This window comes from Ambystoma mexicanum, chromosome 7q (genome assembly GCF_040938575.1).
Source record: "Ambystoma mexicanum isolate Mex_15411 chromosome 7q, UKY_AmexF1_1, whole genome shotgun sequence".
Classification (NCBI taxonomy): domain Eukaryota; kingdom Metazoa; phylum Chordata; class Amphibia; order Caudata; family Ambystomatidae; genus Ambystoma; species Ambystoma mexicanum.
Window position 1 is genome coordinate 1,031,347,795 of NC_090941.1, and position 243,793 is coordinate 1,031,591,587.

A 243,793-nucleotide genomic window follows, 5' to 3' on the forward strand; every position below is an offset into this window, starting at 1 on the left:
TTCTTCCCTGGGCAGTGCAGGACCCTCCAACCTTCCTCCTTTTGGTCACATTGACAGTCGCTTCAGGAATCCAGAGCCTGCAGAACCTGCCAGGAATGTCTGCCTCAGCTACAACATTCTTCTTCTTAAAAGGTACTGTGCAAACCCGGTTGTTCGTTTTAATTCAGCCGCTGTGAAAGTGTTTGAAATCTTTCACCAATCCGAGGGCCTGTACTTCTCTACTTCTGTGCATAACTTTTCATCCGACCAATTTCGCTTTCTACTCTTGACAAAGACGTAACCGCTAACTACCCTGAACCGTGTGATCCTCTGCATAGACTCTGTTCCATTGACATTGGCTATTGCCTATTGGTTTGAATCTGTTTAGTAGTTAGCCTTTTCTAGATTACCCTGCTTTAAACTTATTGATATTATTGATTTGTGATAAACCTTGTCTTCTCCCCCTTCTTAAATTGCTGCAGTACCATTTTGCTCACACTTCATTGCGCTTAACTTGTCCAGAATTCATTGGGTGTTGTTGTGGTGTATTAAGATTGTGATTTTCTGCTGCTTTATTAACAGTGAGTTGTTTTACAAATATTGATGTAAATAAATGTATATTCTTTTACTTCAAAATCTTGACTCAGTGTCTGTTTGAATCATAGTAATTGTTGTCCTTTGTGTAATCTCTTGTACTGCTCACTTTCCCTCTTGAGATAAGTCTGGCTGCTCAGCCATCGCTACCACTTTACTGTGTAGTACAGGCTTGAACCAAAGGTGAATTTGTACTTCACTTGTAGTCTTAATTGTGTGTAGTGTTCCCAGAGGGGACTGCATATGATTCTGCCTAACACTGGTGTACAGTCGTGAGGATTAAAGTATAGTGATTACACTTAGAGTGCTGCTATTACCTTGGACCAACTAACCAAAAGGCTAAACACCATTAAAAAGCAATTTTAATCATGTCTGATATGGAAAGCTAAAGTCAGGAGAACCTCCTTACTTACGCTGTTCATTTTTTGAAAGATCTGTGTAGAAAAAATAATCTCTCTGTCAAAGGCAAAAAGTCAGAATTCATTGAAAGGTTGTTACAGAAACAAAGTCTGGGGAGTGGGTCTGAAATGCCTGCCCCTCCAGCACCTATGGAAATTTTGTGGAAGATGATAATGTATCAGACTCAAACTCTGATGTTATTGATGAGTTAGACGAGGCCGAAGAGTCTCAGATGGTTAGCCCTAGAGCTCCTCTTTCTGCTCAGAAACCTCAACCTTTGTCCAATGGGACCCCATCAGGTTCTACACTCAGTCCTGAATTCATTACTCTAGAAAAATTAGGCTTGAATTGGAATTTAAACGTATTAATGCTCAAACTGAACAAAAGCATCAAGAACTTAAGATCAGAGAAATGGAGTAGAATGGTGAACTAGAAATGAAAAAGTTGTCTCTAGAAAATGCTTCCCTCCTAGAGTCTTCTAGGTCTTCCAGTCCTAAGAAACCCCATATGCCTGAAGAAATTGCTGGTATGTATGAGGTTAAACTTGATATTTTGGATTGGTTGGCAATGTTTCAATATTGTCAAGCTCAGCTGAAAACTCAGCGGGAGCGATGGATTCTCTCGACCTCTGCTCTGCTATTCCCCAAATTCAACTTATCTCCCTCTCCTGGGGTTCTTCCTGTAAGGATAGGTAAGGGACGGGTTAGAACTGTGCCAGGCCCTGGTAAAACCCCCTCCCAATCACCCTGAGTTAAGCACTGTGTTTAGGGGCTCACCTCTTAGTTTGGTAAGGCGTGCTCTCCGTCCTGGCTCTGCAGGGGCGGTATGGTGCAGGCAGGATGGCAGTTGTGCTGTAGGGAAGCTATCCCCACTTGTTTGTTGCGGCGGAGAGAAAACGATACCGCCTCCTAAATTTCGGAAAGTTCAGGCGATCCAAAATAAGTCCAGGGACAGTTACTTCACTGAACCCCTATGTGGTGGATCGAAGAGTTCAATGTCCAAGAGTTCTCGGTGGCCCAGTTACTTCACTAGGCGCAGGTAAGAGAAAACGTATGTCCTTAGGGTATTTGGACCCAGAATTGTCTTTAGCGATTAATCCCTCTTTCTCTTGTCTTTCTCCTAGCAGGTCTAGTCAAGAAATACCTCTTTGAAAAAGAAAATCCAACGGACTGCAAATGCCAGATGGTCCGAGAGGTGAAGAGGAAGCTGAAGAGACGATCGGGTCCGCCGGAGGAAAACAGGTGAGTTGAAAAAATGAAGTTCGTTAATGCTTTCAGTTGTTCCCTTGCAGATGCGGAGCTCGAAGAAGCGAGGATGCCGTCCTGCCGGGGATCAGGTCTGCAGAAAACCATGGAAGAGCTCCGGAGACTGAACCAGGTAAGCGCGTGCTCACTGCTACAGAAAACACACGAAGCAAGTCTTGTTCTTTTGGGCGTGGCTTTTATAGAGGGCCTCGCCCGAAAGACTAGAGCGTTGCATAAAGTCCAGATTGGAACAAAAGGGGATCCATATTAGTGGAACAGGAAGTCTATTGTTATCCTATGGAGGATAGGTGATTCCAAATGGAGACATGGATATTTACCCTGACCTTGCCCTCCAAGCTCTTACCCATAATGCTCCTGACTGATTTCTCTTCCTGCTATCATGAACTGGGTATGTAATTGACTGAATAGTGCCACCTAACCTAGTACCCATGACAAATATAACCATGGGATTCAAGACATTACAGGGAATCAATTGCTTCCCTGGCTCTTCTCTAGGCTACCCCCTGTTGCATCTGATGTTGTAAAGGAGTTGGGGGAGGTGGATAGGATGGATTATGAGTGTTTGAAGCTAGCTTTAATTGCTAGATTTGGGCAGACCCCTTGCTAGTTCCTTGAGAGGTTTAGGACCCTAAAAAAGCATGATGTTACCCCTTGGGCTTCCTGGGTGTGTGATTGTTTGAAGAACTTAGAAGATTGGGTTAAGGGTTACAGAGTGAACACTTTTGAAGGTATGAGAAATCTTGTTATGTTGGAGTCAGTTTATGATGCCTGCTCTCCTGATTCTAAGGAGATAGATCCAAAGAAGTTAGCTAAGGCTGCTGACTTGTGGGTTGCCAACAGGGCTACTCCTAAGGATTCTGGGGAAACTCAGAAGAAGGATGAGGGGAAGCAGCCAAAGAAAGATAACAAGGAGAATTCTGATTCCTCCAATCCAAAAGAGGGCCACAAACATCAACATAAGGGTAAACCACATGGGAAACTGAACTAGGCTAGTGTACCTCCTGGTGCCAAAACAGAGGTGGGTAAGAACAAACCCCCATCCATCGAGACATTTGGTAAATGTTATGCTTGTGGGTCAACTGACCATGTGAAAGGGGATCTCAGGTGTAAGGGTAAACCTTCAGGGGTCCACAATGTCTCCTTAGCCTTCTCCCCAGAGGAAGAAGTACATATGGCAAGTGGAAACTTTCACCTACTGGCTGATGAACCCATGAGCGTCTCAGCCAGTGCTTCTTTAGTGTCCCTGGGTGTGTGGGAACAACAGAATTTAGATGTCTATAATTCCATCCCAGATAATACTAAATAGTATTATAAAGATAGTGTTCTTTAGAGACACTGGAGCCAGCATAACTGTGGTTGATGAATCATTTTTCAAGGTGGAGGATGTTGCTAAGGCACCCAAACACCTAACCAAGTTAGCTGGAGGCCCTGTGCAAATGCCTCCCCAGTTACCAGCTCTCATCCAGTGAAATGACATGACTGTCAAATACCTGTTAGTGTGCAGAGTGAAGTAACTGGGAGAGTCCTGTTGGGCAATGACTTGAAAACTCTTGGAGTTGTGTCTAGCACCCCCAGGCCTCCCAGTAAAAGGAAACAGGAGCTCACTAGGCCTGCAAAGGAGAGGACCTTAAGGGGCTCTCCAGGGGACTTGATAGAGGAAACTATCACCCCCAGTCCACAGGAGTTACTTACTGCAATTTCAAGGAGGAAAGAGGCAAAGGGGAAACCTAAGACCTCCAGGAAAAAGGCAGAAAGCACTCCTGAGCTACCAACAAGGATATCCCCAAGATTGTCCAAAGTCACACCTGTGGCTCCTCCACCTGCTGAGGCTGAGTGTGAGGTACAACCCTGTGTGGTTGATCCAGCTTCTGAAGAGTCAGATCTGGAAGAGGACTTTACTCTAGTTGGAGATGTGGATCCTGTTGACCATCCTGAGCTGCAGTCTTTACTGGCAGAAGGTGAACCCAAAAGGACGGACTTCAGTAGAGGACACAGAGAGTGTCCTACTCTTGAAGGTCTCAGACAACAGGCAGCTTCTCAGCTCGATGTGCAAGAGCCTGGGAAGCATAGGTTGCACTGGGAAGGTGGCTTTTTCTACATCTACAATGAACCGACGGAGTCTACCCCTGGGGACTGCAAGAGACTTGTAGTACCCCTAGAACATAGACTCCAGTTCCTACAGTTGGCCCATGAGATACCTTTGGCTGGTCACTTGAGTTTCAAGAAGACTAACGAAAGGCTCTCTTTATACTTCTTCTGGCCTAAAATGGATTCAGAAGTTGACAGGAGCTGTCACACTTGCCAAACCTCTGGCAAGAGTGGAGCCATGAATGTGACACCCTTGGTGCCTCTCCCAGTGGTTGAAGTTCCTTTTGAGAGGGTGGGCATTGACATTGTTGGCCCCCTTGACCCTCCCACATCTTCAGGAAACAGGTTTATCCTGGTTGTAGTAGACCATGCTACTAGGTATCCTGAAGCTATACCTATGAGAACTGTTAAGGCTCAGGCTGTGGCTAAGGCTCTACTTGGTATATTTAACAGAGTAGGGTTTCCTAAGGAAGTGATATCCGACAGGGGGTCCAATTCTATGTCCCACTACATGCAAGCCAGGTTGGAAAACTGTGGTGTCACTTACAAGTTCTCAACCGCATACCATCCACAGACAAATGGACTGGTTGAAAGGTTTAACCGTACTATGAAGAGCATGATAGGTGCTTTAGAGGAACACCTTAGAAGAAAGTGGGACCTTTTACTGCCATGCCTTTTCTTTGCTTATAGGTAAGTCCCTCATGGGGGAGTTGGATACAGTCCCTTTGGACTTCTCTATGGTCATCCAGTCAGAGGTCCTTTGGCCATGATTAAGGGGGGGGGGGTTGGAGAGTCCTCCTTCCCCCAAGCCAGTCAGAGTGACTGATTATGTGATAGGTCTGCGGAGGAGAATGTCACACATGATGGCAGAAGCTAGTGATAACTTAAAGCAGGTCAGGCTCTGGTCAAACATTGGCATGACCAGAAGGCCAGCATGGTTGAATTTACTTAAGACCAGCTTGTACTAGTTATGTTGCCAACAAGGCAGAGGCCCTTACAGGACAAATGGATAGGACCCTTCATGGTTGTGGGAAAACCTGGAGAGGTGAACTATCTGGTGGACCTAGGCAATCCTAAGGGGGCTCCCTGAGTCTTTCACACCAACCGTTTAAAGGCATATTTGTCAAGACCAGATGTGGGAGCTTTGCTTCTAGCTTCACCTCAAGAGGAGGAGGAGAGTGAAACTCTACTTGACCTACTCAGAGGCTAACCTTTGGATGAAAAGATAGAAGGAGTTAATCTCTCTTCTAGTCTGACTTCTGAACAACAGGAGCAGTGCAAGTTTCTGTTGAATCACGTTGCCTCCCTGTTCTCACTATTACCAGGCTTAACCCCTTGGGGGTTAAAACTGGTATGATATTTTAACTGGTGTCTGTTTACCTGTTAAAAGCAGGGGTTACAGAATGTCAGACCATGTGAGAACCCACATCAAAGGAGAGGTCAACAAGATGCTTGATCTCGGGGTTATAGAGCTATCTACAAGTCCATGATCGAGTTCAGTTGTTCTAGTACCAAAGGCAGGATCCAAGGAGTTGAGATTCTGTGTGGATTATAGAGCTCTAAATGCAGTCACCAAGACTGATGCCCATCCTTTGCCAAGGACAGATGAACTGGTGGATAAACGTGGTGCAGCCAAGTACCTCAGTACATTTGATCTAACTTCAGGCCATTGGCAAATAGCCCTGACAGACCATACACAGGATAAAACTGCATTCTCCACCCCAGCAGGCCTCTACCAGTTTAAGGTTATGCCTTTTGGATTAAAGAATGCACCTGCTACATTCCAAAGGATGGTTAATCAAGTTCTGAATGGGATGGAGGACTTCTGCATGGCCTACTTGGATGACATTGCAGTGTTCAGCCCTACCTGGAAAGAACATGTTGACCACTTAGGATATGTGTTGCAGGCTCTTGAGCAGGCCCATCTGACCGACCATAAAGGCAAGCAAATGTCAAATGGGTCAGAATAAAGTAGTCTACCTTGGTCATGATGTAGGAGGAGGTGAAATAAGGCCACTGTCTAGCAAAGTACAAGCTGTACACAACTGGGCCACCTCTACTATTCAAAACCAAGTGAGAGCCTTCCTAGGTCTTACTGTGTACTATAGGAACTTTATTGAGAACTATGGGACCATAGCCTCTCTCTTGAATGTAGTGTCCTCTCCCAAATTCCCTAAAAAGGTTAGATGGAATGAGGAGTGCACTCAAGCCTTTGAAGGCCTGAAGCAAGCCCTCTGTCAAGCTCCAGTCCTAAGAGCTCCTGATTATCACCAACCCTTCATTGTGCAGACAGATGCCTCCAATACAGGTATAGGTGCAGTCCTTAGTCAGCTGGATGAGAAAGGTAGGGAGCACCGCATTTTTGCTTCATCAGTAGGAAACTGAAGGAACTAGGAACAAGGTGGGTAACCATTGAACATGAGTGCTTTGCCATTGTGTGGTCTCTGAAGAAGTTTAGACCATACTTGTATGGATCTACTTTTATGATTCAGACAGACCACCAACCCTTGAGATGGTTGATGCAAATGAAAGGGGAAAACCCAAAACTACTAAGATGGTCAATCTGCCTGCAAGGGTTTGATTTCACCATTGAGCACAGGTCAGTATGTCACCACCAAAATGCTGATGGTCTCTCTAGGATGTCTGTAACCGGCTAGAGTGAAGAGATTCATCCAGGAGTGGATTCAATCCTCCTGTCCCTTAATCTGGGGTGGCGAGAGGTAGGGAGAATAACTTATTTCCCTTACCTTTAGGGTCCCTCAGCAGCTTTGCTGGATTTCTAGGATTTATATTTTTCACCTGGTAAGAGTGTGAGCCTGTTTTCCCACTCTAACATGTGTTTTGCTGTGTGTTGTACATTTCTGCTCATGGACTATGGGGTCTCAACCACCCCATAGGCATCATCTTGTTACTGTGTGTCACACAGAACCCTCAGTGCAGTGACACAGGGTTGTCTTTTTCAGACTTCCCATTTTAAACTCCATTTTCTGGGACTGACTACTGTCTCCCAGAACATGTAAAGTTGGCATTGACTTTATTAGTCTTTTTAAAGTCAGAGATCCAGTACAAACTATCTTCCATAGAGTACTGGAAATGGTTAATAGTTATCGCTTTTTGTCTGTCTCTCATGGAGAGATTTTTCACTCCCCTTTCGAAAAGATTTGGCTGGTGGCAGTGGGAATTACTGTTTTTTTCATACTGCGGTTATGGTGATCACCTTGGTATAGTTTTAGGCTATTTTGGTAGCCTCGAACTCTTAACCTGCTTGTCCATTTTGATTTTGTTTTGGCTGTGGCTGGTTTTTTCTGCCATTTCTTTTTGTAAAGGTCTTTCTTGTGTTTTACTTTGCGCGCCAACCCAGGTTTGGTCCCTTTGTTCGCCGTCCTTTGGCAGGCTTCTGCACAGAAGCCCTCCTTAAGGTGCCAGAAGGTTTGGGTGGGCAGGATGTGAGGGAGGGGTTTGAGACTCCCTGCACAGGGTTTCCTTGGAGACCCATGTCGCACTTGTGACTGATTGGCTATGTGGCTGCCCGTCAATGCTGACCACCCTGCTGTGTGAGTGACAGCTAGGCTGAATGAATGGGGGAAGAACTGCATAAAAAGCAGGTCTCTGGGACTGCAAAGCCGAGTCGCCACTGGATCGAGAGAGCCGAAGAGAAGCTGAAGGAAGGGAAGACTGCAACTACTGAACCTCCCGATGAAGCGCTGCTGCTGGTCCGAATCTCCTCCACTTCGTCGACAGAGAAGATCTGCAAGGAATCTTCTTCCCTTGAGCTGGTGGAAACAACCAGTTCGCAAAACTTCAAGCAAGGCTGCCTTCCCCTGGTCGAATTTGCTGCGCCTCGCTGCAGTGAACCGGATAGATAGGAGGACCAGACCCTGTGTTGGGTTTTAAGGAGCGCACCTTTTTTTGTCACTTTGCTCTGCTGCTGGTTTCTTCCCTGGGCAGTGCAGGACCCTCCAACCTTTCTCCTTTTGGTCACATTGACAGTCGCTTCAGGAATCCAGAGCCTGCAGAACCTGCCAGGAATGTCTGCCTCAGCTACAACATTCTTCTTCTTAAAAGGTACTGTGCAAACCCGGTTGTTCGTTTTAATTCAGCCGCTGTGAAAGTGTTTGAAATCTTTTGCCAATCCGAGGGCCTGTACTTCTCTAATTCTGTGCATAACTTTTCATCCGACCAACTTCGCTTTCTACTCTTGACAAAGACGTAACCGCTAACTACCCTGAACCGTGTGATCCTCTGCATAGACTCTGTTCCATTGACATTGGCTATTGCCTATTGGTTTGAATCTGTTTAGTAGTTAGCCTTTTCTAGATTACCCTGCCTTAAACGTATTGATATTATTGATTTGTGATAAACCTTGTCTTCTCCCCCTTCTTAAATTGCTGCAGTACCATTTTGCTCACACTTCATTGCGCTTAACTTGTCCAGAATTCATTAGGTGTTGTTCTGGTGTATTAAGATTGTGATTTTCTGCTACTTTATTAACAGTGAGTTGTTTTTCAAATATTGATGTAAATAAATGTATATTCTTTTACTTCAAAACCTTGACTCAGTGTTTGTTTGAATCATAGTAATTGTTGTCCTTTGTGTAATCTCTTGTATTGCTCACTTTCCCTCTTGAGATAAGTCTGGCTGCTCAGCCATCGCTACCACTTTACTGTGTAGTACAGGCTTGAACCAAAGGTGAATTTGTACTTCACTTGTAGTCTTAATTGTGTGTAGTGTTCCCAGAGGGGACTGCATATGATTCTGCCTAACACTGGTGTACAGTCGTGAGGATTAAAGTATAGTGATTGCACTTAGAGTGCTGCTATTACCTTGGACCAACTAACCAAAAGGCTAAACACCATTAAAAAGCAATTTTAATCGTGTCTGATATGGAGAGCTAAAGTCAGGAGAACCTCCTTACTTACGCTGTTCATTTTTTGAAAGATCTGTGTAGAAAAAATAATCTCTCTGTCAAAGCAAAAAGTCAGAATTCATTGAAAGGTTGTTACAGAAACAAAGTCTGGGGAGTGGGTCTGAAATGCCTGCCCCTCCAGCACATATGGAAATTTTGTCGAAGATGATAATGTATCAGACTCAAACTCTGATGTTATTGATGAGTTAGACGAGGCCGAAGAGTCTCAGATGGTTAGCCCTAGAGCTCCTCTTTCTGCTCAGAAACCTCAACCTTTATCCAATGGGACCCCATCAGGTTCTACACTCAGTCCTGAATTCAATACTCTAGAAAAATTAGGCTTGAATTGGAATTTAAACGTATTAATGCTCAAACTGAACAAAAGCATCAAGAACTTAAGATCAGAGAAATGGAGTAAATGGTGAACTAGAAATGAAAAAGTTGTCTCTAGAAAATGCTTCCCTCCCAGAGTCTTCTAGGTCTTCCAGTCCTAAGAAACCCCATATGCCTGAAGAAATTGCTGGTATGTATGAGGTTAAACTTGATATTTTGGATTGGTTGGCAAAGTTTGAATATTGTCAAGCTCAGCTGAAAACTCAGCGAGAGCGATGGATTCTCTCGACCTCTGCTCTGCTATTCCCCAAATTCAACTTATCTCCCTCTCCTGGGGTTCTTCCTGTAAGGATAGGTAAGGGACGGGTTAGAACTGTGCCAGGCCCTGGTAAAACCCCCTCCCAATCACCCTGAGTTAAGCACTGTGTTTAGGGGCTCACCTCTTAGTTTGGTAAGGCGTGCTCTCCGTCCTGGCTCTGCAGGGGCGGTATGGTGCGGGCAGGATGGCAGTTGTGCTGTAGGGAAGCTATCCCCACTTGTTTGTTGCGGCGGAGAGAAAACGATACCGCCTCCTAAATTTCGTAAAGTTCAGGCGATCCAAAATAAGTCCAGGGACAGTTACTTCACTGAACCCCTATGTGGTGGATCGAAGAGTTCAATGTCCAAGAGTTCTCGGTGACCCAGTTACTTCACTAGGCGCAGGTAAGAGAAAACGTATGTCCTTAGGGTATTTGGACCCAGAATTGTCTTTAGCGATTAATCCCTCTTTCTCTTGTCTTTCTCCTAACAGGTCTAGTCAAGAAATACCTCTTTGAAAAAGAAAATCCAACGGACTGCAAAGGCCAGATGGTCCGCGAGGTGAAGAGGAAGCTGAAGAGACGATCGGGTCCACCAGAAGAAAATAGGTGAGTTGAATAAAAAGGAAGTTCGTTAATGCTTTCAGTTGTTCCCTTGCAGATGCGGAGCTCGAAGAAGCGAGGATGCCGTCCTGCCGGGGATCAGGTCTGCAGAAAACCATGGAAGAGCTCCGGAGACTGAACCAGGTAAGTGCGTGCTCACTGCTACAGAAAACACACGAAGCAAGTCTTGTTCTTTTGGGCGTGGCTTTTATAGAGGGCCTCGCCCGAAAGACTAGAGCGTTGCATAAAGTCCAGATTGGAACAAAAGGGGATCCATATTAGTGGAACAGGAAGTCTATTGTTATGCTATGGAGGATAGGTGATTCCAAATGGAGACATGGAGGCTTGCCCTCCAAGCTCTTACCCATAATGCTCCTGACTGATTTCTCGTCCTGCTATCATGAACTAGGTATGTAATTGACTGAATAGTGCCACCAAACCTAGTACCCATGACAAATATAACCATGGGATTCAAGACATTACAGGGAATCAGTTGCTTCCCTGGCTCTTCTCTAGGCTATCCCCTGTTGCATCTGATGTTGTAAAGGAGTTGGGGGAGGTGGATAGGATGGATTATGAGTGTTTGAAGCTAGCTTTAATTGCTAGATTTGGGCAGACCCCTTGCTAGTACCTTGAGAGGTTTAGGACCCTAAAAAAGCATGATGTTACCTCTTGGGCTTCCTGGGTGTGTGATTGTTTGAAGAACTTAGAAGATTGGGTTAAGGGTTACAGAGTGAACACTTTTGAAGGTATGAGAAATCTTGTTATGTTGGAGTCAGTTTATGATGCCTGCTCTCCTGATTCTAAGGAGATAGATCCAAAGAAGTTAGCTAAGGCTGCTGACTTGTGGGTTGCCAACAGGGCTACTCCTAAGGATTCTGGGGCAACTCAGAAGAAGGATGAGGGGAAGCAGCCAAAGAAAGATAACAAGGAGAATTCTGATTCCTCCAATCCAAAAGAGGGCCACAAACATCAACATAAGGGTAAACCACATGGGAAACTGAACCAGGCTAGTGTACCTCCTGGTGCCAAAACAGAGGTGGGTCAGAACAAACCCCCATCCATCGAGACATTTGGTAAATGTTATGCTTGTGGGTCAACTGACCATGTGAAAGGGGATCCCAGGTGTAAGGGTAAACCTTCAGGGGTCCACAATGTCTCCTTAGCCTTCTCCCCAGAGGAAGAAGTACATATGGCAAGTGGAAACTTTCACCTACTGGCTGATGAACCCATGAGCGTCTCAGCCAGTGCTTCTTTAGTGTCCCTGGGTTTGTGGGAACAACAGAATTTAGATGTCTATAATTCCATCCCAGATAATACTAAAGAGTATTATAAAGATAGTGTTCTTGTGAATGGCCAGGGGACCCCTACCATCGGAGACACTGGAGCCAGCATAACTGTGGTTGATTAATCATTTTTCAAGCTGGAGGATGTTGCTAAGGCACCCAAACACCTAACTAAGTTAGCTGGAGGCCCTGTGCAAATGCCTCCCCAGTTACCAGCTCTCATCCAGTGAAATTACATGACTGTCAAATACCTGTTAGTGTGCAGAGTGAAGTAACTGGGAGAGTCCTGTTGGGCAATGACTTGAAAACTCTTGGAGTTGTGTCTAGCACCCCAGGCCTCCCAGTAAAAGGAAACAGGAGCTCACTAGGCCTGCAAAGGAGAGGACCTTAAGGGGGTCTCCAGGGGACTTGATAGAGGAAACTATCACCTCCAGTCCACAGGAGTTACTTACTGCAATTTCAAGGAGGAAAGAGGCAAAGGGGAAACCTAAGACCTCCAGGAAAAAGGCAGAAAGCACTCCTGAGCTACCAACAAGGATATCCCCAAGATTGTCCAAAGTCACACCTGTGACTCCTCCACCTGCTGAGGCTGAGTGTGAGTACAACCCTGTGTGGTTGATCCAGCTTCTGAAGAGTCAGATCTGGAAGAGGACTTTACTCTAGTTGGAGATGTGGATCCTGTTGACCATCCTGAGCTGCAGTCTTTACTGGCAGAAGGTGGACCCAAAAAGACGGACTTCAGTAGAGGACACAGAGAGTGTCCTACTCTTGAAGGTCTCAGACAACAGGCAGCTTCTCAGCTCGATGTGCAAGAGCCTGGGAAGCATAGGTTGCACTGGGAAGATGGCTTCTTCTACATCTACAATGAACCGACGGAGTCTACCCCTTGGGACTGAAAGAGACTTGTAGTACCCCTAGAACATAGACTCCAGTTCCTACAGTTGGCCCATGAGATACCTTTGGCTAGTCACTTGAGTTTCAAGAAGACTAACGAAAGGCTCTCTTTATACTTCTTCTGGCCTAAAATGGATTCAGAAGTTGACAGGAGCTGTCACACTTGCCAAACCTCTGGCAAGAGTGGAGCCAAGAATGTGACACCCTTGGTGCCTCTCCCAGTGGTAGAAGTTCCTTTTGAGAGGGTGGGCATTGACATTGTTGGTCCCCTTGACCCTCCCACATCTTCAGGAAACAGGTTTATCCTGGTTGTAGTAGACCATGCTACTAGGTATCCTGAAGCTATACCTATGAGAACTGTTAAGGCTCAGGCTGTGGCTTAGGCTCTACTTGGTATATTTAACAGAGTAGGGTTTACTAAGGAAGTGATATCCGACAGGGGGTCCAATTCTATATCCCACTACATGCAAGCCATGTTGAAAAACTGTGGTGTCACTTACAAGTTCTCAACCGCATACCATCCACAGACAAATGGACTGGTTGAAAGGTTTAACCGTACTATGAAGAGCATGATAGGTGCTTTAGAGGAACACCTTAGAAGAAAGTGGGACCTTTTACTGCCATGCCTTTTCTTTGCTTATTGGGAAGTCCCTCATGGGGGAGTTGGATACAGTCCCTTTGGACTTCTCTATGGTCATCCAGTCAGAGGTCCTTTGGCCATGATTAAGGGGGGGGTTGGAGAGTGCTCCTTCCCCCAAGCCAGTCAGAGTGACTGATTATGTGATAGGTCTGCGTAGGAGAATAACACACATGATGGCAGAAGCTAGTGATAACTTAAAACAGGTCAGGCTATGGTCAAACATTGGCATGACCAGAAGGCCAGCATGGTTGAGTTTACTTAAGACCAGCTTGTACTAGTTATGTTGCCAACAAGGCAGAGGGCCTTACAGGACAAATGGATATGACCCTTCAAGGTTGTGGGAAAACATAGAGAGGTGAACTATCTGGTGGACCTAGGCAATCCTAAGGAGGCTCCCTGAGTCTTTTACACCAACCGTTTAAAGGCATATTTCTCAAGACCAGATGTGGGAGCTTTGCTTCTAGCTTCACCTCAAGAGGAGGAGGAGAGTGAACCTCTACTTGACCTACTCAAAGGCCAACCTTTGGATGAAAAGATAGAAGGAGTTAATCTCTCTTCTAGTCTGACTTCTGAACAACAGGAGCAGTGCAAGTTTCTGTTGAATCATGTTGCCTCCCTGTTCTCACTATTACCAGGCTTAACCCCTTGGGGGTTAAAACTGGTATGATATTTTAACTGGTGTCTGTTTACCTGTAAAAAGCAGGGGTTACAGAATGTCAGACCATGTGAGAACCCACATCAAAGGAGAGGTCAACAGGATGCTTGATCTCGGGGTTATAGAGCTATCTACAAGTCCATGATCTAGTTCAGTTGTTCTAGTACCAAAGGCAGGAGCCAAGGAGTTGAGATTCTGTGTGGATTATAGAGCTCTAAATGCAGTCACCAAGACTGATGCCCATCCTTTGCCAAGGACAGATGAACGGGGGGATAAACTTGGTGCAGCCAAGTACCTCAGTACATTTGATCTAACTTCAGGCCATTGGCAAATAGCCCTGACAGACCATACACAATATAAAACTGCATTCTCCACCCCAGCAGGCCTCTACCAGTTTAAGGTTATGCCTTTTGGATTAAAGAATGCACCTGCTACATTCCAAAGGATGGTTAATCAATTTCTGAATGGGATGGAGGACTTCTGCATGGCCTACTTGGATGACATTGCAGTGTTCAGCCCTACTTGGAAAGAACATGTTGACCACTTAGGATATGTGTTGCAGGCTCTTGAGCAGGCCCATCTGACCGACCATAAAGGCAAGCAAATGTCAAATGGGTCAGAATAAAGTGGTCTACCTTAGCCATGATGTAGGAGGAGGTGAAATAAGGCCACTGTCTAGCAAAGTACAAGCTGTACACAACTGGGCCACCTCTACTATTCAAAACCAAGTGAGAGCCTTCCTAGGTCTTACTGGGTACTATGGGAACTTTATTGAGAACTATGGGACCATAGCCTCTCTCTTGAATGTAGTGTCCTCTCACAAATTCCCTAAAAAGGTTAGATGGAATGAGGAGTGCACCCAAGCCTTTGAAGGCCTGAAGCAAGCCCTCTGTCAAGCTCCAGTCCTAAGAGCTCCTGAATATCACCAACCCTTCATTGTGCAACAGATGCCTCCAATACAGGTATAGGTGCAGTCCTCAGTCAACTGGATGAGAAAGGTAGGGAGCACCCCATTTGCTTCATCAGTAGGAAACTGAAGGAACCAGAAACAAGGTGGGTAACCATTGAACATGAGTGCTTTGCCATTGTGTGGTCTCTGAAGAAGTTTAGACCATACTTGTATGGATCTACTTTTATGATTCAGACAGACCACCAACCCTTGATATGGTTGATGCAAATGAAAGGGGAAAACCCAAAACTGCTAAGATGGTCAATCTGCCTGCAAGGGTTTGATTTCACCATTGAGCACAGGTCAGTATGTCACCACCAAAATGCTGATGGTCTCTCTAGGATGTCTGTAACCGGCTAGAGTGAAGAGATTCATCCAGGAGTCGATTCAATCCTCCTGTCCCTTAGTCTGGGGTGGCGAGAGGTAGGGAGAATAACTTATTTCCCTTACCTTTAGGGTCCCTCAGCAGCTTTGCTGGATTCCTAGGATTTATATTTTTTACCTGGTAAAAGTGTGAGCCAGTTTTCCCACTCTAACATGTGTTTTGCTGTGTGTTGTACATTTCTGCTCATGGACTATGGGGTCTCAACCACCCCATAGGCATCATCTTGTTACTGTGTGTCACACAGAACCCTCAGTGCAGTGACACAGGGTTGTCTTTTTCAGACTTCCCATTTTAAACTCCATTTTCTGGGACTGACTACTGTCTCCCAGAACATGTAAAGTTGGCATTGACTTTATTAGTCTTTTTAAAGTCAGAGATCCAGTACAAACTATCTTCCATAGAGTACTGGAAATGGTTAATAGTTGTCGCTTTTTGTCTGTCTCTCATGGAGAGATTTTTCACTCCCCTTTCGAAAAGATTTGGCTGGTGGCAGTGGGAATTACTGTTTTTTTCATACTGCGGTTATGGTGATAACCTTGGTATAGTTTTAGGCTATTTTGGTAGCCTCGAACTCTTAACCTGCTTGTCCATTTTGATTTTATTTTGGCTCTGGTTGGTTTTTTCTGCCATTTCTTTTTGTAAAGGTCTTTCTTGTGTTTTACTTTGCGCGCCAACCCAGGTTTGGTCCCTTTGTTCGCCGTCCTTTGGCAGGCTTCTGCACAGAAGCCCTCCTTAAGGCGCCAGAAGGTTTGGGTAGGCAGGATGTGAGGGAGGGGTTTGAGACTCCCTGCACAGGGTTTCCTTGGAAACCCATGTCGCACTTGTGACTGATTGGCTAGGTGGCTGCCCGTCAATGCTGACCACCCTGCTGTGTGAGTGACAGCTAGGCTGAATGAATGGGGGAAGAACTGCATAAAAAGCAGGTCTCTGGGACTGGAAAGCCGAGTCGCCACTGGATCGAGAGAGCCGAAGAGAAGCTGAAGGAAGGGAAGACTGCAACTACTGAACCTCTCGATGAAGCGCTGCTGCTGGTCCGAATCTCCTCCACTTCGTCGACAGAGAAGATCTGCAAGGAATCTTCTCCCCTTGAGCTGGTGGGAACAACCAGTTCGCAAAACTTCAAGCAAGGCTGCCTTCCCCTGGTCGAATTTGCTGCGCCTCGCTGCAGTGAACCGGATAGCTAGGAGGACCAGACCCTGTGTTGGGTTTTAAGGAGCGCACCTTTTTTTGTCGCTTTGCTCTGCTGCTGGTTTCTTCCCTGGGCAGTGCAGGACCCTCCAACCTTCCTCCTTTTGGTCACATTGACAGTCGCTTCAGGAATCCAGAGCCTGCAGAACCTGCCAGGAATGTCTGCCTCAGCTACAACATTCTTCTTCTTAAAAGGTACTGTGCAAACCCGGTTGTTCGTTTTAATTCAGCCGCTGTGAAAGTGTTTGAAATCTTTCACCAATCCGAGGGCCTGTACTTCTCTACTTCTGTGCATAACTTTTCATCCGACCAATTTCGCTTTCTACTCTTGACAAAGACGTAACCGCTAACTACCCTGAACCGTGTGATCCTCTGCATAGACTCTGTTCCATTGACATTGGCTATTGCCTATTGGTTTGAATCTGTTTAGTAGTTAGCCTTTTCTAGATTACCCTGCCTTAAACTTATTGATATTAATGATTTGTGATAAACCTTGTCTTCTCCCCCTTCTTAAATTGCTGCAGTACCATTTTGCTCACACTTCATTGCGCTTAACTTGTCCAGAATTCATTGGGTGTTGTTGTGGTGTATTAAGATTGTGATTTTCTGCTGCTTTATTAACAGTGAGTTGTTTTACAAATATTGATGTAAATAAATGTATATTCTTTTACTTCAAAATCTTGACTCAGTGTCTGTTTGAATCATAGTAATTGTTGTCCTTTGTGTAATCTCTTGTACTGCTCACTTTCCCTCTTGAGATAAGTCTGGCTGCTCAGCCATCGCTACCACTTTACTGTGTAGTACAGGCTTGAACCAAAGGTGAATTTGTACTTCACTTGTAGTCTTAATTGTGTGTAGTGTTCCCAGAGGGGACTGCATATGATTCTGCCTAACACTGGTGTACAGTCGTGAGGATTAAAGTATAGTGATTACACTTAGAGTGCTGCTATTACCTTGGACCAACTAACCAAAAGGCTAAACACCATTAAAAAGCAATTTTAATCATGTCTGATATGGAAAGCTAAAGTCAGGAGAACCTCCTTACTTACGCTGTTCATTTTTTGAAAGATCTGTGTAGAAAAAATAATCTCTCTGTCAAAGGCAAAAAGTCAGAATTCATTGAAAGGTTGTTACAGAAACAAAGTCTGGGGAGTGGGTCTGAAATGCCTGCCCCTCCAGCACCTATGGAAATTTTGTGGAAGATGATAATGTATCAGACTCAAACTCTGATGTTATTGATGAGTTAGACGAGGCCGAAGAGTCTCAGATGGTTAGCCCTAGAGCTTCTCTTTCTGCTCAGAAACCTCAACCTTTGTCCAATGGGACCCCATCAGGTTCTACACTCAGTCCTGAATTCATTACTCTAGAAAAATTAGGCTTGAATTGGAATTTAAACGTATTAATGCTCAAACTGAACAAAAGCATCAAGAACTTAAGATCAGAGAAATGGAGTAGAATGGTGAACTAGAAATGAAAAAGTTGTCTCTAGAAAATGCTTCCCTCCCAGAGTCTTCTAGGTCTTCCAGTCCTAAGAAACCCCATATGCCTGAAGAAATTGCTGGTATGTATGAGGTTAAACTTGATATTTTGGATTGGTTGGCAATGTTTCAATATTGTCAAGCTCAGCTGAAAACTCAGCGGGAGCGATGGATTCTCTCGACCTCTGCTCTGCTATTCCCCAAATTCAACTTATCTCCCTCTCCTGGGGTTCTTCCTGTAAGGATAGGTAAGGGACGGGTTAGAACTGTGCCAGGCCCTGGTAAAACCCCCTCCCAATCACCCTGAGTTAAGCACTGTGTTTAGGGGCTCACCTCTTAGTTTGGTAAGGCGTGCTCTCCGTCCTGGCTCTGCAGGGGCGGTATGGTGCAGGCAGGATGGCAGTTGTGCTGTAGGGAAGCTATCCCCACTTGTTTGTTGCGGCGGAGAGAAAACGATACCGCCTCCTAAATTTCGGAAAGTTCAGGTGATCCAAAATAAGTCCAGGGACAGTTACTTCACTGAACCCCTATGTGGTGGATCGAAGAGTTCAATGTCCAAGAGTTCTCGGTGGCCCAGTTACTTCACTAGGCGCAGGTAAGAGAAAACGTATGTCCTTAGGGTATTTGGACCCAGAATTGTCTTTAGCGATTAATCCCTCTTTCTCTTGTCTTTCTCCTAGCAGGTCTAGTCAAGAAATACCTCTTTGAAAAAGAAAATCCAACGGACTGCAAAGGCCAGATGGTCCGAGAGGTGAAGAGGAAGCTGAAGAGACGATCGGGTCCGCCGGAGGAAAACAGGTGAGTTGAAAAAATGAAGTTCGTTAATGCTTTCAGTTGTTCCCTTGCAGATGCGGAGCTCGAAGAAGCGAGGATGCCGTCCTGCCGGGGATCAGGTCTGCAGAAAACCATGGAAGAGCTCCGGAGACTGAACCAGGTAAGCGCGTGCTCACTGCTACAGAAAACACACGAAGCAAGTCTTGTTCTTTTGGGCGTGGCTTTTATAGAGGGCCTCGCCCGAAAGACTAGAGCGTTGCATAAAGTCCAGATTGGAACAAAAGGGGATCCATATTAGTGGAACAGGAAGTCTATTGTTATGCTATGGAGGATAGGTGATTCCAAATGGAGACATGGATATTTACCCTGACCTTGCCCTCCAAGCTCTTACCCATAATGCTCCTGACTGATTTCTCTTCCTGCTATCATGAACTGGGTATGTAATTGACTGAATAGTGCCACCTAACCTAGTACCCATGACAAATATAACCATGGGATTCAAGACATTACAGGGAATCAATTGCTTCCCTGGCTCTTCTCTAGGCTACCCCCTGTTGCATCTGATGTTGTAAAGGAGTTGGGGGAGGTGGATAGGATGGATTATGAGTGTTTGAAGCTAGCTTTAATTGCTAGATTTGTGCAGACCCCTTGCTAGTACCTTGAGAGGTTTAGGACCCTAAAAAAGCATGATGTTACCCCTTGGGCTTCCTGGGTGTGTGATTGTTTGAAGAACTTAGAAGATTGGGTTAAGGGTTACAGAGTGAACACTTTTGAAGGTATGAGAAATCTTGTTATGTTGGAGTCAGTTTATGATGCCTGCTCTCCTGATTCTAAGGAGATAGATCCAAAGAAGTTAGCTAAGGCTGCTGACTTGTGGGTTGCCAACAGGGCTACTCCTAAGGATTCTGGGGAAACTCAGAAGAAGGATGAGGGGAAGCAGCCAAAGAAAGATAACAAGGAGAATTCTGATTCCTCCAATCCAAAAGAGGGCCACAAACATCAACATAAGGGTAAACCACATGGGAAACTGAACTAGGCTAGTGTACCTCCTGGTGCCAAAACAGAGGTGGGTAAGAACAAACCCCCATCCATCGAGACATTTTGTAAATGTTATGCTTGTGGGTCAACTGACCATGTGAAAGGGGATCCCAGGTGTAAGGGTAAACCTTCAGGGGTCCACAATGTCTCCTTAGCCTTCTCCCCAGAGGAAGAAGTACATATGGCAAGTGGAAACTTTCACCTACTGGCTGATGAACCCATGAGCGTCTCAGCCAGTGCTTCTTTAGTGTCCCTGGGTTTGTGGGAACAACAGAATTTAGATGTCTATAATTCCATCCCAGATAATACTAAATAGTATTATAAAGATAGTGTTCTTTAGAGACACTGGAGCCAGCATAACTGTGGTTGATGAATCATTTTTCAAGGTGGAGGATGTTGCTAAGGCACCCAAACACCTAACCAAGTTAGCTGGAGGCCCTGTGCAAATGCCTCCCCAGTTACCAGCTCTCATCCAGTGAAATGACATGACTGTCAAATACCTGTTAGTGTGCAGAGTGAAGTAACTGGGAGAGTCCTGTTGGGCAATGACTTGAAAACTCTTGGAGTTGTGTCTAGCACCCCCAGGCCTCCCAGTAAAAGGAAACAGGAGCTCACTAGGCCTGCAAAGGAGAGGACCTTAAGGGGCTCTCCAGGGGACTTGATAGAGGAAACTATCACCCCCAGTCCACAGGAGTTACTTACTGCAATTTCAAGGAGGAAAGAGGCAAAGGGGAAACCTAAGACCTCCAGGAAAAAGGCAGAAAGCACTCCTGAGCTACCAACAAGGATATCCCCAAGATTGTCCAAAGTCACACCTGTGGCTCCTCCACCTGCTGAGGCTGAGTGTGAGGTACAACCCTGTGTGGTTGATCCAGCTTCTGAAGAGTCAGATCTGGAAGAGGACTTTACTCTAGTTGGAGATGTGGATCCTGTTGACCATCCTGAGCTGCAGTTTTTACTGGCAGAAGGTGAACCCAAAAGGACGGACTTCAGTAGAGGACACAGAGAGTGTCCTACTCTTGAAGGTCTCAGACAACAGGCAGCTTCTCAGCTCGATGTGCAAGAGCCTGGGAAGCATAGGTTGCACTGGGAAGGTGGCTTCTTCTACATCTACAATGAACCGACGGAGTCTACCCCTGGGGACTGCAAGAGACTTGTAGTACCCCTAGAACATAGACTCCAGTTCCTACAGTTGGCCCATGAAATACCTTTGGCTGGTCACTTGAGTTTCAAGAAGACTAACGAAAGGCTCTCTTTATACTTCTTCTGGCCTAAAATGGATTCAGAAGTTGACAGGAGCTGTCACACTTGCCAAACCTCTGGCAAGAGTGGAGCCAAGAATGTGACAACCTTGGTGCCTCTCCCAGTGGTTGAAGTTCCTTTTGAGAGGGTGGGCATTGACATTGTTGGCCCCCTTGACCCTCCCACATCTTCAGGAAACAGGTTTATCCTGGTTGTAGTAGACCATGCTACTAGGTATCCTGAAGCTATACCTATGAGAACTGTTAAGGCTCAGGCTGTGGCTAAGGCTCTACTTGGTATATTTAACAGAGTAGGGTTTCCTAAGGAAGTGATATCCGACAGGGGGTCCAATTCTATGTCCCACTACATGCAAGCCAGGTTGGAAAACTGTGGTGTCACTTACAAGTTCTCAACCGCATACCATCCACAGACAAATGGACTGGTTGAAAGGTTTAACCGTACTATGAAGAGCATGATAGGTGCTTTAGAGGAACACCTTAGAAGAAAGTGGGACCTTTTACTGCCATGCCTTTTCTTTGCTTATAGGTAAGTCCCTCATGGGGGAGTTGGATACAGTCCCTTTGGACTTCTCTATGGTCATCCAGTCAGAGGTCCTTTGGCCGTGATTAAGGGGGGGGGGTTGGAGAGTCCTCCTTCCCCCAAGCCAGTCAGAGTGACTGATTATGTGATAGGTCTGCGGAGGAGAATGTCACACATGATGGCAGAAGCTAGTGATAACTTAAAGCAGGTCAGGCTCTGGTCAAACATTGGCATGACCAGAAGGCCAGCATGGTTGAATTTACTTAAGACCAGCTTGTACTAGTTATGTTGCCAACAAGGCAGAGGGCCTTACAGGACAAATGGATAGGACCCTTCAAGGTTGTGGGAAAACCTGGAGAGGTGAACTATCTGGTGGACCTAGGCAATCCTAAGGAGGCTCCCTGAGTCTTTCACACCAACCGTTTAAAGGCATATTTGTCAAGCCCAGATGTGGGAGCTTTGCTTCTAGCTTCACCTCAAGAGGAGGAGGAGAGTGAAACTCTACTTGACCTACTCAGAGGCTAACCTTTGGATGAAAAGATAGAAGGAGTTAATCTCTCTTCTAGTCTGACTTCTGAACAACAGGAGCAGTGCAAGTTTCTGTTGAATCACGTTGCCTCCCTGTTCTCACTATTACCAGGCTTAACCCCCTAGGGGTTAAAACTGGTATGATATTTTAACTGGTGTCTGTTTACCTGTTAAAAGCAGGGGTTACAGAATGTCAGACCATGTGAGAACCCACATCAAAGGAGAGGTCAACAAGATGCTTGATCTCGGGGTTATAGAGCTATCTACAAGTCCATGATCTAGTTCAGTTGTTCTAGTACCAAAGGCAGGATCCAAGGAGTTGAGATTCTGTGTGGATTATAGAGCTCTAAATGCAGTCACCAAGACTGATGCCCATCCTTTGCCAAGGACAGATGAACTCGTGGATAAACGTGGTGCAGCCAAGTACCTCAGTACATTTGATCTAACTTCAGGCCATTGGCAAATAGCCCTGACAGACCATACACAGGATAAAACTGCATTCTCCACCCACCCCAGCAGGCCTCTACCAGTTTAAGGTTATGCCTTTTGGATTAAAGAATGCACCTGCTACATTCCAAAGGATGGTTAATCAAGTTCTGGATGGGATGGAGGACTTCTGCATGGCCTACTTGGATGACATTGCAGTGTTCAGCCCTACCTGGAAAGAACATGTTGACCACTTAGGATATGTGTTGCAGGCTCTTGAGCAGGCCCATCTGACCGACCATAAAGGCAAGCAAATGTCAAATGGGTCAGAATAAAGTGGTCTACCTTGGTCATGATGTAGGAGGAGGTGAAATAAGGCCACTGTCTAGCAAAGTACAAGCTGTACACAACTGGGCCACCTCTACTATTCAAGACCAAGTGAGAGCCTTCCTAGGTCTTACTGTGTACTATAGGAACTTTATTGAGAACTATGGGACCATAGCCTCTCTCTTGAATGTAGTGTCCTCTCCCAAATTCCCTAAAAAGGTTAGATGGAATGAGGAGTGCACTCAAGCCTTTGAAGGCCTGAAGCAAGCCCTCTGTCAAGCTCCAGTCCTAAGAGCTCCTGATTATCACCAACCCTTCATTGTGCAGACAGATGCCTCCAATACAGGTATAGGTGCAGTCCTTAGTCAGCTGGATGAGAAAGGTAGGGAGCACCGCATTTTTGCTTCATCAGTTGGAAACTGAAGGAACTAGGAACAAGGTGGGTAACCATTGAACATGAGTGCTTTGCCATTGTGTGGTCTCTGAAGAAGTTTAGACCATACTTGTATGGATCTACTTTTATGATTCAGACAGACCACCAACCCTTGAGATGGTTGATGCAAATGAAAGGGGAAAACCCAAAACTACTAAGATGGTCAATCTGCCTGCAAGGGTTTGATTTCACCATTGAGCACAGGTCAGTATGTCACCACCAAAATGCTGATGGTCTCTCTAGGATGTCTGTAACCGGCTAGAGTGAAGAGATTCATCCAGGAGTGGATTCAATCCTCCTGTCCCTTAATCTGGGGTGGCGAGAGGTAGGGAGAATAACTTATTTCCCTTACCTGTAGGGTCCCTCAGCAGCTTTGCTGGATTCCTAGGATTTATATTTTTCACCTGGTAAGAGTGTGAGCCTGTTTTCCCACTCTAACATGTGTTTTGCTGTGTGTTGTACATTTCTGCTCATGGACTATGGGGTCTCAACCACCCCATAGGCATCATCTTGTTACTGTGTGTCACACAGAACCCTCAGTGCAGTGACACAGGGTTGTCTTTTTCAGACTTCCCATTTTAAACTCCATTTTCTGGGACTGACTACTGTCTCCCAGAACATGTAAAGTTGGCATTGACTTTATTAGTCTTTTTAAAGTCAGAGATCCAGTACAAACTATCTTCCATAGAGTACTGGAAATGGTTAATAGTTGTCGCTTTTTGTCTGTCTCTCATGGAGAGATTTTTCACTCCCCTTTCGAAAAGATTTGGCTGGTGGCAGTGGGAATTACTGTTTTTTTCATACTGCGGTTATGGTGATCACCTTGGTATAGTTTTAGGCTATTTTGGTAGCCTCGAACTCTTAACCTGCTTGTCCATTTTGATTTTGTTTTGGCTGTGGCTGGTTTTTTCTGCCATTTCTTTTTGTAAAGGTCTTTCTTGTGTTTTACTTTGCGCGCCAACCCAGGTTTGGTCCCTTTGTTCGCCGTCCTTTGGCAGGCTTCTGCACAGAAGCCCTCCTTAAGGTGCCAGAAGGTTTGGGTGGGCAGGATGTGAGGGAGGGGTTTGAGACTCCCTGCACAGGGTTTCCTTGGAGACCCATGTCGCACTTGTGACTGATTGGCTATGTGGCTGCCCGTCAATGCTGACCACCCTGCTGTGTGAGTGACAGCTAGGCTGAATGAATGGGGGAAGAACTGCATAAAAAGCAGGTCTCTGGGACTGGAAAGCCGAGTCGCCACTGGATCGAGAGAGCCGAAGAGAAGCTGAAGGAAGGGAAGACTGCAACTACTGAACCTCCCGATGAAGCGCTGCTGCTGGTCCGAATCTCCTCCACTTCGTCGACAGAGAAGATCTGCAAGGAATCTTCTTCCCTTGAGCTGGTGGAAACAACCAGTTCGCAAAACTTCAAGCAAGGCTGCCTTCCCCTGGTCGAATTTGCTGCGCCTCGCTGCAGTGAACCGGATAGATAGGAGGACCAGACCCTGTGTTGGGTTTTAAGGAGCGCACCTTTTTTTGTCACTTTGCTCTGCTGCTGGTTTCTTCCCTGGGCAGTGCAGGACCCTCCAACCTTCCTCCTTTTGGTCACATTGACAGTCGCTTCAGGAATCCAGAGCCTGCAGAACCTGCCAGGAATGTCTGCCTCAGCTACAACATTCTTCTTCTTAAAAGGTACTGTGCAAACCCGGTTGTTCGTTTTAATTCAGCCGCTGTGAAAGTGTTTGAAATCTTTCGCCAATCCGAGGGCCTGTACTTCTCTAATTCTGTGCATAACTTTTCATCCGACCAACTTCGCTTTCTACTCTTGACAAAGACGTAACCGCTAACTACCCTGAACCGTGTGATCCTCTGCATAGACTCTGTTCCATTGACATTGGCTATTGCCTATTGGTTTGAATCTGTTTAGTAGTTAGCCTTTTCTAGATTACCCTGCCTTAAACGTATTGATATTATTGATTTGTGATAAACCTTGTCTTCTCCCCCTTCTTAAATTGCTGCAGTACCATTTTGCTCACACTTCATTGCGCTTAACTTGTCCAGAATTCATTGGGTGTTGTTCTGGTGTATTAAGATTGTGATTTTCTGCTACTTTATTAACAGTGAGTTGTTTTTCAAATATTGATGTAAATAAATGTATATTCTTTTACTTCAAAACCTTGACTCAGTGTTTGTTTGAATCATAGTAATTGTTGTCCTTTGTGTAATCTCTTGTATTGCTCACTTTCCCTCTTGAGATAAGTCTGGCTGCTCAGCCATCGCTACCACTTTACTGTGTAGTACAGGCTTGTACCAAAGGTGAATTTGTACTTCACTTGTAGTCTTAATTGTGTGTAGTGTTCCCAGAGGGGACTGCATATGATTCTGCCTAACACTGGTGTACAGTCGTGAGGATTAAAGTATAGTGATTGCACTTAGAGTGCTGCTATTACCTTGGACCAACTAACCAAAAGGCTAAACACCATTAAAAAGCAATTTTAATCGTGTCTGATATGGAGAGCTAAAGTCAGGAGAACCTCCTTACTTACGCTGTTCATTTTTTGAAAGATCTGTGCAGAAAAAATAATCTCTCTGTCAAAGCAAAAAGTCAGAATTCATTGAAAGGTTGTTACAGAAACAAAGTCTGGGGAGTGGGTCTGAAATGCCTGCCCCTCCAGCACATATGGAAATTTTGTCGAAGATGATAATGTATCAGACTCAAACTCTGATGTTATTGATGAGTTAGACGAGGCCGAAGAGTCTCAGATGGTTAGCCCTAGAGCTCCTCTTTCTGCTCAGAGACCTCAACCTTTATCCAATGGGACCCCATCAGGTTCTACACTCAGTCCTGAATTCAATACTCTAGAAAAATTAGGCTTGAATTGGAATTTAAACGTATTAATGCTCAAACTGAACAAAAGCATCAAGAACTTAAGATCAGAGAAATGGAGTAAATGGTGAACTAGAAATGAAAAAGTTGTCTCTAGAAAATGCTTCCCTCCCAGAGTCTTCTAGGTCTTCCAGTCCTAAGAAACCCCATATGCCTGAAGAAATTGCTGGTATGTATGAGGTTAAACTTGATATTTTGGATTGGTTGGCAAAGTTTGAATATTGTCAAGCTCAGCTGAAAACTCAGCGAGAGCGATGGATTCTCTCGACCTCTGCTCTACTATTCCCCAAATTCAACTTATCTCCCTCTCCTGGGGTTCTTCCTGTAAGGATAGGTAAGGGACGGGTTAGAACTGTGCCAGGCCCTGGTAAAACCCCCTCCCAATCACCCTGAGTTAAGCACTGTGTTTAGGGGCTCACCTCTTAGTTTGGTAAGGCGTGCTCTCCGTCCTGGCTCTGCAGGGGCGGTATGGTGCGGGCAGGATGGCAGTTGTGCTGTAGGGAAGCTATCCCCACTTGTTTGTTGCGGCGGAGAGAAAACGATACCGCCTCCTAAATTTCGGAAAGTTCAGGCGATCCAAAATAAGTCCAGGGACAGTTACTTCACTGAACCCCTATGTGGTGGATCGAAGAGTTCAATGTCCAAGAGTTCTCGGTGGCCCAGTTACTTCACTAGGCGCAGGTAAGAGAAAACGTATGTCCTTAGGGTATTTGGACCCAGAATTGTCTTTAGCGATTAATCCCTCTTTCTCTTGTCTTTCTCCTAACAGGTCTAGTCAAGAAATACCTCTTTGAAAAAGAAAATCCAACGGACTGCAAAGGCCAGATGGTCCGCGAGGTGAAGAGGAAGCTGAAGAGACGATCGGGTCCACCAGAAGAAAATAGGTGAGTTGAATAAAAAGGAAGTTCGTTAATGCTTTCAGTTGTTCCCTTGCAGATGCGGAGCTCGAAGAAGCGAGGATGCCGTCCTGCCGGGGATCAGGTCTGCAGAAAACCATGGAAGAGCTCCGGAGACTGAACCAGGTAAGTGCGTGCTCACTGCTACAGAAAACACACGAAGCAAGTCTTGTTCTTTTGGGCGTGGCTTTTATAGAGGGCCTCGCCCGAAAGACTAGAGCGTTGCATAAAGTCCAGATTGGAACAAAAGGGGATCCATATTAGTGGAACAGGAAGTCTATTGTTATGCTATGGAGGATAGGTGATTCCAAATGGAGACATGGAGGCTTGCCCTCCAAGCTCTTACCCATAATGCTCCTGACTGATTTCTCGTCCTGCTATCATGAACTGGGTATGTAATTGACTGAATAGTGCCACCAAACCTAGTACCCATGACAAATATAACCATGGGATTCAAGACATTACAGGGAATCAGTTGCTTCCCTGGCTCTTCTCTAGGCTACCCCCTGTTGCATCTGATGTTGTAAAGGAGTTGGGGGAGGTGGATAGGATGGATTATGAGTGTTTGAAGCTAGCTTTAATTGCTAGATTTGGGCAGACCCCTTGGTAGTACCTTGAGAGGTTTAGGACCCTAAAAAAGCATGATGTTACCTCTTGGGCTTCCTGGGTGTGTGATTGTTTGAAGAACTTAGAAGATTGGGTTATGGGTTACAGAGTGAACACTTTTGAAGGTATGAGAAATCTTGTTATGTTGGAGTCAGTTTATGATGCCTGCTCTCCTGATTCTAAGGAGATAGATCCAAAGAAGTTAGGTAAGGCTGCTGACTTGTGGGTTGCCAACAGGGCTACTCCTAAGGATTCTGGGGCAACTCAGAAGAAGGATGAGGGGAAGCAGCCAAAGAAAGATAACAAGGAGAATTCTGATTCCTCCAATCCAAAAGAGGGCCACAAACATCAACATAAGGGTAAACCACATGGGAAACTTAACCAGGCTAGTGTACCTCCTGGTGCCAAAACAGAGGTGGGTCAGAACAAACCCCCATCCATCGAGACATTTGGTAAATGTTATGCTTGTGGGTCAACTGACCATGTGAAAGGGGATCCCAGGTGTAAGGGTAAACCTTCAGGGGTCCACAATGTCTCCTTAGCCTTCTCCCCAGAGGAAGAAGTACATATGGCAAGTGGAAACTTTCACCTACTGGCTGATGAACCCATGAGCGTCTCAGCCAGTGCTTCTTTAGTGTCCCTGGGTTTGTGGGAACAACAGAATTTAGATGTCTATAATTCCATCCCAGATAATACTAAAGAGTATTATAAAGATAGTGTTCTTGTGAATGGCCAGGGGACCCCTACCATCGGAGACACTGGAGCCAGCATAACTGTGGTTGATGAATCATTTTTCAAGGTGGAGGATGTTGCTAAGGCACCCAAACACCTAACTAAGTTAGCTGGAGGCCCTGTGCAAATGCCTCCCCAGTTACCAGCTCTCATCCAGTGAAATTACATGACTGTCAAATACCTGTTAGTGTGCAGAGTGAAGTAACTGGGAGAGTCCTGTTGGGCAATGACTTGAAAACTCTTGGAGTTGTGTCTAGCACCCCCAGGCCTCCCAGTAAAAGGAAACAGGAGCTCACTAGGCCTGCAAAGGAGAGGACCTTAAGGGGGTCTCCAGGGGACTTGATAGAGGAAACTATCACCTCCAGTCCACAGGAGTTACTTACTGCAATTTCAAGGAGGAAAGAGGCAAAGGGGAAACCTAAGACCTCCAGGAAAAAGGCAGAAAGCACTCCTGAGCTACCAACAAGGATATCCCCAAGATTGTCCAAAGTCACACCTGTGACTCCTCCACCTGCTGAGGCTGAGTGTGAGTACAACCCTGTGTGGTTGATCCAGCTTCTGAAGAGTCAGATCTGGAAGAGGACTTTACTCTAGTTGGAGATGTGGATCCTGTTGACCATCCTGAGCTGCAGTCTTTACTGGCAGAAGGTGGACCCAAAAAGACGGACTTCAGTAGAGGACACAGAGAGTGTCCTACTCTTGAGGGTCTCAGACAACAGGCAGCTTCTCAGCTCGATGTGCAAGAGCCTGGGAAGCATAGGTTGCACTGGGAAGATGGCTTCTTCTATATCTACAATGAACCGACGGAGTCTACCCCTTGGGACTGAAAGAGACTTGTAGTACCCCTAGAACATAGACTCCAGTTCCTACAGTTGGCCCATGAGATACCTTTGGCTAGTCACTTGAGTTTCAAGAAGACTAACGAAAGGCTCTCTTTATACTTCTTCTGGCCTAAAATGGATTCAGAAGTTGACAGGAGCTGTCACACTTGCCAAACCTCTGGCAAGAGTGGAGCCAAGAATGTGACACCCTTGGTGCCTCTCCCAGTGGTAGAAGTTCCTTTTGAGAGGGTGGGCATTGACATTGTTGGTCCCCTTGACCCTCCCACATCTTCAGGAAACAGGTTTATCCTGGTTGTAGTAGACCATGCTACTAGGTATCCTGAAGCTATACCTATGAGAACTGTTAAGGCTCAGGCTGTGGCTTAGGCTCTACTTGGTATATTTAACAGAGTAGGGTTTACTAAGGAAGTGATATCCGACAGGGGGTCCAATTCTATATCCCACTACATGCAAGCCATGTTGAAAAACTGTGGTGTCACTTACAAGTTCTCAACCGCATACCATCCACAGACAAATGGACTGGTTGAAATGTTTAACCGTACTATGAAGAGCATGATAGGTGCTTTAGAGGAACACCTTAGAAGAAAGTGGGACCTTTTACTGCCATGCCTTTTCTTTGCTTATTGGGAAGTCCCTCATGGGGGAGTTGGATACAGTCCCTTTGGACTTCTCTATGGTCATCCAGTCAGAGGTCCTTTGGCCATGATTAAGGGGGGGGGTTGGAGAGTGCTCCTTCCCCCAAGCCAGTCAGAGTGACTGATTATGTGATAGGTCTGCGTAGGAGAATAACACACATGATGGCAGAAGCTAGTGATAACTTAAAACAGGTCAGGCTATGGTCAAACATTGGCATGACCAGAAGGCCAGCATGGTTGAGTTTACTTAAGACCAGCTTGTACTAGTTATGTTGCCAACAAGGCAGAGGGCCTTACAGGACAAATGGATATGACCCTTCAAGGTTGTGGGAAAACATAGAGAGGTGAACTATCTGGTGGACCTAGGCAATCCTAAGGAGGCTCCCTGAGTCTTTTACACCAACCGTTTAAAGGCATATTTCTCAAGACCAGATGTGGGAGCTTTGCTTCTAGCTTCACCTCAAGAGGAGGAGGAGAGTGAACCTCTACTTGACCTACTCAAAGGCCAACCTTTGGATGAAAAGATAGAAGGAGTTAATCTCTCTTCTAGTCTGACTTCTGAACAACAGGAGCAGTGCAAGTTTCTGTTGAATCATGTTGCCTCCCTGTTCTCACTATTACCAGGCTTAACCCCTTGGGGGTTAAAACTGGTATGATATTTTAACTGGTGTCTGTTTACCTGTAAAAAGCAGGGGTTACAGAATGTCAGACCATGTGAGAACCCACATCAAAGGAGAGGTCAACAGGATGCTTGATCTCGGGGTTATAGAGCTATCTACAAGTCCATGATCTAGTTCAGTTGTTCTAGTACCAAAGGCAGGAGCCAAGGAGTTGAGATTCTGTGTGGATTATAGAGCTCTAAATGCAGTCACCAAGACTGATGCCCATCCTTTGCCAAGGACAGATGAACGGGTGGATAAACTTGGTGCAGCCAAGTACCTCAGTACATTTGATCTAACTTCAGGCCATTGGCAAATAGCCCTGACAGACCATACACAATATAAAACTGCATTCTCCACCCCAGCAGGCCTCTACCAGTTTAAGGTTATGCCTTTTGGATTAAAGAATGCACCTGCTACATTCCAAAGGATGGTTAATCAATTTCTGAATGGGATGGAGGACTTCTGCATGGCCTACTTGGATGACATTGCAGTGTTCAGCCCTACTTGGAAAGAACATGTTGACCACTTAGGATATGTGTTGCAGGCTCTTGAGCAGGCCCATCTGACCGACCATAAAGGCAAGCAAATGTCAAATGGGTCAGAATAAAGTGGTCTACCTTAGCCATGATGTAGGAGGAGGTGAAATAAGGCCACTGTCTAGCAAAGTACAAGCTGTACACAACTGGGCCACCTCTACTATTCAAAACCAAGTGAGAGCCTTCCTAGGTCTTACTGGGTACTATGGGAACTTTATTGAGAACTATGGGACCATAGCCTCTCTCTTGAATGTAGTGTCCTCTCACAAATTCCCTAAAAAGGTTAGATGGAATGAGGAGTGCACTCAAGCCTTTGAAGGCCTGAAGCAAGCCCTCTGTCAAGATCCAGTCCTAAGAGCTCCTGATTATCACCAACCCTTCATTGTGCAGACAGATGCCTCCAATACAGGTATAGGTGCAGTCCTTAGTCAGCTGGATGAGAAAGCTAGGGAGCACCGCATTTGCTTCATCAGTAGGAAACTGAAGGAACCAGAAACAAGATGGGTAACCATTGAACATGAGTGCTTTGCCATTGTGTGGTCTCTGAAGAAGTTTAGACCATACTTGTATGGATCTACTTTTATGATTCAGACAGACCACCAACCCTTGAGATGGTTGATGCAAATGAAAGGGGAAAACCCAAAACTACTAAAATGGTCAATCTGCCTGCAAGGGTTTGATTTCACCATTGAGCACAGGTCAGTATGTCACCACCAAAATGCTGATGGTCTCTCTAGGATGTCTGTAACCGGCTAGAGTGAAGAGATTCATCCAGGAGTGGATTCAATCCTCCTGTCCCTTAGTCTGGGGTGGCGAGAGGTAGGGAGAATAACTTATTTCCCTTACCTTTAGGGTCCCTCAGCAGCTTTGCTGGATTCCTAGGATTTATATTTTTCACCTGGTAAGAGTGTGAGCCTGTTTTCCCACTCTAACATGTGTTTTGCTGTGTGTTGTACATTTCTGTTCATGGACTATGGGGTCTCAACTACCCCATAGGCATCATCTTTTTACTGTGTGTCACACAGAACCCTCAGTGCAGTGACACAGGGTTGTCTTTTTCAGACTTTAACTCCATTTTCTGGGACTAACTACTGTCTCCCAGAACATGTAAAGTTGGCATTGACTTTATTAGTCTTTTTAAAGTGAGAGATCCAGTACAAACTATCTTCCATAGAGTACTGGAAATGGTTAATAGTTGTCGCTTTTTGTCTGTCTCTCATGGAGAGATTTTTCACTCCCCTTTCGAAAAGATTTGGCTGGTGGCAGTGGGAGTTACTGTTTTTTTCATACTGCGGTTATGGTGATAACCTTGGTATAGTTTTAGGCTATTTTGGTAGCCTCGAACTCTTAACCTGCTTGTCCATTTTGATTTTATTTTGGCTCTGGCTGGATTTTTCTGCCATTTCTTTTTGTAAAGGTCTTTCTTGTGTTTTACTTTGCGCGCCAACCCAGGTTTGGTCCCTTTGTTCGCCGTCCTTTGGCAGGCTTCTGCACAGAAGCCCTCCTTAAGGCGCCAGAAGGTTTGAGTGGGCAGGATGTGAGGGAGGGGTTTGAGACTCCCTGCACAGGGTTTCCTTGGAGACCCATGTCGCCCTTGTGACTGATTGGCTAGGTGGCTGCCCGTCAATGCTGACCACCCTACTGTGTGAGTGACAGCTAGGCTGAATGAATGGGGGAAGAACTGCATAAAAAGCAGGTCTCTGGGACTGGAAAGCCGAGTCGCCACTGGATCCAGAGAGCCGAAGAGAAGCTGAAGGAAGGGTAGACTGCAACTACTGAACCTCCCGATGAAGCGCTGCTGCTGGTCTGAATCTCCTCCACTTCGTCGACAGAGAAGATTTGCAAGGAATCTTCTTCCCTTGAGCTGGTGGGAACAACCAGTTCCCAAAACTTCAAGCAAGGCTGCCTTCCCCTGGTCGAATTTGCTGCGCCTCGCTGCAGTGAACGGATAGCTAGGAGGACCAGACCCTGTGTTGGGTTTTAAGGAGCGCACCTTTTTTTGTCGCTTTGCTCTGCTGCTGGTTTCTTCCCTGGGCAGTGCAGGACCCTCCAACCTTCCTCCTTTTGGTCACATTCACAGTCGCTTCAGGAATCCAGAGCCTGCAGAACCTGCCAGGAATGTCTGCCTCAGCTACAACATTCTTCTTCTTAAAAGGTACTGTGCAAACCCGGTTGTTTGTTTTAATTCAGCCGCTGTGAAAGTGTTTGAAATCTTTCGCCAATCCGAGGGCCTGTACTTCTCTACTTCTGTGCATAACTTTTCATCCGACCAACTTCGCTTTCTACTCTTGACAAAGACGTAACCGCCAACTACCCTGAACCGTGTGATCCTCTGCATAGACTCTGTTCCATTGACATTGGCTATTGCCTATTGGTTTGAATCTGTTTAGTAATTAGCCTTTTCTAGATTACCCTGCCTTAAACTTATTGATATTATTGATTTGTGATAAACCTTGTCTTCTCCCCCTTCTTAAATTGCTGGAGTAGCATTTTGCTCACACTTCATTGCGCTTAACTTGTCCAGAATTCATTGGGTGTTGTTGTGGTGTATTAAGATTGTGATTTTCTGCTGCTTTATTAACAGTGAGTTGTTTTACAAATATTGATGTAAATAAATGTATATTCTTTTACTTCAAAACCTTGACTCAGTGTTTGTTTGAATCATAGTAATTGTTGTCCTTTGTGTAATCTCTTGTACTGCTCACTTTCCCTCTTGAGATAAGTCTGGCTGCTCAGCCATCGCTACCACTTTACTGTGAAGTACAGGCTTGAACCAAAGGTGAATTTGCACTTCACTTGTAGTCTTAATTGTGTGTAGTGTTCCCAGAGGGGACTGCATATGATTCTGCCTAACACTGGTGTACAGTCGTGAGGATTAAAGTATAGTGATTACACTTAGAGTGCTGCTATTACCTTGGACCAACTAACCAAAAGGCTAAACACCATTAAAAAGCAATTTTAATCATGTCTGATATGGAAAGCTACAGTCAGGAGAACCTCCTTACTTACGCTGTTCATTTTTTGAAAGATCTGTGTAGAAAAAATAATCTCTCTGTCAAAGGCAAAAAGTCAGAATTCATTGAAAGGTTGTTACAGAAACAAAGTCTGGGGAGTGGGTCTGAAATGCCTGCCCCTCCAGCACATATGGAAATTTTGTGGAAGATGATAATGTATCATACTCAAACTCTGATGTTATTGATGAGTTAGACGAGGCCGAAGAGGCTCAGATGGTTAGCTCTAGAGCTCCTCTTTCTGCTCAGAAACCTCAACCTTTGTCCAATGGGAACCCATCAGGTTCTACACTCAGTCCTGAATTCATTACTCTAGAAAAATTAGGCTTGAATTGGAATTTAAACGTATTAATGCTCAAACTGAACAAAAGCATCAAGAACTTAAGATCAGAGAAATGGAGTAGAATGGTGAACTAGAAATGAAAAAGTTGTCTCTAGAAAATGCTTCCCTTCCCAGAGTCTTCTAGGTCTTCCAGTCCTAAGAAACCCCATATGCCTGAAGAAATTGCTGGTATGTATGAAGTTAAACTTGATATTTTGGATTGGTTGGCAATGTTTGAATATTGTCACGCTCAGCTGAAAACTCAGCGGGAGCGATGGATTCTCTCGACCTGTGCTCTGCTATTCCCCAAATTCAACTTATCTCCCTCTCCTGGGGTTCTTCCTGTAAAGATAGGTAAGGGACGGGTTAGAACTGTGCCAGGCCCTGGTAAAACCCCCTCCCAATCACCCTGAGTTAAGCACTGTGTTTAGGGGCTCACCTCTTAGTTTGGTAAGGCGTGCTCTCCGTCCTGGCTCTGCAGGGGCGGTATGGTGCGGGCAGGATGGCAGTTGTGCTGTAGGGAAGCTATCCCCACTTGTTTGTTGCGGCGAAGAGAAAACGATACCGCCTCCTAAATTTCGGAAAGTTCAGGCGATCCAAAATAAGTCCAGGGACAGTTACTTCACTGAACCCCTATGTGGTGGATCGAAGAGTTCAATGTCCAAAAGTTCTCGGTGGCCCAGTTACTTCACTAGGCGCAGGTAAGAGAAAACGTATCTCCTTAGGGTATTTGGACCCAGAATTGTCTTTAGCGATTAATCCCTCTTTCTCTTGTCTTTCTGCTAACAGGTCTAGTCAAGAAATACCTCTTCGAAAAAGAAAATCCAACGGACTGCAAAGGCCAGATGGTCCGCGAGGTGAAAAGGAAGCTGAAGAGACGATCGGGGCCGCCGGAAGAAAACAGGTGAGTTGAAAAAATGAAGTTCGTTAATGCTTTCAGTTGTTCCCTTGCAGATGCGGAGCTCGAAGAAGCGAGGATGCTGTCCTGTCGGGGATCAGGTCTGCAGAAAACCATGGAAGAGCTCCGGAGACTGAACCAGGTAAGTGCGTGCTCACTGCTACAGAAAACACACGAAGCAAGTCTTGTTCTTTTGGGCGTGGCTTTTATAGAGGGCCTCGCCCGAAAGACTAGAGCGTTGCATAAAGTCCAGATTGGAACAAAAGGGGATCCATATTAGTGGAACAGGAAGTCTATTGTTATCCTATGGAGGATAGGTGATTCCAAATGGAGACATGGATATTTACCCTGACCTTGCCCTCCAAGCTCTTACCCATAATGCTCCTGACTGATTTCTCGTCCTGCTATCATGAACTGGGTATGTAATTGACTGAATAGTGCCACCTAACCTAGTACCCATGACAAATATAACCATGGGATTCAAGACATTACAGGGAATCAGTTGCTTCCCTGGCTGTTCTCTAGGCTACCCCCTGTTGCATCTGATGTTGTAAAGGAGTTGTGGGAGGTGGATAGGATGGATAATGAGTGTTTGAAGCTTGCTTTAATTGCTAGATTTGGGCAAAGCCCTTGCTAGTAGCTTGAGAGGTTTAGGACCCTAAAAAAGCATGATGTTACCCCTTGGGCTTCCTGGGTGTGTGATTGTTTGAAGAACTTAGAAGATTGGGTTAAGGGTTACAGAGTGAATACTTTTGAAAGTATGAGAAATCTTGTTATGTTGGAGTCAGTTTATGATGCTTGCTCTCCTGATTCTAAGGAGATAGATCCAAAGAAGTTAGCTAAGGCTGCTGACTTGTGGGTTGCCAACAGGGCTACTCCTAAGGATTCTGGGGCAATTCAGAAGAAGGATGAGGGGAATCAGCCAAAGAAAGATAACAAGGAGAATTCTGATTCCTCCAATCCAAAAGAGGGCCACAAACATCTACATAAGGGTAAACCACATGGGAAACTGAACCAGGCTAGTGTACCTCCTGGTGCCAAAACAGAGGTGGGTCAGAACAAACCCCCATCCATCGAGACATTTGGTAAATGTTATGCTTGTGGGTCAACTGACCATGTGAAAGGGGATCCCAGGTGTAAGGGTAAACCTTCAGGCGTCCACAATGTCTCCTTAGCCTTCTCCCCAGAGGAAGAAGTACATATGGCAAGTGGAAACTTTCACCTACTGGCTGATGAACCCATGAGCGTCTCAGCCAGTGCTTCTTTAGTGTCCCTGGGTTTGTGGGAACAACAGAATTTAGATGTCTATAATTCCATCCCAGATAATACTAAAGAGTATTATAAAGATAGTGTTCTTGTGAATGGCCACGGGACCCCTACCATCAGAGACACTGGAGCCAGCATAACTGTGGTTGATGAATCATTTTTCAAGGTGGAGGATGTTGCTAAGGCACCCAAACACCTAACCAAGTTAGCTGGAGGCCCTGTGCAAATGCCTCCCCAGTTACCAGCTCTCATCCAGTGAAATGACATGACTGTCAAATACCTGTTAGTGTGCAGAGTGAAGTAACTGGGAGAGTCCTGTTGGGCAATGACTTGAAAACTCTTGGAGTTGTGTGTAGCACCCCCAGGCCTCCCAGTAAAAGGAAACAGGAGCTCACTAGGCCTGCAAAGGAGAGGACCTTAAGGGGCTCTCCAGGGGACTTGATAGGGGAAACTATCACCCCCAGTCCACAGGAGTTACTTACTGCAATTTCAAGGAGGAAAGAGGCAAAGGGGAAACCTAAGACCTCCAGGAAAAAGGCAGAAAGCACTCCTGAGCTACCAACAAGGATATCCCCAAGATTGTCCAAAGTCACACCTGTGACAACACAACACAACTGCTGAGGCTGAGTGTGAGGTACAACCCTGTGTGGTTGATCCAGCTTCTGAAGAGTCAGATCTGGAAGAGGACTTTACTCTAGTTGGAGATGTGGATCCTGTTGACCATCCTGAGCTGCAGTCTTTACTGGCAGAAGGTGGACCCAAAAGGACGGACTTCAGTAGAGGACACAGAGAGTGTCCTACTCTTGAAGGTCTCAGACAACAGGCAGCTTCTCAGCTCGATGTGCAAGAGCCTGGGAAGCATAGGTTGCACTGGGAAGATGGCTTCTTCTACATCTACAATGAACCGACGGAGTCTACCCCTGGGGACTGCAAGAGACTTGTAGTACCCCTAGAACATAGACTCCAATTCCTACAGTTGGCGCATGAGATACCATTGGCTGGTCACTTGAGTTTCAAGAAGACTAACGAAAGGCTCTCTTTATACTTCTTCTGGCCTAAAATGGATTCAGAAGTTGACAGGAGTTGTCACACTTGCCAAACCTCTGGCAAGAGTGGAGCCAAGAATGTGACACCCTTGGTGCCTCTCCCAGTGGTAGAAGTTCCTTTTGAGAGGGTGGGCATTGACATTGTTGGTCCTCTTGACCCTCCCAAATCTTCAGGAAACAGGTTTATCCTGGTTGTAGTAGACCATGCTACTAGGTATCCTGAAGCTATACCTATGAGAACTGTTAAGGCTCAGGCTGTGGCTAAGGCTCTACTTGGTATATTTAACAGAGTAGGGTTTCCTAAGGAAGTGATATCCGGCAGGGGGTCCAATTCTATGTCCCACTACATGCAAGCCAGGTTGAAAAACTGTGGTGTCACTTACAAGTTCTCAACCGCATACCATCCACAGACAAATGGACTGGTTGAAAGGTTTAACCGTACTATGAAGAGCATGATAGGTGCTTTAGAGGAACACCTTAGAAGAAAGTGGGACCTTTTACTGCCATGCCTTTTCTTTGCTTATAGGGAAGTCCCTCATGGGGGAGTTGGATACAGTCCCTTTGGACTTCTCTATGGTCATCCAGTCAGAGGTCCTTTGGCCATGATTAAGGGGGGGGTTGGAGAGTGCTCCTTCCCCCAAGCCAGTCAGAGTGACTGATTATGTGATAGGTCTGCGGAGGAGAATGTCACACATGATGGCAGAAGCTAGTGATAACTTAAAGCAGGTCAGGCTCTGGTCAAACATTGGCATGACCAGAAGGCCAGCATGGTTGAGTTTACTTAAGACCAGCTTGTACTAGTTATGTTGCCAACAAGGCAGAGGGCCTTACAGGACAAATGGATAGGACCCTTCAAGGTTGTGGGAAAACCTGGAGAGGTGAACTATCTGGTGGACCTAGGCAATCCTAAGGAGGCTCCCTGAGTCTTTCACACCAACCGTTTAAAGGCATATTTCTCAAGACCAGATGTGGGAGCTTTGCTTCTAGCTTCACCTCAAGAGGAGGAGGAGAGTGAACCTCTACTTGACCTACTCAGAGGCCAACCTTTGGATGAAAAGATAGAAGGAGTTAATCTCTCTTCTAGTCTGACTTCTGAACAACAGGAGCAGTGCAAGTTTCTGTTGAATCATGTTGCCTCCCTGTTCTCACTATTACCAGGCTTAACACCTTGGGGGTTAAAACTGGTATGATATTTTAACTGGTCTCTGTTTACCTGTAAAAAGCAGGGGTTACAGAATGTCAGACCATGTGAGAACCCACATCAAAGGAGAGGTCAACAAGATGCTTGATCTCGGGGTTATAGAGCTATCTACAAGTGCATGATCTAGTTCAGTTGTCCTAGTACCAAAGGCAGGATCCAAGGAGTTGAGATTCGGTGTGGATTATAGAGCTCTAAATGCAGTCACCAAGACTGATGCCCATCCTTTGCCAAGGACAGATGAACTGGTGGATAAACTTGGTGCAGCCAAGTACCTCAGTACATTTGATCTAACTTCAGGCCATTGGCAAATAGCCCCGACAGACCATACACAGGATAAAACTGCATTCTCCACCACAGCAGGCCTCTACCAGTTTAAGGATATGCCTTTTGGATTAAAGAATGCACCTGCTACATTCCAAAGGATGGTTAATCAAGTTCTGAATGGGATGGAGGACTTCTGCATGGCCTACTTGGATGACATTGCAGTGTTCAGCCCTACTTGGAAAGAACATGTTGACCTCTTAGGATATGTGTTGCAGGCTCTTGAGCAGGCCCATCTGACCGACCATAAAGGCAAGCAAATGTCAAATGGGTCAGAATAAAGTGGTCTACCTTGGTCATGATGTAGGAGGAGGTGAAATAAGGCCACTGTCTAGCAAAGTACAAGCTGTACACAACTGGGCCACCTCTACTATTCAAAACCAAGTGAGAGCCTTCCTAGGTCTTACTGGGTACTATAGGAACTTTATTGAGAACTATGGGACCATAGCCTCTCTCTTGAATGTGGTGTCCTCTCCCAAATTCCCTAAAAAGGTTAGATGGAATGAGGAGTGCACTCAAGCCTTTAAAGGCCTGAAGCAAGCCCTCTGTCAAGCTCCAGTCCTAAGAGCTCCTGATTATCACCAACCCTTCATTGTGCAGACAGATGCCTCCAATACAGGTATAGGTGCAGTCCTTAGTCAGCTGGATGAGAAAGGTAGGGAGCACCGCATTTGCTTCATCAGTAGGAAACTGAAGGAACCAGAAACAAGGTGGGTAACCATTGAACATGAGTGCTTTGCCATTGTGTGGTCTCTGAAGAAGTTTAGACCATACTTGTATGGATCTACTTTCATGATTCGGACAGACCACCAACCCTTGAGATGTTTGATGCAAATGAAAGGGGAAACCCAAAACTACTAAGATGGTCAATCTGCCTGCAAGGGTTTGATTTCACCATTGAGCACAGGTCAGTATGTCACCACCAAAATGCTGATGGTCTCTCTAGGATGTCTGTAACCGGCTAGAGTGAATAGATTCATCCAGGAGTCGATTCAATCCTCCTGTCCCTTAGTCTGGGGTGGCGAGAGGTAGGGAGAATAACTTATTTCCCTTACCTTTAGGGTCCCTCAGCAGCTTTGCGGGATTCCTAGGATTTATATTTTTGACCTGGTAAGAGTGTCAGCCTGTTTTCCCACTCTAACATGTGTTTTGCTGTGTGTTGTACATTTCTGCTCATGGACTATGGGGTCTCAACCACCCCATAGGCATCATATTGTTACTGTGTGTCACACAGAACCCTCAGTGCAGTGACACAGGGTTGTCTTTTTCAGACTTCCCATTTTTAACTCCATTTTCTGGGACTAACTACTGTCTCCCAGAACATGTAAAGTTGGCATTGACTTTATTAGTCTTTTTAAAGTCAGAGATCCAGTGCAAACTATCTTCCATAGAGTACTGGAAATGGTTAATAGTTGTCGCTTTTTGTCTGTTTCTCATGGAGAGATTTTTCACTCCCCTTTCGAAAAGATTTGGCTGGTGGCAGTGGGAATTACTGTTTTTTTTCATACTGCGGTTATGGTGATAACCTTGGTATAGTTTTAGGCTATTTTGGTAGCCTCGAACTCTTAACCTGCTTGTCCATTTTGATTTTATTTTGGCTCTGGCTGGTTTTTTCTGCCATTTCTTTTTGTAAAGGTCTTTCTTGTGTTTTACTTTGCGCGCCAACCCAGGTTTGGTCCCTTTGTTCGTCGTCCTTTGGCAGGCTTCTGCACAGAAGCCCTCCTTAAGGCGCCAGAAGGTTTGGGTGGGCAGGATGTGAGGGAGGGGTTTGAGACTCCCTGCACAGGGTTTCTTTGGAGACCCATGTCGCACTTGTGACTGATTGGCTAGGTGGCTGCCCGTCAATGCTGACCACCCTGCTGTGTGAGTGACAGCTAGGCTGAATGAATGGGGGAAGAACTGCATAAAAAGCAGGTCTCTTGGACTGGAAAGCCGAGTCGCCACTGGATCGAGAGAGCCGAAGAGAAGCTGAAGGAAGGGTAGACTGCAACTACTGAACCTCCCGATGAAGCGCTGCTGCTGGTCTGAATCTCCTCCACTTCGTCGACAGAGAAGATCTGCAAGGAATCTTCTTCCCTTGAGCTGGTGGGAACAACCAGTTCGCAAAACTTCAAGCAAGGCTGCCTTCCCCTGGTCGAATTTGCTGCGCCTAGCTGCAGTGAACCGGATAGCTAGGAGGACCAGACCCTGTGTTGGGTTTTAAGGAGCGCACCTTTTTTTGTCGCTTTGCTCTGCTGCTAGTTTCTTCCCTGGGCAGTGCAGGACCCTCCAACCTTCCTCCTTTTGGTCACATTGACAGTCGCTTCAGGAATCCAGAGCCTGCAGAACCTGCCAGGAATGTCTGCCTCAGCTACAACATTCTTCTTCTTAAAAGGTACTGTGCAAACCCGGTTGTTCGTTTTAATTCAGCCGCTGTGAAAGTATTTGAAATCTTTTGCCAATCCGAGGGCCTGTACTTCTCTACTTCTGTGCATAACTTTTCATCCGACCAACTTCGCTTTCTACTCTTGACAAAGACGTAACGGCTAACTACCCTGAACCGTGTGATCCTCTGCATAGACTCTGTTCCATTGACATTGGCTATTGCCTATTGGTTTGAATCTGTTTAGTAGTTAGCCTTTTCTAGATTACCCTGCCTTAAACTTATTGATATTATTGATTTGTGATAAACCTTGTCTTCTCCCCCTTCTTAAATTGCTGCAGTACCATTTTGCTCACACTTCATTGCGCTTAACTTGTCCAGAATTCATTGGGTGTTGTTGTGGTGTATTAAGATTGTGATTTTCTGCTGCTTTATTAACAGTGAGTTGTTTTACAAATATTGATGTAAATAAATGTATATTCTTTTACTTCAAAACCTTGACTCAGTGTTTGTTTGAATCATAGTAATTGTTGTCCTTTGTGTAATCTCTTGTACTGCTCACTTTCCCTCTTGAGATAAGTCTGGCTGCTCAGCCATCGCTACCACTTTACTGTGTAGTACAGGCTTGAACCAAAGGTGAATTTGTACTTCACTTGTAGTCTTAATTGTGTGTAGTGTTCCCAGAGGGGACTGCATATGATTCTGCCTAACACTGGTGTACAGCCGTGAGGATTAAAGTATAGTGATTACACTTAGAGTGCTGCTATTACCTTGGACCAACTAACCAAAAGGCTAAACACCATTAAAAAGCAATTTTAATCATGTCTGATATGGAAAGCTACAGTCAGGAGAACCTCCTTACTTACGCTGTTCATTTTTTGAAAGATCTTGTTCTTTTGGGCGTGGCTTTTATAGAGGGCCTCACCCGAAAGACTAGAGCGTTGCATAAAGTCCAGATTGGAACAAAAGGGGATCCATATTAGTGGAACAGGAAGTCTATTGTTATCCTATGGAGGATAGGTGATTCCAAATGGAGACATGGATATTTACCCTGACCTTGCCCTCCAAGCTCTTACCCATAATGCTCCTGACTGATTTCTCATCCTGCTATCATGAACTGGGTATGTAATTGACTGAATAGTGCCACCTAACCTAGTACCCATGACAAATATAACCATGGGATTCAAGACATTACAGGGAATCAGTTGCTTCCCTGGCTCTTCTCTAGGCTACCCCCTGTTGCATCTGATGTTTTAAAGAAGTTGGGGGAGGTGGATAGGATGGATTATGAGTGTTTGAAGCTAGCTTTAATTGCTAGATTTGGGCAGACCCCTTGCTAGTACCTTGAGAGGTTTAGGACCCTAAAAAAGCATGATGTTACCCCTTGGGCTTCCTGGGTGTGTGATTGTTTGAAGAACTTAGAAGATTGGGTTAAGGGTTACAGAGTGAACACTTTTGAAGGTATGAGAAATCTTGTTATGTTGGAGTCAGTTTATGATGCCTGCTCTCCTGATTCTAAGGAGATAGATCCAAAGAAGTTAGCTAAGGCTGCTGACTTGTGGGTTGCCAACAGGGCTAATCCTAAGGATTCTGGGGCAACTCAGAAGAAGGATGAGGGGAAGCAGCCAAAGAAAGATAACAAGGAGAATTCTGATTCCTCCAATCCAAAAGAGGGCCACAAACATCAACATAAGGGTAAACCACATGGGAAACTGAACCAGGCTAGTGTACCTCCTGGTGCCAAAATAGAGGTGGGTCAGAACAAACCCCCATCCATCGAGACATTTGGTAAATGTTATGCTTGTGGGTCAACTGACCATGTGAAAGGGGATCCCAGGTGTAAGGGTAAACCTTCAGGGGTCCACAATGTCTCCTTAGCCTTCTCCCCAGAGGAAGAAGTACATATGGCAAGTGGAAACTTTCACCTACTGGCTGATGAACCCATGAGCGTCTCAGCCAGTGCTTCTTTAGTGTCCCTGGGTTTGTGGGAACAACAGAATTTAGATGTCTATAATTCCATCCCAGATAATACTAAAGAGTATTATAAAGACAGTGTTCTTGTGAATGGCCAGGGGACCCCTACCATCAGAGACACTGGAGCCAGCATAACTGTGGTTGATGAATCATTTTTCAAGGTGGAGGATGTTGCTAAGGCAACCAAACACCTAACCAAGTTAGCTGGAGGCCCTGTGCAAATGCCTCCCCAGTTACCAGCTCTCATCCAGTGAAATGACATGACTGTCAAATACCTGTTAGTGTGCAGAGTGAAGTAACTGGGAGAGTCCTGTTGGGCAATGACTTGAAAACTCTTGGAGTTGTGTCTAGCACCCCCAGGCCTCCCAGTAAAAGGAAACAGGAGCTCACTAGGCCTGCAAAGGAGAGGACCTTAAGGGGCTCTCCAGGGGACTTGATAGAGGAAACTATCACCCCCAGTCCACAGGAGTTACTTACTGCAATTTCAAGGAGGAAAGAGGCAAAGGGGAAACCTAAGACCTCCAGGAAAAAGGCAGAAAGCACTCCTGAGCTACCAACAAGGATATCCCCAAGATTGTCCAAAGTCACACCTGTGACTCCTCCACCTGCTGAGGCTGAGTGTGAGGTACAACCCTGTGTGGTTGATCCAGCTTCTGAAGAGTCAGATCTGGAAGAGGACTTTACTCTAGTTGGAGATGTGGATCCTGTTGACCATCCTTTGCTGCAGTCTTTACTGGCAGAAGGTGGACCCAAAAGGACGGACTTCAGTAGAGGACACAGAGAGTGTCCTACTCTTGAAGGTCTCAGACAACAGGCAGCTTCTCAGCTCGATGTGCAAGAGCCTGGGAAGCATAGGTTGCACTGGGAAGATGGCTTCTTCTACATCTACAATGAACGGACGGAGTCTACCCCTGGGGACTGCAAGAGACTTGTAGTACCCCTAGAACATAGACTCTAGTTCCTACAGTTGGCCCATGAGATACCTTTGGCTGGTCACTTGAGTTTCAAGAAGACTAACGAAAGGCTCTCTTTATACTTCTTCTGGCCTAAAATGGATTCAGAAGTTGACAGGAGCTGTCACACTTGCCAAACCTCTGGCAAGAGTGGAGCCAAGAATGTGACACACTTGGTGCCTCTCCCAGTGGTAGAAGTTCCTTTTGAGAGGGTGGGCATTGACATTGTTGGTCCCCTTGACCCTCCCACATCTTCAGGAAACAGGTTTATCCTGGTTATAGTAGACCATGCTACTAGGTATCCTGAAGCTATACCTATGAGAACTGTTAAGGCTCAGGCTGTGGCTAAGGCTCTACTTGGTATATTTAACAGAGTAGGGTTTCCTAAGGAAGTGATATCCGACATGGGGTCCAATTCTATGTCCCACTACATGCAAGCCAGGTTGAAAAACTGTGGTGTCACTTACAAGTTCTCAACCGCATACCATCCACAGACAAATGGACTGGTTGAAATGTTTAACCGTACTATGAAGAGCATGATAGGTGCTTTAGAGGAACACCTTAGAAGAAAGTGGGACCTTTTACTGCCATGCCTTTTCTTTGCTTATAGGGAAGTCCCTCATGGGGGAGTTGGATACAGTCCCTTTGGACTTCTCTATGGTCATCCAGTCAGAGGTCCTTTGGCCATGATTAAGGGGGGGGGGTTGGAGAGTGCTCCTTCCCCCAAGCCAGTCAGAGTGACTGATTATGTGATAGGTCTGCGGAGGAGAATGTCACACATGATGGCAGAAGCTAGTGATAACTTAAAGCAGGTCAGGCTCTGGTCAAACATTGGCATGACCAGAAGGCCAGCATGGTTGAGTTTACTTAAGACCAGCTTGTACTAGTTATGTTGCCAACAAGGCAGAGGGCCTTACAGGACAAACGGATAGGACCCTTCAAGGTTGTGGGAAAACCTGGAGAGGTGAACTATCTGGTGGACCTAGGCAATCCTAAGGAGGCTCCCTGAGTCTTTCACACCAACCGTTTAAAGGCATATTTCTCAAGACCAGATGTGGGAGCTTTGCTTCTAGCTTCACCTCAAGAGGAGGAGGAGAGTGAACCTCTACTTGACCTACTCAGAGGCCAACCTTTGGATGAAAAGATAGAAGGAGTCAATCTCTCTTCTAGTCTGACTTCTGAACAACAGGAGCAGTGCAAGTTTCTGTTGAATCATGTTGCCTCCCTGTTCTCACTATTACCAGGCTTAACCCCTTGGGGGTTAAAACTGGTATGATATTTTAACTGGTGTCTGTTTACCTGTAAAAAGCAGGGGTTACAGAATGTCAGACCATGTGAGAACCCACATCAAAGGAGAGGTCAACAAGATGCTTGATCTCGGGGTTATAGAGCTATCTACAAGTCCATGATCTAGTTCAGTTGTTCTAGTACCAAAGGCAGGATCCAAGGAGTTGAGATTCTGTGTGGATTATAGAGCTCTAAATGCAGTCACCAAGACTGATGCCAATCATTTGCCAAGGACAGATGAACTGGTGGATAGACTTGGTGCAGCCAAGTACCTCAGTACATTTGATCTAACTTCAGGTCATTGGCAAATAGCCCTGACAGACCATACACAGGATAAAACTGCATTCCCCACCCCAGCAGACCTCTACCAGTTTAAGGTTATGCCTTTTGGATTAAAGAATGCACCTGCTACATTCCAAAGGATGGTTAATCAAGTTCTGAATGGGATGGAGGACTTCTGCATGGCCTACTTGGATGACATTGCAGTGTTCAGCCCTACTTGGAAAGAACATGTTGACCACTTAGGATATGTGTTGCAGGCTCTTGAGCAGGCCCATCTGACCGACCATAAAGGCAAGCAAATGTCAAATGGGTCAGAATAAAGTGGTCTACCTTGGTCATGATGTAGGAGGAGGTGAAATAAGGCCACTGTCTAGCAAAGTACAAGCTGTACACAACTGGGCCACCTCTACTATTCAAAACCAAGTGAGAGCCTTCCTAGGTCTTACTGGGTACTATAGGAACTTTATTGAGAACTATGGGACCATAGCCTCTCTCTTGAATGTAGTGTCCTCTCCCAAATTCCCTAAAAAGGTTAGATGGAATTAGGAGTGCACTCAAGCCTTTGAAGGCCTGAAGCAAGCCCTCTGCCAAGCTCCAGTCCTAAGAGCTCCTGATTATCACCAACCCTTCATTGTGCAGACAGATGCCTCCAATACAGGTATAGGTGCAGTCCTTAGTCAGCTGGATGAGAAAGGTAGGGAGCACCGCATTTGCTTCATCAGTAGGAAACTGAAGGAACCAGAAACAAGGTGGGTAACCATTGAACATGAGTGCTTTGCCATTGTGTGGTCTCTGAAGAAGTTTAGACCATACTTGTATGGATCTACTTTTGTGATTCAGACAGACCACCAACCCTTGAGATGGTTGATGCAAATGAAAGGGGAAACCCCAAAACAACTAAGATGGTCAATCTGCCTGCAAGGGTTTGATTTCACCATTGAGCACAGGTCAGGATGTCACCACCAAAATGCTGATGGTCTCTCTAGGATGTTTGTAACCGGCTAGAGTGAAGAGATTCATCCAGGAGTCATTCAATCCTCCTGTCCCTTAGTCTGGGGTGGCGAGAGGTAGGGAGAATTCTCCTAAATGGCTTATTTCCCTTACCTTTAGGGTCCCTCAGCAGCTTTGCTGGATTCCTAGGATTTATTTTTTTCACCTGGTAAGAGTGTGAGCCTGTTTTCCCACTCTAACATGTGTTTTGCTGTGTGTTGTACATTTCTGCTCATGGACTATGGGGTCTCAACCACCCCATGGGCATCATCTTGTTACTGTGTGTCACACAGAACCCTCAGTGCAGTGGGAACCCTCAGTGCAGTGACACAGGGTTGTCTTTTTCAGACTTCCCATTTTAAACTCCATTTTCTGGGACTGACTACTGTCTCCCAGAACATGTAAAGTTGTCATTGACTTTATTAGTCTTTTTAAAGTCACAGATCCAGTACAAACTACTAACCATAGAGTACTGGAAATGGTTAATAGTTGTCGCTTTTTGTCTGTCTCTCATGGAGAGATTTTTCACTTCCCTTCCGAAAAGATTTGGCTGGTGGCAGTGGAAATTACTGTTTCTTTACTACCGCGGTTATGGGGATAACCTTGGTATAGTTTTAGGCTATTTTGGTAGCCTCAAACTCTTAACCTGCTTGTCCATTTTGATTTTATTTTGGCTCTGGCTGGTTTTTTCTGCCATTTCTTTTTGTAAAGGTCTTTCTTGTGTTTTACTTTGCGCGCCAACCCAGGTTTGGTCTATTTGTTTGCAGTCCTTTGGTGGGCTTCTGCACAGAAGCCCTCCTTAAGGCGCCAGAAGGTTTGGGTGGGCAGGATGTGAGGGAGGGGTTTGAGACTCCCTGCACAGGGTCTCCTTGGAGACCCATGTCGCACTTGTGACTGATTGGCTAGGTGGTTGCCCGCCAAGGCTGACCAACCTGCTGTGTGAGTGACAGCTAGGCTGAATGAATGGGGGAAGAACTGCATAAAAAGCAGGTCTCTGGGACTGGAAAGCCGAGTCGCCACTGCATCGAGAGAGCCGGAGAGAAGCTGAAGGAAGGGAAGACTGCAACTACTGAACCTCCCTGTGAAGCCCTGTTGCTGGTCCGAATCTCCTCCACTTCGTCGACAGAGAAGATCTGCAAGGAATCTTCTTCCCTTGAGCTGGTGGGAACAACCAGCTCGCAAAACTTCAAGCAAGGCTGCCTTCCCCTGGTCGAATTTGCTGCGCCTCGCTGCAGTGAACTGGATAGCTAGGAGGACCAGACCCTGTGTTGGGTTTTAAGGAGCGCACCTTTTATTTGTCGCTTTGCTCTGCTGCTGGTTTCTTCCCTGGGCAGTGCAGGACCCTTTAGCCTCCCTCCTTCTGGTCATATCGACAGTCGCTTCAGGAATCCAGAGCCTGCAGAACCTGCCAGGAATGTCTGCCTCAGCTACAACATTCTTCTTCTTAAAAGGTACTGTGCAAACCCGTTTGTTTGTTTTAATTCAGCCGCGGTAAAAGTGTTTGAAATCTTTCGCCAATCCGAGGGCTTGTCCTTCTCTACTTCTGTGCATAACTTTTCATCCGACCAACTTCGCTTTCTACTCTTGGCAAAGACGTAACCACTAACTACCCTGAACCATGTGATCCTCTGCATAGACTCTGTTCCCTTGACATTGGTGATTGCCTATTGGTTTGAATCTGTTTAGTAGTTAGCCTTTTCTAGATTATCCTGTCTTAAACTTATTGATATTATTGATTTGTGATAAACCTTGTCTTCTCCTCCCTGCTTAAATTGCTGGAATTCCATTTTGCTCACACTTCATTGAGCTTAACTTGTCCAGAATTCATTGGGTGTTGTTGTTGTATATTAAGATTGTGATTTTCTGCTGCTTTATTAATAGTGTGTTGTTTTACAAATATTGATGTATATAAATGTATATTCTTTTACTTCAAAACCTTGACTCAGTGTTTGTTTGAATCATAGTAATTGTTGTCCTTTGTGTAACCTCTTGTACTGCTCACTTTCCCTCTTGAGATAAGTCTGGCTGCTGAGCATCGCTACCACTTTACTGTGTAGTACAGGCTTGTACCAAAGGTGAATTTGTACTTCACTTGTAGTCTTAATTGTGTGTAGTGTCCCCACAGGGTACTGCATATGATTCTGCCTAACACACACACAAAATGTGCGGGCCGGAAAACTTGAGCTTCACTTTAAATGGGGAACCGTACACCAAGCTCACAATGGAAACATCGAGAAACGTGCATGCCTTCATTGGTTTCAGGGGAAGCATTTAAATGTGCAGGCCAGAGTTTAGAGGACCGCATATTCTCTGCAGTAAAAACACACACAGGCATTCTTTTTCTGAGAGGCCACATAGGTGTCCAGGAAGAGCACCTGCATTTTGTGTGGGCCTGATCACAACACATCCCAGTAAAGAGGGAAACATACACACAAATTCTTGTACGATGGATTATGAAATATAAGAAAAATGAATGAACTGAATACATCGGTAATACACTAAAACGGTCTAAACAGCAGCCACGAAATGCTGGTAACAACATAAAAAAGAGTTGGCAATCCGATCTTTTAGCGATAAATAACTGTCCCTGTGGGCAAAACAACCTTCTAATGGTTCATATACTGATTTAAAAATGCTCTGACCTCTCTTTTATACTACCAGATGTTTTAGAAAGAAAAAAACCTTCTGAATAAGAGAACAGCGCCGCACTGCAAAGACTAAAGCACACATTCACTTAGTTGTCCAGTCTTTCTTGAGCAAATATAACCAAAATAAAGCAATTTTCTGAAATGAAAATAATTTAACCACACAAATACAGTCTACATTTTAAAGTGGATGTGGAGTGAAGAAAAGGTGGGAAAGCAGAAGCAATGCTTTTGGACCATTGTGACAAACAATGGCAGGGTGGTAAGACTTTACTGCCACTAGTTATGGGCAATGCTGCATGGGCATCCCACAAGTGAGGCAGGGTAACTGCTGTTACCATTGGCAGCTGAGAGAGGGGCAGCCCCAACTTTCTTTGTGCCTGCTCCTCTCCTCCCCCCAGCTACGGAGACACGCAGTCTCGGCAGCACAAAGCCACGGAAGGGTACGGTGCGAACAGTCATCTCACCCTTCCTCCAAACAGCAAGGTGCTATGCACCATAAGGAAAACAACCATCAGGCAGGGCCCAGGTTCAAAAGATCTGCCCCCACCAGGGGGCCAGACAGTCGGCTATCCGGCCGGGGGTAGCGACAACAGCAGCCCCCACCACATACACAACAAAGACCCAGGGCCTCCCTGGGTCCTATAAACATGAGCAGCATGCTCAGAGTAAACACAATCTGTTTGTGGACCGTGAACGGGGACCTAAGCAAACAGGAGGTTCACTGTTTACTCAGTGTCTTCCAAATCTTCTTGCTTCTTTGGCAAATCTCGATTTTCGCTGTACAACGCAGCGTCTTTTTACTTTCCTGAACATTGTACTGTTCAAAGCAATTGCATTGCAGCCTTAATGAAGGAGGAAGAGGCAACCGAACAGCCAGCGCAGCCGGCGTCAATTTCAACATTTCGGCATAGAGGAAAAGTGAGCGACGAGCGTGTCCAAAACGAAACAAACAAAGACGCGTGCTGCAGAATCATCCTAAGCCAGTATGAACAAAGGAAAGAGGGGTACCCGAGCAGCCCAGCGCGGACGGAGGCCGATTCAACAACTTACATGTGAGCCACCGCGCTGGAACTACGAGGGAGGAAAAATAGACACGTGTCTGGGAAGAGATACAATTTGTTACAGTGGACTGGAGCCCCCACTTGATAAGGCAGGCGGGGCAAGATAACACAAGCCAGTTTTTAACGTGGGCAGAGCCACAGCCAGCCTGGTAGCACGGCGAGCCGGGAGCTCGTTTCTTTCTTAACATCCACACAGAGCTTGCGAATGCAATTTCAAGCTTGGCGGGCCCAAATACTACAGATTAAAAATATTTTGTGTAATTTTGCACGGGCGCCCTCACAGCAAAACTAATTATTTAAATACCATTGAAACAAGTCTGGGGTCTGCCCATTTATTAAAATGAACACTGCACAAAGCGGACACTAGGAGACAATTTTCTTTGAACCCTTTCAAGAAGGTACTAGCCAGCAGTTACCCAGTACGGGCAACAAATAGAACAGGCTCAAAGAGCTCGCTGATAGCAACAGTTTTAACTCCTTGATAAAACTTTTTTCCTTTTCCTATAACAGGCATAAAAAATCATGGGGCCTAAACGGAAAGCACGGGCACCCTCAACACGGGCGCAAAAGCCCAAATCACCACAATTGTTAGCAGCCATTGAGGTGACAGAGCACTACGGATGGGCATGGGTTAGAGAAAACATGTATTTCCTACCCAGGGAAGGAATTACCAGCCCACCCAGCCAAGATGAGGTTTCTGCACCATTAAAAAGGAGGAAAGTATCTGAAGGCGCAAAAAAAGGTAACAAAAAATTGTCAAAGCTATCCGTTAATGTAGCAGAATTACAGCAACTAATGGTAGAAGTAAGAGGGAAGCAGACACCGCCCACAAGGGAACCTGGGGCTTCAAACCCTACAGTCACAGTAGAACCTACAATAACAGTTGTCAACCCACCCGTAACCCTACCACAGCAATCCCGCCACAACAAGTACAGCAGTTGCCAGTAGCACCCACAGCTATAAATACAACAGCCTCCACAACTCCAGCAACAGATGCAGCAGGTGCTCTAAAAGCATGGACAACGCCAGGCGCAGACAATACGGGCGTGACAGGGACACCCGGCAGCAATACAACTGACATTGTAACAATCTGTAATGCACAATTAGACCAAAAAATGAAATCTTTCCAAACAGAGATATTAAATAGATACAAAAGATGCCTGGCATGGAACATTGCTACCACAATCAAAGAAGCCATATGGGCCAAGGAATTTATAGAAATCTTTTCCTTAATAGATGCCCAACGCAAAGGGAAAGACGCTTGCAGAGACCCCAAAAAAGATAGAAGAAAAAGCGATTGCCAGAAACGCCCAGGTCGAACAAAACTGGGACAACTGGTTACAAGCCTTTGCCATTTTAGCAACAATATATGAAGAAAAATTCCCCATGGATGGTAGGAAGATCTGGGCATACGTTGATAAAATAAGGGAAGTAAAAGTAACCCAGGGGGGGAAGACATGGCTGGCATATGACATCAGATTTAGGAGGAGCATGTCAGAAAGGCTGGCCATTGAGTGGGATGAAGTCCAGAACGATTTATACACCCTCAACGCCGAACCTCCCCAGGAAGAAAATACCATGCATCCTTCTTCCAAAAATAGCAAAAATTTGCAAGGAAGCAAATCCCATGACAATGATAAATCCAAAAAAGGGGAGCAGCCCTTTCGGAAGAACCAGCCCTGGGCGGCTAAGAATAATGCCCACAGACAGAACAAACAGCAGGCTGCCAAATCCAACATCCCATGCAGACATTTTGGGAAAAACCAGTGTACATGGGGCAAAGAATGCTGGTACAAACACGCCTGCACAAACTGCAACGGCGACCATGCGGCAAGCAACTGCACCAGACTACCAGCCAAGAAAGAGTGATAGGTGCCAAACCCCAATTTTAGAACCAGGACGAACACCCATCAATCCGGGAACTTTAGGGACGCCCTAAACAACTACCCAGACAAGGAAATCAGCAGGATATTATGGCAGAGTTTCACCAAAGGTTTTTCCATCCCATTCAAGGGCTCTGGGTCACACACCATCCCGATAAACCTGAAGTCAGCCAGGGACAACCCCCAGATAGTAGAAACCAAAATCAAGAAAGAACTGCAACTAGGCAGGGTAGCATGTCCCTGGGACGGCATGCCTTTAAAGAACTATTTAATATCTCCACTAGGCCTGGTCCCCAAAAAAGAACCTGGGAAAATGAGGCTAATCCATCATCTCTCCTACCCTAAAGGCCAGTCTTTAAACAACGGCATCCCACACACAGAATGCGCCGTATCTTACACGCATTTCCAAGAGGCGGTAAGGCTCATACAAGAGTGCGGCAGAAACGCCTTGATGGCCAAACTGGACATCGAATCTGCTTTCAGACTTTTGCCAGTCCACCCAGAGTCACAGCAGTGGCTAGGTTTCACTTTTAACAACAAATTCTATGTAGATAGATGCCTCCCCATGGGGTGCGCAGTATCCTGTGCACTATTTGAGCAATTCAGTTCCTTTTTCCAATGGGCTTTCCTAACGCAGAGACCAGGGACAAAAATAGTGCATTACCTGGACGACTTCATGGTCATAGGGCCACCAAACTCCGGGGAATGCGGCAGTGCTTTAGCAAAACTTGAGCACATGGCCACAGTGGGGAATTCCCCTAGCGAAGGAAAAAACCACCAAACCAGACACAAACATAATTTTCCTGGGCATCGAAATAGACACAGCAAAGGGCCCTGCAGAATCCCCAAAATAAAAATAGCAGAACTCCTGTTTAAAATACAAAACCTGATAACGAAAGAAAAGGGGACAGTAAAGGAAATACAATCCTTAGCAGGCAGCCTCAATTTCGCATCCAGAATAATACTACAAGGGAGGATATTTTCCAGAAGCCTAGACTTCAAAATCAAATCATTCACCAAACCACACTTGCATATCCGGCTAGGTAGAGAGGTGAAACAAGACCTGGAAACATGGGGAAAATTCCTCAGAGATTTCAACGGGTCTTTACTTTGGCGAACGCCTTTAAATACCTGGTCAAACAGGGTCCTATACACGACGCAGCCGGGAGCAAAGGGTTTGGAGCCATACTAGACTCCAAATGGGTGGCAGGACACTGGTCCAATTCATGGCAAGCAGCAGGGTGGACAAGAAACATCACCCTACTAGAAATATTTCCCATTTGGCTAACATTACACATCTGGGGCAGGCGACTAGCGAATACAGAACTTTTGATCTGGTGCGATAACATGGCGGTAGTAGGCTCCATAAACAAAAGGTCTACGAAATGCCTTTTAGTACTGAAAGTATTACGAGCCATTACAACAGTCACACTACAAGAAAACGTTGTAATCAAAGCAAAGCACATTTCAGGGGCAGATAATAACATTGCTGATGCTTTATCTCGCTTCCGATGGACAAGATTCCAAGAGCTAGCGCTGCACGCCCAAGAACAGATGACGCCAATACCAGCAGAATGCTGGGCAATAATGGGAAGACAAGAATAACGGCATCAACGCCAACGCCAGAAGCACAGGCCGGGATGCCCAACGAAAACCAGGCACCTCCGAAAACGGGTGCCAACAACACATTGGCATCAACGCCAGCACCAGGGAGTGCAGGCCGGGATGACCAATACAAAGCTGGCACCCCTAAAACGGGTGCCAACAACACATTGGCATCAACGCCAGCGCCAGAGAGCCCAGGCCAGGATGCCCAACAAGAATCAGGCACATCACCAATTGGTGCCAACAACCTCAAAGGCTTCCTAACGGAGATGGCAGAGAGGGCAGTGGCAAGCACTACAGCAACACAGTACAGTAAGTGTTTGCAAACAGTATTTAAGGCCACAGGTGTAAACCACGTAGAATTGATAACGATTAAAGATATAGAAGTATTTTTAAAATGGGCTCGGGAACAAGGTTTCAAAAGGGATTGGGTCAAAAGACACCTGGTGGCAATTTCATGTTTTATAAAAATACGGGGCGATTCAGACCCCACCCAGAACGCCCTCATCTCTTATGCAATGAAGGGATGGGGCAGAATAGAGGGTGCCCAAGCGGACACCCGCCGACCCCTTGATTTCAGCAAACTGGTGCAGATAGCAAGCCATTTGAAAGCCATAAGTTGGCACCCATACGAGGTAATGTTATTTAAAACAGCCTTTTTCCTAGCCTACTTTGGGGCTTTCCGGGTAGGAGAACTCATCGCTTCCAGCACCAAGGCCACAAACGGCCTGGTTGTCTTGGAAGTCAGGGTGAGACAGGAGAGTGTTAACATAGAAATGCAACAGTCGTAAACGGGTGCAAAAAGAACCATCAACATGTGTTGCATTGATGAAGCAACAAACTGTCCGGTTTGCATCACCAACCTCTATTACGCCCAAGGACCCAAAGTGGGGGGGAGTTTTTTAATCCACAAAGATGCATCGGCCCTAAGCCGCTACCAATTTAAAGGAGTGCTGATAAAAGCAATCAGCAAAGCGGGGTGGGATCCCAATCAGTTTGGCACCCATTCCTTCAGGATATGTGCCGCCACTGCAGCATGGCAGGGAGGCTTAGCACCGCAACAACTAAAAAACATAGGGGGATGGAAGTCAGACTGTTATAAAACATATTTCAGACCACAACTGATATAGCCATCCTCCCTCAAATTTTCTTTTATTTTCCCTCCCTCCCTCCACCGCGGAAACAACAGGCGTATCGAGGACCACACTCCGATCAGCATGGATAGTTGGCTACTCATTCGTTTTCAGGACAGGCAGATGGGCAGAAGAGACCAAAGAAGGGCCACCTTTCAGAAACACCATTACTTCATGGTGGGGATACAGAGGCCTACATTGGGCGGACGTCCACGAAACACTAGCAGAATTGGTGGCATACAGGGACCCCCCAGAATTCCTGATCATTCACCTAGGGGGCAACGACCTAGTCAACACGGCTAGACGGATCCTATGCGAGGAAATCTGCTCCTCCCTAGCAGGCATTTCGCACAACTGGAGGGGTACTGAAATATACTTCTCAGCCATTTTACCAAGAAAGAAATGGCTAGGGGCCAACTGCTACAAATCTATAGACATATCCAGAAGAAAATTGAACAGGGGGATAGAGAGATTCTGTATGACAAGAGGACTGGGTTTCATAAAACACCCAGCCATTACACTAGGCAACCCAGACCTCTTCCTCCACGACGGCACCCATTTGTCTAACCAGGGCATGGAGCATTTCTTTCGGGAAATCAACGCAACACTTGCTCACAGGGGCTGTCTCTAGGGCATACTCTTGGGGGAACACAGTCAGCCGTCAATCTGCCCGTGTGTCGCGGCACGGGTCAGAGGGGGTAACCTCAGGACTCGGTGCCCAAAAGTCTGATACCATCATGATATGTGATATTGTGTATTTGCCATAACTCATGTCTGTACAATAAAATCCTACGGCCTTTTATTGCCAACACTTGACACAAGTTGTGAGCCTATCATTAAGGGAGAGGGTTTGGGGTTCGGCCAATACCAATGCATGCATATGGGTTCAGCAGTTAGGGGCAATGCTGCATGGGCATCCAACAAGCGAGGCAGGGTAACTGCTGTTACCATTGGCAGCTGAGAGTGGGGCAGCCCCAACTTTCTTTGAGCCTGCTCCTCTCCTCCTCCCAGCTACGGAGACACGCAGTCTCGGCAGCACAAAGCCACGGAAGGGTACGGTGCGAACAGTCATCTCACCCTTACTCCAAACAGCAAGATGCTATGCACCATAAGGAAAACAACCATCAGGCACGGCCCAGGTACAAAAGATCTGCCCCCACCAGGGGGCCAGACAGTCGGCTATCCGGCCGGGGGTTGCGACAACAGCCGCCCCCACCACATACACAACAAAGACCCAGGGCCTCCCTGGGTCCTATAAATGAGAGCAGCATGCTCAGAATAAACACAATCTGTTTGTGGACCCTGAACAGGGACCCAAGCAAACAGGAGGTTCACTGTTTACTCAGTGTCTTCCAAATCTTCTTGCTTCTTTACCACAGAACCCACCCACCCTACAAAAAGGGGAGAAGAACAAAAAGAAGTACAAGGCACTGTACGGTGCCCACAACAAGTAGTGGGACACAAGAAGGTGGCACGGGTCCGAGGGGGTAACCTCAGGACCCGGTGCCCAAAAGTATGATACCATCATGATATGTGATATTGTGTATTTGCCATAACTCATATCTGTACAATAAATCCAAGAGCCTTTTATTGCCAACACTTGACACATGTTGTGAGCCTATCATTAAGGGAGAGGGTTTGGGGTTCGGCCAATACCAATGCATGCATATGGGTTCAGCAGTTACTACTAGAGATATCCGTTTCCCAACCACATGCACCATGAAACAACCCTGCTCCACTTTCTGTTATCACACACGTAGCAGCCACGGCGGGTGAAAACTCATTGTTGTCATCCGAGAGACTGTGTTAGTTTTCAAATGTGTGACGACTTTCAGTTGACCTTCTGATACTCTGGCATCGCCAGTGCACACTGCAAGTGCTGCACTGAAGTAAAGAGACCTATCCCTTGCCTCCAGATGGTCTCTGTGCTCCAGACATATTGTCTGCACCTGTGCAGCGATGAATGGTCAGTGGTCGTTATCCCCTGGCTCTCTTTTACAGCCACACCAGAGCAGCACAAACTGTGGAGTCAAGTCAGATGGATGGTCACTGGTTGTTAGGGTGACCAGATGAAATAAAAAACAGCACTGGCCATAGACATAGAAGTAGGACTGAGCATAAACACAAATAAAATTGTAGTCCTATTTCTCTGTCGCCGACCTGTTGTGGAGGGTGTTGGGGGGTGCTCACAGGCACACTCCTCTCATTGGAGGAGAGCGGCGGGTCGGGGTAGGGTGAGGGGGAGGATTGGGCAGGAAGACTCGTGCCAGACCCGATTGCAGGATTTCGAAATCAGGTCCAAGCTAAAAAACGGCAAAAGGGCGGGACCATAGCCACCCACCCTTCCAATCCTGTAAAAACTCCTGTAATCACGGGTCGGAGGCAGATTTCCCGGGACTGTCCCGGGAAAACCGGTACGTCTGGTCCCCTTACTCTTTGTTATCATCTCCAGCTTCTCTGTGATTTTCTGCAATTGTCACTGCACTGTCTCACCACAACAGCACAAACTGCACTAAGGGAATATATGCTCATCCAGATGACTTTAAATATTTTAGAAAGAAGAAGGAGAGAGAGAACAGCTCTGCAAATACTGGCCCTGAGTAAACCATGCCTTTCCAAAACCAAGTTAAATGAAAATAAAACTCTTTTCTGAAATAAAAATGATTCAACTACAAGAGTAAAGTACCAGGTTTAAAGTGTATGTCAGGTGAAATAAAGGATTGCTATGGATTAAGGAATTCTCTGCTCTGCCTGCAAAGCAAATGATCCAGGCAGGAGCTGTAGGCCCCATGACCTAACTTGCCTGACACTCCCAGCATGCACTTGGAGTATCATAGAGAAGCCGCTCTAGCCACCTTCCAACCGCTTCAATCCTCTACTATTTCTAAAGCAACGAATTTGGCTCGAATTGGTTCGGCCACCTCAAGAGGAACTTCCATTAAACTCCCAGAACTCATTAGGAATACCGTAAAGAAGTGGTTCTAGTGATCTTTAAATCATTTCAAACCTCGATTATTTCCAAAGTTTCGAATTTGGCTCGAATCAGTTTGACCACCTAAAGACTGCTATGTAGCCAGCAGGTTCGAACTTTGGGTTCTAACGTTTCATAAATTTGGCCTCGAATCGAACTTTTCGAACCGGCTGAAAATTCGGGTGGCTCGCAGTACGAACTAATAAATTCATCCGGGCTTGGAGCTGCCACTGGGGGAGGGAGCGATACGTTTTTCCCTTCAAATTCACCTCACCTTCATTCACCAGTTGCTGTGGCCTGTGGGCTTAGTGAGGGACCCAGTAAACTGGGAAAGTTTAGGGTGTGTGTGTATATCAATGTCAAATCCGTAGTCTGCGCCACAGCTTTCCACCCTGCCCATGTGTGAGAAGCCACAAAGTCTGCACTGCCTATGTGTCACTGCACAGGGTGTGTCACTGCACAGCATGGATACTGCACCCTACTTAAGAGCTCATTGTGGTCCAGGGCGGTATTTGGTAGTGGGAAGCCATTTGATTAGACACATTTTGGTCATGTGCACGGCAGAGTGCATATGTGCAGGGCAAAAGGCGCTGAACATGAGTTTACACCGCCTTTTGCCCTGCACATTTGCACTCCGACATTTGCAATTACTATTAAAAGCTGCCTCCCATGCATGCATGGTAAGCATTGTTTAATTGTAAATGTTGCCTGCCATGCGTGCATGGTAAGCAGCCTTTCATTGTACTTGTAAAAGCTGCCTGCCATGTGGGCATGGAAGGCATCATTGACTTGTAATTGTAAATGCTGACTGACATGCATGCATGGTAAGCATTGTTTAATTGTAATTGTAAATGGTGCCTGACATGCGTGCATGGTAGGCAGCATTTAATTAGAAATGTTGCCTGCTATGCGTGCATGGTAAACAGCCTTTCATTGTACTTGTAAAAGCTGCCTGCCATGCGAGCATGGCAGGCAGCTTTTAATTGTAAACTCTGCCTGTCATGTGAGCATGGAAGGCATCATTTACTTGTAATTGTAAATGCTGCCTGACATGCGTGCATGGTAGGAACAATTTACTTGTAATTATAAATGCTGCCTGCAATGAAAGCATGTTGGCCAGTGTGTACAATGGATCCCAATTGTGCCTGCCTGCATTATCTTGATGCATAAAGCTGGCGGGCTGTATAGGGATCCGCAGTATTTGCGCCGGCATGAAACTGCATGCTGGCGCACATCCTGGGTGAGAAGTGTGTTCTGCCCCTCCTCTCCGCCATCCAAATTAATAATGAATGGAAATTAATGAAATTGAGCCGTGACGTCCATGGAAGGCCTAAAAGACTAAAAGACTCACACAGCGCTCGGAAACAGCCCCACCTAATCATGAAGCGCTGTATTTAAAAGAAAACTGGTTGTTTGGAGAGCAGTTGGAGAAACATTAAACATGACGTGCTTGCAGACAGCATGCCATGACTGTATAAATAACTGTGGCAGCCGCTGGAGGGCCTGCCAGTGATGGCTGCCCCCCGCCAGTGCTATTAAAAGACGCCCCTGCTGCCTCAGCTCATGCCAACATGCTTTCCAACAAAAGTGCCCAGACCGTTCATGAGCAACCCTGCCGTTAGGAGTGGAGGCCCCAACAGGACAACTTTTAAGGTAACGCCTTTGATTATTTCTAGGCAGTATTTGTAGAGGGGGGGGTCCCCAACTATCTATAGAGGTGCAGTGATATCAGCACGCTGTGCCCAGGCATTGCCAGTCAGCTGCAGCAGAGCTCAGAGGTCAGATTACATAAACATGCCAACATGGCGGTAAAGACTTGCCTGACGGTACTTTTGCGACTTTGCAAACCAGCTATATTTGGCCACCCTGTTATTTTGCGCAGGATATATCGTGCACATTGTAGTTTTGTGGATACGGACATATATGTCCTGGAGCTGGGTGAGTGGGTGTATTGTGTGCAGTCATTTTCTGTGGATGCAGAGCTTACCTCGCAACCTAATGCACATTGCTGCAAAGCGGACCCAGGGCCTGTGTCATGCGTGACGCCTTCAGCACGTCCTGGCTTGTCACTTTGCATTCTGCGACTTGTATGCTCCTTAAAAGAAACCAAAAAGCTAAGCGAAAATCCAGAACTGGCTGACAGCTGTTACCTCTCCCGATTTTGCCAAAGAATGACTCGGTGGAGTAGGTTAGGGCATAATTTGCCCAAGATCACAAAACTTTGTCAGGCAAAAGAGTGGGATTCCAACCCATTTGCCTTGTGCGAAAAGGAATGACTTTAACCACTAGACCACAGTTCGTGCTTGATTACCTAGTGTGCTCGTGTGCGCTTGTGAAGGGCTCTGCCATTATTTCCTAACAGAAAAATCTCTTATAAAGTAAGAAGGCACAGTGGTCTCTGTACCTGCCGCTCTGGGACAACGCCACAACCGTCATGGTTCTCACATACTATGCCATACTCAAAGCTGGCAAGTTTCCCAGTTCCATGCGGAACCTTTGAGCCAGTCCTGTTTTTTTTTTTTTTTTACACTGCATGCTGGATCTTGTAGGCCCAGCTGTTCAATGGGAAAAACACGTTCCAGCGTGCAATTGGAAGCAAAAACCAGGACCGGCTGCAGGTGTTACGCATGGAACTGGGAAACATGGAAGGGAGGCATAATTACCCTTTTCATGTAATCCTCTGGCTCTCACCCACAAATGCCTTCATAACTAAGCTCCCTGCTACCTGGCCAACCGATTTGCCCTCCATAACTCCACTAGACCTCGTAGAATGGCACAGACCAACTGTCTTTTTTTTTTTAATTATTAATTTTATTGAAATTTATAGAAAACATACAAACAACAAACTTATCAGCATTGTAATCGTAGAATTCATTGCATGGAATCCACACCCCATAACCACCCCCAACCTTCACAGAATTTAAAACAAACCAACTGTCTTGTCGTTCCACGTTTCAATCTCCAAAGATCAGTAACTGCTGAACCCATATGCATGCATTAGTATTGGCCGAACCCCAAACCCTCACCCATAATGATAGGCTCACAACTTGTTTCAAGTGTTGGCAATAAAAAGGCTGTAGGATTTTATTGTACAGATATGGGTTATGACAATAACAATATCACATATCATGATGGTATCATACTTTTGGCACCGGGTCCTGAGGTTACCCCCTCGGACCTGTGCCGCCTTCTTGTGTCCCACGACTTGTTGTGGGCACCGTACAGTGCCTTGTACTTCTTTTTGTTCTTCTCCCCTTTTTGTAGGGTGGGTGGGTTCTGTGGTAAAGAAGCAAGAAGATTTGGAAGACCCTGACTAAACAGCGAACCTCCTGTTTGCTTGGGTCCCCGTTCAGGGTCCACAAACAGATTGTGTTTACTCTGAACATGCTGCTCTCATTTATAGGACCCAGGGAGGCCCTGGGTCTTTGTTGCGTATGTGGTGGGGGCCGCTGCTGTCGCAGCCCCCGGTCGGATAGGCAACTGTCTGACCCCCTGGTGGGGGCAGATCTTTGAACCTGGGCCCTTTCTGATGGTTGTTTCCTTATGCCGCTTAGCACCTTGCTGTTTGGAGGAAGGGTGCGATGACTGTTCGCACCTTACCCTTCCGTGGCTTTTGTGCTGCTGAGACTGCGTGTCTCTGTAGCTGGGGGGAAGGAGAGGAGCAGGCGCAGGGGGTTGGGGCTGCCCCTCTCCCAGCTGCCGATGGTAACAGCAGTTACCCTGCCTCGCTTGTCGTATGCCCATGCAGCATTACCCAGTGGAACTAGCTTCCCTATTATGGCAGCTAAATTATGGACCACGCTTCCAAATGAGCTTAGAGCAGAACCCTCCTTCTTGAGATTTAAACACCTTACCAAAGCTTGGCTGTCCGCCCAAGACATCTAGCACTGGGTTCACTGCTTTGCTTGTACATAGCTGTATCCTTGTAAATATAATCTGCTTTCTCTTCTCATTGTTATGTTTATACCTGTAAACTATGTAATTATTGCTCTGTCTGCCTTTTCTTGCTGTAACTAAGTGATGCGCCTGGTTGCCCCTGGGCCTGGTGCGCTATACAAATAAATAAAATACAAATACAAATCCTAGTTTTCATCAACTATGACATCAAAGCATTTCTTTCTAAAAAATACAACCGAGCTTCCATGCCTCTACTTAGGCCCTCGGAAATATTTTCCTCGACTTTTGTCCACGCGACAATACACTGTGACATGCTGTCCTATTCCATTTTCGAAATAGAGTCCACTCCTGGTTTTTTCTTTGCATTCCGGTAGTCCTGGATTCCCCATTTTGAACCGGGATCTACAATACATGTCCCAGAATAAACATGGGGAAAACCAGGACTGGACTATCATCTCTCTATGGACTGATGCATGCCGTCATGAGTGGCTGGGGAGGATTATGGAGCAGGAATTGTAAACAGTTCTGCTGTATACTCCTTGTGTGCCGCTTCCATACCAACACGTATCTTCTTGCTGGCTCCATGTCATGAGGGTTTCCATGAGCCATGCCAGCTTTTTAGCCAACCACCTTCTGCAGTTTTATAGGGTAATGAACGAAAAGATCGAACCTAAAATTCCGAATGCACATTTAGTGTGCATTTAGCATCGTAGATTAGATCTTTTGCCCACAATACCGAACAGGAGAGCCGGCGTTGTGGGGGTGTCCCCCGCTTCCCCAGTTCGTTATGATGGGCTGCAGGGTTTGTGGGGGTGTCCCCGCATACATTAAAGGCAGTGCAGGGGGCAAACAGGTGAAATCCCAAAAGATCAAAATACCGGCAAGTGGGCTGCGTGATTTTGTGATTCGATCTTTTGGGGTACGCTTTTTAAACACACATCCTCTTACAGGGATTTATAGTTTTACTTTCATTTTCCTGAATGGGCGTAAGAGGTCAAGCAAGCGCTACTGGCATAAAACATCGGAATGTTCAAAAAAGCGCCCCTCGTGGCATGTTCAAGAAAAATGGGACTCCTGCAAGGGAAGCACTGTATCCGATTCACAGCGCGTGTTTCTATAGGATTGCGCCATTATAAAACTCTTCTGCGAATCAGGCCCTGTGGCTCGTAACGAGAAAGAAAATCAATAAATAAATAAATAAATAAACAAATAAATAAATAAACAAGTGAATCAATCTAACTTCTAAAATAGTTTTGAATGATTTCAGAAAGGTGCCTATCTCTGTGAGGACAGGGGCTAGTTGATTACTTATCCCAATATCACACCAGAAGGGGTAACGGGAGAATCTTTATCATAAACATGAGTTCATGTTTATGCAAATTCATAATCCATTATCACACCTTTTGTGCACAATTGACAAGCACCGCTGCACTTCTTCAAGTTGAAATGAATACTTTGATAGAGCAGGAAAAAAGTGATGTAAAGGAGAGAGCGACATTTTCCTCTGGTGGGGCAGCGCCACACACACAAAACAACAAATACGAAATATATCTAAGCCGGACACGTTCTACATGTTTCAGCAAAGGACACTTCATCAGGAGATGGACCCAATCTGTAGCAAAACAAAAGACGAAGCTCAAAGGGTTTCTGCAAATTATTTTTATTATATACTTGCATAGCGCAAAGCTGGCTCTGGAGCAATAAAGTGCCGTTCATAGAACAAGACAAATGTAGCACATTTTTGGACCATGCGTTCCCTCAACTATATCTGAGATAGTGATGCACTCAAACATGCATGGCTGGTTGTGCGTCTTGTGCGGTGCATTTTTCTCTGTTTTTAACTCGTTGTTCCCCTCTTCCTGTGATTGCTTCCTGGCTTCTCCCCCTCCTTCTTTGTGGACCCCCTCCTCCATGCCTATAAAACCCTGTGTGTTGTGCGTGGTTTGTCTACTTTTCTTCTGCTTCTTTTCCCTCTTTTTTTGGCGGCTCCTGTGACTGCTTCCTACTTTTTGTTCCTCTGTCTGAATCCTCGCCTCCCCTGCCTTTAAAATCTTCCTCACTAGTCCCTGGGGGATCTATGTGATCACTGAGGATATATGTGGGGGGAGACCCCCGCACCGCACCCCAATGCCCCTCCACCTTGTGTACTAACTTATGCCACCGCACCACATATTTTCGGATTGGAAATGCGGTCCTTCTCTATTTTGGTATGCTCCCATTTCACCCTATAATGGTGCACTCTTTGCCAGATGCCGCAGCCAGTATTCCACCAGAATACCACAGGAGGTAAACTCTCCATGACTCCTAGTATGTGGGTGGTAAAATGGAGGCTGTTCGAAATATTGGTGTGCTGCGTTTCCCACAAAGTGCCTTTTCAGCATCATAGCCTGTGTTTAGCATTATCACCAAAGTGATGAGGGGGGCCTTTATTCTCAGTTAGATTCCTTTTGTGCCATGTAGTGCCAGGATATGACCATGTACTGTCATCACAAGCACAGCTGCACATAATACAAATATTAGCTCGAGGTGGCTGAACGGGTTTGAATCTCATTTGAATGTTTCTAAACAGGGGTTCAAATCACTTTGAAGGATGTGAACTATTACGGGCCGAAATTCAAAATAGTTTGAAAGATTGGAACCCTAGTTCGATAAGAGTACTTGACTGCCTGAAGCGGATTAACCGTTGGGTACATTTTTACACTTTTATTTAATTTCTTTTCATTTTCTTTTTGATTGTATTTTATTTATACTTGATGTCATGAGACATTATTCAGATATCAGGCCTTCTTCCAGCTCCAAATAATTCAAATTATATTTGAAACACTTAGGGCCTACTATTTGAACTGGTTCGGATTGATTCAAATCGTAAATGAGGCGAGTTGGGCTTCATCAGTAGAGGTTAAAGATTCTCATCCGAAACTGCTCTTTAGCAGTCCGACTAATTTGCATTGATTCAAACCATTATTTGAATGATTCTGTCACATGCATGTGCACACTGTAAGGAACTCATGGTGGCAACAGTAAAGACAGGCACAAGTGATCACAGTTCAAGGGTGTTTATTGAACTTTATAATAGGTGAGATAAACGCCTAATCTAAACCTAAATCTAAGATGGGAGCAAGCTACAACCAACAAATAATAATAAGGCAGTCCTAGTGGTGTCTTGTAAAACAAATAGTCCTATACTAAAAAAAAACTATTGCCAATCCTTACTACTTAATTACAAAAAGAGTGTGGGCTAACGTTCACCAGAAAAGAATGAAGTGTTCACAAAAATGATAAGTCAGGATGGTAAGGCTGGGTCTCCCTTTGTCACGTTTGAAGAACGGGACAAGGCGGGTCTCTCGAGCACTGCACACTCGAGAGCCTCATCAGCACAAGGTTCACAGTTCAGTTCAAGGACATCAAAAACCTTCAGAAGACCTGTGGTGTTTCACAAAGAGAAACAAACAAAATGTTCTTTGGGCGATTGCTCTTCGCCCCTGGGATCTCTCTCTGCCGGGCTCGGATCCTCCTTACAAAAATAGTCCTCCCTCCGTCGGGTTCACTAGCGCCTTTCCTCAACACAGTTCATGTATTCCTAATACAGGTCATGTATTGTTCAGTTTTATTAGAAAGCAGGGTTTCCTTCTCTTTCGCTTTCTTTCGGCATTCCTCTGTCAGGTTCACACTTGCCAATTATCACAGTTCACAATCGTTGTGGAAAGCGGGGTTCTCTTCCCCAAGCTTTCCTCTGGTAACGGGTCAGATAATTTCGATTGAATAAGGGATTTGATGTGACCCATATAGGACCACTCTGACACCTCACACCACCCTTTTCTATGGCCTTCTGGTTGCTGTAGTTTTCAAACAAAACAGGTCCTGGTCAGAGCCTTTCGAAAGAGCGCCCATATGGCGCTGAACCCCTCTGCACCTGGACCTCAACCGGACCTTCTTTAAAGTTCAAACATACACACAAGTTCTTTCTTCTTGCATTCAAAATTTTACTACTCATAACCTTTGGTTTAACACAGTTCGGTTTGATATCAGCTTCCTCCGACTCGCTGGCTGTGCTGAACCCATTGGCTTCTTTGTTCTCTGGAGTCAAGGATAGTACCATGATAGCCAACTTGCCTCTTCGCCTGCTTTATCAAAGCTGGAAGCCCCTGTGTACCATTGACCTCTGTTGCTCCACACGCCAGCTGTCACTCCCGGTTTTATGTTGCCCCCTCTAGAAGCTTTGCGGGTCTGAGTTAAAAAGGGCAATAGCAATTCCCCCTTTGTTGTCCTTACTGGTCTCAACGCTTTTTTTCTTCCTTTGTAGTTCCAGTTTAGTGTAGCTGTCTCCTTGTGCGTTCGGCCTTGCTCAGAGTGTGCTTTTGTGCTCTGCCTTTTATTCCTGTGGGCAAGGTAAAGGTCCATCAGGTGTGCATGATTATTGTCAATTGCCTGTCTCTGGCTGAATCGTGTGTTGGGATATATCAGGTAAACGGCTCTGGTATTAGTCCGTTGTCTGTTACAATGTAAGAAAGGGTTTGTGCGGAAAAGGGGGGTAGAGCTTCTAAATATCCTACAAGGTAGGATGGGGAAAAGGTATTACAGGAAAGGGGATACCGCATCTCACCTCTCGGTGTCCCACTTCCACTCACACATACCCACACATGCAGCGATGGGAGCACAGGAATCAGTTGCCAGGCCACAAGATCATTGAGGGGCAATGATATTCCGATACTGCCATCATATACCATGACTAGATATTGTAAACACGTGCCCAGGTTTCTCCATGTACTCCCACCAAATGCAAAGGTACACTACTCACACTCAGATGCGCACATACACACACCCCCACACTCATACATGGGAACACATACCCACACTCACCCGTTTACTGCCACAAAGAAACATCTACGCAAACAGGGTTATGTGAAATGACACACATAGGCACAGGCACATACTGGGTTCTATGTCATATTTTTTCCTTTTTTGCAGGTCGCCTAACAAAAAGACATATTTGTTTCGGCTGATTTTAGGCAGCCCGCAAAAAGCAAAAACACAACATAGCTTTGCCCCCCACCCTCTCAGGCAGGATGTGCCAGAAATTGATGGGGATTTCACCACCCAAACCCTCTTTCCTCCATCCCCACCGCCTCCGTCCCAACACAAGAATTCCCCTCACCCACAAAAACACCAACACGCAACATGCACACAAACACACGCACACACTTACCGTTTCTCCCCGATGGCACTTCTGGGTCCTGGTGAGCCTGTCAGCCCCTGCGTGCACTCGTGTGCAGCTGGGGCATGATAGTTTGATTTAGAAAGGCCGCTCTGTATGGTCACAGAGCGGTCTTTCTAAATTGATCTTTTTTTCTTCATTTAAAAAAAAAGTTCTTTTGACCTAACACCACATGTTCACTCATACACAGTTGATAACCAGATCCTGCAGCAAGTGGAAGGTCCTCTGGTGGATTATATCGACCTAGTCTCTAGTCATGAACGGGTTAAGAGTTGCGTGCAGGAGAGTGGGCTGAAGCGCAATTCAGCAAAGACTGAGGAAATCCTATTTGGACAGCGTTACTGACCGAACCATCCTGCGACACTCCCCTCTACGCCTGTTCTTTTGGGCCACCAACGTAGTCTCTTCATCTGAGTTAAAAAAAGTGGCGACCTTTTGTGAGGCTAATTGGAGTCTGAACTGGGGTTACTATGGTTGGGAAAGCTTCTTTATTCACTCTAGTAATGAGTGAACCCCATCGGATCGTGGCAGAGGCATTGATCAACTCTAGGTTTTGCAATGCCTGCACAATTCATGTGGGTCTCCCTGGTTCTGAACGCGGCGCTGTCTTCAGTTGGTACACCATGCTGCTCGGCATCTTACTTATAGAGCAAAATATCTATCCCTGGTCTCCGAAGGGAGTTGCTTCGGCATTACGTAAGAGGAAAGAAAGTAAGAGACTAAGCAGAGTGGATGGGGTGGCAGGCCGAGGAATGGGTAAACTAGATTGAATATTCTAGTCTGTGACTATCCCACTTTGAGGGTAGCTGGTATAAAGCAACAGGGTGAAAAGATTCAATGTCATGGAGTTTGAGGATCATCTCATGGATTGAGCACCAGTTGCACAGATGCAGGAAACCATCATGTTACAGAACTAGGTTTGCTTTTCAGGGCACAAGTAAAGGACACATGTGGGTGGACAGCATCACTTTTGTTCAGTGAGCGGACACAGCCCCTTGGGTGTTTTTGAGGTTGGCAAGCTTGCTCAAGTATTTGGCTGCCAGGATTTTACACAGGTTGTCATGGTCCCAGTGTAGACGCTTCACGCCCACTGGTCATGGCCAAAGGCCATGGCTAGTGACCGGATATTGATTTAAAAAATACAGTGGGCACGGCCATGGCCGAAAGGCCATGGCTAGTGGTCTGGTAGTGTTCCAAAATATAGAGTGCGCATGACCGAAGTCTGTGCCCACTGACCATGGCCAAAGGCCATGTCTAGTGACCAAGTAGTGATTTAAAAAATACAGTGAACATGGCCATGGCCGAAAGGCCATGGCTAGTGGTCTGGTAGTGTTCTAAAATATAGAGTGTGCACGGCCGAAGTCCGTGCCCACTGACCATGGCCAAAGGCCATGACTAGTGACCAGGTAGGGATTTATAAAATACAGTTGGCAGAGCCATGGCTAGTGGTCTGGTAGTGTTCTAGAATACACAGTGGGAATGGGAGAAGGCTGTGGCCAGTGGCGCAGAAACATCTATGGAATAGCAAAACCCTAGTTAATTGTCAGTTAAGGTAAGAAACTTAACGCAACAAACCTCCTGAAATTCAATGCATTAAGGAACTCAGCACTGGCTTAACTCAGCGAGTTCCTGTTGCAAAGCCAGAAAGGACATGTTTATTAGAAGAGAAGGGATTTGCAATGCCCTAGAAAATGACATTATAGGGGATGTAGTATCAAAGGGGAGATCAGTGGGAACATGCAGAGTAAAGCCGGTCCTGAGTTCCCCAATGCGTTGAATTTCAGGGGTTTTGTTGCTTAATGCGTTGAATTTCAGGGTTTAAGTTTCTTACCTTAACGGATCATTAAATAACGTTTTTTCAGTGAATATGGACAATGAAATCCTTGAAATTGAAATAGTGTGGGAAATGATAACCACCTTAATTCGCCCGACACCCTTGATGTCCCTGTGATGCCATTTTATATACCATGCTGAACCAATCTGTGATTTCATGTATGTGCTCATAGGATTTGCAACAGAAGGGCGCTGTGTTAAGACGGTCATCACTTCCCACACCGGAAGAATGATTTGTTGCCATACATCTGATCACCTTAACTCTCTCCTAGCTAAGGTTTTTTCACTCAATGTCAAGGCTTTTTCATTCTATATTTTCTTCAGGGCCTGCTAACCATGGCTTTGACCATGGCCAGTGTATATGATGCACCAAAGATTTAAAAAGCGGGAAGGTCATTGGTCATGCCCGACAGCCATAGCCACTAGCCTCAGCCTAATGGCCGAAGCCCATAAGCCCCTAGGAACCTCTGGGTCCACTGCCCATCAGCCATTTCCAGGAACCCACAAGCCGTTGCTGATGGCCTCAGGGTCCACTGGCCACATCCTTGTCCATTCTATTACACAGGATACGACTGTGTTCACTGTACATGTTGCACCAATTATTCCAAAAGACTCACTGCCCCTTGCCTTGTCAATGTGATCTGTGTAGGTTTACAAGGATGTCCAAGTGACCCCCCCCCTCTTCCTATTGCTGGGATAATTCCTGAGTAATCATTCCCGAGTATTCCAATTCTCGCATTGGAGTTTCCCAATTCCCGCAGTAACGGGAAAATGCTCAAAACTGAAAAAACCTTCTGCATCCTCACTGGCAGTCACCATGTGTCCCTCTACTTTTTTCTGAGGTCCCCCACTCTCCTCCATTGGTTTTTCTTTCCCTGATCCTCTACCATTATCCACTTCCCTCATCAGTTCAGGTTACGCTTTTTCTTTCCCGAGCGCATCTTGCTGTATTACCACGGTAATCTCGCAAGAGTCCCCTGAGGTTTTCCGATTAGCTGAAAATGGGATCCCCAGATCACCATCAATCCTTCACGTCACATGATGTCCTCTTTCCCCCTTTCCCACTTCTAGCCTTATGTGAATTCTCCACTTTCCCTCCCCCAAATATCATTTTGAGGACTTAAAATGTTTGGCTTTCCTCGGTATTACCGTGGGACTCGTTCTCATCGCTCAGAAATAAAGGGTGGATTTTTATTTCTGAAAATCCTCTCAGCCTCTCTAGTGCAAAGCACCATGGGAGATATATAAAGTCTTTCAGGGCCCCCTTCTCAGTTTTTTAAAAACTACTGGAAGGATTTCCCCCAAACCTGTAAAAGGCACATCTCTGGAGCTTTGAGCCTAAGTTGTTTCTGATTTGATCCAAATCCGTCCAGTAGTTTCTGCGCGCCGGTTGTTCAAAATGTCCAGTTTGGAGAGGAGACAGGGGACATGACAACAGTTGTTTTTGGAAAGGTTCCTCAAAATCCATCCAGCAAGTCAAAAGTTATTAGCAGTAGAATTTTGGGAAAAGTCTATATGCAAAGACTTTGCCTTGTCGCCGTCTTCTAATTATAGACATTTTTTCAGCTACATTAGAGTTTCTAACGGATATTGCCATTATTTTCCATGGAGCTTCACAAAGGCAATGAAGGCAATGCCAACTCATCATTTGGGGCACTAGTGCACCGCGCACCCTGTTTTCAGGAAATGTCTCTTGGTGGCATTCAAAAGCAAAAGCTGGTTTCTTTACATTTGCATTATGGAGCAAGTTCACTTGCTCCATAATGCAAATGGAGTAATGTCACTTGCAAAAAAATCTCAAATTATTTAATTTGTTTGCATATCCTGCGACTGGTGATGTTTCTCACGCCCTTCACCGCATTGTGCCTAGGATAGGCAGGGGGATATCAGATGCCAGGCCTTATCACATACACAGCGCTCTGACAAGCATTAGAAAGACCTGCATGATGTCACAGCCTTGTGAACCCTCCGTGGCACTGAAAAGGCGTCCCATAGAGGACATGTAATGGTCTCTTGACCCCCCACATTCCTTGCCTGCCTCAGGTCGGTGGCGTATTAAGAACTATCAGGAACAGCCAATGGGATTCAGGTGTGGTATAGCATTAGAAAAGGTCCCTGTTAGGTTGTAGCAGCACCAGCATTTCAGGGATTTGCCTGGTCTTCTATTAGAATGGCAATGAAGGGTTTCTAAATGTGCTGGAATAATCTTCCATGGGTGACATATGAGAAGGGTTCCAACTCTCTTTTCCTGTCCTCTGTTTTCAGATACAGTCCCAACAGAACCCAAAACCACACTTAACCACAACCGCACAACACTGGAGCTATGGCAATACTCAAAGTATTGGGTAGTTCAGTAGGGCGCAACGGGTGTGGGATAGCACATCAAGTGGCTTACCATTGACTTAATTGTGCCACACTGAATGCTTTGTTGTAATGTGTCTATCTTTCCCATCTCCCTGGCATGCTGTTCAGGATATTTGTTTGCATGTATGAGGTAACGAGTGCTCATAGTATTCAATGTCCTATGAGTGCGCTGCTTTCCCTATTTTGCCAACCTCTGAAGCCTGAAAAGTAGATGCACGCAGGCTTGACATGTGGCCAATATTGCACCAGACCTGGAGATGAACTTAACTGGTCTGCTGTTAAATCTCAGTTACCAGTTTAATGGTATCCACACTACAGAATAATTGCTAATTTTACTATAGCCGATATGATAGCTCAGTAGGTTGAGCGCTCGCTGCTGCAATGTGTGTTCGATCTGCAGGTTGCCTTTCATCCTTCTGAGGTCGATAAAAGAGCTAAGCATAAGTGCTATACAATAACATATTATCATTTGGCCTTGGACGTCTGCTTGCATTCACAGTAATTTGACAATATGGATCTATACACACAGATATTAATGATACATATGGTGATCCATTCTTGTATGAAATGTATATCACATTAGTGAAATCATAACCATATTTTTTGTAGTGTACTTAGGAACAATGCTATTTGATGCCACTTCCTGTTTTGTCAAGGGGTGAAAGGTCGTGTCCATGCCACTCCTGCGCCTCGGAGTTCTGGACCCTGTCACAGAACTATATGTACAGTTATGTTATTTTATGAGTTGTGTTGTTGAGCGGTCTGCCAGGCATCCGGGCACAGGCTGCGTGCAGGAGAGCCCCCAAAGAGTAATCCAGGGGGCCGATTTGCCAGAGCAGCTCGGCGTCCCCAGAGCAATAGTGGGTATCGGCCCGCTTCGGGGACAGACCAGATGGGCCCAAGCATCAATACACTGGCAGCGTTCAGGGCGCTGCCTGGGCTGAAAAAGAACAGCCCAGTCCGAGCTGCATGGGGGTGGTGGCCCAGACCAGGCTACCTGGCTGTGCCCTCTGTCAGCCACTTTCATGGCCTGCGAGCAGAGGAGTTGCTAGGGGAGGCCAAGTGGGTTATAGCCCCTGGTCTTTTGGTTGTAGCCCCAGATAGAATCTCAGGAGCTACAGACAAAAGGCTAGCTAGCCTTGAGTCCCGACAGTTCCGACATCAGCATAGCCCCGGGTATTTTCATTTTCCATACCTAGCAACACCCCTGCCTGTGAGCCAGCCCCATTCCAAAAGGCCTACTGGGTTCCACTCTGGGGGTGAAGAGCAGAGAAATATGCTCTGTCCCAAAGGGCAGAGTAGTGTAGAAAGTGCCTAGGTGGCAAGCCAGCATGCCCGGGTGAAGAGCGGGGCTGAGAAAGTCCCGGCAGCTCTGTTGGGCAGCCTGGGTGAAGTAAAGCCCAAGGCTACCTCGCGGAGCAGCCCCGGTGAAAACCAGAGGCCTTAACCCCTGTATCTACCATCCCATTGCTGAGAGGGCGGGCCATGAAGCCCCAGAAGGCCTCGGCACGCAGCGGTAAATATTGGCAGCGTCCCCTTTGCTATAGGGACGCTGCCTGATTTCAAGAGGGCAGCGTTTGTGAAGCGGTGAGCATGGAAACACAACATTCCGACTCCACATGGGACGCCGCCTGAAGTCAAAATGCTCACGCTAACGGGGCTGCCCTGATCATGTCGAATCAAGCAGAGGGTGCAGTGGTGATTGTGGGAGGAACCCCCACCCCTGCCCCCAGCCAACGGGGCCCACCCAGAAAGTTTGGAAAGGGGATTGTGGGAGGACCCACACTTATGCAGGGGGGCGGCCCAGAACATGAGCAGAGCGCGGGCTTTGTGATGAGTGTGGGTGGTCCCATGTGGTGGACGTGGCCACCCTGAAGAAAGAAGAGGGACCAGCCCGCATCAGGGAACAGGCCACTAGCCAGTCCTTCAACCAGCTTGGCAGCCAGCCCTCAGCGTGCCGGGGTCACCAGAGACAGCCCTTGAAGGTACCGATTGCAGCAGTCACCGCTTTTGGAATGTTTTATATGTTGTGTTTCCATGCACATATGTAGTTATATTTATAGGTCTATATTTAAGTGAATGCTAATTGTTGTGTAGTGTGAATAAAGTATAAGCAACATAAATGTTAAGCAGGGGGAAAAAAGTGTTAGGGGAAGTTAAGTAGGTGTTAGAGCAGTGAATGGATAAAAGGTGGGAAGAGGGGAGGTACCCTGGCGTGAGGTAGTGGGATAGTGTGGCCGCCTGCCTGAGGCCACCTGGCGAGATGGGTCCACCCACAGAGGCCATCCTCTGGCCTCACACTCCATGTGGGTGGTCCCTGAGAATAGGTAGGGGGTCTGTTGCATCAGGCTCACCCTAAGGGTCCCTGCAACCCCTCCAAGGAAGGGTGCGCTGACATCGCAGGTCCCCAGTCAGTTGGTGGTCACGGCAGGGGAACCCTAGGGAATAGTAGCAGGGAAGGTATTAAAAGTGTAAGTGTATTTTATGAATTAAGAGGGGTCCTCAATTTGATCCGAATAAAATTCACAACAGTGCCCGTCTGTGGCCACTAGTAATCCAAGAACATTTTTACCACACCGTCAAACTTGTAATGACCCCCTGTGTATTTAAAGCCATATGAAACCGAAAAACCATATATGCGCAGCAGCTCATTTTCATGGGGTCATGAATAAATAGAACAGCTTTGTACAGCATTTTGACATTCATAAACTACGTATCCACTGCTAAAGGGATGTTGCACATACCTTAATTTTCATTAGGACCCCCTTATTGGTGAACATATTTCATATTTGTTTTATAATATACACCAAGAATAAGGAAGACACCTAGCCTAAGTGCCATATACATGATCTGTACTAGTTGTCATGAATGACTTTTGAAATTGGCCTTGTTATGTAGTATACATTTTGAAAAAAGATTGCAGTCCCTTTGCATTCATCCCTACACAAGCTGGCTTTGGCAACCCCATCTGTGGCATAAGACCTATGGTCATGGAAGATCAACAAAGAGAAACTGCATCTTCTGTATTTACAAATTAATCTTGATTGGTGCTATTTATAATTTCTTCTAGTCAAAAGGCAGACTGTAAACAATGAGTCTCTGTTGGCAAGAAGCACGCTATAGTCTGTGCTTAGAGACTTGATGTAGCAAAAAGACATTTTTTTAAGCATTGATTCCAGTGGCCCAGAGGAAGGCCATCGCTAATGAATTGCTGGGCCAAGAACTACACTGTAAATCTCGAGTTCCCGAGTGATGAGGTAGACTGTAATCAGTTACTTTCTGAGCCCTGAGTCAGGTCTTAAGTAGTGAGTTCCTGTCATAAGACTCAGAGGGATGCAGTGACCCTCTATAGCCAAGAGTCAAACTTTAAGCAGTGATTTGCTGTGGTTCATGCAAAAGTCTGCACCATAAAAGCGAAGTAAGATTCCTCCCATAGGGGAATTTGGGCATTATTATCTCCTTGTAACACTCATCAACACTGGTGTAATTTACAGTGGCAATGCTGGCATATATTATGGCTAATTGCATCATGAAAATGCATTAGATAATGTTCTTGCATACTCTTGGTGAGTGCTGCAAAATGCACTAGTATCACCTCCTTATTATTCTGAGAGAGAACCCCTGAGAATTCCTCTTGGCATAGCCTGCTGAAGGCAGCGGTATTACAGGGACCTTGATCCATGGAGACGAGCTTCCGCTAGCCGCTGTGGAATAGTAACACCGGGAATAAAGGAAGTAACCATCTGGATCACATTAGAACGGTCCTGCCAAGGGTCACAGGATGTTATTGGCCACCACATTACTAAGCTGCCACGTGGAGATCAAGTCACCTTTGTGCAAAATAACATTGCACATCCTAACCAAGGAAGAAAGGCAGGAAGCAGCCTGGAGGGCTGGTTTTAGAACCTCTCTGCCTAGTCTATGCAGTTTTCTTCCGTTTTCTTAAATGCAAAGTGACAACGTCTCAAGCCGCTGTAATTAAGCCAGGCCATTTTTCCCTCACAGCATCAATTTCTTGCTGTGACAATAGCCCTCCCTATGTATGATAAAGATAATTTGGCAGACAATCACCAAAACGAGAACTGTTACAGTAGGGAGAGTGCTTGGCAGTCTTCTATGAAAGCGATAACTGTTACAGTAGGGAGATTGTTTGACAGACTTGCACTAGAATGAGAACTGTTACAGTATGGACGTGTTTGGCAGGCTTGCATGAGAATGAGAACTGTTACAGTAGAGAGAGTGATTGGCAGACTTGCACTAGAACGAGAACTGTTACAGTAGGGAAGTGTTTGAGAGACTTGCACCAGAATGAGAACTGTTACAGTAGAGAGAGTGATTGGCAGACTTTCATCAGAACGAGAACTGTTACAGTAGGAAGATTGTTTGGCAGACTTACACTAGAATGAGAACTGCTACAGTAGGGAAGTGTTTGGCAGACTTGCATGAGAATGAGAACTGTTACAGTAGAGAGAGTGATTGGCAGACTTGCACTAGAACGCAAACTGTTACAGTAGGGAAGTGTTTGAGAGACTTGCACGAGAATGAGAACTTTTACAGTAGAGAGAGTTATTGGCAGACTTTCATCAGAACGAGAAGTGTTACAGTAGGAAGATTCTTTGGTAAACTTGCACTAGAACGTGAACTGTTAAAGTAGGGAATTGTTTGGCAGACTTGTATGAGAATGAGAATGTTTTACAATACGGAAGTTTCTGTCAGATCTGCATGAGAATGAGAACTGTTACAGTAGAGAGAGTGATTGGCAGACTTTCATCAGAATGAGAACTGTTACAGTACGGAAGTGTTTTCCAGACTTGCATGAGAATGAGAACTGTTACAGTAGAGAGAGTGATTGGCAGACTTGCACTAGAACGAGAACTGTTAAAGTAGTGAGAGTGTTGACAGACTTGCACTAGAACGAGAACGGTTACAGTAGGGAAGTGTTTGGGAGACTTGTATGAGAATGAGAACTCTTACAGTACGGAAGTGTTTGGCAGACTTTCATCAGAATGAGACATGTTACAGTAAAGAGAGTGATTGGCAGACTTGCACTAGAACGAGAACTGTTACAGTAGAGAAGTGTTTTGGAGACTTGCATGAGAATGAGAACTGTTACAGTAGAGAGAGCTATTGGCAGAATCAAAATGAGAAATGTTACAGTAGAGAGAGTGATTGGCAGACTTTCATCAGAACGAGAACTGTTACATTAGGAAGATTGTTTGGCAGACTTGCACTAGAACGAGAACTGTTAGAATAAGGAAGTGTTTGGCAGACTTGTATGAGAAGGAGAACTGTTACAGTACGGAAGTGTTTGGCAGACTTGCACGAGAAAGAGAACTGTTACAGTAGACAGAGTGATTGGCAGACTCATTAGAACGAGGACTGTTACAGTACGGAAGGGTTTGGCAGACTTGCATGAGAATAAGAATTGTTACAGTAGAGAGAATGATTGGCAGACTTTCATCAGAACGAGAACTGTTACAGTAGGGTAAGCGTTTGGCAGACTTGTACTAGAACGAGAACGGTTACAGTAGGGAAGTGTATGGCAGACTTGGATGGGAATGAGAACTGTTACAGTAGACCTAGTGTTTGCCACAGTTACACCAGAACAAAAACTATATAGGGAGAGCGTATGGCAGAGTTTGACAAGACCTACTACTGTTTAGGAAGAGTGTATATTCTCTGGAAAATTGAACAAGATAAGTTTACCATAAAATAAAATTAACATATGCTGAACATTTCTCTCTAAAATATTTTATGTGCATTGATTAAAGTGACCATTGAAATACTGTTTTCAGCTGGTTGCTTCCCTCATAACACACATCCAAGAAAAGAGCGTTTGTTGACCGATGGGGACCCAAAATGCAGAAAAAATATTTCTGGTTTATGATGGCCTTTTACAGTACAAGAACCGTATAAGCAATGGTCATCAAGGAGGGATATAACTGGGTAGGTGTTTAAATTCATGCTAATGGTGAAGTTCTTTGGCTTCAATCAGATCCTCTAAACACCCTTGCCCTATTTGAATATGCATGCTGGCTTTTAAGTACCTTTTCTCTAGTATGTGTTTGTTGATGATTACTTTATTTAAGCTAATTCAGTTAATTTACCAGACTTCAAAAATAAATAAAGTTAAGCATCAGTGATGTAGAGTTTTATCTAGAAGAGGATATTTGAACTACCCCGTATTAAGATTTAATATTAATAATGAGTGGGGTAAACATTTATAACAATACTAAAGGCATTACATCCTGCCGCACTACATCCAATGCTCTCTTCCAAAATACCTTCCTTCTCGATCCCTTCGCTCAGCTACCTCCAACTCCCTAAGGGCTAGACACTTCTCCAGGCAGATAGTGGGGGGTAGATCTCTCTCCTCTGCAGGTACCTCCCACTTGAATGGCCTCCCTGCCCAGATCAAACTTTAGCCAGAACACCTGAAGTTCAGGAAGCAGCTCAAAACGCTCCTCTTCTCCTCTGCTTTCTCTCTCTCTCTCTCTCTCTCTCCTGCTAACCTACATGACCTACCTGTCGGCTGTACCGACTGGTTGCTTGGCTACCCTCAAAGTCTCACTGGGTACCAGGCTCTCACTTGATTAGTCACTTTTTCACTGCCTCCGGGCCTACCACCTATGTAGGGGCTGTAACTGTAACCAGATTGTCCCTTGCTCTCACTGTCCAGAGCTGCGCTGTCACTTACTCAGAGCATTGCTTCCCTGTTTTCCCCTACCCTCGCCCTTGCACTTCCCCCACCCTTGAGCCTTGCACTTCTCGTACTCGGACTTGCATGATCTGAATGACACAAGGCCTATTAAGATTGTTTGTCTTGTCCTCCCTCTGTCTTCCTTCCCTTGTCTTGTCGCGCCTAGAAACACTTGTGTACAGACGAATTATAAATGACTTATCATATCATATAATTGTTGGGGACGACTTTTGCCCATTTGAAGTCTATATAAGAGCAGTTGGATATAAAAAGAGAAAGAGCAATGCTAGCCTAAGGAGGGATCAAACTGTTACATTTATGCACTTAGGTTAATGATGTGTCTAATCAGTGCCCCTAGGAGGTATTGTAATATTATACCAGTAGACAGGGGGCATTCGCAGCAACAATACCACAAGTTAGCAGAGTATCTGGGGCCCATCCGGAACCTTACCCCCGGGAATAACAGAGAACTCAGCCATGGGGCAAATACATTGGGCCTCATTACACAGTAGGAGGTAACCATGCCGCTATTAGCGGCATGGCTACTCCCTGACAGCATACCGGGTCCGGGTAGGCGGTATGGGGACTTACCGGGTCAAAATTTGCGGTACTGTTATTAGCTCTGAAGTCCCTTAGCGGGTCCCGTCCTTAACACCTGGTTAGACCAGGCGTTAAGGACAGGACCCACTGAGGGACTGTGATGCTGGAAATGCATCGGAGGGTCAGGGCCTCCGTATCCTTGTCCTTTACTGCTTTTCATCGTGTGTTCTGTCGTGTTTTCCGTGCAGGAGTTCATGTGGGACTCCTGGCGGTGCAGCTCTCTTTCTTTTGGTTTGGTGAACGGACCCGTGGGATACCCTTATGGCACCCATGGGTGGGGGGTACAACCCTGTGCCCCTAGTGTATGTTTTTTGGGCACCTGTGGGTGGCCCGCAGAGCAGGGTATGGGCTGCTGGCAGCTCGATGCTGAATTTGACAGGTGCGCGGAGTATCCTCCATTTTGGTATACCCCGGCCCTGCCATTGGGATCAGTTGATTCCTGATAGAAAACAAGATGGCCCCGGTGGCCTCTTGCTTTCTATTACCCATTACCTTGTTTTCCCAAAGTCCTGGGAAGCCCTGACTCTGTCCCTTCCCCCTGACTGGCTGTTGGATGGAAGTGCCATATATGGTGTTGTTGTGAAGGCACGGCCAGACTAGCTGGAGCCTTCCCGGTGATGTATGTTGTGGGTACCTCCTGTGGGTGGGACCTGGGTGAATAGAGTGTGTGACGAATATGCATTCTGTGTTGTGGGTGTCTAGTATCTGGTGGTTGACACAATGACTGAGACAACCCTGCCTGAAACCGGTATGAATGCAGCTTGGAGTGTTGAATGGCTTGGTACTTGTCCCAATACACATAACTTGTTGTGAGTGTCTGGAGAGAAGTGAATGGCCTGAATACCTTGTGTGCCTGATTGGCTGTCTGCCTACATCAATGCCCGCAGTCGTGATTGGATGCTTGAGTGTGACCCAGCGGAATGAATGGGAGATCAACAGTATATCTGGGGACCTCTCACTGCTAGGAATCGTGTTCAGAAGCTGACGTCCACTACGACGAGTAACTGGATTAACTGATGCTTGACCTTGAAGCCCTGCTGGACGAGAAGAATTGCTGTTGCTCTCCTTCACAATCCGAAAGCTGCTGTGCCTCCAAGGACTGACCCAGAGAAGACCTGGTAAGGCGCCCTCTTCCCGAGCTACGAGGGACCATCGTGCACAGCTGATCTTTGCCAATGCTCCCTGGTAGACAGACCTTCGACAGGCTGCCGACCCGATACAGGGACTGCTGCGGAACTCCAAGGAGAAGCACCCGGACTGTTGTCCGCCACTGTCGACGACCGCCGTCGCCGACCGGAGCCGCCGTGCTCCCATTTGCCTAAGAACTTCCATTGATCATCGGACGCTCTCGTCTGCATCGGCATCCGCTTGTCTCCCGCTGCAGAAGGCCCAACCGTCGACGCGCCGAGGAGCATCCACCGGTGGGTTTCCCACCACCTACAGACCGCAGAGACGCCGACGACTCGACGCCCTTGCTGGGCCACAGTTCTTCATCATCTCTTTGCGGTCCAGAACTATCATCACCGAGGTGCCCCGCACGCCTCTTCCTTGCAGGACGCCAACGCTCTGTCGTCGACGAGCACCGCTAGGAACGAAGCTGTCACTTCCCTGCCATAGTTCACCCTGTTCACCGTCGGACGTTCGACGGCCCGTGACTCCAGCCTTAAAGGGAGGGCACTCAAGAAGGGCCGACGATTCCCCGACATCAAACGCCAAGTTCTCCGACACCTCTCGACGATCCGTGGCTCCCGCCTGAAAGGGAGACACTCAAGAAGGATCTGTCGGCGCATCGTCAGAGAACTCTACTCCACCAGGTACATTGGGGGGGGGGGTAAAAACCTTAATAGGAAGAAGTAAGACTATCGGACAATATATGGACTGGGCTTGTGCTATATATCTTTATTTACAGGTTGCCCAGGTGGGGGGATCTCCACACAGAACTGTGTCTAGGTAATGGGGCCAGCATTCTGCCTATTGTTTCCACCATCTTGCGTTCCTTTCTATCTCTATTGCTGGTTTCCTCGTTATTGATCTGTGTGACATTTTAACCGTAAAGTTGATGCATTTGATAACATTAGTGGTACCACTCTAGACGTGTATATATTTATCATTATTGACTTCCAAGTACAAAGTGCGTTATTGTGATCGTGTACCTACCTTTGAATATTAATTATATAAAGACTGTGTTTTCAGTAATACAGTGTGTGGACATTCCTTTGTGGAGGTTCGGGGACTACACTGTACTTAAGAACCAGCCCGCATCACCTCCTGAGAAGCTAGGCCTTGATTGCTCGTCCATTGCTACCTTATAGAGAATCTTGGCTGGGGTCTGCTGTGCCTCTCCTCTACCATATAGAGAGCGGAAGTACAGACACCCCCTACCAGTCTTTACAGGGACCTCGTAGTAGGGCGCTAAGGGATTACCGGCACCGGTGACCTTACCGGTACCGGTAATCCCTTAGCACCTACTGTGTAATGAGGCCCATTGTCTTTAGTCCCCAATAGACAGGGATCATACAGAAAACAACAAAATCTCTTGCAATCTCACCTTTTGAGCCTGTGTCACCCAGTTTTGTATCATGGTGATGCCCAAACATTAACACCATCCCCAAAACCAAAGGGGCATTCCCATTGGGTAGCTCGGGTGGTATTACCAAATGTTAGTTATCCCGTTGGTTTCCAATGTCAGGTGGCTTTGCCTGAGACTTCCCCTAAAACAATCTATTATTTGTCTCTACTGGGTCACGTGTGCGTGGACCACAAAACTGAGCCTTTCTGTCTACAATTATAAGGATTTTATTCAGCATTTTCCTGGAGGCTCAAAGCCTCCGGAATCAGGAATTTTCCACCCGCCCTTTGTCCTTAGCTGCAAACACCGTTCTGTGCTTCCTGCTCCAGGGACGGCACCTTTGCCTCATGTATTCGAGGCCTGTGGTTTTATGTGTATTCACTACAGTCATTCTATGGTTTCCCTACATGTCTTAATATCTTCTTAGAGGTTTGTCGTGATAGAGGCCTATAGGTTCCTTATACGTTCCTGTAGCTCTTTATGATAAGTTGTGGAAAAGCGGTTGCAAGCTCGGTCCATGTGTGCTTGGCTTTCTTGCACTTCTGCGTTTGGCTAATGAAAAGGAAAACACCATTGGCAGTATGTACATGTATCTGTCCTCTATCTACAGACGGTGTAAGCATGTTCTTTGTGCATGTGTGTGTGCCTTTGTATCTTTGTGCAGGTTTGCTTTGTGACTAACGCTGCTATGTCATGTTGTCACCAGTGATGTCGTCACGGTTAGATCTTGTCAACAGTCAACCTAATCCATCGATGAGGCACCTGTCTCTTCGAAACCATCAACTGGATAAGGCTTTAAGGGTTATCTGAGTGAATATCTCTTTGCATATGTGGGATACACTGGCGCGCCTGGTGATTGGCCGAACAGCGAGTGGCATCGTTGGTTTCTCATACTTTGGGCTGACATTCACATAGGGGTCATGAGGGCCATCCCAGGGACCCCCCTTCAGTATATGTTGCATTAAGGTTACCAGATGACTCCTTGTCATCTTATCGCAGTTCTGTCCTGGACTACAACACTTACTCCGACACAGATAGGCGTGAGTGCTTTTTATGCATCACTGGCCCTGTACATAAAGCTGATGTGCTTTTATTGTTTGTTACACTGATTGCATGAGTGTGATTGAGAGAGTATGTATTTTGAAATGATGACATGAATTTCTAAAACACTGAATGTAAATATGGTGGTCTCATCTGATATTGTTATTTGATTTTTGGCTCTTGATTTATGTATCAAAGCAAAAGAGTAAATACATATTTTTGTAATTTAATATGTAATTGTCTTCACTGGCATCAAAGTGATTTTGTATTAATATGGCAGAAGAGATTTGCTGTTTGTGTTGCCTTTTGATTCTCCATGTATCTCTATGCATACAAATGAAGTTTGTGTAGCACCTCACGTTTTTTGTGAAGAGACGTCAAACCAAGGGCCTGATCTAGGGATTCTCTCAGGCCATTGAAGACCTTCTCACACTCCAGGGTCCATAGGAATTCTTTCGGCCCCCTTGAAGTGGTGAGGACAGTCAGAGGGACAGCTATATTGTTATAGGCTGCCACTTCACTCCTGTTTCCCAGTGAGGCCCAGGAAAGTCCTCACTCTGGTTTTGGTGATGGGGCTTGTCCAGTTCTGTACATCCTGTACTCTACTGACAAGAAGTTGCATCTTGCCTCCACTTACACCAATGTTATGGTGAAGGAAAGACAATGGCTCCAGTTCAGTTTGACGCTTAGTTGTCTCCCTGAACAAGTTGCCCTGATGAAGGTCCTGACACCCAGTCTATTGAGTTGGTATCCGGTCATTGCATCGACAACCACAGCATCGACAGCCATACCATCTAAAAAAAAGCATCTAATGCTTTTTATTAGATGGTAAAGGGTTTAGTTTAATAAAAATAGGTTTTAAAGGTTAAAAAAAGGGTTTTTAAAAAAGAATTATAATAATAATACATTAGATGCTTTTTTTAAAATGCTTTTTTTTAGATGGTATGGCATTAGATGCTTTGGCTGTCAATGGAATTACTATAAACCATTGAGTTATTCCCAGTTCATTCCAAGTGTGGTTTGAATCTGCCATATCTTCCAGACATGTATTGCTGAGATCCTTTTTCCCATTCAGAACAGGCTCTAATCGCATCTGACAGGTGTCAGTTGCAGCCACCAATTCAGAAGTCGATGCCCTGAAGTAAGGCTCTGAAAAGGCCGAAACCGTTGTCTCCTCCATAGCATAGACTGTCAGGGATATGTTTCCATACCCTGCAGACTGATCAAAAATGCTACTGCACTTTTCAGTACAGAGCTGATCCACCAAGTTGTCACCTCTTGGTGGGGAGTGTGTTTGTGTCTTGGGGACAGCATACAGAGCTCTAGTGTCCATACATAATCCCAAACTGGTTTTACCTGTATGTTTCTCCAGATCCTCAGAACTGGACTCATGACAGCTAGAGGACTCAAACACCCCTTCTCCAAACACAGGGTGGATCTGGCACTATCTGTCAGAACGTCTTGTTTGTGGGTCTGAACCACCACAACACCCATACTTGGTGGATTCACTTATTCCCATAATACAGTCTTGTTATGCTAATCTGTCATAAGGGGTTTCATGGACAACAAGGGTGGAGATTGCCTCGGCAGAATCTCCAGCTAATCTTGTGGATGTGGGGTCAGGTGAGGAGACTCTGGGTCCTCCTCACTGAAGCCATTAGAAGGGCTGCTCTGACACAGTACAGGGAGACACTCATTTCTCTGGCCCCCTTTCTTTAGCCATAAGCAGGGCTCCAATTCTGTGTCTCAAGACAGAATCCTCCACACTATTCATAGGAAACTCTATGGTAACCTTTCTAGGTCCACCAAGGCCTTCTGACTAGTTTACCTTGCTAAACTGTGAAACCTGGCAAGGCCCAGACCACTCACATGTGTTCAGGGATTTATAAATTAAGTTTCACATGAAACGGTCCCACTCCCTTTTCTGCGGCTCACTGAAGGATCTGTACCGAGAGACCCCCGGCTGGCCATAGAGTCGGGGTTTACTCTTCAGTACTTTAAGACGAGATAGCAGCTTGAGATGGATGGGGGTCCAGGTCTTCTTACTCCAAAACCAATCAATAAGGACAACTCGATGGTTTGTCAAAGGGGAGTCCGTTTAATGACAAGTACAAAAAACATGGAAATCAACAGTGATGCAATAGCCCGTCTCGCTTAAACTCCCACGAACTTCATACAAAACATAACTTTTATACCAAAACCGCATCATAATCTGACGTGTAACACTCAAACGTTAACATGCAATTCTATTGGTTGGAAAAAGGTAACTTTAATATAGGTGCTATATCTGTATATGGTAACGGAGTGAGGGGATTGGGTAAATACTGTCATGTGGGCATCTAAGCCCTTCCTTCAAAAATGACTACTGTAGACGTCACTGAAAGTACGACGTCTCATTGGTTCTACTAACCATAGGAACCTAGATTATTTGGTCCATTGTGATTGGGTTAGCATCAACCCCATGCATGAATCTCCACTTTGCTTAGCAGCACGCAGAGCGGTCAAGCAGGTGCAGGGTGTCCCCCAATTCACCCTGCCTTCCTTCAATAAATCATCATTTTATGGGCTATGTGTCAATTAGTTCACTGTGGTTGGCCTCGAAACTGCATCTTCTTGTCTCGGAAAAGTTCTGATATCTCTGTCTGGGTGGGTGCCAAGCATAGGTGTGAAACTGTGCCTCTTCTCGCTAGGCTGGTCACGTGCTAGCACACCATGGATTTTCCTCGTTTCTTTCAATTTGTGTATTTGATTTTCGTTTCACCCTGCCACCTGCCTACGCCTTCTTATCTCGTTCCTTTAGTGGCAGGATATTCTGTTCTAAGCTTCAATTAGACGTAGCTACTGCTCATCGCTTCTATTGATATGACCTTGGCTTCCCCGGCACAAGCTGTCTTTGCCGAGTTTTGAATCAGCCTTTTTCCTCGTATTACTAAAATATGAAACTTCTTGTATTTGGCCTATAATAACCTGGGTTAGTTCTGCTTTTCATGCAAAGTGGACTCGCACTAGTATAACATGCTTCATTTTTAGGTAGATTGTGTACAATGGTGCTTGCTGCTCTATTCTTCTACTTAGCATAGCAAGCCGCACTGTTTTCTTTAGCTTTCTTGCGGTTACAAGCATATGTACAGGCGTTAGATGGTTGAATATCTTCATCCTTCTTTCAGTTTAAGCTCCTTTGTATTCTAACATCGCTTTCTTCTTATAGGTTAACAATATCTTTATTCATGGTGTTTTGTCTCTTCACGTCATCCTTTGGTCATCATATCTTCTATGGGTATGATATGATATGATATTTTATTTGTATCGCGCTCGTACACAAGTGTTTCAGAGCGCAACAAGGCAAGGGAGGGGAAACAGGGGAGAAACAAAACAACGATCTTACTAGGCCCAGTGACATTGAGAACGTCCAAGTGCATGGGAAAGGGAAAGGGGAAAAGTGCATGGAAGGGGGAGAGTGGAAAGTGCGGAGCAGAGGAGAGACAGATAAATGATAAAAAACAAATAAAATAGATAATGGAGCAATAAACAGGGGTAGCACAGCCAACACATGGCAAGTGCTGTGTTTATGACAGCAGAACTGGGTAAGTCTGATAAGTGCATAAAAGAAGAAAAAGGGGGATTGGGGTACTGTATGGGTAAAGATACAGTCCCCAGTGCAAGGGGCGACCGGGAGGCAGTGCAGAAAGGGTGGCAAGGTGAGCCGGTACATGGGCCCAGGGGACAGAGGGTGGCCAGGTGCACAGTGCCAAGATAGAGCAGATCAGCAAGGGAGAGGGAGAGCAAAGGCAGATGCAAAGAGGAAGGTCTTGAGGTGCTTCCGGAACCCGAGATGGATCTCCTCAAGTATTAGAGTGGCAGGGAGGCTGTTCCAGAGGGAGGCCCCCGCCGAAGACAGAGATCTACCCCTAGCTCATTTCTTTGAAAAATGACTGACCCTGAGGGTGTTAGAGGTAGAGGAGCGAAGAGCTCGAGAGAGGAGGTATTTGTGGAGGGATAGCTGAAGGTATTTTGGACCCAGGCCTCAGAAAGCCTTGTGGACAATGCACAGGGTTTTGAATTTAATTCTTGCATCCAATGGGAGCCAATGGAGAGATTTTAAAGCTCGATACATACGATCCCAGGGCTTGAGGCTAAGGACAGGCCCCGTAGTCCTGTTCTGGATTAGTTGCAGAGGGCGGAGAGTAGAGTCAGGTAGATTTAGAAAGAGGCTGTTAAAGTAGTCCAGCCTAGAGAGAACCAGAGCTTGGCAGACAGTGAGCTTCTGGGGGAAGGAGAGGAAAGGAAGAGTACCTCTAAGGAGGTGCAGAAGGAAGTTTGACTTTTTAGAGACCTCAGAGATGTGGGTGGAGAAGGAAAGTGTGGAGTCAAAGATGACCCCAAGGTTCTTAGCTACACAGGTTGGGATAGGAGGAGGGCCAAGTGAGGCCGGCCAGAGAGAGGGGGAAAGGATGGTGAAGGTGTGCTGATGAGGATGATCTCCGTCTTGCTGGCATTTAGACAAAGGTCATTGGCGGCACACCAATCTTGAATGGCAGATAGACAATCAGAGATGAGAGAGGGAGAGGAGGTGGCCGAGGGCAGCCTGAAAATGAGTTGAGTGTCGTCAGCGTAGCACTGGAAATTTGAGCACAGAGTGGCAGTGCAGTGGGCGAGAATTGCCAGGTATTGGTTGAAAAGCCAAGGCGAGAGGTTAGACCCCTGGGGAACACCACAGGTAGAGAGGAAGATAGAGGATAGGAAGAACCCCAGTTGGACCCGGGTGCGTTAGTCCAGGCCCTTGTGGCATCACCATTAGTCTTCCATTAAGGACTTTTTGGTTTCTTCCTGTACAGCACTTAAACAATCTTCATTTTGTTTCATTTGCTGGTAGGGTTTATTGGTTGTCTGGTTATTGGTACTTCAATAGGTGTCATTCTTCTAATAGGTACTGGCCAGAGCCCCACTACGGCTCTGTGCTGGTTATCTGCTCATCATACGTCACATATTTCTGTGTGAATGTTCCTGGTACTTCAAAATGGGCTACTGGAGTGCAGGCTAGATTTGGGACCTCCTCTACACTCCCCCCTCTGGTCGATTCATCAACCACTTCCACTTCCTCCTTTGGGTTCATCTTACTCGGCTCTTCTGTATTCATCTTAATTTCCTCTTCTGGGATCATTCTCTCTTCATCTTCTGGGTCTGTACATGATGGTTTGAAGAAGTGTCTCTTTGGAGTCCATATTTGTATTACCCCTCTCAGGTTTCCTGCTGTTCTTACGTGTTTGTCTTTGTTCCATGTCATCAGCTGACATTGTCCATTTGGGCTGCAATAAATCCATCTTCCCACATAATTTCTGTGTTTCCTGGGACAAAGAAACATTGTACCTTCTGGTGCGTGAATGCTGGTCTTCACAAAGTCTCTTATTTATTCATCAGTCAGGGCCTTGGGCTTCCATCCTGGTTTGACATCAATCATGATTTCCATCCCTATGGCTTTCTTCGCAGTTTTCTGGCATTGCGAGATTATTATCTTGATAACGCAAAATCCTAGCAATATCATCACACGCAGGGATCCCAGGAACTTGAATACATCCGCCATCCTTTGTGGAACCCATGAAAACAGCGATCCAAACCAGCTGTCATCATCAACTTCGTCGGTTTCATTGATCATCTGGTTCTGCAGGTTTGTCAGCATACCTAAAGCTTCTGTTAAAGTTTCATTTTCCTCGTTGTGAGAAGGTAAAAATGTGCAACATGATCATCCTACTTTTGCACAAACTCCTCCATCCATAACTGTGATCATGTCAAGTACATATCTGTTCTGGAGAGTCATCAGTCAGATGGATCTTAACTCTTCCTTGATTGTGTACAGTAACTCCCATCTGGTTATCTGCAACCATTTAGTATATGCTCCAACTTGAAATCTTGGCATGAAGATTGTCGTGAACACTGATGAGGTGAGGCTGAATAGCCTATGTTCATATGGGATTGCATGAAAAGCTTCTTCTGATTTGGCAGAAAAGTAATTCTCTCTTTTCATTCTATTCAGCAGTCCCACAGATCTCTTCTTCCTCAGGTGAGCATCTGCTTTCGGAAAGCTGTCGATGTTTAGGTCACTCTTTGGGATAGCTAATGCTGGAACGTGGACATTCACAATTGCATATGCCTCCCCAGTCTCTTGGCAGTCTGATGTATGCTTTGGATCCACATGCCCAATAATGATCCATTATTACTGCAGTTCCATGCACCATCCCTGGAGCATCAAAGACTTGTCTACAGTTCTGATTCTCCCCCATTTTTCTTGTGCCATTGTTCCTGAAACAGAACTTTGGGCTTTCCAGTGGGACTATCTGCAAGGGTCCTCCTCTGTCTTCGACCCATGTTAGTAGTTTTGAAAGTTTTGGCCATAATGGCGCCATTGTGCACAAAATCAACAGTTTCTTTGTAGAGTTCAGTGATCATCCATGCTCTACAAATCACCACTCCTTTCTCCCGTCCGTCTGGCAAAAGCACTGTTCCCCAAATAAATAAAATAATAATAATAAAATCTGCATTTGGGCTCTGTTCTTCCACTTTTGAGCTTCCTCTGGAGTTTTTCCTTGGACATTTAGTCTTGGGTTTACTTCCCATCTTATTCCTGCTCCTTTAACTCCAGGCTTCTCATATCTGATCACATGATTCCTCGTATGAACTCTGTTTCTCGTTTTAATGTATTGAACATAATCATCTTCATCGGGATAGGCTGCTTCAGTTGCCCATATTAGGGAAGCATCACTTCCCATAAATTGACCTCTAGTTTTGCACATGGCTATGTGTGAAAGACAGTGTGCTGTCCGGACATCAATTTCTACAGCTACAAAGATCTTGGATTTCCCCATGCTGTACGGTAGGAGTGCGCAGATGAAGCATTCCCCTTCGGAATTTCGTCTTCCAACTTCCTACATGTGCTGGTACCAAATGTTGTTACCTATGTGTGCTGTGCTATCCAGGTAATCGTTCAGTTCATTGTCGTCTTCATGCATGCTTCTCTTGATTTTTAAGGTCTTCATGTAGTTTGCTATCGCTACATCTCTGAATGCATCTGTGTGGCTTTTTTCTGCTGGAGTGTTCTCAGGTATCCTTTTCGATGGTGCAGGCTTCTTCATGTGTGCCATTTGAGTGGACAGGAGTCTGGCAGCTCTTTTCCTTTCTTCATGCATTTTTTCTGTGCTGCGTGCAAATGGCCATGCCAACCAGCCTGACACTGGTCCGGTATATGACTGTACTGTGGAACTGGTACTTGTCCCTTGTGTTGGAACATATATGCTTGGCAATACAGTCTCTACGGTTTTATTTTCAGTTCCTCATGCAGTTCCCTTGCTCTGGCTATGTGCGGGAATAGTAAGTCTACTAACATTTGTGTCCTTTCGGAGAGTTTTTCTGAGTTTGCCCTTGTTTTCTCAAGAATTTCTGATATGACTGCTTCTGTTGGCTTTTCCTTTATCTCTTCTTGTTTTCTCATGACAGCTTCTGTGACGTCTCTTATGGCAGGCAGTCTCTTCCTTTCTGCTGCTTTAGTTTGTGGTTCTGCAGTCATAGATGCTAGGCCTGTTTCGTGTACATACAGTGTTTGTGTGTGTGTAGTTGTCAGTGATTTTACTCCATTCATTTCATGCTGACCCTTTCTCCGGCTTTCCTGCTCATTCGTTACCACACGTGTGTGCGGATCTTTGCTAATTACATCCATTTCTAGTTCACTCACTCCACCATCAGATCTTCTGGGGACTGGAATAACTATATAAGTTCTGAGTGCTTTTGTGGGTTTCATGCGTACATCATCAGGTGGGTGTGCTGAAATTGGAACGCTTTGTGCACCAATAAAGAATGCAGTTCTGATCGTTAGTGACAGCAAAATAATGATTAATACAATGCATAAGTACATTATTTTTCGATAAGTTAGGCGACAGCATTTCCTTCCAGAGAAGCCGGGATGCCTCTCTCCTTGTGGGAGGACCAGGTTGCTGTTCTGGACCCCCATCTCGATAATTCACCAATATTGATGTTAGTACTTCCTTATCTAATGTCGTTTTTCAAGTTCTGAGTTTGAGTGTCTGGTGTTCAAGGGTGTTCGTTACCCTTCCCCTTCTTGTAACGGACAATTGTCTTTTATCTCTGGATACAGTTCCTTTGTTAGACTATGAAAAAAAAATCAAATTAAGTAATACTTCAGTGAGCTCCCAGTCCACCCCCCGAATCTGCTTCAGTCCTGAGGATGTCATGATTCCTGCCGCTCATGTCCCTAGCCCAGGGATCTAACCCTGTTAATACTAAGTACCTGATTTGCAGCAGAAGGGATCTAACCCTGTGAATATTTGTCCATTTTGGGATGTGACCCAGCTACTTATTTTTTGCAACAGGTTCAATTGACCAGGACCGGGAGTGCGCGCCTCACCCACCTTCTTTTTTGTACTGAATGCTATGGGAGTCCCGGGCTCCAGAGGCAGCGCCACGGGGTGACTGTGCCCCACTTTGGAGAATCATAAAGATGGTTCTCTCCCCTCCCCCAAATTTGGGAAGGACTTGTGCTTTGGAGGGGCGTCGGTTGCTGGTCACCTGAACAGAAAAAAACGTTTTCACTACAGCTACCAGAATCCTTTGAGTCTAATTAGACACACCTGCTCAACAGCCTCCCTGATGATTATTTGAGATAAGAAAGCGCTAGGAGGAGAACAACTACAGACCACAGAACTGCAGCTGAGGGATCTAACCCTGTTATTACTGAGTACCTGATTTGCAGCAAGGGATCTAACCCTGTTAATACTGAGTACCTGATTTGCAGCAGAAGGGATCTAACCCTGTGAATATTTGTCCATTTTGGGATGTGACCCAGCTACTTATTTTTTGCAAAAGGTTCAATTGACCAGGACCGGGAGTGCGCGCCTCACCCACCTTCTTTTTTGCACATGGGAAGTGGCCTCTCATTACTGGGTCCAGGTTTCCACTGTAGTATGCTAGGGGCTTGTAATCCCAAGTAGGTTCTTTGAGCGAGATTCCTCTGTCAAAACGCTGCCATTTGTGTGTGAGAACAGGTAAAATTCCTCTGCATAATTGGGAATTCTGAGAACTGGAGCTGTACAAATCACTCTTTTGAGTTCAGCAAACCCTTCCTCCATGGCTTCAGTCCATTCATCTTTTCCTTTGTCACTTGGGCCTTCTTTAGGGCCTGAAGAAAAGGCTTCGTATAAGAGCTGTAATTGAAAACCCATGCCCTAACATAGTTGTGCAGGCCTAGAAAGCTCTGCACCTGCTTTATCCTGTGAGGCTTAGCCGTGTTAAGTATGGCTGCAGCCCTTTCTGGGGTCACTTTATTTCCCTCATGTGAGATTAGCTGGCCTATTTACAGCACTTCTTGTTAACAATATTGTAACTTTTGCTTGTCAACTTTATATCCTTTTTCAGCCAATATAGTCAGTAGCTGAACAGAATCATGCCTGCATTGCTCTTCTGAGGTGCTGCAAATTAGGCTGTCATCCACATATTGTAAGACGACACTTTTTAGTGCAATATTGCTCAAATCCATCTGCAGGACTTTGTTGAAAATAGATGGAGACTCACAGTATCCCTAGAGCAGCCTCGTGCTTTTCAGATGTATTTGTCTGAATGTGAATGACCTCAGATCTTGTGAGTCACGGTGCAACGGGATTGAGAAAAATGCATTTTTCAAGTCAATCACTGTGAGATATTTTGCCTCAATGGGTATATTACATAAAATTGTAGACGGGTTAGGGACTAAAGGGAACTTGGCCTCAACAATATCGTTTATCGGTCTAAGATCTTGAATTAGCCTCCAAGACCCCCCTCTTTGATTTCTTGACAGGATAAACTGACGTATTACATGGTGACTCTGACCTCACTAAAATGCCCTGGTCCATCATGGCAGAAATTGTCTTAGAAATCCCTTCATCTGCCTCTCTGGACATGGGATATTGTCGTGCTTTTGGTAGAATTGCTCCTGGTTTTAGTTTAATTTTCACTTCTCCCACCCCCTTCAAGAGGCCTACATCATAGGGTCCAGTAGTCCACACTGAGATAGGCACTTTAGCTATATCGTCATAAAAATATTCAGGACGTTTCAGTGCCAACATCATTTTCTGAGGTACCTCTCTTTTGATCATCTAGAAAGGTGAGGCTTACCTCTACCATTGTCTCTCCCATTTCTGCTTGTTCTTCAAACAGATCATCATCGGTGACGTCAGTCACTCGATATCCTTCTTCGATGGCGATAATCGCGCACCATTGTCTGCCCTCCTCATCATAACCGTCAACCAACACCACTTTCCCTCGCATTACAGCTGCGTGTATCATTAAGGGAAATACTTGTCCCTTCTCCTCATGCATTGGAATTCTAGGTCTGAATAAGAACTCATCAGGGGTTCTCATTATTTTGTCCGCAAGGCCTGGCTATTCTGCCATAAGCACACGCATGCCATATGCGAACATTTCTTGTTCCAATGGTATGGCCCTCATGGCTATGTGTCCTGAGTATGCTCTAATCATTTCACATACATTTGAGTAGTGCATTCCTGGAGTGGAGCATACTATGCCCTTCTCTGTGAACAAAATTGTCATGTTCAATTTTGTCATTAGGTCTCGACCCAAAATGTTTACTGGGGTCTGACTTGAGTATAATAAGGGTACATTCATTTTGCACTCTCCTATGGAGACTGGGAGTGCGTTTGTAAAGGGAACTCGACTGTGAGCTCCTGTGAAACTCTGAGTATCTATGGCCTCGCCCGACAAGGAAAACTTGGCTTCACGTATGCACGAGCGTGTTGCACCCCTGTCTACTAGGAAGGAATAATCCTTACCCCCTATAACGACATCCACCCTATGTTCCCTGTGAAGGTCTGGTGTCACTGATAGGATAGAGCATATCAGGGTTCCTGTGCACTTGTAGATTTTCCCCATTCCCATTGTTTCTTCCCCTTCCAGGTTTGCCCTGTGCTCATCATGTGTGCCACTTGCAACGATGCTTGTTGGATTTGTCCTTGTGAAAAACTGCCCATGCTGTGAGGTTGTACTCCTTGTTGCGCTCCTGGCGCTTGTTGTTGCACCGTGTGATTCTGTGCAACATCCTGCTGTAAAACTGCCGGTGGATTCGCCACGCCTGCTCCCATCCCTTGGCCGTTCTGCATCATGCCTTGATTCCTGCATGTGCGCGCCAAGTGCCCTGTCACTCCACACAGCCAACATACTGGAGGTGGTCGGATTATTTGCCCATTTGACATATCTGGGTTTCCATTTTGCATGTTTTGAAAGCCTCCTTGACTATTTTGGAAGCCTCCCTGACTGCTCTGCTATCCTCTTCCCCTAAATCCTCTAAATCCTCTTCCCCGTGGGTAAAACTCTACGTTACCGTGATTATTCTGTTGTGGACTAACCACCTGCTGCATGCTTTGTTCAGCTGCACTAGTTATCATGGCTCCTTCAAGAGCATATATTTTGGTAGTTTCTTCTGCACCAATTTCGCTTCCTCGCTCTTCCGAGTTGCCTCCTTTTTGTGATTCTTTTCATAGAGCAGTCTGCAGTAATATGCGATAGTGAACTGTATTTCAGCTCAAGGTTTAGCCCCAACTCCTACCAATTTATTGAGTTGTTTCTGCACCGGTTCTGGCAACCCTTGGCACAATATATGGTAAAACACAGGTATTGATTTCGTCCAAGAGTCATGCGCTTCGAGGACCCACGCGTCTTGGAAATTTTGTATATAAATAGGCAGATCTTCAGAATCCTTCATTTTTCGAGTCATTATAGCTCCCATATCGTAAGTATCTGGGTAAAGTACTCGTAGCGCTTTCCATACTGATGCTCTGCAATTTTTAAATGGCGCTCCGTCATGTGCGTTATTAATTGTGGTTACACCAGGGTACCCGGTACCCTGCCCGTGCCCACACATCGTCTGCTCTCTCACCAAGTATGGTGATTAGGAGACCATTAATGTCCCCTATGGCTAACGTGTTTCCCCCTGTCATTTTTGCTAACTCATGTATCCACTTTTCCGGCTCCCGATGTCAGAATTGGAAGCTTGTTTTTCAAGTTTTCCCGATCCATGTGTGGCCATGCAATATATTGTGGTCTTACTTCCCCCTTCTCTAGCAGCGTAAACTGGAATGCTTAGCCCTCTTTTTCTTCTCTCATTGTTCTCCTGTTTATTGCGGGGGTAATATTCCTGCACCCCCCTCTGACCATGAGATACTTCTTCATGTCAGTCAGACTGCGTGGCTGACTCTGATGGACTCGGTGCAGACTCGTTAGTGTCTGACCATCGTATCACTTTTTCTCTTGTGAGTCGTCTCTCGCTCTGCCTCCCTTCTCCATTTTCCTCACGCTCCTCTCTTTCGGAGGTAGACATTGTCCCAATTCATGCAACTTCTCGTATCCTCTTTATTCCTACTTATTTCTAGCCTATCCAGGGATAGGTCTCTATTCCCACCACTTCGGGTGACATCCTCAGTGTCATACAGTTTAGTGCTTTCCAAGCTCTCGTCTTCCCTCTCTCCTTGGGGTATTTGTTCTAGCCCCATTTTATTGTATGTGTTATCTATCTTTTCTCCGATGCTTCTGGTGTCGAAGTCATTATCAATATTCTCACTAGACATACCTGGTACTGAGTCATATGCAGGAAAGAATTCTTCGATATCTTCCCAATCTACAACTGGATTTGGTTTTTTAACTTCCCACTCCAGATACTCAAGATCGCGTGATCTCTGTCTTTGCTTACGTTCGATATCGTCATCGAATTCTTTTCACTTCCTTGCCTCTTCTGTAACCCTATCTTCTTCCTTTCTCTTTTCATTTCTACGTTCAACTGTCCTTCGTATTTCCTCATCTCTTCATCTCCTTATCCTTTTCTCATGTATCCTTTGCTCTTCTTCTAACCTTTCCTGTTCCTGCCTGTCTTGATCGTAGGCTGCTCTTGGGTTGCGATCGAGCTATTTTTCTCGCTCCTCGCGATATAGCTGTTCCCGCCTTTGTCTGTCTTTCCTCCTTATCCTTTCATCTCTTAACTCCTTTTCTTTCCCCTTTCTCTGAGTCTCCTATAACCTCTCCTTTTGCCTTGCATCATCAATGCCTTTACCATCGAATTTCAATAAAATGTGTCCTCCCATCCATTCGTCTTTCGCGAATGCTATCTCATTAGTTCTGTCTTCGCTCCCTTTCCATCTCTTCCCTTCTCTCTCCTTGTCGAGAGATGCACTTGTCTGTGCCTGATCTTTCCTTTCATCATCGCGTCTCCCCTTGTCCCTTGGGACTGTGTAGGTAAGATTCTTGTCCTTATCCTTCCCTTGATTTTCGTCACTACAATGTGTAGGTGACTCATTTGCGGGGTTGCTGTACCCTGTGGCTGCTTTATGTTCCCTCAACGGTTATAATCCCTCGTCCTTACTTCCTTCAATTGTTGTTTCGGGTGGGGCAGGTGGCGCAGTAGGCGTCTCACCCCCCTCTGTGCATACATTAAGTATCCAATCTGTTGGCGGCTCTTTCTCCTTTACTTGTTCATACATTTTCCACAATTCGAGAACGGCAAGATGTTTTTCTAACTTCTTGCCTGTATATGTGGCGTGCAAACATGTTGTCATATGTTGTAAGACGGCTTTAGATAGAGACCCATTTTGCGGCCATGGCATAAACATCTTGTGGGCAGTAACTTTAACCCACTCGGTGCTATGCTTCCTTAGCTTGGGTGCGTGTTTTGGCAATTGCTTGCATAAGTGTGCTAATGGAAATATGTCTTCCATGTTTAAATCTGTTCCCTTTCCTCTTATATAACACTTGCCAATGCTTTGGTGTGGTTTAAACAACGTGTGACAATATGAGCGAGCACCAAACACTGCTAGCTCCAATCAGAATTTTCCACAATATTTTATATTACCAATTTGCTCAAAAACCATCAATTTATATGCGATTCTATCTTAGCTATTGCATCGTTCTCTTAAAAAAATATATTTTCACATATGACGTCACAACAAAACATGGAAAACAGACATTTAACAGACTAGACGGACACCAGCTGGACATGGATACCTCTGCCTCTAATCATTACCCCTTCATGGAGTGTAAACGTACCCCTGTCACGACGTCTTTAAACATTGTGGTAGCCTAATCGTTCCCTATTATGTGGGACTCTGGGGACACGTTTCTTCTAACCACTATATTAGCGTAGGAATAAGGTGAATCCTCTCACTTCTCGGGTGTCTCTCCCGGTAACCTCTCTCTTCTCGGGTGTCCTCCATTGGTAACTTTTATTTATTAAATTATTCTCAAGTCATTATCCCCATATATATATATATATATATATATATATTATATATATATATATATATATATATATATACAGCCTTCTCCACTTCTAACTATATTTTGTTTTCCCTCCTCCCTCCGTTACCTTTTTCCCTTTACTTGTTCTAAGGCATGCACTGTTTGCCAAAGCCCTACATTTTTTCTTCACTCACCGTTTGCATGGTTCGTCTCTGGATCCTCGGGATCACCGCCTTCGTTACCACCTTCTTCAGATTTTCGTCCAATCGGCTGCCTGTAGGAATGGGAAGGGATGTGTTGGGAAAACTGGTCCCTTCAGGTCCTGACTCTTGTTTACGCTACCATTGTTTACGGGGAGCTTCACGGTCTACTCAGCCGAATGGCAAAGGACTTGTGATATTGCCGAAGACCTAGAGTTACTTTATGTCGACTGTCATAGGTGTCTTACTTCAATCAATAATCGATAGTCGATAAACCATCCGATCTTTGCTACCAAGTGTACTGAGAGACCCCCGCCGGCCCATAGAGTCGGGGTTTGCTCTTCAGTACTTTAAGACGAGATAGCTGCACCTTGAGATGGATGGGGGTGCAGGTTTTCTTACTCCAACACCAATCAATAAGGACAACTCAAAGGCTTGGCAAAGGGGAGTCCGTTTAATGACAAGTACAAAAAACGGGAAAACATGGAAATCAACAGTGATGCGATAGCCCGTCTCCCTTCAACTCCCACAAACTTTATACAAAACATAACTTTTATACCAAAAACTCATCATAATCTGACGTGTAACACTCAAACGTTAACATGCAATTCTATTGGTTGGAAAAAAGTAACTTTAATATAGGTGCTATATTTGTATATGGTAACGGAGTGGGGGGATTGGGTAAATACTGTCAGGTGGGCATCTAAGCACTTCCTTCAAAAATGACTACTGTAGACGTCACTAAAAGTATGACATCTCATTGGTTCTACTAACTATAGGACCCTAGATTATTTGGTCCATTGTGATTGGGTTGGCATCAACCCTTTGCATAAATCTCCACTTTGCTTAGCAGCATGCAGAACGGTCAAGCAGGTGCAGGGTGTCCCCCAATTCACCCTGCCTTCCTTCAATCAATCATTATTTTATGGGCTTTGTGTCAATTAGTTCACTGTGGTTGGCCTCGAAACTGCATCTTCTTGTCTCGAAAAAGTTCTGATATCTCTGTCTGGGTGGGTGCCAAGTGTAGGTGTGAAACTGTGCCTCTTCTCGCTCGGCTGGTCACGTGCTAGCACACCATGGATTTACCTCGTTTCTTTCAATTTGTGCATTTGATTTTCGTTTCACCCTGCCACCTGCCTACGCCTTCTTATTTTGTTCCTTCAGTGGCAGGATATTCTGTTCTTAGCTTCAATTAGACGTAGCTACTGTTCATAGTTTCTATTGATATGACCATGGCTTCCCCGGCACAAGCTGTCTTTGGTGAGTTTCGATTCAGCCTTTTTCCTCGTACTACTAAAATATGAAACTTCTTGCATTTAGCCTATAATAACCTGGGTTAGTTCTGTTTTTCATGCAAAGGAGACTGTCACTAGTATAACATGCTTCATTTTGAGGTAGATTGTGTACAATGGTGCTTGCCGCTCTATTCTTCTACTAAGCATAGCAAGCCGCACTGTTTTCTTTAGCTTTCCTGCAGTTACAAGCATATGTACAGGCGTTAGCTGGTTGAATATCTTCATCCTTCTTTCAGTTTAAGCTCCTTTGTATTCTAACATTGCTTTCTTCGTATAGGTTCACGATATCTTTATTCATTGTGTTTCATCTCTTCCAGGGGCACCTCCAAGGGGTGACCAGGGGGGGGCCGTTGCCACCCTTATAAAAATGCTGGCCCCCCCATCGGCCACCCCATGAAAAAGCAAAAAAATACACTTTTTTTCTTCCCCTCTGAACTGTGCATGGACAATAATCACATGTCCAGTTCAGTGTGAAAAAAATGTTTGTTTTTGTTGCCGCAGCTCACCACCCGCGATGGACTGGAGCGAGCCACGTATGATGGTGGCCCTAACCCCCATTGATCGCACAATAAACACAGCCTGAGTGCGCGCATTTCTGTTTCGGCTTGCGCTTGCAGGCTTTGTTCACTTCAAGGCACTGAAAAGGAGACCTGGGCTGCGGCGCTGAGGGATCGAGTGGTTATCCCAAGCAAGCACTTCAGAGTTGAGGTATGTGGCACCAGGGGTGGTGCCAGGCATGGGTGTGGGAGGGCTTAGCCCCCCCTTCCGCAGCTGCCTGCTCGCTTGACCTCAGGCCGGCGCTCTCCACACCGCTTTATTTTCTCCTCACAAAACTGATTGTGGGAGAGGGAGGAGGCGTTAAAATGTAACCAGCCCATTATTATTAAAAAGAACAATTGTGGAGGTGAGATGCCCCTGGAAGAAGAGAGTACCTGCTGGCTGCGAGATGCATGCTGGCCACCTTAGCAGGATAATCGGTGTCTCTTTCAGTGATGCCATTCTCCTTGTACCCGTCGTGAAGAGTACACCCTGTGTCAAAACGTGTTGCTGTGGTGCCTGCCAATTGAAAGAGTAGCTCTTTAAATTGTATCTGGCCTACGTGGCCAGACCATGTCGCTGGGAACCCTGCCACGTTGTCATTTGCCAATCGGCAAAGAGCAGTGCTGCCATCATTGCTGCCTATCCAAAAACAGGGCCCCTCCTGTCACAGCCGTCCTCTGGACTAGAAGCCCATGTTCGGTGAACTTTACTTTCTTCCCCCAAAATACCTTTGCCCTTCTACCTGCCCGTTCGACAGGTGGGAGGCATTTCACTGCCCTACTCTCCACACAAGACACAGGATTGCTGCCCCACCTTCAACCCCCCCTTGACCGAGCCCAGCACTGTACTGCCCTGATCTCCCTACACAATTCTGCTCTCCTCACACACGCAATTTATTTATATTTACACCTCCTTTTGCAATCCAGACTATTCTGTCACCACCCAGAACAAATGAGCTCCTAGGCCTGTTGTGCACAGCTAGATTTGGTCCCTCTATATAGGACTTCTAGAAACATTTAAATTAAATAACTATCAACTTTCCCACTAACAGATGTGACTCCCCTCATATTTGTGTGCACTTCAGAATCTTGCATTAAAATAGGAACGAGCACCCCTCTCTAATGCTTCAGAGGTTGACAGTGTCCATATTACTTGCCAATATGCTTCAATACACCAAGTCCTTCCCTTCCTTGACATAGTCCTTACAACTTGCGGCACTTTCACCTCTCGAGTCACCTTATGTAAGCAAATAGCTTTCAAATAATACTTTAGTTTAATTCAAATGCAGACTCCAAATAGCACTCCTCCCACTCCCAGAATGCTCTGTGTCGCTAGAAAGCTCCTAAGAATGTGCACAGGCTGGCAGCATTACTTGGCAGGGGAGCAGGAAGAGGAGAGTGACAAGAAAGAGTAGGATTTGGAGTAACGCGAATCCCCTGTGGACACTATAGCACCTTCCTCGCCCCAGTTGTAGATATATGAGGCTATAGCAAGCACCATTAAACACCCACACTGGAATTGCTGCAACACATTTGCTGAAGACCAGATCCTTAATGAGCAATGCTATCTGAGCTAAAATGAAGTCCAACAAAGTCTACAATATGAAATGTGTAATGCTTAATGAATGTTAAGGGACACATGCATACATTGTGGCCCTGCAGATTTTGGGCACTGATACACACCTCCTTTCTGCCCATAAATCTGCAATGCCACCCGAGTAATTAAATTGGATCACATCAGGTAGTAGAACTTTCTGGTGTCCTTAGTCCAACACAATCATTTGCTTTGCCCATCTGCTTTTGATAGTAGTTGCAGGTTTCGAGCTCCATTTCCCTTGAACAAAAGCTACTAGCAGTGTGCCAACAGAGCGAAAAGGAGCAACCCTGTGTGAATAGATGGCCCTCCCTAGATACAACATATGAGGCAGCCCATCAGGGCAGTTTTACAGATTGAAAGTAGGGAGAATACGCTTCAGTGATATATGAAAGGGCGGCATTTCATTACGAACAAACCCAGGGTAGAAGCCATTTCAGATGAGGCTCAGAGGAAAGAAGTGCCCCCCAATTTCCCTAAGCAGTGAGTTGAAGTAATAGCCACTAAACAAATAGTGCCATAAATGACAAAAGCTGCAGGTGCACCTTTTGCAGAAGGGTCTAGTCGGGAGACTCACACTCTAAGTGCATGGCATGTTTTACTGCCATTTTTGGGCAATGGAAAGCCTACTTGAGTGTTTGTATTTTTTATTTTATTTTACATTTATAAAGCGCTCACACAGCCCGCAGGCATCGAGGCGCTGTTACAGGAATTGTTAGTTTTTCTTAGTTGTGTAATTGTGTTTTTTCTTTGTCTTAGTTACGTATTTATAACGCGCTTAAACACTCAGAGGTTTCTAAGCGCGGACCCGGGGATCGAACCTGTTGTTGCTTTGTGTTGTCTTGCTTCCAAGACGCGCACGCTGCCGCTGTGCTATCCTCCCGGGACATATGTGATGCTGGGGTTGGAGTGGGGATGGGTGGGGGAGAATACTACAGTGGGGCTGGCCTGGCAGGGTCTTACTGTGGCATGGAATGTTGTACTCGCATTAAGGTCAAAGGCAAAATGAGTGTTCTTACATTGGGAGCGCATGTTTCCTTATTTTGACTTGGGTCTTTATTATTTTACTGGTGTTTAAGGTCAAAGGCAACATACATATTCTTACATGGGGGAATATAACATGATGCATGAAACATAAATGTTCTTATATGGGGGGATTTGTGTGATGATATGCTATTTATATAGCGCTTTTGCCAAAGCGATTTTCAGAGAACATATTTACATCAAATGTATCACCCAGCCGAAGTTTGCACTCATTTAATGAGCTTTATTTATTTTATTGCATTTATCAACATTGCCCAAACCCATACGTATCGCGGCGTTGGTACAACTTGGTGAGCAGGGAAAACAGTACAGTACAGAGTAAGAGAGTTGTGTTGCTCTTTCTGCTGGTAATGGAGCTGTCCCAAAGCCCACTTCCCCAAGCTTTGGATACTCAGGTTTTTAAAAAGTTCCGTAGACTTAAAAAGGGTACAAGTGGTTTCACAAAGGTTCTTCAAATTCAATAGTTCCAATCAAAGTTCTTTCAGGTTACCAAGAGCTCGCTTGCTCCTGAAGCCCTCTTTGTTACCTTCTTTCAGGAAACTCACAATTCACATTTCACAACTTAAAGGGGTCACAAGATTCTCTCTTGCTCTGGTTTCTTCCGGGGTTTCCTTCCCCTTCAGTCTTGACACTGAGCAGTTCAGTAGCATTTCACAACGGGGTTCCCTTCCCCAACAATTCAACAACTCTCCCTACTTCTAGGTACTAGAGATTTTCAACAGTTCACAGTATTATTTTAACCATGTACAGGATCACTCCAATACCCAGGCTTTTAGGATCGTGCCCCCAGCACTTGATTCCAGTTCAGAAACTGCACATATCTTCCAATTCACCCCCGCCTTGAACTCTTCACCATTCCTTTTTCACTTTTGGGGAATGTCTCTGTTTTTCTAGGGCCTTTTTCACAGCATGTTAATGCAAACACACTTTTCTTGGGGTCTTAGCTCGCGTTTTCCTATGTGGCAATGCATGTCTGGAAACTAGCCACAGTTACTAGCCAAATGCGGTAAACGCTGTAAGGCTAATGTAAATGACACCACAAAATAGGCAAAAGTAACTGCTGCCACCAGCTTGTTGCTTAGGCATACCTAGAGTAACCAAAATTCCTCTGGGTGTTAGTCTAGGGCAAAACAAAAAGTGTACCCCACTGTACTGCATTGTAAAATGCATTGTACAATAATAAAAGTTAAAACAAGTAGTAACAAAGTAACATGACTAAGGGAAACAATGTTTCCCAGTACTGACAGTCTGAAGGACAGTTTCCCCATGACAAATGAGCAAACGCCAGTGTAGTGAAGCTTAAGGCTTCACTGGACTGCAAAATAGAGCAGAACAGAATAAAAAATAAAAGCAAAAAGTTTGGGCGTCCATAGAAATGGAAGGAAAGGTGCGGTAACATGTGAACACATATGTCCTGGTTGGTAACCAAACCATTATAGCATAACCAAAATACTCAAATTATGGATAGTTCAACCAGAAAGGGTTCAGATGTGAATGGAAACTAAAACGCACTGTTACCTGTAGAACTGTGTTTATATTAGTAGAACCGTGTGTGTGTAACGCTACAGACTTGATGACATCATAGATGGCATGTCATCACATGCGGTTGACAACATGCGAGTGAGAAAAATGTAAATAAGGAATACGTATAAGGTACATAAAATGGAAAAGCTACGAGCAATGCAAAATTGCTAACTAATAGAAGTATGTGTGCGTGTGCTGTAAAACTAAAATTAACTGAAAACATTGGACCTCATTATTAGTTTGCCAGTCTGGAATTAATGTGCTGGTAATTCCGTTTACCGACAGGTTTCCGGACCGGGAAATTACAAGTTTGCCGGTGGGGTGGCCTGATTTACCTCTAGCCGAGAGCTGGAGTAAGTCATGCACCCCACTGGCAAAAAACAGCAGGTATTACTTGCACCGGTATTACTGTTGCCGGCAATATCGGCAGTCCCCCCATGGAGTTCTATTGGCACTTGCTGATGCATGTAATCTTCGGGTATTACCAGAAGATCAGGCGCCATTAACGGTATTACCGCTTGCTGGTATCCAGGCGGTATTAGGGCATTTGTTGAAATTACGAGCATAGCGCAGCATAACTCAATAAACTCATAAATATTGATGCATGCAGGATTCTCAAAATCCCTATCTGATAAAGATGCAGGCCACACATCAACTCTAGTAAACATATTAAAGTGAACTACCTGTATTCATAGTAATTCATATTAATGTGTCATGTTCACATACATCATGCGAAAGAGCCCTAACCATGAATTGGTAAAGTCTGCGTATGATAAGGAAATTACCGCCAGCAGAATTACTGCCAGAAACACAAATGTTAATTCTGCCTAATTACAAGTGCAATTACTGCTGCAATACCACCCCAAATTGGCCATAATTCTGCCAAAATTCCAGTGCTGTTACCTCCACCCAAGGTGATTGGAATCAAACTCAAGTGCCAATAATAAGCCTCCTAAAGTGTATTTAAGGCCTGCACCCTCCCCAAACACACTTGAAATCAGCATGCAGCCACAACCAGAAGTGAATTATGACATCCACAACCTTCTGCTGTTCATTGAGCACCAGCAGCATGCAGGGCAATCAAATGGAAGGAGACGGGGTGCACAAAGACGGAGCAGACATTTGTTGCTGAGGCCGCCCATACCACGTGTCCATCTGTCCCCCTGGGTTCTGACTGATGTCCAATTGGTCTCACTGTATCGCTTGGACAGGAACACCATTGGATAGCTGCTGACCCACATAGAGGCAGTTCTCCGGAGCACCATACACATCAGAATGGCAATCCCACCACGGCATAAACTGGTGTCTGTCCTCCACTTCTGTGACACAGGCACATTCCAGCAAACTGTGGGGATGCTGCATGGCATGTCCCAGCCAACATTCTCAAAAGTGCTGGCGCAAGTGTTGGGCACACTCATGAGGCATGCCCATGGACACATCTCGCTGCATACCACCCAGACCCGGGTGCATGCAGCAAAGTCAAGATTCTATGCCATCCCCCATTTCCCTAATGTCGCCGCAGCATTTGACTGTACACAACTGGGTTTGGTACCCCTCCAGGCGGTCAAGCATGCATACAGGAATCATAAACAGCACCATTCCATGAACATCCAGATGACCTGTGATGTAGATCTGACCATCAGCCACTGCTGTGCATGATTCCCAGGTTCCACACATGATTCCATAGTGCTGAGGAATGGCACCCTCCCTGCATATATGGTCTCACACCGAGAACAGAGGACCTGGCTCTTTGGTAAGTATGGCATATGATCATGATGCAGAACAGAGGCACACATGGAGATAGGCATGAAATCACAGGTGAGGATACGCCATGTCTCATGAACCATATTCCATGTGTTGGTCAGTATGCCTTGGCCCTAAACCCAACTAACGCTGGGCACAGAGACACCTCAGAACCTACTGCATACTCCCATCTTCTCCACCTGCTAATCGATCTCCTTTCCTATCCCTCTCACTAAGTCTGGAAGGAAAATGTTCAATAGGGACATCCTGGTCTCCAACCCAGGCCTCCCTATCGCTAATACCCACATCAGCGCTTCCTCCAGACAGACTCTCACTGACATGATATGGTGTGATATGATATGATATGGCATTTATAATGCGCATATACACAGGTGTTTCAAGGTGCGACGAGGCAAGGGAGGGGAACAAAGGGGACAGACAACGATCCTACTAGGCCAGGTGTCATTCAGATCGCGCAAGTGCGAGGGAAGGGAGGAAGGGAAAGTGCAGTACATGGGAATAGATAATAACAATAGTAAAAAATACCGACCAGCATGTGGCAAGTGCATGGGTAAGTGCGGACATCAGCTATCGAGGTCTGGTAGGGTGACTGTAGGGATACAGAACAATCCCCAAGTGCGGGGGTTGCCAGGTGGGCAGTGCGGGTGTGTGACGCTGGAGGGACCTGGGCCCTGGATCAGAGGATGTCCAGGTAGCCAGTGCAGTACCGGTTTCAGCCATGAGGTCAGCAGAGGAGAGGGGGAGAGAAAGCAGAAGCAAAGTGAAAGGTTTTGAGGTGCTTCCGGAACCGGAGATGGTCCTCCTCAAGTTTAAGGGAGGCAGAGAGGCTGTTCCAGAGGGAGGCACCCACTGCGGAAAGAGATCTACCACCAACTTGTTTCTTGGAGAAGCGACTGACCCTGAGGGAGTTGGAGGCAGATGAGCGAAGAGCTCAAGAAGGAAGATTTTAGGAAGAGCGAGTTGAAGGTATTGAGGCCCCAGACCCCAGAAGGCCTTGTGGACGATGCAGAGGGTTTTTTTTTTTTTTAAAACATCAATTTTTATTCAGGTTTACAGAAAGAACAGTTTCCCCATGTCCCCCCCACCCCGCACCCTCACCACCCCAACTTGTGCCCACCCCCCCTGTCCTGTGTCCAAACCAAGTCTGTTGTGCCGGGAGACTCGCAGCGTGTTCTCCCTCCAAATGTGATGCAGCTGGTGCCCTTAACGCCGTTAGGCCTGGAGCCGTCTCGCCCCGGGTGCTGGGCATCCCCGTCCACTGAGGTACTGCTCTCCGCTTGGATCGCCCCATTGGGTCCGAGTTCTCTCACCGGAAGGTTCAATGGACCTCCCATCCCCAGGATTGTTGTATTCCATACCAGTTTGTAAAGAAAGCGCTGGTGTCATTGTTCACCATGGCAGTCAGTTTATCCATTATAAACATGTTTTTAACCTTTTTCATCCACTCTTCCTTGGAGGGGGGCTCCGGGCTTTTCCATTTTTGTGCAAGGGCTACTCTGCCCGCCCGCAACATTGTCTCCCACATCCTCGGGTACCGGTGAACTTCTATTTCCTCTGGGGGGAGGCCCAACAGCATCGTCAGAGGATTGAGAGGTAAGAGTTCCTCTATCACTTCCGCCATCCAGCCCCTCACCAACCCCCAGTACACCTGTGCCTTTGGACAGTGCCACCACATATGGCTCCTGGAGCCTGCTTGCCCACACCCCCTCGGGCACAATGGGGACACCCCCGAAAACATCTTAGACAGTTTCACTGGGTCCCTATGCCACCCTTGCAGCACCTTGAAATTGTGTTCCATATCGGCTGTGAAGAGGTTCCCATGGAAGGCGATTTTGAATATTCTGGACCAGGAGTCCTCCGAAATCTCCTCTCCCGCCAGCTCCTCCCAGAACTTGCGAAAGGTTCTCCTTGCCTGGAGGTCGTACGTATTGAGAATTTTATACATGCTAGAAACCGCCCCTTTCCTCGAGGTCGGTGCATCTATAAGCTTTTCAAAGGGAGTTAGCTGTCTACTCAGACTGGAGCCCCACGATTGATCACATAGTATGCCCTTCAAACGGAGGTACTCAAAGATGGACAGGGATCCCTGGCCGAGTGCGTCTCTCAGTTCTTCGTAGGGCAGGAATTCACCCTCCCTGAACAGCTGTCCCGCCGATTCCAATCCTTTGTCCGACCAGACTTGGGAGAACCTGAACCCTTTGCTACCCAGGTTAAGGGGATGTCCCCAGAGGGAAGACATCGGGGATGGCCATGTAGTGAGGTGCGCCGTCTGAGGGCCCTCCTTCCAAATGTCCCAGAGGACTCCCAAGGTCGGGTGGGCTTTCAAGTGACTCGGGATTATTCTCCGTGGGGCCCACAGGAGGTCGCGAACCTTCAGGGGGTGGGTATCCATATCCTCCAGATACGACCAGTACGTCCCCATTCCCTCCTTCATGTGTTCCAGGAGGACCCGTAGCTGAGCAGCCCGAAAATATAGGCAGAAGTCCGGCAGTCCAAACCCTCCCTCCTCCCTGGGCAGCGTCAGCGTAGTCCTCCTGGTCCTCGGGGTTTTCCCCTGCCATATGAAGTCCCGGGTGGAGTTCTGTAACACCCTGAAAGTCTGCTGTGGGACATTGGTTGGAAGTGCCGTGAAAAGATATAGGAGCCGTGGCAGTACATTCATTTTAACTGCCATCATCCTGCCATACCAAGAGAGGATCATCCCTCCCCACCTCCTCAAGTCTGATGTGATCCCTTCTATTATGGGGTCATAGTTCGCGGTGGCCAGTTTAGTTAAGTCCCGTGTGAGGAGAACCCCCAGGTATCGAATTTCAGCCTTCCCCATTGCAATCCCGTGAAGTCTATCCAGGGGGTCTAGCCCCGGGTCCCGGAGTCTCATAGGGAGCAGGACCGATTTCGAGGCATTGATCTTCAGGCCCGAGAAGCGTCCAAATTCAGTTATCAGGTCCAGTAGGGGGGGGAGCGAGGAGCTAGGGTCTACCAGGTAGACCAGAATGTCGTCTGCGAACAAGGAGAGTTTAAATTCCACCTCCCCCCTGCTAATCCCCTTAATTCCTGGGTGCGCCCTGATGGCTATAGCCAGGGCTTCTATCGTGAGGACGTATATCAGAGGGGAGAGAGGGCACCCCTGTCTTGTCCCTCGGGAGAGGGGGAAAGCATCGGTCAACTCCCCATTCACTTGGACCCTTGCCATGGGAGCTCTGTAAAGGGCCGTTACCCAGCTCATAATGTGAGCCCCAAAACCCATCTTCCTCAGGAGGAGATCCATGTACCGCCACTCGACTCTGTCAAACGCCTTCTCTGAGTCCAGAGAGAGGACACTTGCGTTAAGCTCCGACTGTTGCGCAAAGTGGAATAGATCTATGGTCTTGCGTATGTTATCCGAGCCCTGTCTCCCACTGATGAACCCCACCTGGTCCCCATGGACTAGTTTCGGCAGTACTCCCTCTATCCGCCTCCCCACCACCTTGGCCAGTATCTTAACGTCAGTGTTAAGCAGAGATATGGGGCGGTAGGAGGCACATTCTGTGGGGTCCCTCCCCTCCTTAGGTAATACCGCAATGATAGCCCCCATCATGGTGTCGGGGAGGGCTCCCCCCTCTAGCACCGAGTTGAAAACCCTCACCAAGTATGGGATTAAGGAAGATCGGAATTTTTTGTAAAAATAGACAGAAAACCCATCGTCCCCGGGGGAGGTACCCGCTTTCATCCCACCTATGGCCTTGTCCACCTCATCTTCGGTCAATGGCCCTTCCAGCCCCTCGGACATCTCCCTGGACAGAGCGGGGAGCCGGACGGAGCTCAAAAAATCCTCTATCGGTGCATTTCCCTCGTCGTATTCCGATGAGTACAGGGTCTTATAATATTGGCGAAAGGCCCCTCCGATATGGGAGGACTCGCAACCCAAAGTTCCATGAGCGTCCCTCACTTCCCTCACCATTCTGCTCCTCTGGACTTCCCTCAACTTCCATGCCAAGATCCTGTCCGCTTTGTCCCCTTTCTCGTAATACTTTTGCTTTACCATCTGAAGACTTCTCTCCGTTTTGTGGATAAGTAAGTCTTTCAACTGGAGCCTGTAATCCTCCAGTGCGGCCACTCGATCGCGGTCCGGGACCCGGTCTGGGGAACCCCTCGGTTGGAGATGGGCAATTTTTTCCCGCAGGGTCCTCTCCTGGGCCTCCCTCTCCCTTTTTACCCTTGCACCTTTTTGGATGAGGATACCTCGAAGAGTCGCGTTGAAAGCATCCCAGAGCGTGTGCGTGCCCACTTCCCCATTGTCGTTTAACACAAAAAATTCTGTTATGGCGTCTGCAATCTCCTGGGCATGAGCCTCGTTCTTCAGTAGAGCATCGTTGCATCTCCAACGGCCCCTGCGCTCTTCACACCATTGCCCCGATATTGTCACCCTTACCATATCATGGTCGGACCAGGGTACAGGATCGACCCTATAGCCCGTAACATACGGGCGAAGGGTTTCATCCACCAAGATATAGTCTATCCTCGAGAACGAGGCATGGATGGCCGAGTAGTACGTAAAAGAGGGGACACCTGCTCTGGGGGACGGGATTGAGTCTACCAGGCCCAGCTCCTCATTCACTCTCCGGAAGGTTCGCGCCGTGGATTCCTCCGCGGGTCTGGGGTTCTGAGGGCCCACCCTCTTCCTGTCCATGGATGGGACCATCACCATGTTAAAATCTCCTCCCACCACTAACGTGCCCCTTACGAATAATTTAAGCTTCTCCTTTACCTCTTCCCAGAACTGGGCCTGGCCATCATTCGGACCATACACCACTGCCAGTGTTAGGGGGGCTCCTTGTAGGGTGCCCCTCACCAATAGAAAGCGACCCTCGGGGTCCTGCATGGTAGCCTCATTAGTGAAGCGGAGTCCCCTGGCGACCAGGATAGCCACCCCTCTTTTCTTCCCCTTATGGGATGCATGGAAGACCTCCCCTATACCTCCCCCTCTCATTTTGGGTTCCTTCCCTCTCGCCCAATGTGTCTCTTGTAAGAACAGCAGGTCCAGCTTCGTCCTCCTGAATTCACGACAAACCAGGGACCTCTTGGTAGGTGTGTTCAAGCCCCGCACGTTCAGGGTGCCCACCCCCAGGGCCGGTTGGCAGTCAGCCATAATCTAAGTCATCAATGCTGTTGGACACCTGCTTAACATCACTGTTCATTATTTGCTCCCGTAGTCGCACTGGTCGGACATTATTCGGACATTCCCTCAACTTTTCCCCAAACCCCTTCCCCCACCAACAACCCTCTGGTAACTTCGTCCCCCCCTACCCTTACCCGGCGTCCAGCCATTTAGTTCCGCCATTCCTGGCATTAGGCCGGACCACCAGTCTGCCCTACCCGGCCGGGCACGCTGAGCTAAGCTCATTGTTGTGAGCCCCCCCCCCATTTTTCCCCCACCTTCGCCCCCACCTTACTTGCTGTCCTGGGGAAATATTTATTCAACCGGACCATTGTTGCGCTGAATCTCCAGTGGGCCAGTCGCCCCTGTTCTCAGTCATCTGTGTCGTTGCGCTCCCCCTCCCTCGCAGCCGGAGGGGTGTTGAGCTTCCTGTATTTCCTCGAGCCGGTTTTCCTCCTCCTGGGCCCAGGACGGTCTGAAGACCCCTCCCCCAATCTCGCCGGGCCCACCGGGCCTCTTCTGGTGGTAGGTTCAGTCACGTAGTCCTGAATGGCCCCTCTTATATCCTCTTCCGTGATTAGCGACGTCCGTTGGCCCATGTATTCAAAGGTCAGGGAAAATGGGTACCCCCACCTGTAGCGCACTCCTTTATCCTTCATTAATTGCGTGAGGGGGCGGCACATTCTCCGCTTCGCCAGGGTGTAGGCTGAGAGGTCTTGGAATATCGAGATCTCTGTACCGTTATAAGAAATCACCCCTGCTTTCCTTGCCTCCTCCAGGACCTTAGCCTTGTCTGTATAGTAGTGGAATCGCGCAAGGATCGATCGGGGGTTTCCCGCTCTGCCGCCCGCTCTGTGCACACGGTCGAATGTCAATTCCGTGGTCATTTCTTTGGCAAAGAGAAGGGTGATTATATCTCGTACCACACGGATTAGGTCTCTCTCCGTTTCCCCCTCCACTTCCGGAACCCCAAAAAATTTAAGGTTGTTCCTCCTTTCCCTATTTTCGTAGTCATCCATTTGTCTGGCCCTTTCCTCGTCCCTCTTTTCCAAGGCAGCCAGTCGCATTTCCGTTTGCACTTCCTGCATGGCTGAGGTCGACTGGTCGGTCTCCACCCGCAGGAGCCTGTGCTCCACCTTATCCACCCTGTTGTCCATTTTTTCCAGCTTTTGCGCGATGTCTGATCGCATATCCCGGATCTCCTGGAGTATGGATGCAAATCCCTTCTCCATGGCCGTGGCGGAATGCGTTGGGGTTTCCGGGTGGGCCATGGCCCCGTGGATTGTGGGGTTCTCGCTATTGTTTCTAACCCCTTTGTAGCGAAAAGATTGCAAGGCCTCCCGCCAGTTCATACAGGCATTCCACGCACCTGTTTCGTTGTCTACCAGCAGTGGGGGCCGGAATCGGGCCCTCAGGTGGGCCTGAGCGGTTGAAGGGGACCTTCAGGCGGGCACACGCCCCATGAGGGCCAGGTGGGGGCCTCACACCTGGGTCCGTTTCCTAGTTCTGTTGGCTCCTGGGGGGCTGTTGGCGGGCACACGCCCTGCGAGTTAGAGCAGGGGCCTCCACCTACCAGGGGTGAGCATCAGATGGTTCCGTCGGCGTGGCGGCGTTGTACCTCTGGATCCAGGGGGGGGAGGGGAGGGCCGTTGTCAGAAGCCCTCCGGGTCCTCGAGCCTCGTCGCCGTCGTCTGTCTTTCCCTCGGTTCCAGGCCTCGGGGGGACCAGAGGGCACTTCACTGGGGGGAGGGGTTTTCCCCGGGCCTCGCTGCGTCTCCGGCCCTGCCGTGCTGTGTTGGCCCTGGGCGGGCAGCTTTGGGCTTCCACTGGGCAGCGGGGTCCGCCCTTGTCACGGCGCCTCCCGTACTCCACACCGCGGGAGTTGGCGGAGCACTCGCCCGAGTTCCGCCACTGCGGGGGGGCCGTCCGCGGCTTCCCCGTCCGCGCTCGAGTCTGCCCGGGGGGGTGGTCACCCGCGTCCTTGTCCCGCTCGGGACCTGTGTCCCTGGTCCTCGCGTCCTCCCGCGGGACGGGCTGAGGGCTCTCCGAGCGGGCCTCACCCTCCGGAGGGAGAGCTCGTCCTGTCGCCTGTGATACCGCAGCCGAGGGAGTCGCCAGGCCCCCTCGGCGTTACCTCGTCTCGGACCGCGAAGTCCATTCTCCGGCTCCTCGTAGTCCCCGGAGTCCGCTCTTTCGGGCGGGGGCTGCAGGGGGGGGTCCGGTTGCCAATCCCGCACTGTGTTGCCGTGGGGGGGGTCCGGGGGGGGCTCAATCCCCATCAACTGGCCACGTACGGCGGGAGAGCAACGCTCAGGCAGCCATCACCTGCGCGCCCCCTGGTGGCCTCCATGCAGAGGGTTTTTAACTTAATCCTCGCAGCCACTGGGAGCCAGTGTAGAGATTGCAGTCCTGAAGAGATATGATCCCTGGGCTTGAGGCCAAGGACAAGTCTTGCACTCCTGTTCTGGATGAGTTGCAGAGGGCGGAGAGTAAAAGCAGGCAGATTTAGAAAGAGGCTGTTGCAATAGTCCAGCCTAGAGAGAACCAGAGCTCTGGAAACAGTGAGCTTCTGGGGGAAGGGGAAGAAAGGCAGAATACCTCTGAGGAGGTGCAGCTGGTAGTGTGAGGAGAGAAGGAGAGTGTGGAGTCGAAGATGACCCCAAGGTTTTTGGCCTTGCAGGTGGGAGCAGGAAGAGGACCAAGAGAGGCTAGCCAGAGAGCAACAGGAAAGGAGAAAGCGGGTGTGCCGATGAGGGGAATCTCAGTCTTACTGGCATTAAGGCAGAGGTCATTGGTGGCACACCACTCCTGGATAGCAGACAGACAGTCAGAGATGAGGGAAGGAGAGGAGGAGGCAGAGGGTAGCCTGAAAATGAGCTGGGTGTCATCCGCATAGCATTGAAAGTTGGGGCAGAGAGCGGTGATGCGGTGGGCAACGAGTGCCAGGTATTGGCTGAACAGCCAGGGAGAGAGGTTAGACCCCTGGGGGACACCACAGGAAGAAAAAAAGATAGTGGAGAGGAAGGACCCAGGCTGGACCTGGAGGGTCGGTCAGAGAGGAAAGAAGTCAGTCCTCTTTGTTGTTCCCTCTCCTGATCTATGGACTCCTCATATGGTCTCTGTTCTCTCTTCTTTCTTCCAATAATGGTGACACCTGGTGGGAGGTTATTGTGGCCTCCTTCCATTCCTCCAAGACCATCATCAATGTCTATCTGAATGGCACTACCATGGAACAGGCCAACCACCTCCTTCTTGATAGTAGTCTCCTGCGTCTTATCAACGACCTCCCTTCTCCTGCTACTTGTAACACCTCTCTGGCTTCTCCGCCATGCTCTTCCTCCGCTGCCTCCCTGGCACCCACATCCTTTTGCCTGACCCCTATGCCACTTCCTGCTACTGCCTTCACCCACTCTCGTGCCCCTCCACTGCTTCAGCTGAGCGTTCCTCACTCTGGTACCCCTCCCCAGAAGCCTTTCAAATGTGGCAACCTCCTCCACATCGCTACTTTCAATTCTTGATCTGCTGTCAAACACTCCTCTGGCATCTGCCACTTGCTAGAAGACCTTGATCTTGATGTCCTCTCTTTCACCGAGATATGGTTCATGGCCAGCTATGTTTTGTCACTCTCCTCCCTGAGGGCTGCAAGATCCTCTCTGGGCCCAGAATCAACTGACCCGGAGGTGGAATGGCCCTGATATTTCCAGAGTGGGTCCCTGCATCTGCCATTCTCATGCAGGTCTACTCCTCCTTTGAATGCCTTGTTTGCAGGCTCTCTATCTCTCCTGGCCTCTCTCTGACTGTGGCCACCATCTTCAGGCCACTTGGCCAGGTCGCCCTCTTCCTCTCAGAGTGGGCTGACCTCTGCTCCTCTCTCCTTGCCTCTACCCCTCAACTTCTCCTCAGCGATCTCAACATCCACCTGGATGCTTTTAGTCCCTCCTCTGGGCTCTTCTTCAACATCTGCGACTCTCTCTCCCTTTCCATTCTTCCCTCTGGTCCAACTCACTCTGCCTGACACACCCTGAATGTTCTCATCTCGTCAGACATCCCCCTCTCTAACCCTCTCACCACTGCTCTCTCTTAGACTGATCACTTTCTGCTCTCCTCTCACCTGAAACTTTGTGTCCTTCAGGCAAAGCCTACCCCAGCACTGCCACCTTCCTTCTCAGCCATTCTGCCCATGAAGCATGTGTCAGTAGATGCCTTGGCCTCTACCTTCTCTGCTACTCATACTCCTTCGGCTGACTCACACTCTGACACAGCCCTTTCCAAACTGCATCTTTCTATCTCCAACACCCTGGACATCTTTGTCCCTGTCATGAGAATCCGTCTGAAGCCTACCTCCAGGTGCAAGTCTTGGTATGACTGTGAACTCACCGCCGTGAAACGCAAATGCAGGGTGGCTGAGAGGAAGTGGAGGGCTTCAGACGCATCCTCTGACAAACTGACCTACCGCCTGCCGCCTGCTCCAAAGGCAATACAGACTCTCTGTCCTCTCCAAAAAGAGAATCCATATCCAAGCCCTCTAACAACATGGCCAAACTCCTTAAAATCTGCAAGGAGCTGGCCAATCCTACTGCAGTCTCCACCTCTCCTGTTCCCTCCCAGGCCCTCTGTACGGCTCTGGCTTCTCATTTCACCACTAAAACTCAGGACATCTTGTCCTCACTCTCCTCTTCCTCTCCCTTTAGCTCACTCAGGCCCCTGTTGGTCACCTCTCCCTTTCCTCCTTTTCCTCCTTCTCACTGACAACTCCTGGTGATGTTTTAGACAAGTCTGATCTATGAAAGTGTCGTCTAAACAGGTGCTCCCCTGCTCTTCCAGAACTAATAAGGACCACATTGCCACACTCGCACTCCCTTGTACACCCCCTCCTAAAAAAGCCTTATGCCAATCCTACCTGTCGGGCAAACTATCTCCCGATTTCTATCACTCCTTTCCTGGGAAAACCCCTGGAAAAGCTGGCCATCTCCCAGCTTATTCTCTACACTGAATCTTTGGGTTGTCTCCATGACCATCAGTCTGGCTTCAGAGAAGACAGATGCACGGAAACTGCTCTCCTGAACACCCGTTGAAGATCTGCTTTCTAATATTGACTCCAGCTCTCCCTCTGTCCTCATCCTCCTTGAACTGTCGACTGCTTTCGACATGGTCAATCACGCCACCCAGGTCAATCAACTCTGTGAGAACCTGGGGATAATGGATTAGGCCCTGGCGTGGCTGGCCTCCTTTCTCCTGGACCGTCCCTTCCAAGTCCAATTTGTGTCCTTTCTCTCCACCAACACTCTCTCCACTTGTGGTGTCCCACAGAGCTCTATCTTCTGACCCTGGCTCTTCAATGTCTATCTGGCCTCTTTGGCCCACTTGATCTTCACCTTCTCCTCTAACTGTCAGTGTTATACGTATGACACTCAGCTCTTCTTCTGGCTTCCCTCAGCCTCCTCTCCTCCCTTGCTCATTCCTGACTGTCTATCCACGATTCAGGACTGGTGCACCTCCAACGATCTCTGCCTTAATGCCTGTAAAACGGAGATCCTTCTCATTGGGACCCTGCTCCCGCTTTCCCGCTCTCACTCTGGTCGCCCTCCTTGAGCCCTATACCGTCACCTTTGTGTGAGGCAGAAAACCTTGGTGTCATCTTCGACTCCACTCTCTCCTTCTCTCCTCACATCACAGTCCTTGTCAAGAAGGCCCACTTCCAGCTGCACCTCTTCAGAGGTAGTCTACCTTTTCTCACTTTCCCCCAGAATCTCACCATCACCAGAGCCCTGGTTCTATCCAGGCTGGGCTACTACAACAGCCTCTTTCTCAATCTGCCAACCTCTACACTTTTCCGTCTGCAACTAATCCAGAACAGGACTCCAAGACTTATCATTGGCCTCAAGCCCAGGGACCGTATCCCTCCAGGACTGAAATCTCTCCACTGGCTCCTGGTGGCTGCAAGGATCAAGTTCAATACCTTCTGCATCATCCACAAGACTTTCTGGGGCCACGGCCCGCACTACATCCAACTCTCTCTCCCGAAATACCTCTCATCTAGATCCCTTCGCTCAACTACCTCCAACTCTCTGAGGGTCAGACACTTCTCCAAGAAGAGAGTGGGGTGTAGACCTCTCTCCTCTGCAGGTGCTTCCCTCTTGAATGGCCTCCCTGTCCCTCTCAGACTTAAGCCAGACCACCTAAAGTTCCAGAAGCAGCTCAAGACCTTCCTTTTCTCCTCTGCATTCTCTCTCTCACTTCCTTGCTAACATACCTGTTCTGCTACGCCAACTGGGTGCTTGGTACTGCCCGAGTTCACTGGGTACCAGGACCCTCCATGACCAGTCTTCCCTGCATTGCATCCGGGACTACCAAGCACTTAGAGGCTGTAACTGTAACTCCTACAGCCCCCCTGCTTCTTGCACTTACCCAGAGTCGTGCTGCCCTAGCTGCACTTACTAAGAGTTGCTGCACTGTATGCACTTCTCCTTTCTGTCTCCTCTGCACTTTCCCCCGCTCTCAAACCTTGCAACTCGCGTTGTCGCACTTGCATGATCCAAACGACACAAGACCTAGTAGGATCGTTTGTCATGTCTTCCTACTGTCTTCCCTCCCTTGTCTTGTGTCGCCTAGAAACACTTGTCTACAGACGCGTTATAAATGCCATATCATATCATACTCCTGCATCTGCCCACACACAGCCACTACAACCCCTCCACCCCACCCCACTGCACTTCAGGAAGTGAGCCCTACACACATTTCGGCATACAAAGGTCACAAGGACAATAGTGAATAACATTAGTACGCAGAAGCAACATTGTAATGCCAAACACTCTTCTCATTACCTACTATAGGTGACCCAGGCTCTCCACTGCTACCGTGGTTGTTGACGCAGGTGAGGAACCCTGGTACACTGTGGGAGACAGCCTGCAATGAGGCACACAGAAAGACCAGGACATGCATAGAATGCACGTTAGAACTAATCAATGGAAGGTACAGGTGCAACCCCAGTCAGGTGGGGCACTAATGCACACTCCTGAAAAAGTGGGGAAGGTTGTTGTCACTTGCGCTGCGCTGCACAACATGTGCATATACCAGAATATACCCCTGCCTCCAGATAAGGACATGTCACGCCGGACTCAGATGGTGAAGAAGATGCAAGTGACGACAGGGTACCTCACATTAGACTTGAAGAATTGGGAGAAGGGCGTATTGTCTGACAGGACATCATTGACAACTATTTCTGAAAGCACATGTCACAGTAAATTTAACTAGATGTATTTCAAGGTGATTTATTGTTCAACTGTGCACCTAATCCTCAACAATATGACCCTCCCAACACCCTCATCAACATCACCATCTCCCTCCCTACACCCTCATCCACAACACCATCCCCCTCCCCACACCCTGTGGTCTCCTGTCTGTCTGGTAGGAGTGGTTGCACAACATGTGAAGCGCTGGGATTTCCTTGATGATGTATTTGCCACTGATCCCTCAGTAGGGGTAGTTGACGTATAACTAGCAGGTTCACTGCACCGGAGGTGGTGAATTTTAAGGGTGCTGGCCCTGGCCATTGTCTCATGTGAGGCCGACGTTTACTCAGCCAACTCCCTAACCCCCTGACTCATTAGGGTGTTGCTGGCACTGGATTCTGCTGCACGCCAACACAGACGCTCAAGGGAAGTGGCCACCTGTCTGGAGGCAACCAGTCCGCAAAACACATTGCCTGGGAGTGTGACAGTTGTTCCTGGGATATCTGCTGCATTGACTCCTGCCGCTGCTTGATCTGGGTGAGCCTCTGCCGGATGGCATTCAGTGTGTGCTCCTGCACTGGCCATGGAGAGGGATGGGGGTGCCTTCCCTCGATGCCATATGCCTCCGCCTACTTGCTCCTTGTCATCCTGACCTTGGGAAACCATTTACAGGTAACAGAGGGCACAGCGAGATGACAAGGTGGAGGGGGAGGAATGCATGGTTGATATGCTGGGCAGGGGGTAAGAATCAGAAGACATCTACTTTGAAGGAGAAGCTGCAGAGGTTGAGGCAGTGGTGGCAGACTCCAGTGGCGCAGTGTCCGCGGGTGCAGCTGCCTGGTTCTGTGCCTGCATGCTGCTGCCACTTAGGTGGGTGGTTGGTCCACTGACTGCTCCGCAGTGGTGGAAGTTGGGTCAGTGGTGGGAGGTCCTGCAGCCCCCATCATGGCCGGTGTTGGTGGCACGATCATGGCAGATGTGCCAGTGCCCTCAGTGGTGGCAGAAGCAGTGCCTTTAGACAGGGGTGTTTTGGGTGTCTTGTGTGCACTCCCCTTCATGTGTGCGACATGTCCTTTGTCTTTTTTGTCACTAGTTGTAAGTTTGAGCTACATCTCTAGTGATGTTGATTTACGGCCATACGTTACGTGTGGGGCAGCAGTTTGTCTGATGTGTCTGTACATGGGTGCCCGGTATGCAAGAGGGGATGGCGATGTGACATGCGATTGTGTGACTGTCCATGATACTTGCTGTTCCATGGTAGTTGTATGTGTCCTGCATCATGGCCTCTTCATTCTACATGGGGAGTATTTAAGGGAGTTCACACCTTGACTCATGAAGTACTGGTCTGTGGTATCACATTGATGACTTGTGCATTGTCTGGGTTACTCACAGCTGGATGCATGGAAGTATGCGTATGTCAACATGCTATTAGGGTTATCGTACAATGGGCCCATTATTCGCTCATGTACCCAATGGGGGTCTCCCTGGCTCTGACCTCTGCTGAACCCACAGCCTCCAGGCCTGCCGTTTGGAGGTTGCTGTTCACCGTCTCTTCTCAGGGGATCAGCTGCAGTGGGGAAACTGTTCCTCCACCAGTGGCTGCTGCATTCAGACACTGGTTGGAGATCAGGGTACTGCCTTGGACATTGAGGTTGTCCTACCTCTTCCACATGTCCTCACTGTCCCATGGGACATGTCCTGTGCCTACCACCTTGTCCCTGATTTTGGCCCAGATGGCGTTCTTTTGCTGCTGTGATGTTTTGTGACCCAGACAGCTCCTCTGCTTGGGCCACCACCTGCTCCACAAGCACACTGTGCTCCTGCTCAGTGAACTTCTGCTTGTGTTGCTGCATTTCAGGCACCTTTCCCTTGCCTTTGCCTCTGACATGATTTTCCCATACTTCCCGCTCGCGTCATGACGACTTTCCATTTGGCGGTAATTCTGCCAGCGGAATTTCCATTGGGAAATTCCATCAACATACAGCGGTAACAATAATTCTGCCGAAAATTGGCAGAATTACAGTTGGTGACGTCAGCTGCATGTGATGTCATGCCATCTATGACGTGATCATGGCTGTAGCGCTACGCGTACACGGTTCTTTAAAAATCTAGAAATAAAAAAGTATCGGTGAGGAGGACCGAACCCAGCACTCATATATGTTTGCTTCTCAAGGCAGGTGTTCAAACATCTAATCCACCAATGATCATGCTTTGAGGTGCACCTTAGTGCTTTCGTGTTGGTGCACCGATGTGCGTTGTGGACAGGCCATGCATGTGCAGGCCAAGTGATGGACAGTGCTGCGCATGTATATATCTAGGCCGCATCTTGGTCCATCAGGGTTTGGAGTTGCTCTCAAGTACAGTACCTTCTAGATTATCATAGCCACATTGTGATCTGCTTAAAATTATCTTATATCAATCGTGTGTATTAATTTAGTCGTAAGGGGATTCATGGGTATGTAAGCATATGTGATTAAAATGATTGAACTAAAAATAATAGGATACATAGGAAGTTGTATAATCAACCCTGGTCATCTGAGGTCCCATCTCAAGAGAGATAACTGCCAACGTTCATGCTTTTGAAATCTATAAGATAGCGTATTGCATCAAAGTATTGTTACATTTGATGGGCTTTCTGTGCATGATTTATGTCAGTGCACAAATAATTATTCTCTTTATTTGAAACAGGTAGTGAAAATGTGGCCATCAACTCTGATCCGTCTTCTCTTTGTTACTGTGATATTGGCGGCAATCCCTCAGGTAACCTCGAAGCCCTGTGGGGTTCCCTCTCTTCGTTCTCAAAGTGTGACCAGTTCAATTAATCATTGATGAATGGGCAATCTTGGGAGAGGAATTTGACATTTGTTTGATTGTGGGTGTCTGTGGAACTGTAATGAGATATTGTCTGGAGTGTGAGAAGAGAACTCTTGTCACAGGCGTGCATTTTTTGCCCTGGGGTGAAGAAGTGTGTTTTTGAGAACATCATGAACCTAACTCACTATAACATGTCCTTCTAACTTGCTGTTGGCCTGTGTTGGTTACACCAATCTCCAGAAGCAGTGATGCATCCCACCATCCTGCAGGATTCATGCAGCTGTGATTGGGTCTCGGGATGCGTGAAATGTGGGGTGCAAGGATTTGGACTACAGCTGTGTAGAGACTGAGTTTGTTTCAGGGATCAGGTCTGTGGTTGGGTTCTGTTTCTTCACTTGAGAGCTGATATGAGCATCCCTGGGACACCAGAACACTCCTGAAAACCCCTCATGCATTGCATACACATAGCTGCTGCCTGCAGGTAATGATTAAACTCTGAAGGTTGGACAATATGTGTATTATCTATTTGAGAACCCAATGCTAAGCTTCTCCTGTCCCTCAGGAAGAAATAACTAATCCTGATTCTCTGCTGTGCCTAGTCCCCCTGTGATGTGCCGCTTGCCTAATAGGGATAGCACGAAGAAAATGTCCCTAAAAGCTAAACTAAACTCAAGCATTAAAATTACTCAAAGCCAACGAGTCATGAACCGCAGCATGGATCGGTGTTCCAATTTCCATGGGACTATTGAATCCCATTGTTAGATCAAATAAGGGCAACCATCAAAACATGAGCGACATCTTGACAAACAGTCAGCCTTGGTATGGTATGGTAATGTTTATTTATAAAGCGCGTATGCACAGGCAAGTGTTTCAATGCGCTCAAGGAGGGTGGGTACACAGGGAAAAAACAACAGTGGCTCAGAGTCCTTGAATTTCTGAGACGATAACTGTCTGTACAGGCAGATTAAGTGACTATGATAAATTTAACAGTTTAGATACAGCAAATAGGCCTTATGGCGATTCTGTGCTGTTTTCAAGTGCACATTAAGCGGTGAAGACAAGGGAGAACAGACAGAATGATCTTCAGGCAAGGCTGTATACAGATTGTGCAAGTGCGGGCAGGGCAAGGGAGGGCAGGGGACCAAGTGCGCCCAGTCGGTAGAGACTGGTGAAGTGCAGTGAGAGAAGCTCTCAAGGATTTATCACAAGTGCATTGAAGGGAGGGGTGCAGGACCCTGAGGAAAGTGCATAGGACTGTCAGGGGTACCTGGGACCTGTGAGACTCTGAGGTACACCAGACGGCCAGTCAGTCAGTAAGCTGAATGGGAAGGAGGGAGAGAAGGAGGAGTAGAGGGCTAAATTAGCAGGGTAAGGTGAGAGAGAAGGAAGAGGAGAAGAGGAAGGTTTTGAGGAGCTTCCGGAACTTAAAAATATCAGGCTCAAGACAGAGGGTGGCAGGGAGGTTGTTCCAGAAGGAGGCGCCTTCCGAGGAAAGTGATCTCCCTCCAACTCTCTGCTTGGAGAACCTGATCACTCGCAGAAGATTGGAGGTAGATGAGTGAGGACACGAAAGGGACAGTATTTAGGTAGGAAACATTGAAGGTAAGTAGGTCTCCGGCCCCAGAGAGCCTTGTGGACAATGCAGAGGGTCTTGAATTTGATCCTTACAGCCACGGGGAGCCAGTGAAGGGATTTCAGCGCCTGAGAGATGCAGTCCCAGGGCTTGAGGCCAAGGATAAGTCTTGCAGTTCTGTTCTGGATGAGTTGCAGAGGGCGCAGGGCAGAAGGAGGGAGGTTGAGGAAGAGACTGTTGCAGTAGTCCAACCTAGAGAGAACCAGGGCTCTGCAGACAGTGAGCCTCTGTAACGCTCACCTGATTCCCGTAGAGGCGCCGGTCTTGACTGGGCGTATACCGTATCTTCAAAGGTGATGTGTACCACACGGCTGGCTCTTTGGGCTGGACCTCTGTGCACTGTATGTCTGACTCGAAGGGTAAGATGTCTTAGGTAAGTGAACGCCGTGCTCTCCATCTGCCTCGGGGCAGGGTGCTGTAACCAGTTTCTTCACTGGATAAGGGGAGCAGGCCTCTTGACTTCAGAGGACTGCTGTCCATCGTTTACTGCACGAACGGTAAGTTTCGAGTACTTCTAATGTCTTTAAAGTCTTTAGTAATGATGTCTCTTGTTTTGCAGGGTTCCGGCGATGGTGGATGACGGGCTGAAGTGAGTTGAAGATGGAGCCCGTGTGATGAATAGAAGCGCCTGGAAGCACGTAAGTAAGCGCTTGTTGCCTGCTTCACGATGCGCTCTAACTGTCTTTTTATTTTGCAGGTACAAGTTCGGAGCGGCTGCAGGGTGCCGGAATACCCACTGGGTTAGATGTGGAAAGGAGTAATGGCACGTGAGTAATAAAGTTCCCCAATGTCTTTAAACGCACCTTGTTTTGTCTTTCAGATGCGGGATGCAGCGCCGAAGGCCTCCGGAGCGTGCGAAGAGTTGGTAAGCTTTTGTCTTTCAGATGCCGGAATGCAGTGTGAAGACCTCCGGAGCGCACGAAGAGTAGGTAAGCCTTTGTCTTGCAGATGTCGGAATGCAGCGCGAGGCGTTGGTGACAGCCGATGGACCAGGTTAGTGAAGAGCTGTCACTGAAGACCGTAATGCTAACCTGTTCTTTCTTGTCTTTATAGGTGTTGCTGAAGACTGGATTCAGGATGTTAAGCCTTTTTCCTTAGGCCCAGGATCAGATGTAGAAGACACGATGAGCGTTCTGCTGCAGAGGATGCAGAATAACGCAAAGCAAGATTCATCCATCGGGTGTGGTTTAAATAGCCTCCTGTAGTGCTTAGTGGCCTCCTTCCACAGCCACGCCTAGGTAAGAAAAGAGTTCCTGCTTTCCAGAAGAGTTCCAGTGTTGTGAACCTAGGGAGTGGCTCCTGCCCCACCCAACAGGAAAAGTAGTTCCAAACAGAAGAGGATCAGAGGCTCAACTGGCAGGCAAGTAAGCAGCATGGTCTGCTGCAGGTAAGTCCACCCAAGCATTATGAGCCCGGCGCTTCCAGCGCTGGGACTGGGCATATTTATGAGCCTGGTGCCACTGGCGCCAGGACTGGGTCCAAAAGGTCCCAATTGGGACTGGTTGGCACTCGGAACCTGGGTTATGGATCTGCTTCCAAGGGAGTTGGGAAAACCCTGACCTTTTGGAAGCAGAGATCATGACAGTACCCCCCCTCAAGGCCCCTCCCAAACCGGGCTTCTCCAGGGGTTTTGGCTTGTCAGGAAATGTTCGGTGAAATCTTTTGATTAGGCGAGGAGCATGGACATATTCAGCAGGTTCCCAGGATCTCTCTTGGGGGCCGTAGCCTTTCCAGTCAATTAGGTAAAATAGTTTAGATTTGGAGATCTTGGAGTCCAGAATGCTTTTGACTTCAAACTCGAGTTCTCCATCAACTAGGATAGGTTTTGGAGATTTAGTTAGTCGGGTTTGAGGTTGCACGGGTTTTAATAGAGAGACGTGGAAGACCGGAAGACCGGATGTATCTTCATGTGCGGGGGTAAGTCCAACTTGACCGCTACTGGGTTTACTATGGTAGTGATGGAATAGGGACCAAGGTATCTTGGGTTGAATGTGCGTGGCCCTTTTAGAGGTAGATATTTGGTGGATAACCAGACTTGATCCCCTAATTGATATTGAGGGGCTTCCTTCCGATGTTGATCTGCTCCTTTCTTGTATTGTTCTTTAGCCCTTTGAAGGTGAGAAACTGCTTCCTTAAAGGCTTGGGTGATTGTAGAATGCAGGTAGTCTACTGCTGGTGTTTCAAGATCTTGGAGAGGATCCAACTCCGAGGTTCGAGGGTGACTGCCGTACAAAAGAAAAAACGGGGTTTTCCCAGTTCCCGAATGGACAGAGTTATTGTAGGCATATTCGGCTATCCAAAGGATGTCTTTCCAAGTTTTTTCAGTTTGTTGCAGCATGCAGCGTAAATACTGTTCCAGAGTTTGATTGGTCCTCTCGGTTTGTCCGTCGGTCTGAGGGTGGTGACTGGTCGATAGTCTCACTTCAATTTGAGCCGACCGACAGCAACTTCGCCAAAAATGAGAAATAAATTGACTACCTCGATCCGAAATTAGAACCGAAGGAAAACCGTGCAGTCGGACGATGTTTTCGAGAAACTCTCGGGCCAGAGTTGCTGCTGTTGGCAAGCCTTTGAGCGGAATGAAATGCGCCATCTTGGAGAATAAGTCCACGATTACTAGAATCGTATTGCATCCGGAGCATGGAGGTAGATCGGTGATGAAGTCCATAGAAAGCGTATGCCAAGGGCGAGGTGGGATGTCAATAGGGCGTAAGAGGCCTGCTGGTCTTTCCTTTTGACTCTTGTTTTGGGCGCATACTCCACAGGACATTATAAAGTCTCTGATATCTTTTTTCCAAGACGGCCACCAGAAGTAGCGCTTGATCTTTTCTGAGGTCTTGGCTATACCGGGATGTCCTTCCATTAAAGAATCGTGATAACAAGAGATTACTTTTTTCTGTAAATCTGTGCTGGGTAGGTATAATCGTTCTTGGAAATACAATAAGTTGTCCTTTACTGCAAAGTCCTTTCCCTGCAGATGCCAATTCTGTATGTCTGCTGGAGTTACAAGTTGCCTGGCTTTATCCTTAACTTCCTCTATGGATTGTGTGGCGATTACACCCAGAATTCTTTGTTCGGGAATGATTGGTACAGGTTTAGGGTTGATCAAGTGTTCTTCCACTCCCATCCGAGAAAGGGCATCAGCTTTACCGTTTTTTGTACCAGGTCGATAGGTAATTATGAAGTCAAACTCGGCAAAGAATAATGCCCAACGGAGTTGTCTAGAGGATTGGGCTTTTGCGGTTTTCAAATATTGCAGGTTTCGGTGATCCGTAATCACAGTCACGCTGTTTCGGGCCCCCAGCAGATAATGCCGCCAAGCCTTAAAGGCAGACTTGATAGCCAGAAGTTCCTTGTCAGTAATCGTGTAATTGATTTCAGGAGGCGAGAATTTGCGGGACCAAAATGCCACGGGATGCAACTGATTGGTTATCGGGTCCTTTTGTGATAGAACTGCCCCCATGGCAAGGCTTGAAGCATCAAATTCCACGATGTAGGGGAGTTCGGGGCGAGGGTGTTTTAAGATTGGTGCAGAGATAAATTTAGTCTTTAAATCCTGGAAAGCTTGTTCCGCCTCGGTAGACCATTCAAAACGTTTGTTTTTCTTTAACAAGGCAGTGATGGGCTGGACTATTCGAGAGAATTCGGGGATAAACCTGCGGTAAAAGTTAGCGAAGCCTAACATGCTTTGCACACCTTTTACGGAGGATGGTGATGGCCATTTGAGAACTGCATCGACCTTCTTTGAATCCATACGCACTCCGCCAGGTGATAATATGAATCCCAAGAATTCAACTTCAGTCACGTTGAAAACACATTTTTCCAACTTAGCGAAAAGTTTGTGTTGACGCAATCTTTCGAGGACCATTTTCACGTGTTTCCGATGTTCAGATTCCGATGAAGAATAAACGAGGATGTCGTCAATGTAAACAACAACACACACATCTATGAGCTCTCTGAGGACATCGTTCATAAAATATTGAAAGGCGGCCGGGGCTTTGCAAAGTCCGAAGGGCATGACCTGATATTCAAATAGCCCATACTTGGTGCGGAAGGCCGTCTTCCATTCATCGCCCTCTTTTACTCGTACCAAGTGGTAAGCTCCTCTAAGATCCAGCTTTGTATATATGCATGCTTTTCTGACTTGGTCCAGGAGTTCAGGGATCAAAGGTAACGGATATCTATTCTTAACGGTGATCTGGTTCAGGGAGCGATAATCTATACAAGTTCTAAGGTCTCCTTCCTTTTTTGGAACGAAGAACAAAGCTGAAGAAGCAGGGGACTTGGAAGGACGAATAAACCCATTTGCCAGGTATTGATCCAGGTATTGTCGAAGGTGAAGGTTCTCAGGCTCGGTGAGGGCATAAATTCTACTACAAGGAGGAGTAGATCCAGGTATCAGGTCTATCTGGCAGTCATAAGACCTATGAGGAGGTAGAGAGTTAGCCTGATCCTTCCGGAACACATCTTGGTATTCTAGGTATTCGGGAGGTAACTGGGGAGTCTCTGAAGAAATTGCTGCCAGTGCAACACCAGGTGGAGGGTGACAAGTAGAGACACATTCTGGAAACTGGACCGTTCTTGCTCGCCAATCGATCAGAGGATTGTGTTTCTCTAACCAAGGTATTCCTAGAATAATCTGAAACTGAGGGGCCTTGATCACATCAAACACGATCTTCTCATGGTGTCCATCTTGACTTACTAGCGTCACTTCTTGAGTGGTATGCGTTACTGGCCCGGAGGCTATCTCCGTACCATCCACCGTAGTAATGACGTCCTTTACAGCCTTAGGACAAAGAGTTAGATTCATCCTCAAAACCATTTCATGATCCACATAATTGCCGATGGCACCGCTGTCGACGTAAGCTTCAATTGCATGTAATCGATCCGGATTATCAGGGCTAATGAGGACCATAGGTATCACGAAATGCGAGGTCACGGAACTGGTTTTCAAGCTCGGCAAGAGGACCTCTATTCTTGTCGGGCGAGGTCGTTTCCCTGCTCAGAGTTTGTAACTTTGGTAACTGCAGCTCCTACTGCCTTCTTGGCAGGTTTCACCGGACAGTCTCGAAGAAAGTGCCCTGAGTTTCCGCAATAGAGGCATAATTGCAACTGTTTTCTCCTTTCCCGCTCCTTTTGTGTTAGAGGACCTTTCAGACCCCCTATTTGCATGGGTTCCCCGGAGTCTACTCCTTTGGAAGGAGTTGGCGGTTTGGAAAATACTCGAGCATCAAACTTGGAACGATCGGCCTTCCTGTTCTGCAGTCTGTGATCTATTTGAACGACTAAGTCTATATAGTCCGAACAATCTTGTGGGGGATTCACTACTTGGGCTAACACATCTTTGAGCTCTCCACGTAGACCTCTATAAAACAGCGTAATCCTTTTGTCCTCAGACCATTGAGTTTCCACTATCAGTCTGTTGAAAGACGCAATATAAGCCAAAAGGTCTTGATTACCTTGTCGCAACGAAAGAAGCTCATTGTCCAAGGCCTGCCCCTGTGAATGTCTTGCGAACAGTTTTTCCATACTGAGCTGAAAAGCTTGAAAATCATGGAGGACCGGATCATCTTGATTTACTAAAGGGATCGACCAGTCTGCCGCATTGCCACTAAGGTACGAAAGCACGAAAGCTACTTTAGCTTGATCAGTTGGAAAGGCTGCTGGCCGGCATAAGAAATGCAACCGGCACTGATTGATAAATACTGCAAACCTCTTTGGGTCACCAGAAAATCGTTCGGGCGGAGCCAGAGGTACATTCCCAGGTAGGTTGATCTGCACTGGATTCATAGAGGATGTAGAAGGAAGATTTCCCCCAGATGCGGGTAACGGGGTCTGTCCGGCTTGTGACTGTAGCAATTGTCTAGCGAGATCACCTGTTCGCTCCTTGGAAATAATCAGTTCCCTTCTTAGAGCGTTCGTTTCCTGACGGGCTGCATGCACTTCTGCCCTTAGTTCCCCAAGTAACTGGGCTAGTTGGTCGGTATCCGAGGTTTCCATAGCGCCTGGACGGGAGTTTTGTGGTAGGCTTTGCGTTCTGTAACGCTCACCTGATTCCCGTAGAGGCGCCGGTCTTGACTGGGCGTATACCGTATCTTCAAAGGTGATGTGTACCACACGGCTGGCTATTTGGGCTGGACCTCTGTGCACTGTATGTCTGACTCGAAGGGTAAGATGTCTTAGGTAAGTGAACGCCGTGCTCTCCATCTGCCTCGGGGCAGGGTGCTGTAACCAGTTTCTTCACTGGATAAGGGGAGCAGGCCTCTTGACTTCAGAGGACTGCTGTCCGTCGTTTACTGCACGAACGGTAAGTTTCGAGTACTTCTAATGTCTTTAAAGTCTTTAGTAATGATGTCTCTTGTTTTGCAGGGTTCCGGCGATGGTGGATGACGGGCTGAAGTGAGTTGAAGATGGAGCCCGTGTGATGAATAGAAGCGCCTGGAAGCACGTAAGTAAGCGCTTGTTGCCTGCTTCACGATGCGCTCTAACTGTCTTTTTATTTTGCAGGTACAAGTTCGGAGCGGCTGCAGGGTGCCGGAATACCCACTGGGTTAGATGTGGAAAGGAGTAATGGCACGTGAGTATTAAAGTTCCCCAATGTCTTTAAACGCACCTTGTTTTGTCTTTCAGATGCGGGATGCAGCGCCGAAGGCCTCCAGAGCGTGCGAAGAGTTGGTAAGCTTTTGTCTTTCAGATGCCGGAATGCAGTGTGAAGACCTCCGGAGCGCACGAAGAGTAGGTAAGCCTTTGTCTTGCAGATGTCGGAATGCAGCGCGAGGCGTTGGTGACAGCCGATGGACCAGGTTAGTGAAGAGCTGTCACTGAAGACCGTAATGCTAACCTGTTCTTTCTTGTCTTTATAGGTGTTGCTGAAGACTGGATTCAGGATGGTAAGCCTTTTTCCCTTAGGCCCAGGATCAGATGCAGAAGACACGATGAGCGTTCTGCTGCAGAGGATGCAGAATAACGCAAAGCAAGATCCATCCATCGGGTGTGGTTTAAATAGCCTCCTGTAGTGCTTAGGTGTCTCCTTCCACAGCCTCGCCTAGGTAAGAAAAGAGTTCCTGCTTTCCAGAAGAGTTCCAGTGTTCTGAACCTAGGGAGTGGCTCCTGCCCCACCCAACAGGAAAAGTAGTCCCAAACAGAAGAGGATCAGAGGCTCAACTGGCAGGTAAGTAAGCAGCATGGTCTGCTGCAGGTAAGTCCACCCAAGCATTATGAGCCCGGCGCTTCCAGCGCTGGGACTGGGCATATTTATGAGCCTGGTGCCACTGGCGCCAGGACTGGGTCCAAAAGGTCCCAATTGGGACTGATTGGCACTCGGAACCTGGGTTATGGATCTGCTTCCAAGGGAGTTGGGAAAACCCTGACCTTTTGGAAGCAGAGATCATGACAGCCACTGGGGGAAAGTGAGAAAAGGTAGAGTGCCTCTAAGGAGGTGTAGTTGATAGTTGGACTTTTTTGAGATGTCAGAAATGTGAGAGGAGAAGGAGAGAGTAGTCGAAGATGATCCCAATGTTTTTGGCCTCAAAGGTGGGGCTGGGCGCAGGGCCAAGGGAGGCCGGCCAGAGTGAGAGGGGAAAGTGGGTGCAGGCGTCCCAATGCTAACAATCTCAGTTTTACTGGCATTGAGACAGAGGTTGTTGGCAGCACACCATGACTAAATAGCGGACAGACAGTCAGGTATGAGTGAGGAGGAGGAGGAGGAGGAGGAGGAGGAGGAGGCAGCTGAGGGGAGCCTGAAGGAGAGTTGCTTATCATCCGCATAACACTGGAAATTAGAGGTGAAAGGGGCAGTCACATGTGCCAGGGCAGCCATGTAGACATTGAAGAACCAGCGGGATAGGTTAGAACCCTGGGGAAAGGCACAGGTTGAGAGGGTGATAGGTGAGAGAAGTTCTCACCAAGTTTGACCTGGGATGGGTGGTCAGAGAGAAAAGAGGTTAACCAAGCCAGAGCCGACCTGTGATTTCCAGGGTGTCACAAAACTGTGAGATCAGGATGTTGCGGTTAACCATGTCAAAGGCGGAGGAGAGATCAAGGAGAATGAGGACAGAGGGAGTCTTAGTGTCAAGATCTGAGAGCAGGTCTTCACAGGTGTTCAGAAGAGCAGTTTCCGTGCCTCTGGATGCTCTAAAGCCAGACTGATAGTCGTGGAAACAATTGATTGATTCCGTGTGGAGGTTTAGCTGAGAGATAGCCAGCTTCTCCAGGAGTTTGCCCAGGGAGGGAGTGATGGAGATTGGGCGGTAGTTTGACAGAATGGAAGGGTCAGCACAGGGTTTCTTGAGCAGAGGGTACACAAGGGAGTGCTTAAGAGCAGTTGGGAAAACTCCAGTGGAAAAGGAGAGTTGCAAAGTTCAGCCAAGACTGGTGCCAGGGAGTCAATGTTGTCCTTGGTGGGTTTGGAAGGGCAAGGGTCCACTTGCTTGGGTGAGGCCTTCATAGACTGGACTTGTCTGCCAACCTCATCAGGTGTGACGGGAGGGAGTGAGGAGAGTGGAAGCGGAGGTGAGGCCAAGGGAGACACGGGTGCTGATGTGTGCTGTTGTGTGGGTTGAAGCGAGGAGGGGATGTCTTGGGTTTTTGTGGTGAAGTGTGCTGTCAGGGCCAAGCGGAGGTCCTGGGTGGGAGTGATAGATGAGGAGGCTGCTGCAGGATTGGCCAGTTCCTTGGAGACTTTGAAAAGTTTGTCCATGTTATAAATACAATAAATAAATAAAAATTAATAAATAGATGTTGTTTGATGCCGCGGAGGTGCAGGCTTGAATAAAGACTCTTTTTTTTTACCGTGGATGGAGAGTGAATATTGCCTTTGTAGGAGGCTGCAGGCCAGTTTGTCAGATGGTCCACCCGACGTATTCCATTCCCGTTCAGCTGCCCTACACTTGCGTTTAAGGCCAGCCAGGTAGGAGTTGTACCAAGAGTTGCACTTTTCGGAAGGCTTCAGTCGGACCCTTATGACAAGGACAAGAATATCAAGAGTGTTGGAGATAGAGAGATTAAGGATAGCGAGGGCCCTGTCAGGGTGGGAGTCAGCCACAGGAGTGGGAGGAGGAGAGTAGGTGGAGGCAAAGGCGGCCACTGTCATTTTTTTCATGGGTCTGGTGACCATGATGCCGAGTGGCTGTGCAGGTTGAGTTGCTGCCAGAGGAGAGGGTATCAGGTAATATTATCCCCATATATATATGGTCGCCGTACATAATATCGCCGGGAAAAGGTCGTGGCGATATCATATGGGTGACCATATATATGGGGATAGAGGCAGCCAAAAAAAAAAAATGTTCCATGCAATAATGTCCCCACAAAAAACGGCCATTTTTCGGCAATATTTTTGCATGCCGATATTTTTGTGGGGACATTATTACATGGAACCAGCGGAGAGGAGAGCTTCAGGTGAGTTGGTAGCAGGGAGTGATCAGTCCAAGAGAGAGAGATGGTGAGAGGGATAGCGAGTGGAATGTCAGTGGGGATGAGAGAATCTAACGTGTGGCCCTCAGTGTGAATGGACCAGAGGGTAGAATAGAGAGGGAGAGGGAGTCACATAGGGTGCGGAAAGGTCCTGACAAGTCAGGAGAGTCCACATGGATGTTGAGGTTGCCCAACAGGAGGGGTGGAGAGGAAGAGGAGAGTAGAGAAGAGACTAGGTCAGCTCATTCCGAAAGGAAGAGAGTGAGCTGTCCAGGAGGCCGATAGAAGGTAGCCATGAGGAGAGAGGATTTAGGAGAGAGTGAGAGCCTACAGACTAGGCACTCGAAGAAGGGTCAGCCTGAGTAGGGACAATAGGCACAGGTATCCATTCAGGGAAGATCAGTGCTACTCCACCAGCTGCCTTCTTCAGCCTGGGCACAGAGAGGATCGTTTAGCCTTCAGGGAGAAGAGTGTCAAAGCTTGTGACCGAGCTATCCTTGAACCATGTCTCAGTGATGGCGAGCACATCAAGATCCATGAGTTCGAGGAGGTTGCAGATATCGGTTGAGTGTTTTACAGCAGAGCAAGTGTTAATGGTGGCAATGTGGAGCAGCTTGCCATCCTTAAAGGTCTTCTGCCGGGGGGCGCATGGGACCTTGGTCCCCCCTGAGGGTGGCATGAGGGCCAGAGGAATAGTAGTGGATGGAGGAGGAGTCAAGGCCGACAAGGGAGCCGGGACAGTAGGGCAGGGCCCAGGTGCCTGTAAAAAGGATTAGGAGGAAGGCGTAGTGGGCAAGGGGGCCAGTGTAGAGGAGGAGGAAGGTACAGTAGGCAAGTGAGCCTGGCCGGAGAGGGAGGTAAGATTAGAGAGGCGAGGGAGGAGCCTATTAAAGAGAAGAAGGTTGGGTTGAGGACCCTGAACCATGATGGTCCTGTTGAAATAGACATTAATGATGACTTTGGAAATGTTAAAGAGGTCAAGCCTTTATGGTAAATGCCACCAATATCAAATAGACGGTATCCGGTCATTTTTTCAAATGCATTTCTTTGAAATGCAATTATGTAGAAAAAATGTTGGCGAAAAAAAATATTTCGAATGTATTATTTTTTTATTTTATATTTTTTAATATTTTTTGTGGTTTCAAAAGTAAAAAAATGTGTTTTAAAAAAAACAGGGGGTTTAGGGGGAACCCCTCCATTTAAAAAACATTTTTCCACATAATGGCATTCGAAAAAATGCCATTCGAAAAAGACACTATAAACCCAAATAGACATATTGGAAGCTAGGATAAAACCACTAAAAACACACAGGAATCTACGAAGGACACCCTGACAACTGTACAAAAACCTCCTGGGGATCCACTGGACCCAAATTGGAGAAACGCGTGTAGGGGTTCTAAATAGATGTTGATAGAGGCCACCAACAATCTGTTGATACTATCCAAGTGGCGACAAATAGATGTTGGCAGAGGTCACAAACAAAAGTTGATACTTTCTAAGACTAAGCAATTCAACATTTGGAATTCAAGATTTTTGAGAATTACATTGATTTGAAATCACCCTTAAGATTGAAAGTGTCTTTTTTCACTAAATTGCAAGTTGGCGCATATTGGATGATCCTTCCAAGCGACATACCAAAGAGTCACGAAGACTTCTGTGGATTTTGGTAAGCGATTATCTCAGAGCAGCCAGGCAGGGATTTTAGTAATTATTTTGACCCTTGCCTGAGTATGCGCCTGAAAACCTAGTGTTCTGTCTGTTAAAAAGAGAGAAAAGATAATGATTAGAACCACGCCTCCGTGGCCTAACGGGCACCATTCAGGTCAGGTAAGTGTTTCCTTGTCTTTTAATTGTGGTGGTGACCCCCTGACAGGCACCCCTTTCACTGGAGATGTGGGGATAATCACCAAGGTGATGATCCAATGAAACACTGGACTTTTCTTTTTTGTAAAGCCTGAAGTTCTCGCTTGCACGTAACAGTGTTAGGCTTTACAAAGAAAACACCTCGCCTTTTGATTGTGTTGTCAACCCCCACCAGACACCCCTCCACTAGAGATGCAGGGACACGATGACAAGACAAGTCTTTTTTTTCTAAAGCCTGAAGCTCTCGCTGACACGAGAGAGCTCACACTTTACAAAAACAGCATTGCCTGTAATGAGCCAGGTGGACTGCCGTTAGCAGGGGACTCCAGGGGTCCCACCATCGCCCTGTCTCAAAGACAATATTCGGAGCCTGCCAGGGCTCTGCCCCGGTTAGGCCCGATCCACTTAAAGCCCAGGGTGATGCATTGAGAGTGAACTGGGATTTTGCCTATCAGGGCCAAAGTCTGTAGGTATTGACTTATTTAATGGCTGGTGGAGTGTGCTTTTCGTAGACAAGGTGTATTGATATATAATTGATGATGACATGGCTGGAGTGATCTGGGGTTTGCTTGTCAGAGGCATGGTCTATCGATATGAAGGGAATTACTTGGTGAACATGGACTTGGAGTCATCTGGGCGTTTCAGAGCCAAGGTCTATAGGTATGGAGATCTTTTCTTGATGGGGATTGGATTGGAGTGATCCGGGGCTTTCTTATCATAGTCAAAGTCTATAGGCATGCATGAGTAATAGTGGATGATCTGGTTGGACTGACCCAGGGTTTGTTTATTGACGCAACGGTAATATGCATGGAGGCATTGAATAGTTAGCAGTGGGATCAGAGTTATCTTAGATTAGCTTGTCAAAGCCCAAGTCATTAGGCATGGACAGACTCATCACACTTATTCACACTCTGGAAGGGCGTGCAGCCAATCACGTGGCTGGAATGCAGGCAGAAACTTCCAGTGTCTGCCTGTGCCCTTTCCTCGGGTGCCACAATATTTATTTGTTCTCAGCCTTTGGCCGTTCCTTGACCCCTTACCCAGTCCCTTTTCTTCCCCACCTTCCCTCCAGCCCCGATGACATACTGAACACCCCCCCCCCTTCCATCCCCATACCATGGACGTACCTGCTGGCACAATGCTTCCTGGTTCATCCGACATGCTCCCTCCCCATTCCCACAAGCTGGCCATAGAAATAGAAAAGGGCATGTGTCCCTTTTCTGCTTTCTATGGTGGTGGCCACCTTTGTTTTTTTCCAGATTGGGTTTGTGCAATACATACAGTGGAGTAACTTTGCTGAAAATGTTGGGGTGGGGCGGGGAGGCATGACTTCTAACATATACATGAAAAGCCAACCCAACCTGTCAAAAAAACAACTTGTCCTCGCTCGGGCCTACATAGGCATAGGCTGGCAGGCCATTACCAGCCATATACGAAGCCCGAACATGGGGGTAATTGCTGTAATGGGTGGTGATAGGATTAGTATGGGATGCGCTTTGATTATGTGGCTTGAATCTATTTGATCTGGTGGGTTCAGGTTGGGACTGATATTCGGAAATGGTATTGCTTACCAGAGAGACTGGTTTTAGGTTGAATATATTTTCTCTTTAGGTCTACTCCTGTCTCCACGTGACTAGTGACTATGGTTTCATTAGCACCCTGTTCTTGATGACTGGAATCTGTGCGCTCCACCGTGCTAATAACGTAGCTAATTGGGGTGGTTTGGCACCAGTGTGTGTACATTGTGCTTATCCTTCTGTTTAGCTGTGGGTTGGACCTGTACCCGGATGACTGAGAATGGGGCATGCATGAAACCTGTGTGTTCATTTACTGTAGCAATGGGCAGTAACCTTGCCTTATGCATTTTCTCCTGTCTAGACGGCATGTCATCAGCTTTACAAAAGAGACATCTTCTTACTGGAGCCTACAATCGACTTGCGGCTCTCCGCCTTTGACGAGCAATATGAAGGTTGCGCAGAAGCTATGGAGGCAGCTCTCCCAGCGTTGAACAGGACGGAGTATGCAAAGAACAAGTACTTTGCCAGGGGCTGGGAGGCTGCCAGAACAAAATGGGAGAATAGGAACCACACCACAGTCTTGTCCAGCGGCTTCAGGGATGAGCATGCAATCGCCATCTTAGCGTACACGTCCCATGGGGAACTTTACAAAGCATTCAACAAAGCCGTCAGGGAAGGTGGGCTATCTCCAGAACATTACCAAAAGAATTTTAAGTTTAAAACGCTCCACTTTCTTTTGACCAGAGCTCTCCAGCTACTGGAAGCACAGGAGGAGACCCCACGGTGCTTTAAGGCGTACAGAGGATATAGGGACATACGCTACAAAACGAAGAAGGGGAAACTTGTCCGGTTCGGACAGTTCGTCTCCTCATCCCTCAGCCAACGGAATGGCTTGAGGTTTGGCCAACACACAGTCTTCGAGATAGAGACGTGCTACGGAGTCAACATTAAGAACTTCTCATCCTATCCAGAGACCAAAGAATTGCTGATCCCGCCCTTCGAGAAATTCATGGTGATGAATTTCACTCGAACGCCGAAGCAAAATCTGGTCCACCTTCACTCCGTGGATAAGCTCAGCCTCTACAACTGCGAATATCTGAAAGGTAGGTTGAGAGTCCCCATGGCGATGTCTTGCAGGGTCAATATCACTTTTTTCAAGCGGGTCACTCCGTGGATAAGCTCAGCGTCTACAACTGCGAATATCTAAAAGGTAGGTTGAGAGTCACCATTGCTGGGTCAATATCCCTTTCTTCCTAGCGGGTCACTTTAATGCATCATATATATGTCCTGGAAAAAATGCTTGACAAAAAAGGATAAGAGGGCTGTGAGATGGGTCAATCTAATTCCACAGATACCTGGAATATAGCAAGAGAAGAAGATTCAGCTTAAGGGTCCCGTCACGCCCTCCCATCACTAAATGTATGCAAGGGGGCTGGAAAGCGCATCTTTGCACCACTGTTCATCCCCTCCATAAGTGCTCCAGAACACCTTTGTGCATAAGGTGACCTGATCATTTATGAAAATATCGCAAATGAAACGAGGGAATTCCCTGCACTCCTTTCATGTGCCCTTTTTTTGAGAATCTGCCCCTCTGTCGTCAAATTTATCACAAGTTAAAAACCACACATTGAAATAAATTGGGTTTTTTAGCACAAAATTAATTAAAAGCTATAGGGTTACAAAATATTAGCGCATGTCCAAGTCATGGCTTTGTAAACCAGATGGGGCCATGCAGGAACATCCAGTACACTAGAACACATTGGGCCTCATTACGACCCAGGCGGTAAGTTACCGCCTGGGCCGTGACTTTACCACCATGGCGTAAACTACGTTTACGCCATGGTGGTTGGCGGACTTACCGCCCCATTCCGAGGTCGGCGGGGCGGTAAGTCCCCAATCCCCATTTACCCTTCCCCATTCCCATTTTTGCCCCATAGGGCATAATGGGAGTGGGGAAGGCGTTAATTACGCCACCGTAAATTACGGTGGCGTAATTAACTCCATGGTCCCTTAGCGCCATGGATTTTAACACCTGCTAAAAGCAGGTGTTAAAAGCGCCATGGCGCTAAGGGACCTCGTAATTGGCGGTAAGGGGTCGGCGCAGCTAACGCTGGCGCTAACCCCTTACCGCCAGGGTCGTAATGAGGCCCATTGATAGAAAGAAGAAACCCATGTGATAAATTAGACTAGACACTAGGAACATCTAAAAACAGATCCTACTTAAGGATGGATCATTTGCACCAGCTGGCAAGTCACTTGACACTATAAGTGTAAATATATTCTCAGAACAGCCCGCCCTGGTTATTTTTTTTTTACCCCAATCAAATGCCAGCTACTCACATGATATAGCAGGTGTTCCCATCCAAAGCCACTTGGTATGGCAGGTGCACCCACCAAATGCAAGCTACTCACATGATATGCCAGGTATCCCCATTAAATGCTAGCTACTTATGTGATATGCCAGGTATTCCCATCAAATGCCAGCTTCTCACATGATATACCGGGCATTCCCATCAAATACCAGCTACTCACATGATATGCCAGGTATTTCCATCAAATGCAAGCTACGCACATGATATGCCAGGTAATCCCATCAAGTACCAGTTACTCACGTGATATCCAAGGTATTCCTAACAAATGGCAGCAGCTCAAGTAATATGCCAATTACTCCCATCAAATACGAGCTACTCACATGATATGCCAGGTATTTCCCTCAAATGCCAGCTACGCACATGATATGTCACCTACTCCCATCAAATACAAGCTACTCACACGATATGGCAGGTACACTAATCAAATGCAAGCTACTCAGTGATATGCCAGGTATTCCCATTAAATGCTAGCTACTTATGTGATATGCCAGGTATTCCCATCAAATGCCAGCTACTCACATGGTATACCAAAATCCCATCAAATACAAGCTACTCACGAGATACGGCAGGTGCACTAATCAAATGCATGCTACTCAATGATATGCCAGGTATTCCCTTTAAATGCTAGCTACTTATGTGATATGCCAGGTATTCCCATCAAATGCCAGCTACTCACATGGTATACCAAAATCCCAGCAAATTCCAGCTACTCACATGACATGCCAGGCATTTCCATCAAAGGCCAGCTAGGCACATGATATGCCATGTGTTTCCATCAAATGCCAGCTACGCACATGATATGTCACCTACTCCCATCAAATACAAGCTACTCACATGATATGGCAGGTGTTCCCATCAAATACAAGCTACTCACGCGATATGGCAGGTGCACTTATCAAATGCAAGCTACTCAATGATATGACAGGTATTCCCTTTAAATGCTAGCTACTTATGTGATATGCCAGGTATTCCCATCAAATGCCAGCTACTCACATGGTATACCAAAATCCCATAAAATACCAGCTACTCACATGATATGCCAGGTATTTCCATCAAATGCCAGCTATGCACATGATATGCCAGGTATTTCCATCAAATGCAAGCTATTTCCATGATATGCCAGGTAATCCCATCAAGTACCAGTTACTCATGTGATATGCCAACTACTCCCATCAACTGCCAGCTACTTACATGATATGCCAGGTGTTCCCATCAAATGCCAGCTTCTCACATGATATGCCAGTTATTTCCATCAAATGCAAGATACGCACATGACATGCCAGGTAATCCCATCAAGTACCAGTTACTCACGTGATATGCCAGGTATTCCTAACAAATGGCAGCTGCTCAAGTAATATGCCAACTACTCCCATCAAATACCAGTTACTCACATGATATGCCAGGTATTTCCCTCAAATGCCAGCTACGCATATGATATGTCACCTACTCCCATCAAATACAAGCTACTCACATGATATGGCAGGGGCACTAATCAAATGCAAGCTACTCAATGATATGCCAGGTATTACCATTAAATGCTAGCTAATTATGTGATATGCCAGGTATTCCCATCAAATGCCAGCTACTCACATGGTATACCAAAAACCCATCAAATACAAGCTACTCACATGATATGTCACCTACTCCCATCAAATACAAGCTACTTACACGATATGGCAGGTGCACTAATCAAATGCAAGCTACTCAATGATATGCAAGGTATTCCCATTAAATGCTAGCTACGTATGTGATATGCCAGGTATTCCCATCAAATGCCAGCTACTCACATGGTATACCAAAATCCCAGCAAATACGAGCTACTCACATGATATGCCAGGCATTTCCATCAGAGGCCAGCTACGCACATGATATGCCATGTGTTTCCATCAAATGCCGGCTACTCACATGATATGTCAACTACTCCCATCAAATACAAGCTACTCACATGATATGGTAGGTGTTCCCATCAAATGCAAGCTACTCACATGATATGGCAGGCGCTATCATCAAATGCAAGCTACGCACATGATATGCCAGGTAATCCCATCAAGTACCAGTTACTCACGTGATATGGCAGGTATTCCTAACAAATGGCAGCAGCTCAAGTAATATGCCAACTACTCCCATCCAATACCAGCTACTCACATGATATGCCAGGTATTTCCCTCAAATGCCAGCTACCCACATGATATGTCACCTACTCCCATCAAATACAAGCTACTCACATGATATGGCAGGTGTTCCCATCAAATACAAGCTACTCACGCGATATGGCAGGTGGACTAATCAAATGCAAGCTACTCAATGATATGGCAGGTATTCACATTAAATGCTAGCTACTTATGTGATATGCCAGGTATTCCCATCAAGTGCCAGCTACTCACATGGTATACCATAATCCCAGCAAATACCAGCTACTCACATGATATGCCAGGTATTTCCATCAAATGCAAGCTACGCACATGATATGCCAACTACTCCCATCAAATACCAGCTACTCACATGATGTGCCAGGTATTTCCCTCAAATGCCAGCTGCGCACATGATATGTCACCTACTCCCATCAAATACAAGCTACTCACACGATATGGCAGGTGCACTAATCAAATGCAGGCTACTCAGTGATATGCCAGGTATTCCCATTAAATGCTAGCTACTTATGTGATATGCCAGGTATTCCCTCAAATGCCAGCTACTTACATGGTGTACCAAAATCCCAGGAAATACCAGCTACTCACATGATATGCCAGGTATTTCCATCAAATGTCAGCTACTCACATGATATGCCAGGTATTTCTATCAAATGCAAGCTATTTACATGATATGCCAGGTAATGCCATCAAGTACCAGTTACTCACGTGATATGCCAACTACTCCCATCAAATGCCAGCTACTTACATGATATGCCAGGTGTCCCAATCAAATGCCAGCTTCTAACATGATATACCAAAATGCCATCAAATACCAGCTACTCACATGATATGCCAACATCCCATCAAATACCAGCTACTCACATGATATGCCAGTTATTTCCATCAAATGCAATCTACGTACATGATATGCCAGGTAATCCCATCAAGTACCAGTTACTCTCGTGATATGCCAGGTATTCCTAACAAATGGCAGCAGCTCAAGTAATATGCCAACTACTCCCATCAAATACCAGCTACTCACATGATATGCCAGGTATTTCCCTCTAATGCCAGCTACGCACATAATATGTCACCTACTCCCATCAAATACAAGCTACTCACACGATATGGCAGGTGCACTAATCAAATGCAAGCTACTCAATGATATGCCAGGTATTCCCATTAAATGCTAGCTACTTATGTGATATGCCAGGTATTCCCATCAAATACCAGCTACTCACATGGTATACCAAAATCCCATCAAATACAAGCTACTCACATCATATGGTAGGTGTTCCCATCAAATACAAGCTACTCACGCGATATGGCAGGTAGGTGTTCCCATCAAATACAAGCTACTCACGCGATATGGCAGGTGCACTAATCAAATGCATGCCACTCAATGATATGCCCGGTATTCCCATTAAATGCTAGCTACTTATGTGATATGCCAGGTATTCCTATCAAATGCCAGCTACTCACATGGTATACCAAAATCCCAGCAAATACCAGCTACTCACATGATATGCCAGGCATTTCCATCAAAGGCCAGCTACGCACATGATATGCCATGTGTTTCCATCAAATGTCAGCTACTCACATGATATGTCAACTACTCCCATCAAATGCAAGCTACTCACATGATATGGTAGGTGTTCCCATCAAATGCAAGCTACTCACACGATATGGCAGGTGCTCTCATCAAATGCAAGCTACTCACATGATATGCCAGGTATCCTCATTAAATGCTAGCTACTTAAGTGATATGCCAGGTATTCCCATCAAATGCCAGCTACTCACATGGTATACCAAATCCCAGCAAATACCAGCTACTCATATGATATGCCAGGTATTTCCATCAAATGCAAGCTATGCACATGATATGCCAACTACTCCCATCACATGCAAGCTACTCACATGATATGCCAGGTATTTCCATCAAATGCAAGCTATGCACATGATATGCCAACTACCTCCATCAAGTACCAGTTACTCACGTGATATGCCAGGTATTCCTAACAAGTGGCAGCAGCTCAAGTAATATGCCAACCACTCCCATCAAATACCAGCTACTCAATGATATGCCAGGTATTCCCATTAAATGCCAGCTACGCACATGATATACCAAAATCCCAGGAAATACCAGCTACTCCCATGATATCCCAGGTATTTCCATCAAATGCCAGCTATGCACATGATATGCCAGGTGTTTCCATCAAATGCCAGCTATGCACATGATATGCCAGGTATTTCCATCAAATGCAAACTATTTCCATGATATGCCAGCTAATCCCATCAAGTACCAGTTACTCACGTGATATGCCAACTACTCCCATCAAATGCCAGCTACTTACATGATATGAAAGGTGTTCCCATCAAATGCCAGCTGCTCACATGATATGCCAGGTATCCCCATTAAATGCTATCTAGTTATGTGATATGCCAGGTATTCCCATCAAATGCCAGCTTCTCACATGCTATGCCAGGTGTTTCCATCAAATGCAAGCTACGCACATGATATGCCAGGTAATCCCATCAAGTACCAGTTACTCACGTGATATGCCAGGTATTCCTAACAAATGGCAGCAGCTCAAGTAATATGCCAACTACTCCCATCCAATACCAGCTACTCACATGATATGCCAGGTATTTCCCTCAAATGCCAGCTACGCACATGATATGTCAATTACTCCCATCAAATACAAGCTACTCACATGATATGGCAGGTGTTCCCATCAAATACAAGCTACTCACGCGATTTGGCAGGTGCACTAATCAAATGCAAGCTACTCAATGATATGCCAGGTATTCCCATCAATTGCCAGCTACTCACATGGTATACCAAAATCCCATCAAATACCAGCTACTCACATGATATGCCAGGTATTTCCATCAAATGCCAGCTATGCACATGATATGCCAGGTATTTCCATCAAATGCAAACTATTTCCATGATATGCCAGCTAATCCCATCAAGTACCAGTTACTCACGTGATATGCCAACTACTCCCATCAAATGCCAGCTACTTACATGATATGCCAGGTGTTCCCATCAAATGCCAGCTTCTCACATGATATACCAAAATGCCATCAAATACCAGCTACTCACATGATATGTCAACATCCCATCAAATACCAGCTACTCACATAATATGCCAGTTATTTCCATCAAATTCAAGCTACGCACATGATATGCCAGGTAATCCCATCAAGTACCAGTTACTCACGTGATATGCCAGGTATTCCTAACAAATGGCAGCAGCTCAAGTAATATGCCAACTACTCCCATCAAATACCAGCTACTCACATGATATGCCAGGTATTTCCCTCAAATGCCAGCTACGCACATGATATGTCACCTACTCCCATTAAATACAAGCTACTCACACGATATGGCAGGTGCACTAATCAAATGCAAGCTACTCAATGATATGCCAGGTATTCCCATTAAATGCTAGCTACTTATGTGATATGCCAGGTATTCCCATCAAATGCCAGCTACTCACATGGTATACCAAAATCCCATCAAATACAAGCTACTCACTTGATATGGTAGGTGTTCCCATCAAATACAAGCTACTCACACGAAATGGCAGGTGCACTAATCAAATGCATGCTACTCCATGATATGCCAGGTATTCCCATTAAATGCTAGCTACTTATGTGATATGCCAGGTATTTCCATCAAATGCAAGCTACGCACATGATATGCCAGGTAATCCCATCAAGTACCAGTTACTCACGTGATATGCCAGGTATTCCTAACAAATGGCAGCAGCTCAAGTAATATGCCAACTACTCCCATCCAATACCAGCTACTCACATGATATGCCAGGCATTTCCATCAAAGGCCAGCTACGCACATGATATGCCATGTATTTCCATCAAATGCCAGCTACTCACATGATATGTCAACTACTCCCATCAAATGCAAGCTACTCACATGATATGGTAGGTGTTGCCATCAAATGCAAGCTACTCACACAATATGGCAGGTCCTCTCATCAAATGCAAGCTACTCACATGATATGCCAGGTATCCTCATTAAATGCTAGCTACTTAAGTGATATTCCAGGTATTCCCATCAAATGCCAGCTACTCACATGGTATACCAAAATCCCTGAAAATACCAGCTACTCCCATGATATGCCAGGTATTTCCATCAAATGCCAGCTATGCACATGATATGCCAGGTGTTTCCATCAAATGCCAGCTACTCACATGATATGCCAGGTATTTCCATCAAACGCAAGCTATTTATATGATATGCCAGGTAATCCCATCAAATACCAGTTACTCATGTGATATGCCAACTACTCCCATCAAATGCCAGCTACTTGCATGATATGCAAGGTGTTCCCATCAAATGCCAGCTACTCACATGATATGCCAGGTATCCCCATTAAATTCTAGCTACTTATGTGATATGCCAGGTATTCCCATCAATTGCCAGCTTCTCACATGATATACCAAAATCCCATCAAATACCAGCTATTCACATGATATGCGAAAATCCCATCAAATACCAGCTACTCACATGATATGCCAGGTATTTCCATCAAATGCAAGCTACGCACATGATATGCCAGGTAATCCCATCAAGTACCAGTTACTCACGTGATATGCCAGGTATTCCTAACAAATGGAAGCAGCTCAAGTAATATGCCAACTACTCCCATCCAATACCAGCTACTCACATGATATGCCAGGTATTTCCCTCAAATGCCAGCTACGCACATGATATGTCACCTACTCCCATCAAATACAAGCTACTCACATGGTATGGCAGGTGTTCCCATCAAATACAAGCTACTCACGCGATATGGCAGGTGCACTAATCAAATGCAAGCTACTCAATGATTTGGCAGGTATTCACATTAAATGCTAGCTACTTATGTGATATGCCAGGTATTTCCCTCAAATGCCAGCTACGCATATGATATGTCACCTACTCCCATCAAATGCAAGCTACTCACATGATATGGTAGGTGTTCCCATCAAATGCAAGCTACTCACACGATATGGCAGGTGCTCTCATCAAATGCAAGCTACTCACATGATATGCCAGGTATCCTCATTAAATGCTAGCTACTTATGTGATATGCCAGGTATTCCCATCAAATGCCAGCTACTCACATGGTATACCAAAATCCCAGCAAATGCAGCTACTGACATGATATGCCAGGCATTTCCATCAAATGGTAGCTACTCACATTATATGTCAACTACTCCCATCAAACGCAAGCTACTCACATGATATGGCAGGTGTTCCCATCAAATGCAAGCTACTCACACGATATGGCAGGTGCGCTCATCAAATGCAAGCTACTCACATGATATGCCAGGTATCCTCATTAAATGCTAGCTAGTTATGTGATATGCCAGTTATTCCTATCAAATTCCAGCTACTCACATGGTATACCAAAATCCCAGCAAATACCAGCTACTCACATGATATGCCAGGTATTTCCATCAAATGCAAGCTACGCACATGATATGCCAACTACTCCCATCAAATACCAGCTACTCACATGATGTGCCAGGTATTTCCCTCAAATGCCAGCTACGCACATGATATGTCACCTACTCCCATCAAATACAAGCTACTCACACGATATGGCAGGTGCACTAATCAAATGCAAGCTACTCAGTGATATGCCAGGTATTCCCATTAAATGCTAGCTACTTATGTGATATGCCAGGTATTCCCTCAAATGCCAGCTACTTACATGGTGTACCAAAATCCCAGGAAATACCAGCTACTCACATGATATGCAGGTATTTCCATCAAATGTCAGCTACTCACATGATATGCCAGGGATTTCCATCAAATGCAAGCTATTTACATGATATGCCAGGTAATCCCATCAAGTACCAGTTACTCACGTGATATGCCAACTACTCCCATCAAATGCCAGCTACTTACATGATATGCCAGGTGTTCCCATCAAATGCCAGCTGCTCACATGATATGCCAGTTATCCCAATTAAATGCTAGCTATTTATGTGATATGCCAGGTATTCCCATCAAATGCCAGCTTCTCACATGATATACCAAAATCCCATCAAATACCAGCTACTCACATGATATGACAAAATCCCATCAAATACCAGCTACTCACATGATATGCCAGGTATTTCCATCAAATGCAAGCTACGCACATTATATGCCAGGTAATCCCATCAAGTACAAGTTACTCACGTGATATGCCAGGTATTCCTAACAAATGGCAGCAGCTCAAGTAATATGCCAACTACTCCCATCAAATACCAGCTACTCACATGATATGCCAGGTATTTCCCTCAAATGCCAGCTACGCACATGATATGTCACCTACTCCCATCAAATACAAGCTACTCACATGATATGGCAGGTGTTCCCATCAAATACAAGCTACTCACGCGATATGGCAGGTGCACTAATCAAATGCAAGCTACTCAATGATATGCCAGGTATTCCCATTAAATGCTAGCTACTTATGTGATATGCCAGGTATTCCCATCAAATGCCAACTACTCACATGGTATATCAAAATACCAGCAAATACCAGCTACTCACATGATATGCCAGGCATTTCCATCAAAGGCCAGCTACGCACATGATATGCCAGGTATTTCCATCAAATGCCAGCTACTCACATGATATGTCAACTACTCCCATCAAATGCAAGCTACTCACATGATATGGCAGGTGTTCCCATCAAATGCAAGCTACTCACACAATATGGCAGGTGCTCTCATCAAATGCAAGCTACTCACATGATATGCCAACTATCCTCATTAAATGCTAGCTACTTATGTGATATGCCAGGTATTCCCATCAAATGCCAGATACTCACATGGTATACCAAAATCCCAGCAAATACCAGCTACGCACATGATATGCCAGGTATTTCCATCAATGCAAGCTACTCACATGATATGCCAACTACTCCCATCAAATGCAAGCTACCTACATGATATGCCAGGTATTTCCATCAAATGCAAGCTACGTAGATGATATGCTAACTACTCACATCAAATGCAAGCTACTCACATGATATGCCAGCTACTCCCATCAAATGCAAGCTACTCACATGATATGCCAGGTATTTCCATCAAATGCCAGCTACTCACATGATATGCCAGGTATTTCCATCAAATATCAGCTACTCACGTGATATGCCAGGTATTCCCATTAAATGTAGCAGCTCTAGTGATATGCCAGCTACTCCCATCAAATGCTAGCAACTCACATGATATGCCAGGTATTCCCATCAAATGCCTGATGATCCCTTCATCAATGTAATGCAGAATGGCCAGGAAGCCTCCGTGTAGAATATGGGTTGTGGACATCCCTCATATTTCCAAGGTGTAACCGGCCTGCCATAAATATACACCGCTCTTGCTGAAAATACGGAGCCCTAATTTGGCAGTGGAGTTCGTCACGCAAAATATGTATTATTAGTGTGGGATGTGTAACATACAATTTGGAATGGACTTTGTACCATGAAAATGTCCTTAAACCTGTTGGTATTTGAACAACATTTTACTAGGCCCTGGCAATTTTCAACCCAACTAATTAATTTGGGATTAAGTGGTAATTGGGGGCTATTGAAGCACAGTAGTCCAGTAGTACTGGCCTAAACCCTTATGATGTACCTGTTGGCCGAGGCAGCTTTTGGTGCCAGGGGCAGCGGATAATAGGGTGCCAGCGGGAGGCTGTGGGGGTGCACTGGACACCAGGGGAGAGCCAGGGGATGGGGTGGCCAGTCCCCCTGCCCCCCAATCCCTGCCAGCCCCCTGCACCACCTCTGGGACATTTTAGGACTGGTGCATTTAAGCAGCACATTGTTTCTAAGAGTAATATGTTTATATTGAATATTTGATCTGGGGGTTCCCCAGAGGGAAACAGACATTGCCAGTGTCTGCAAGTCGAGCAACAGTTATTGCTAGTCCCCAACATCCACTCCCAGCAAATCTGACCGTTGCCCACATTAGTAGACTTTGCCAGTCCCACGTGCCCAGCGGCTGACATGTCCGTATGTTTAGCTATAGGTCTTTTTTAAGCATGTACATGTCCAAGGTCAGTTATCACCCAGAACTAATGTGCACTGTCAGGTGCCACATGCCAGGTAGTAATGCTGTAAAGTCCATTAAGGCAGTACTAGGAATGGGTAGCTTCACATCACCAGAAACAGTCCTGCAAGAGTGTAACGACCAGTGGCATGGGCACGCGGGCCTTCAGCGGGACTGCCTGGCATAGCATTTGAGTACAAAGGCATGTTATGGCAGCGCATCATGTATCATGAGAGATCTTGGCATTTCATGGCAATGATTAGAATATGATACGAGTATATCCCATTGGATGGCAAAACCTGTGATATGATGTGACCACCAGGGGGCATTCGAGGAGTATAGCTAGGTGTGCACCTTGCCATTTGGTAGTCATGCCACTATGAATACCTGGGCATTTGATGGGCATTCCCAGAATATGCAGAGAGTTCCCTGTGGTCTAAGGACATCGCTTTTAATGACAATGCCTGGATCCTGAGACAGATACAGGGAATTCGATGGGTATAACTATGTACCAGGACATCTTGGTAGGACCTTGTGGAATGGGGTCTGAGTACCTCTGAATTTCATGTTGAACCTGGCATAGGATGGGGTTCCTGGGCATTTGATGGGACTACCTGAAATGCAATGGCAACACCTGGCATAGGGTGCAAGGGCATGCTATGTAAAGGCAATATCTAGCGATATCACATGGCACTATGTAGATTACGCTCTCTTACCACTGAATAGTTGAATGAGGGTTATGCAGCATCCAGTCAAGATGTCTAAAACATTACAGAGTGGTAAATGTCAGAGTGGACCATAATACCGAAAAAACTGCAAACCTGAATTAAATAAATAAAGGCTAGAGGGGTAAAGGGGTTACAATGGGTCGGGGAGGAGTTGGGGTGACGTTATAAGGGTAAAAAGTAAGGGGTTTGGGGGGAAACCCCCCAAATTAAATGTTTTAACAAATTGGTGTTTTTCGTTATTTTGTCCGCAATGAAATTTACCACTCTGTAATTGTGGTAGGTAAGATCACTTATAACCGGGTAATACCTCTTGTTATGTTAAAGAGCAAGAGCCCTACTACACGTGGCTTTCTGGCATTAAAAGTTCTATAGTTTCCCACAACCTGCTTTTCAGCCAAGTGTCACAAGATCACACGTGCAAGGCAGTGCTATTTTCACTATGATACATTAGCCACTTGTGTGCCAATGAGACCATTTTCTGCGAGTCAATATTGCCTACACGCCTTGTGTTGTTTAACTGCAGAGCAATTTGTAGGAAAACAGGTCGTTTTCACTGAGGTATTTGCATTCTGTCTCATGCACACCTCCGCAACACAACTCTTCTCCACTTATTTAGTGTAGTTTTGCATCTGGGCAGGGAAGCAGTTGCTACCCCTATAGTTGCCTGCAACCACTATATAGTGTTAGGCATCCAATCTGGTGGCACAATCTATAGAGCTATTGAAGTTGCAATCTACAAGCCAGGCATAAAAGTTACTTGCCACTTGCCGGAGTGGCAGTTCCTCACACAGCACGCCATTTCTTACTCGAGTGGCGAGCACACATTCTGTGACTTACCAATGATCCTTTTTAGGGTTGTGTGCCATTAGCCTATTAGGTCATTAGCTCATCAGCTGCTTGCATGCATCTGTAATCAATCACTGGTTATGAATCTACTACAATCTTCAGGCTTTCGACACAAATTCAGTAAATGCACACAACGCCACTTATTCTAATGTCATTTAGGATGGAGTGCAGTGTGACATCACTTCTGCTGCACATATGGTTTGTGCAATGGAGCCCCTGCTGTGCCAAAACCTCCCATTTCTTACTTTCCTCTAGTTTGCTCTTTCTTTCTGCCCCCATTCCTCTCACATTTTCCTCTGCCATCTCCTCTCTGCCTGGCTGATTAATTATATATAATTATTTTCCTTTCTCCTCACTCTTCTCATGCTCTCCTGTTGTCTGTTACCTCTCCTTTCATCTCCCCCCATCATGTCTTACCTCTGTCTCTTGCCCTCTGGGGACTTCTTCGCTACCGTCTTCAGTTTACTTTCCATTCCTCCTCTCCTGCCATCCCTGCTCCCAATCCCTTTTCCTCTCCTACCCTCTAGTCAAGTTATCTCCACTCCCTTTCTCTCTTCTTCTGTTCTCCTCTTCCCCTCCCTTCTAATTACTTTATTCAGTACTGTTGTCGATCACCCTCTTACCAGAAGACTGGAGTGTATTGTACACAGTAAAACAAACAGTAGAAATCAAATTAATAGGCCAGATACAAACAAGTAACAGATTAAAGAACATAAATGCACAAAAATACCGCATCAAAGCAAAGTAAACTCAGAGAACCTCTTGCTACAATCGTACAGCACATATTGCAGGGGGGTGGGGGGGCATCCCACAGAAAACTGGCCCTGACCGAGTACAATGAAAGACACGCTTAAAGAGACAGTGGCTTAGGTGTGGCTGTGCAAGAAGCATGATGTGTGTTGGATATCAACCTCAGTAACATCGTTATGCCAGTTCCCTGGCACTTCCACCAGCCAGAGTACTTCCTAGAACTACCACTGGCTTCACCTATGTTATTAGCTTCTTTCTTCTCCACCCAGCCCTCCCCTAAATCAACCCAACCTATCTCCACCCAACCCTGCCATCATCCCCTTTCCTTCCTGCTCTTGTTTTCACCTCCACCCTCCTCTCCCTTTTCTGGCCCTTACATCTTGGCTCAAGTGGAACTCGGCCTCCTCCTCTCCTTCCCTCATCTCTGACTGTCTGTCTGCTATCCGGGAATGGTGTGCCGCCAATTACCTCTGCCTTAATTCTAGTAAGACTGAGATTCTACTCATCGGCACACCCACTCCCTCCTTCCCTGCAGCTCTCTGGCCAGCCTCCCTTGGCCCCCTTCCTGCTCCTACCTGCAAGGCAAAAAACCTCGGGGTCATCTTCGACTCCACACTCTCCTTCTCTCCTCATATATCTGATGTCTCTAAGAAGTCACACTACCAGCTGCACCTCCTCAGAGGTATTCTTCCCTTACTCTCCTTCCACCAGAAGCTCACTGTCTCCCGAGCCCTGGTTCTCTCGAAGCTGGACTACTGTAACAGCCTGTATCTAAATCTGCCTGCCTCTACTCTCCGCCCTCTGCAACTCATCCAGAACAGAACTGCGAGACTTGTCCTTGGCCTCAAGCCCAGGGACTGTATCTCTCCAGGACTGAAATCTCTACACTGGCTCCCAGTGGCTGCGAGGATTAAGTTCAAAACTCTCTGCATTGTCCACAAGGCCTTCTGGGGCCTGGGGCCTAAATACCTTCAACTCTCTCTTCCTAAATATCTTCCGTCCCAAGACCTTCGCTCATCCGTCTCCAACTCCCTCAGGGTCAGCCGCTTCTTGAAGCAACGAGCTGGGAGTAGATCTCTCTCCGCTGCAGGGGCCTCCCTCTGGAACAGCCTTCCTGCCTCCCTGAAACTTGAGGAGAACCATCTCCGGTTCCGGAAGCACCACAAAACCTTCCTCTTTGCTTCTGTTTTCTCTCTCCCTCTCCACTGCTAAATTCTTCACTGAAACTGCACTGAAACTGCAACTGGGCCACTCTCAGCGACCTCGGTCCTGGGCCCAGCCACTCTCCACTTGCACTGCCTCCCTGGCAACCCCTGCACTGCGGGGCTGTCTCTGTATCCCTACAGCCCCCCCTTCCCAGCACTTGTCTGCACTTACCTTGCACTTTCCACCAGCTGGCTCTATTTATTTATTTTTATTCTACTTACTTTGTACTGCCCTTCCCCCCTCCCCTTCCCCTTGCACTTCTTCCCTTCCCCCTACCCCTGCACTTGCGCGATCTGAATGACACCTGGCCTAGTAGGATCGTTGTCTGTCTTCCCCTTGTTCCCCCCTCCCTGCCTCGTCGCGCCTTGAAACACTTGTGTATAGGCGCGTTACAAATGCCATATCATATCATATCATATCATATCATATGCTCTTCTCATGTTTCCTTTCCCATCCAATTAAATATAATATCCCCTTCTCTACGTCCTCTCTTTGCCTCTCTCCAACCCCGATATCACCTTTGCCTTCTTGTCTCTTCCCGTCCCTGTGTGTCCTTTGCATTGTCTTCTCTTGACTATCTTGTCTTCTCGTCTCATCTTTACTCCCTCTCGTTTGCCCCTTTCTGCTCCCCATTTCGGCCTTGGCGCCTCTCTTAATTTCTTCCTTGACTCCTCTACTCTCTCCATTTCTCCCTTGACTCATCTACTCTCTCAATTTCTCCCTTGACACCTCCCTTTTCTCAATTTCTCCCTTGATTGCTCTACTCTCTCCATTTCTCCATTGATTCTTCTACTCTCTCAATTTCTCCATTGACGCCTCTACTCCCTCCATTTCTCCCTTGACTCCTCTACTCTCTTCATTGCTCCTTTGACTCCTCCTCTCTCCATTTCTCCATTGACTCATCTACTCTCTCCATTTCCCCCTTGACTCCTCTACTCTCTCCATTTCCCCCTTGACTCCTCTACTCGCTCCATTTCCCCCTTGGCACCTCTACTCTCTCCATTTCTTCCTTGACTCCTCTACTCTCTCCCTTTCTCCCTTGCCTCCCCTACTCTCTCCATTACTCCCGTTACTCCACTACTCTCTCCATTTCCCCCTTGACTCCTCTACTCTCTTAATTTCTCCATTGACTCCTCTACTTTCTCAATTTCTCCCTTGGTAACTCTACTCTCTCCATTTCTCCCTTGACTCCTGTACTCTCTAAATTCCCCCCTTGGCTCCTCTACACTCTCAATTTCGCCCCTGACTCCTCTACTCTCTCCATTTCTCCCCTGACTCCTCTACCCTCTCCATTGCTCCCATGGTTCTCTACTCTCTCCATTTCTCCCCTGACTCCTCTACTCTCCCCATGTCTCCCTTGGCTCCTCTTCTTTCTCCATTTCCCCCTTACTCCTCCACTCTCTCCATTTCTCACCGGACTCCTCTACTCTCTCAATTTCTCCCTTGACACCTCCCTTCTCTCAATTTCTCCCTTGATTGCTCTACTCTCTCCATGTCTCCCTTGATTCTTCTACTCTCTCAATTTCTCCATTGACACCTCTACTCCCTCCATTTCTCCCTTGGCTCCTCTACTCTCTTCATTGCTCCTTTGACCCCTCCTCTCTCAGTTTCTACATTGACTCCTCTACTCTCCCCATTTCTCCCTTGGCTCCTCGTCTCTCTCCATTTTCCCCTTACTCCTCCACTCTCTCCATTTCTCACCTGACTCCTCTCCTCTCTCAATTTCTCCCTTGACACCTCCCTTCTCTCAATTTCTCCCTTGATTGCTCTACTCTCTCCATGTCTCCCTTGATCCTTCTACTCTCTCAATTTCTCCATTGACGCCTCTACTCCCTCCATTTCTCCCTTGACTCTTCTACTCTCGTCATTGCTCCATTGACCCCTCCTCTCTCAATTTCTAAATTGACTCCACTACTCTCTCCATTTCCTCCTTGGCTCCTCTACTCTCTCAATTTCTCCCCTGACTCCTCTACTCTCTCCATTTCTCCCCTGACTCCTCTACTATCTCAATTTCTCCCTGAGTCCTCTACTCTTTCCATTTCTCCCCTGAGTCCTCTACTCTCCCATTTCTCCCTGGCCTCCTCTTCTCTTTCCGTTTCCCCCCGACTACTCTACCCTCTCCATTTCTCCATTGACTCCTCTACTCTCTACATTTCTCCCTTGGTACCTCTACTCTCTCCATTTCTCCCTTGACTCCTCTACTCTCTCCATTTCTCCCTGACTCCTCTACTCTCTCCATATCTCCCTTGACTCCTCTACTGTCACCATTTCTCGCTTGGCTCCTCTACTCTCTCAATTTCACCCTTGGCACCTCTACTCTCTCCATTTCTCCCCTGACTCCTCTACTTCTATATTTCTCCCTTTACTCCTCTACTCTCTCCGTTTCTCGCTTGGCTCTTCTACTCTCTCCATTTCTCCCCTGACTCCTCTACTCTCTCCATTTCTCGCTTGGCACTTCTACTCTCTTCATTTCTCCCCGGACTCCTCTACTCTCTCCATTTCTCCCTGACTCCTCTACTCTCTCCATATCTCCCTTGACTCCTCTACTGTCACCATTTCTCGCTTGGCTCCTCTACTCTCTCAATTTCACCCTTGGCACCTCTACTCTCTCCATTTCTCCCCTGACTCCTCTACTTCTATATTTCTCCCTTTACTCCTCTACTCTCTCCGTTTCTCGCTTGGCTCTTCTACTCTCTCCATTTCTCCCCTGACTCCTCTACTCTCTCCATTTCTCGCTTGGCACTTCTACTCTCTTCATTTCTCCCCGGACTCCTCTACTCTCTCCATTTCTCCCCTGACTCCTCTACTCTCTCCTCCATTTCTCCCTTGACTCCTCTACTCTCTCAATGCCTCCCTTGGTACCTCTACTCTCTCCATTTCTCCTTTGTTCTCCCCAGCTCCCTTGTTCATGTGTCTATTGGATCATGTGTAAAGTACAGGGAAGGATGGGAGACACACAGGGAAAATAAGGTGCAGGAATGGACAGGAGGGAAATAAAGAGAGTCGGGATCCTAGGAGAACTAGGAAATGAGAAGAGATAATACTCATTATTAATAATAATATTTTGTATGTGTCCTTATTTGTATTTCTAGTTACTGATGAAAAGGTTAACGATTCAAGCTAGAATTACCGCGTGGATTGCACAGGAGAGGAGGACGTGCTGGGTGCATGGGCACGGCCATCCGTATAAAGAAGAGATGTGTTCTTATATAGCGCCTCACAGCAGACTTCTCCCACTTCTGAGCGCTGTAATAACTGGTGTTATTAGGTCACATTGGATGCTACCCAATCCATAGACGTTGGTAGGCTAAAAGGCTTAGTTGGCCCTGACATGGGATTCAAAATTGTGACGTACAGACTGGCCCCATGGGAGAGGGGAACACTTCACTGGTGAACTATCCTGGGGAGAGAGACGGGAGTAGGATAGCACCGTAGACAAGAGGAGTACGGCAGGTAGAGTAGAGTGCTGGAGAGGAGAGAAGCAGAATCAGCTGGACAAGTGGAATACAGGAATGGACAGAGAAGCAGAGGAGAGTGCAGGAGAGTGCAGGAGAGTGCTCCTGTTTCCCCTCTCCGAGCCTGCTCTCGTATCTTCCTCTGCCCTCCCTCTCCACTGACCTCCTCTCGGTGACTCCCTTCCCCACTCCTCTGCCCTCACCTCTCCAGTCTTGTCATTTCTCACTCCTCTACCCTCTCCTCTCCAATCTTGTCATTTCCCACCCCTCTGCCCTCTCCTCTCCAGTCTTGTCATTTCCCACTCCTCTGCCCTCTCCTCTCTGGTCTTGTCATTTCCCACCCCTCTGCCCTCTCCTCTCCAGTCTTGTCATTTCCTTTCCTCAGACCTCATCAGAGAAGAAGGGCCCAGCTGAATAAAGAGATGCAGAGCTGTATTGGGGGGCTGGTATATATTTGCTATTACTACTAAAGCAGTCACATGTTAGTCTCGTTTGTATGGGTCACAGTCATGTGCACGCAGGACCTGTCAGACACATTTCATATTGCAAAAAAAACATGTGGAGAGCTTGCAGGGTTTTGTGGTACAAAGGGGATAAACCCCCAAAGGTTCTCTAGCATTAGTAGTGCTCCAGGTCTTTTCGGGACATGTGGGGGTGTTGGAGACACTGCTGGCCTACTCTTCTGATTAGACACATCGTCCCCTGTTATAAAGGATAGGGCATGTATTCGACAGCACAGATAGCACAGAGAGCTAAGCGCTCGCCCCTGATATCTGTGTGCAGCCTGCTGTGGCAGGATCAACTCAGCTTTTCATCCTTCCGAGGTCGATAATATGAGTACCACACTGAGGAATAATAATGTCTTCTGTTATTTGAGTGCTCTGAGACCTATTGGTGTGTAACACTATATAGGAAATACTGTATTATTATTATATGTCATGCAGTGGGAGATGGTGGAAGTGCCTGTCATTGGCGGTGGGCACGTGGGCACAAGCTCTGCTGCTCCAGCAAAATCGCCCAAACTCACCGCTTATTTCCTGGTTGCCGTTTTCGCAGCGGAAACGGGATAAAGGCGCCAGAGCTGCCACAACAGCTGGTGGCTTTGGCAGCTAATGAGCCGGCGTGAATATTGCAGGGGTTTATGGGGGTATTACACACGGGCATCCTACTCTTACTGTGAAAAGTGCGGGGCATCCAGTACAAAGAAAAACGTGCCAACGGTGGGCAGAAGGTGGATTTTTCGCACCCATCTGCGATTTGTCTTTTCATTTTCACCCAGAATAACCCATAAGCTTGGACGCTTGACGCTGCTGTGACACCATGCAGTGATTAACCTAACAACAGCGAGACCGACTGTGGGTCATTAATGTGTAATGCATGTAAACGTTCCTGCGCTGTGATTTCTCCAGACATGTTTAAGTGCATAGGGTACAACCATGTTGGCAGGGGCGTTGCTGGGGGAGTTGGTGGGGGGGCTAAGGGGGCTATAGCCCCTGATCTTTTGGTTGTAGCCCTGGATACAATCTCAGGAGCTAGACTAGCTAGCCCCCAGTCCCAACAGTTCCGACATCAGCTTAGCCCCGGGTCTTTTCCAGACCTAGAAAGTCCCCTACATGTTGGTAACGTGTAGTACGCAACTGTTACTGTACAGCATGTTCTACTCACACAACAGTCCTCCCACTTCCTCTCCTCAATACACAGTCCTAAAATGCTCGAACTGCTGTTTTAAATGGGCATTATGTTTTGTTTTCCAGAGAAAAAATGTAAAACCTGGAAGTGCCTTTTCAAGTCAGGTAAGGATCCAACAACTTTCTGAATTTTCTTTTAATTTCATTTAATCCCTGGTGGGTTTGGGATCAGCAACAATTCATTGGCCCGTTACCTGCGAAAAATGTACGACGGTGCCCTGCTTATTAGGGTGGGCGCCTACTAAAGAGAAGATGCAGTCAGGGGAATTTTTGGTTGTATGTCCCTGTCTGGATCATTCATATTTTAGTATTTTCTCATCACATTCTTAGATTCTGTGAGAACTCTCGCCCCCTCCCCACCCCCCCCCCCGCCCAAGGAGAAGAACACTGGTAAGGTTTTTGCAAAGGGTCTAATATAGCAGCTTTGGTGCTGGCATCATCTCTTGTGGTATGTATTTAAGCAATAGAACCCGAGGAGGGGGGTCACTACCGGTCTGGTAATACCCCCCTCTGAGCGTTCTATAGCTATTAGTACTCCAGCACGTTGTACCGGGGTAGTAATAATATTTTTCTCGAGTTGAGAAACGGCAGGTAAACCGTTTCTCAACTCAAGAAAAAAAAGCAAATAAAATAGCTGCCATGGATCAGAGAGCAGGAACTATGCAAAGTCCCTTCTCCCTTTCCATGGCATCCATTAAACAGTGTTAAAAAAAAACGAAACAAAGAAAATGGCCACCAGGGAACGGGGAGAAGGCACTACATGTATACAGATGTGCCAGCAACACTACTTTGCAAAAATGCGCTAGGGCGCGGGCAGTGCACTTACTTGATTCCCGGCGAGGGAAGATGGCGTCCTCCCGCTCTGAGGAGGCTCGGAGGGGGTCTTTCCCTGTGTGGTAAAGACCACGTTCCGAGCCTTCTTATTGGCTGGGAGGCCACCACCCCCCCTCGCCGGTTACTTATTTATTATATGAGCACTACCAACATGACCTCAAAGGTACACATGCACTTCTCATAATTTCCATAGAGCAAAAGGGGTGGCTAAGAGGAGGCATATTTCTGACATTGCAGGAAGTTGTGGTTATTCAAGGAACGAGGAGCATTCTGGAGGCTGTGTTTGGGGAGTGTGAGCTAACCTTTATGTCATTGATGGGCCACCATAGTTTGGAAACCGCCTGCCTTTGTCCTTTAGGCTTCCTTTCCCATTTCAAGAGTCCTTGCCTACAGCATCTAGCTCATCAGCTTTCCCTGAGAAACCGATCCTGCCTTTGCATTTCCCTGTAGGGAATGTAAGTATGAAAGATTTTTCTAGAACACTTACCTGCCTGGGGAGCAACAGAGCACTCTACGTTGTAGGTTAATGTGTGGGTCTCTGTTTGCTCTGCTTGCCTGTTTGTAAGATGAATCCTAGTCTACCACAAGATCAAGCGGGGTCCATCAGAAATAACCTGTAGCAAAAATATCTCTTCCCAAACAGACTCTGCGGAAACATCCCTTTGGCATACTACATGAGCAGAGGAATGAGCAGTGGTGGTACCGCCTACTCATCACTTTACTAGTACCAAACAAGCAATGATCTGAATCATAAAAGTGAAACAGGCACAGGCCGAATGATATACCTTTTTCACTTCTTTTGGTAGCGCAGGCCGAGCGCAGGCTATAACTTCAGGAGGGGTCTGAGCTTATAACAGTAGAAATCCAAACAGTGTTAGTACAATTGATCCAACATAAAAGAATGTCCAATCGAGGCTCTAGAAAGAAAAGGAACTTTAATAAAAGCAATCATTGCACACACCTAATTAAAAACTGTAAAGACAACCCATGTAAGAGAAACACAGAGAATGCCTACTTTGAATGGCAAAGGTCACTCTGGGGTGTTACGCAGGGATATTCAATCAGAATACATAAGTAGCAATGTCAATGTTGAAGGATATGTTCGCAGAAAGGCAATGAAGGGGGCTTAAGAGTCAGTTTGGTCCCTTAAAGTGAACCAGTGGGATAGGGCCTATTAATATACCTTTAGTTCTTGTCTTAGTTGCTCAAAAGCATTGACCCAGGCTTGTAGGTACTTTTACTACAATCAAGTTTGAGTCATGTGGTCCGAATGGCAAGGCCGTGGAATCGAGTCAGTTTGATGTGCGGCCCCCCATTAGGTCAAAACGTCATTCAAGATGGTCGAGTCAATGGCTTCCAATAGTTTGAGGTGGTAGTCAAATCGGTGTAGAAATTGTACTGTCCGATCCAAAGCCTCCATTACTTTTCCCCATGACGCTCCATCCGCATGACTGTAGCCGGCTTGCACACACATCTTCATCATCTAAGGAAACTGCTCGATGGACTTCCAAGCAATGAGCCTGTTGTAGTGGTCCAAATATGCCCATTGGCTATGGGTAAAGGATGGGAGGCTGCCTGACCACCTTTCCCTTTGACAAACTTGTGGATGATGCAGTCTCAATTGGGCCCAGAGGGAAGAGGGACTCAAATTGGTACAGGGCTTTCCTCAAAAGAAAACAGTGCTGTTGGTGTGACTGACTACAAAGTTATACTACTACTAGCATATGTTCTTTCAGCCCATTATTAGTTTGGGCTATTAGGTGTCACTTGCGACACCTATAAGCCGAAACTATTGCATTAGAGTACAACTAGGTAGAAATGGCATATGAGGAGGGCCACAAAGCTTGTAGGTGTTGTTTGTTTATTTGCCCACCCATTGACTGCCCATGGCCTTGCTAATCCCTATGGCCATTCCCACCCAGTTCCTTTCCCTCCCAGCTCAAAACGCCTCATTGTGGGAACTCTTTGAGCTCGCTTTAAACAAGTCTTACCATCAAACATTGCACTCCAAGTGCCAGCCAGTGTTTTTTCAAAGCAGTCTTCTGAGAGTTAATGGAGGTAATTACGAGTTTCCTGATATACCGCCAGAAATTCCCACTGGATACTGGGAAACGGACTTGCCGTAATTGGTGCCTGATATTCCAGGTGCCACCAACAGTGGTAAATCCCTATTCCATGGAGACCTATATTTGTCAATATCTTATAAGGACTGGCCCTCGGGCTCAGTTGGACTAGGTCTGGTTGGGTCCAGCTGACTCATGTTTCCCTGTTCTTGAAAACTGGCAGGTATGAAGTTATCTGCACCCTGTACATATGAGGTTGTCAGTTGACTTGAGGACCCTGGTAAAGAGGTCATCACTCTGTGATCGGGGTACTTTTCCATACTCTGGTCGTGGTGCCTCAAAGCCTGTTTGTATTTGGCTATCTCCTTTTCCAACCTCTCACATTTGTTTTTCTCAGCCCCTATCTCTTGGTGATATATAGAGGTATGAGTTTTCAACTCTGACACCAGTGCTTGAGTAGCTTCCGCACTTTATTTTGTGCCAGTACTTGGTCTCTGAGTCGCTTGTTCTCCTCACAAAGGGACTAATTTTCCTGCTGTGAGGCTTGTATTGTCTGGGCATATTCAGACCGCTTCTTTTTCAGGATACTAATATCCGCCCTTGTGCAATTTTGGCCTGTGCTGCCTGCTCTATGTCAACTTCTGCTTGCCTCACATGTTCCCTTAACTTTTTTTTATTTTTTTTATTCAAACCGTTGTTTATTAGTTCGATCAACAAACTTTTACAACTTTTAACATTATATAATATTCCATATTATACATTTGATAATTTCAAATAGCCTACTCATTTTCTTACAAATCTATTTCATTTTCATTCATTATACAATTTAATATAAATTATATAGTAAGCAATTAAAAACTCTTTCGTATGCTATGCTCCATGTGGTAAGTTAATTAACAGCATATGTACATACATTAGAAACATGGATAGTATAGTGCATCCTTTGTTAGTACTTCATTTATCCACTTAAGTGTCATTTAGCAGATTTGTGAGAACTGCAGGCTAACATGGGCGTAGCCCATCCTGTATGGAAGAGCATATATAAGGAATAAGAGCCTACAATCACAAGGCAGACAAAGCAAGAAACAATTGGCGCTTGCTGAGGAGCAAACAGTACACTTAATGTGGTAGTTACAACAATTGCTAATCCACCCCCTTGATATTTTGATACCTAGTCTCAAGTTCTTGGTTTATGATTGTTAAAAGTCTGCAGGGGACAATATAAGACCCACTCTGGTCCCCCACATGCAGGCTATCCAAAGCCATTCCCTATTAGCCTCAGAACCTACACCATCTGTGTCAATTGTTAATATATGTGTTGCCTCGAAATGTGGACAAAATATCACTAGATGTTTCAGAGTTTCTATGATAGATCCATCATTGCAGAACCTGCATCCCAAAACCTTGTCGAATTTCAGGAGAAGGTTCCAACTACCAATTCTTCCTAGAGTTAATGATTGGTTCATTTTAAACCTAAAGTAAACTTCCCTAGCTTTATTGCAAGGAAATTGAATTACGTAAGGTTTATGTGGACGTCTTGGAGTGCTGAAAAGCGCAGCTTCCTTATAACCCTTAAGTTCAGCTATTCCACTTAACGTTTTACACCAATCATGCTCAAAAATACACAGCTTAACATAATTTGGTATAAATTCCAGATCAGCTGGTTTGAGTGCGATCTCGTCTAGTAAATGGACCATTTGTGCATAGTAAACTGTGATGGAAGATCGTTCAGAGGCAATCATTAGTTGTCCAAGAGCTTCATATAAGCAATTGTCTGACGGGTATATCATCCTAGCAAAGTTAGACAATAACCGCCAGTTATAGCTTGCAGACAAAGCAGTGAAACCGAATTCATGCCTTATTATCATATTGGGAGTAGATCTAGCCAAACGCAATGCCCCCTTCCATATACGACCTTGTAGTTGGTCAAGAAAGCTGTTAATATTCACAAGACACATGTCCAAAGCGAAGAGGAGCACAGATTCCATTTCAATATGTAAAATTGCAGTAGTGGCAACAATGATAATTTGCAGAACTTGATATAAACCATCCGCATTTGAGTGGAAAGAGGAGCCATTTTCTTGTGCAGTACCTCTTTCCACATTTCCAAGGAGTTGGAATCAGTTATTGTGTAACCAAGATAGCGAATGGCAGGTACTATGGTTATGGGAAAGTTTTCAATTTTCCAATTTTGAGTAGTATGTTCTCTCTTGAAGTTCCTAAAAACCACAATGTGCGATTTTTCTAAATTACATTTTAGATTGTGGTCTTGGCAGTAGGAAGCAAACAAATCTAGTTTAATTTGGAGGCCTTTAGGAGTACGATCGAAGATGACTATGTCGTCGGCAAAAGCTAGCCATTGTATTTTCAATGACCAAGCCTTGCCGGGTAAGAAATCTGATTGTTCCAAATGTCATTGATGCCACATAAGTAGAGATTTAAAAGCGTGGCCGCTAGGTTGCATCCCTGCTTCACACCAAGCTCAATCCTTATCGGATTTGTTGTTGCACCTTCATTGTTCACTCTTACAAGGTAGGTGGTATTTGCATGAAGCTTGGATATCAACTGTATAATGTATTCAGGAATATTCATGGCAGCCATTTTCTTCCAAAGCAGTGTACGTATGACGCAATCAAACGCAGATGTTAGGTCGATTGATGCCATGTACAAGGGACCAGAATTCCGTACTTTGGTTTTCGCTAGCAGATGAGCCATAATTGTTGCATTAAGGGCAGTGCCCATCCTTGCCCGAAAACCAATTTGGTACCTGGACAGTATCCCAAGCTGCCCAATCACTACTTGTAGTTCTCCCAAAAGCAAACTAGCAAAAACCTTCGCAGCAGTATCAATTAGCGAAATAGGTCGAAAGTTACCGGGATCAGATCTTACACCTTTTTTCTATATCGGTACAATGATAGAGTTCAGCCAAGAAGGGGGGATGTTAGCGCTTAAGAGGATGTTATCAAACAGTTGTTTGAAGATCTGAGCCCACATAGCTGGCTGCCGTTTGAGAACACTGGGAGGAATCCCATCAGGGCCCGCTGCTTTTGAGTATTTTAGTCCAATTATCGTATTTTCTATACTGCACACTGACCATGGAGAGAAGGACGAAGTGGCTAAATTGGCCCATTTAAACTCGATTTTTGCAAAAACTGGAGGGAGAGAGAATTTTTTTTCAAAGAATATCTTCCAGACATGTGCAGAGATCATAGAAGACTGATTTGTCGGGAGTACAGTAGTACCAGCCCTATGCAAGGCCCATGTAGATCGTCTATCCCTGTGGCAGAGTGTACTAAACATTTGTTGGTTTGTCTGGTTGTGAATAAAATGTTTGTGATTTCTACATTTGTTTCGATAGGTATTCAAAACCCTTTTCTTTTCCATCGCAAAATCCCCCCTAGTGGGAGAGTTTTTGCGAAGTTCGCGGAGCGCCCTGTTCTTAATTCTCTTAGCTTGAAGAATTATATTGGAACTTGGAGTGATGGTTCCTATGGAATGGTAAGTAGTATTTAGCCACAGGGAATTTATTACCTCAGTTATGACTCTGGATAAGCCGTCGAGTTCATGATTTGGCAAGGCTTGCTTATGGTGAGTACTAAAGTAGTGCACAAGGCGTGCAGAGATCATATCGTTTGCCTTGTCACAGAGATTAGTGGACCATCGAATTGACAATCTAGGTCGATCCCCTTCAAGCAACAACTTCTGCTGGTCCTTAAGTAATACTGGCACATCTACTTCCAGATTGAAATGAATCATATAATGGTCACTGCAGCCAGGATCATGGATTTCAATGTTGCTGGATATAGACTGCAGGCCCCGAGATACAGCAAAGTAATTAATACAGGCGGAGCTTCCTCCTCTCCTCCATGTATGATAGCCATCGCTGATCCCAAAAAGGAGAATATCGAGTTCCCAGGATTCCAGATACTCCTTCCACAACTGCCCTCTATAAACAGCTTGCTGGGTGGCCTCACAGAACACACTATTAAATTTAGGTTTGAAGCAATATACATTGAAATCCCCTCCTAAAACTATATCACAAGTAGGATATGCTGATAAAACTTCATCAAACAGGGTATCTAGCTCTTGAGAGGCAAGTGTTAGCTTAAGACCTGCAGGATTGTGATATAAACATACAAGAAGCATTGGAGTCGACTGTTTGCCCTTGAGCACTATCAATAGAGCCAGCGTTGCTAATGCGTTAAAAACATCTAACACAAGTACATTCAAGTTGGTGTTTAGGCATATTGCTAAACCACCATGCCGCCTACCAGGTAGGCTGCGTTTCGCTTTTAGTTGGTGGACAGTGTAACCAGGCATCAAAAGATCGTGCTCACACATAGTTTCTTGGCATAACATAATATCACATTCGATGCCTACATGAACACTGCTAAACCATGAATTTAAGTTTCTAAACCCACACAAATTCCAAGATAGAATTGATAAGGTAAGGGGCTGGTTAGTGGGGAGTGTTATCCATTGCTGGGTTTAGAGTATTATGTGAAGCAGCTAACCATGACCAGTCCTTACTAGTATTGGATAAGCCTACTAATTGAGCAATTACTTCGGCATTTACCCTGCTCTGTGCGTCACCAGAGGTTAAATTAGGCAATTGCGAGGAAGTAGGCACCAGAGGAGTTTCATTAAATGAGATGGCATCATCGATGGAATCGAAGGGGTGTAACATCAGGCCAATAGAGCGCAGCTCTTCTGAATATTGTAAGAGCAAGTTGGTAATAATGGCCGATTGCACCTTACAAACCATACGATGGTTCTGGATTGGCGGCAAAGTAATCCACTCAATGTCAGTCGTACGCAATGTGCGAAGAGCAGGAATTCTACCAAAGGCTTGCAATAATGCAGATCGATTCAGTCGCTTTATGCCATTTTTATCCGAGATGATTTCCCATCCTATGATAGTTGTAGAGTGTTTACCCATTTCTCCCATCACTTCAAAGTCCCCCCCCAGAATGGATTGGAGATAGGTCACGCTGCCTTTGCTTTGCATCCTCTCCCTTTAAACCTTGCGAGAGTGATAGCTTCTTTTCAGACCCAGGGTAGTAGGGCTGCTGCGGCTCATTATTGGATTAGAACGCCCTAAAATCTGGTTCAATGCCCAGCTCTGTCTCACTAGGAGGGCCTGGTGTTTCAGCCACCTTTCCTACTTGAGTGATTTTATTGTCGATAGATTTAAAGAAATTAGATAATTGAGTCTGAGAAGACAAGTGCACTTTCTCGTTAGTAAGGCAGTTCGTCTGCAGGGTTGGCAATTTTTTAGAGTTATTTTTGGAGAGAATTCCTCCAGGGCCCAAGACACTTTTAGGAGTTCTCAATTCATCCGAACCTATCAATGCTCCAGCTTCGTTACCCTTAACAATTTTTTTTTTTTAGTTTTTTCGTTTGTCTTGCCTTGTACAACTGGTTCGATGTGAGAAGTTTGGGTCGCTTTTTTTCGGTCCTCTTTCCTTTTCAGAGCTCGGAAGAAAAGTATTTTTTCCTTCCTTGAGATGAAGGTGCGCTCTGCATTAGGCAGGGGACTAACAGCAGTAGGTGCGATTCAATCAAGAGAAGAGTCTTTTTGGGCATTTACATCTAACAGTGTGGTTAGTGCTGAGGGACTGTCGGGATGGAATGCCCGACCCTCCTCTGTGCTACCAATAGGATCCCCTATCCTCTCTTCTCCAGGTCCAAATTGTAGAAAAAATAGGACCTGTTCCAACTTCTCAGCATGTGAAGCAACTTCCAAACATAGTTGGGCATGCGTGAGAATTTTGCAAGAGGTGTTGGGTCTTGTGGCAAGCACAGTTTGAGCAAATGATTGGGGAAATGAGTACGTAGCACATGGAACGTTCGTGACTTGAGATCCATTCAGAGGGGCAACTAGCTCATCTGTTTGTGTAGTCACTGAGATCTTACAGGGCACATCCATTTTTAACGACTGATGCGCCTCTGGTTCCCATCTCAGACTGTCAGCAAATATGTAGCCCTCCAGTTTGGGGATTTTCATAAGGCTTTCTGTCAAGACAGACTTACAGTCTCTTAACTCATAATGCGTGTATTCATGGCCACGATCTAATAGATTCAGTATTCGTGTTAGTACAGGGTAGGATGCTTCAAGGGATTGCATATCCTCTGTAGGTTCTAGAATGTCAAATCCCAAAGGATGATTCGATAGTTTATTAGCGGGTGGGTATAAGGGATCCAGGCCAGGCTTTGTAGTGCCACTTGGCGCTGGGGTTGGCGAGGAAGGACACGAACTAGAGGAAGGAAAGTTGAATGGCATGTTTATGTGCGAAGGAGGTGCTGGAGAAGTGTTTAGGTCCTCCATGTATACCACATCTTTACAATGAATATGCACATCAGCTCTTTTGCAACTAGGAGAAGTGACTGGAGTGGAGGGACCAACCGACAGCCGCACCCGTTTTTCAAGAGCAGCGAGTACGACCGGGGCTAGTATAGAATTATCCGAGGGTGAGGAGGGAATCTCATCAATTGAACGGTCAGGGGCAGGAGGTACAACATCCATACGCATGCTAAGGAAACTTTTACGGGATGTCTTTGGAGAAAGCTTACTTTGATGGAGATCAGAAACAATAGAAGCAGACTCATTTGTTGCCACTGCTAGTGCTTGCGCACGTGCATAAGAGAATGCTACCTCATGCCTTACCAGGTCCTGGTCAGTAACAGGACCCCAAGATGCCGCATAACCGGTGCCTTCACGAGGCACAAGCTCATTGCTCCTCCCGAAGCACTTCGACATCGACATGCATTTGTTTTTCTGGATTTGTTTCGTATTTACAGGTTTGGGAGGAGATGTTTTCAGAGCGCGACCACTACGCAGACATGAAACCATTTAAGTCTATCGTGCTGAATGCTAGCAGAATAGCCTCCAACCCCAACAGAATACATAACTTTCAACCATGTAAATTTCAAGGAGAAAACACAACCTGACAAGGGACTGTGCTCCCGTTCTCACCACCTCCCCGCCTAACAGCTCAACAGCCACTTGGAGCCCACTTTGATGTGCGTGCGCGATGCGCGTGCGCGTGGATTAAGTAGGAAGTTGGAGTTGGCTGGGGGCAGTGCGAGGAGGGAGGGGGCAGAGCCAATCAGGGAGTGACTGCAAGAGAAGAACAGAGAAGGCTACAGTTACCCTTCAGAACATAAAGGTAAGCACACGCACACACAACCCATACAAGAAGCCGCGGCAAAGCCGCGGCAAACATTTCCAAAAAAATGTCAGTTCAAAGGAAGATCTTTTCAGGAAATGAAATCAAGAGTCCAATTACTTGGTAATGTGTCCAATACGACGTTTCGGCGACAAGATGCTTCCTCTTGCGCACGGCGCTTGGAGAAGAAGCAATTTGGTGCTTGAGAACAGTCCACTGCAAGCCAACAAGTCCGGGCAGCCCAACAGCCACTTGGAGCCCACTTTGATGCGTTGTGCTGCCTGCTCTATGTCAACTTCTGCTTGCCTCACATGTTCCCTTAACTTTTAATTTTCTAGCCTCATGTTAGTCAGTTTCTGAGAACTTAACTCACTTTTCTCCATGTCCGCCCATGACTGACGCGCTTCCTCAAACAGGGTACTATTCTCCTAAGACAATTTGCTATTTTCTTCCATCAACTACTCTCTCTGTTGTTTTAAAGTGTTCAGATCGTGGCACATCTGATTAAATTCACTCTGAGAATTGACATCCCTAATGACTAACTGGCGGTTTCCAGCTTTTAGTTGTTTAATCTGTTCTTGAAATGTGAAAATATCCTCTAAGCAGGCTTTATTGTGAACAACCTGCTCACTTCATTTGTGTTGAATTGCACTCAACACTTTCTTGCAGTGTAGAAAATGGAGCCTATCGCTCTAAATGCACTTGCTGTTGTGTCCCTAACTCATCTTTTAGCTGCTGAATAATATTTTCTAATTTTAACTCTGGATTTTGGCTCTGGTGTGCTTTTTCTTCTAATTGTTTCAACTCTCTCTGTGCTTGATCCAAAAGCTCAGCCTGGTTTTGCACAGAGGCTACACTATCCTGGTATCTTTCTTGCATGAACTTCATATGGAAGTACATATATGCTGTGAGGTGAGCCATTTTAATGTGTTCATCTCTGCAGGTCTGTGTCATATAAAAGATTGTCAGGGCCTGATGTACCAGTCCATTATCCTGCCACATATCAACATTTGGAGAGGTAACCTCCTGCATCATTCTAGCTTGCCACATGTCATGCTCCTGTTCTACCCATTCACCTTTAATAAACAATTTGGGTAGGAGGTGCTTCCTGGCCATATTGATTTCTACGGTGCTCATTTTGAAATGTGTACTGCACCTAATATGCTCTCTATCCAAGGGCAACCATCTCAACTCTGTTCCTGCTTAGTTTCTACTCACAAAGACAACTCAAATCAACACTGTTTTATCTATACACCACCCTGGGACCCAGGGTACAGGTCTGACTGGCACCTTTACAATGCAAAACAACTTTCCATCCACTGCAATGAAATTACACCGAAATGAATCCTCTGGTGCTACTGCACTGTCACAAGTGAAGAATCTCTACCAATCTTGGCACAAGTCCACCATTTTGTCACGGTTTATTATGTGGTCACTCTCAACTCAGGGAGTTCCTTTCCCCCGAAGCAAGGTGGCGCACAATAAAGCACTTTTAATTAAGGTACAATTTGGTGAGGCCAACCCGTCTCGCACCCAACCCCAACAAATACCCTGTGTCACCAACAGACTTGGAACCAGGCCGGTGTGTAATACATTTTCTTTTTTATTCATGTAATATTTGACACAATGCTAACATCAATAACCAATGCTTTGGCAACACCGAAGATCACACAATAACTCAGTTATAAAAAACAACACAGGTGACATTTTTAAACATGCGATAATAGCTTACACAGATTTAATTTCAATGTAACCAATAGAAAATGTTCCCAATACCATACAAGATCCACAGAAATAACTTCATTTGAAACAATACTTTTCTCCTAGCAACCCCCACCCTCCAGGCCTCAATTAAATATGAGCCCTTTGACTGAAAGGCGAGTTGCAAGGAGTGTGAGCACAATGGGAACATTGTTTTGATGCTGATTTAAAAAGGCGCTGTTTGGGAAAGTAACTCAATGGGTAAAATCGTTTTGGGCTCGTTATTTAAAAGGCAAGGTTGGGAGAGAGGAACTCAAATGAAAATCGTTATTCAATACACTTGAAAAAGAAAGGCAGGACTTGATAACTTGGGGTCAGAGAAAAATGGGAACCAAAAGGGAAATTTCGTTTTTGTACCCACAGAAAGATGAGATGCACTACGTTGTAATTCTGATTTAAAAGGATTGGGGGATTTTGTTTTTCAACACACATACAGATGAGAACAATACCTTGTCATTCTGATTTAAAATGAATGAAGAGTTTCGTTTTTTGCAGCCTCCACACTGACTTGAAAGGTGGTGTTATGTGGATTACTTCCTTTTGGGATGATGGACTCTCCCCCCTTTCTATGTGGAAGTCAAGGATTTCAGAGTCAGTCAACCAGGTCTTTATGCGCTATACCAGCTTTAACACACTGGGCATGAGCTATTGTTAGTTTCTAATTCTAACAACCCTCATCCCGTGATTTTCTATAGGGCAATTAATTGATTTACTTTAATCAAATGTGCTAAGGATCCCCACACTTTGATGGACAGGTTTAAGGATGGCTGCTCCCAACACAATGCAAATTCAGCAGAGGGGTGGATACGTTTGAGTAAGATTTAATACATTGTGAGAAGGGCCTACCCAGTTTCACCCCCTCTACCCACTAATGGAAAGGGATGAAGGCAGGTGGCTCCCCACAGAATTGATGGCTTTGGGATATCTACTTACATGGGAAGCTTTGGTCAGGGAAAACAGCAGGGCTCCTCTGAGGAAAGCACAGGTCTGGTCAAGGGCTTTCTGTCAGGGATTTTCTCCTGCACCCAGACTCCTTCTGCTCCTCTAGTTTGGGTCCCAGCTAGCTTCTCTTTGTCCGAGCCACTGTCTCCAATGCAAGGATTGAGGACTCTCTGCTAGTTGCTCCTCGCAAGAGTCCAGCAGCAACTCTCCCCCAGAATAATTTTAAAAAGCCCAGTTCTGATGCAAACCTGCCCTTTTCTATGGCTAGTGACACAGCAACCTTGTCATAATTCCCACGGTCAGGACTGGCTAGCATGTTCCCTTCACCTGCCACCAAAACTCCCACTGGCTGCTGATAGTACCAGAAGTTGGGAGATATGTATTATGTGGGCTGATGGAGGGGAATAGATACATCATTTCAAATTGCCAAGAATTTGTACATCTGCAATAACTCCCTTGGCCTTTCAAATAGCCCCATGATGATATATATATGTGACCAAGCTACAAGCAGTAGCGAAACGGGTCATCGTCGTTGGATTTCCTTTTGGCTGTGCGAGGGCAGGAGGTGTCCACATGGACTTTTTAGACATTTTGTTAAAATAATGATGAAATGTTAATTCTACGTCGGCTGTGGTAAGTTTTGTGAAAACAAATGTGGGGACTTTAACAGTGGCACACCACTCCGGGAGTGCGGCTCAAGACGCCGCTGTGAAGTTGGTGCAGAATATTGTGGAGATATATATATATATATATATATATATATATATACACTGTATTCAATGTTTAATCACTGGCAGGGCATAACATGGCCTCAGTAGGCAGGTTTCCATTTCCCTGAAACCATGTGACCAGCCATCTGGTTTATGCATGTTTATATGTTTATCCTAACATTTTCTTTTGCTTGATATATTATGATAATTTATTTAAGCGCGGACCCAGGGATTGACCCTGTGTTGCTCCGTATCGTTTTGCTTCCAAGGCGAGCACATTGCCGCTGTGCTATCCACCCGAGACTTGGCTTCAAAGGCCTTGCTCATTGCTTAATGTACAGTTTTATGGGAAGCTTGACCTCAAGGCTGCTTCTGCAGGACCTGTTAACAGCAACTCATTGACAACCAGACATTCTTCTCCTAGAGAGCCCAAACCAACAGGTCATGGGTCACAGTTGCATTGCAGTGGAAATGCCCCTCTGCATCCATGCTTCTCAATGTACAGCTTTAGATCAACCAAAGGTTTTTACCTTTTGACATTTTGCACAGCATTGTGTTTACCCATTTGCATAGTAAATGACTTTTAAACCTGTTGTTTATAACATATCGTTTTTTCTTTCACAATATTAACCCTGAGGTACATTCAGAATTTCACCGAACAGGCCAGTTAACAGAGAGCACCAGTATTCAATTATGAAAAATGAAATAAGCCTTTCCATTAAATGTCATTTTGGCTGTTGATAATAAACGCTCTTTTACCTCATGTGAAATGTCATAGACTCGGTTTCACCTGAACTCCTGAATCACAGTCTGATGTTGCATAAAGATATCGTACATGCTGCTATCTGTCTCTTTAAGTAGATAGCGTAGCTTTTCATATTTTATGAAAACAGAATTTTCAGCCACAGATGTTTTTTTACATGCATTGGGCACATCTATCAATTTTAAGTTTTCTGGCACATTTTCCTTCACTTGAACAGCACCTGTTCTTTTTAGTAAAGTTGAACAACGCCCATTTCTGTTCCTATCCTAGGACTTAAGTCAGAAAAAATAAGTGTTTTAGGACTGGCCTGTTTTTTCCAATGGGTAGCACCAGTCAGCTTCACTCTTAAATACTTGCCTGGCCTGGTCTTTATATTTCTGACATTCAGGGGCTATATCTTACCCCACAACATACTGCAGGCTAGACCATAATGAGAAAGGAAACGAAAGGGCACAGCGTTAACATGAAAAATTCATGCTCCTTAAAATTGGAAGAATAGTTTTTGCCCAAGCAACCTTGTACAGTTGCCGAAAAGCATAACATGTGCAAAGACTTTAACTCCCATTTCAATGCATTTACACCCATTTGAGCCGTTATCCGAATTCCTCCACTTGCATGTTTAATTTTTCAATGGGAACGTATTGAACCTGAGTTTTGTTATTACTTTGTGTAATCCAGAGTAAACAAGGCTCACAAATTCTTGTACATTTCAACTTAGCATGACCTTACACCCTCGGCTTCACCAACTCCTCATGTTCCCTTTAGCTGCTGCAAATTTCATGATGAGTGCCTGTGAGTGCTTTTTCGAGTAACCGTTCATCGATCTTGGGATTGCAAATCAGTTCGAGAGTAGTTGATTGATTTTTAACATGCACAAGTCAGGGAATCTTCTGTGCCCCATCGCTTTTGCTAACATCTTCTAAAATATTCTGTGTTAAAAAAGACTAGGGATTAGTCCACACTAGGACACATACCAGAAGTGGTTTTGAACTTAAATATTCTTTTAGGCGAATGACTCCCGGTTCAAGATGACCTTCCCTTGGGAAATCATTTTCACATACCAAGTGAAGTGGAGTGGTGCTAAAACACACTCTTGTCGCACTACCCTTTCAGAGAGATAAGATGCTGATAGCTCACCATTAGGACCATGCCTCACTTCTATAGCCTGAATACAGGCTCCTTAAAATATTTAATAGTGCTATAGGCATACCCTTGTCTCACAATGGTGTCCATAATTGACCCCCATCCACACAATACATTTTCAATTTTCTCTCACCATGCTTCAGAGCAAGACCTTGTTGGTGAGTTTCTTTCACCTCTGCATTTCCCTTGCATTCTTTTGTTTCTTTGTTTGGGCCTTTCTATTTTCCTGTTTGTGTCCCCTCTCCCACTTGCCATCCACATCTCACCCTTTAGTCCCTCCACTCACCCTGGCCGCCTGACTCTCCCCATTGGTCTGTGATCAGGTCACAGAACCAAAACCTCTCCACAACACTGGAGAAGCCTTTTCCTGGTGTTGGAGTGCACCTTCCGACCCATTTGCTCTCACTGTGCTTGAGAGGGAGAGCCTTCTGGTGAGTTTCTTTCCCTGCTGCATTTTTCTTGCATGCTTCTTAGTTTGGGCTTTTCTATTTTCATGTTTGTTTCCCCTCTCACGCTCGCCATCCACATCTTGCCCTTCAGTTCCTCCTCCCTCCACTACCCCTGGATGCCTGAATCTCCCCATTGGTCCGTGATCAGGTCACAGGACCGAAACTTCTCCTTTTAACTGACCCTCCAAGGGTAGCCTTGCCCGGGCATCCATTCAAGGGCCAAGGGCAGCTCCCTTGGGCAGCTCCTATTCCTTGTTTGTCCTGTTCATCCCTGAGGGCCCATGGCGAGCCTTAAAGTAGTCTGCTGCAACCTTTCAGTGAGTATTGACCATCCTTTTACATAGTATAAGGAAGGCATGGTATCGAAGTAAGACAGACACAAGTGACCACAGTTCAAGGGTGTTTATTGCACTTTCACAAGGGGTTGAACAGTGCTTATCTGAACCTAAGTCTACAGATGGGAGCAAACTACGGCCATCAAATATTAATAATGCAGTGCTAGTAAAGTCTTGACAAAATAAAAGGGCCTATACTAAAACAATCTATTGCCAATCCTTACTGCTAATTTACAAATAGTGTGGGGGAATGTTCATGCAAAAGAAAGAAGTGTTCACAAAATGATAAATCAGGATGTTTGGGCCGATGGCCTCCCTTCCCCACATTTTTAGCTGGGGCAAGGCAGTTCACTCGAGCCAAGAATACACTCTGGCTTCCTCGACATGAGGATACAGTTCTAATTCCAGTATCAGAGCCTTCTGTGCTCTAGTCTCTTTTCTCATCAAAGTCTCTTTCTTCAGAGGGCCTGATGAACAAAACAAAAACAGAAAGTTATTTTCTTCTTACAATTATGCCATTAGGGTGCCTTACCGTGGATCCCCCTCAACCGGGCTCAGATAAGTTTTTCCACTTTCAATTAGTCTTTCTCAGCCAGGCTCAGACCAATTGCAGTTCACTTTATACATATCGAAGACTTTCCAATGTGCACAGGATTTAGCTTGACCCATCACAGGACCACTACGATACAAAGTTCCTTTTTTACAATGCAGTTGTCATTCAGTTGGCTACCTAACAGAGACCTTTGAATGAGCATCCATGTGGCGCCGGACCACTCTTCACACAGTATCTTTTGGCTTTTCAAAGTACATTCACTTGTTTGCGCGTCTCATTACATGAGCTTCAAACACTGTCCTTTGTGGATTTCTTCATACAATGTTGCTTCTTGCAACCTTGGGTCAAACAGAAGCGGATTTCATATCGGTTTCTCCAACTCACTGGCTGTGCTGCTTTTACTGGCACAGCATCCTTGCAGGAGCCAAGGACAGTACCACAGCAGGGATAGGGACAGACATCTGGGGAAAATGTGGAATGACCTCCTTCTCAAGCGACACCAATGGTACACCCCAGAAATATACCCAACCACCACATGTACCTGTGCAAGGCCAGTGACATAAGATCCACTGAGACAAAGAAGAGCCCAGACTACCCAAGTAAGACTTGCATGACAAAGGGCCTCATTCCGAGTATGGCGGTAAGGGATAGCGGCCACCGGTAACGAGACCGGTGGCGGTATTCCCTTACCGCCATACTCCGAGTTCCCTCTGCGCCCTCGCCCTTAACGCCTGCTTTGAGCAGGTGTTAAAGTCGAGGGCACAAAGGGGCCTGCAAGCCAATAACGGTGACCGTAATGAACGGTCACCGTTATTTGCATCTTCCCCATTCCCATTGAGCCCTATGGGGGCTCATTTGGGAATGGGGAAGAGCCTTGGTGAATGGGGAATCACCGCCCCGCCAACCTTGGAATGGGGCGGTGATTCCGCCATCCACCAAGGCGCTGCCGGTCCGGGTACGGCGTCAACCAAGGCGTTAATAGCGCCATTGGTTAGCGCCGTACTCGGAATGAGGCCCAAAGACTGGGATGAGGCAGAGGTGCAGAACTTTGCAGATCACTACCAAAACTAAGTGTGGGCATTCTAGTTCCCAATCCCCAAGGACCCTCCACCCAGGTGATCCTCCCTTGCTTCTCCACCCCCATGGTCAGGATCCAACAGAGATGGCCTTTCCCTGGCCACCTGAGAAGAGGACTCAAGGGGAGTAGATGTGAGGATGCCCTCAGGTTTCTCACAACATGTAGTGGTGGTGACGGATATGCTGTCAAAGTGGGCGGAAATATGTGTTTTGAGAGATGTGATGTCTGGTAGCATTATCACGTATCTTGAACCATTATTTTGGAGAGAAGGTTTTCCACAGAAGTGTCTGTCAGAAAATGGGGTGACATTGAGCTCCAAAGAGTTCAGGGAATTTGTGAAAGGCTATGGAATAGAACAGGTAACCACGTTGTAATACCATCCACAAGGAAATGGGTGCATGGAGAGGTTCAATGGTACCCTCATGGATGTCATAAGAATTGCAGTTAGCACAAGGGGAGAATGGGTCAGAGTGATGGTGGAAATGCATCGGAGGGACAGGGCCTCCGTATCATTGTCCTTTATTGCTTTTTATCGTGTGTTCTGTCGTGTTTTCCATGCAGGAGTTCATGTGGGACTCCTGGCGGTGCAGCTCTCTCTTTTGGTTTGGTGAACAGACCCATGGGATACCCTTATGGCACCTATGGGTAGGGGTGCAACCCTGTGCCCCTAGTGTTTGTTTTTGGGCACTTGTGTGTGACCCACAGAGCAGGGTATGGGCTGGTGGCAGCTCCGTGCTGAAATGACTAGTGCCCTGAGCGTCCTCCATTTTGGGATGCCCAGGCCCTGTCATTGGAATCAGTAGATTCCTGATGGAGACAAAATGGCCCCATGGCCTGTTGCCTTCCATCGCCTGTTACCTTGATCTTCCCAAAGTCCCAGGAAGCCTGCCTCTGTCCCTCCCCCCTGACTGGCTGTTGGGTGGAAGTTTAATATATGGTAGTGTGGGGAAGTGGTGACCAGACTGGCTGGAGCCTTCTCAACGACAGTATGTTGTGGGTACGCCTGTGGGTGGGGCCCGGGTGAATGGAGTGTGACACAAATACACATTCTGTGTTGTGGATGTCTAGTATCTGGTGGTTGACACAATGGCTGAGACAGCCCTGCCCGAAACCGGTATGAATGCAGTATAGGGGGTTGAATGGCTCGGTACTTGTCCCAAAACACATAACTTGTTGTGAGTGTCTGGAGAGAAGTGAATGGCCTGAATACACTGTGTGTCTGATTGGCTGCCTGCCTGCATGAATGCCCTTAGTCGTGATTGGATGCTTGAGTGTGACCCAGCAGAATGAATGGGAGATCAACAGTATATCTGGGGACCTCTCACTGCTAGGAATCATGTTCAGAAGCTGAAGTCCACTACGACGAGTAATTGGAGTAACTGAAGCTTGATCATGAAGCCCTACTGGACGAGAAGAATTGCTGTTTCTCTCCTTCACAAATCTGAAAGCTGCTGTGCCTTCAAGGACTGACCCAGAGAGGACCTGGTAAGGCGCCCTTTCCCGAGTTACGAGAGACCATCGTGCACAGCTGATCTTTGCCTAAGCTCCCTGGTAGACAGACCTTCGACAGGCTGCCGACCCGATACAGGGATTGCTGCGGAACTCCAAGGAGAAGTGCCCGGACTGTTGTCCACCATGGTCGCCGACTGCCGTCGCCGACAGGAGCCGCCGTGCTCCCTGTTGCCTAAGAACTTTAGAAACCAAGGATGCTCTTGTCCACATCGTCGCCGCTGTATCCTGCTGGAGAAGGCCTGACTGTGGACGCCCTGTGGAGCATCCACCAGTGGGTTTCCCGCCACCCAAAGACTACAGAGACGCCGACAACTCGACGCCCTTGCTGGGCCTCAGTTCTTCAACGCTTTGCGGTCCAGAACTATCGACACCGAGGTGCCCCGCACGCCTCTTCCTTGCAGGACGTTTGCACTTCCCTGCCAATAAGCACCGCTAGGAACGACGCGGCCACTTCACCGTCGTAGCTCGACCTGTTCTCCATCGGATGTTCGACCACCCGTGACTCCTGCCTTAAAGGGAGGGCACTCAAGAAGGGTTGTCGATTCCCCGACGAGGAAGGCTACAACGCCAGGTACTTTGGGGTTGCAGAACTAGTGGAAAGTCTAGGGGGAACAATATATGGACTGGCCTTGTGATACATCTTTGCTTTACAGGTTGCCCAGGTGGGGGGGATCTCCACACAGAACTGTGTCTAGGTACGGGACCAGTAATCTGCCAATTGTTCCAACCGACTGCTTTCCTCCCGTTTTCTATTGTTGGTTTCCTTTATTTCGATCTGTGTGTCATTCGGACCGTATGCACTTTAATGAGATCTAATAACATTTGTGGTACCACTTTAGAACTCTGTATATTTACTATTGCCGATTTTCCGAGTACAAAGTGAGTTATCATGATACTGTACATAACTTTGAATATTGATTATATAAAGATTGTGTTTTAACCGATCCAGTGTGCGGACATTCCTTTGTGGGTGCTTGGGGACTACACTGTACTTAAGACCAGCCCGCATCACCTCCTGAGAAGCTAGGCCTTGATTGCTCAACCACGTTTACCAATAATGGAGAATCTTGGCTGGGGTCCTCTGTGCCTCTCCTCTACCATATAGAGAGCGGAAGTACAAAACCACCCCCATCCGGTCCTTTACACTGGTGGTAGCGGTGGGATGCTTATGGTTTTAAGAATCAGTGTATAACCGTGCCACTTACGAAGGATATCTGCACTTTATTAAATTAAGGTTTAGTTGTGTACAAGATAACTGCATTACAAGCAATGGAATCTATTGTGAATGGTAAATTGACTTCAATGAGCTTAGAGGCTCTCCAGAGTGCTTGTGAAGCCAGAGAATTAGACTTTGTGGATAGGTCTAGGGATGAGATGATAGCTGCCCTGGTGTACTACCAGACTGGTTGTGAGGCTCTTGAAGGGGGGGACGCAACCAATGAGGACTCTACCCCGAGGGTTGTCGCCGAATCTCATTCTGGGAATGCCACCATTCCTGCTGCCTCTGTTCCAAACCCCAGCAGTTCCTTGGAACTTGAGTTATTAAGGATGAAATTGGCCTTTGAATATCGCATGGAGATAGATGCTGAGCTTAAGAAAGAGGAGTTGGCACAGCAAGTGGAACTCAAAAATAGGGATCTTGAACTCAAAGACAAGGACACTGAATGTCAGAAAATCCAGTTAGAGAAAGCTTGAGTGGAGACTTCAGCTAAACCAGTTGAGAGTGTCAGGTCCCCAGCCACCAAGTTTATGAAAGATTTGGTTGGTGTGCATGCAGAGGGTTCTGATACCCTCCAATGGATTGAAGCGTTTGAGATGGCTTGTGCAATTCATGATATTGATAAGAGAGATTGGGCTAAGTGTTTGTTAAGCAGAGTGCTTCAAACTGGATATGACTGTATTCTGAAGCTGAGTGTGGAAGAAAGGGGTCAGTATTAGTGCATGAAGTCTGCTTTGATTGCCAAGTTTGGCAAGACGCCTACCTAATATCTTAAACGGTTCAGGGATTTTAAGAAATGAGAGAATGTGTCTTGGATTGACTGGGTGAGTGCTGCACACATGAACATGATGGGGTGGATTGATGGTTACAAAGTTACAAAGTGAAAACGTTTGTTGAATTGGTGCTTCAGTACGGGCTGGCATGGCATTCAGTGACATGGGTGTCACCTTTGAAGTGCTGAGAGGAAGGAAGCCTAACACGCATCTGTGTCCAGGGTGGATGGAAAAATCAAGAGTCAAACATACCAATTTGGAGGAATTGAGAGATAAGATTTATAAAAATGAGGTGGGAGCAGAGGCGAGGTATGACCAAATTAAGTGTTTCAATGAGGTAGGAGTGTATCCAGGGGCTATTGTGAAGTTGAAACTGCCAGGAAGAGTAAAGAAAAGGGAATTGAGGTTTTCTAAGAAAGCGGAGGTGGGGAAGTGTTAGGCAGAATTATATGCAGTACCCTTTGGGAACACCACACACAATTAAGACTGCAAGTGACACTACAAATTCACCTTTGGTACAAGCCTGTACTACACAGTAAAGTGGTATCGATGGCTGAGCAGCCAGACTTATCTAGAGCAAGTGAGCAGTATCAATAGTTACACAAAGGACAGCAATTACTATGATTCAAACAAACACTGACTCAAGGTTTCTGAGTAAAAGAATATACATTTATTTACACATCAGGTGTATAACATCTCACTAAAGTAAAGAAGTTGAAAAATCACGTTACTAATACACTACACCACTCCCAATAGATTCTGGACAAGTTAAACTCAAAATGAAGTAGGAGGAAAATGGCACTGCAGTAATTTAAAAAGGGTGGGAAAAACAAAGTTAGGCTAACATTGAGCAGCACCAACAGGTAAGTAAGCAGGGCATTCTAGACAGAGGAACTACAGTGATGGAATCAAACCAAAAAGGCTTAGGGCCAAAGTCAATAGGACAAAAGTCTTTTGCTCAAGATCACACAGTTCAGAGTAGTTTCCCGGTTAAGTCGTTGCCAAGAGTTTCGGACGAAGTTGGTCGGCAGAAAAGTTAGTTTAAAGAGAAGAGAATGACAAGCCCTCGGATTGGCAAAAGGTTTCACACACCTTCCCCGCGGCTGAACGAAACAAACAACTGGATTTGCACAGTACCTTTAAATGGAGAAGAAGCTGTAGCTGAGGCGGACGTTCCTGGCAGTTCCTGCAGGCTCATGGTTCCTGAAGCGACTGTCGGACTGACATGAAGTAGGAAGACTGGAGGGTCCTGCACTGCCCAGGGAAGAAACCAGCAGCAGAGAAAATCAACAAATAAAAGGTGCACTCCTTAAAACCCAAGCAGGGTCCGCCATTCCTGGCTATCGGGTTGACTGTAGCTCCGTACAGCAAATTCGACCAGAGGAGGGAGTCCTGGCTTGCAGTTTGGGCGAACTGGTTGGTCCCACCAGCTCAGGGGAAGAAGATTCCTGGAGTATCCTCTCTGTCGTTGGAGTCTGAAGATTCGGACCTGCAGCAGGGCTTCAGTGGGTGGTTCAGTCGTTGTAGGGGTGCTCTTCTGTCAGTCCAATCCCAGAGACCTGCTTTTTATGCAGTTTTCCCCCATTCACACAGCCTGGTTGTCAATCACACAGCAGGGTGGCTGTCCCGACGGGACAGTCACCTAGCCAAACAAACAGGAGTGCGACTTGGGTTACCAAGGGAACCCATGGCAGGGGTCCTAAAACCCCTCTCTCACATCCTGCCTACCCAGACTTTCAGGCGCCTAAGGAGGGCTTCTGTGGAGAAGCCTGCAAAAAGACAGTGAACAAAGGAACCAAACCTGGTTTAGTGTGCAGAGTAAAACACGAGAAAGACATTTTCAAAATGAAATGCCAAATAAACCCAGCCGGAACCGCATAAAAACGTATATGGTCCAGCGGGTTTAAGTTCGAGGCTACCAAGATAGCCTAAAACAATACCAAGATTATTTAAGATAACCACGGTAGGAAAAATAGGGTAGTTACCACTGCCACCAGCCAAGTCTTGATGAAAAGGGAGCGAAATAATGCTCGAAGAGAAACAGACAAAAAGGGATCAGTATTAACCCTTTCCAGTATACTATGTAAGATAGGGAGTACTGGGTCTGTGGATTTTAAAAGACTAATAAAGTTAATGGCAACTTTACATGTTCTGGGAGACAGTAGTCAGTCCGAGAAAATGGAGTCTGAGTTGGGAAGTCTAAAAAGACAACCCTGTGTTACTGCACTGAAGGTGCTGTGTGACACACAGTAAAAAGATGATGCCTATGGAGTAGGTGAGGCTCCACAGGCTATGAACACAAGAATGTTAAAACACACACAGCAAACCACATGTAAGAGTGGAAAAAAAGGCTCACACTCTTACCAGGTGAAAAAAATAAATCCTAGAAATACAGCAAAGCTGCTGAGGGACTCAGTAGGAAAGGGAAATTGGCCATTCTTGAGAATTCTCCCTAACAGGAAGGATATGGGAGCATCTATAATTGCTTAGGGAGGAGGTGTTTGGAGCAAGGAAAGGATAGCTCTGGTGAAGAGGTGGAAGTGAACGTATGCAGTGGAAGGAAGGGAGGTGTTAGGATTGGTTGTGATCAGACGGAATCTTGGAATGTGGAATGAATGGAGAAGGGAGAGAATACGAGAAAGAGAAGCCGTTGGAAGATGTAAGAGAGATGTGGGAGGTGTCATTTGGGACATAATCAATAAAAGAAGTTATGTCAAAACACCAACAAGAGTCTCATGTCATCATATGGAAGAAGAGGACATAACATGCGTCTAGTCAGGATATAACTCAGTAGCAGACTGGGTCCCCTCTACCTGTAGAGATGGGGACTAATATTGTCAGCTTCCAGGAGTTAGCGAATAAATAATGTTGTTAATAGTGTGATCCAAAACCCTGGATCCATTTTTTTATATAGCCACTGGCCAATGGTCGGGCCCGGGATTCTTCCATTTTCTGCTTTTGAAAATACTTCTTTAACTTCCATATGACAAAAAGTTAGACTTCCTTCACTGGAGTCTGCTGCAATAGTCATTGCCTCACTTACAATATCACTGTACTTCCGTTGGACAAATTGGTGCATACAGTGTGGTCAAGTGTTTTACCAAGGCTGAGTCTAATATGTGGCAATGGAGGCATGATGGTACTTTCGGGCCTTTTGTGGCCTCCCTCTTTTACGGCCCAATATCTGGGACGATAACCATGTCTCGCTGCCTCCATTAATGCCTCCCATAGCCTCTCTTTGTGTTCTTTCTGCCTCAGATTTAAAGCCTTTGCGTAAGTGGCTCTCTTAAAGATTATTCCTTATCTTGGGTCTACCTCTTTAGCTCTACTGGGAGGTCCCTTTTGGCTATTCTGAACGCTTTATTGAACAACCCTATGTTGCATTCTCCTTGGTTTGATTTCCCTGGTCAGAGGGGACTCAAACTAGCACTCAGGTTTGGGAAAGTAAGGGTGGATTCCAAGGGAACAGTAATATCTTCTCACATATATGAGTTGAGGTCTTAAAGAGCGACCACTTGTGGCTGACCCTTTTTGAGGCTCGTCTGTTGCTCATTCCTGAGGCAGAGCTAGGGACAGTCATGTTGGTAAATCACACTCACCCTCGTCACCACCTCAATATCATAGGACAATGCCATGGGATTATGGACTCTTTCTGATTGATCCACTGCCCTATGTCTTTAACCTATGCCAATCCTCTAGTCATACCACAAAGTAGTCTATGGTACTACGTTGCCGCGAAGACCCCTTGTAAGTTTGATCAGTACCTCTTTACATGGCTGCAGGTCTACTAAATGGGTTAGGGAAAGCCATATAAGGTGCTTTTTGGGAACCAGAAAGATTAGTCGCCTGGGGCTCTTGGACGAGGGAAGGTCCTAGAGTGGAGGTACGGCTGCCCCTTGAGTGAGCAACAAGCCTAAGCTTAGCAGGCACTAGACAAGACCTGGTTGTAGGCCGGGTGGGGCATCTTGAGACGGCCACCAGTACATTGATGCGCTTTGCGGATTTCTGCCCAAACAGGTAATCACATGGAAACAATCTGTCATTAAAAGACCCCTGCACCGCAGACCTTTGAATTCAGGGTCTTCACTGACTTTGATTTCAAACAAATCCTTGAAATCGCGATGAAAAATCATCTTAAAATATCCATATCTTTAACTAAACCAGGTCCGAGGTTTCCACTTGAAAAGGATACCCAGATTATTATGGTGTGAGGAAAGGGTGCAGGAAGGCTGCAGAAAGCAAACGAGGCAAAGGCTGCAGCCAGCCTGCGGAAAGCAAAGGAGAGCAAAGCGGAGGAGAGCAAACGAGACAAAGGCTGCAGCAAGGCTGCGGAAAGCAAACAAGACAAAGGGTGCGGAAAGCGAACGAGAGCAAGGCTGCGGAAAGCAAAGGAGAGCAAAGGCTGCGGAAAGCAAACAAGACAAAGGCTGCGGAAAACGAACGAGAGCAAGGCTGAGGAAAGCAAAGGAGAGCAAAACTGAGGAGAGCAAACAAGACAAAGGCTGCATCAAGGCTGCAGAAAGCAAACGAGACAAAGGCTGCAGCAACGCTGAAAAAAGCAAAGGAGAACAAAGCTGAGGAGAGCAAATGAGACAAAGGCTGCAGCAAGGCTGCGGAAAGCAAACAAGACAAAGGCTGCGGAAAGCGAACGAGAGCAAGGCTGAGGAAAGCAAAGGAGAGCAAAGCAAAGGAGAGCAAAGGCTGCAGCCAAGCTGCGGAAAGCAAAGGAGAGCAAAGCTGAGGAGAGCAAACGAAACAAAGGCTGCAGCAAGGCTGCGGAAAGCAAACAAGACAAAGGCTGCGGAAAACGAACGAGAGCAAGGCTGAGGAAAGCAAAGGAGAGCAAATGAGACAAAGGCTGCAGCAAGGCTGCGGAAAGAAAACGAGGCAAAGGCTGCAGCAAGGCTGCGGAAAGCAAAAAAGAGCAAAGCTGAGGAGAGCAAATGAGACAAAGGCTGCAGCAAGGCTGAGGAAAGCAAACAAGGCAAAGACTGTGGAAAGCGAATGAGAGCAAGGCTGAGGAAAGCAAAGGAAAGCAAAGCTGAGGAGAGCAAAGAAGACAAAGGCTGCATCAAGGCTGCGGAAAGCAAACAAGGCAAAGGCTGCGGAAAGCGAACGAGAGCAAGGCTGAGGAAAGCAAACGAGACAAAGGCTGCAGCAAGGCTGCGGAAAGCAAATGACACAAAGGGTGCAGCACGGCGGCGGAAAGCAAACAAGACAAAGGCTGCGGAAAGCAAACGAGAGCAAAGCTGCCGAAAGCAAACGAGAGCAAGGCTGAGGAAAGCAAACGAGACAAAGGCTGCAGCAAGGCTGCGGAAAGCAACCAAGACAAAGGCTGCAGCAAGGCTGCGGAAAGGTGCAGCGGTTTCCGAAAGAGCTGAATCAAAAACCCACCTGAATTTCTGGAAGCTCACAAAGTGTTTCGATTACTAGTGTCGGGAGGATAGCTCAGCGGCAATGTGCTCGCCTTGGAAGCAAGACGACACGGAGCAACATGGGTTTGATCCCCGAGTCTGCGCTTAGAAACCTCTGGGTATTAAGCGTGTTATAAATAACCTATATCATATCACAGTAACTGCTCTGGACGGTGGAGAAAGAGCGGGGCGGAAGGTGGTGCTTGTGGATTTGCCTCCTGTTCTGCCCAATCACATTGAACGTAGCTTATCTAGTCAGAGACCCGAGCACATACATGTGTTTTAAAGCTAGTGGCCCCCTTTGGGAAACATGGTGTTCCAGTCTGTGAGACCTACCTACTCTCACCTTAAATTCGCTGACTCAACTAGTAAGCAAGCATTACACAAGCGCTACCACCTGCCTGCACTTTCCACCACACTAGTCTGGCACACTTTCAAAGTGTGTGACTAACCCGCCAGAAATATATATAATATCTATGCAACAGGATTGGTTAAGAACTATGGTAAGTAGTTGGACGACACAAAATGCAAATATCTTTGACATTAATTGGCAATAGAAACAGCCTATCAGGTGCTGAAATCAAAGGGGAAGATAAGAACTGTTTAACATGGTTATAGGAGCAGATCAGAAATAGAGAAGAGTTTGTAAAAACACAGCACTGGAATATGAAAAGCAACTGCTTTCCCGCTGCCCGGAGACTATGAAAGTAATGCACAGTTAAGGGGAAAGAGGCAAACGGGTAGGACTGGGGAACCCGGAAATGATGCCTGAAAAGAGGACTGGGGAACCCGGAAATGATGGCTGAACAGAGGACTGAAGAACCCGGAAATGATGCCTAAACAGAGGACTGGGAAACCCGAAAATGATGGCTGAGCAGAGGACTGGGGAACCCGGAAATGATGCCTGAACAGAGGACTGGGAATCCGGAAATAATGCCTGAACAGAGGACTGGGAATCCCGGAAATAATGCATGAACAGAGGACTGGGAATCCCGGAAATGATGCCTGAACAGAGGACTGGGAACTGGGAAATGATACCTGAACAGAGGACTGTGAACCTGGAAATGATGCCTGAACAGAGGACTGGGAAATCCGGAAATGATGCCTGAACAGAGGACTGGGAATCCCGGAAACATGCTTGAACAGAGTACTGGGAAACCCGGAAATGATGCCTGAACAGAGGACTGGGAAACCCGGAAATGATGGCTGAACAGAGGACTGGGGAACCCGGAAATGATGCCTGAACAGAGGACTGCGAAACCCGGAAACGATGCATGAACAGCGGACTAGGAATCCCAGAAATGATGCCTGAACAGAGGACTGGGAATCCCGGAAATGATGCCTGAACAGAGGACTGGGAACCCGGAAATGATGCCTGAACAGAGGACTGGGAAATGATGCCTGAACAGAGGACTGGGAACCTGGAAATGATGCCTGAACAGAGTACTGGGAAAGCCGGAAACGATGCATGAACAGCGGACTGGGAATCCCAGAAATGATGCCTGAACAGAGGACTGGGAATCCCGGAAATGATGCCTGAACAGAGGACTGGGAACCCGGAAATGATGCCTGAACAGAGGACTGGGAAATGATGCCTGAACAGAGGACTGGGAACCCGAAAATGATGCCTGAACAGAGGACTGGGAAACCCGGAAACGATGCATGAACAGCGGACTGGGAATCCCAGAAATGATGCCTGAACAGAGGACTGGGAATCCCGGAAGTGATGCCTGAACAGAGGACTGGGAACCCGGAAATGATGCCTGAACAGAGGACTGGGAAATGATGCTTGAACAGAGGACTCGGAACCTGAAAAAGATGCCTGAACAGAGGACTGGGAAATCCGGAAATGATGCCTGAACAGAGGACTGGGAATCCCGGAAACATGCTTGAACAGAGTACTGGGAAACCCGGAAATGATGCCTGAACAGAGGTCTGGGAAACCCGGAAATGATGGCTGAACAGAGGACTGGGGAACCCGGAAATGATGCCTGAACAGAGGACTGGGAACCTGGAAATGATGCCTGAACAGAGGACTCGGAATCCCGGAAATGATGCCTGAACAGAGGACTGAGAACCCAGAAATGATGCCTGAACAGAGGACTGGAACCTGGAAATGATGCCTGAACAGAGGACTGGGAACCCGGAAATGATGCCTGAACAGAGGACTGGGAACCTGGAAATGATGCCTGAACAGAGGACTGAGAACCCAGAAATGATGCCTGAACAGAGGACTGGAAATGATTCCTGAACAGAGGACTGGGAACCCGGAAATGATGCCTGAACAGAGGACTGGGAACCTGGAAATTATGCCTGAACAGAGGACTGGGAATAACGGAAATTATGCCTGAACTGCCTGAACAGAGGGTCGCATAGAAAATAAACTGAAGAAATAGATTGTTTCACGAAATGAGGTCTTGATGCACAGGAGGCAAGGTATAATAGATTCTGCGTGCATTCAATCTTTGGAGTGATTCACTAGGCCTCTCCATGTTATTTTCAGAAAGCTATCTGCGCACTTGGCCCGTGTATTCTTTGAAATCCATTAAGTGTTCGGAGAATGCTGAAGGCTAATTTTAGTGTCAAGTGAGCAAGAGCTTGCTCCGAATTCCCCTGCAGAAGCTCCAGTGAGCGACATACTCACACATCTCTTTTCTGAAATGAGCGCTTGTTTATCATCCTGCACGGGACAGAGGGCCTCACCTTTGGCGGTGTCCTGGCGGTAGAGCCACCTGGATGTCGGCAAATGTAGTTACCGTTTCCGGCACCCGGTCTGGCGGCATTGCAGCCGGATTACGGGTGCCGGAGGGACAGTGTTAATTCCCATTCTTGGATTCGCCCAATATTACCGGCACCAGCAATGACGGCTTTTTTTGCCAGAAGGGTGCCTCACTGGCAAACCCGTAGACAGCCAGTGTGGTAAAGTGCTGGTATCCATGAATACCATCACTTCTTTACTGCACCAGCCTACTTGGAATGAGGCCCACAGTTAGCAAAAAGAGGCGGTCATTCCGAAGAGCTGGCGAGAAGTCAGTCACTCCACTGGCAAAAACAGCCGGGCTACATGGAATGGGGAACACCAAACCCTGCTGGCACCTGTAATCTGTTGGTAATACTGGAAGGTCAGGCGCCGGTAACGGTATTACCGTTTGCCGGTATGCTGGCGGATTTACAACCGGGAGACCGGCAGACTTGGAATGAGCTCCAGAGGCAGAGTATTGTGTAACCTCTCAAATCGTTGGACATCTGTGTGTGCAGAGTTGCCCCCCAGGGTATCTCCTAAACTAGTTGTGGAGCGGAAGACTGACTGGGCGATGAAAGTTTTGGCTTTTAATGGCTCGACGAATCACCGGCACCTTTAGCTGCGGCCATGCCCCAGGGGCACACCGACAGTCCTTCATGAAGTGGTGGAGGACAGGGGTTCATGAAAAGTCATGCTTTTCATCTGCTCTTTAGGGGTGGGGCTTGTGAGTTAAAATAAATAAAGGTGTGTTATGACTGGTTTCCCTAGTTGGCAAGCTGGCATTCTTTTTCAATGTCACGGATCATCTCGGGTGGATAGCTCAGGAGCAACGTGCTCGCCTTGGAAAGCAAGACGACACGGAGCAACACAGGTTCCATCCCCGGGTCCACGCTTAGAAATCTCTGGGTATTAAGCACGTTATAAATAACCTATCATATCAGATTAAACACAACCCAGAGAAACCTTTAAAGGAAGTCCAATTTAAAGCAGACAAAGGAAAACAGAGAGCAGAACCAAGTGTGAATACTGTTTTGACGCACCGTAACGTTTAGAGAAAAAAGGTTTCCGGGAGACACTCCTCTGTAATTTATGTTTGTAAGCAATGATTGTATGTATCGATATTCCACTAATGTATTGTCATTCAATGCATTGTTATTGATGGATTTGTTATGTGTAACGCCTTGAAACTGGTTTACTGATGAGAAGTCTGCGCTTAATAATTTGGAGGTATGGGTTAAAATAGACTTCCAAATTCCCCCTTTCTTGAGCAGCACTTTAAAAAGTAGTAGACCAGAGGTTTCCCCTTTCCCCAATGAACAGCCCCCCCTGTGCATAGCCTTGGTGTACAGGTTCGATTACGAGGTGTGTGTGTTCACTAGTGATTTTGCACATGGGCATTTTTTTTTTTTATTGCTTATGGTTTAAAACAAATCTTTACAAAATTAAACAAGTTACAGATTAAAATGAAAAAATAGAAATTTACGAAATTACAAGTCAGATTTCAAATTCAATCAATATTACAAATTCAGTTAGATTAAATTTCTCAAAACAACCATTCCTCCATAAGAGCAAGACATAACAATAAAATAATAAAACGAAACAATACAATACAATATCCTTGTCCAATTAAAGCCTAAGTATCTCAAAATAGACTAAACACTAGTTTCTGTAAGCAGTTTGTACTGCAGAGTTAATGTTGAATCTAGAGGTCCTAAAAATCTTGTCAAACATAGTATCAACCGTTGGCTTGAACCTTCCATACACCTTCTCCACAAGGATTCCTTCCAAGTAACAGAATCATTATACATATACAGCCCAAAGGATATATTTCTTTGGCAGTCAAAAGATGGACAAAACATGGTAAGGTGTTTCAAGGTTTCAAGCACTTTCCCTTGTTCACAAAAGCAACAGTTACCCGTAGGTTTGTTACGACTGAACTGAGCCCACAGAAGCAACCTTTCATTTGTGATTAATTGATTCAGTTTAAACCTCATATACAGCTTTCTTGCATTATTACACGGGAACATTTCCAAGTAAAGCGCACGGTCTCCAAGTTTTCTGGTGAATTTGGCATATTCATAATAAATTTTACTTTTACCAATTTGATCCACCATAACACACCAAAAATATTTTTGAAATTTCTTTTTACAAGCTGGGATTCCTTTTATTAGATCATACTTGTCGATCATGGTCTCATTTAGTATTTTGTCCATTTTATCTTTATATTTTACGATGGAGGGTACATCCTCCTCATTCAATAATTGTGCCAAGTACTCGTATAAAGATTTTTTTGGTGGAGCCAATAGTTTGACCTAGTTGTTGAGTCGTCGCCAATACCATTTAACAGATGAGGGTAAGATCCCAACTTCGTGGCAAATCATCATATTCGGTATAGACATAGCCATCCCCAGAACTTGCTTCCATAATTTTCCCTGTGTGCAATCGAAAAAGTCCTCTATCTCAAATATACAAATATCTAAGATATACAAGAGTATTGGTTCTATCTTTAGTAAGTAGAACTGTATTAAAGGGTCCAAAGAAAATTTACAATATCTATGATAGATAATTTTCATTTGGGAAGTAAGTGGTTTAACTTTATTTTTAATCATCTCTTTCCACATTCCTATAGAGTAGGAATCGGAGAGCTGATATCCTAAATAACGCATCATTTTAGCTTTGAGGATGATACACTCGTTAAGTAACCAGGTAAATTTGGCAGTTTTCTTTTTCCCATCAGCAATCGCAATAATAAACGATTTCAGTGTGTTTACTTGAAGGTTGTGTTTCTAGGCATAAGATTGAAAAGCTGTCAATTTGGCCTGTAAGCCAAACGGGGTGCGATCCATAAACAAGAGATCGTCAGCGAAAGCAAGCCAGATCAAAGCATGACAAAGCATCGGATATATGCAGGTCCGAGCGAAATCCTACTGCCATCGTGGGGAGCGATCACATTTCCCAACAGATGGGGAAGCAGGGGTGTTGCTAGCTCTGGAATAGATCTAGGGCTAGGCTAATGTTGGGACTGTCGGGACTCAGGGCTAGCTAGCCTTTTGGTTGTTGCCCCTGAGCTTCTATCCGGGGCTACAAGCAAAAGACCCAGGGCTATAGCCCCCTCAGCCCCCCCTAGCAACGCCTCTGTGGGGAACCCATAGACAGCAAGAGACCTCCAACCGCATCACCGAGGAAAACACTTGCCCCCAATTTTACCTGAGGGGGGCTGTAAGGCAATCATAGAGGATAATTTTCAAGATCACCGTAATTTGACTGCAGGGACACGTTACATTTACACTTTAACGTAAGTGGGTTCCCGCGGCCACATTTGGGTAATTTGTACTGTGCGTTGTGAATGTAAAGGGCAAGAGGCAGTGTACAAGCGTGTATGCTGCCTTTTGCCCTTCATATTTGCACTCCATACTGCCAACTGAGTAAACGCTGCCTTCTGATTGCAAGCGCTGCTTGCTATTTCACGATGCAGGCGGCACTCACAATTACAATTAAATGCTCTCCGACATGCTCACATGTCAGAGAGCTTTTTAATTTTCATTGGTGAACACTGCTTACCATGCACGCATGGTAAGAACTAGAAGCGTTCGCAAATGAAAATAAACGCTGCCCGACATGCTTGCATGTCAGACAGTGTTTATTTGTAACTGTAAACGCTGTCTGACATACCACCATGGCAGGTAGAGTGTACAATGGATCTCTATAGGGTCCGGTTGCTGTATGCTGCTGCATAAAGCAGGTGGACCCCTTAGGGATCTCCAGCATTTGCACCGGCATGAAAATCCATGCCAGCGCCGATGCTGAGACATTTGTATGGCGAGAGTCACCCCCTGTTATGCCACAGACAGACATGAGCCCCATAGTAGCATCTATTCGAAAGAGGCCAAGGGGAAATCGATACGCTAAAGTGTACGTTGCTGGGGGCATGACCCCCCCCAGTGTATCCTTCCGGCCTCAGACAGGAGGCGAGTACATGAAAACTAATCAGAAAGCTCCAGCGGGTAAAAGCCTTTATGTTTAGTGCAAAAATAGTGTTGAAATTAGCACATGGCTCCCAGAGGTTGGTAACGTCATGAACCCACATTGGTCCAGTAGTACCAGGATTACACAACGTCGCCTTTTGAAGGGTACTTCAGTTGCCCACCACAGTGTTTATTTATCATACTCGTTTCACTCTATTTCACTCTGCCCTTGCTTGGATTGTTTGAAAGCATGTGATAGCAAGCGAACCTGCCCTGTCATGTCATTACAATCACATCACAGATTGTTTTTTGGCAATGATGTGGGCGGCCTTCTCAAGGAAATCCTTTGCCACTGAGGAAAGCAAAGCAGCGTACCACTGCCACTCAGTGGACACTTAAGGAAGCGGCAGGCATAACCCATTATATATTTGCCCTGCAGACAAAACTCTAAGCTCCGAAAACAAACTTATTTCAGGCGTTGGATTCGCACACTCCTGCTGCTGCCTAATAAATGTATGTGAGGTCTCCTGTGCCTAGCACATATATGTTGGCTTCCTATGCCTATTGGCCTTCTCCTATGCCTAGTAAATGTATGCAGGGTTCTCAGTGCCTTGGCCTTCTCCTATGCCTAGTAGATGCCCGGCCTTCTCCTATGCCTAGTAAATGCATGCAGGGTTCTCAGTGCCTTGGCCTTCTCCTATGCCTAGTAGATGCCCGGCCTTTTCCTATGCCTAGTAAATGCATGCAGGGTTCTCAGTGCCTTCTCAGTGCCTTGGCCTTCTCCTATGCCTAGTAGATGCCCGGCCTTCTCCTATGCCTAGTAGATGCCTGCAGGGTTCTCAGTGCCTTGGCCTTCTCCTATGCCTAGTAGATGCCTGCAGGGTTCTCAGTGCCTTGGCCTTCTCCTATTCATAGTAAATGCCTGCAGGGTTCTGAGTGCCTTGGCCTTCTCCTATGCCTAGTAGATGCCTGCAGGGTTCTCAGTGCCTTGGCCTTCTCCTATTCATAGTAAATGCCTGCAGGGTTCTGAGTGCCTTGGCCTTCTCCTATGCCTAGTAGATGCCTGCAGGGTTCTCAGTGCCTTGGCCTTCTCCTATTCATAGTAAATGCCTGCAGGGTTCTGAGTGCCTTGGCCTTCTCCTATGCCTAGTAGATGCCTGCAGGGTTCTCAGTGCCTTGGCCTTCTCCTATTCATAGTAAATGCCTGCAGGGTTCTGAGTGCCTTGGCCTTCTCCTATTCATAGTAAATGCCTGCAGGGTTCTGAGTGCCTTGGCCTTCTCCTATGCCTAGTAGATGCCTGCAGGGTTCTCAGTGCCTTGGCCTTCTCCTATTCATAGTAAATGCCTGCAGGGTTCTGAGTGCCTTGGCCTTCTCCTATGCCTAGTAGATGCCTGCAGGGTTCTCAGTGAGTTGGCCTTCTCCTATGCCTAGTAGATGCCTGCAGGGTTCTCAGTGAGTTGGCCTTCTCCTATGCCTAGTAAATGCCTGCAGGGTTCTCAGTGCCTTGGCCTTCTCCTATGCCTAGTAGATGCCTGGCCTTCTCCTATGCCTAGTAGATGCCTGCCGGGTTCTCAGTGCCTTGGCCTTCTCCTATGCCTAGTAAATGCATGCAGGGTTCTCAGTGCCTTGGCCTTCTCCTATGCCTAGTAGATGCCTGGCCTTCTCCTATGCCTAGTAGATGCCTGCAGGGTTCTCAGTGCCTTGGCCTTCTCATATGCCTAGTAGATGCCTGCAGGGTTCTCAGTGAGTTGGCCTTCTCCTATGCCTAGTAAATGCCTGCAGGGTTCTCAGTGCCTTGGCCTTCTCCTATTCCTAGTAAATGCCAGCAGGGTTCTCAGTGAGTTGGCCTTCTCCTATGCCTAGTACATGCCTGCAGGGTTCTCAGTGAGTTGGCCTTCTCCTATGCCTAGTAAATGCCTGCAGAGCTCTCAGTGCCTTGGCCTTCTCCTATTCCTAGTAGATGGCTGCAGAGTTCTCAGTGCCTTGGCCTTCTCCTATGCCTAGTAGATGCCTGCAGGGTTCTCAGTGCCTTGGCCTTCTCCTATGCCTAGTAGATACCTGCAGGGTTATCAGTGCCTTGGCCTTCTCCTGTGCCTAGTAGATGCCTGCAGGGTTCTCAGTGCCCTGGCCTTCTCCTATGCCTAGTAGATGCCTTTGCCTTCTCCTATGCCTAGTAGATGCCTGAAGGGTTCTCAGTGCCTTGGCCTTCTTCTATTCCTAGTAAATGCCTGCAGGGTTCTCAGTGCCTTGGCCTTCTCCTATGCCTAGTAGATGCCTGGCCTTCTCCTATGCCTAGTAGATGCCTGCAGGGTTCTCAGTGCCTTGGCCTTCTCCTATGCCTAGTAGATGTCTGGCCTTCTCCTATGCCTAGTAGATGCCTGCAGGGTTCTCAATGACATGGCCTTCTCCTATGCCTAGTAAATGCATGCAGGGTTCTCAGTGCCTTCACCTTCTCCTATGCCTAGTAGATGCCTGCCCTTCTCCTATGCCTAGTAGATGGCTGCAGGGTTCTCAGTGTCTTGGCCTTCTCCTATGCCTAGTAGATGCCTGCAGGCTTCTCAGTGCCTTGGCCTTTCTCCTATGCCTAGTAGATGCCTGCAGGGTTCTCAGTGCCTTGGCCTTGTCCTATGCCTAGTAGATGCCTGGCCTTCTCCTATGCCTAGTAGATGCCTGCAAGGTTCTCAGTGCCTTAGCCTTCTCCTATGCCTAGTCGATGCCTGACCTTCTCCTATGCCTAGTAGATGCCTGCAGGGTTCTCAGTCAGTGCTTTGTCCTTCTCCTATGCCTAGTAGATGCCTGACCTTCTCCTGTGCCTAGTAGATGCCTGCAGGGTTCTCAGTGCCTTGGCCTTCTCCTATGCCCAGTAGATGCCTGGCCTTCTCCTATGCCTAGTAGATGCCTGCAGGGTTCTCAGTGCCTTGGCCTTCTTCTATGCCTAGTAGATGCCTGCAGGGTTCTCAGTGCCTTGGCCTTCTCCTATGCCAAGTAGATGCCTGGCCTTTTCCTATGCCTAGTAGATGCCTGCAGGGTGCTCAGTGCCTTGGCCTTCTCCTATGCCTAGTAGATGCCTGCAGGGTTCTCAGTGATTTGGTCTTTTCCTATGCCTAGTAGATGCCTGCCGGGTTCTCAGTGCCTTGGCCTTCTCCTATGCCTAGTAAATGCATGCAGGGTTCTCAGTGCCTTGGCCTTCTCCTATGCCTAGAAGATGCCTGCAGGGTTCTCAGTGCCTTGGCCTTCTCCTATTCATAGTAAATGCCTGCAGGGTTCTGAGTGCCTTGGCCTTCTCCTATGCCTAGTAGATGCCTGCAGGGTTCTCAGTGCCTTGGCCTTCTCCTATTCATAGTAAATGCCTGCAGGGTTCTGAGTGCCTTGGCCTTCTCCTATGCCTAGTAGATGCCTGCAGGGTTCTCAGTGCCTTGGCCTTCTCCTATTCATAGTAAATGCCTGCAGGGTTCTGAGTGCCTTGGCCTTCTCCTATGCCTAGTAGATGCCTGCAGGGTTCTCAGTGAGTTGGCCTTCTCCTATGCCTAATAGATGCCTGCAGGGTTCTCAATGACATGGCCTTCTCCTATGCCTAGTAAATGCATGCAGGGTTCTCAGTGCCTTCACCTTCTCCTATGCCTAGTAGATGCCTGCCCTTCTCCTATGCCTAGTAGATGGCTGCAGGGTTCTCAGTGTCTTGGCCTTCTCCTATGCCTAGTAGATGCCTGCAGGCTTCTCAGTGCCTTGGCCTTTCTCCTATGCCTAGTAGATGCCTGCAGGGTTCTCAGTGCCTTGGCCTTGTCCTATGCCTAGTAGATGCCTGGCCTTCTCCTATGCCTAGTAGATGCCTGCAAGGTTCTCAGTGCCTTAGCCTTCTCCTATGCCTAGTCGATGCCTGACCTTCTCCTATGCCTAGTAGATGCCTGCAGGGTTCTCAGTCAGTGCTTTGTCCTTCTCCTATGCCTAGTAGATGCCTGACCTTCTCCTGTGCCTAGTAGATGCCTGCAGGGTTCTCAGTGCCTTGGCCTTCTCCTATGCCCAGTAGATGCCTGGCCTTCTCCTATGCCTAGTAGATGCCTGCAGGGTTCTCAGTGCCTTGGCCTTCTTCTATGCCTAGTAGATGCCTGCAGGGTTCTCAGTGCCTTGGCCTTCTCCTATGCCAAGTAGATGCCTGGCCTTTTCCTATGCCTAGTAGATGCCTGCCGGGTTCTCAGTGCCTTGGCCTTCTCCTATGCCTAGTAAATGCATGCAGGGTTCTCAGTGCCTTGGCCTTCTCCTATGCCTAGAAGATGCCTGCAGGGTTCTCAGTGCCTTGGCCTTCTCCTATTCATAGTAAATGCCTGCAGGGTTCTGAGTGCCTTGGCCTTCTCCTATGCCTAGTAGATGCCTGCAGGGTTCTCAGTGCCTTGGCCTTCTCCTATTCATAGTAAATGCCTGCAGGGTTCTGAGTGCCTTGGCCTTCTCCTATGCCTAGTAGATGCCTGCAGGGTTCCCAGTGCCTTGGCCTTCTCCTATTCATAGTAGATGCCTGCAGGGTTCTGAGTGCCTTGGCCTTCTCCTATGCCTAGTAGATGCCTGCAGGGTTCTCAGTGAGTTGGCCTTCTCCTATGCCTAGTAGATGCCTGCAGGGTTCTCAGTGAGTTGGCCTTCTCCTATGCCTAGTAAATGCCTGCAGGGTTCTCAGTGCCTTGGCCTTCTCCTATGCCTAGTAGATGCCTGGCCTTCTCCTATGCCTAGTAGATGCCTGCCGGGTTCTCAGTGCCTTGGCCTTCTCCTATGCCTAGTAAATGCATGCAGGGTTCTCAGTGCCTTGGCCTTCTCCTATGCCTAGTAAATGCCTGGCCTTCTCCTATGCCTAGTAGATGCCCGCAGGGTTCTCAGTGCCTTGGCCTTCTCCTATTCATAGTAAATGCCTGCAGGGTTCTGAGTGCCTTGGCCTTCTCCTATGCCTAGTAGATGCCTGCAGGGTTCTCAGTGAGTTGGCCTTCTCCTATGCCTAGTAAATGCCTGCAGGGTTCTCAGTGCCTTGGCCTTCTCCTATTCCTAGTAAATGCCTGCAGGGTTATCAGTGCCTTGGCCTTCTCCTGTGCCTAGTAGATGCCTGCAGGGTTCTCAGTGCCCTGGCCTTCTCCTATGCCTAGTAGATGCCTTTGCCTTCTCCTATGCCTAGTAGATGCCTGAAGGGTTCTCAGTGCCTTGGCCTTCTTCTATTCCTAGTAAATGCCTGCAGGGTTCTCAGTGCCTTGGCCTTCTCCTATGCCTAGTAGATGCCTGGCCTTCTCCTATGCCTAGTAGATGCCTGCAGGGTTCTCAGTGCCTTGGCCTTCTCCTATGCCTAGTAGATGTCTGGCCTTCTCCTATGCCTAGTAGATGCCTGCAGGGTTCTCAATGACATGGCCTTCTCCTATGCCTAGTAAATGCATGCAGGGTTCTCAGTGCCTTCACCTTCTCCTATGCCTAGTAGATGCCTGCCCTTCTCCTATGCCTAGTAGATGGCTGCAGGGTTCTCAGTGTCTTGGCCTTCTCCTATGCCTAGTAGATGCCTGCAGGCTTCTCAGTGCCTTGGCCTTTCTCCTATGCCTAGTAGATGCCTGCAGGGTTCTCAGTGCCTTGGCCTTGTCCTATGCCTAGTAGATGCCTGGCCTTCTCCTATGCCTAGTAGATGCCTGCAAGGTTCTCAGTGCCTTAGCCTTCTCCTATGCCTAGTCGATGCCTGACCTTCTCCTATGCCTAGTAGATGCCTGCAGGGTTCTCAGTCAGTGCTTTGTCCTTCTCCTATGCCTAGTAGATGCCTGACCTTCTCCTGTGCCTAGTAGATGCCTGCAGGGTTCTCAGTGCCTTGGCCTTCTCCTATGCCCAGTAGATGCCTGGCCTTCTCCTATGCCTAGTAGATGCCTGCAGGGTTCTCAGTGCCTTGGCCTTCTTCTATGCCTAGTAGATGCCTGCAGGGTTCTCAGTGCCTTGGCCTTCTCCTATGCCAAGTAGATGCCTGGCCTTTTCCTATGCCTAGTAGATGCCTGCAGGGTGCTCAGTGCCTTGGCCTTCTCCTATGCCTAGTAGATGCCTGCAGGGTTCTCAGTGATTTGGTCTTTTCCTATGCCTAGTAGATGCCTGCCGGGTTCTCAGTGCCTTGGCCTTCTCCTATGCCTAGTAAATGCATGCAGGGTTCTCAGTGCCTTGGCCTTCTCCTATGCCTAGAAGATGCCTGCAGGGTTCTCAGTGCCTTGGCCTTCTCCTATTCATAGTAAATGCCTGCAGGGTTCTGAGTGCCTTGGCCTTCTCCTATGCCTAGTAGATGCCTGCAGGGTTCTCAGTGCCTTGGCCTTCTCCTATTCATAGTAAATGCCTGCAGGGTTCTGAGTGCCTTGGCCTTCTCCTATGCCTAGTAGATGCCTGCAGGGTTCTCAGTGCCTTGGCCTTCTCCTATTCATAGTAAATGCCTGCAGGGTTCTGAGTGCCTTGGCCTTCTCCTATGCCTAGTAGATGCCTGCAGGGTTCTCAGTGAGTTGGCCTTCTCCTATGCCTAATAGATGCCTGCAGGGTTCTCAATGACATGGCCTTCTCCTATGCCTAGTAAATGCATGCAGGGTTCTCAGTGCCTTCACCTTCTCCTATGCCTAGTAGATGCCTGCCCTTCTCCTATGCCTAGTAGATGGCTGCAGGGTTCTCAGTGTCTTGGCCTTCTCCTATGCCTAGTAGATGCCTGCAGGCTTCTCAGTGCCTTGGCCTTTCTCCTATGCCTAGTAGATGCCTGCAGGGTTCTCAGTGCCTTGGCCTTGTCCTATGCCTAGTAGATGCCTGGCCTTCTCCTATGCCTAGTAGATGCCTGCAAGGTTCTCAGTGCCTTAGCCTTCTCCTATGCCTAGTCGATGCCTGACCTTCTCCTATGCCTAGTAGATGCCTGCAGGGTTCTCAGTCAGTGCTTTGTCCTTCTCCTATGCCTAGTAGATGCCTGACCTTCTCCTGTGCCTAGTAGATGCCTGCAGGGTTCTCAGTGCCTTGGCCTTCTCCTATGCCCAGTAGATGCCTGGCCTTCTCCTATGCCTAGTAGATGCCTGCAGGGTTCTCAGTGCCTTGGCCTTCTTCTATGCCTAGTAGATGCCTGCAGGGTTCTCAGTGCCTTGGCCTTCTCCTATGCCAAGTAGATGCCTGGCCTTTTCCTATGCCTAGTAGATGCCTGCCGGGTTCTCAGTGCCTTGGCCTTCTCCTATGCCTAGTAAATGCATGCAGGGTTCTCAGTGCCTTGGCCTTCTCCTATGCCTAGAAGATGCCTGCAGGGTTCTCAGTGCCTTGGCCTTCTCCTATTCATAGTAAATGCCTGCAGGGTTCTGAGTGCCTTGGCCTTCTCCTATGCCTAGTAGATGCCTGCAGGGTTCTCAGTGCCTTGGCCTTCTCCTATTCATAGTAAATGCCTGCAGGGTTCTGAGTGCCTTGGCCTTCTCCTATGCCTAGTAGATGCCTGCAGGGTTCCCAGTGCCTTGGCCTTCTCCTATTCATAGTAGATGCCTGCAGGGTTCTGAGTGCCTTGGCCTTCTCCTATGCCTAGTAGATGCCTGCAGGGTTCTCAGTGAGTTGGCCTTCTCCTATGCCTAGTAGATGCCTGCAGGGTTCTCAGTGAGTTGGCCTTCTCCTATGCCTAGTAAATGCCTGCAGGGTTCTCAGTGCCTTGGCCTTCTCCTATGCCTAGTAGATGCCTGGCCTTCTCCTATGCCTAGTAGATGCCTGCCGGGTTCTCAGTGCCTTGGCCTTCTCCTATGCCTAGTAAATGCATGCAGGGTTCTCAGTGCCTTGGCCTTCTCCTATGCCTAGTAAATGCCTGGCCTTCTCCTATGCCTAGTAGATGCCCGCAGGGTTCTCAGTGCCTTGGCCTTCTCCTATTCATAGTAAATGCCTGCAGGGTTCTGAGTGCCTTGGCCTTCTCCTATGCCTAGTAGATGCCTGCAGGGTTCTCAGTGAGTTGGCCTTCTCCTATGCCTAGTAAATGCCTGCAGGGTTCTCAGTGCCTTGGCCTTCTCCTATTCCTAGTAAATGCCTGCAGGGTTCTCAGTGAGTTGGCCTTCTCCTATGCCTAGTACATGCCTGCAGGGTTCTCAGTGAGTTGGCCTTCTCCTATGCCTAGTAAATGCCTGCAGAGCTCTCAGTGCCTTGGCCTTCTCCTATTCCTAGTAGATGCCTGCAGAGTTCTCAGTGCCTTGGCCTTCTCCTAATCCTAGTAAATGCCTGCAGGGTTCTCAGTGAGTTGGCCTTCTCCTATGCCTAGTACATGCCTGCAGGGTTCTCAGTGAGTTGGCCTTCTCCTATGCCTAGTAAATGCCTGCAAAGCTCTCAGTGCCTTGGCCTTCTCCTATTCCTAGTAGATGCCTGCAGAGTTCTCAGTGCCTTGGCCTTCTCCTATGCCTAGTAGATGCCTGCAGGGTTCTCAGTGCCTTGGCCTGCTCCTATGCCTAGTAGATGCCTGCAGGGTTCGCAGTGCCTTGGCCTTCTCCTGTGCCTAGTAGATGCCTGCAGGGTTCTCTGTGCCCTGGCCTTCTCCTATGCCTAGTAGATGCCTTTGCCTTCTCCTATGCCTAGTAGATGCCTGAAGGGTTCTCAGTGCCTTGGCCTTCTTCTATTCCTAGTAAATGCCTGCAGGGTTCTCAGTGCCTTGGCCTTCTCCTATGCCTAGTAGATGCCTGGCCTTCTCCTATGCCTAGTAGATGCCTGCAGGGTTCTCAGTGCCTTGGCCTTCTCCTATGCCTAGTAGATGTCTGGCCTTCTCCTATGCCTAGTAGATGCCTGCAGGGTTCTCAATGACATGGCCTTCTCCTATGCCTAGTAGATGCCTGCAGGCTTCTCAGTGTCTTGGCCTTTCTCCTATGCCTAGTAGATGCCTACAGGGTTCTCAGTGCCTTGGCCTTGTCCTATGCCTAGTAGATGCCTGGCCTTCTCCTATGCCTAGTAGATGCCTGCAAGGTTCTCAGTGCCTTAGCCTTCTCCTATGCCTAGTCGATGCCTGACCTTCTCCTATGCCTAGTAGATGCCTGCAGGGTTCTCAGTCAGTGCTTTGTCCTTCTCCTATGCCTAGTAGATGCCTGACCTTCTCCTGTGCCTAGTAGATGCCTGCAGGGTTCTCAGTGCATTGGCCTTCTCCTATGCCCAGTAGATGCCTGGCCTTCTCCTATGCCTAGTAGATGCCTGCAGGGTTCTCAGTGCCTTGGCCTTCTTCTATGCCTAGTAGATGCCTGCAGGGTTCTCAGTGCCTTGGCCTTCTCCTATGCCAAGTAGATGCCTGGCCTTTTCCTATGCCTAGTAGATGCCTGCAGGGTGCTCAGTGCCTTGGCCTTCTCCTATGCCTAGTAGATGCCTGCAGGGTTTTCAGTGATTTGGTCTTTTCCTATGCCTAGTAGATGCCTGTAGGGTTCTCAGTGCCTTGGCCTTCTCCTATGCCTAGTAGATGCCTGGCCTTCTCCTATGCCTAGTAGATGCCTGCAGGGTTCTCAGTGCCTTGGACTTCTCCTATGCCTAGTAGATGCCTGCATGGTTCTCAGTGCTTTGGCCTTCTCCTATGCCTAGTAGATGCCTGCAGTGTTCTCAGTGCTTTGGCCTTCTCCTATGCCTAGTAGATGCCTGCAGGGTGCTCAGTGCCTTGGCCTTCTCCTATGCCTAGTAGATGCCTGCAGGGTTCTCAGTGCTCTGGTCTTTTCCTATGCCTAGTAGATGCCTGCAGGGTTCTCAGTGCTTTGGTCTTTTCCTATGCCTAGTAGATGCCTGTAGGGTTCTCAGTGCCTTGGCCTTCTCCTATGCCTAGTAGATGTCTGGCCTTCTCCTATGCCTAGTAGATGCCTGCAGGGTTCTCAGTGCCTTGGACTTCTCCTATGCCTAGTAGATGCCTGGCCTTCTCCTATGCCTAGTAGATGCCTGCACGGTTCTCAGTGCTTTGGCCTTCTCCTATGCCTAGTAGATGCCTGCAGGGTTCTCAGTGCCTTGGCCTTCTCCTATGCCTAGTAGATGCCTGGCCTTCTCCTATGCCTAGTAGATGCCTGGCCTTCTCCTATCCATAGTTGATGCCTGCAGGATTCTCAGTGCCTTGGCCTTCTCCTATGCCTAGTAGATGCCTGCACTGTTCTCAGTGCCTGGCCTTCTCCTATGCCAAGTAGATGCCTGGCCTTCTCCTATGCCCAGTAGATGCCTGCAGGGTTCTCAGTGCCTTGGCCTTCTCCTATGCCTAGTAGATGTCTGCAGGGTTCTCAGTGCTTTGGCCTTCTCCTATGCCTAGTAGATGCCTGCAGGGTTCCCAGTGCTTTGGTCTTTTCCTACGCCTACAGAGGGCACATGGGTTATAAGGTCCCCACCCATAATGTACGTCCTCCACCTACCCAGAAAACATGTCAACGCTAGCCCTGCCATAACAAAAAACTCCCACCCTAATATCCTAACTTCCCCTAGGCCCTATATAGGCCCTATTATTGATTTAATTATAGTTGTATGTGCACTATCCAAGCTACAACTCCCCCCTTAATGAGCACCCTTCTTCAATTGTCTTTTATATAGAGGTGAGGTCAAGCCCAGAAGGACTCCCATCTGAAACCTCCAGAAAGACCTGTAAACTTTGACCTAGTCGAACCCGTAGAAATTCTACAGATCTGAGTTTTGCATGAACCGTCCCACCCATGCCTAATCTGACACATGCATTTCCTCCCTTATCATGTACCATATTGTAAGGCCATGGAGATTCCCAAGATTATGGGATCATTACAAGGTTGGCGGTAAGGGGTTAACAGCGGCGGTAAGGGTGCCGGTGCCGTTAACCCCTTACCACCGCATTATGAGGTCCTTTAGCGGGTCCCGCTAAGGGCGGCTGGTTTTACCAGGCACCCTTAGTGGGAGCCGCTAAAGGTCCACTATGCTAGTAACAACGGGCCCATTATTAACGGGCCCGTTGTTAGCATGGTCCCCATCCCCATTGAGCCCTATCGGAGCTCGAATGGGAATGGGGATGGGTTCCCTGAATGGGGAAATACTGGGCCCTCCAAGGTTGGAATGGCCCGGTAATTCCCCATTCAGGGAACCCGGAACCGGTATGCGGTAAGGGGGTAGCCATGCCGCTAATAGCACCATGGCTACCTCCAACCTTGTAATGACCCCCTATATGCCAAAGCTTTCTTCACTTTCCTCTGTGTTTCTATTTTTGTAATGTTCTCTATATTGCAGGCAGTGTGCCGGCCTAGGCAAGGCAGTGTATGTAGTGTGATACCCCGCACGCGCTACTTGTATTTATCATGAGTCCTGAGTGGAAGTGGCACTGCATCCCCTGTTTGGGTTCAGTAGTGACCACCGTTCTGTGGATGAATAAGGCCATTTGTTGTTGTTGCAGGAAGTGTTAACCTGTAACTACCCAACTACCTTAGCCAGTTAGGCTCTGCCCGGTGGAGTTTGCCATGAATATGTTAACACTGAGCACAAGCTGCTTACATATGTAACCTTTGATTACACTAAAATTCAAGAAAGACTATGGAGTTATTAGAAACAAACCTGACAGGTTAGACGTCTGGCAAGAGATCAGTGGCATCTGGACACTACCAAACAGTGATCACCCAGGAAACAGGAAGCCTAAACATCAAAGTGGAGGAGTTGCGACACGCCTCCCCCTAGATCTCAGAACTGACCAACCCTACTCCAGTTTCAGACAGAAACTCCTCACCTGGCTACAGACTAATGACACCTAACCTGACCACCTCACTTCCCAACTGACCCCTCACTCGCCCTATCTATTCTTGAATGCCCCCTTAGGATTGCTATGCCTGACTATTGCCAATTGCACACCCTCAGGCATCCCTGCCTTCTCTTGGTATATCTACTGGGACCACTTGGTCAATGCTAACTTATGGTTGCATTTATTTGTATCACTGATCTTAACAGTTTTTTCATTCATTGTATGTACTTACCTCTGTAACTAAGCTTCCCAAGTATCTATTAATTGTTCTGCAACTAAGCTCCTTAAGTATCCTTGTAATGCTTGCGCCCATCTACCTAAGGGCCTTGGCCTGCGCTATATCAAATAAACAAACAAACAAACAAACGCCCCCATCTTGTCACCAATTTTCCCCTAAGCACCAGCCAATGATAGGAGGAGGGCGGAGACAGAGAATCAGGCATGCTGGAACGATAATAGCAAGCAACATTCACCACATGATCCTGGAGGAGGAAGAGAACTGAAAGCCGTCAGACATCTTGTATTGTAAAGAGAGGCCTGCTTTCTGCAGCCTAAACAAGCCAAGTGTAATGCAGAGCTCCATCTACAGTACAGTTAGCAGCTTTACCCATTCTTATGAAGACGTGCCACCATGCTCGTTTAACCGCTTCTGAGCACCCTGATTAGTCCCGACTTGAGGCTATAGGGACCCTGATGCCTCCTGGCAGAGAAAGTATCCCCTGCCCCCAAATGTCACCCTGACTTGATCTCCTGGATCTGACGCCAAGGAATAATCATATAGCCGTCCTCCGCCCTGACACCCTGCGTGCATCAGGGAACGGCTGATGACAATAAATTCACTGGACAGTGGGGACAAAGCGTGCAGGCTCTCAAGACCTATTACTAATTTAGTAACCAGGCCAATGAAAAGAAAAAAATACTGTAAACCACCACGAGAAGTTCGAGCATCACAAAGTTAAAAAAACTGCATGACCCTCCACAGGAACAGAAGGAGGAGGTACAAGAACACCCTCAGGAGGTCCCTGATCCACAGGTGCCACTTGCAGTCTGCTTCCCTTTGACCCTTTCACCCTTGAAACTGGTAATCGATCGCTTGGACCGACTAAACTAGTCCTTAATATGTCAGCAGGTGAACCACTCTTGCTAATTCATCCTTAAAACTCTCTTTGCGTCCACTCCTAAATTACACCATATTTTGATTGGTTATTTATAACGCGCTTAATAGGGATTGAAGCTGTGTTGCTCTGTGTCTTCTTGCTTCCAAGGCGAGTGTGTTGCCCCTGAGCTATCCTCCCAAGGCTATTGTTTAATGTCAACCAACTTGGTTTCAGCAGCCAACTGTCTGAATCTTTCAATATATGAAAGATCATTTGTGGGCAGGGGGGCGGATTTTCGAATCAGCTGAGTGGAAAATCAAAGCGTAAAAGCAAGACGCGATGCCTTTACGCTTTCATTTTGCGCTCCTGTTGATTTTTGTGCCCATCCAAGGTGTAGGAGGGGCACAGTGCGAGTTTGCATCTCTGCAGTGCTTTCCTCCGCTGTCTTAGAAGAGCACCAGGTTTAACGCCTGCATGAGATTGTCATGCAGGTGTAAAACCAATGCATCCCTATAGAATCCGTCTCACATTTGCACCGGATAGGTAGTTGGTGGATTCCACAGGAATCCATTCATAAACACCACCTGCAAACTGTAATTTGCTGCCAGCATTGATTTTTTTGCAAAACAGAGTGTAAAAGTGAAGGGTTCGAGCAATCTCTCCTTGTTTTACTCTTCACAATCGCACTCCGCCTTGTATATGTGTACAATGTCATGGAGGGGATCAAGGGGCACCTAAAGTTGGTGGTCCCGTGCATGTAATTTGGATTGCATTTAAAATGATGCCATGGTGCTAAATCACCTAACTGTTCCTCAGCAGGTTAATTATTATCTGGTTGATAAAGTAACCAGTGAAACCATGCCAAACAAAATGGCTGTATAATCACCCAAAGCCAGCTCAGCAGCTGAAACTAAAGCCACGGACAAAAACCTTCTTGGCCAAGTCAGGTTTCCAATTATAAACCCAACTTTTTAGAATTTAGAAATAAAATGGCTTCTTTGAACAGTAAACTCAACTACTTGACAGATAATGGACTCACTGATGACGCTAATAAAACAGCAAGTCTAAGTTTGAGGTGTAGCTTGGGGACCCCCTTCTACGAGCTCAGTGGGCTCTCCAACTCCTTTAGATGGCCTCTCTGACTCCCCATGGATTCTTCTCCCTCAGCCTTCTGGATGGCATCTTCAGGCTCTGCATCACCTTACTAAAATGTGCCTTGACATCATAAAAAGTCGGTTGTATACAAATTGTTCGAACTGCAATTCTTCGAATTACAATTGACCTTTGCACGACTGACCAAATCTTGAAGGTCAATTGTTACATATATGCAGGGGACACCCCCTGCAACCGCCCACCCAATGCAAAACCCCTCACCCAAACCCATTATATATATATATAAACGATCAATTGTGCAAAGGTCAATTCGGACCCTTGAAATTCGGTCAATTCGGGCATTCGAACAACTGTGTTCGGATAATTTGGGTAATACCAAAAACTCCTCTAATGGGTGTCAATGTCAGACTGATTCTGTGCTGCCTGCTAGGTTGTCCCATGATGAGATGCCAGCAGAGCCTGTTATAGGGCACTCCTTTGGCAGATTGCTTGGCGTGTACTGCATTAAAGACACGGAAGCCAGCAGTTCTCAGTGTCTTCTTCACTTATGTGTGGGAGACTTAATGAGCCTTCACTGATGTAGTCTTGACTGTGAGGACAGCTGGTGTCTGTTTGGTGTGTCTGTGGGGCTGTCATGTCAACAGGATGTCGACCCGTACTGTGCTAATCCACCACATTCCTCCCTGACGTATGAGTATTCCTCTGAAGTAGTGTTTGCAGGGTCCAAGTCCTAAAAGAAAAATGTGGGGGGACTCCTTAACATACCAATTAAATGTGACATCACCAGAAATTAGCATATCAAGGTGCCCCCTGAAAAAAGTGGGGGACTCCATCCATCCGCGTGTACCCTCCCTCGATTTGAGCCCTGATTGTTTGCGTAGGGATGGCTTGAGATCCCTCGATTACAAAGTCTCTGAAACATGCAGTCTATGCAAACCTACTGATAGTGGGTTGCTTGTGGGCGAGCATCACCTCAACTGTCATGTTCTGAAGGTGGATCCTCTGAGTAAACGCTTCTGCTTCACTGGTGGTTTGTACAGTAGAGTTTCCATGGCTTTTTGACTGGTCATCCCTCTGTCTCATGAGCCACCTTCTTCATAGTCAAGAGGGTATGTTTTATCCTTTTGAAAAAGGACACATTCTGAGTCATTGCTGGAGACCAACCTGTTCTCAAGTAATGCTTCATCTCCTAAGGACATGGTTAGCTCTTTGGCATGTCTGCAAACTCTCTCTTCCATGTTGCATGGCAATGAAGCCCTCTGGATTTCTGCATTGTTGCAGGGTGGTGGAGACGATGACTGGTGTGTGGAAATGGTGGTGCTTGGGGACTGTCCCACGTGGTGTAATACAGGGGCCACACCTGTCGATGCAGGAAGTGTAGGCCCGCAGCCTTGCAGGAATTGCCAGAGTGCCCTTCAATGCCTGCCTGTTGATCCAGTGCCATCCTTATCTCCATGGGGCCATCATGGAGTGGCGCCCACATGTTTTACACCCATTAGGACTAAACATTCATTAAACTATTCCTCTTGGAAATGAGGACCAATATCTGTCTTGAAAGTGGGTGATAGTCCATGGCTCTGTAAGATTCCGTCCCACTTTTTATTTGTATTGTATTTTTATATTGAAGAACAGGGTGTCATTTCATACAGAAATGACTTAGAAAATAGGCAATAACAGAGAGCAGAGGCAGTTCTAGGAGAAGGTGTCTGCACATACAAGCATTGTTTGATGGAGTCATGTATACCGGGTGATGAAGGGGCAAGAGTGGGAACATATATGACGAACAGAGACTGGAGGACATCATATTTTAACACTGAAAGCCTGAGGCCAGTATTTACACATTTACAAATAGCATAGCCTGGCCCCAAGGGAAATATGTAGGAGAGGCCAGTAGGGCGATGAATCTGCATAGGAGGAGGAAGGAATTGGCAGTGCCTTTCATCACTAGCAAGTACAGTTTAAGCCACGTTTTGAAGAGTTCCACTGAATATATGGCTTTGATGACCAGAGGGAGAGCATTCCAGAGGAGCGGGTGAAAGTAAGAAAAAAGAGCAAAGGTGGGAGCAAGGGGGTACAGATAGTGACTTTGAAGAGACAAGATGTGAAGAGTTCAAGAGGTAGACTGTGGGAAGTAAATAGGACACCAGGAGAGGTAATTAACTACTTTTATTCAGTAAATGTGGAGCGAAGGGAGAGAGGCGGCTAAAGTGAACAGAGACGTTGCCTCTCTGCCACAACCGTCAATTTCAGAACGTTACGTGGCTCACACAGGTCTCCATGAAAGAGAAACCTGCATGAACCAAGGATACAACACATCTTCCTCTTTTACATTAACAGCAACTTATTGGAACAGAACTTTAGTACATTGTATGATCCTTACATTTCACAGGAGGACTCCTCAATATGGACCTTGATCTTCCTCTGGATTGGATTACATGTTCAGTACTCCCTTCATCCTGCACACTCTCACTGCTGTTCCCTTCTACTTGATTCTACCCGACAACTAGACTATGCTTCTGATGATTTTCTCTATGGTCTTCCCGAAATCCTGCCATGAAGCACTCATTCCTTGTGCCCATGCACTTCTTCCACCATAACTTGATGTTATCCTATTCATGTTCCATCTTTCCCCATTTTCCAAATGCACACATTATCCCCTCACCCTTTTAGGTCTTGAATCCCTTAACAATCTTTCTCTGTAACTTTACTCCGACCCACTCTCCCTTTTGTATCCCAAGCATTTTAGCACATCGTTTGTCATCAGTCTACCACCTCTGCTCCATTTGTTTTTCTTGCACTCTCTCTCGTAACTCTCTTTGCATTCCTTCATCCCATTTGTATTGTCTTCCTTAATCTCTCACCCAACCTGGACACAATCTATAGCAAGGCAATCGTCCTCTCATTAATTGGCAAGGAGATACATCTGTTACATTGTGGGTAGTAGTTTGGTAAGAAACAAATAACTTAACCAGCTCTCTCTTGAAATTGCAGTTATTCTGCCCAAACATCTGGACCAATTCCTTCAAACTCCTATTAAATCTTTCGATCATGCCATTAGATTGTGGGTGATATAAGGAAGTACACACAAGTTCCACATTATGTTCACTCAAGAATTCCACCATCTACCTCGATTTAAATAGTACCCCGTTATTTGACAATTTTCACGGGTGCACCCTCATTAGCAAATAGTTTCTCTGGAAGAATAATCACATTTGTGGTAATCACCTCTCTCATGGGTTGAACAACTGGCCACTTTGAAGAGTAATCCATCACTGTTCTACTTGATCTCCCCAGGTGAACTTATACCTCTGTTCCCAAGCACCAGCCAGAGAGAGTAAAAGTAAACTCCCTAGCCAGTTATTGAGACCACAGGTGGAGATGGAAGCACTGCACTGGGTCCTCAGTGGCTGAAAGGGAAATACAGTGGTTAACAATGATACAGTATTTCGCGCATTGAAACACTTGTGAAGAGAAGCGCCTGACAAGCAGGGAGTTGGAGCCAGAGAATCGGAGGGATCTGGAAGGAGAGTATTTGGTGAGCGCAAGTTTCAGGTAATGCAGTCCCAGGCCACAGACAGCCTTATGGATGACACATAGGGATTTAAATTTAATCCTTGCAGCAACCAGGAGCCAGTTGAGATATTTTAGGGCTGGAGAGATTCAATTCCTTTACTTGAGGCCAAGGATAAGTCTCTCAGCCCTATTCTAGACTAGCTGGTGGGGGCGGAGGGAAGAAGAAGATAGATTGAGGAAGAGGCTGTTACAATAGTCCAGCCTGGACAGTACCAGAGTTCTGGAGACATTTATCTTCTGGGGAAAAGTGAGGAAAGGGGAGGATGCCTTTGAGGAGGTAGAGTTGGAAATGCTTATGGCCAAAACAGTGAGTCCAAAAATCAAAATACATCTAGCCTTCGTTGACTTCACCAAAGCTTTTGACAGTATCAGCAGAGATCGACTGTGGGCTAACCTGGAAGAGAAAAACTGCCCGGCAGAGCTACTTGAACAAATTAAAGGCCTCCACACCAAAACCTCCATTAGAGTGTGTCTCTCAACAGCAGGAGAACTGAGTGAAGAAATCCAGACATTCAGAGGCGTTAAGCAGGGCTGTGCCTTGGCTCCAGCCTTATACATAACTTCTATATTTCACCTAGATTTATATACCCACCTACTTTATGCCGACGATCTTGCCTTGCTGGATTTCACTGAAATTGGCTTGCAGCGCCAGTTAACGGGCCTACAAAAATATGCTGTGGACAACCATCTAGAGAACCCTAAAAAGGGTCGGTAGGAACCAATATAAAGAAATTCATTTGGCATCTGGATAAAAAAGAGGAAATAAAGGTCCAGTCCTTCAGATATCTGGGTATAATGATCTCCTCGAGCAGTGTGCAATTGGAAGCAGTTGAACTTCTAGCTGTAAAGGTACAAACATTGACAAGCCAAGCACTGATTATATAAAGGAAATTCTGTAAATTCTCTCTGGTTCCCATCATAGAATGTTACAGATCAAAGGTCATTCCAACACTCACTTATGAGTCCGAATGGTGGCCCCGCATGGAAGGTCGGTTTTGTAAAAAACTGCGGGGACTTCCATTTTCCATAACGATTCAAGTGATACAGAAAGAACTATGGCCTTAATTCACTCTTTATGGCAATCCAATGGAAAAAACTATCTTTATATGCAAAATGTTTGACAGACCCTCCAGCCCGATGATAAAAGCTATACGGCAGGAATTAAAAACAAGTTCCAACCCAAGGATCATTGTCTGGAAAAAGGACTGCATTGAAATGAAAAAGAGCTTTGAAAATCAAATAGACGATCTGGTGTGCTCTCCAGCTTCGGTGAAAATGAAACTAAGATTAGATGACTGGATACGAACAACGGATGAGATAGTGCAGCTAACTCTACACCAAGAGCTGGCAAGCGAGTCGAGGAAAAGGGGGTTTCCCCACCCGTATGTAATAAAATGTCCTGACCCGGAAGTCCGGAGATGCTTCATGAGAATCAGTTTTAACCTTTGCTGAATGGGAGAAATTAATTCAATACGAGATCCTACCCGAAGGAAGAGTCTATCCTGTAGATCCTGTTTAAATAACGATAGTACGGAATCTCTTAAACACCTCTTCACGTCCTGGACTTTCTTCTCAGAGCAAAGGTCCCGCTTTTTTGTGGTGGTCATATGTGTTGGCTGGGACTAAAATCGCAGAAACCGTAACTATGGTTGCCCTTTAGAACACTATTATGGAAAAAGAGCTGGAAAAGAAAGCTCTGGAGCCCTATCGTGGCATTTCTGTTTTTTCCAGTTTTAGTTGATGGAACTTGGATTAACGGTATCATGACAACCTCTGGTGGTTTGGCTTTGGACTTTGCTAAAAGTTTACCGGTAGAACTATATAGCTTAATAACACTTTTTTTTAAAGAGTTGGAAATTGGCCTTCTTGGCAATGTCCAGGCTGTGAGGAGTGAAGGAGAGAGATAGTCAAAGATAACTCCCAGGTTTCTGGTTTTAGAAGAAGGGAGGGCTGAGAGCCCATAGAGGGTGGCCAGAGCGAGGGACAAAAACAGGGAAGAAAAGAGACAGGATAGGAGTCCTAATAGCATGAATCTCAATTTTGCTGGAATTGAGACAGAGATCATTGGATGTGCACCAAGACTGGACAGGCAATCAGGAATGACAGAGGAAGTTGGAAGAGATGCAGAGGGTAGTCAGAAGAAGAGTTGGGTGTCATCTGCACAACACTGGAAGTGCGGGGAGAAATTGGAGATAAGGTGAGCAAGGTGGGAGAGATAGATGTTAAAGAGCCAAGGCGAAAGGATAGAGCTCTGGGGAATGCCACAGGTGGAGCTAGAAGTGGATGAGGAGAAAGAACCCAGGATAACCTCGGAGGGACAGTCCGTGAGGAAGGAGGTCAGGCAGGCCAGTACCTGCTCCAAGATACCAAGGGTATCATGGAGCCGCTTTATGAGGATGGAGTGGTTGACTGTGCCAAAAGCAGAGGAGAGATTGAGTAGAATGAGAAGAGAGGGTGATTGCTATTTTCTTCATGGGCCAGCTGTCAAATACACAGGGATCATTGGACTCACTGTTGTGGTAAGAATCTGGTCACTATTTTAACATGGTACACATAGCCTCACAACCTTTTCTCTCTCTGAATCCTTACTCATCCAACATAAATATGCTCTAATTCTTCTCTTTGTAGCCAATATACCCAAATGTCCTTCATGTGTAACTCTGCGTAGTCTTGCCCTCAACGACCTGGGAGGAATCAATACCTCACCTCTAACAACACATACTCCTTGAACACAAATGATATCAGCAATGTTCCTCATTGAACTCAATTCACCTCTCAATCCTCTCTCCGAGGACCAACCTTTCATACAATACTCCTTAGCTTGAATTAACACCTTCTCCTTTCTTCCTTCTACAAGCCATTCATCTCTTGTGATCCCTTTTTCACCTAGCGACTCCACTTCTGTACCTATTTGCTCTTCATTATCTATTTATGCCACTTCACATTCAACTATATCATCACTTACATCCATTGGTAATCTTGGCAGACGATCAGCCTGTACATTATCCCTACCAGGTATGTATTCTGTTTTGAATTTATATCCTTGAAGTTTGAACATTAATCTGCAGTCTTGCAGCTAGGTTCATGCTCCCGCCTGGTGCCAATACATGTAATAATGATCTGCTTTAAATCTAAATTCAGCCCCCCACAGAAACATTCTAGAATGTTCCATTGCCCATGTACAGGTGAGAGCCTCTTTTTCAATAACTGAAAACTTCCGTTAACCTTCAGTTAACGCTCTAGATGCACGTGCTGCTACTTATAAACAACTATTATTCTTTTGCGATAGGATTGCACCCAAACTGTAACTACTCGCATGCACACCCAACACACATCCTTTCCCACTTTCAAAGCTTATGATTGGTAAAGCCACTTTCATTTTTTCTATAAAGTTTTGAAAACATTTTTCTTCTACTTCCGTCCACTCAAACACTGTACCTTCTCTGAGTAATTTCTTCAAAGGTTCGGTTTTGTGTGCAAAAAGGTCCACAAATCTAAAGTAACACTCTATCAAGCCCAAAAATGACCTTAACTGTTTTACGTTCGCCATAGCTCGTGCTCCTTGTATAGCGTCTATGTGATTCTGTTTTGGTTTGATATCTTCTCCCGAAATACAGTGTCCGCAATACTCTAATAATGCCAAACTTGCATTTTTAACCTGTAAAGGTCATGCCACTACTTTTCAAAATTGCTAAGACTTCCTTCAGAATACAGTCGTGTTCCTCCTCATTCTAACCATAAATCAAAACATCATCTTGAAATCCCACCACTCTACATAACCCTGTGAAATGATTATGCATAATTCTCTGAAACACTGAAGATGTGCTAACCAAACTAAATGACATCAGCTTAAACTGATACAGACCATTAGGTGTTATAAAAGCTGTCAATGGTTTCGAGTACCTATGTAATTTCACCTGATGATATGTCATATCCAAGGTGCTGAAAAATGTGTGTCTCACCCAATAACGTTAGCATTTCTTCCAGATTAGGTAGAGGATCACAATCAGCCACCTCAAATTCATTCACATTCTTTAAGTCCACCCATAACCTCACCCTTCCATCTAATGTTCTTGTTAAAACAACAGGAGAAACCCATGCTGCACACTCAGTGGGTCCAATTATTTAATCTTTTAGCATTTCCTCTAATAGTAAATTCAAATGCTTCCTCACTATAAGTGGTGCCTTGCGCACCTTGTTTCCCACAGGCAGTGCACCCTCCTTCAATTTCTTCTCATGCTCAGATTTACTCAACATGCCCAACTCTTTCTTGAATAATGTTGGATAAGTATTCCTTGTGGATTTCCTGTTCCTATGCACAACAATTCTTCCCCAGAATGGAACTTCATCTGTAACTCTCCTTGCTGAATCCATCCCAAAATGGGTGCTCCTGAGCTTGCCATTTACACTTTAGCTTGTATTTTCCTGCCATTGTTTTCAATGTCACTGAGTACATACCCTAAAATGTCAATCTTACCACCTCCATGCTCTCCTGGATTAATATCGGGGTAAACTTTACACTCCCCAAAGACATCCTTGAAGTCCTCTAATCCCAATGTGGTGTACTTTGAACATGAAGGTGCCATTACTCTCTTCTTGTGTCCATCAAATAAAAACGAACATTAAGGTCTTTCATGATCATCCGGTTCTAGACCTCCATTCACCGTTCAAACGTAATCTGTAGCACCGTCTTCACTGCTAACTACATTGCCTTTGATATAATGTCACTTGCTCTTATGCTCAAATAACACATCCTTGAAAAATGACCTTTGCAACCACAATTCGAACAGTCTTTTTCCAAAGCCAGACAGTCTTTATTATTAGCAAGATGGTCTTCCATTCTGCATCTAAAACAATTGATAATAAAAATGTTATTCAAAAACAAATCTAAAACTTTAAGAACAAAAGGCGAAAAGCCTACATCAGTTTTTGGCATTTCGATTTCATGTCATATAAGCAACAAGTGCTAAAAGGTGAGATTAGTATGCGGCAGAAAAACTGTTCTTCATCAACAGATATTATTCTAGTTTATATATTTGTTTCGATATAAACTTTCCATATGTGTCTACATATGGTTATATGTTTCAGCCTTATTCAAAATGATTTAGATGCCATCCCTGGCATCTTTGTTTGATATTTTTTGGCCATCTTCAGGACAGGAATTAATTTGATTTTCAGACTGTCATCCACAATAACTGTAGCCTCGAATGGAGAGGTCAGATTGGAACTTCATTTTTTTTTAACTCAACAGGAGCTTAAGTTCCTATTGTCTCAGATCTTCTCTTTTCCAATTAACAGTATAGGGTTTCTTATTTCCCAATCTGTCTTCCTCAGTCTTACATGTTCATTCCATTGTTGATTTGGATGAATATTTCTCACTGGTGTTTTATTGAGAAAATAAGTGTTTCCCAAATAGTTTTTTTGAAATTATTTCCTTGCTCGATCACTTCGCTTCTTAGCTGCACAGACTCTCAATGGCGTACAAGTCATCTTTCTTCTCTCCTTCAAGTGCTTTAATGCTTAACCATGATGCTTCAATACTCCTGCCAATTTCTCTTGTAAAGTGAAAATCAGGATTAGCTCCCGTCCAAAGTCTCTCTCTAATTTGCTTATTTAAAGCATTCATCAATATTTGATCCCATAGCACTTGATCAGGAGTTATTTTTTCAAAATCACACTTTGCAGCCAGACCTCTTAATGCTCCCACGTAGTCCCCAATACCTTCTCCTGGCATCTGTTTTCTTGAATAAAAATTAAACCGTTCTAAAACTATATTGGTTTTCTCTGCAAAGTGTTCCTCTAATCTTGACATGCGTTTGGTAAATAGATCTTTATCTTCTTCCTCCTGACCTGGCGGTTTTTCATTAGACTCACTGCTTCCACTCCTATCGCGGTCTTCAATAATGACAATTTCGTCGAAACTCAACTCTTCACCGTCCTGAGCATCCAAATAGGCCACAAACAGTTCTCTCCACAATTCCCATTTCATACTGGGAATTCCTGGAGACGGTTAAAATGGAACATGCGGTTGTACAGACATATTAGACTTTCTTCTAATGTATACTCTGTTCTCCTCTATCTTATTTAAAGTATTATTCCTTTATTCTTTATTTTCAATTGTCATCCTTTTTTCCCTGTAACTATAGTTTTCTTCACACATATACAATCAAAAGATTGAGGGGAAATTATATAATGGCCCTGGGATTCTTCCCCCCTAGCAAGGGCTTGTGCAAACTTCCGGACTAGAGAATCCTGTTGCCTTTATGCCACGCCCCATAGGCGAGAAGAGGAACAATATTCAATCGTAATACCTGTGTTTATTAACGAAAAATACACTGAAACACTAAAAATTAGCATATTCCAGCACATGACTTTATTAAGATACTCAATTTCTTAAAAACGTATTAAACTAATTATGTAAACATTTCATGATAATAAAAACCACTTTATATAAACAATTAATTACCTAAAACTCATAAAACACTACAAAACACTCTCAAAGGGCAAACGTGCTTCCTTTCCACTCGCATATCTCTCATACCAATATAAACTGCACTCGCGTCTCCATACAAAGTTATGCAGACACCAGACGAATACACAAAACAGAGAGCTCCCAAATTCTAAATTGCTCCCTCCATCCATTTTGTGCCCTTGTTAAACAAATCCTTTTCAATAAAAGGTTCTCATTAATTTAATTTAAACTTTATACAATGTTGCCTTCTGATAGAGCAACCGCAATGCCCAACATGTTTCGTTCTTATAACAATGTAAAAGAAATGGCAGAACTTCTTCAGGGGAAATTCGATGACCAGGTTCTCTTGGTCTTCTCAAACTATGGGGGACAGCATAAAAAACAGCTATAAGTAATGCTGTTATTTAGTCATATATAGTCACACCATTAGAGTGCCCAATCTCCTATGGTTAACTTACCGTGGTGGCTTCAATAATTTAAACACTCCACGGTATCGTAGGCTCGTTCCCAAAGTCAAACGGCCCACCAATGCAGTCAAACACCACGCGCACTGGCACCACCATCTTTCTACAACTCTGGAAAAAACAAACAACTCTAAGTGCCTGTTACGCTCACCTGGCTCCCACAGAGGCATCGATCGGAACTGGACAGCTGCGGTCTCCACCAATGTGACACGTAGGGCCGAGATGAAGGACTGGACTGGCCCACCTAGCTTCGTTTGCTTGGCCCGTAGGAATATTCTTCTGCAAATGGAGAAAGGGAATTAACCACCCACGGAGTTGAGTGTAAATCCCCCCCGCTGTTCTCCCCACAGATCACCTTTGATGTCCCCTCTTATAGTCACACCTGATGGTTTCAAAAGATGAGCTCTCCATCCTGCATTGAGCGCAGGGGCGCGTTGATAACCAGTTGCTTCACTGGCTCGAAGGAATTGGTGAGTTCCAGAACAATATTGACTCTGAGATTCCCAGCAAGACGCCGTAAGTATAAAGTTCGTAAGAGTTCAAATGCCTGACTTCCACTCTTGTCCGATTCCTTTCAGGTTGCAGCTTGACCCTAATGAAGAGTTCCTCGTGGCAACCAGTAGTATTCTGGTAAGGTTTGTATTTTCCAACACAGTTCAATAAAATAATGTCAATATGTAACCTGTTGCTTCCTCCCTTATTCAGGCGCTGAGAGAAAGTGTGAAGTCTCGGGGAATAATACCTCCTGCGGTAAAATCAGGTAAGTCTAGTGTGGTGAGGAGGGTTCCCTTTGTTAGTCCCTTTGTTTCACCTTGCTGTCCTTTTGTTTCCCCTTAGGGGCTGGGGTTCGGCGAAGATGCAGTGGAAGCTGCGCCGACCCGTGAAGAGGAATAGTACCCCCGGTGGTAAAATCAGGTAAGTCTATGGGGGAGTAACTAATATTCCTCTGTGTATTCCCTTGGCTCACCTTGCTGTTCTTGTCTTCTCCTTAGGTGCCGAGTGCGGTGGGAACATGCAGGAGGATGCGGTGGAATGTGAAGATGCTGCGAAGGCCGGTGAGTTCAGCGTGGTGCTGCAGCAGGCGAGGCGACGTGCATAAAATAACTTCTTTCTTCCAGCTCGAAGGCGCGATGGATCGGGAATTCAGGTAAAGATCAAAGGTATTGCTCTTGTTCTAACCTTTTCTCCTTCTTTCTCCCTTTTTCAAGAGCTCCAAACTCGAGGCGGGCGTGGCAGAAGGCTGGATGCAGACTTGCAGGCACGGTGAGCGTTACGCTGCTGGATGCAGAATAACGCGAAGCGTGTGCTGCTCTTCGGTCGTGGTTTAAATAGCCTCCAAAGTAGTCCCAGGAAAGTATTCCTCCCCAGCCCCGCCCGAGTAAAAAATATTCCCTAAGTAAAGTGGTCCCTTCCAAGCCTCTTTTGGCTTGGAGCTCTTGCAGCATGGTCTGCATCAGGTAAGTTTGCAGCATGGTCTGCATCAGGTAAGTTTTAATCTATGAGCCTGGCGCCTTTGGCGCCAGGACTGACTCTCCATATGAGCCTGGCGCCATAGGCGCCAGGACTGGACCCAAATAGCCCCTAGCAGGGGTTGTTGGGCTTGCTTAGGATAACTTGATGCCTGCTTCCGGGGTTTCTGGATGTGGTCTGGGTCCCCGGGGGTAGGCATCATGACAGCGCCGCACACCAATCAACTCGCCATACCTACTGCTTTTGATTCACTGATAAATCGTTATGTAATGCCCATTTTGTATTAATAACTTTACTGATAGCCGCGTAAAAGAGACATTTTTAATTTGACACCTCAGTGGAAGGCTAATGTCCATTTGCATACCCTACCTAACATGAAAAATGGATCCCCACCTACATTGGACTATTACAGCCCATCCACCTTTTCCTGTGGCACCTATTTTACTTTAAAAAAAAATCGACATTCTATCACTCTGAATCTTGCCTAAGTTGTAAGTCCAGCCTGGACATAAGGTATATATATATTTTTTTAAAGTTTTCTTCTCCTTCACTTCACTTGTTATCATCTGCCTGCTCTCCTTCCAATCATGCTTGTTACCGACCTAATAATGCTGCAGCTGTTTCGTTTCACAGCACTCACTAGGCTAATATGTCCTTCAGTTTGCCACACCGATGAAGGGGCAGAGTTGGAACGTGTTGGTGTCCAGAGCAATGTGCAAAAAAACAGAGCTTAGTTTCCTCCACCAACATGCCTTGTAATCCTGAAGCTTGTTGCCACTTGTGGGAAGTACATAGGACACCAGGGGAGGTAATTAAGTACTTTTATTCAGTAAATGTGGACTGGAGGGAGAGAGGCTACCGGAGCGAACCGAGCCGTTGCCTCTCTGCCTCAACCGTCAATTTCAGAATGTTCGGTGGCTCGTGCAGGTCTCGAGCAAAGGGAACCTGCGCGATCCAAGGATACAACAGAGTCTGCATAGTTCATTGAGATGCAGTGCACAGTGTAGTAGTGGGGAATACCAAATATGGATTTATAGACAATTAGCAGGAATGCAAAGAGAACAATTTGGCATAGCGAGCCATCCAGCATGGTGATGGTTGGTAGTGGTTGAGGAGGTCTTGGGTAGGTTGAAAAGGGCACATCTCGCAAAGTTGATGATATTTTAGAGGGGAACAAAAGAGTGGAATAGGTAGAGGTGTAGATCAAGAAGTAGGCCCAGACAGCAGTCCAGGTTACTGAGCACAAGAGTAGACATAAGTGTTTTAGTTGAGTAGTGCGTGATGTGCGGGCAGATTTTTCTAATGGTTAGGAGGTTGAGCCAGGCTGCTGTACAATACTACAATAACTATTTTAATGAAACATATTAAATCTATTTCCATGTTCTTCCCTTTGGGGGACAATGCTGAAAGTCAATCAATCCAATAGCACTGTTGTTGGGCTCATAGTCCATCACAATCCCCTCCTCGCTTGGAGATGGTTTTAATTTCTCGAATTATCAATTTAATTGCTGAAATAGTATGACCAAATTCACTGAGGTGAACTGCAACTAGCAAAGTGGAGTGGTAGGTTTTATATGCATGCTAGACTTGTGTTCCATCTATGGAATCACAGCATTCCTTGTTGTCATCCCAACACAGCATACATGGACAGTGTAACCCATATTTCACATTTATAATGTCACAAGTTGCATAATGTTTCAAATTAATTAGCTGACCCGTGTAGAGATGTCTTATATTAAATCCACAAATTACATTTCGACAATGTTGACACAACAAACATGAGAATGTACCAGTTATCTTAGGTATGTTAGCTTTTGTTTAATTAACAGGGTATCAGGTGATAATGTCCCCATACATAATGTCCCCATGCATAATGTCCCCATACATAATGTTCCCATACATAATGTCCCCATGCATAATGTCCCCATGCATAATGTCCCCATACATAATGTCTCCATACATAATGTCCCCATACATAATGTTCCCATGCATAATGTCCCCATACATAATGTTCCCATACATAATGTCCCCATGCATAATGTCCCCATACATAATGTCCCCATACATAATGTTCCCATACATAATGTCCCCATACATAATGTTTCCATACATAATGTCCCCATACATAATGTCCCAATGTCGGCGGGAAAAGCCATTGGCGACATTATATATATGGTGACATTATGTATGGGTACAGATTGCGGGGATGTCCCCTGCTCCCCTTGTAAAAAAGAAAAATTGGGGGGTTGCGGGGTATCCCCCGTATGTTCAATGTAATAATGTCTCAGCAACAACAATCACTCAAACTAAAATTTCTTTAATTGATGCACCTGTGCAAACCTGGCAAAATACCCTTTTGTCTTACCTTCTGCGCATTCCTGAATGGCCAGTGCGTTTTCAGCCCATGGAACTGCTCCAGCGCTTTGAGGAGTTTCAGTCGGTGGCGGTAAATGGAGACCGCTTTCCAGAGCACACAGGCAATGCACAGGGCAATGGCAAGGTGGGCGTACTGGGCGACGTCTGAAGCCCACCGGTGGGGTTTAGCATTCTTCCCACTAACAGGGTCATGCTTTCTCCAACTCGCAGACTCAACGGAATGCACTTTGTTAATTCTCCTTCAAGTACTTCTCTATAATTATTATAATTATAATTAGTTATTTATAGAGTTATTAGTTATTCGAGAGCAACCAAAACCCTTAAAAGGCTAAAGTCCACTACTGTTAGCCACTGTTACTCCAATTTCACTTCATCTACAAACACTTTCTCAATGTTGGCATGGACGGCTGTACGTTTGAGCTTGGGAGGGCTAAAGTCCTACCACTTTGATTCTATTCTATTCTATTCTATTCTATTCTATTCTATTCTATTCTATAGATTTTTTATATCACGCCAGCATGCCGAAGGCCTCAAGGCATTCATAAGACTTAGAACAAAAAACAAACAAAGAGGAAAACGAAGATTGTTCGCCAAGATTCTCGGAAATCGCCCTTATCGAAACAAATATGTCTTCAGAACCTTCCTAAACTGTGCGATTGAGGGAACCAGTCTACGTGAGAGCGGCAGAGTGTTCTATATGAAAGGGGCCCAAAAATGAAAGATGGATCCTCCATACCTTTTTACTAGATAGCATGGCTGGGTCAGAAGGTCTTCCTTATTTGGTGCAAGGCGCGTCTCTTGATTCATGGGCAGAGATAAGATGGTGCATCACCAGTCAGGCATTGATATATCATGCTGGAAGCTTTAAAATGAATATCATGTTTAATGGGGAGCCAGTGCAGCAGGTTTCAGCGTGCCTGGGAGATGTGCGCCCTCCGGTCCAGGCCACAAACTGCACAGGCCACCCCGTTATGAATAACTTGAAGCTTTTTAATATTGGTTTGAGTTGTCCCAACCAAAAGACTATTACAATAGTCTAATTTTGTATTTATCGTGTCTGCTGCAATAAATGCTCTGTTTTTTTCTGTTAGGTTAGGCCGCATCTGCCAGAGTAGATGCGTTATATAAGCGCAAGAGGAGCTCACATATGAAACATGTTTTTTGAAGGTTAATTGTGGGTCTAAGTAATCCCCCAAGGTTTTTACATGTTTCGAAACCTGAATCATGTTACCTTTAATCATAAATGCACTGTATTGGGGATCAGGTTTTTTCAGTTTGGTGTCAGTACCCAGGATCAGGATTTCTGTCTTTATCATTTAGAGCAATTGAGTTCCTGTTGACGAAGCTCTGGTACTGATTGCAGGCCACATTATCGATGACCTTCAACAGATAAGGAAAATTCGTTATAGGTCTGTTATTAGCAGGGTCATTAGGATCAAGGTAATCCTGTGTTAACAAGGGAGATATCCAAACTTCTTTGATACACTCTGGAATGAAACCTTCCTGAAAAGACCGATTAATAAAGGCTGTAACCCAGGGTACAAAGGATGGTAGAAACATTTAGAAAAATGAGGCGGAAAAAACATCTCCCTTAGAGGAAGTGGGTTTCATCTATTTCCAAGACATCATTATCCGAAACTTACAGGAAAGCAAATTAGCAGATGCCATTATTTGTTTCCACACTAAGAATAATAGTCATAGTTTCAAAATCTGATATCTTATTAATGCAATCTGCAATACGTGCTTGATGCTGGTTAATGTTCTGGGCAAAACCATCATGCACTGTTTGACACCAAGAGTTGTTGGTGACAACATAGGATTCATTTACCTGTGCCCTTTAACTCATGTAAAATCGTAAATAGCTCTTTAGAATTTGATTTAGCTCCCATAATCCGTCCATCTAGTTGTATCTCTTTTGCCTTGGCAATGGTTGTTTTATACAATTTTGCTGCAACTTATAAAGGTTAAGAATGGAGTCAGAGGGATTTTTCCTCCAGTGTCATAATTCACCCAAGTATCTTATGAAAAGGATACGGTAACCAAAAAGGGTACAATTGGTAGGGCTCTCCCGGATCCTTGATAAATCACACGGCTTGACAGCAGTGCAGTCAAAATTAGACTTTCCAAATGATACAACTCTCTGACTAGTAAAACAGGCAGAGAGAGGGATCACTGGAAAGGGCATGGGTGCATCATAGGAAGTCAGCCTAGGATAAAATAAAGTATAATGAGAAAGTGTCCCAACTAACTCTCACTAATAGTACAGCAATAGCACTTAGTACCACACTAACCTGTAGACTTAGAACTGGAGTCTTCACCAACAAGTCTCTGAAGAAATCCAGGAATTAAACAACGACAAAAGGAGAGAAGGTTAGTAAGGGAAACTTATACCGAATTGCACGAGGCTCACGCTAGATACCATGTTGGTGCACCACAGGATAGCGTCCAAAGTACTGTGCACAATCACCTTCAAATAAACAGTTGTTGGTAATACTTCCTTTTCCCACGTAGAACAGAAAAAATGATGAATAGAGTCCACCTGTTATCTCATAACAGGTACCAGGGATTAAATCCAAAGCGAAGCACAACTTGAGTGTGGAATTACACATTTAAAGAGTACAAAAAAACGCGTGCAGTTATACACATGACAAAAGTTCACGAAGCCTGGACAGCTGCGCTTGAAAAGTACAATAGACCGCGTGTGGTTTTACACGCGACAGAAGTACACGCAGCCAGGAAAGCCGCGCTAGAAGAGTTCCAGAATCCGCGTGGGATTTTACACACAAATAAAAGTACACGCAGCCAGGACAACCGTGCTTGAAGAGTACAGTAGATCGCATGTGGTTTTACATGTGACAAGCTTACACTGAGCCAGGAAAGCAGCATGCGAAGATATCAGGAACCCCCGTGTGAGGATACACGCGACTGAAGTGCACACAGACAGTTCTGACGGAACTCGCGTGTGAAGGAAAGCCGTCCGTAGGTCTTCTAATGTACGACTGCCGAAGATAGCGTTTAGAAATTTCACGTGAACAGGAAAAAACTTCTGTAACTTCTAGAATGCAGCTCCAGGAGTTCGCGTGTGGAAGAAACACGCAAAGGAAAGCCAAGACGTAACTGAAGAGATGCGAGGACGCAGATCAAGGATTCAGCTACGGAACGCCATGGTGGTTCAATCAGAAGCAGCGAGCAAAGTCTCCACGCTGCTCATTAACGTAATGCAGTAACACACGTGACTACCCTGAATCACGTGAATTCAACGACGTGAATAATGCAAATGTCGTTTTCCAGGAAGGACATCAAACAACCTCCTTTAAGAATAGAAAGGTCTAGCAATTCTATGAGCGTAACCCGTTCTGTGTGAAGACGGTGTACCAGGTCCAGAGGTAAGATGTCCACCATGCATGACATCCAGCTTCGCTCAGCCAAACGTCTCACCTTCCTGGCTGCCACAACCTCAACAGAAAACCATTGGTTAAAATGTGTTCTCTTTTTCAACATTAACCATAGTGTGCCATTTTTTGGAAAGCTCAGTCCTCTGCTGTGACACCCTGTCTGAACTCAGGCAGCAAAGAAGCTGTCGCATTTCTCACCTCGCACAACGGTGTATTGTGTTACTATTAAACTTCAAAAGTAAGTAAATACACCGCTCTCAGGTGAGAAACAGTTGCTAATGTGACTGCACCACCAGCAAACGTGCAGAGGACAAAAGCCTGCCTAAGTGATATCAAAGAAGGCAGGCGGGGTGAATACATCTACACATAGGTGCAGGCTAGGCCACATAAAAGAGAACTCAGTGTTGAGTGCTCATGGCTGAGTGTACACTGCACACGTTTAAAACCATCACAAAAAGAACTCTACCTTTCGACCTACATAGTGGGGTAAATAAGGCTATACAGCACTGGTAGAACAAACTTTGGTTAACTGCTAAAGAACCATGAATGTCTACATTAGTTTGCAAGTCACTGGCAGTGCTGTGTGTATATCAATTCAGATAATAAGGCTGTTTGCGACCGAAAACGATGAGGGAAATTGGAATGCTCGATATTATCTGGGCTGTTTTTTCATAAAGGCACCTGCAGCCTTTATTTCCGCGTCAGTCTCATCTTTCCAGTTTCCTTCAGGCCGCCTGTTCCCTACTTCTGCACAGTGGGCCTCATTACACGGATGGCGGAGAACCATGGTGCTATTAGCGCCATGGTTCATGCCGGTAAAATACCGGCACCGCCTTGGCGGAAAGGGGAATTACCGCCCCATTCCAAGGTTGGCGGGGCGGTAATTCCCCCTTCCACCATTGCCCTTCCCCATTCCCATTTTTGCCCCATAGGGCTCAATGGGAATGGGGAAGGCGCTAATTACGGTACCGCAAATTGCGGTACCGTAATTAGCTCCCTGGGTCCCTTTGCGGGTTGGTTTTTAAATCCCCCAACCCGCAATGGGACCTCGTAGTAAGGCGGTAAGGATTTACCGGTACCGGTATTTTACCGGTACCGGTAAATCCTTACCGCCATCCGTGTAATGAGGCCCAGTGTGTACTTCAGGGAGGGGCTGCGGTCTCTGGGCCTCATTCCAACTTGGGCGGTAAGGGTTAACAGTCACCGGTAATGATGCCGGTGCCGGAAAACACTTAGCGCCCAATTCCGAGGTCCCTTAGCGGGAACCACAAAGGACGTGTGGTCTGACCACACGTTCTCTGCGGTTCCCGTTAAGGGACCTTGGAGCTAATAACGTTTCCGCAATTTGCGGTACCGTTATTAGTGCCTTCCCCATTCCCATGGAGCCCTATGTGGGCTCAAATGGGAATGGAGAATGGTTTTCAGAATGGGGACTTACTGGTTCCTCCAGGGTCGGAATGACCCGGTAAGTCCCCATTCTGCCAGATCGGACCCGGTTTGGGAGGCAGTCATGGTGCAAATAGCACCATGACTACCGCCCAACTCAGAATGACCTCTGCCTTGAGTTGGGGAAGGTGCACACCTCCATCGAAGTGTAGAAAGGGGGGCCACACTCAGTCACAAAAAGTTTTGCTGTCCATGTTTTTCCTCTTAAAAATCTAGTCAACCTGCACAAACCGAATAAAGAGCATATGGGCAAACCTTTTATTCCGTTTGGTCTTGGATAAATTCTGCCCGTGAAGCAAGTGCGTTATTTTCACAGTCCTCCTCCATCTATCCTCAATCATTCGTATAGATCCTCACAATTTTTATTTCATCCAAACCTGCCACATTCAAGACAACACTGTGGGCTTACCCCTCTACATAGCCCCCTCTGGTCAAGTGTCTGTGTTCATTTACTTCGAAAATGCGTACACCATTTAGTCACTCTATAGTTGTAAACTGTTAGCGTGGATGATGTTAGGGTTTATTATTTATTTATTTATTCAATTGTTTTGTGTGTCTTGTCCTGTTTGTGTTTCAGTGTTGTGTTAAAATTCTGCGTATTATGAAGAGCGCGTAGGTAAATATATTTTTGATGAAGATTGCATTATGTAATATTTATTGTTTTACAGAATTGAGTATTTGGGACAGATTAGATGCATCAGTGTGTTGGTTGGTCAGTCCAGGGGTGTTTAGTTTAGTTTATTCATTTGTATTTGTGTTGCGCACCAGACCCGAGGGTATGAGAGCGCATGAGCAGCAAGGTGATTCAAAGCTTGGTTACAGGATGCTTATACTTTACATTACATAGTTACAGTGTGACGATGAAGGAACATGTGTACAGTTTGGCAGGAGAGAATGCAGTAGATGTATTTAAAGAATTACAAATATATACAAGTTTAGTATTACAAATGTACAGATTCTCTTAAAGCATGCAACGCGGAGAGCAGCCGTGTGGTGTTAGAGGTGTTAGTGGTTCGTGTTCTTTAACCAATGGATGTAGTTGCGTCTAAAAAGTGAGTAAGGTTGGGGAGTTCTGAGCGATGGTGGTAGGGAGTTCCAGAGTTGAGGTGCTTTCACCTGGAAGCTGTTGCCACCCATTTTAGTGCGTTTAAACCTGGGGACGGTGAGCAGATTAGCATTGGAGGTTCTGGTGGGTCTGATGGGGCTGTGTTTGCATATTCTGTCTGCCAGGTAGCGTGGGGCAGCATTATTCAGGCATTTGTGGGTGAGCGATGCTACTTTAAGCAGGATTTTGTCTGTTGTGCTGAGCCAGTTATGGGATTTCCTGATATTGGAAATGTGTTCTCCTGGGAATATTGAGTGCTGCCCTAAGGGCGTTGTTTTGTAGCGTCTGAATTTTGTTGGTGATTTGTTTGGTGGCTCCTATGTAGAGGGCGTTACAATAGTCCAGTTTGGATAATACCAATGCTCTGGCTAGTGTAGTGCAGCTGTGGGTGGAGAGGAAGGGTTTGGCTGCTCTTATGAGCTTACATGTGTAGGCCGTAGAGGATGCCATCGAGCTAACCTGTTTGTGGAAGGTTAGGGAGGAGTCGAGGTATATTCCTAGGGTTTTTACTTCTTTCGAAACCTTGATTAGGTTCCCATCTATGATGAAGTTGGCATAAATGTGGTCGAGTTTGGTTAGGTTGGACGTAGAACCAAGGATGATGAGTTCAGTTTTGTCATCATTCAGGCATAGACTGTGTGAAGCCATCCATGCCTGGATGATGAGATACACCCTGTTCACCAAGGCCAAATCCTGGTTGTAATCTCCCGTCAACGGGATGAGGATCTGTGTATCATCGGCGTAGTTAGTGTAGGTGATACCCAGGCCATCTAGATCATCAAACAGGGGCTTTGTGAACACGTTGTACAGAGTGGGGGAGACGCACGAGCCCTGTGGGACTCCACATGTAATGGGGATGGGTTCGGCGGCGGCAGAGGAGGAGAAGACTCGCATGGATCTGTTGTTGAGGAATGACTCAATCCAACTGATGGCTTCTTGTGAAAAGTAGGCAGCTGAGTCTAAATGATTACATAGGATTTTATGGTCAACTAGGTCAAACGCCGCAGAGAGGTCTAGCAGGAGTAGTAATGCAGTTTTCCCGTTATCTCTAAGGACGTCTATTTGGGCTTTCAGATCTATCAGGGCTGTTTCAGTTCCATGTTGGGGTCTGAAGCCGGATTGTCTTATTCCTAGAAGGTGGTTTGTTTCAAGATACTTTTGAATTTGTTGGTATGCTGTCTTGTCTAGTATCTTGAGCAGGAATGGGACGGTGGTAATCGGTCTGTAGTTGGTTGGGATGGACGGGTCAAGGGAGGGTTTTTTGAGGAGAGGGAGGACCCAGGACTCTTTAAGGTTACTGGGGACTGTTCCTGAGGAGAAAGAGGCATTGATGAGTCTGGTGATGAATGGCGAGAGGTCTCGTGCCGCGTCTTTAATGATTTGTGGGGGGCAGAGGTCACCTTTGCAGTTGGAGGGTTTAAGGCCAAGAATTATTTTTTCTACTTCGAGGGAAGAGACTTTGGAAAAGCTGAAGCGAGCAGTGTTAGGTGTGTGGTGTGAGGGTGGAGGGCTCGAGTGGGCGTTGATGGGGTTGGTAAGATTGGTGAGGGAGTCTTTCTTATTTTTAATTTTTGTTTGAAGGCCAGTGACTTTGTTGTTTAGTGCATTTTGGACACTGGTGCACCATTGTTTGTTTTTAACGCAAGTATCTGGGATTGTTACCGGGGTTTCCAATTCTTTCAGGATAGTAAATAATTCTCTGGAGCTGGAGTTGGATTGGGAGATTCTCTGGTTATAGGATTCTTGTTTGGCCGCTATGATTTCTTTTTTATAGTTGGCCGTTATTTTGTTAAGCAATAGTTTGTTGTGGTCAGTCGGAGATTGTCTCCAGACTTGTTCCAGTTTACTCTTTTCCAATCTAAGGGTTTTAAGATGGCTGGAGAACCATTGGTTGAGGTGCTTTTTTGGTTTGGATTTTCTAAGTTTCAATGGTGCAATGGCGTCTAAGGCTATGCGCATGGTGTTGTTATAGCCTTCTACGAGGTCATAGGGATTAGAGTCTTGGAGTTGGCTTAGTGTAGGAAGAATGAGTGGGATCAGTTTTTCTACTGTAATCTTTTTTTTGCTTCTCGTGTGGATGGCTGGGGCTAGTGCCATGTTGGTTGTAGGGCTTGAGGCCTCAAGTGAGAAGGAGAGGAGGTGGTGGTCGGTCCAAGATTGGGGAGTGTTGTTAGTGATCGATACGGCACAGTTATAGTCTGCTATCCAATCAAGGGTTCTCCCTTTGTTATGGGTGGGGCTGGTTACTTTTTGTGTGAAGCCTAGTTCAGACAGGGTGTTACTGATGAGAGTGGCTTGATTGTCTTTGGGGTCTTTGTAGCCTAAATTGAAGTCTCCTAAGAGAAGGCATTGTGAGGAGTTTTTTAGGTTGTCGGTAAGGATGGCATTGAGGTCTTCCTCGAAAGATCCCGGGGGTCCGGGCGGTCTGTATAGTAAGTGAATGGATATTGTTTGGGAGTTAGCGATGGGTAGTTTGGCTGTAAGTGATTCACATGATGGGAGGTGTGTGGCGGAGTTGAGTCTGATGTTAAGGTGGGTCTTGGCAATGATGGCCAAACCACCGCCTTTAGCTTCAGTTCTGTCCGCTCGGATGATGGTGTAGTCAGTGGGGATGGCTAGCGAAAGGGCTGGGCCTGCGGCTGCATGAAGCCAGGACTCTGTTATGGCTAGGAAGTCTAGATCTTCAGCTAAAATGAGATCAGCGATGTCCGTGGCATGGGCAATCATGGAGCGTGCGTTGATGAGGGCACCTTTTATAGGTAGGGTTTTGGCTTTGGCAGGGGTGGGGGTGGGGGTGGTAGCTGTGCTGAGCGCTCTATTGTTGGTTGTAGTGGAGTTGACGGGTTTAGGTTCGGGTTTTTTTAGCGTAAGGTTAGCGCAGGAGCTAATGGATGTTCGGTGTGTGAGTATGGATTGTGTGGAGTCCCTGGCTCTAGGCTCGTGTATTTTGGGAAGTCTGGATCGTAATCTGGTCAGACTGTCCGAAAGGCATGGGGGAGTGAGTAGGGTAAGCATGATTGTGGTGCTGGGCTCTGTGAGGGTGGGTGATGCGGTGCCTAGGCTGGTCAAGTTAAGGGGTGAGCTGGGCAGGCATGCGGAATTGGTGATGTGGAGAATGGTTCTCAGTAGTATAGAGTAAAGGCCCGGGAGGAACATTGTGTGAGGGGGGTAAGGTGCAGTGTGTGTCCTGTCTAGGGTCGAAATCTAGCAGTGGACAGTGCGTCCTGCTTGGAGTAGCCGAATACTACCTAATCCATGTAGTGCAAGGTTGCAGATTGGCATCTGACTCAGGTACAGGTAAGCAAAGTGGTCATAGTAAGCGTTTGTCAATTAGCACAGCATTAGGTTTAGAATTGCGCCAGTGTACCAATTAACATCTTGGATCAGAGTAGCATGTATTCAGAATAGCGCCTGGAATGGGAATAGCACCTAGGTTCAGAGTAACACTTAGTTCAAGATAACACCTAGAATCAGAATAACCCCTAACTTCAGAATAGCACTTAGAGCAGATTAAGCACAACATTGAGTTTAGTGGCTATAAAAGTATATTGAGCGGGGACACATTGGGCTGCAGGTCAACAGATCTAGAGGCAATTGGTGAGCAGATCAGCAGAACAGAGCAGATGGTCACAATGCGGTTAAAAATGGCAACTAGAATTGCATAGGGTAGCCGAGCAGCAGTGAGGCACAGTGCAGTTATATGTTACAGGGATGCCTAGCGACACAATAGTCTAAATGCGACTGAGCACCTATGTACTGGAAATGGCAGCAACTTTGGGCACAGATACAGCATGCAATAAGGCCTGAGTGCACGAGAGTGGCAATGAGTAGCTTGTGGTAACAAAGCCTTTTCCAGAGCCTAGGCAGTTCAATTTAAAAGCGAAGTGGCGTTTACCGTTGAGGTTGGTCTGGAATCCGGCAGGGGGTCCGGGCGAACTGCGAGGAAGGCTGAGGACAGGTGAAGACAGGTATTGGCCTTATTATCCTGGGCCTTGCTGGGAGTGGGCCGGCTTCGCCTACCGGCTGGCGATAGGCTGCTTAAGGTGGCTCAATGGCCAATCGGATGCGAGGACAGTCGGATGTGCTCAGTTAGGCACTGGGGTTCCTATATTTAACCCTGAATTGCATTATTGTATGTATTCAGTGTTGGAATTGATTGTATTGCAAAACATATAAATAACGTTTTTTTTTTTTAAGAAAAAATCCTTACACCAAGTAACCAACACTATTGACTTTGTCAATGTTTGCTCTCCATGAGGAAACTTCTGTGGATGTCCCAGAATCCAAGTCATTTAAATGAAGACCTGATTTTTATATGAATGCAAAAGCCCCCTAGATGCATTCTCCTCTTACATGCACACAGGCCTCCTTTGCCCCATTCCTGATTGTTTCCGAGTTCTTTAAAGTGCTGTCACTTTAAAGTGGCATGCCACATTCACATGGGATGTTCACCAATGTGCACTATGTTTCCAGGGCTACCATTTTACCGAGCATTTGTCACAAGAATGTAATTGCTTTTAACAATATGACTGCATATTATTGAAAGGCCAGGACTAAAATCTTTGTGGTGAGTGAGTTCAGCTGGGGTGGGCATCTGGCGACAGAGCTTAATCCTTGCTTTCACAAAATGATTGTACATACAACATAGGGAAAGAGTATTTATGCGTCAATCCAATCGATGCAAACCACAGTATGTGCACAAACTACATCTTTGTTTAAACTGCACATCACTGCCAACATCCATGGGTCATTTTCAAAACAGTTTTTTTTATTTTATTTCAATTTGTTTCCTTGCACTTATGGGCTAAGGGCATCCCTCAGACTTAAATACTAGCCTTTCTTTACCATTCACTGAACTGCACTTAACAACATTCAGAACAATTCTTAGTATATGTGGAGAAGACGAAGGATTATTCATCAAAGTAAAACAGCAATAATACGTTAGCTTTCCTTTTACCAGCATCCCAAATCTGCAGATAGCTTGAAAGTGGGCATGGATATTCATGTAACTGATTATACCTCCTGCTGTACAATGAACTGGTGCATAGATCCCCATGATATCCTATGACATCATATGTAGTCATCCATAATGTGCAAAGGCACACCTGAATACATCTTTCTAAATGATGATTCTTTGTGAGTCAATCTGTATTTTGCTCCTAAAAGCCTATCCCTTTTTGTATTTCTTGCCAGATGCAACTACAAGGAGTTCGTGGTCAGTCCTTCCGGCGCTGGCTGCACTTTGGATGCTGTTCCTGATGGGTCCTTGTTTTCCATGGTCCAATTGAAAGCCATTGTATAGGACACTCACTTCAAAGAGAAGAGCTGCAGAGTCGTGTGTAGAAGCCCTCCAATCATGCCCAGGGCTCTCCTCTGTGGTGTGGGTAGACGGGGAAACATTTACCAAGACGATGGGCCAATGCAAACCAGAACCTGCGGACAGTCCACTGGCTCCCCACCAATGCCAACGATAATGTGCCATAACCGACGAAAGGCAGCAAAACACCACAGCAACAGCAAACAACCATGCATGGCTGGAAGATCCCTGTGCCGGTCAACCTCAACCTCCAGTCACACCCTACTGCATGAATACAGCTCAAATAAGGGCATTGTGGGAGAGGGGGGTGGGGGTCAATGTAAAAATCTGGGCCCTGTGCAGCAGGTTGTCCAAGAGCACTCTCACCAAAAAAATCAGACCTCAGCTCCATCAGAACCTGAAGGCGGTCCAACCGCTCCTTCAGACTACTGCCTCTTTAGTTTTGTTAATCGAACCTTATAGAAGTGCTTTTTATTCATTCATTCAACTGAAACCTTCAATTTCCTACCTCTATCCGAGAATCACAAAGAAATAAGGAAATGGGCTTAACAGAAGACTGAAAGATTTTGTGAGTTTTGCTTACAGCCCCAAGAGGCATTTCTCCTATACCCACAATCTCTTCTGGTGAATCCCTGCTGCGTCCCCCAGAGCTGATGGTTTTTTTTTTATCATTATGGTATTCATTGAGCGTGGATCTAGCTTTGAGAAGCAACAGAGCGCTTTACAATCATAGATGAAAGAACCCGGTGAGGAAAGCAGATAAACAAGAGAACAGGGATCTAACAAGAGGGGTGGGAGAGGGCTTGCAATTTGGCAGCAAGGGATCTCCTAGCAACCGAGCAACCAGTGGTACACCTACGCACTCTCATTTCTACTTTTCTATGAATATAGGGTCTAGGTTCCTATTCCTAGCTGTGCATAAACCACTCTTATATCCGTTGTCGATATACGGATAACCCTTACAAATAAAATATATGATACAGTAAAAGCCTGATTATCCAACACCAACGAGATCGAGAATGCTGGTTAAACAGAAATGTCTGCTATCCGAGCTGTATAACAAAGATAAAAAAGGATGCATTACAAAGCTTTGCAGCCTTTTGATATGTTATTTGGCTTCAAAACCTTGTTTAACAACATTTGTTTAATAAGAACCATTACTATTATCGGCAAAGTGGGGTCCCGGTTAATAGAGAGTAACGGTTAACAAGCTGCCGTTAAGCTTTTATTGTAGTAAAACATTTCTTTTGATGTTAGAATGCACTATGTTATCTGCAATATGTACACTGTTTGCTTGGTGGTGTTGGTATAGGGCAAACCAACCGGCACCAGTACTGTGGAAACGGGTGGTGCTATCGGTATGTTATCCGACATCCACTTCAACGGTGTAGAATTTCCATGGCCCAATGCAGGACATGCAAACCTTTTGCCCAATTACTGGGTCCTAATGTTTCACAAACCCCAATGGGCTAGACTGCCTTGCTTCCCAGCCAATCAGGTTGTCAGAATTCTTCAACTAGCTGGTTAGCTGCTATGCTGGCATTCCTGGACAACTACTGGCCTTCTTTTCGTCCACCCGCTGGTGAAAAAAAAGAGAGAAATTCTACGGCACAGATGGTGAGTCTCTTGGGAGCAGAATCTGCCAATTCTGCGTTGGCCCTACAATTCTGCCTAGCTCTATCATTAAACATAGCATGACTTGGGTGCAGTAATGCTTGTAGAATTAATTTAAAGAGGCCTATCTTTAATAGATGCCTATTTAAAATATGTACTTCAGTTCACCAAGTTATTTAAACATTGGCAAGTTGACCTGCCCTAAACGGGCACAGATTTTTGTCCAAGAGTGAAATGGTATGGAGATACAGAAGATGCCCCACCACTTATGTGAGCAGCGCATCTCAATACATTGAACCTGGAAAAAAAACATGGCAGGTGGTCACAGGGGCAATGGCTTGCATGCACATGGAATCTTAACTGAGTGAAGCACAATAACACCATTTTATGAAAGGGGCACTCTGGCATATGTTAAGCTACTTTTGAAGTTGTGTATCCTACACCTAAGACAAAATGTGATAAACGGCCAGTGTATAGATCTCAGACCTGCAGTGATCACTTCATTGGTGGCCAGTTAACCAGAGGATTGATTTTAAGATCCTTTGCTTTGTGTTTAAATGTTAAAACAAACTGGCACCAACCTACCTGTCCAGGCGAATGGTCTACTACCAGCCCCTTTGTTCCCTTCGATCAGCTGACAAGTATCTACTTGTTGTCCTGCTATCTCAGTTTGTCCATAGGAGTGGCAAAGGTTTTTTCATCTATGGACCTAGGCCATGGAATTAACTTCCATTGTCCATTCAGAGCCTGATATCATTCGTCCCTTTTCAGACAGCTTCAAAAACTCATTTATTTTGTTAAAGAGGAAGTTCACTCAAAAATGTTATTGTCTCAAAAGATGGGCCATAATCAAAAATATATCTAAAAAATATTTTTAAAGAAAGTTCATAAAATTTTGAGCAAATGAGGCTCAAAGTCAAAAATTTCAAGCACTAGGAGGCATCCATTTTGTGAAATGAATCTGCCTCCTGTGCTTGTGTTAAGCTCTGCTCTCGAGGCAATAATGAAGCAAAAGCCCCCTACTGGGAGCTTTTGCTTATTACAGCCTGAGAGAAGAGAATGTAGTCAGAATCCTTCCTGCTGTGTGTTGCTGGTAAGTGCTTCTTTGTGTTTTTTTTATTATGCTTTGCCGGGCTCTCCTGAGCTGGGGGAGCCTGGTAAACTTAAAGCAAAAGTCCAGGCAATTATAAATACAACTGCATTGTATTTATGATTGCTGTAGCTTTCGTTTCATGTCGCCCGAGCCCCCCCAAGAGGGAGCCCGGGAGACTCAGAGCGAAAGTACCAGAAATGATAAATACAACATGTTGTATTTATGAATGCAGTGGCTTTTGTTTCAAGTCTCCCAGGCTCAAACCACAGCAATTATACATACAACTATGTTGTATTTATGATTGCTGTGGCATTCGTTTGAAGTCTCCCAGGCTCCGCCAAGCCGGGGGAGCCTGGGTGACTCAAAGCGAAAGTATCAGCAATTATAAATTCAACCTTGTTGTATTTATGATTGCCGTGTTTTTTTAAAATCTCCTGAGATCCCCCAAGCTGCGCCTTTTGTTTTAAGAAAGTCCATGCAGGCCCTAACGTGTTTCCGGTCAAAATTTGGCAAAAACTAGGCGGGAATAACATAGCGCCCCCCCCTGCATCAAATGCTGCTAAGCGCCCTGGAACAGGGCACCCTCCCACCGAACCTGTGCAAGGCAACTATTGTAGTTATTCCTAAACCCGACAAACCCCAGGAGTGATGTGCCTCTTACAGGCCGATCTCGTTAATTAATGGTGAAGCCAAGATCCTGGCCAAACTCCTAGCTAACCGGCTCCAACCAGTGGCAGACACTCTGATACATCCAGACCAATGTGGCTTTATGCCACACAAGTCAACTCTAATGAATCTTCGTCAGCTTCACCTGGCATTAGAACGGGCTCCTATCATCGACACTCCACTTGCCCCTTTGGCAATTGATTTTGAAAAGGCCTTTGACTCGATCCGGTGGGATAGCCTTTGGGAGATCATGAAATGCATGCGGTTTGGAGATGGTTTCCTGGGATGGGTAAAACTGCTCTATATGACTATCCAGGCAGAGGTCAAGGTGAACGGGTGGACCTCCCGATCCTTCCCCTTGGGCAGGGGTACGCAACAGGGATGGCCCCTCTCCCCCCTCCTCTTCGCCCTCACGATTGAACCACTCGCTCTATGGCTCCACCAGAGAGCGGGCAGGAAGTGATTTAGATGGCCTGAGGGACATGAAGACCGAACCTCCCTGTATGCAGACAACCTCCTGGTATACCTGGGCGAACCAGCCCGGACCTGCCCTATAGTAACTCAGATGCTCATCTATTACGGGGAGTTCACAGGATTAAGAATCAATTGGAAGAAATCCGTATTCTTCCCGGTGAAGGGTGGAGGGCAGGCCAACCCACAGGATTGCCCTTACCGAAAAGAGCAGCATGGCTTCAGGTATCTGGGAATCTGGATAACAGCAGATCTTACCAGATATGTAATGCACAATCTTCAACCGATCATCAATCGGTTTGTCAATGATATTCACCACTGGAAACTTCTGCCCCTGACCCTCATGGGTAGAGCTGCACTCTATAAATGATGGTCTTTCCAAGATTACTCTATGTCCTGCAGAATGCCCCACTGAAGATCCCTAGCTCTGAACTTAACCGGGTTGAGACCCTTCTTAGGGAATTTATATGGGGTGGAGGCCAATCATGTATAGCACTGACCACACTTCAAAGGTCGATCTGGGAGGGTGGGATAGGGCTGCCCCGCCTCCAAACCTTATACTGGGCCTCACAACTTGCGGTGGTCAACGACCTGCTTCACGGGGACCGGGAACTACCCCACATCAGGGCCGAGGTGGAGGCCATGAAGGGCACAGATCTATTACATTTATTATACCAATCCCCCCACAGACTCCCTCCGCTGACAAATATGGCACATACCACTACTATTTGGAGACATGCACACGTGTTTGTAGGATGGGAAAACAAAATAACTGCGGCACAACCCATATGCAAAATAGCAACCTAAAAGAAATCGAGAAACTCGAACCATGGCCGCGCTGGGTGAGGGCTGGGATTCTGAAAGAAGAAGACATCCTGAAGGACGGGAAACTAGCCTCGTTCGAAGACATGCAATATAAATTCCAACTCTCAGATATCGAATGGTACCACTACATGCAACTGACCCATGCCCTGAGAGCCCATATACCTGCAGAGGATACGGTCCCAGACTACGCACCGATAGAACGCAATATGCTACCAGCGCACATCCCCACCAAATGCTCATCCATCCTCTATAACCCTATCACATCCTTCGCTACCCCTGAACTAACAAGTCTAAAAACCAAATGAGAAAGAGATGTGGGAATGACCCACAGGACGAGATCCAGGTACTAATGCACCCACGGGACGTGGCTATCTCCTTTTGCTCAGGCTGGTGAAACTTAAAATCCTGCACAGAGTGTACTACCCTAGAACTACATTGTATGGCTGGAAGAGGGCAACACACCCAAACTGTCTCCGGTGTGGAGAGGAGGAAGGAACCTTCTTTCATATAATGTGGTCATGTCCCCGGATCCACACCTTCTGGTACGCTTGTTGTACTGAACTGAACAGGATACTCACTTGCACTATACAATTGGACCCAAGGGTCCTAATCCTGGGAGTACCAGACGAGAGCGATCTCAATAAATGGGAAAAGCTGCTTTTAAACACAGCAGTGGTCCTAATGAAGCACAACATTGCACATAAATGGGGAGTGCCTGAGTCCCCGACACTGGAACAGTGGGTAATGGACATGGACACATGCGCTATGATTGAACGCTGGATATATAACGCAAGAGGCTGTCCAACCAAAGCCTCTAAAATATGGGGGAGATGGGAAGAGGGTGGGCCTTAATGGCCACAGACTATGGTGATGATAACATGAATAAATACACAGAAGGTCATGGGAAATGATCTTGGTTGCTGGTGATACTAATATTAATGCTAATTTATGATTGGACATGCTGGTCCTCGAGTGCTTTTATTTTTTATTTTTGTTCCCTCGTTTTGTGGTTGTCTTGACTGTGTTATAAAACACAATAAAAATGTTTTATCAAAAAAAAGAAAGTCCATGCAATCATGAATACTTTGCCTGGCATCCGGCAGAGTATTCATAATTGCTACGACTTAAGTTTTCAGTTTCCCATGCTCGGGAAAATAGAAAAGAAATGGCCAGCGAAGTATTTATCATTGCTCTGCCTTTCATTTTATGTTTTCTGTGCTTCCCTCGGGTTGGGGAGCACAGAAAACGCAAAAATGAAAGTGAAGGTAATTAATGTGGTGGCCTCCTCTCTTTGTTTGAAGCCCTGCTCTCTGGCAGCAGTAAGCAAACGCCCCCATTAGGGGGCTTTTGCTTGATTATTGCCACCAGATCAGAGCTTAGCATGAACATAGGAGGCTGCTTCATATCACAAAATGGATGCCCCCATGTCAAAACGTTGAGCCTCATTTGCTCAAAGTTTTACATCGGAACTTTCTTTAAAAATGTCTTCTTTTGGGACAGTAAACTTGTTGAGTGAATTTCCCCTTTAAACGATATTTTCTTTTATCTCTGTTGTTTATCAGTAAAGGACTATGGGGCCTATTACAAGTATGGCGGTGTGGGAAAAGATTGGCAGTTATGGAATTATTGCAACTTTTCCTGCACCGCGATACTACGAGTATGGGACTGGAGTGGGGGATTTACCTCCATGACCATGCTGGAGGTAACTCCTCCCACTTTCTGCTGAAAATCAGCTGAATTACAGCAGCTGTAATTCCACAAGCAGTAATTGCGACAAAAATGCCCCATACAGTCCAGTGGACTCTCAAAAAATGGGGATTAACTCTGCCACCACCACTTGTTATCTGGCGGTAATTCCACTGGACCAATTGGCATAACAATAATTCCAATGGGCGGGATTCCGATGGATTTACTGTCGGAATACCGCCCAATTCATAATAAGGCACTACGGTTTTTGCCTGGATGACAACCTAGTAACATCTGTGCTTGCATGTAGTTTATTCTGCTTAAACGTGATAGAAATACATAAAATACTTTGAAATACAATACAATTGTGATCGAGGCATCTGTTGTACCTGTTGCTTCCACAGATTTTTGTCGTGCTACAGACACATCAAGCAGTGATATTTTCAGAAAGTATGTAAAACATGTATAAATGAGTGTGGGTTTTCAATAGCCTTTTATTAAAGCCAATGTTGCTCCTTCATGTTGTGTGTTGGCACTCTTTCCACTGGCCTATTATTCAGCCACCCTGGGTGGACAGATGTTTGCTAGGCATCACTAGGAGAGGTCACAACGTGCTACAATGAAGGGAAGCACCCTGAGTGGCTAGCATTCTCCCTAATCCTCATATTGACAGAAAAACTCCCTAAGCTTGAAACATTACCACAAACCCCAGGTGTGGGCCTAATTTGAAAGTTTCTTTTAGAGAGCGCATAGAGGTGTTGGTCTCTTAGCACTGTGGACAATGTAGGGTAAGTAATGGCAGAGGATTTTCGGTTCCGGCTTTAAGGACTGTATGAAACTGCAGATGGTTGTCCATGCGTCTAACAGTCATCAACACCCCTGAAATGTGAAGCAAGTTAGCGATTGGACAATCTGTGAGCTCTAAAAACCGGGAGAGCCTCCGATTGTTTACTGCATCACAGAGCTCTCACTCTCTGCACTCGGAGCTGCCTTTACTCAGCGCCACTTTCCTCCCACTCTGACCCGCCGCAGCGCTATTCCTCCGGGCCCCTGGAACATCGCCGTTCCTTCTCCCTCCTGGCTGTCAGTGCCCCATGCTAGAGGCCACTCTTCAGCTTGCTGTGTCTCCCTTCTCACTTGCCACTTCCTTCCTCTTCCGTCACCGGCTTCCGGTCTCGTGCGGGGCCAGCGACTATCAGCAGCCCTGCCTCCTCTTCTGCGGGCACCCTCTCCTGGCACTCCCGCACCGCTTGATATTAGAACCCACAAAATGCTACAGAATACACAACCTGCCCCAGGTTCATTAATTGACTTATAACAATCCTTCATTGGGCTACATTGGGTGGTAATGACCCTGAACCCACGTTAACCCCCTTGCAGGAAGGCTTCTGGTCATTACCACTCGGTTTAGCCCATGTGATTGTGCAAAGGTTAATCAGAGCATGTTTTCTTCTCATTAGAAAGTGCAGAATGCAGATAATACACACTAGCAGAATCCTGCATTCCGCTAGTGGTTCCCTTGTATTTGCACCCAGAGCATACTCAGTGAGATGTAATTTCCTTAAAAGCCAATGCATTTTTGTATTGAGAGGCGCAATTTTAAATGAACAGGAATTTGGTGCAATTTCAATGCAGAATTGTTTTTGGAAAATTAAACACCATTAAATAGAATCCTTGGGTTATGCCGGTGTACAGTCATCCAAACCATACTGTAAGTCATGACAAATGTTGGGAAGGAGAGAGGGTCTTCCCACCCCATAAGCGATTCTGAATGTAAACCGCACATCAAGGGAGCAAGAGGTAGGGGAGGTGTATGCAAAAGAGAGTGTATGATTGCCTAGTGCATGCATTAGGAGCTATATAAAAGAGGCGAGAGTAGGCGCCATCTTCGTTATTTGCAGCTAAAGGCACCAAACATGTTACTAAGAGATTTGCATGGCCCACATAGACATAACCCCCACCACGAGTAAGCTTTAGCGGGTTACAAGCTTGCCATTGTCTCAGAGGCTGTAGTTCTTTCAGCCCTCGGAAAGAATGTGCTCTGAAAGGCCACGAGGAGGGGACAGAGCAGATCCTGGCAGTTATCATTCCACGATAAAGACAGCATGACCCCTCAGCGCCAACACCCAACATGTTAAAGTTAAAGCCCCCCAATGCTTTGATCGCAAGACCCACACATAACACATTGCCAGCCAGACCCAGACCACCGGCCATAAAGCTTTAAGACCCCTGATCGATCAGAAAGATCAGAAAGCAAGCCTATCTTGCCTTCACAATTGGGTCAAGTGATTTGTGCTGCGAGGGGCCAAGGAGGGATGACATTATAGTCCAAAAAGTGATGGTGGAGAACCATGGAGGCTGCTGGCACATCTGGGAGCGAGTGAAGTATATAAGTTGGTATGACCTTGGCTCTCCCCTTGGGCCCATCTCTGTGTCTGCCAGGTGCACCACTACAATGAAAAAGTAGCATTTTAAAAAAAAATGTAATTGCTTGTTCGGCCTGTTTTATCGTGGATGACGAGCCCAGCAGCACCCACATGGAAAAAGACGGACGAGAAGACTGGGACCAATGGCCTAGTATCGCCTATGGAGTGGGCTGCCCATGTATAGGGTAACTCCAACCAGCCTTGCAGGTTTTTACTATATACAGTGATGACATCAGGTGTCCATTTAACTTGCATGTCACCAATTTGGCACAACGTTGGGCCGAAGTAGAGTTCTTTGCTGATGCATTTTGTATTTTATAGAAATCAATACTTGTTATCCTTGCAAGTGGTGACTTGGGTCTTTTTCCCTAGCGGGTTGTATTTTTATGGAGTGAGCGTGCAGGGGTGTGCTATTGTTTGGTGAACATGACGTGATCCCTGCGACCCCCATGCAGTCGTAGGCTTTCAGGCCACTTCTCTGAAGGGGCCGTGCCCACCTGCAGCGACCAGTCTTAGACGCGTCATTCCCAGAGGTGTGCAGGAGCCGTTTTTACAGAATTCCTGTCTACTCCTTGAAGTGGGGCACGGCTCCGAGAGGAGTGCAAGCAATTGCTGGAACCCTTTGACTGAGGATTCCGGGTGAACAAGCATATATAAGTATATCCTTGCAAGTGATAACAAGTAGGAGAACAGTGCGTGTGCATGAAAGACAGGATTGTCTGAATAAGGGAAGGGAATGTGTGATTTTGTGGTAAAGGAGGATGTGGGTGTTTTTCATTTATTACATTTTGTTAAGAGGAAATTTACAGAAGGAAAATAAAAGAGTGTAGGGAGCCTTCCCGGGTCGGTGGAGATGATGGTACCATTTATTTTGTGAACACAGAGGTAAACAAGTAGGAGCTCTGCATAATAAGTGGGCTCTGACATAGTAGTATGTGTTGTTTAAGTGGTGGTTTAGTGTAGGGAGATTCCGATTTGTAAGGTGTGAAGGCCCCAAGAGGGGCGTTGTCAATAGAGTATTTTAAGTATGTTAAGAGAGTGTGGTGTGGTGTTGGTTGTGAGAGACGGGGAGGGTAGGGACCTTTGACTGGGGGCGACGGGGAGGAGGGGACAGGAAACTGGTTTTGACTTTGAAAACTACAGTGTGCAAGCATAAGCTTAGGAAGTTTGAGCACACTCGAATGGAAGGAGAAACCATGCTAGAATACTTGCATAGTGCGCTTCCACTTTACAGGGACAGAATTGAGAAGTACCACAAACAGTGGGTGTTGGAGACATGAGGGGGGATGCCCCGCTCCTGGCCAGAGCAGGGCACCCATAATAAGGGAATACTGGAACACATGAGTACATTTTTAGCGGCGAAGTATAAAGGAAAACAATTGCAGACGAGGAAAGAGATTTTAGATCTCTGTGAAATTATTGAGGACATAGAGGACCCTGCCGAGGGAGGAGATTAAGAGCAGCGCAGACAGAACAAGGAGTAAAAGAAAGCGGACTAGATGAATGGCAGTCTGGGGACAGTTTATTTAGGTTTGACAGTGTGGCCATAAAGATGTGCATGTTCAGACAAAGGAAGGTAAGGGCGGGCGATTAGGGAGCGCAGGATATGGAACAGTAAGGTCGGAGAGGGAAAAAATTGAGAGATTAAGAATGGGAACAAGAAGAGGAGGGTGAGGGTGCGGAATGAGAGGCTAAGAGGCAGGTTTGGCCGCCGAGGGGCAGTGGCAAGTAAGAAGGGAAGTGCAGGAAGGAAAAGGGACAAAGGGGTGGGCACACAGATGTCACTATTACACAAGCGCCTGGAAAGAGCACACTATGCGCCCTGGGCACAAACGATAAAAAAATAACTTGATCAAGGTGCTCCCACATTCGAAAAACAGATGGCAGGCATCCCTTTAGCAGTAGGGGATATGAAAAGCTTGTTGGTAGCAATTGTTGGTGACCAGGCAGGTGATATATGGGTCAAGGCAGGATACCCGGGAGTGAAATTGGAAAACAATGCACACAATGGGGCATCTTTCAACAATCTTAGGGCACAAGTGTGCAATGTGCTGCAGCAAACTTATCTGACACCCCAGGAATACAGTCTATTATGCAATGTCCTATGGGAGAGGATGAGGACCCTGCTCAGTACATTATTAAGCTGCAAGAGATATGGAGGGCGGAGATGGGGGACCAGTGGGACCGATCAGTTACTCTTTTCTACTTTGTCATCACACAGGGTTTACCCAAAGAGGTACAGAAGGTGCTCGACAAAATAGTGGGCATTGAAACAAAAGGGTAGGAGATTCAGACGATAATAGTACATCATTGCAAAAGTATTAAGGAGTGCGAAAAGGAAGCAGCACAGTGGATACAGGCAGAGGAAGCGAGATTAGTACAGAAAAAGCTAGCTAAAATAGCTGTAGAAGGGGTGGCGCCCACACCTGCACCGATAGAAACGACATGGAGCATACAAGTGCCTGCAGCCGTGAGAATAGCTGCATTCTGGCCTGGTGGATAACAAGGACAGTGGGGAGACGTACCTCAGTACCCCTCCCCAGGGTGGCAACAAGGATGTCAGCAGCAGGGGAGGGGTGGCTTCAGAGGAGGAAGGGGAGGATTTGGTGGAATGGGACCTAGGGGAGCAGGCATGGGTCCTCCGCAATCTTGTAGTTGAGGAAAGTGGGGACATTTTGCAAGGGAGTGTATATGCAGATAGGGGCGTGAAACGGCTCCTATACCAATTATCATCCACCAGCCCAGCCCCAACCACAGGTACCAACACCGAGGGAGACAGCCATTCCCTCTGAAATACACCAAGCGTATACCCACCTCGACCACCAGGTGCACAAGGGCATAAGCCACAAATGCAGCAGCAACCAGCGCCCCAACAGCTTGCCATGTACGGGAGTAGCATGCCAACAGCTAACATGGTGCTGTACAGCACCGTCAGAGGAGTGAGTGTGATGGGCCAAACCCTTCCATGTTTCCAGAGACTAACACATACCCAGGACAGCCCACAGAAAGCTCTCGCATGCCCAGTTCTATCCATGACAGTCCACCCTTACGAGGAACCCTTGGTGGGCGCTGCAATAGTGTTAAGGTATGTATCACGGGTATGCTGCGTACCTGTTTGCCTGGTTGAAGATCTTGAATTGGCTGCCAGACTGTCTGCTGTACCCTGGCATAGGTATGATGCAGAGAACCGGCCCGACTTCAACCCAAGATAAACACTGGGCGGAAGGTGAACCAACTCCTAACGTCACGATGCGCTCTCCCCTGATTTTCGTGACGTCAGGACAGTGCAAGCAATGGCAGGGGGAGCGTTGCGTATTGGCAGTCCACAAGTAGACATGGAAGGACCTGGTTGAAGATCCAACAGGGAAGGAAGTCGTTGGAGAGTCTTATCCACTGAACAGATGAAAGTTGCAGGCAGGAGAAGTAGATGATCTGGAGTCTCTCAAAGGGGTAGATGGCAGGTGAGAAGGCAGGCCAGACAGAGACACAGAGGCAAAGAGGTCCAGGGAGAAGACCAGGGAGAAAACAGGAAGGAAGACTACCCAGGTCTGGCAAGGATCCAAGGAGGTACTAACTCAAGGCACAGGAAGGGAAGACCCCAAATAAAGAGCGCAGGGCAGGGACCACAAGGCAGGAACCTAACGAAGGACAAGGAGGCAAGGAATCACAGGGCAGGAACCAGGGGAACCGAACAGGAGCAGGAATAAAGCAGGCAAAAAGGTTGAGGAGCGAAAACACGATCAGGGCACTAACCACATTGAGACGTGATTAGAAGACAGCTTCCACCCCTCTTATAGGGCCACCAGCACCTGGGAGGCTTGGAACGCAAGCCACTTCATTCCCAGGTGCTTGTGAGCCCAGAAAAAGGCTTGAGGAGCAAGCTTCCATTGCTCCGAGCGCCCAGCCAACCACGCATGCGTGGAAGCAAAAACACGGTCACCCACGCATGCGCAGGGGAGCGCGATCCTGAACTCTGGGAGCCCCCTGAAGCGTGAAGCCCCAAACATGAAAGCGCGGGTAGACCCGCCTGGAAGATGCCCGTCGGTCGGGAATGGAAAACCCTGGTCTCCTAGTAAGTGGTGTGACACTATGACCCCTCCCAGAAAGACCCAAGGTCCCAGGTTTCCAGAGAAACCAACGGTAAAATTTGCGAACAAGACGGGAGCATGCACTGCAAGGTTTACAAGTGCGATCGCAAGCTGGGTACCCCTTCCAATCCACCAAAAGGTGAAGCACTCCTCGACGTATGCGCGAATCACTTATTTCCTGGACCTCAAATTCGGGAATCCCGCATACCTGGATAGAAGCTGGATGAGGGCTGGTACTTCCGAAATTGTCGGCCACATAAGGCTTCAAAAGGGAGACATGAAAAACTGGGTACCTGCCAAGAAGGGGGCAACTGTAGACGAAAGGCCACAGTGGACAGACATTTGATGATCTTAAATGGACCAAAATTACAGGGAGCCAGTTTGACAGGTAGATTACGAACTGGCAGGTTTTTCAATGATAACCAAACCCGATCTCCCACCTGGAAATCAGTTTCTGGGGTCCGACCCCTGTCGGCCTGCCTCTTCATGCGCTCCCATGCCTCTGTCAAGGCCCCACGTGCCAACTCATGTTGTCTCTGTATGGTAGTGACCAATTGATCAGCAGATGGAACCGCACTGGCTAACACGGGACGAAAAGGCATCATCTTGGGATGTTGTCCTGTGGAACAGTAGAATGAACTGACTCCAATGGAGGCATAAATGGTGTTGTTGGAGAAAGCCTCAGCCAGGTCCAGATATGATTTCCAGTTGCTTTGAGTGGCATTTGTATAGCATCGAAGATAGTCCTCCAAAGTCTGGTTTGTTTTCTCGGTTTGGCCGTTGGTTTGTGGATGGTAACCGGAACTCAATGCCCTGCGAATGCCGAGATGACCACACAATTTACTCCAAAAGGAAGAAAGGAACTGAGAACCCCAATCTGAAATGATTTTGTTCTGGCAATCCATGTAGCCGGTACACATTGTGCAAAAAAGGCCAAAGCTATCTGAGTACCAGTGGGTATCTTGATAAAAGGAACGAAATGGGCAGTCTTAGTAAAACAATCCGCTATTACCATTATGCAAGTATACCCTTCTGAAGGTGGTAATTTGACTATGAAGTCGGTGGCGATGGTGTGTCATGGATGTGGTGGTGTTTCAGTGGGATGTAAGAACCCCAAGGGCCTCCTACCAAGGATTCTTGGTCTGGGCGCAGACTGGACAACTCTCCACGTAGGCTTTGATTTCTTTAACCCAACCAGGCTACCAAAACTGTCTAGATATCAGTTCCTGTGTGGTTCTGATGCCACGATGCCCACCGATATGTGAATCATGGAAGCCATGAAGTATGTTAGCACGGAGAGTACCCCTGGGAATGTATAATCTTTTCTGAAAGAAAAGTAAACTATTGCGTTCCAAGACACATGCTGCTCGTTTAAGAAGAGCTACTCATCCTGGATCTGTTAGGGTCTCATTCAGAATGGTCTGAAGATGAGGTGACAACGTCAACAAAACATGTTTAGGTGAAATCAAAGGCAGATCCTGATTGGGGTTTTCCTCCTCCTTTTCCAGAGAACGCGACAAGGCATCTGCTTTTAAATTGGAAGTACTAGGAATGTATGTTATGTGGAACACATAAGGGGAGAAGAAGAAAGCCCACCGGGCCTGGCGGGGAGTATGACATTTCAAAGAATGTAGATACTGCAAGTTACGATGACCAGTGCGTACTTCCACCGGAAAACGACCCCCAAGTAAGTGGTGTCTCCATTCTTCAAATGCTGTCTTTATGGCCAATAACTCCCTTTCAATAACCGCGTAATTTCTTTCGCTGGAAGAAAGTTTGTGGGAGTAGTTGGCCACTGGATGTGCGATGGAAGTGTCAGGGTCTTTTTGCAGGAGAACGCCCCCTCCAGCAAAATCCAAGGTGTCAGCCTCAACAATATAAGGCAACTCGTCGTGTGGGTGACGCAGAATGGGAGCCGTACTGAAGGCAGTTTTCAGAGAGTCGAAAGCTAAAGAGGCCTGTGAATCCCAATGGTACGCCACCTTGTTGCTGGTCAATCTTGTGAGAGGTGCCGTAACATGAGAGAAGAACGTTGCCATTCTTCATCCTACCAACACCAATGCAGAAACACCACAACCAGACAACTACAGGCCAGAACAGTGAATAACCACAAAAAGAATCACACCCAGAGAATCCACAGTAACTTAATAAACGCAAGGTTAATGTCCAAACATTCAACGGAAATATACAACCTCCTATCAGAAGGAGGCATAGACATCCTATTTGTAACCGAAACATGGCTAGACGACAACTACAAGATCACCCTCAACAACTGCCTGCCTGAAGACTTCAAATGAATCCAAGCAAACCGAAAATCCAAAAGGGGGTGGGGGGACTAGCGATCATCCACAAGGAACAACTGGCCATCAAATTGGAAGATTCACTAAACATTGATAAATGCAAAACCTTAATACTACGGCTATCAGTAAACCCCAAAACTAACCTGAAATTCATACTGAT

At 46.4% G+C, this 243,793-nt stretch overlaps 1 protein-coding gene across 1 annotated transcript; it reads left to right on the forward strand.

The window, feature by feature from the left end:
- The first annotated feature begins 59,788 nt into the window (after window positions 1-59,788).
- Window positions 59,789-235,337, forward strand: LOC138528565 (erythroblast NAD(P)(+)--arginine ADP-ribosyltransferase-like). Its single transcript, XM_069640335.1, has 5 exons — window positions 59,789-59,887; window positions 119,751-119,822; window positions 134,662-135,403; window positions 155,602-155,640; window positions 228,341-235,337. The coding sequence occupies exons 1-5, from the start codon at window positions 59,798-59,800 to the stop codon at window positions 228,433-228,435; spliced, it is 1,038 nt and encodes a 345-aa protein (XP_069496436.1). The 5' UTR covers window positions 59,789-59,797; the 3' UTR covers window positions 228,436-235,337.
- The last annotated feature ends 8,456 nt before the right edge of the window (window positions 235,338-243,793 follow it).

Coding starts and splice junctions, on each gene's coding strand:
- LOC138528565 (XM_069640335.1), top strand. CDS start 59,798: ATGCCAACATGCTTTCCAACAAAAGTGCCCAGACCGTTCATGAGCAAC. Junction 59,888..119,750: donor CCAACAGGACAACTTTTAAG/GTAACGCCTTTG, acceptor TATTTGAAACAG/GTAGTGAAAATGTGGCCATC. Junction 119,823..134,661: donor TATTGGCGGCAATCCCTCAG/GTAACCTCGAAG, acceptor TCTCCTGTCTAG/ACGGCATGTCATCAGCTTTA.